At 36.5% G+C, this 273,522-nt stretch overlaps 8 protein-coding genes and 1 pseudogene across 20 annotated transcripts in view; 2 read left to right on the top strand and 7 right to left on the bottom strand.

Moving 5' to 3' along the window:
- Positions 1 to 2,583: 2,583 nt before the first annotated feature.
- Positions 2,584 to 5,677, bottom strand: LOC125262458 (annotated as a pseudogene).
- Positions 5,678 to 10,815: 5,138 nt separating this feature from the next.
- LOC125262706 (C3a anaphylatoxin chemotactic receptor-like) lies at positions 10,816 to 12,815 on the bottom strand (the record flags this gene model as incomplete). The annotated part of the gene is given in 2 exon segments (XM_048181521.1): positions 10,816 to 12,360; positions 12,363 to 12,815. Coding segments are annotated over 2 exon segments (897 nt in total), but the record flags the coding sequence as incomplete, so codon positions are not given.
- A 1,192-nt stretch (positions 12,816 to 14,007) lies between these two features.
- On the bottom strand, positions 14,008 to 59,540 carry apc (APC regulator of WNT signaling pathway). The gene is given in 20 exon segments (XM_048181241.1): positions 14,008 to 21,193; positions 21,195 to 21,372; positions 21,465 to 21,679; positions 21,778 to 21,894; positions 22,864 to 22,941; positions 23,031 to 23,170; positions 23,313 to 23,408; positions 25,168 to 25,231; positions 25,233 to 25,547; positions 25,652 to 25,750; positions 26,988 to 27,077; positions 32,025 to 32,108; positions 32,229 to 32,342; positions 32,425 to 32,533; positions 34,280 to 34,469; positions 36,513 to 36,597; positions 49,160 to 49,312; positions 50,666 to 50,742; positions 58,633 to 58,672; positions 59,308 to 59,540. Coding segments are annotated over 17 exon segments (8,301 nt in total). The 5' UTR covers positions 49,295 to 49,312; positions 50,666 to 50,742; positions 58,633 to 58,672; positions 59,308 to 59,540; the 3' UTR covers positions 14,008 to 15,001.
- Positions 59,541 to 61,755: 2,215 nt separating this feature from the next.
- Positions 61,756 to 118,047, top strand: epb41l4a (erythrocyte membrane protein band 4.1 like 4A). Its single transcript, XM_048181239.1, is given in 25 exon segments — positions 61,756 to 62,260; positions 81,662 to 81,766; positions 87,768 to 87,819; positions 89,396 to 89,474; positions 89,626 to 89,723; positions 91,275 to 91,375; positions 91,377 to 91,396; positions 97,033 to 97,120; positions 97,633 to 97,721; positions 98,162 to 98,225; positions 98,900 to 98,959; positions 98,961 to 98,992; positions 103,170 to 103,247; positions 104,150 to 104,265; positions 106,869 to 106,956; positions 108,676 to 108,753; positions 109,444 to 109,557; positions 111,325 to 111,375; positions 112,072 to 112,149; positions 112,370 to 112,489; positions 113,206 to 113,253; positions 113,351 to 113,419; positions 114,562 to 114,672; positions 116,801 to 116,879; positions 117,362 to 118,047. Coding segments are annotated over 25 exon segments (2,028 nt in total). The 5' UTR covers positions 61,756 to 62,161; the 3' UTR covers positions 117,473 to 118,047.
- Positions 118,048 to 122,316: 4,269 nt separating this feature from the next.
- On the top strand, positions 122,317 to 143,768 carry LOC125262453 (kinesin-like protein KIF2A). Of its 4 annotated transcripts, none has more exons than XM_048181236.1 (21): positions 122,319 to 122,541; positions 124,164 to 124,258; positions 126,750 to 126,878; positions 127,377 to 127,431; positions 130,371 to 130,496; positions 131,851 to 131,951; positions 133,243 to 133,338; positions 133,459 to 133,513; positions 133,605 to 133,767; positions 134,838 to 134,928; positions 135,041 to 135,104; positions 135,181 to 135,272; positions 135,359 to 135,501; positions 135,591 to 135,795; positions 137,213 to 137,323; positions 137,431 to 137,498; positions 138,750 to 138,833; positions 140,757 to 140,904; positions 140,984 to 141,085; positions 141,201 to 141,336; positions 142,504 to 143,768. In XM_048181236.1, the coding sequence occupies exons 1-21, from the start codon at positions 122,481 to 122,483 to the stop codon at positions 142,587 to 142,589; spliced, it is 2,211 nt and encodes a 736-aa protein (XP_048037193.1). In that variant the 5' UTR covers positions 122,319 to 122,480; the 3' UTR covers positions 142,590 to 143,768. The 4 variants fall into 4 exon arrangements, with proteins under 4 accessions (XP_048037195.1, XP_048037193.1, XP_048037192.1 ...); XM_048181235.1 differs by having other exon boundaries at positions 138,750 to 138,863; XM_048181237.1 differs by lacking the exon at positions 138,750 to 138,833.
- A 2,105-nt stretch (positions 143,769 to 145,873) lies between these two features.
- LOC125262452 (membrane-associated phosphatidylinositol transfer protein 2) lies at positions 145,874 to 228,208 on the bottom strand. 6 transcript variants are annotated; one of them, XM_048181229.1, is made up of 26 exons: positions 227,551 to 228,208; positions 201,048 to 201,241; positions 183,986 to 184,200; positions 182,153 to 182,274; positions 180,585 to 180,818; positions 177,312 to 177,644; positions 175,512 to 175,607; positions 175,327 to 175,431; positions 172,849 to 172,898; positions 170,298 to 170,542; positions 169,684 to 169,873; positions 166,342 to 166,461; positions 165,570 to 165,793; positions 163,152 to 163,330; positions 161,954 to 162,124; positions 160,102 to 160,239; positions 157,970 to 158,134; positions 156,356 to 156,607; positions 154,459 to 154,607; positions 153,466 to 153,582; positions 153,265 to 153,381; positions 152,143 to 152,291; positions 151,914 to 152,063; positions 151,546 to 151,729; positions 149,426 to 149,554; positions 145,874 to 149,344 (listed from the first exon to the last, which is right to left on the bottom strand). In XM_048181229.1, exons 2-26 carry the CDS (start codon positions 201,123 to 201,125, stop codon positions 149,003 to 149,005), a joined length of 4,254 nt encoding a protein of 1,417 aa, XP_048037186.1. In that variant the 5' UTR covers positions 201,126 to 201,241; positions 227,551 to 228,208; the 3' UTR covers positions 145,874 to 149,002. The 6 variants fall into 6 exon arrangements, with proteins under 6 accessions (XP_048037186.1, XP_048037187.1, XP_048037188.1 ...); XM_048181230.1 differs by lacking the exon at positions 227,551 to 228,208 and adding an exon at positions 204,856 to 205,140; XM_048181231.1 differs by lacking the exon at positions 227,551 to 228,208 and adding an exon at positions 202,231 to 202,383.
- Positions 228,209 to 230,031: 1,823 nt separating this feature from the next.
- Positions 230,032 to 260,125, bottom strand: LOC125262451 (M-phase phosphoprotein 9). 2 transcript variants are annotated; one of them, XM_048181227.1, is made up of 24 exons: positions 259,922 to 260,125; positions 257,496 to 257,770; positions 257,238 to 257,385; positions 255,364 to 255,453; positions 251,518 to 251,981; positions 247,888 to 248,035; positions 247,432 to 247,504; positions 247,157 to 247,242; positions 245,676 to 245,786; positions 245,176 to 245,591; positions 243,365 to 243,514; positions 242,758 to 242,845; positions 240,298 to 240,513; positions 240,167 to 240,214; positions 240,012 to 240,076; positions 239,149 to 239,250; positions 236,233 to 236,355; positions 235,962 to 236,122; positions 234,842 to 235,012; positions 234,622 to 234,742; positions 234,417 to 234,514; positions 233,549 to 233,766; positions 232,691 to 232,759; positions 230,032 to 230,931 (listed from the first exon to the last, which is right to left on the bottom strand). In XM_048181227.1, the coding sequence occupies exons 2-24, from the start codon at positions 257,732 to 257,734 to the stop codon at positions 230,830 to 230,832; spliced, it is 3,507 nt and encodes a 1,168-aa protein (XP_048037184.1). In that variant the 5' UTR covers positions 257,735 to 257,770; positions 259,922 to 260,125; the 3' UTR covers positions 230,032 to 230,829. The 2 variants fall into 2 exon arrangements, with proteins under 2 accessions (XP_048037184.1, XP_048037185.1); XM_048181228.1 differs by lacking the exon at positions 259,922 to 260,125 and adding an exon at positions 259,695 to 259,837.
- A 1,856-nt stretch (positions 260,126 to 261,981) lies between these two features.
- On the bottom strand, positions 261,982 to 265,942 carry LOC125262450 (cyclin-dependent kinase 2-associated protein 1). Of its 2 annotated transcripts, none has more exons than XM_048181224.1 (4): positions 265,761 to 265,942; positions 265,044 to 265,135; positions 262,731 to 262,857; positions 261,982 to 262,622 (listed from the first exon to the last, which is right to left on the bottom strand). In XM_048181224.1, the coding sequence occupies exons 1-4, from the start codon at positions 265,813 to 265,815 to the stop codon at positions 262,555 to 262,557; spliced, it is 342 nt and encodes a 113-aa protein (XP_048037181.1). In that variant the 5' UTR covers positions 265,816 to 265,942; the 3' UTR covers positions 261,982 to 262,554. The 2 variants fall into 2 exon arrangements, with proteins under 2 accessions (XP_048037181.1, XP_048037182.1); XM_048181225.1 differs by having other exon boundaries at positions 265,818 to 265,941.
- Positions 265,943 to 266,567: 625 nt separating this feature from the next.
- sbno1 (strawberry notch homolog 1 (Drosophila)) overlaps positions 266,568 to 273,522 on the bottom strand; it is a 20,691-nt gene continuing 13,736 nt past the window's right edge. For all 3 annotated transcript variants that reach the window (XM_048181221.1, XM_048181223.1, XM_048181222.1), the window contains 13 exons: positions 273,417 to 273,522; positions 273,196 to 273,331; positions 272,600 to 272,712; positions 272,446 to 272,517; positions 272,265 to 272,364; positions 272,086 to 272,160; positions 271,823 to 271,969; positions 270,802 to 270,896; positions 270,592 to 270,678; positions 270,363 to 270,500; positions 269,711 to 269,787; positions 269,399 to 269,592; positions 266,568 to 267,774 (listed from right to left, as the gene is read on the bottom strand). The exon at positions 273,417 to 273,522 is cut by the window's right edge and continues 26 nt beyond it. In XM_048181221.1, the coding sequence (XP_048037178.1) occupies positions 267,632 to 267,774; positions 269,399 to 269,592; positions 269,711 to 269,787; positions 270,363 to 270,500; positions 270,592 to 270,678; positions 270,802 to 270,896; positions 271,823 to 271,969; positions 272,086 to 272,160; positions 272,265 to 272,364; positions 272,446 to 272,517; positions 272,600 to 272,712; positions 273,196 to 273,331; positions 273,417 to 273,522 (1,483 nt within the window). In that variant the 3' untranslated portion in view covers positions 266,568 to 267,631. The remainder of the gene's footprint in view (positions 267,775 to 269,398; positions 269,593 to 269,710; positions 269,788 to 270,362; positions 270,501 to 270,591; positions 270,679 to 270,801; positions 270,897 to 271,822; positions 271,970 to 272,085; positions 272,161 to 272,264; positions 272,365 to 272,445; positions 272,518 to 272,599; positions 272,713 to 273,195; positions 273,332 to 273,416) is intronic.

Raw genomic sequence — 273,522 nt, 5'->3', positions numbered from 1 at the left:
TTATATCCATATTTACCAATTTAGAAATGGGCGACAATTAAATGATCAACCAGTGGAGATTTTTCATATAGTATTGCTTTATGGGAATATATGTAAGCAGTAAAGTTGGATATATGTGTCAATTGAAGATATCAATTCATTTTGAGCTGATATTGTGGATTATGAAATAAATTCATTTTGAATTTCAGGTTCATTATGATAGATAGATCAACATTGTTGGTAGTTTGAGTTTAAATGGCTTTTAACAATGTGAGTCACTAGGAAATTGTCAAACATTATTATTTTTAAATACTTTTATCCAAATCTCTTCTGCCATTTTCAAAACAAATAAAAATTCCTGTGATGTCACTGTGGGAAAAGAGATGACATGGTGAGAAAGCTACTTGTGTGAGGGATGAAATGTCTTGACTGACAGAGAAACACATCCAGCTGACTAAGGGAATGTCTCAATCAGCTCCCTATAGTTCATTACTCAGGGCACTGATCACGGAGTCGGCCATTGTCTCAGTGGCAAAATCTTTCTAGTGGACTGAAACATTTGCTCCAAGTGAAAACCAGGGAACACTGAAGCTTACTATGCTCCCTTAATGGATGTTCTGATGCAAGAAACATAAATTGCACGAGGCAACTCATACTAATAACAGTCTAATAACACGCGATAGATGTTTTGAAAAAGAAAACAGTTGTTTAATGATATTTCAGCATAAACTGTAGTGATGTTTCAGGATTGGGCACCCCTGGTGTTACACGATAAACTGATTAACGACCTAGGAAGCTAATTGAAACGCACCCTATGGAAAAGTCACAGGTGATGCACATTAAAGTCCATGTCTGAAGGTAAGAGATACTGACCTCTGGTGGTGAGTGGATGGTACAGCAGCATGTGTTAGGCCCTATATTGAGGAGAAATTACAACGCATAATGGTGAGATTTGTACAAAGTGGTCAGAGAAAAATTTGTACTTTTATATGATAGGCAATAAAATTGCTTTATGTTATACCAACAGTTTAGGGCTAATTTGTCATAGTATAAAACTGCAAAGAAAATCAAGTCCCCAGGTCCCTTAAAGGGATAGTTCACCCAAAAATTAAAATTCTGTCATCATTTACTCACCCTCAAGTTGTTCCAAACCTGTAAGAATTTCTTTCTTCAGCTGAACACAAAACAATATATTTTGAAGAATGTCGGTAACCAGTTGATTGGCCACATTGACTTCCATAGTATTTTTTTCTCCATACTATGGAAGTCTATTTGGTTACCCATGTTCTTCAAAATATCTTGTTTTGTGTTCAGCAGAAGAAAGAAATTCTTACAGGTTTGGAACAACTTGAGGGTGAGTAAATGAGTAAATTTTTATTTTGGGGTGAACTATCCCTTTAAGGTTGATTTTTGGATAGCTTTACTTTTGCAAAAGTCGACATATCCTGAAATGCTAAACCCCATCTAAAACTATTTTAAACAGCTAATCCCTTTATAGCCCAAATATCATGCATTTATGAGCTCATATTCAGTGACTTATTAGAATTATTAGTACACTGCAGGACAACTGTTAAGACAGTAAAATGTTTTTTAATTTATTACAAATGGTGACCAGTCGCAGGACCTGAGATAGCCTACTTTCCCTATAGGCTACGTTCATAAAAACCTATAATCTTGATGTTGATTAAAATAAATAAATTCATAAAAACAATTATGAATCAACTGGTCTTTTACTTATGAGAGTGCGGTGACATAAAAAGAGGAACGTGTTTATGGCAGTTATCACTGACATCAGCTTCTTCTGAGAAATAGTCAGCAAAACTGTATCCTAAAAGTGATCACTTATTTTAGCTTTTGTTCTCTAAAAGTCTAGTACCGAAAGCAGTGACGAAAACGACTTACTGTTTGGTGAAATTCACGGTCTGAATACAAAAATCTTCATGAGGGTTTTATTTATTTACATTGATAGTAGCGGATGTCCAGTCTCATAATAAAGTTGAGAAAACCATGGTTAATTTTCGTAAGGGGTGTCAAAAGTCTATCAAGAGTTTTAGCATAAGTGCCTCACTCAGAAATTCGCGCCTTTCCCTGCCGTGACAACAGCGCGCGGCCAAAATAAGAGCAGGGAATGGCGCGATTATTTGAGGTGAGGCAATTGTTACCAATGTTATGCTTGACGAAAAAATATAATATAAATGACTCAGTAATAATAACATTAAATGAAGTAACCTAAGAGCTGGGGGTTAACAGTTAAATTGGAAGAAAAGAAGAAGAAAAAACGACTGTACGTCGTACGTAATAATCCAAATGGATTTAAGATGGTGAATTAGAAAAAAGTAGAAATGTATAAAGAAAGTAATTGTGTTTCATATTTTATCTCCATTCTATTTATCATTTACTCTCAAAATTAACCTTATGTTATTTGAAGTGAAAGCAATTTGTGCTGCCCTGCATTGTAGAGGAAACTATCAGGCATTGAAGTAAAAGTATTATTTGCACAAATCAGGACAAGGTACAGTCAATCAGTCATCTTCACAAAGTAAATTCCAATGGGATGATCAGGACCCCAATACAAAGCTATTTATAAATGACATTAAATATTGATTTGGGTTTAAATGGTTTTATTAGGCTATGTGGGAAGAAAGAGAGTGTAGATTGATAGCCTACATGAAACTAGACATGAAAACATTTGACTGAGACAATGATAGCCTACAGTTTAGTCTCATTAATATTTGGCCAAAGAATGACACCATTAACCAGTCAAAAGTATTCAGCCCAAATATAACACTGTATAATCTTTTTATCCATATTTAAAAATCAATTTGAATGTTTAATGATCATAAAACAGTAATTTTTTCTTAAAACAAAGATTAGAGATTATAATGCAATTATGTAATATGTGGCTAAACATTAGCAAAACTAAAATGATTGAAGACAATGTGATTAAAAAGTAATCTTGACTGATGTTACATCAGTGGTATAGTATATGTATATGTACTGCATATGCAGACATTAGAACTAGAACTTTTGATTTATGACAGAATATTCATGTACATTTTTAATCATGAATATTCATGTACATTTTTAATCATTTTTAATCTATGATCAGTAGACATGCCATTAACTTCCTTAAAACCCTGCATCAGTCTAATAATAACTTCAGTATTGCAGAATTGCAGCAAGCTACTTTTGAACTTTCAGCATGCAATCATGAACCTGCTCAACAAAAACCCTGTTAATTCATATAAATAAAGATAAAACAATGCAACAAAAACTGTGCATTGCTAAGAATGGCAAAAACTCACTGTAACAAAACAATATTCCTTCTCTATCATATGTTTCATTGCAGATGTTTTAGATGCACTGAATAAGAGTTTCATCATTTCCCGACAAAAGAAAAAAAAAAAACAGAGTGGACACTTCTTCTGAAAAGAGCTAGAAAAAGTTACTTGTGCACTTTTGCATATTTTTTTAAGAGAAATAACAAAGGCAAAATATTTTTGTCAAGATACTTTACAAGAGTATTTCGGTCAAGAAAATGATTCTGAGAATAATACAAAAATTAAAAAAAAAAAAAAAAAAAAAACACCAAAAAGTATTTGGACATGTTTAGTCATACTCAAAAATGTCTGTATATCATTGCATTAGATGCAAAATATCAAAGCAAGTGAAAAGAGTCTTGTTAGAAATTGCACAGATTTGGTATAGAGAAATGACCTAAACAGATAAAAGTTCATATCTTCACAACATTGAGTGCATTTGCTGTGACTGGGTGGATCGTGACATTTGTGTTCCTTCTTCAGAGAAAGCCCTTTCAAAAACACGTCTTAGAGAAAGTTTAACTTTCTTCTTAAAATCCTGCCCCATGAAAACATACAGAATGGGGTTCAGGCAGCTGTTGATATACGCCAAAGAGATGGCCAATGGATCCACTGCCAAAGCCGTTAAAAGAATTGAATCCTCTCCGTACCATATTATTAAGTCCACCATGTGATACGGCAGCCAGCACAGAAAAAATGCCACAATAACAGCCAACATGATGCGAAACGCTCTGCCAGAGCGAAAATGACTGCTGCCTAACTTGTGTGCGATGATTCCATAGCATGATGTGATGCATATGAGAGGTATCAAAAAGCCAAACACAAATCTGATGATACTCAACAATCCCGATGTTGACGCATCTTCTTCATCAGCAAGTAACGTGCAATGTGTGGTGTTGAAATCCTCATCAATGAAAGTATGTCTTAATATCATAAAGGGCAAGCTGAGCACCAAAGCCAGAACCCAGGCCACTACACAGGACAGCCGTGCAAGAAACAAATTGCGATGATTTTGAGCCCAAACCGGTGTGATCACCTGGGTGACCCTATCTAGACTAATCAAGTTCAAGGTGAAAACACTGGCAAACATGTTAATAACTACAACAGAGGGGAGAATCTTGCACATGACGGATCCATACGGCCAGTGATGGTCAAGAAGGATCTCCGCCATACTGAACGGTATGGAAAGGCAACACAGGAGGTCAGCTGTCGCTAGATTGAGAAACCATATTGTATTAATGGTCCTCTTCATCTTCATTCCAGCAATATACACAACAAAGATGTTTCCAGGAACTCCGAGGAGAAACGTCAGGCTGTAGACAACCAAGAGAAATCACCCTCATAGAATTCCTCACCTCTGGAGACACTGAGTATGTCTCGCTGAAATCAAATCCACTTGAGTTCATGTCTTTATTGTAATAAGGACTCATTCATTTTGCTTGAGTTGATGTTGTCCAAAGTGCTCTGTTTATCCTGTAAATATCATGTATTTTTAGTCAAACATTTATTCATTAAGCAGATGCTTCTATCCAAAGTGACTTATAAATGAGGAAAATAAGACAATATTCAGAATTATTAAACAATTACATTTATATTTGATTAAATATGGTACTCAATATATTTAATACAAATCATATACTTATATGTAAGCTTATTTGCTCATTTAGATTAGAGTTTTACAAATCAGATATTACTGACTTACAAAACCGTACTCACCTCACCAGCTGCTCTGCACTTGCTAGCGATTCTTCACCCCTCTCACCACTTTAAGGCGGAACCACAGGAAATGGAAGGAAGTCCTAATGATTTTATGAAAAAAACTACAGAAGAACTCTTGGGATGATTGCATGAATACATTTCTTTTTTCAACAGACACTTTCATTTTCATTATTCTATCTAGAATGTTGTTCTTGTGGCACAAACTAAAGGAGTTCTGAGAAAACATTTGATGATAATACCATCTTTCTCATTCTTGGCTTCCTCTTTTAAAGAGTGGTAACAAAACCACAGAGAAGTTACAGCTGTGGATATCAACAACTTGTTATACTGCTAAAAGTAACATTATGACCAGCCATTATTTGCTGTAGAAAAGGCCCAAATAAACCAACTAGTTCAACAAGACAATATAATTAAACTCATACTATGTAAGGCAATAGAATCATAATGTAGAATTAATTTGCAAAACGATGGCTGAATAAAATCAGCATGACTGTTCGTGAGTAATGCATTTCTGACTACATGTGAATCAGGAAGAAATTTAGATACGTGTTTGCCTTACCAAATTGAATGAGTTGGTTTACATTAAATGACCCATGAATTTAAAATTTTGTGACTAAATGTAGATAAAGTTTTCTTTTTCATTAAAATCAATAATAAAAGAACAGAGCCTGTTGTGCCTAGGAGTTGTGCTGTCAGCACTACTCTTTCTGGGGCTTGGTGTGTAATTAAAAGGACTTACCCTAGCAGCCACGGCACCACTAGGGGAGCTGTGTTTGCTAGAGTTAGTCGAGCTAAATGGTGTGCGTTCAGCAGCTGGGAATTCATGGACCTCTGTGCCAATGTTTGGATTACTTGGTGCAGGCTTGATGTCGGTGACTTTTTTAATCAAGAGACTCGCTACTCCTGAGTAAATTCAGGTTTGTTTCTGAACCCAGGTGGGCCACAGCTGCATTCTCACTTGCTAGTGGCTGCTTGTAATGTGATTAAGTCATAATTTACAGCAGGGTCAACATTTTTATGAAAAATTAGTTAATTACACAACAACTCTTCCTCAAAGACCAGAAAGGAAAATGCTAATTAAAAGTACACTAAAAAATGCTGGGTTAAAAACAACCCAAGTTGGGTTGAAAATGGACAAACTCAGCGGGCGGGTTAAATGTTTGACCATCTTACTGGGTAGTTTTATTTAACTCAACTATTGTTTAAAAATGACTTTTTATTATTTTATTTATTTAGGAATTTCCAAACATTATTATTTTTAAATACTTTTATCCAAATCTCTTCTGCCATTTTCAAAACAAATAAAAATTCCTGTGATGTCACTGTGGGAAAAGAGATGACATGGTGAGAAAGCTACTTGTGTGAGGGATGAAATGTCTTGACTGACAGAGAAACTCATCCAGCTGACTAAGGGAATGTCTCAATCAGCTCCCTATAGTTCATTACTCAGGGCACTGATCACGGAGTCGGCCATTGTCTCAGTGGCAAAACCTTTCTAGTGGACTGAAACATTTGCTCCACAATGCTATAAGTGAAAACCAGGGAACACTGAAGCTTACTATGTTCCCTTAATGGATGTTCTGATGCAAGAAACATAAATTGCACGAGGCAACTCATACTAATAACAGTCTAATAACATGCGATAGATGTTTTGAAAAAGAAAACAGTTGTTTAATGATATTTCAGCATAAACTGTAGTGATGTTTCAGGATTGGGCACCCCTGGTGTACACGATAAACTGATTAACGACCTAGGAAGCTAATTGAAACGCACCCTATGGAAAAGTCACAGGTGATGCACATTAAAGTCCATGTCTGAAGGTAAGAGATACTGACCTCTGGTGGTGAGTGGATGGTACAGCAGCATGTGTTAGGCCCTATATTGAGGAGAAATTACAACGCATAATAGTGTGATTTGTACAAAGTGGTCAGAGAAAAATGTTATTTTTATATGCTAGGCAACAAAATTGTTTTATGTTAAGTTATACCAACAGTTTAGTGCTCATTCGTCGTAGTATAAACCTGCAAAGTTTCAAGTCTCGGTTTCAAAATCAAGTCCCCAAGTCTCTTAAAGGGATAGTTCACCCAGAAATGAAAATTCTGCAATCATTTACTCACCTCCAAGTTGTTCCAGACCTGTAAGAATTTCTTTCTTCAGCTGAACACAAAACAACATATTTAGAAGAATGTCAATTAACCAAACAATTGATTGGCCACATTGACTTCCATTGCTTGTTTTTTCCCATACTATGGAAGTCTGTTTGGTTATTCTTCAGAATATTTTCTTTTGTGTTCAGCAGAAGAAAGAAATTCTTACAGGTTTGAAACAACTTGAGGGTGAGTAAATGATGACAGAACTTACTTTTTTGGGTGAACTATCCCTTTAAGGTTGATTTTTGGATAGTTTTACGTTTGCAAAAGTTGACATATCCTGTAGTGTGAAATGCTAAACCCCATCTAAAACTATTTTAAACAGCTAATCCCTTTATAGCCTAAATATCATGCATTTATGAGCTCATATTGAGAGACTGAGATATTAGTACACTGCAGGACGACTTTTAAAATGGTTTTTAAAATGGTGAATTTATTATCGCAGGTCCTGAGATAGCCTACTTTCCATATAGGCTACGTTCATAAAAACCTATAATCTTGATGTTGATTAGAAAAAAAGGCCATTATGAATCTAGTGGTCTTTTACTTGAGAGTGCGGTGAGATTATGCATTAAAAAAGAGGAACGTGTTTATTATCACTGACAACAGCTTCTTTTGAGAAATAGTCAGCAAAAATCCTAAAAGTGATCGCTTATTTTAGCTTGTTCTCTAAAAGTCTAGAACGAAAACGACTTACCCAGGGGCGGATCTAGAAAATTATTTATAGGGTGGCAAAAGGGTGGCATGAGGTGTATGAGGGGTGGCAACACCAAAGCAAGCGCCCATGCATAGTTTTTGGAGATTTATGGCCTGACATACACAATTGTGTTCACAAACATTGCATTACCAAAATAAATAACAAGATTTCAATATCCATCAAGGCACCAAGTAAAGGCACTATATGAAAAACATAAACAGATTTAAAGTGAGTCTGAGCTTGTATCACTAAAGGAGATGCGCAGTTTTATTAATATTACACAGGTTACTTCGACGGCATAAATCACGTTTTAGTGCAAGTTAAACAACAACAAAAACTTGTTTTTTGCAAGCAATTTTTGAGTTTCTGTTATTAACAGAGGTGGGAATGTCTGTGTGTGTTCACCCAGAACACCCTATCAACTACATACTCTAGCAACACCCCAGCAATTGCAGCAAGAGCCTAGCAACCACCCAGAATCTCCTAGCAACTACCTAGCAACACTTTAGCAATCACCCAGAACATCTATATTCTGGCCTAACTGACCAAACTATTTATGTTTTTTAAACAAGACTTTAAGTTGGCTTTATGACAAGCCAGCATAAATTTGTCTTTTAAACTTTTAATCTACTTTTAATCTTGAAACAATTCAACATTTTCTCACAACTATAAACACAATCTCAAAACTATGCACCAACTTGTACAAACCTCAAATTTCCAGGTCAAAATAAAATGTTTTAGTCAAAAACTTATTCTTGTCTGACAAAATCAAACTTTGGCCTCAGATGACACACAAAACTTAACAAATACACAGACTACTGCACTGCCCAGTGAACACTAGTGAGATCAATTCATGTAACACTGTAACAAAAATACCACTTACTGGGATTCAGGAATTATTTTGCAGCTCACTGTCTACTACACTATACAAAGATACATTTACAGCATATGCAATGATTTTTCTTTCTTTTTTTTTCATTTTACTATTGTAAAGTGATCTGGCAGTAGATATGTATGAACTTGGTATGCACCACAATACAGTATACTGTCAATTACAGTAAAACTAAATTCAGCATCCTCTGCACATTTGGCCAAATTTTATTACAGTATATAAGGTACTATAGCAATGTATTGGTCTTCTGACACAAGACAGTCATTTCTCAGTTCTGCAAATTACAGTATAACAAATGGCTACAGAGAAAAGTTGACAATCACAAGTTTGAGGGTGTACAACGTGCTACAGTTTACTGTAGGCTACATAGTGAAATTTCCCTGATCTAAAGTACTGGTACTGTGTAAGTTTAAAACCCGTGTAAATTATTCAATCAGCTCCCTCTCAGATTTTGACTGATGTTTGATCAGTTTTGCTACCTAATGTAGTCATTGTTAAACGTTTTGAGAAATGTGTCTTTGTTTTGAGAACTGAACGAATGGTTTGGGAAACTGGGGCAACTGAATCACTTATAATGTGTTAGCAATCGAGAAAAGCTAAAATACATTTAGATTCTTACCTAACTAGTTTCTGTGATCGAGGTCTTCTTGCTGATTTCATGTTACCGTTTCGTCGGATGGCAAAAAGACCTTTATCCTTGATGAAACTGGAGCGGGCGGTCGGTGAATCAGCTCGCAAAAAATTACGAAAATTCGAGGACTTCTGAGTTAGCCGAGAAACAGTAATTTTCCGATTCACGAACGAATGGAAAACAATTCGTAAGTGAACTTGTCTGCGCTGTGTTTTGACTCCCAAAGAACCGGTTCATAAGAGTCATTTGTTAATGAAGCTGACTACATTGAGCGCGCTGCGTGCGCGTGCAACCGTCATGCAGCGTATTGAAAGATGTGTTTTCTTGACATTATTTTGCAATACGCTGTCTTTTTTATGTCATCACATTGAAGCGCCGCTGCTGAAAAGCAGTAGTACTTGAAACACTGCTAACATTTATTTTATTCTCTGATAATTTGGGGGGTGGCAGATGGGGTGGCAAAGCTTTTTCTTAGGGTGGCAGTTGCCACCCCGTGCCACCCCGGTAGATTCGCCCATTTGGTGAAATTCACGGTCTGAATACAAAAATCGCATGATTCATGAGGAGTTTTATTTATTTACAGTGATAGTAGCGGATGTCCAGTCTCATAATAAAGTTAGTTAATCAACGTATGACCCGTTTCCCCCCACTTTTGAGCATTTACTAGTAATTTCAACACTGTCCCTTACGAAAAATAGCCATGGTTCTTGTAGTTATTTCATGGTAACCACGAATAACCGTGTTTTTGCTACAGAAACCATAGTGGTCAATACGCCAAAAAAAAATCATGGTTTTACTATGAGAAAACCATGGTTAATTTTCGTAAGGGCTGTCAAAAGTCTATCAAGAGTTTTAGCATAAGTGCCTCACTCGGAAATTCGCGCCCTTCCCTGCCGTGACAACAGCGCGCGGCCAAAATAAGAGCAGGGAATGGCGCGATTATTTATGGTGAGGCAATTGTTACCAATGTTATGCTTGACGAAAAAATATATAAATGACTCCGTAATAATAACATTAAATTAAGTAACATAAGAGCTGGGGGTTAACTACAGTTAAATTGGAAGAAAAGAAGAAAAAAACAACTGTACGTCGACAACGTAAAACTGCTAGCGCAGCAGGTAATAATCCAAATGGATTTAAGATGGTGAATTAGAGAAAAAAAGTAATGTATAAAGAAAGTAATTGTGTTACATATTTAATCTCCATTCTATTTATCATTTACTCTCAAAATGAACCTTATGTTATTTGAAGTGAAACCAATTTGTGCTGCCCTGCATTGTAGAGGAAACTATCAGGCATTGAAGTAAAAGTATTATTTGCACAAATCAGGACAAGGTACAGTCAATCAGTCATCTTCACAAAGTAAATTCCAATGGGATGATCAGGACCCTAATACAAAGCTATTTACAAATGACATTAAATATTGATTTGGGTTTAAATGGTTTTATTAGGCTATGTGGGAAGAAAGAGAGTGTCGATTGATAGCCTACATGAAACTAGACATGAAAACATTTGACAGACAATGATAGCCTACAGTTTAGTCTTATTAATATTTGGCCAAAGAATGACACCATTAACAGTCAAAAGTATTCAGCCCAAATATAACACTGTATAATGTTTTTGTCCAAATTAAAAATCAATTTGAATGTTTAATGATCATAAAACAGTAACTGATCTTAAAACAGACTGTATACTTAATATATTTTAGAGATTATAATGCAATTATGTGATATGTGGCTAAACATTAGCAAAACTAAAATGATTGAAGACAATGTGATTAAAAAGTATCTTGACTGATGTTACATCAATGTATAGCATATCACAGAATATTCATGTACATTTTTAATCATGACAAGTGTGCAGCTGTATCAGTTAACATGAAGTTAACATCTGATCAGCAGACATGCCATCAACTTCCTTAAAACCCTGCATCAGTCTAATAATAACTTCAGTATTGCAGATCGCAAGCTACTTTTGAACTTTCAGCATGCAATCGTGAACCTGCTCAACAAAAACCCTGTTAATTCATATAAATAAAGATAAAACAATGCAACAAAAACTGAGCATTGCTAAGAATGGCAAAATCTCACTGTAACAAAACAATATTCCTTCTCTATCATATCTGTTTCATTGCAGATGTTTTAGATGCACTGAATAAGAGTTTCATAATTTCCTGACAAAAGAAAAAAAAAACAGAGTGGACACTTCTTCTGAAAAGAGCTAGAAAAAGTTATTTGTGCTCATTTGCATATTGTTTAATTTTTTTTAAGAGAAATAACAAAGGCAAAATATTTTTGTCAAGATACTTTACAAGAGTATTTTTGTCAAGAAAATGATTCTGAAAATACAAAAATCAAAAAAAGACACCAAAAAGTATTTGGACATGTTTAGTCGCACTCAAAAATGTCTGTATGTCATTGCATTAGATGCAAAATAACAAAGCAAGTGAAAAGAGTCTTGTTTGAAATTGCACAGATTTGGTATAGAGAAATGACCTAAACAGATAAAACTCTGAGTTCATATCTTCACTACACTGAGTGCATTTGCTGTGACTGGGTGGATCGTGACATTTGTGTTCCTTCTTCAGAGAAAGCCCTTTCAAAAACACGTCTTAGAGAAAGTTTAACTTTGTTCTTAAAATCCTGCCCCATGAAAACATACAGAATGGGGTTCAGGCAGCTGTTGATATACGCCAAAGAGATGGCCAATGGATCCACTGCCGAAAAAAACCTTGATTCATCTCCGTACCATATTATTAAGTCCACCATGTGATACGGCAACCAGCACAGAAAAAATGCCACAATAACAGCCAACATGATGCGAAACGCTCTGCCAGAGTGAAAATGACTGCTGCCTAACTTGCGTGCGATGATTCCATAGCATGATGTGATGCATATGAGAGGTATCAAAAAGCCAAACACAAATCTGATGATACTCAACAATCCAGATGTTGACGCAGTCTTCTTCATCAGCAATGTAACGTGCAATGTGTGGTGTTGAAATCCTCATCAATGAAAGTATGTCTTAATATCATAAAGGGCAAGCTGAGCACCAAAGCCAGAACCCAGGCCACTACACAGGACAGCCGTGCAAGAAACAAGTTGCGATGATTTTGAGCCCAAACCGGTGTGATCACCTGGGTGAACCTATCTAGACTAATCAAGTTCAAGGTGAAAACACTGGCAAACATGTTAATAACTATAACAGAGGGGAGAATCTTGCACATGACGGATCCATACGGCCAGTGACGGTCAAGAAGGATCTCAGCCATACTGAACGGTACGGAAAGGCAGCACAGGAGGTCAGCTGTCGCTAGATTGAGAAACCATATTGTATTAACGGTCCTCTTCATCTTCATTCCAGCAATGTACACAACAAAGATGTTTCCAGGAACTCCAAGGAGAAACGTCAGGCTGAAGACGACCAAGAGAAATCACCCTCATAGAACTTCCATCACCTCTGGAGACACTGTGTTTGTCTCACTTTCAGGAAAACATTCCAGACAATCATATCCACTTGAGTTCATGTCGTAATTGTAATAAGACTCATTCATTTTGCTTGAGTTGATGTTGTCCAAAGGTGCTCTGTTTATCCTGTAAATATCACGCATTATCAGTCAAACATTTTTTTTTTTTTTAGCAGATGCTTTTATCCAAAGTGACTTATAAATGAGGAAAATAAGACATTTGACTTTGAGGCAACAATATTCAGTATTATTAAACAATAATGTTTATATTTTATTAAATATAGTACTCAATATATTTAATACAAATCACATACTTATATGTAAGCTTATTTGCTCATTTAGATTAGAGTTTTACAGATCAGATATTACTGAATACAAAACCGTACTCACCTCACCAGCTGCTCTGCACTTGCTAGCGATTCTTCACCCCTCTCACCACTTTAAGGCGGAACCACAGGAAATGGAAGGAAGTCCTAATGATTTGATGAAAAAACTACAGAAGAACTCTTGGGGTGATTGCATGAATAAATTTTTTCAACAGACATTTTCATTTTCATTATTCTATCTAGAATGTTGTTCTTGTGGCACAAACTAAAGGAGTTCTGAGAAAATCTTTGATGATAATACTATCTTTCACATTCTTGGTTTCCTCTTTTAAAGAGTGGTAACAAAACCACAGAGAAGCACAGAGAAGTTACAGCTGTGGATATCAATAACTTGTTATACTGCTAAAAGTAATATTATGACCAGCCATTATTTGCTGTCGAAATGGCTGTAACCACCAGACATCCCCAAATGAACAAACTAGTTCAACAAGACAATATAATTAAACTCATACTATATAAGGCAATAGGATCATAATGTGGAATTCATTTGCAAAATGATGGCTGATTATAATCAGCATGACTGTTCGTGAGTAATGCATTCCTAAGAGCTGACTACATGTGAAGCAGGAAGAATTTTAGATACGTGTTTACCTTACCAAATTGCATGAGTTGGTTTACATTAAATGATCCATGAATTTAAAATTTTGTGACTAAATTTAGATAAAGTCCCCCCCCCCCCCCCCACTTTAAACTGGGTACAAAGACACTTTGTCTCCGTGGATAACAAACAATCAAGCCATATAGTCACAAAAATGATACAGTTTATCGTGTAGATTTAATATTTTTTATTGGAAATATTTTGTAAACATTGATTTGCCCACTTTATTGCATGAGAAAAATTAAAATAAAAAAAAATAAAATAAAATGTGATTATTTACACCATGGTTTTGGCAAAACAGTTGAACCTAATTATGTGCTTAATTACTAAATAAAAGAGAAAGCAAATGAGCTTTTAAAAAGGTACCAACACCAAAACCTACAGGAATAATTTAATTTTCAAACATTACTTCAGTCTTTCCAACTCTATAGTTTCATTGAAAAGACACCCGCCTCATCTGGCAACAACTATACACAAACAGCAGAGCAATGGAACTGTTTTTTCATATAATCTATGTCAACCGTCAACATCATCATTCAACAGTTTTGAGGGTTATTTCTTGCTGTCAAAAGCGCACACACAAAAGTGTAAAATGTTACACTACAGCTATCAGTACAGGTCATATGTCCACAGAAATGTTTATCTTTATAGGAAATACTATACCACTGAATCGGTTCATGCAAGGAGAAAATCCATTATGTAACGTACAATATGCAACAGTAAGAATGAGTTTAACATTTGAATTAATACAGGTTTACAGCTTGTTTGTTTTCAAATGCATTAGTATTGAATTCCACCAGAAGTCTAACAGCATTCTAAATATTCCACCATTAGCCGTAATTCATGTCAATTCAAGCTAAATACAGGATCCTGATGTGTGGTTAAATTAAATATATACATAATCAAATCTGTACAGTACAAATTGTCAAACATGTCTCTCTACTGCTGTCCTGTCCTGTTTCTATGGATTTGAAACCAACTTTAGCTTAAAAAGCAATCAGCCAGCAAGAATAAGTTGCCTAATGCAGGGTGCAACAACAAGTTCTAAGAAAGTGTCCTTTTGTCTTTTGTCACAAAAACACAAAGCAAATCATAAACAAGGCCAGAGTCTGCAATAAGTGTTTTCTGGCTGTCATAATAAAGATCTATGAGTAAGTCCAAACTTACACAGAGGTGACAATGTAAGACCCGCTTTCAGTCGTGTCTCCTTTAGTGTCTCTTTTTTTTGCATTGCTTGTAATTGGTGTTGGGATCTGAGAAGGCCTAGGAGTTGTGCTGTCAGCACTACTCTTTCTGGGGCTTGGTGTGTAATTAAAAGGACTTACCCTAGCAGCCACGGCACCACTAGGGGAGCTGTGTTTGCTAGAGTTAGTCGAGCTAAATGGTGTGCGTTCAGCAACTGGGAATTCATGGACCTCTGTGCCAATGTTTGGATTACTTGGTGCAGGCTTGATGTCGGTGACTTTTTTATCAAGAGACTCGCTACTCCTGAGTAAATTCAGATTTGTTTCTGAACCCAGGTGGGCCACAGCTGCATTCTCACTTGCTAGTGGCTGTTTTGAATGTGATTCACTTGAGTCCCTGTCACAAGGAAGCCCTTTACTTGATTGACTGTCAATAACAGGAGGTGTGTTAGCTGTGGGTGATTTACTAGACCTTGGATTGTTTATGGGACAGTCTTCAATTCTCACCCAGACATCTTCTGTCTTGGACATAGCAGCACCCATTGAATGAGCAGCATCACCAGTTGAATCTGGTAAGTCTAATGTCATAGAAGGTGCATATGAGGTTTCACTCTCTTTCATTTTCCTCCATGTTCCTTTGCGTTCCAGGCCCCCCTCTTTACCCGATTTTTGAGGTGGATTAGCAGGTTGCCGCTCATCCTCACTTCTCCCCTTTTCACTCGACTCAGATGAAGCAGAGAGAATAGAAGAGCTGCTGCCGGTTCTTTTCCAAGTGCCTACTCTTGGGAGAGAAGATGAATGTTTGCTGTGCTCCCTTTTCCATGTCCCCGTCCTGTTGATTGGGAGCCTGGAAGGACTTTCTGAATGAGATCGGGAAATGTCATGCCTACGGAGTGACTTGCTATCACCATTCTCTGCAGAGTTCTGTCCATGAGGGGATTTTCTCCAACCACTTCCCTGGTAAGGTAGAGTAAGTGACATATCTGGTAAGGATGGACTAGATACTGGAGTCTGTGACTGGCTTGGAGATGAAGGAGACAAGGACTCAAAAGATGCAGACTCCTCTAATTTCCTTTTTAGTGTTGGACTAGGGGCTTCTTTGATAAATGTTGACTGCCGAACAAGTCCAGGCTTCTCGGACCGATCAGACTCACTCCCACTTGACTTTGTGGACGACATTCTGGACAACTCTGCCTTCTTTGAAGTGCTTGTGCTTCCACACTGGTTTAAACTTTTTGAGGCAGATTCACTTCTAGGAATTCCACTGGTACTTCTCGGCAAACCACTCTGCTTCGTTGGCGTTTGCAGGCCCAGTTGCCTCCCTGGAGAAGTGTAAGCCATGCGTCCAGATCCCGAAGATTTTGTTGAAGCAGCACTGGGGGAAGCAGTGCGAGGCAGTTGAGATAATTTGTTAGATGGGCTCAAACCGTTCCTACCAGGTGAAACTGAGGCACGGCCAGGAGACTGCATGGGCCTTGTTAGAGACTGCTGAACTGGTCTGGAAGGTGTAGAGTCTCTAGACCCAGATCGAGAGGAAGCTTTACTTGACCCTCCTTGAGAGGATGGTGGGTCCCTGGCAGGGCTAGGCTCAGAATTTGCTGAGACTTTCATGGTTCTTGGAGAGTTTCCAGGACCAGGTGCTTGGGATGGTGGTTTTGACATTTGGCCACGTGGAGGGGGTTTTTTGGGTACTGGACTGGTGCTAGGAGAGCTGCTCCTCACACCAGGAACATGAATCATTGTCCTCCCTCTGGAGATCACTGGAGCTTGTGCTTGTCTGTGCTGAGACGACATGCTTTCTAGACTGGGTCGGGGCTTTCCTGTGATTAGACTTTTATACACTTTCTTTCCTCCTTTCAGACCCTTAGCAGATTCTTCCTCTTTCTTTTTGGCCTCTAAAGTGCTTTTCTCACCAGGTTTTAGTATCCTTGGCCCTTTATTTGTAGCAGGCTTATTGTCATCTTGATTTAAAGGTAGATGGAAAGGTGATCCAATGGAGATGCCCGATTTGAGAGAGAGAATAGAGTCTGAATCAGAAGAACCTTGTCTAGAGAGACTCGCTGCAGCCTGATGTAAACTGCTAACTATAGAATTGGCACCCTCTTGAATGGCTTTCCAATCAAATGATTCAGAGTCTGGTGATAAGGCTTGCTCTGAAATAGGGCTATGCGTGTCTGTGAGATCTAATATAAGATCTGGTTCCTCTGCTAAAATACCATCTGCCAATATGCTCTTTTCTTCCGTAACCCCTTGATCCTCAGCCTTACTTCTTGGTGGCTGTTTCTTTTTCTTTGGCATAGCAGAGCTGATGCATTCTTGGAGAAGGTCATCTTCAGAATCGATACTAAGAGAGCTAAGGGAACTATTTCTAGAGAAGCACACAGGGGTGTCCTCCACGTGAAAGGCCTTTGGCGCATAACCAGAGGCTTGCGGCCTTGGTACTTCCATCTGAGTTGCATCATCTTTGAGCGAGCAATCTTTGTTGTTGTTTTCTTGGTCAATGTCACTTAGTGAGCTAAGTGATGAGTTTCTTGAGAAACATACAGGTGTGTCTTCAATGGAAAACTTTTGCTTCTCGTCGCACACTGCAACTGTATTTTCTTTGGGTGCTTGTGGAAAACTTACTGGTTTTTGAATGGGTTTTGTTGAAGCTGTCTGAAATGCTGATACCCTGTTGGTGTTTACTGGCTGTTCTGCACTGCACTTCAAAGGGGGGAATTTTCTTTGCTCTTTATCTTTTCGTAGCTCAGCTTTTTCCTTAGACAAGTCAAGATCGTCATCCTCAAAATCAAGTGAACTCAGTGAATCATTGCGAGAGAAGCAATAAGGTGTGCCCTCAATTGGTGTGTAATGATGCGGAGAATCAAAGGCAAACCCAGGACGTGTTCTCTCCTCAGCATTAGCAGGCTTATCGGCAAACTCTCTTGGGACTACTTTGGCCTCTTGCTTTTTGGTTTCTTTGTTTTTATCTGGATATGATGCTGCTTCTGACAAATTATTAGGAGCCTCTGGCCGTTTGAGCATCCTTGCTCTGTACTCACTGCTTTGTGGCATAGGTTTTACAGGAGAAGTTGGCTTTTTCTTTTCCAGGTCCTGCTGAACTAGATTGCCAGTGGCAGTGGATGGATGCTGAACCTGATCAGGCATCTTCTGCACTCTAAATGGCTTGTGAATTTTGCCTTTGGGCATTGCTGAATTGATACACTCTGCAAGAATATCATCCCCTTCATTCTCAGCCAAAGCAGACCGCATGGGAGGTGATAAACCTGTATCTTTAGCTTCTGCACTTTTCCCTTCTGGCAGAGTGTCTCGTCTTTGACCAGATGCTTCCGCATGGGGAGCTGAACTTTCAATACCAGCCAATTCATTAGGGGGTGAATCAATTGTGAGGTCACTGAGAGATGTTGCTGTGGAAAAGTTAATGGGTGTTCCCTCAACACAGTATACCCGGGGCATGTCCTCACCATGTGTTAGGGTTACATGTTTCTGCTGTTGTCCTCTGTTTTGTGGTGGCAACAATTTATATACAGGGAGCTGACTTGGTTTGCGAGCCACAGGTGGGGGTATTCTTGAGGTGCTTGAGGGTGATTGTTTTTTCGGTTTTCTTGATGATTTTGTTGGCATTGCTGAGTTAATACAAGCCTCTAGAATCTCTATATCATCATCATCATCTGAGTCATCTAAGATGTCTTTTCCAGTTTCAGATGTTGATGGTGCTTTCTCTTGAACTTTAGGCTCTTGGATGTCTTCTTTCTCAAGCTCTGCCTCATTACTATGGTCATCCTCATGAACTGGGGGCATTATCTTAAGCTCAACATCTTTCTGAATAAAGGGTTCATCTAAACTTAACGCACTAAGACTCGAAGCACAAGAGAAACCATCTGGAGTGCTTTCTGTTGCAAAATGTAAAAGAGTATCGTTATCTGGTAAAACCTGCACTTTCTGTACAGCAGCACTTACAACTGCATGTCTTGGAACCAAATCACGTTTTTCTGAGTGGGGTGGCACAGTAACTTTTTGTTTTACTGATGTGGATCGTGGTGGTGGAGGTGGTGGTGTCTTGCTGCGACTTGGAGGCATTGTTTGTCCAGGGCTATCAGGCAGATCACTCGGACTGATGATCCCACTGACCATCCCACTGCATGGCTCACTCTGTACAGAACTTGCAATGGAATGACTCTCAAAACTGTCGAGGGAGCTGACAGACGTGCATCTGCTGAACATGAGTGGAGTCTCTTGCACATAATGTTCAGGGGGACTTTTGGGTGTCTGGGCACCACTTTTGGATGGCGATTTAGCACCTGATGAAAATTCCACTGTTTTGTGATGCCTGGAACCATCTCCATGTCCCAAGTGATTTCGTGGAGGCTTGATGCGATTATAATGGACTGATGATTGGCTCTCAGTTGCGCGTTGGTCAGGTGCAGTGTTACTAGTGGATTCTTTTTCTGATATAGGTAGAGTTGGGTAGTTGTTGGCCGAGTTGACATTTCGCTTGCAGCTCTCCATTTCATCTTCTTCTGAAGACAATGACGATAAAGAGCTACCACGTGAGAAACAAATGGGTGTGTCCTCCACACAATACGTCTGTATTGTTTCTTGATTTATTGTGGGAGCCTTGCATGTTTGGCTCTTCTGAACTGCTCTTGTTGGTCCTGATCTGCTTTGAGCAGAGAAAGGGTGGAGTTGCTTTTGCCTACCCTGATTCTTTAAAGATGCCACAGAGGAGGAACTATCTTGGCTTAAATGGTCTTTGACAGAACTTTGGGTAGAAGATGGCTTTGAATGACTAAACATGGCCTTCTTGGAAGAAGCTTCAGAGTACTTCAAACTGTAATCAATAGGCTGTTCTACATGATGATCCTCATTGTATTTCATGCTGTAGTTGGGAGTTTGCTCATCAAGCTGCTCTTCCTCTGAATAGCGCTCGCTGTAGTTTGTGGGTTTGTCATCAGCATAATCGTCAACAGTGCAGATGGTTTGTGAGATTTTTTTGTTAAGTCCATGGCTTGACCCACTGTTAATTTGTTCAGTTGAGCCCCTTGATCTAAATCCAGGCAGGTCCTGTTGAACGAACCTGGGCTGGTACTTTTTTAGCTTATCTTCTCCTTCACTGTTGCTATCAGTGTACATGGGGTATCCTGGGCTTTGTGATCTTGATGGTTTCTGATCTGGACGTTTCATTTCATCATCAAGGAGCTTAGGCCTTGCCCACCTTTCATTCTGGCTTGGGCTTTGTCGACCAGAGTTTAGCTGTTCATCAGAATACTTCAAACTGTAGTTAATAGGTGTGTCAAGATCTCCATTGTCATCTTCCATGTGATTTGCATTGTGTATCTTATGGGCAAGGTCCGCAGGATATTTTCTGTAGACACAGCATTTTCCTTCATCATCTTCTGAATAGGAATCCACTGAGGGCTTCATTTGACCTCTCTTTCCATAGCCATCAGTGCTGTTGACACTATTCAGACTGTCATTAGAAGCTGTGGACTCCAGTTTGGGCAGTGGACACCGTCTGCCTGATGGGTCAGTTTTGCTGTAGTTGTACATGTTTTGGTGACCATGAACAGCGGTTTGACGCCGGATCATGTCGTCTTGCACTATATGAGAGTCTTGTGTGGATCCTGAGGTTCTATCATCCATACTTAAGTGCATGCTCTGCACTTCCTCCATACTCACTGCAATTTGAGCTGCAGTCGTGGGAATCTGCACCATTCTCTTGGCAGCCTCGGGATCTGGATGGAATCCCCTTCGCTCTCGATCTAGACTTCTGTCCCTTTCGGCTCGAACACTTTCTGCATTTCCTCTGTTGTCTCGAGAAGATGGGCTTGAGAGCACAGGGGTGTTCATATAAGGTGAGCGAACACCAACTCCATTGGGGTTATAGCCATCCGATCGACAGACACCATCATAATCGCCATAAACATTATTCTTATGTCTTGGTTTGACCCTATGGGAGGCTTTCGGGCTCAAGTTGTCAATGTTATCAAAGGTTTCAGATAATTGCTGTGCATCTAGTTCTTCAATTAGTGCTTTCTGTTTTCTTACGTGCAGGGACGGCAAACTGGATCCGGGAGACATTATGTTGGCATCCTTATACTTGGCAGGCCGATTTGCCATAAGGTTTCTCAAAGCAGCTGCACTTCCCATAGCTATCATCTTGTGCTTGGAAGTGAATGAGGTTCTTCAGCATGCTAACTGCACCCATATCCCATAATGCCTCCTGATCTTTTGCATTCCGGGCTGAGAGGTTCCACAGTGTTCCACAGGCATTGCTCACTATTGTCAGGCTGTGTGATTTAAGGTGCTGAAGAAGAGTCTGAAGACAGCTGTTTTCCCTTAATATTTGCCTGAAATAAACAAAAAACAGAAAATGGTTTGCTCCCATATGAACAAATTAAACATCTGTGAGCATATGCAGCTTTTATATAGCATACTCTACCTGTGCTCCTCATTTGTGGCGATGAGGCTCGACACATTTCTCAGGATGCCACCACCACTTTCTATGATGGCAAGGGTGTTGGTTTGGCTTCTGTATGTTAGAGTGCTCACTAAAAATGCCAAAGCTCCAGGAACATTACAAATATCAGCTTTGTTTTCAGTGCAATGTGCTGATAAGTTCCAAAGGGCACTGAGGACACTTTTTAATGTGGATTCCTGTAGGGATAAAAAGAAACACGATTTATTAATGATTTAATGGCTCGTTTGCCATTCTAATTACAGAATTTAATCAAAGAGCTTCAGAGATACCTCACCTTCTGAACCTCTAAGGCACACTCCATCAGGGCCCTAACACTGCCGACTTCTCGCAAAATCTTCTTACTGTTTACATCAGCTCGCCATGAGAGGTTTCTCAAAACACTGGCAATTACCTAAAGCAGTACATAGTCTCTTAGTACAAATTAGAAATACTGCCTTGGAAATTGAAATAAAATAGATTTAAGCTGAAGTACTAAAATGACAAACTAAAATTGAAATAAAAATAAAGCTGCATATAAATATTTCACAAAAAAGTAATAAAAATGACTAAAGCTCAAACTAAAATGAATGAAACTGATAATATAAAAATAAAAGCTAATTCAAAATACTAATAAATACTGTAATAGTATATGAATTATACTAAAATAACACTGATAATACAATTTGATTACAGCAAGATGTATACAAATGCATTTGTATATCATCATTTTATCATTATGTTCACTTAAAATAAAATAAAAAAATTCAATTAATCCACATAATTAATGAAACTAAAAATAATGATACCACACAGATGTCAATTAACCGTCAATTACCCATAAGGGTGCTCTGATCAGGATTTTTGGGGCCGATCACTGTAATAATAATAATAATAACTTTACTTTATATAGCGGACCCTATAATGGGTCCATTTGAAGCACACCGCTGTGAGGGAAAGAAATGCACTAAAATCGCACAGTCCTAGTTTCTACAGCAATGTCTCTGCAATGACTTTGCAAATTTATTGTCCTTTTCAGACACCTGGTAGAACTGCCAGACCGTTGAATGTTGTGAAGCTATTTTAGCTGCACATAAAAAAAAAAAAAAAAAACTGTCTCACAAGTTTTGCATCATCTCATCAGCCTCTATAGAGACCACTGATCACTGATATTTAAAACAATTACAGGCCGATAACGACCGGCACCCGAATGATCGGAGCACCTTTAATTACCCGAAGCAGTACAAAGTCTCTTAGTACAATAAATTGTCATTAATGCCATGCATCATAAAATGACTATGATACTTTTTTTTTGTCTTTTTTGGAATAATTTAAACATGCAACGCATACAAAATATGACATGTATTTCCAAAGAGTTATATACCTGTTGTAGGTCCTCGCTCTCTGACTTTAGCTGAGCTACCATGGCCCTCATACAACCTTTCATTGAGCAAAGTGTAGCCTGTAGACAAAACAAGAAAGTAACAAATAAATACAACCATAAACAATACATGGAATTCTACACAGATAATGATGAGAGAAATATCGCACCTTGTTAGCAACATCTCCAAAGGTTAGATTAGTTAGAGCCATGCCAGCATATCGCCTTAGTGTAACACTGTAGTGATCATTGGTAAGACCGTAAATCTCACAGTCTACCTGTAGAAGCTCCCCAATCGCCTGAAGTCCACCTGCATAAACGATTTATTGGAATAGTTAGTCAATAAGATTTAGATTTTAGGTTTTTCAACGTCTAACCTGGAAAAAACTGGAGCACAAGATTCATTTATGTCACAGTGTTTTGGATAAATGAATATGTTTAGAAAAACCTACCAAGCTCATTCATCGCGTGCCTGTGCTCTTCATCAAAGGAAAGTTTCATGAGAACACAAACCGCTGGGCAAATCTGATGCTCGACTGGTGAAGGCACTGCAATGAAAGCAAAAGTACATTGATGATGTTGTACAGCTCCACATGTATTAATTATGTGTTAACCCACTTAGAAGAGTCATCCATTAAACTCCTTCCCATCAGAGCATTTCATATGAATCACATTTATAAATTATAAATAAATCAAAAAGCATGACATTTACTACTGCAATATAACATATAGGCACATATTACAGTGGTTGACTAATGGCTAATGTAGATGCATCAGATTCAATGCAATGCAATTTATTTAAATATATACATAACAGGGTTGTTACTAGGGCTGCACGATTAATCGCATGCTATTCTCACGCGCATTTCGTCAGTAAAGCCGGTTCCCTGATTACCGCTAAATCGCCATCACCTGCTTTCAAATGAAGCGGCATTTAATAGACAGAGCCGTAGGTCACTGAAAAGCCACGCAATATCGCGTTCATATCGCAGATGAATCGCCTGCGATAATGAACGCGATATTGCGTGGCTTGTCCGTGAACTACGGCTCCGTCTATTAAAAGGCGCTCCGTTTAAAAACAGGTGATGGCGATTTAGCGGTAATCAGGGAACCGGCTTTACTGACGAAATGCGCGTGAGAATAGCATGCGATTAATCGTGCAGCCCTAGTTGTTACTGTTAACAAATTAAAGAGAACCTATTATGCCCCTTTAAACAAGATGTAAAATAAATCTCTGGTGTCCCCAGAATGTGTCTGTGAAGTTTCAGCTCAAAATACCCCACAGATCATTTATTATAGCTTGCCAAATTTGCCCCTATTTGGGCGTGAGCAAAAACACACAATTTTTGTGTCCCTTTAAATGCAAATGAGCTACTGCTCCCGGCCCTTCTTTCCAGATGAGGGCGGAGCTTTAACAGCTTGTGCTTCGAATACTCGACAACAAAACTGGAGAATCTTGCGCAGTCAAAATGTCAGAAATTGTCAGTAACGGTGTTCAGCCTTACATTGTTCAAACCGGAGTCGACACTCAGGAAGAAGTTACAACTTTTAGAATGAAACTGGATATTTCTGAATGGTTAGTGGATAAATTTATGTAGTTGCTGTGGAGTTGATTCAACTCATCGACTAGCATGTGCCATCTTATTAATCTTTTGTGCAAATCCAGTGTTGAACTGACCCTCGTTTGAGAAGCTGTTCGATGTAAAATGATTTGTGCAAATATATAACACTTTACCAACTTGTTTCGGCACATTTCCTTGAAATTCATGAATGGAATTTAACCACGGTATCCTAAATGGCTCAGATGCTGAGAGTCTATGGAGACTCTTATGTTAGTTGGTACATCCAATTTTTGGCACAGACATTGTATATCTCCAACTGTGGAGATCTGTGTTCAAACACCTTATAAAAGTGAATTTTGCATAATAGGTCCCCTTTTTAAGACTAAAGCTGAAACTACTAAATATTGGTTTTCGTTAATGGAGATAAAATATTAAATATAAATATTACAAATATTACAATATTACAAAATAATTACAATATTACAAAATGAAAAACTCACACTTAATATTACTTTAGCAACTAACTGAAATTAAATAAAATTAATAAACTGAAATAAAAGTTAGAAATTGTTTATTATTCATTTGAAAACTCTGTTGGCAGATTTTGAAAACAACACAAGGATGAGAATACACTTCTATTAATCCACACAGTTACTGAAACTAAAAATGATACCACGAGGATACCATCCTTCAGTGCTATTCCTGACGCCTTGCATATATCAGTGCAAGATATATTAGGTCTTACTTGGGTTCTTGTCCTGGTCCACACCACGCTCATGGCTTTCCTGCCACTCCCAGCAGGTCTCGCAAGTAAGCTCGGATCTGCTCCAGCAGGTGGAGCACCCGGATCTCCCGCCGGCCGCGCTTGTCATCGGGCTGTGAATGGATAATGTTATGCAGGGCGGCACTGGCCCTCGCCCGGGCCTCTTTGCTGCCGCGGGAATTTCCAAGCAACACAGAGTCCTTGTCGTTGCCATGGAGAAGCTGGATGAGCAGCGGCAGGCACCCGGATTGGCGCATGGCAATGCAGCTGTCCTGAGAGCTCGACATGGCCAGGAGGGTGCGAGACATGTCATCTTTATCATGGGTCCCCAGCATGGACAGCAGAGAGTACACCATTTCCACCTGAGCATATACAGACTTAATTCAACCTCTGAGGCAAGCTGTCATTATGTTTTAAAAAAATGTAGCATTGAGAATTAAACATTGAAAATCTAGCACAAGTTAACCTTAGTGCCCAGATGGCTCGTCAGTCGGCGTGGAACGGAGTAACTTCCTGCACTGCTCATCTCACTGGCGGTGTCATGATCGACACGAGAACTTGAGCCCTGTCAGGCAAAATAAATATAAGGCAACATTCTTAATAAACAAATATGCAGGTCTTCTGCAAACACCTTTTAAAAAGTTGACATTTATTTTTCCACTGTAGATATTACAAAATATATAAAACAATCAAAACACGGCATTAGTCCCTTTCACACATATAGTCTTGACTGGTTAATTACCATTAAGAGATCATGTGTGAACAGAACCTTTTCAAAAATACGGTAAATTGATGCTGTGTGTGAACGTTGAAAAAAGATTACTGGTATTGAGCATGTAAAAAATCCGAACACGTTGACGTAAGAAGTCGGCTTTGGGCCAATCATAAAGCTCTTATGGAGATAATGCAGAGACTATGCATAAATATGTAAATATTTAAAATTAAATTTATATTTAAATATAAATATAATTTAAATATATAAGTTTACATTTAGAATTTTACATTTATAAAATGTAAATATATACTTAAATTAAATAAAATGTATAAATTGAAATATATATATATATATATATATATATATATATATATTTAATGATTTTTTTATAATTATATTTTAAAGTATATTTATTTCATTTATAAATGTATATTTACATTTATGAATTTATGTTCAAATTTAAATTAATATAATATATTTAATTGATACATTTTTTTAAATAATTTCTTTTGTTCAGAATATTGCATGTTAAGTTAAGGAAAAGCATTGTGTTTTATTGTATTACTAAATTAGTATTATAATGAAGAAAACATTTTAATCATAAATACATACATACAGATAAAATCATTTAAAAACAAATCTTAAACTCAAACTGCATAAAAATACAAAATGCAGGCAAGTCTCTGTGCTCAGTAAACAATGTATGGCTCTAGTATTAAACTCGATCCCTGCACCTAATCCAGTGACATACCGCTCCCACCATCTGTCTGAAAAATACCATGCAAGCTTAATGCAAGTGAAACAGTATGAAGTACAAAAAACCCTCCTGTTTCTGCTTAGAATTTCAAAGTCTAACTAGGTCTCTATGATGAACAATAAAACCATTAGCATCTGCATTCAAATCATTATTATTCAAAGCACACTGAAGCTCTTGGCATAGACTGAAAGGGCTTTTTAAAATGGTCCTGAAATCCTTGGCACCCATTGGCAGAGAAAAGGGCCACCGGAGAACACTTCTGTTCATGAGACCATCAACAAAATGAGCCTAATTTACTGAGAGACTATTGCAAATAGATACAGCACTTACCTGTGAGCATACTGCACTACCACCACCACCACCGCCAACATCTCCTGCAGCATGAGCCCCTTCGGTCTGGGTCACAGGGTCATGCTTGACCTGATGATTCAAAGAGGAATGTGAGAAACGGCATGTTAAATTGAGTAAATGACACCTACAGAGCAAGTCACTCTGTGCAACAGAGACGAAACCCAAGTAGAGAAAAAGACATCAGTCAAGGCAGGTGGAAAGAGAGGCTCGCTGCCTACAGGAGACAGATAACCTGTGTAATCAGCTCTGTGAAGTAGGGATAAATCAGAGTATAGAGCAGTAGTCTTGAGCTACAGGACAGCAGCTGCAAGAGCATCAGGCTCTTTCTGACCTACATTGCTTTCTCATTCAGCCGATGGGATTGCGACAACAGAGGGGGAGGAAAAGCAGAAGTGTCCAATAGGATTTATCCAATTGAAGGGAAAATCACATGTGCAAACTCGGAGCATGTTAGTGAACATGCATACAAAAACTTCGACTTGTGCACTATTTTACTATGTAAAAAACATAGATATCTTATAGCAAAGAATGGCAAGGTAATGGGTTCGATTCCTAGGCAAAGCATGAAATGTGACCCGTGCTGACCCGTTCTCACATTCTCTATTAAAAACCTTGTATGATTTATTGGAATCTGACAAAAAATGGCTGAGCTACATCTGTTTGAAGTCCATGGAGTCAGCAAAGTCAATTTTGAGAAAAGGCTAGTTTTCTGAGGCTTCCAAAACAAAATCATCTTGCAACCATACCTTAAAATACCTGGTAACACCACCACATTTGGCACAAACCAAGTTAAAACCCAAATCTTTAGGAAATGCACTTTTTTCCATGATTCCACAATTGTTTGATTAACATTAATGAAACAGACAGACTATATATTAAGACCTACTGTACCAAACGGATCTAATATAATGTTAAACATCAGGGGCCCTATAATACACCCGGCGCAATGCGACGCAAGGTACAGCGCAAGTGTGTTTGCTAGTTTGCGTCCGGCGCCGTTCGCGTTTTCCCGTTCAGCACCACGTCCTTAAATTAGTAAATGCATTTGCGCCAGTTAGTGCGCCCATGGGCGTGCTGGTCTAAAAAAGAGGTGTGTTCAGGCGCATTGCCGGCGCATTGCTATTTTAAGGAGCTGAAAATAGACTAGAAAATAGAAAAAAAAAAAATTTGTTAAGCCCCGGGTATACTTCACTTTCCGCGCCCAGACGCGTCACATCCGCGCGTCTTTCAAAGTATACTACACCACGAATGCGCGCGGATGACCGCGTTCGTCACATGTGCAGTACAGTTTTTTCTATGCTCTACCAGACATTGGAGAGCAGCACTGAGTTGTGTCATCAACGTGACATTCACTGGGCATGATCGGAGAAGAAAAGAAGTGCATCCTTTCCCATATTTTACTTATCCCCCTCCATGAATTTGCCGCGCTAAACACGTCTTTGTACACTTTCAAACATGAATTGTACAAATGTGGTTACTTTCTAATCTCTTCGCACAAACGCTGGTCAAGTTCGCTGTGTTTTTCTCTTTTTTTCAAGCATGTTGTTAAACTGGTCTTTTCACACTCTTCTTTGACGGCTGAAGACTGTGCTCAATACTGTGCGTATTGCCACCTAGTGGACTCTTCTATACTGCTTGCGCATGCGCTGTTGCACGCGGACCGTCCGCGCGGTCTCAAAATTTGGCCTGCACGCGGCCAGGATGTGCGGAGTATACCCGCGTATAGAGCGCGTTGGTAGAAACTGCGCCTCTGGGCGCGTCCACAGTGCGCGTTGACTTTGCTTATTACACACAGGGATGCGCATCACACAAACATGCCAAATATTAAAAACAAAAGGATTACAGTGTAAAAGAATATTATTGTGTAGGCTACATAAATATAAAAATGTAATGATGAATAGTCATTGCGTGTATTAGAATTAGGCTACCTATTTATTTTCAATTCAGCCTATTACTACTTATAATGATGAACGAAATTGGCTAATTAATTGAAGTCTGAATTGAAGAAACTCTGAGGGGGGTGAACTCATCCGTTTAAATTATATTAAGCCTTAAAGTTCTGCATAATTAAGGGCGTGGTCACTTGAGTGACAGGTGGATTGGCACTGCTGTCTGTGAGCCATCATGTTACCTCAGCTAATTCCAGCCGCTGAATTTGGCATCTCAGCCGTTTTTGTGCCTTTTTTCTGGATTATTTTATACAATATATGGCTTGCTGCATACTCGAGACAGATGTCAGTCTGTGTAACGTTACATGTGCTCGCATGTGGAACACACGTTGTTGGATCGTTGTGGCATTGGCTAAAGGTTTTATTCCTGAGATTTACTACAATGACAATACCAGGAGGATATACAACTCCGACAGCACTGATTGGATATAACTAAAACTGCTGCACTATTTTGAAAAATTATACTTTGGACACGTGCTCATTAGTTTGAGAGAACATTTGAGAGTTATACAGATATCTGGTACCTATATATGTACGTATAGAGTTTTACATTATAAAAGATGTTTTATGTTTTGAAATGGACATTTTACCCAAGTGCAACGGATTGGATTCATCTCGCAATCTCTATTTCATTAAAGGAATGAAGTCCCAGTTGATTTTTTTTTGTGTTATTTGCACACCCCACACAAATTAATTAACCTACTGATGTTAGAGCATCTACGTTATCTTAAAAATCACCGTAGATTGACAGTAAACCTTTAGTACTTTCTAATGATATTGTTATCTTTATTAATATTTTAGATAGTATCTAAGATAGATATGCTAGGCGGGCGTGGTTTCAGCAACAAGTCGCATGGGCTCCAACTATGTCCTGCCTCTTTGCCCATTTTCAGTTATCCACGAGTGACGTGCGGTCACGTGCAGCTAAGATGGCCGCGGCCTCATTTTTGCGTCAAAACTGCTGTTCAGAACTCTATGGGTGACGTCATGGACACTACGTCCATATTTTTTTGCAGTCTATGATTTGGACACGCCCTGAGTGCACCTGCGCCATGCGCTTTACACTTTGCGTTTAGATCGTTAAAATAGGGCCCCAGATGTTTTTCCACAACAGTTAACCAAACGTTCACTTAAGACATAACAGATAATGTTTGCGTGAATACTCGCCAAGACAGATTTTTTGAAATACTGTATTTCATTGGGATGGCGCGCTGTCTGAGGCACGCTTTGTGTGCAGCTGGTGTGAGTAAGAGCATTTTGTTTACATCAGTATGAGTTTGAAAATCACATTTCATTGGTTCAGACTCATGCCATCAAGAAATTCGCAATGAATATTCACAAAGTTGGAATGCTGCGCTTTACAGTGTTACCAAACTTGTGTTGAGGGAAGACGAGCCAGTCGTCCAGAAGCGAGCAGAGAAAAACAGCATTTTTCATGGACAAAGGAAAGGGACTCCTCTCAGAAAAAGTACAAATAAAGATACTTTTAGATCTTTAATTGCTATTTGGAGCATAGATGAGGGCTTAATGAACTCATTTTTGTGAAAAACTCAATTTCAATAAAAATCTACGTTTTTCACTTGTTTTGTCCTGTAGCTCGAAATTAGCCCGTGCGCATTCCGATTTCCGACACGTTTCACCAGCACGGGTCACAAATGTATATCTTGAATGCAATGTAAGACGCTTTGGATAAAAGTAAATGTAATTGCACAGCCTAAATGTGAACATAGCTGTGCATCCTAAAACTAGGTGACACTACTGTTTTTAACGCTCAGCCACACAGAGCACGATACATTAGTAGAGCATGCAAATTCAATTAAACTTTCATGGCTTCAGTGTTAATGCACACAAGCATTTTCTGCGCACTACTTCCGTTCACTCCCGAACAGGCTCTAAAAGCAGAACATTACAGATTGGAAACATGCACAGAAAACACTGATGGAAAGTACAGCCTTTCTACAGAAAAAGAATTAAACGTGTCAAGAGGAACAAATGCTTGCACAATCTGACCACAAATTTCCATTCTAACAAAATATGATTAACCCTATAAAACCTACTGGATCATTTAATACACACATTTCAAAGGCCTCTAAATGATCAACTTTGTTGAAAAACCTGTTGTACACAATCTATTACATGCCTTCTGTCATCTGATTGATAGTGTCCCCCCTTTTTTTTAGCAAGTAAAAGCCTTTTCGAATATTTGTACAAACATCTTCCTTCAGCTTGTGGTTCATGTGTGATTTTACCTGTGAAATCCATTTTTATAAAGTAAATGTAAGAATAACGTTTATATTGTTAGTAATATTTCAAGATGAACACTTATTGGACTGAAGCAACTTAGGTTTACTTGATTATTCATACATCATTTTTTTTTTTTTTTTTTTAGAAAAATCATGTTAAAATGAGAGTATCAAATTTGATCCATCAGGCTTTTGAGGAACGGTTTATTTTTTCATCTCTCAATCTTCACTGTATTGCACTGCATTGTTTTGAAACTACAGAGCTTTGATCATAAAACTAAGCATTTAAATATTATTACTAAGACATATTATTGGGAGATATAGAGTGTCAAATAATAGTAATATGCATTTTATTTAAATACTCTGTTATACTGTTATAAAGATCTCATTGATTTACATGAGTATCACCATCTGCACTAAACTGCTTAATTTTGCTCAGTTTAGGCCTCTGAATAAAATTGAGGCATTTTTTTCCCCCCTGATGAGTATGAGCTCAATATTCTCACTATATAAAACTATATGAGCCAGAAAAGCAAAAAAAAAAAAAATAATAATAATAAATAAAAAAAATAAATAAATAAAATAAAAAATAAAAAATCACTTATTTATTTATTTTTAATTTTGTGTAAAGGTTCAGTAAACTGTTCCATTTAATATTTCATATGTCAGGTTTTACAAGGTTAAACAAAACTTCACAAAACAACTTTCACTTGTTCATGTGGACATAAATAGAGATCATAACACTTGAATTGTACTAATTACTACTAATCCTAAGTCAATTCTTCAATTCTTTCCTCTAAACACGACTGTATTATGTATATTACCTCTGTGTCGGCCGACTGGGCCTGTAAACGTGTCCGAATCCTCAGCATATCTTTTTCTATCTGTTGTATCCGAGCGATGCGGCCCTGAAGACAAATGATAGAAACTTCATTACTAAACTGGTGGTTTCACACTCTGAATTTAGAAGGCTGTTTTTAGTTTCATGAACAATTTGTAAATCTTTCAGTTTCGGCATTTCAGCCCACCTGTGCCCGCTTCTCCATGTCCTGACACGTGCCCAGTTGCTCCTCCATGGCGGCTCTGATCTGCCGGGCCTCGTATTCCAGTTGCCTGCGAGTCATATCGGTCTGGAGAGAAAACTACAACAGCAGAAGTGTGAAGATCATATAAGGTCAGTAATGATGTGCACTAAACACCACACTGCATATACGTTTTACTTACATTCTCAGTCAGTGGCAGACTGTCAATCCTTTTGGTGAGGTTTTGTAACTGGGCATAATACCAGTCTTTTTCCTTTTCTTCCTTCTCAAGTTCTGCCATCAACAAAGACCTAACAGAAAGAAAAGTTATTCATGAAAACAATTAAATTTGCTTTAACTTGTAGACTCACTAAATTCAAGTTGTTATAGATCAAAATGTAATGACAGTAAGGTTCCAGAAGTCAAAATGCAACTTATTTCCTCTATAGAGAAACTGACTGGCATTTCAAAAGCAATTAATTTATATATCTAAATGTTTAATTTTAAATGTTTTTGAAAGAAGCTGCTTTTATTTGATCAAGCATGTAGTAAAAACCGTAATATTGTGAAAAATGATTATAATTTAAAATGACTTTTTTCTATTTGAATATATTTTGAAATGTAATTTATTCCTGTGATCAAAGCTGAATTTTCAGCATCATTACTCCAGTCTTCAGTGTCACATGATCCTTCAGAAATAATTCTAATATGCTGATTAAAGTCAAGAATATTAGTTCTTATCATCATCAATGTTGAAAACAGTTTGTGCTGCTTCATATTTTTCTTTTTCAGGATTATTTGACAAATAGAAAATGAAAAAGAACAGCATTTATTTGAAATAGAAATCTTTTGTAACATTATAAATGTCTTTACTTGATCAATTTAATGCATCCTAGCTGAATAAGTGTATTAATTAAAAAAAAAGAAAAATGTACAGACTCCCAATGTTTGAATGTTTGTATTTATCAGAATATTTTGCAATGAACACCAAAATAAACTTCTGACATTCAAACACTTTTTTGCTTCACTCTAAAAACTAATTCAGGGGACCTTTAGTCATTACTTAAATATATATATATTGTTGTGAAATAAAAAAATCAAGTTCTGAAATGCTGTTAGACTTTTTACTTGTAATTGTTATTTTATTGAGCTTGGATGACACACAAATTATACCTATTGATTCGATATACTATCATGACTTGTCATAGTTTAACATTTTCAGTTAATCAAAAATGTATTTAATTTTAAGTTGTGTTAATGTAAAATACAATCTGATGACGTGTAAACGTGTTTCATTGTTTTGAGTTGTATGAACACTTCTTTTAATTTAGACGAACTTAAGTTAAGTGAAACTGGGCTGGGATTTAGATTTCCCATCATGCTTTGCCCATGGCACTTGAAAGGGAGAGTAAATGCTAAAATTAGGTGTTATATAATGTTTTTTGCACAAGATTGATGGTAAGGGAGATTTAGCAGTAATTAGTGTTTTGTTATGCTAATTTAGAAGAGTTTCTGTTAATGTGGGTTTTTGGAGAGTTACCATCATGGTGACAAGCGGTGCTTGGTAAGTTCTTGTTACTTAGAAATGCGTTTTATTGTGTCCAAAAAGCGTCTTCACCTTACTTAAAACATTATGTTTGATAAACTTAAATAGTTGCATTCATGTTGACAATTTTTAAGTTCATGTTACTTAGAAATGTGTTTTATTGTGGCCAAAAAACGTCTTCACCTTACTTAAAACATTATGTTGGATCAACTCAAAATATGGATCAATTCAAATATTGCTTTGAATTAATGTAATTCTCCCAATTGGCTTAAGTTAAAAATTCTAGTGGAAAACGTTAACATATTTTTTTTTTGTTGAACCAATATTTTATTTTTTAGAGTGTTGAAATCATAGCTGGCTATCTGGAATGTACCATCATTACCACATTTTACCACGTGAATCTCATCCGGTAGCAAAACCCTAGAAGATCTTTAGAAGAAACCTTTAGTTAACATTCTTAAATAAGAATCTAACTGGCCGTTTGAGCAGTCCATCTAATGTGAGTGCTCACCGTTCCTTTTCCAGCTCCTCCAGATAACCGGCACTGTCTCGACCCCCACCAGTCACCCCTCTCCTGGGGAAGGAGCTCATGGGACTGGGACTGGGGCTGCTGTCGGTGGAGTGGGCCGAACCGGAGCCCTGCAGAGAGGCCTTGGACCTCAACTTCACGCCAGGGAAACTGCTAGGGTCAAGACTCATTTCTGCAGGACAGAATGGGAGATGATGATGATGCCACATGTACCGTATTTTGCCAGAAAAAGTCACACCTAACACAGTAGATGTGTTTCATTTCGAAGGCTGCATCCTCCAGAGGTCACATATGTTGGCTGCATAATAAAATATGTTGGCTGGACAAAAAAATAAAACGAAACATTTACAAACACTATAAACATGTATTTTAGTTCACTCCCGACACTCCACAACAATTCCTTTGAATTTATCTGTATTCAGAACAAAGCAGAATGAAACTCATAAGTATAAAACAAACAAATTATAGTGGCATTCAGTATAAACAACATTCATTATAAACTCCTAGCCTAAAAGATTTTTATTTAAAGCAAAAATAAAACTAACAGCATGTGGGAAATGCACAATACAAATAAACTTGGCCTCACGTACCACTTCGGCACAAATCCAAATGAGCATATTTTGCATGCTTGACGTTAATTGCATTATATAAAATGCTTTGGAATAGAAGTCGCAGAAAGTTTAAGATGATAAAAAAATGTTTATTCTGGAAATATGGTACATTAAGGTAAGTTTTACATCTTTATCTTCATGAAAGACTCTGCTCCAAACACTTGTTTCTACTTCTACATAGACCTTGTTCATTCAAACTGAAATGAAACGCCACAAGTGACCGATTTGGAACGGCCTACATATAAAGCAACCACACAAATAGCATTTGATTCTGAAAGGGTTTGACATTACCTTGTTGCTAAGCTAACGACAATATTTGGCCAAGCATAAAAATACACAGCACACACAAAAACTGGGTAAATAATTTCAGTTATTTGCTTCGGAAACGCATCCTCTTAAAGGGATAGTGCACCCAAAAATGAAAATTCTGTGTTACACTTTATTTTAAGGTGTCTTTGTTACACTGTAGTTATACATTTAAGTACTGAGTAATATTAAGTAACTACATGTATAGGGTTAGGCTTGGTTTTGGGTTAGTTGCATGTAATTATGCATAATTTATAGTTATTACTATAGTACCTGCATGAAACATATGTAACAATGACACTGTAAAATAAAGTGTTACCAAATTCTGTCATCACCTATTCACCCTCAAGTTGTTTCAAACCTGTATGAATTTCTTCCTTCTTATGAACACAAATGATTAATTTTTAAGAATTTGTGCAATGGACCCCCATTGACTTTCATAATATGAAGAAGAAAAAAAAAATACTATGGAAGTCAATGGGTTCTTCAACTGTTTGGTTACATTTTTCAAAATATCTTGTTTTGTGTTCAGCAGAAGAAAGAAATTCATACAGGTTTGGAACAACTTGAGGATGAGTAAATGATGACAATTTTCATTTTTGGGTGAACTATCCTTTTAAGGCAAGACGATACAGGCAAAACCATTGGTTTTGAGATTTTGGGCTATTTTGTTTCCATCACATAGTCATAGTCTTTCAGACTAGTGGAAAGAAAACACTTTATCTATTTGCATCTGTATATTTCAATTACAACACATCTTTAAAGGCACTTATATACATCAAACTTTACAGTTTTACAGAATATAAAATGTATTTATATTCTGAAGGGTTTTACACAGGGGTTTGTTCATATATCATTTGCCTGTTTTATGTAACATTTCATTCCTAAGCACATGGTGAAAATTTTTTTTTTTTTTTTTTTTTCTGGCTGTTGATGGTATTTTCTGATTTATGGAGTGATATAAAGAGATTTCCAAAATCCCCTCAGTAAAAACCTTTCACTCTAATATGTCAACAAAATAAATAAAACAAGTTTTGAAACTGGCTTTATCCAATGTTCAGATTTCTCTTCTGGAAATTAATGCATGTTGACAATTACTTTAATGTAAACATAACATTTCAGAAGGTAAGTATGGTGATATCAAATTAGTTCACAATTTTACTCTGTTCAGTGTTCACCAGTGATGTCTAGCCTTAAAACACAATCTAGGCAGCTCACTAAGTTGTGGAACAGAGCAAGTTTATGATATTAAAATACGCATCGTTCACATGAATACTGAATAATTCAACTGTCCTCACCTTTAAATCTTTCGAAAAATTCAATCTGCCCTTGTGAGTCTTTGGAGTCCTCTACAATAGTTCCTTGTAGCTGCTTCAAAACCTCCTGAAAGAGAAACAGACAATATCTGTGTGTGGTAGAGTGTTAGAAGCCATCTTCTGATAACATAACATGATGAACGGAAGGTACCAGAGAAAAAAAAGAAAAGAGATCTTTCCAGCTCCCACCACATGTAAGAAGACTTCTTCAGCCTGTGGGTAAAACGGAGCTGATAAAGAGAAGAAAACTTCCATCAAAGAGCTTTGAAGTGCTTTGAAGACGCGCGTGTCAGAGACATAAACAGCTTTGAAGCTCTAAAAATGCACCTGCTACTTCTTTAGTGCCGTGATCTGGCCGTGATAAAGGCCCTGATTTCTGCTAAAGGTTTTTGAGAAAATCAGTCTTCAAAATCAGCTAGCATTCACTGCTCAAACATACTTCAGTGGGTCAGGGCTTCGCACATCATAAACCGCTGTATTTTGCCTTACTACAAATCAAATGTGGCAGTTTATATGACTCCGAGTTACTAGAATCTAGTGTTTTACATTTTCAGAAGAAAACACAAGGGTACTTGCTTGTGCAAAACCCATTGCCAGCATGTTTAAGACACACAAATTGATGTTTGGAGCAAAAACACTGCATTAACTTTTAACTTTAATATTTATTGTTAGAGGTTTGATCAAATTGTACAGCTATAGGTGATGATCAACCACTAGAAATGATTGATCAACAACACACAAATTTTAAAGTCATGTCTGTTGACATTATATCAGTAAAGAACAAGAAAAACATTCAGGCCATTTGCAGAACTTACCGCTGTACATGTGCGGAGGTTTTTTTGTTCCTTTATGGTTACGGCCAACATAACTCAAACCCTCGATGCCAATACGGCCCCAAACCATATCAAACATGAAACTTTTGCACCGCTCGTTTCATTACTTCGAGTTCTCCAGCGTGTTTGGAAGCCGAAAAAGCCCAAACAATGCGACTGCCTTACAGGAAGCGACTACCTCCCCCTTCATCCCATCCCGGAGACCCAAAGCCTCATGAAGAGCACAGATGCTTCCCCATTCAGCTCACAGGACCACCCTTCCCAAACGGCCCGGGGTCACCATATCCACAGCCCACTAGAGACGTGTGGAGAAGGCCAGAGTTCTCCAGAAGGGAAAGGTCACACATGAGCATGCCGTTTATCTTCCCTTATCCAGGAGAACAACACAGGGTTATTCCATGTCTCAGAAGAGTCACTCGGGTGTTTTTTCCCTAGGGAGCGTGACGTCACATTGAGCCGTCTCGGGAAACAACAGCTTCATTATAGGGGAGGTCATATGATTACAGACCCCTTTACCGCACTGTGAGTCAGAGATGCAACGACAGCATGACAGCATCATTACTCTCTCTGCTTGTTAAATACAACATGAAATTAAATGGCCTCCATTTATGTTCTTAAGAAATGTCTCTAGTCTTGTGTTAGATTCTGTTCACAAAATAATCTTCATTAAAATATAATACGATTTCAAAATATTATAAAACAATATAATATAATATAATATAAAATAATATAATTATATCAAATAAAAATGTAATAATAAATATAATTATATAAAATTAAAAATATATAACAATATAATAATAATATATTAAATAAAAATTATACACATTGATGTCACATTTTGTGTGCGTCCCTTAAATGCAAATGAGCTGCTGCTCCCGGCCCCCTTTCCAGAAGAGGGCGGAGCTTTAACAGCTCAACATCAACAAAGCTGGAGAATCTCACGCAGCCAAAATGAGGATTGTCAGTAACGGTGTTCAGCCTTACATTGTTCAAACCAGAGTCAGTTAGTGGATAAATTAGTGGATAAATTTATTGGTTAGTGGATAAATTTATGAAGTTGCTGTGGAGTTGATTCAACTCATCCACTAGCATGTGCCGTCATGTTAATCTTTTGTGTTGAATTGACCCTCGTTTGTGAAGCAGTCCGGCGTAAAATGACGGCATGACAACAACACTCTACTACAACAACTCTTCCTCTTCTCTAAAGCAGCCCAACATGGCCACACCCCCTTTGTTGCATGTTCCCGGGGGTGGGGTTTATGTACATTTTGGGGTTTGTGATGTCACAAACCCAAGCTCGTTGTAGTCCCTACCAGGCGTTTGTTGTAGTCCTTAAAAAAAGCGATTTCTGTAAAAAAAAAAAATCTCCCTTTGCATTGAACTTTGAGAATCATATCTTTGCAGATGTTGTTTATGCTCAAACAGCAACATTACACACTAACTAAAGTTAAAAAAGTGAAATCATAATCAAGGACCCCTTTAACAGTTAAAGGTCTACTGCTAATATTACAAAAGCAATTTGCTTAAATCCTAAAATAACCTTTATGAGAGTAGATTACAGACATAATAACATTTTCAACAGCCAAATCCACATTTGAATGGACTTCAATATCCTAATGCGTCTCTGAGGCTATAATGGAAGTCCTAGTTTTTCTCTTCCCAGAGTCAACGTCCGAAGGATTCAGGTTACAGCGATGCAGATGCCCTTGGTACAATATTAGAGTTGAACACCCACTCATGTGCGAAGCTGCAAGCACACAACACTTTTAAAAATGTCATCCTATCCTCCCAGTAATGGAAATCAATGCTCCTAGGCAGCCATCTGCAGGGAGCCTGAAATACTCGCATATCTGATTCCTATCTAGCATGCATTTCATCTGACCTGGAGTCAGACGAGACCCGTGGGCCTGCGGTGGGAGTTATTGTTTGAGTGTGAGAGGAGGGGACCGGGTTCATGTGGGCGGATGGCAGGCCTCTTTGCTTTCCCAGTGATAAAGGTAGAACGTCCTTGAAATGTGGAAAGAAAACATCACATGACACACATAGCATGCACTAAGGAAAAAACAAGCATGGCGACTGACGACAAACAAGATTTAAATGATCAACTAGGCTACTCCTCTGACAAAGACTGAGGCTTAAGCTGTGACAAGAACATGACGTCAATAAATGATCTGAATTCAGTAATGTCCTCAATCTTTGAGATATATGAAGAAACCAATACTAAGAACTAGAGATGCAAAACATTGAAGCCAAAATTGAAGTTTAATCAATTAATTAATCAACTTTATTTAATAATCAACACTCATGTTGTATATAATAAAAAAATAATCAAACTGCACATTTTGTCTAACAAATTTTGGTCACATTTTAGTTTAGGGTCCAATTCTCACTATTAACTATTAACTATGATGTTTACCTCAAACTTCTAATTACTGATTATTAATAGTTCGTAAGGTAGTTAAGTTTAGGTATTGGGGAGGATTATAGGATGTAGAATAAGGTCATGCAGAATAAGGCATTAATATGTATTTTTTAAGTACTAATTAACAGCCAAAATCCTAGTAATATGCATGCTAATAAGCAACTAGTCATTAGCGAGAATTGAAACCTAAACTAAAGCGTTACCAAAATTTTAGTGTACTAAATTTGTTGTTGAAATAAAAACATTTAAACGCTAGCTGTAATAAAAACTTGTTTTCATGACATATTTATTTAAACATGCATTAAATAACCAAGACAACAGGTTAAAGGTCCCGTTCTTCGTGATCCCATGTTTCAAACTTTAGTTAGTGTGTAATGTTGTTGTTAGAGTTAATAAAAAGAATAAAAAAAGAATAAAATCTGTAAAATTTTAAAGCTCAAAGTTCAATGCCAAGCGAGATATTTTATTTAACAGAAGTCGCCTACATCGAACGGCCAGTTTGGACTACATCCCTCTACTTCCTTCTTTAATGACGTCACTAAAACAGTTTTTTGACTAACCTCCGCCCACAGGAATACACAAGAGTTGCGTTTGTAGAGTGTGTTTGTCGCCATGTCGTCGAAACGCTGTTATTTTCATCCCGCAGTCCAATCACCGGGTCTGATTCCGGCTCAAATTGATAGGGTAAAATTAAAGACATGTTTACAATAACACTGAGCGCGTGCATCTCCACGTTATGGTAAGAGGCGTGACCTTTCCCGGGCACGGTGCGCTCAGAGCTGTCGAATCACAACACAGGAACCGCTGGCACAATCAGAACTCGTTACGTATTTCTGAAGGAGGGACTTCATAGAACAAGGAAGTCATCAGCCCGTTTTTAAGACAGTGGAAACAGCGGTATATAGATAAGTAAATTATGTGAAAAATACTGTGTTTTTTTTACACGCGAAACATGATCACGTTATATTGCACACTATAAACACAATCAAAGCTTCAAAAAACCACGAAAAACGGGACCTTTAAGTAAAAATATCACGAATATGTAATATAGTGCAAATATTTAGCAAGTTTTTTTTTTTTCCCTAGCTTTCCTGAGGTAAATGTAACATTATGCGACATTGTTTACAAGCCGTTGTACTGTTTCTTTCAACACACCTTCTCATGTTCATTAATGTTGGTTTTGTGCTATAACTAGTAGTAAAGAGTACAGTAGCTACAGCGATCTGTCACACCATTGTGAAGGAAAAATCAGAATTTTAATTCTTAATTTTTAATTAGAAAATAACTTCTTTTTCTTGCAGGAATAACATCAATATGCTTTTGAATACTAAATGTTCCCAACACTTGGGCTAAAGATGGGCTAAAGTGTGTCTGAATATAATAAAAGAGGAAACAAAACTAGACAGGTGTCTAGTTGTGTCATAAATCTAACCTCATGACTGACCCTAGCAACAAGCTGAAGTGTCAAGGAATCCAAATTTGCTCTTACCTAGTAACAGAAAAACCAATCATATTGGAGAAAAATTAAGTAATCATGTCACCTTTGCCATGCTCCTATTCTATTAAAACTGTTGTGCTCTTTTAGTTTGGAGGAATTCTCTGGAATTGGTCCGAGATCGTCACGGCCTCGGTTAAAGAGTCTGGGAATTTCTACCACACAAACCACATTAAAGAGTGCCAAACCCACATTTATTGAAAAAGCTGAGACTCAAAAGTATTGTGATTATTGAATGGTAGGCGTGCTACAAATAATATTTGGTGAAGTTCTGTTCATGCATCAGCTGAAAAAGGCAAAGATCAAAGCATCTTTGTTCATTAAAATGAAGATCATTTAAGATTGAAAAATAGCTACTGTCAACCCAGCCCTAGAGTCCACACATCTGATGTGTTTACCTGTTGTAGCTTATCCACTGACACAGGCAAAACACGCAATTAAACGTCACCATTTCAATCAATGATTTCGGCCCTCCAAAACTGTTGTTTCAGCCAACTAAATATTTTTGGTTGCCAAAATTTTGGTGCATCACTACTAAGAATTATTGAACATTATACACTCACAAACACACCTAGACCTACCTAATACTTTAGGGATTAAGAAGAAAACTTCTGGACAGAAGGGTCAATGTCTAAGCAGATTTTCTCCCTTCAACGCTGCACTAAGGTGCAAACTACTTCCAGTAAATCCACCAGAGATGTTTCATTAGATCACAGCAATCTGAGTCATTAATGTGGGAATAGAGAAGCATTATTTGCTGAGCTCAACCCATAGAGAAAGTGAATTTATTTATATGCCTCGTTGCATAGGCAACCTCAGACATCAGTGTGACGAAATCCTGGAAGATTTGGGTCATAATGAGGAGAAATGGAGAAATGAATCTGAAACAGAACAACACACCTTCAGTGACTCATGTGAACCACTGGCACCATGTCATCAACTATATTACATAATATTAAATTTAACGTAAGATTTAAAATGCGATTTTAAAAATTCCAGATTCGCTGTGCTTATTTGTAGGGCTGCACAATATTGCAAAAATTCTGCGATCATATATAAACATGGCTGTAAAATTATTAACATTACTAAAAATATATATATAAATATATATGAATCTTATTACTGTAATATTTCACTGTAAAATAAATCCAATATTTAATCATTTTATTTTTTACATTACAACTGTAAAATTACAATACTAGTATTTTTATATTAAAAATATTACAACACTGAATTTAATTTCTTCATTTTCAAATGTAAAACCATCAAACTTTTATTTTGACAGAAAAAATGTGCTAGACTTGACCTACTATTTCCAGTGTGATGAATAAACCATAATTACACTCTACCTTGATCATTATTTGATTAGACAGCCAAAAGTTAACAAAACTGAATTAAAAATGCAAAAATCATGTTGTGATTTTTACTTCTAACAAGGTATGGCAAGTGAAGCAACTGTTTTCCCCCCTCTGAAATGCCACTAAATTTTGTATTGCTCTCACGTTGATTAACGAAAACAGCTAAACACAACTAAAATGCTGCTTTGGGAGTTTGATTTGCGAGCACGGAGGGGAAGCCCAGACGTTGAAACATGCATGCTGTTTATTTTCTGCCTGCAGATGTTTGTTTCAGCTGGCCGGAGGGGAAGGGAAATGACTGCAGGATGAAGCGGAGCTGCATTCATCCGATGAACAAAGACAGGAAGGGAGATTCTCTAAATTAAGCCGCAAGTATCTCACAGGCTGGGAAACGGAAGGGGCCTCTGAACACTTCCATGCAAAATAGGAAAACGGTTATTATGATGCTGGGAAAAAAAAAAAAAGTGGAGTGCATAGCTCTTGTGAATAAAAACGAAAGTGTTTTTCCTCCTGTGACACCGCCAGAGCATTCTGATGAATGAGAAAACCTCATTTTCTTTGCCACTGCAACACTAAACCACAGTTACCTTGGACAGAGAGAGATGGAGAGGCAGCGGTTTAGTGTTGCAGGTTTAAATGTCAAGATAAAAGGGACGCTTAACACAAATCCTGTCATAAATACTACGTTTCTCATAGCATTTAACAAAAATTAGGGGAAAAAAAGACCGTCTGAAGTGTCATCGGCAGAGGGCAGCACATGATAGATATATGGAATATATATTATACTGAATATTCACTGTGAATCATAAAAGAAAACATAAATGATTGCAACGTCATAAACAGTGGAAACACTGCTGCAACTATAAATCTATTTTCAAAATAGATTTATATATAATATAATTTTAATATTTCTCATATATAATTTTATAATAGAATTTTTTTAATTATTTCTTCAATTAAATGACTAATTTGATTTTACATTTATATTTTATGCATTGTCATATGCTTTTATTCAAAGCAACTTGCACTATATTTAACTCTTTCCTCGGCATTGACAGAATTTTACATCATTTACGATGCTTCCCTGCCATTGATGGAAATTTCCATGTTTTCACTGTTATATGGTTATAACAGCTATTACACATCTTCTGAAAGAGTACAGAATCTCTGGATCAAAACACAGGCAAAGAAGCAGCAGAAACAAGCGATAGAAGCATTTGTTATGCGCATGTAAAATAACACGATCATCAAATATAAAACAGTATAATTCAAAAATGCCTAACGTTGCCAAGTGAATTTTTGACCCAGGACGAGGTACAGGTCAGTGAAGCTTTGGGGTGTTGATGTACTCGATCTACTCCATCTGTGTTTTGATAATTGTTCTGAATCTGATCCGGACATTTGTTCAGAATGTTGATATATATAATATTATAAAATATTTATATATATAGAGAGAGAGAGAGAGAGAGAGAGAATGCATGAAGCTAGAATATAATGTTTAATTTTATTTAAAAGCAGAGGCTCTGTTCTTTCCTTTAATATATTGCATGTTCAGGTATTCATACAACAAAATATTCTGGGGAAATGACATTTTCACAAAATATTTGTGAAAATTATCAAAAATGCTAGCAACTTTTATATATATAATGTCTAAAACGCTACAATTTTTTAATTCATGCATTCCCTGGAAACCGACACGCTCTACTGTTTGATCTAATGTGCAAACTCATGTCTATACGTAATGTATTCTATATAGTGTGTGCAAAAATAGTTTCAAAAATAGAATTTTTGTATAATATTTTTCACATTGCACATCGTTTCAAAGCAGCTTTATGTTTCTTTACATTTTTATCAAATAAACGAAATCACTAAAAAACAATAGCATCACTCATGGAGGATGTCCATGCACAGAGCAAAGGGCTGACTAATCAATAATGAAATCTGTTTTTGATTATTATCATTAGAGATTTTATCAATTAGCTGTTGCAGTCCTAGAAATAGCAAAAGTGGAAGGCAGCATGAAGAACTCGGCAAAGATGCACTTCTGGCCTCCGCAGAATCTGTCACAGTTAAAAACACACCAGACAAACACAGTTTCTCATTAAATGCTTTAAACACTATGATTAAGTATAGGGATGACATAACCGCTGACATCAGGGCGGCCAGAATGTGCCTAAAATCAGATCATCCTGATAGAGGTTAAGTCCAAAACCTCTTACATAAGCCAAACATCAACAGGGATTTCACTTCCTGAGACACGACACAGGCAAATAGAATTTTGCTCTTGTTTACTTGCAAAAAGATGACATCTTCCTTGAGAAATGGGAATGAGACACCCAGAGTTCAGACAATTCCTCCGGCATTTGCAGTCGTGATGACAAGGACATCTGGAGAGCAGGGTCCTTTCTTGGGCACTTAATTAATGCACATAAAAGCAACATTTCAAGTCAACATGAAATCAAAATGGATCCTGTCTACTTAACTCACATTCCTGGTTTTACTGTGTACAATTCATCAGTGCATATTATTCTAAAGAAAAAATGATGAACCTTCATAATGAAATCTTCATAATGAGCTGAAAATATATTTACACTTAATAATAAAATAAAACGATGAATTGATGATGAATTGTACACAGTGAGATCAGGAATGTGAATTATTTTTGTAATATTTTAACTTGCGAAACAACTTGACGTGTCAGCTGATCTCATGATTAATAATGAACCGAAAATACATGTATGCTTCTCATATTAAAATAAAAGAATCTTTAATGTTGTGTTTTGTGCCATTACTTTGGCAAAGCATCTGTCAATCCTTAGTTTGAAAAGGTTTCAAACATGTAAAATTTATAAAATGTTTCCATCAACAAATTTTCTTTCTAGACATTAAAAGCAAGGTCTGAAATGTCTGTGTGTGTCAGTAAAGCTTTTAAAATTAATGATCAATTTCACACCTTTTTGAACGTATTTCCCAAAACAAGTCCTTAAAATCTCATTAACGCAACAGTCTGAAAATGTCAATACCATTAGGGGAAACTGATACATTTTCACATTTTTGAAAATTGATTATTAACATTCATGCACAGTTACCTGAAACTCAGAAATAATTTAAATATTTTTATTTGATTTTGACTGATTTTTCTCATTACCGCAACACCTGCCACCATTTACAACCAAATGTTTTTATTATTTTATTGAAACCTGACATATTCAAAATGATGTGGCAAACCTTAAAGAACATATTGTATAGATTCTGCGCATGCATTTAAAAGCAAAGCACTATTTTTCCATGTTTTAAAAAAACATTAAAAAAAAAATCGCCTGTTGCATTACGGAAATGAGGTTGCCGATTTCGGTAATGATAATAAGTATAAGCTGATATCACCAAGTCCATGTGGAATGGAATGTTTACACGCTGTAGTTAACAGGTTAATGAAACTACAGGCAAATAGCCTTGATTTTAGGCTGCTGTTACCATTACAGCGAGTTAACAATTTAATTGTTAATGAAATGATTAGCTTTAAATGTAATAACAGTTATGCCAATATTATGATATTTTTAAAATGATTACAATATTCAGTCTTGCCCCACATTTTCTCGTTAGAAATGTGGCACGGTAAGGAAGTAAAATGCTATGAGTGTCTTGAAAGTGAATGAGAGCAGTTTACCAAAGCATAATGGAACTCTATATGGTAAACATGATGCTATTAAACACACACAAAAACAATCATTCTGATCTGCTAACTTTTAAAACTGACACCTTTACTGATTTTTTCACAATCATTTTCAACAACCAACCCAAAAAAAAAGACCTCTCTTCCCCCTTAAGGACTCTGTAACATATGAACATGCGGAGAGACAATCTGCTTCCGCTTCAAGGATTCTCCCTTAGCAACAACAACCTCACGTCTTCATGAGGAACATAAATTCCCTTCGAGATACTTTCACACGCGTTAAACAGTACGAGGAGTGACAGCGACCCTTTTCCGAGCTCATCTACAATTCAGCACAATATATCTACACGTACCTTTAGCATGAACTCGTTTGAACCTTGTCTTTCAACTGCACAGACAATCCGGGTTGACAGGCTTGCACATTAGCCAACTTTTAATGTCTCACCATGTTCATTTTGGGCCTAAAGTTCTTTCAAAAACCCACTCTCCTTTTTCTTTTCCTACCCCAGAGACTGCCAGGTCACATCCAATTTCTTAATGCCCACCTAGCAGGCTGCCGCTTCCACTTCAAAAGCTCGACTCAAAGAAGTGCCTGAGAATACTGCCTTTGGTGTCAGAAGCTGCTAGAAGAAAGGGTACTTAGTGGGAAATCAGTAGCGAAGGATGACATTTTAAGTCTTGAAAGTCTGCAACATTAAAAGCAAGCCCAACCGTACAGCATTTGGATGACAAAATGAGTCGCTGAGGCGTTTAAGTACAAACCCTTTGAGGTTGAACTGAAATTGACAAAAGGTAAGAGGAAAATGTAGAGAAGTCTAGTTGTTCCTGTTCTAGTTTACTAGCACTCTTTCTTCAGAACGCTGTAGGTTTTAACAAACTGGCTATGTTGAAGTATACAATTTTTCACTGCTAGTTTCTGCATCACACTGAAAGACTTTTTTTTTTTTTTCATTCTCCAAAATAACGTGCAAGAATAAATTTTGCACAACACGTTGCTGGGGGATGATGTATTTTTGTAGGCCAAAACCCATTGCAAATTAGCATTTAGCACTTCCAGTTTCAACATCCTGAAGTCAATGGGTTTTTGGTTAAACTCTGAGGTCTAAAAAGTTTTCGTTTTTTTTCACTGCAGCAAAACAGACTTAAAATACTCTGCATTTAAGTACAAACCCTTTGAGGTTGAACTGAAATTGACAAAAGGTAAGAGGAAAATGTATCGTGAGAAGAAAACAAACATTCTGTGTTTATGTAGTGAAAAGAGAGCCATGTCAGAAGTCCGTGATTGCTCATTACCCACTAATGCGGCCACGCCCACGGAGCCAGTTTACAAATTAGACAACACATGCTCATTCTTCGTGTATTTATTGCCTTGATTGTTTACTGGATGAAAAAGCTGTAGGATCTCTGGAAGACATTTAATTCCTGTTTGTTTTCTTCTATTGATAAGTTTTAAGTGAGTTTTTGTTTCTTAGCGCCCTCCGGCTGTAGTATGAATTGGTAACACCATTCAGGAATATGTCTTCTTCTTTGAATTTGTGGACTAAAATGCACAGAGCGCCCTCCGACTTCAAGGATGAATTGCAAACACCAGCGCTCATAGAGATAACAATGAATATTAAATAAAAAATAACTCCTCTGTATAGAAAATTGACATAAACATATAGAATCCTATATTTCTCCAAATTCTGCTTTTAAAATAAAGCCTATATTCAGACTCTTTGCTCACAGAAATACATTATATTTTAAAGTATAATATAAAACATTATTTTATATTGTAATAAATTTTTCTGTATTTTCATTACCATGATGAGTTTGAGACATCACAGAAGTTTTTTTTCACAGCCTACCTGACTGAAATGCCTCATTAATATGCAGTCTTTTCAGTCATTATATTCAATTCTTTTGTCTTCACAGGTGAGAATGAGCATTATTCATGGAATACGCCTCCTCGCATACCGTGTTTCTGGCAAAAAGGTCTTACAAAAACTAAATCAGTATATTGTTATAAATGAAAGAGATCAGCATAATTTTACATATTTGAAGCAAAAAACTTGTCTACAACCTTCAATACCCAAAAGTCTTGGAACCAGATTTAAAACTTTTATTGGCCTTATATCAGTGCTTAAGTTTTTTGTTTTTTCATAACCACGCATAACGTTATTCCTTCAAAAACACAAACATTACACACAGTTCCTCACATATTATGGTAGCCAGTTTCTGAAACAGTGTAATCCTTGTGTCATTAATATGTTTAGAACAACTGAAAAAAGCACAATCAGGGCATGTCAAAACTTTCCAGGCCCCAAATCAGCCTCAGACTCCAGAGGGTTAAACGCCTGAAATAATGTCTGTGGCTGGCACAAGCTTAAGATTTTCTAACGTTTTATTCTACGACATAAAAGCATCAGTAATACCCCATTGTATTTTTTGTATTTTTATTTCACTAAAGTAGCTAAATGGGACTATAGAGGTTGTCGAGGACATTAAACGCCAAAGTCATGCGAACCGTGATGCATTTTGTTTACAGCTTACATTTAGCTTTTTACTTCTGCCGATTGTATTTAGGCTTCAAAATTCATAAAACTTGTATTCATTTGTGAAGATTATCATGATGAATGGTGTTGATGTTGGTCACAGAGCTTATTTTTAGCAATAATCCAAAAGCCGATGGAAAAGTCCTATTGGGCTTTTGTCAAGGGAATCTAGTGTGATGCTAATTTACGGGTTGGGCGACAAAAATACATTATCACTGCAGCGCTCCATAAGTCAAGAAACATAGGTTAAGTAGAGCTGGTTTTGTCAAGAACACTATTAGACTGTCGTATGATATAAACAGACACCGTACCTTCATATTAGACGCCTCCGTCTCCAGTTTGGTCAGGTGGTTGGAGTTGTCCTCGAGCTCTTGTCTAAGGTTGGAGTTCTCCATCTTCAATGCCTCCACTTGCTTCAGCAGCTGATCATAAGATGCTGCAGCCATCTTGGACTATCTCTTGACCTACAACATCCACAACCACATGTGGTTTAGAGTGGTGCTCGATTAATATGACTGATGCCAAAATCTACAGATCAGGATGCATAAAATGCTGATATAAGAAAATTAGAAAGTCAAATGAGGGTCAGTAATTGATGATCATTTTTGAATTCTTCCTTTAATTGACCAAAAATGATTTTTTTAAACCAAAAAAGGGGGCAAAATATCTGCAGAATAATTTGTTTAACCAATATATTAATTTATTAGTCAAAGTCAGAGACAAAATAACTAAAAGAAAATACACAAACAAATATAATCAGCAAAAGCAGAATAATTTTAAAACACAGCCACCACAAAATCAGACTTTAGCACCTCTTTTTACTTTGAGAACGTTCTAAGGGTTAAAAATAGATTCAAAATTATAAGAAATAGGTTTAATATCTATGATACTGTTTTTGAAATCAAATTGTTGCATAGCCATGACAGGAAAAACTGGCATCTAACAGTTAACAGTTAAAAAATACATAAATAAAATATATAGATAAACCCAAATAGGAAATAAAACAGTTATGTGTCCTATTCTGTGTCCTTGTTCAAATGATTAAATCAATAAAACAAATTAATATCATTCATTCAATATATGTATGTAAATTCCTGTGTGTGTATATATATATATATGTGTATATATATTAGGGCTGGGCGATGTATCGAATGCTTTTGTCACGCGCATTTCTTCAGTAAAGCCGGTTCCCTGATTACCACTAAATCGCCATCACCTGCTTTCAAATGGAGCGGCATTTAATAGACAGAGCCGTAGATCACTGATAAGCCACGCAATATCGCGTTCAATATCGATATGTATCGCCGTCGATATTGAACGCGATATTGCGTGGCTTTTCAGTGATCTACGGTTCTGTCTATTAAATGCCCCTCCATTTGAAAGCAGGTGATGGCGATTTAGCGGTAATCAGGGAACCGGCTTTCTGACGAAATGCGCGTGACAAAAGCATTCGATACATCGCCCAGCCCTAATATATATTATATATATAGCATTTTATTTCTGAGCAAGTCTGTGAAAATGCCAAACAAACCAAACATACTGTATCATTACTTCACTGAAAACTACAGAAATACTATTAAAATAGTACAATTTTAATATCTAGTGAAAAGGGGAAAAAAAGCCCACATCACCATGAGGTTTAGTAAATGTATGAAGTGTTTTCCAGAGGTTTTCCTCTTGTGTGAGGTCTATAAAAGCCCATCAGTGTCATGTGTCAATCATGAGTGAGCATCATCCTCTGAACTCTGATGTTTGCCATGTAGTCAATGACCATGTCATGACACTCATAAAGAACTACAATAACACACGTGCCTCACGTGTGTATGTGGATGGCAGAGCCGATGCCTCTGGGCCATTTTTTACCCGTGCAGTGAGCCCGGTCAAGCAAACAGTTCTGAAAGACAAAGCGAAAGTTTCTATTTTTATCTCCGTCCTGAAGTGAAGGCCTGATCAACCATGTGGAAAAATGTATCACCACATCGCCACTAAATTACCACTGACATGCTAAATATCAGCGGTAAGCCCTGTTCTCTGGACTACTGCTAAAACATAATAATGTGTGCAGTCATACTAAATAACTCGATTTTTTACTTTCTGAAGAACATGTTTCATGGTGAATATAGTATTTAGTAATCAGCTCAACCTCTCCTCACCAACACACGTGATTTAAGGATGCATTCATATACATCAGGTCAGGATGATACACACTTTTAATAAAACTTAAATACTTAGCATTAAATCACTAACATATGAGCAGTACAACATTGTGCATTTGCCTTCAAAAACAGTTTCTGCCAAAATACCAAATTATTATTATTATTTTCTCAGCATTAGGAATATTGATGGCTTGTGAGGTAAAATATTACACTATCAAAATACATTTCTATGGAAGCTTGTTTACGCTAGGGCTGCACGATATAAAAAATAACATTGAACTTGAACCCGATTATCGCTTAAACGCGATTCTTAGTGCGATTATGAAATCGCAAAGGCTGTGATTACTTTTTTATGCGCAGCTTGTCAATGAAGTATGGCTCCAAATGGCAATCCATCTGAAAGCACTGCGAGTTTGAGTCGCTATAATGTACATTTGAAAAAGCAACATGCGTCAAACTTCTTTTCAGACATGAGAAGCATTTATTAACATCAAAAGACAACATTTAATAACATGTTTTTACTCCAAACTCACTTCATAACGACAGTTGAGCGTCCTTCTGTGAGATGATGTGGCTTCTTACACAGAATAAAGCATTCGTGTGTTTATTAGTCATGTTTAATTAATCAAAGTGTTTCAATCTTCTGTTTATTCAGCTACAGCGATATGATGCGTGTTATCTTCTTCTGCTGCAGGGCAAATTTTGAGATTCTGCGCAAGAGCGCCCTCTGGCTTTCAGATGGAGAAGCATTTACTACTGATCACAGAGCCGTAAAGCTCTGACAAGCTGGGCATTAAATAATCGCAGCCTTTGCCATATCACGTGCGATTTTATCGCGATAAATCATGCAGCCCTAGTTTACGCGACTAAAAAGAATAAAACGTAATTGTGACTACTCACAATTTTGACTTTTTTTCTCGCAATTGCGACTTATAAAGTCAGAATTGCAAGATATAAAGTCAGAATTTTTCTTGCAATTGCGATATTTTTCCTCAGAATTGAGATATAAAGGCACAAATGAGAGTTAAAGTCAGAATTGCATGATATCAACTCAATTGCATCTTATAAAGTCAGAATTGAAAGATATAAACTCGCAATTCTGAGGGAAAAAAAACCTCACAATTGGACATTATAACACAATTGCAAGTTCATACAATTCTGAGAAAAAGTCAATTGTGAGAAAAAAGCCAGAATTGCGAGAAAAAAAAATTAGAATTGCAAAATTTTGAGAAAAAAAGTCATAAATGCAAGAAAAAAGTCAGAATTGCAAGGTTATCTCGCAGTTCTGACTTTATAAGATGCAATTCTGATTTTTTTTTCTCTCGCAATTCTGACTCTCTCACACAATTGTGAGTTTATATCTCGTAATTCTGAGAAAGAAGTCAGAAGGTGAGATATAAACTCGCAATAACTTTTTTATTTTATGGCAGAAACAAGCTTCTATAGATTTCCCCCTAGCAGAAGAGAGAAAAGGAAAAAAGAAGAGAACATATTGCATGCAAAAGAAAACGTTGTAAAAGGGAAAAAATGTCATCAAATCATTAAAACACAGCAGGATGATGCACACATTGAACTTTAATACTTAGCATCAAATCACTAAATAAATGCAACTAAATGCATTTGCCTTCAAAATCATAGTTTCTGCCAAAATACCAAATTTCAAAGGGCAAAAAAAAAAATAAAATAAAAAAAAGTGACTTGCCTTATAAGAATAGATTACATCACAAGCTGGTATCATGACCATTTCACAACGCACAATAAATTGAATTCCTTCCATTCCACTTTCACCATATTATGCTTTACCCTGGTTTTACATTAACCAACACCAACAGCCTACATTACAAACAGCCCGTCAATGTGTCAGGGCTAATTTGCAGCTGTGTCCAATCAATGTGGCTCCGCTACGGATTCTGCCACTGTTTCCAGGGCATCCACGGCCATTATGAAGCAGAATTTATCAAAAGAGGGAAGATATTCCAATTTGGCATTTCATTACAGATCAGATTTCTGAAGGTAATTAAACGCAGACAAAAATATACAACTTGTGTGTGAATCATTCTAACCTACATCTAGTATTTCTAAAGCATATCATCTTTGGCCTATATAATCCACATAATTACATCAAGATCTTGCAATTTCAAAACATGAGTAATAAACCAGCGTGGATGCATATGATTTAATGCCAACAGCACGTTATGAGGGCAGAATGAGTCCGATTGCCACAGAAATCTGCTGACACACATATGATGACACACATTTTGTGAATAAACAAACACTTTTTGAAGGTAATAAAAGGCCATTAAAAGGTAAAATAAATGTATATAATAATACACTTCATAATCATATCTGGCTGTGTAGCTTCACAATTTTACTGTTATTATTTATAGAAGAATCATGAAAAATGATATTAATAATACATTTAAAAACCTGAAGCAAAGCTCTCTCTCTCTCTGGCATGTAGACAGAGCAAAATGGTCGACATCTATTCAGCAAAAAGGCTTGAGGTATCGAGACAGAATCAAAAGGAAACGGGGAGGAGTGGAAAGAAGAAAGACTCATTAATATTTCAACACTTTCCTCAAAAATCTGTATCACAACGCATCTGAATTTGTTTGCACCTTCACACCTCTTTAATAAATTGCATTAGTTCACTATGCGTTTTTCTGCATTTATTCAACAGAGGTGCAGTTGTGCATGCAACGCTTATGATGCATTAAAGCAGTCACCTCTTCACCAGCAATGCAAGATACAAAATTCCCTGCAGACAACTGCAAGAGATGCCCTTCCCTCCATGCACAAAGACACAGTCACATCCTGGTCTCACATGCACCATCTAACCTGCCAAACCAACCCCTGTTTTATACCTTAAGCAAAGCTGACAACAAATCCACCATTAAATGTCTGCTTTGTTCAGGCATTGCCAGCTGAATCAGAAAAAAAAGCCTCTCTTGCAATAGCCCCTCCATCTTGACAGGGGCAATTATCGCTTACACTTACTGTGGAATCCGTGTCCACGGCCGAGATCACTATAAATAATCAGCCTGCTAGCGCATCTGTCCCTGCACAGCACAAAAGAGGCTTTTTAAGCGTCCCAATGATAAAGCCAGAATCCGAATCTATGCACATCCCCCCACACCCTCTCAATAACCAGCCATCAAGACAAAAGGCTTATCGGCACCGCCTTGCTATACCGCACAAACGCGCCATTATTTCCTTCACGCTGAATAGCTGGAATATAAGACCACACATCTGTACGTTGGCATCAAGAGATCAGGGCGTTAAACGGAGACTTACCCCATTCTGCACCAGTGACAGCCTCCATCCCAGCAACCCATCAACTGTGTCAGTTGCCGGAGAGCATCCAGCCAGCACTGAGTCACATGGGCGAGGGCTCAGCCAATCAGAAGGCGGCCAGCCCAGGCCGGTGTTGGTGCAGTGGCTGATGGTGGCTGGCCAGATTTTTTGCCCCACTGTACAGCTGGGTTTAAAAGCTCTCGTGGGGGGAAGCGGTGCAGCCCCAGGCATGCAGAGTACTGGAGATGTAAAAGATGGGTCATAACGTCTGAAGGTCACATGACCTGATATATAAAAACGGATCAATATGGCAGCCTAAACAAGGCAACCGGACCATATTGAAGACGTATGTTCAATGCATTAAAGTATAGTTACGCTGGACAAAGATGCAATTGAAATCTAAACCAACATCCGAAATCAAATAGAGACCAACATCTCGCTAACTGCATCTGAAAAAGTACTAAATTATAGCATATTACATACAGGCTGATAAACAACTTTAAACAGTTTTGTATGAAATGTAATTATATGCATTTAATAATATATGCAATTAATAATTATATAATTGTATATTAGTGTTCTCAAAAGTGCCAACAGCGATACCAAGTCAGTACTGAATTTTTTTGAAATTTTATGCTTTGAGCGCTGTTGAGTGGATTTGTAAAAACCTCTGATTGGCCATTGTGTTCATGCGCTCATCAGATATATATGGAAGCTTGTTTCAGCCACTAAATAAAAAAAAAGGTAATTGTGACTTTTTTATTTAAAAATTCTGAAATTTTTTCTTGCAATTGTGAGTTTAAATCTCACAATTGTGAGAAAAAAAGTCAGAATATTTAGATAAAAAGTCCCAATTACCTTTTTGATTTTTTTAATAGGTGGCTGAAACAAGCGGTATAGTCAGAATTGCGCGATATAAAGTCGCAATTCTGACTTTTTCTCGCAATTGTGAGTTATCACACAATTTTGACTATCTCACACTTCTGACTTTTTTTCTCAGAATTGCGAGATATAAAGTCAGAATTGTGTGATATAAAGTCAGAATTGTGAGATATAATCTCGCAATTGCATGTTATAATGTCCAATTGTGAGGGGAAAAAAGACTGACTTTTCTCCGAATGGCGAGTTTATCTCAATTCTGACTGTATAACTCGCAATGGCATGTTATAAAGTCAGAATTGCAAGATATAAACTCACAATTCTGACTTTATAAGACAATTGCGACTTTAAATCACGCAATTTTGACTTTATAACTTGCAATTGCAAGTCGCAACTACCTTTTTATTTTTTTATTTAGTGGCGGAAACAAGCTTCTATAAATATGTCTGTGATTGGCTACAATGATCAACGCATGGAAGCGTTTGAATTGACTTCTGTGTGTATCCGTGTAACCACTCGGTGAAGAGCGTCATTGATCTTTATTTACAACATGCTTTTGAAGCGTTGATCATTGTAGCCAATCACAGACATATCTGATGAGCGCGTGAACACAAAGGCCAATCAGAGGTGTTTACGAATCTGCTCAACAGCGCTCAAAGCATCATATTTTTTTAATTTCTGTACCGACTTGGTATCACAATCGGTACTTTTGACAACACTATTGTACATAATTAATTGCAATGCCAATGTTATTTTGTAATTAAAAAAGTTACACATTTAATTTTATAAATGTGAATTACATTTAATAATTGAATCATTACAATTACATGCAATCTAGCCTACATTTATTCATTCAATAGATACTTTTATCCAAACCGACTTACAAACGAACAACACAACACAAGCAATTCTTCCAATTCTTACATTTTCCATGCAAGATGCAGAAGTAGGCTAAACAGTATTTCCACAAATACAATCTAACCAGAAACCTCTCACTGAGCACATTTCAAAAAGAACATTTTATGTACAAAAAGCCTAATTTAAGACTCTATCATTTGCATTCATTCACAATAGATGCTTTTATCAAAACCAATTTTCAAATACTACACAAGCGATTCACATACTTCCAAATGCACATGTATGCAATATTTCCATCGCAAATATACAATGACCAGTTGCTTGCACAATAATGGACCTTATTCATGAAACACGAGCAGAACGAATCTGTATAAACTGCTCATCAATCCATTTGGCACAAATGGCGTACAAATGGTTTTACGTGTGATTTACACAGAAATTCGTTCTGCTCGTGTTTCATGAAAAAGTGCCATAGACATGATTTTTCCTTTCACAGATAGTTTGAAGCCAAAACACAATGTATACATAACATTTGCTCCAAAATGTGAAGGGAATAAAGGGTTTTGTATATGGCTAACAGCCAGAAAATGGTCTGCCTCTTGTACATTAAATGAAACAGACCCAACTGAATTCAAATTAAAGCATTATTTGTTCAAATTCAGTGCATCAATCTCTGTCTTAAACAACACATTAACTTGGTCCATAATCTGTACTATTCAGTCACACTGGTGTTAATGTCCATCATTGTGCGTTTACTGCTACTGTACAACTTTATCATTGCAATTACAGTCTCAAGAGTTCCTGAATAAGCCTTTGTGAATAATAAATCATGCTCTATAAATGGCTGTGATTTGCTTTCTCAAACTGAGGCAGTGAATAGATAACACGGACACTTCCACGGCTTTCTCTATATGTGCTGGAAGTGGGGGTTTTTTCATGTAAATGAGCTTTCGGTCTTTGAGAGCTGAAAAATGGACACTGGCAGAGACTCTTGTTGGTCAGCCCTCTCTTGTGGTGCAATTTAATGGGAAACTGTCCACACTTTTTCTTCCTTGTGTGGGAAAACATTTCAAATAGAAGGGGAAAGGCTAATGTTTTGTGCAGTTAAAAAAAAAATCCTTAAGTAACCCTGTTCATTTAGTGCCAATGAAGTGTTCACTATGTAGGATATAAACGCAATTACACAAATATATACACTTTTTTTATCAATTTGATGGGTGTTCAACCAAAATTACAACTTTTCAGGAAAAACTTAAAGGATTAGTTCATTTCCTGATCATTTACTCATCCCCATGTCATCCAAGATGTTCATGTCTTTCTTTCTTCAGTCGAAAAGAAATGAAGGTTTTTGAGGAAAACATTCCATGATTTTTCTCCATATAGTGGACTTCACTGGGGTTCAACGGGTTGAAGGTCCGAACTGTAGTTTCAGTGCAGCTTCAAAGAGCTCTACATGATCCCAGATGAGGAATAAGTGTCTTATCTAGCGAAATGAGTGGTCATTTAAAAATAAATAAATAAATAAAAAATTATATACTTTTTAACCACAAATGGGAAACTGTAATTTGGACCTTCAACCCATTGAACCCCAGTGAAGTCCATTATATAGAGAAGAATGTTTTCCACAAAAAAATGAATTTCTTCTCGACTGAAGAAAGAAAGACAAACATCTTGGATGACATGGGGATGAAATTTAAATTCTGAAATAAACTAATGCTTTAAGAGAATACATGCAAAAATAATATCACTTAAAGTATTTTGAAAGCAATTTTGCACAATATATTGTAAAACGCAGCAAACAGGCAAAATCTGCGACTCGCTTCATGTTTACTCACTTCAAAACTAGATTAAATATTAATGAGGTCTGTAACAGTTTTCAAAACAACTTGTGCACATGAAAGTAAAGATTTAGCTAACTTTGCCCATTTAACCCTCAACAAGAATTCACAAGATCATTAATAAAACTTAAAACATTTTTTATGACTCCAGTTCAGTTTTAGCAGATAAAAATTCAAGTCTGCAGAAGGAATCCTAATGGAAACGTTTCACCAAAAATCACTATTTTTTGGCTACTAATATTTACTTATTATATCTTCCCATTACAAACCTGTTTTTTTTTTATTCCACGGAACATTTTGAATACCATTCTAGTCACTTTTCTTCATGCAAAATACAATAAATGAGGATTTAAGCTAAGTAAAAATCAAGCAATAGAACCCAAAACTGTACAATACTCCTAACAATGAAGCCACAAAAAACAAACATGGCCATTATAAACCATCCAAGCATCAAATACAATTACTAAACACACTAACATAAAAAAAGAAATATTAAAACTGCCTAGATAGCTTGTGATCAGGCACAATGTCACTGCTTGATATCTCCAGAAAGGTGCATCAGATATGACGACAACAGCTGAAACAATGTCAAACCATATTCAAAGGCTCTGCCAAAGCAAAACAACACGTATTACGCTTCAGCAGGGGAGTGGTAAAAATAACACTTTTCTTCATCACAACTCTTTGGTGTCACTCAAAGACCATCATAGCACAGTCACAGTGATTTAAAAATAAATAAATAAACTAGTTTTCCCTTACCGTCTGCCAAGGGGTGCAGCACAGATCCACTGCTGGACTCCTGTAAAGAAGAAATGAGTTTATCAGAGAGGTGTAGAGTTCATCATAATAGTTTATTAGAGTTTTACTAGTTTATTATAGTGTAATTTGGATTAGTAGAGTAGAATAGAAGATTAGACTTTGTTAAAGCAGTTTATTAGAGCTGAATTTATAGAGCAAAATAGAGGTCTGTATAGTAAAGTCTGTGATTATTAGTACACTACTATGGTATTTTCATGGAAATGCAATGGAACATTTTTGTAAGAGAAAGAATATACAATAACAATTTTTGTAGAGAATGTTTCATACATTTATGCTGAGAAAATATATATATATATAAATATATATATATATATATATATATAGTAAACTTTATGTACATTTCAAAGACAACACTAGAGTAGTAAAATACACAATATACAGATAATAATAAAAATATATAAATGCAAATTTCAATACTGATCATATCACTGCAGTATAAACTCTTCACACATAATTACTTATAGACACTTCTTCTTCAGGATCAGTTTTATAAAGCACACTTTTTTGATTTTATAAACTCAGTCAACGTCTTATTAACATATATTTCAGTACAATGTTGTGTATCAGAGCTTGTTGTGTTTATATAAATACTACTGAAGCTATTTAAAGTCTTACCTGCACAAACATTCGCCTCTTCCAGTAAATAACTCGAGTTTATCGTCCAGGTCGGAATAAATCCCGTGAATTCATATTGTTGGAGCACTATAAGCGGATATTTCTCTGTTTGCTGATTATATCATGTGTTTGTTTGAAACTTTTTCTTCTTTTGTGTGAGTGATTTTCTGCTCAGTAGCTCCAGTCCCCGCGACGCTTCGCCATATTGTTAGTGGAGTCAGACTTTGAGCATGCGCAGTGAGATCTGTGCTCAAGACGACACCATGCGGCAGGTAAAAGAATTGCTTTAATCTCTTCAATGATTTGTACACATGTAGATAATATTATTATTATATAATAATAATAATAATATATTGTTTGTTTTATATAACAATATAATAACACTGTATCATTAATAATTTAATCATTGTAGTAAATTCATTTACAAGTAAGCATTTACTTAGCATTACTGAGAAATTTACCAAAAATAATTATTTTTGAAAGCTTGCACTGCCTGAAAGAGCCTGATATATATTACAACAGTAGCAATAATTGGAGATACTTTGATATTTTCCTGGAAATGCAATGGAAATTTTTTTTGTAGACAAGTTAGAAGAAGAATTTAGTACTTTTCCTAGAAATTAATACATTTAAATTCTAAATTATTATATTATTTTACATTATTTCATATTCAACATGATTTATTTATGAAATCATCACTCCTTATAATATAATAAATAATAATTATAATAAATAATACTTAATTATATATATATATATATATATATATATATATATATATATATATATATATATAACAATAAAACAATATATATAAACCATTGTTTGATTTAGCTCATTTTAATATAATATAAAATAATTTCACATTATTTAATATGTAAAATTATTTATTTATTAAATTATTTGTTTATAACATAATAATTATTACTAGAAAAAGAAGTTAGAATTTATGATATGAGTTGTATAATAAATGTATAAATGTACATTTTAAATGTATTAAATTATTCTATTGTTTTAAATAATTTTTATATTTCACATGATTTATTTATTAAATAATCACTTATAATTAATAATTATTAATTATTATAAATAATATTTTATTACATTATATATAACATTGTTTGATTTAACACATTATAAATATAATGTAAATAACCTTACATTATTTAATATGTAACATTATTTATTTATTAAATTATTTGATTATAATATAATCTTTTTGAATAGAAAGAAAGAAAGAAAGAAAGAAAGAAAGAAAGAAAGAAAGAAAGAAAGAAAGAAAGAAAGAAAGAATTTTTTAACAAGTTAGAAGAATTTATGAAATTAGTCATTTTCGTAAAAAAAATATAAATAATATTATATTTAAAAATATTAATTTATTAAATTATTTTAAATTATTTTATATTTAACATGATTTATTTATTAAATAATCACTCCTTATAATTAATAATTATTAATTATAATAAATAATATTTTATTTACACATATATAAAACATTGTTTGATTTAATACATTATAAATATAATATAAAATAATTGTACATTATTTAATATGTAACATTATTTGTTTATTAAATTATTTGATTATAACAATAATTATTAATCGAAAGAAAGAAAGAAAGAAAGAAAGAAAGAAAGAAAGAAAGAAAGAAAGAAAGAAAGAAAGAAAGAAAGAAAGAAAGAAAGAAAGGGAATATTTTTTATTAGAAGAAGAATGAGTAATGAGAATTATGATATGAGTAATTTCGTAAAAAAAAAAAAAAATTAAATCTTAAATGTATTAAATTATTATTTTATTTTACATTACTTCATATTTAACATGATTTATTTATTAAATCATTAGGCCTACTCCGTATAATATAATATTTTCACATTTATTTATTTACATAATTCAACATTATTTACCCAGAAATAATAATATATTGTCTGTTTTATATAACAATATAATAACACTGTATCATTATTAATTTAATCATTGTAGTAAATTCATTTACATGTAAGCATTTACTTAGCATTACTGAGAAATTTACCAAAAATAATCATTTTTGAAAGCTCGCACTGCCTGAAAGAGCCTGATATATTTATGATATATAAATATATATATATAATTTTACATTATTTATTATGTAACATTTATTTATTAAATCATTTGATTTTAATATGATAATTATTAATAGAAAGAAAGAAAGAAAGAAAGAAAGAAAGAAAGAAAGAAAGAAAGAAAGAAAGAAAGAAAGAAAGAAAGAAAGAAAGAAAGATCACTAACAGCATAATGACACGAGAGGATGCTCTGAGTTTCCAACAGGTGGCAGGACAGTCCCGCTCACACTGTGTGTGTGTGTGTGTGTGTGTGTGTGTGTGTGTGTGTGTGTGTGTGTGTGTGTGTGTGTGTGTGTGTGTGTGTGTGTGTGTGTGTGTGTGTGTGTGTGTGTGTGTGTGTGTGTGTGTGTGTGTGTGGGAGGAGTCACACATGAACAGCCGCTCGGGCTGCTTGGCAACACACAGCATGAATCCAAGTGAAGCACGTTCGGTGAATCAGGAGGTTTTGATGGGACACTTTGATCAATCCAGCCCGACAGCACCAGCTAAAGTCATCTCCAGACCAAAAACGTGTCGAAAGGTTCGGGATTCACTTCATCAGCGCGATGAGCCTTTACACATAGACTTTATTCATCATATGAGTTCACATGGGACATTTGGATGGTGCAAACATCATGTGCGTGAAGAATGAAGAGGATAATATGTAGCTAACAAAGGAGGACACGAGCTGACATCTCCTCCTGATGGATTGTAACATTCCGGCAGAAGAGAGGTTTCTACAGGCTGCTCAGTTGGGATCTTCTGTCTAGTTCAAGATGAGTTGTTTCTGTTCAGTTCAAGAGGAGTTTTACTGTGAGGTTCTGCTGCTGGATGAGTCCAAGCTCATCTTAACCACTCAACAGCAGGGAATAAAGGTAGGAGATGCTTTCATAAGGACTTATATATGCTGAAATGATGAACTATACTGATCCGGGGTGCCAGTACACTGGATAGATAGATAGATAGATAGATAGATAGATAGATAGATAGATAGATAGATAGATAGATAGATATTTGCAGTACAGTAATATAATGGAAATTTATATAATAAAGTATGGTTATTGTATTCATATATGGTAGTTAAATAATAGTAGTAGTTTCCAAAGCAGCATGTGATGAAATTAGATGATTTTGTGTCCATATTTAATGTTCTGTACATATTGTTGAGGTCCACACCCAGAACCCATGAGCTCAGCACACTGTTAACCAGATTACAGTAACCAGATGATCTGGTTAAACACAATGAGAACGGCCTAATTATATGGCTGATGGTTTTGTCAAATGTTAAATGCATAAATGTCGATATGCAGTACTATACATTGAATATTATTAAATGCACAACAGTTAATTATTAAATATTAAGCCTGTAAGTGAACTGAGAAGTATCATGATTGCTTAGTTCACCATTGTTTCACCATATTTTGGACATGTGTCACAGTACTTCTGATTCATGCATTAATCCCTATTTCTTTGACTTTTTCCTGAGTAACTTCTAGATCGTATTTCACTTTATTTGCCTGGCAATGCACAATGGTTGAAGATTTGATAAGCTAGTCTCATTTATTTCAACCAGGGTGTCAGTTAATACAGGACAAATGGGTTGAAGTTGTATATTACTGCTCTTTTACAGCACGTTTGACTCTCTGAACAGAGTAACATCAGATATCATATTGCCGTTTGCTCTAAATTGTTAATGGACAGCAGAGCAGGAGGATCTTTAGCAAGTCTTTAATGGACCGTACATGAGGACTCCATAATAACATTGAAAAATGAGCAGTATTTTGAGTTTGAACATGTTTTTGTAGCTTTTAGCTGATATCTATCTACAGAGAGGAGGTAAAAACAACAGTGTGAAGTGGTCAGAGTTTGTATTAGTTTGTTGCACGTTGCCAGGCATGTAGGTCATGGACATTGCAAACCACAGGAACGTCTGAGATAAAAGTTGATGAAAGTGTCCAGTTGCCTGTAATGCTTGTCTGCATGTTAGAGCGTGACGCTCTGTCTCCCTCCATCAAGACATTTGCAAAAAAATACAAATGATATTTTGATATTTTCACATACAATCTAAGACTTTAAAGGAGACCTTTTTATAAGTCTCCAGAATGTGTCTGTGAGGTTTCAGCTCAAAATACCCTACAGATCATTCATTATACCATGTTGTAAATGCCCATTTTTGAGTGCAATGAAAATCATTTTGTTTTCGTGCATGTCACTTTAAATGCAAATGAGCTGCTGCTCCCCACCCTCTATCCAGAAGAGGGCGGAGCCTGTACAGCTCATGCCTCGGATACTCTGCCAAAAACTCACAAAACATCTCTTTCGGTTTGATTATCATCTCTATCGTGGCCACGCTCACAACATTGCAGTTCTTCGTCATCATTAAAGTTATTTGCAAGCGTTTAAACAGTTTAAACTTCTGATATATGGTTTCCTGAGCGCACACATCTGAAGCACGCGTGCAGAAAGCTGGCTGTCAGACGGCGCATCCCATGAGTATTAAACTGATTTCTCTTACACATCTTATTGCGCTTAAACCGTCAAATACACACAAGGTTATGTTAAAAACACACAAAGTTCACAAACACAGTCGGTTATGTCTGTGAACGTAAACAGCAGGGAAAGAAATCACAAGTGTGTATTAGATCTGTGAATTAAAGTGACAGCAGCGTAATATACAGAACCTGCTGCTGTTAATATGAACCAAACAACAAAAGAAAAACAGAAAATCACCCACTGCTCTTGATTAAATAACTTTAGCAGTTTTAATAAGAATACATTTCTTAATTGAATGCTGCTGTTAAATGCTCTGGCGAGGAGATAAACATGGCGGACTGTGTACAGCTCACTGAGGGGAGGAGCTAAGCTAATAGGGCAGATTCCGCACAAGTTGTGGGCGGGGCTTACGTAAGAGTAGGGGGAAATCTGTTTATGATTTATGGGGATTATAGAAGGAGTGGGTGGATTTTTACCATTATAGGCTGGTTGTTTACACACATCTGTGTTCAAACACCTTATAAAAGTGAATTTTGCATAATAGGTCCCCTTTAATACCACATATTAAGCTAGGGTGTTGTTGCTATGTGGGTCCTAGGTGTTTTTTTTTTTTACGGTGTGCATCTGTGGGATTTTTTCACCTGTTTTTTGGTCCAGCAGGTGAAAATGCTTAATCTGAACAGTTAGTAGAAGCACAAACACTGCAGAATGACACACATGCTGAACTTTAATAGTGTTAGGTGTGTTCACATGCACTAAACACTAAATATGAGCAATAAAAATAGTGTTTTTGCATTTAAGTGTTTTATTTGTTAGGAAGTGCTTACAAAGCCACACATTTGCTTATGTGCTCAGATGCTTCACCGGTTCACACACACTCACGACACAAAGGCCTCATTGAGCTGACCCAGACGGCGGTGTGTGTAGTTGTGCGTGAGGAACAGAACAGCTCACATGTTTCCATCATTGCAAAACAAAGACAGCAGCAAGGCCGTGCTTCTGTCGAGGTGATGCTCTCCTGACATTTGGAAATGTCTTGACAAAGAGAATAGTTTATTTAGGGTCTGACCAGTGCGAGATTTAGACCGTCTTCCTCCATTGTGTTTCCTGTGAGAGAATGGCTGTGCTTTCTAAACAATAAAGTCCTTTGGCACTTTTCAACACGAGAAGATTAATAAAAGCTGTTCATTGTGAAGTTTAAGGGTTCAGTATAAAGCTACAGGGCATCACAATAGTGATGTTAGTGATGATGTCACATATTTGAGTGAATCTCTGGGTCACATTTCACTCTAAAATAAAAAGAAGGAATTAAGAAAGTGTTTATTTTAATGACTATTAAACATTTAAAACACAAAATTCTCGTTATTGTAATGGGAAAAACTGTAATTTAAATACTTTAAATTATATATGTCATGGTAGTATTTGTTGTGCTGCCTTTAATTTATGTTTTAAATTTAAAAAAATTAAAAACAGTATTTTTCCCCTGTTATATTGAAAAAATACTACTAGTTATTTATGACTAAGAATAATGAGAAAAAAATAGTGATGACAAAAAAGACAAAATAAAAGGAAATATAATTTATATTATTAATCAAAACAATTATGCATCATGTCATTGACCCATATATATATATATATATATATATATATATATATTTTATTTTTTTTTTTTTTTTTTTTTTTCTCAAGTAATTTCATAAATATTTCTGTATAATATATATATATATATATATATATATATATATATATATATATATATATATACATAAACAGAAATATATTTATGGAAATTACTTGGAGAAAAAAAAAAAAAAAAAATAAATATAATAAAATATATATATATATATATATATATATATATATATATATATATATATGGGTCAATGACATGATGCATAATTGTTTTGATTAATAATAATAAAAAACAATGATATGACATCCGAAGTATGTAAGGTAGTACAACTAGAATTGTACTAATTATATTTTGCTACATATAAAGGTATTTTAAAGATTTTGAAGTGTCAAAAGGTCATTCAGTTTAACCATCCAAAGGCCAATACAGCCATTTCATTTGTGATTAAAATATCTTAAAATGTAATAAATGTATATATTTTTTTATTCTGGCATGATTCTATAACATCATATATCAACATAGTGCAAAATGGTATTAAAATTATGTGTAGAAGTCGTTGCTTTGTTATGAGAAATAATGTCTGGAAAAATTAATTTCATTGATGTCATTCGGAGTAACCAATATAAAGGGACCATTTTGGATCAAGTCATGCCGTCAATATCATGTGACAGGATGTGACATCATTCAGGCACCTGCAAAGGACCACATGGCCGTGTGGAAAATAAATAACTCTCTCTTAACTATTTAAAAAATGTATGTTTTCACTTGCTCCCAAAACATCAGGTCATTTGGTACAACCGCAATAAAACATGGAAAATGTAGTATTTCCATAAATATATATTTCTCTATGCTAATATAGTGTATATATATTAACATATAGTGTATATATATATATATATATATATATATATATATATATATATATATATATATAAGTGTGTATCCAAGGGATTTCAAAGAATGCCATAGTATTACCAACATGTTAGTGTCCAAAAGCCTAGTAATACCATTGTACTCTTATGTATGGGGAGCGACAGACAGAGAAAGTGAAAGGCAGGGAAACGTGTATTAGGATTTACTCTGTGTGTCGCTGGTTCCAGTACCCTCGTCCTCCACACCCACCCTGTCAGCGCGGGTGGAGGGGGTTGTGTGGCGTTTGGGAGTGTGCCGGCCATTCCAGACAAAGGCAGAGGAACCCTGTGATAAGATGAGCAGATTTCCTCTGGCTGGATTTGAGTTAGACTAATGCGAGCTCTGGATCAAATCCCTCATCGTTGTGTTTAATGGGATTCCTAAATGGGCTTGTGTCTCAGTGTTATCCTAACTGAGTGTGCTTTATTTTACTTATTCACCTGCAAACACATTTCACGGCTCATGTTAATAATCATCACGAGTCTATCAGCTAATTATACAGTCCAGAAGAGGACAGAATGAAATTATTGAATGTTTTTATTTTTTGTGCAGTCTGACCTTTTAAGCCCATTATCTGGTGCTCATCTCGTAATGACAATGTGCCATGCGAGACAGAAATAAACCACAGACTAGAGAGCGTCATGTATTTGCAGCTCATATAGAGAGTGTTTTTGTGCATCAGCTTTTCCCCATGGTAAACTAAATCTCTGACAAATTTCTTCAATTGGAAAAGCAATTAATGCATTGTAAAGTTTTAAAGAAGGGTTATGCTCACCCAGGCTGCATTTATTTGATCAGAAATACAGTAATATTGAAAAATATTATTACAATTTAAAAGAACTGTTTTCTATTTGAATATATTTTAAAATGTAATTTATTTCTGTGATCAAAGCTGAATTTTCAGCATCATTACTCCAGTCTTCAGTGTCACATGATCCTTCAGAAATCATTCTAATATGCTGATTTGCTGCTCAAGAAACATTTCTGATTATTATTATCAATGTTGAAAACAGTTGTGCTGCTTCATATTTTTGTGGAAAGGTGATACATTTTTTTTCAGGATTCTTTGATGAATAGAAAGTTCAAAATAACAGCATTTATTTGAAATAGAATCCATTTGTAACATTATAAATGCATTTTCTGTCACTTTTCATGTGTCCTTGCTGAATAAAAGTATTGATTTCTTTCATAAAAATCTTACTGACCCCGAACTTTTTGAATATTTTTAGCCTTTGGATCATTCCGTGTCAAATCAACCAAATTTTCGGAAACTTCCTTGGCTTAAATTTTTTATTTTGTTCATATTTTTTCTAAAGAAAGACAAACATTAATAGTGAAGAAAGCAAATGCCGGGACGAGTATTTACTGAGATTTGGAGCCAAATTAGAGGGGTGTAAAAATGACTTTAGAAAGATGGCAGCAGCATTATTTTATTTTTAAACAGAGATTGGTAGGTCTATTAGTTAAATCTGTTTACTTTATCAATCTTTCTTGCGTTATATGCCAACAGTGACAGTTCAAAAATGGGAAAAAACACTTTTTTTTGCATGCCTGTAACTGAAGAAGTATTAAAAATATCTTAATATCCTTTTAGATTTTGAAACTTTCCTTTTGGTATCTTCAATTTAAAGGCCTTATATGGTTCAATCCCAGATATATGGGGATCCCAGTGTGGCTCCATGAGTAAATTTGTAAATTGTACACACATTCAGTTGTCAAAAACCAAACGTGGGTCACTTTTTAACATTATTTCTGAACATTATTTGTTCTTCAGACATTACTCTTTCAGTACAATAAGTATCAGCTGTATGCAAACAAGTCACCACCATGAAATGAAAATGGGAAAATTTTGACAATTTGCACATAGAGCCACATTTAGATCTACATATTTCTGGAAATAAACTGTATAGGGCCTTAAAAATGAACATGCCAAAAGAAAAGTTTAAGAACCAGAATCTAAAAGGGCATTGAGATATCTTTAATGCTTCCTGAGTTACAGACATGCCAACTTTGTGGGGATAAAAGTGCTTCTCCCCATTTTTGAACTGTCACTGTTGGTATATAATGCAATAAGAATTGCTAAAGACAACATCATTTACTAATAGATGTATGTGTAAAAATAAAATTATATTGCTGCCATCTTTCTAATGTCATTTTCTCCCCCCCTGTAATTTGTTTTAGGTGAAAATTGTCATTTTGACCCCCCTCTACAAAATAGTGGATTACACAGTAAATATTGATCTATTGCATTTAATATTTTGGCTTTCATCACTATTTATGTTTGTCTTTCTTCAGAAAAATATGAACAAAATTTGAGCCTGGCTGAGTTGCCACAGAATGACCCTAATATATGAGAAATAGAAATCTGTCTTCATTTAGATATTACATATTAGTGTTTCTGGGATTATGTGTGTTCTTGTTTCTGTGTGTACATGTACACGTGTGTGTGTTTGTGTGATGTAGTGCTTAGGTTTATGGGTGTTTCGGAGACAGGCACAGACAGACTCCAAACCTGAACTCTGAAATCCCTGACAGCCCAAAGATGTTTTATTGGCTGTGCCAACATCTCATTCAAGAAAGGAATTCACACAGATATTCTCTGCAGCCATTCATCTGAAAAATTATATGGCATTTTTCAATGTTTTTTTAAATTATTATTACAGTGGATATCAGGAATACCATGCTATCACCATGGTATTCAAAACAAACCTATGGAATTACTTATGATACTTTTTCCTTAGTGAATACAAGTGTGCCAGAGAGAACCTGATATTCTTTGTCCATTGCGTCCCATGAGCCTGTCATACCACATTCCACTGAGAAATCTCATCTCACAGGTAATTGGGTGAAATCAGTCATTAAAAACAATTAGTATCAAGGTGTTCGGTTGAAACACACTTAATCTCATAGGGGTTGCCTAAACATTGCTTTTAAGAATTAAAATCATCCTTCATAAACCTGATGAATGGGCACATATTTTAGATTCGTTAATTTGGATTAATTCAATTTAGATTCATTCAGGTGGACTGTTTTGTTTTGTCATTTCTGCGCTAAATAGAATTGGTCAATCAAACAGATAGTCCCGCCCCCAAACTGAAGCCAACATGTCGGGCTGCTCAAACAAACAGATCAATGTTTTGAAAGCGTCAGTGTTTCACTCATAAGGAAGTCAAACTACTAATGGATTATTGATAGTCAGAATCTTTGCATGCAAAACCCCACATAAACAGAATTGGATTGTCTGTAATTCACAATTTACAATTATGCATTTGACAGATTGCTTGTATTCAAAGCAACTTGCATTGCATTCAAGCTATACGTTGGATCAGTTCGTGCATTCCCTGGGAATTGAACCCATGACCTTTGGCATTGCTAGTGCAATGCTCTACTGTTAGAGCATCATGAATGCAATTCAGTTCTGCATATCTTTGTTTGTTTGTTTGTTAGATATTTTGTTGAGTTTATTTGTGATTTCAGCCACCAGTAAGAGTGTAGGTTTCTCAGTCCCGCTTTTTAAACATTTAAATCCACTTAATTTCTACAGAATTCTGCCAATTTGGTTCCAAATTGGTGCAGAAATGCGAAAACCATCTGCGGATTGGGTGTCAGCAGTGTTTGTGTGTCAGCTGAGGTCAGAGGATTTAACAGGCATTTGAAGGAGCGAGAAAAGAAATGGGAATAATCTCTGCTTTCTTTAGTCACAATGAGGGTCGTAATCTCTCCTGTCAAACGCAGAATCAACACTGATCACTACAGACACATTCCTTCAAAGTGAGCATACGGCATGATTCAGTGCAGAAACACCCTTAAATGAACCACCGTCAGCATTAAGAACGCTAATTATTTAGTTGATTGAGCTGATTGAGGTGCTCATCAAATTTACATCAATGCTCCGTTTGAGATTTGAATTCTAGAAGGCAGTCTAAAATAATAAGGTCGGTTTGTCATTCTTTTATGCTTTATTCAAACGTTTCATCTTTGATAAGAGTCTTTCCAGATCAACTGCTTGGCTGCGGGTTATTCTGAGCAGCGAATCGTGTCACACTGAAAACTACCTGCATCAGTCTTTAGTTTGGTAATGGCCCTGGTAAGTTTCTTCCGATGTCGAATTCAAGCATTCAACAAAGGCTTTCAGAAATGCTCATCCGTCATCAAGCTGAAATTTCCAGCGACAGTCTCAAGTGTATTTCAACAAGCCTCATGCATATGAATTATTACTGATGCTGGAGTCTAATTTTAAATCCGTCTGCCGTGCTAAAACTTTCCCAAAGCGCAGAGCTCCACAGAGATGTGGTTTCTGGGTTTTGGTTCCCAGAGAAACATTGAATATTCTATTTCTTGATCTGTAGACTAGAATACTAGAATCATAAACTCAAATCCAGTAGTTGGGAAATGTCATGTATTTCTTCTGTATTTCAGTATTAAAGAACTACGAAACTTACTTCTCTGTTTAATTTAGTACATTTAAGGCTTGTTCATACCAAGGACGATAACTATAATGATAACGATACAGATATAGTTCTAAAAATCATTTTGAATGTAAAAGAATATCAGTCCACACCACAACTACAATGATAACGGCACAGAGAATCAATATCATTGGAATCACTTTCAGAAGAATTTTTTCCTAGCTGATGAATGATAAAAACATTGACAGTCAATCAGAATCCATCCTGACTTTAAAGAGCTTGAGAATTTAAAGCAGCAGACGAAGGGGTGTCAATTGGGTATGGCACAGGGTGTGGCGGCTGTCATACCTTGGCTGCCTGGTCAGGTCAAGTGCAAAGTAATATATTTTTATTGCATGATTAATGGAGCTATATTACTACTTGTAACATATAATTTATAATTATTTAATAAAAGAGAAACGCAAGTAAATTCAAAGTGATCTGGGGTGCGTTTCCCAAAGCGAACTATGGTCGTAAGTTCCGTCGTTACCAATAGAGTTCAATGGGACTTACGACCATAGTTCACCAACGATGCTTTCGGGAACGCACCCCTGGTTGTTATATTCGTATCATGTAAGTTTAATTGTGCTTCAGATGTGTTGAGTATTGTAGCCAATCACAGCCATTTCTGTTGAAAATAACAACCAATCAGGGGTGTTTAAGTTACCGGTAGTGAGAATCCGCTCAGTTTCTCTCGAAACTGTGTCTATGTTAAACACGTTTACTAAGTTTTATACGTGCACAAATCCTCTCAGTATAACAAAGAAAGTGGAGACACAATTTAAATAAAAGATTTATTATGAAGTTTAGTCAGATTCATTGAGTTTTCGCACTCTGACTGACAGCTTCAGTGATTATAAATTAAGCGCTCTTTAGTCGCTGTCTGTGTATTTGTGTCACTGTCTGTGAAGAAAAGTTTTCGTTTTTAATGAGAACTTGACCTTTCCTATAAATATACACTTCATTGCAAAAAGTGATAGATAGATTTAGAAATAGATTTTTAATGTTATAATAGGGATTTGATAATCTCTAAAAATAAATTCAAAAACAAAATGTGTGAACAAATATATATCAAGGAGTGGAAAATGCTAATGAGCCAATAAGTGCTTCTCTGCCGCCATCTACTGGTTATAGTAGTAATTATATGTCTTTTTTAAAGATGTAATATAAGTCTAAGGTGTGCCCTGAATGTGTCTGTGAAGTTTCAGCTCAAAATACCCCATAGATTTTTTTAATTAAATTTTTTTAACTGCCTATTTTGGGGCATCATTAACTATGAGCCGATTTAGGCTGCGGCCCCTTTAAATGCTCGCGCTCCCCGCCCACGGAGCTTGCGCTTGCCTTAAACAGTGCATAAACAAAGGTCACGCAGCTAATATAACCCTCAAAATGGATCTTTACAAGATGTTCGTCATGCATGCTGCATGCATGCATCGATTCCTGTTAGTATTGTATTTATTTGGATGTTTACATTTGATTCTGAATGAAGTTTGAGGCTATGCTCTGTGGCTAAAGCTAACATTACACACTGTTGGAGAGATTTATAAAGAATGAAGTTGTGTTTATGAATTATACAGACTGCAAGTGTTTAAAAATGAAAATAGCGACGGCTCTTGTCTCTGTGAATACAGTAAGAAACGATGGTAACTTTAACCACATTTAACAGTACATTAGCAACATGCTAACGAAACATTTAGAAAGACAATTCACAAATATCACTAAAAATATCATGTAATCATGGATCATGTCAGTTATTATTGCTCCATCTGCCATTTTTCGCTGTTGTCCTTGCTTGCTTACCTAGTCTGATGATTCAGCTGTGCACAGATCCAGACGTTAATACTGGCTGCCCTTGTCTAATGCCTTGAACATGAGCTGGCATATGCAAATATTGGGGTCGTACATATTAATGATCCCGACTGTTACGTAACAGTCGGTTATGTTGAGATTCGCCTGTTCTTCGGAGGTCTTTTAAACAAATGAGATTTATATAAGAAGGAGGAAACAATGGAGTTTGAGACTCACTGTATGTCATTTCCATGTACTGAACTCTTGTTATACAACTGTGCCAAGGTAAATTAAATTTTCAATTCGATGGCACCTTTAAATTGTAAAATAAGTGTTTGTTTTTCGCCAAATGTTACTTTTTTTATATATCGTGAAACTTTTAGTTTTACAAATGGGGACAATCTTTGACAGATTAAAAATAACATTTAAATTGTATAATATTCAAATTTTTGAGCTTTGAAGTGCTGGAAAAGGCTGTGTGAAGTCCTTGAAAAGTCCTTCATTCTTAACAGTGGTCTATAGCTATCTAATTTGCTGGGTCATGATCAAAACTATATGCGATTCATCTTTATATGCACCGCACACACTTCGGAGTTCGTCATACCTTGGCTTTTGGTGAATTGACGCCACAAAAGAATTAACAGAACGATATTGTCCGCTGGTGTGGACGCTAATAATGTTATCATTATAGATATATTTATAGTTATCCTTCTTGGTGTGAACAGGCCTTTACGTTCTAAATAAAATGAAAGGCAGCAGCTAAGAGCATTTAATAAGGATTGTTTGAGTTCAGATTGAGATCTCTGACTTTAGTTTGCAAATTTTGGGATCTTGGCAAATGTGAGATTACTGTGGTGTTTTACTCAGCAGAAACATCTGAGAAGTACAAAACTCCTGCAGAAGTCTCCATTTAATCTCGCTGCTGTGTAGGACATGTAATCTCAGTTGTGATTTTGCTCTCCTGTCAGTTTCTTCCAAGTAAACACGTGTGTCGGTTTTATTTATTCACGTTTCCTGTTTGAGTTGCATTTAATTTTGCTTCATCTTTCAACTTTGGTTAATGTGTTTGGTTTGGAGCTCAAAGTGAGTGTTATCAGTGTTTGGTGTGTTTGTTTGTGTGCGAGTTCCTCAGCCTTTGATTGCAAAGGCTGGAATGTACTGTGTGTTTCCTCTAGTCATTGTGGGGGTTTTTGAATATGTTGAGAACATGATTTTGTTTTTGATGGTTCATTGAAGAACCTTTAACATCTATGGAACCTTTCCATTCCACAAAAGGTTCTTTATAGGGGAAAAAGGTGCTTTAGAATGTTTAGATTAAAATGTTCTTCACACTAAGGAAAAAATAGTTCTTTTCACTGAAAGGTTCTTTGGTGGAACCAAAAATGGCATCACTGCAAAACCCCCTTTTGGAACCATTAGTGTATATCAAAGTACCATTATATTACCTTCTATACCATGTTACGTCCTTTAGAGGATCCTGTTTTTTAACCTACTTATTGTTTGCATTCACAGAAGAATGTTAACCGCTTGTAAAATTGCTGGTTAACAATACAGCGTTTCCAGTGTGACTCAAGACCGAGCTTGTCAAAGAGCCGCCTCAGAGCCGGTGTTGTGTTGAAAGTGCAGGCGTACCCCAGTGCTGCTCCGTGTGTCGCATCTTTGTCTTTATTTTTGAGTAACTATGGAAACTGGGAGGGTCTGTGACACCACCGTACGGGGGGTTTCAGACATCTGGACCGTTTACAGCAAAAACCAGAAGAGAAGTGGCATTTCTGTTGTGTTTAATCATTGAAACACACTCACATCCCACTGAGATGATGACAGAGTTTTATATCTTTGTATCTCTTGTGACTTCTCAAAGCAGAGCTTTCAGTGAATCTCAATGGAATTAAATGAAATGTAGAACAAAATAATCTTTTAAGGTTTTTTTTGGTCATTCTCATTATCCTGGATCATTTTCAAGAGTTTAATAGTATTTTTTTATTATTATTAAGTTAATAATAAATTTAAGGAAGTACAACAAATACTTCCATTATATAGTTACTTTCACAATTAAAATAATTAATTTTTTCACATTGTCCATCAAAATTTTGGGCTTAATGTGTTTAATTGTCACGAAAATGGTTTAATTTTCTTTATACAAAATATAATTTCTTCTTTCTTTATTTTGAGTTTGAAGAGAGATTCTTTTTCAAATAATTTTCTCAAGATTCTTAATGAATTTTGGGCTTAATGTGTTTTGTGTAATGTGTAATTGTCATGAAAAGACTTTTTTTTTTATATAATTTTATTTATAACAGTTTTTATATAAACATAAAACAGATGAAAGTCTCAATGTATACAAAAATATACAATACACAAAAAAAAAACCTAAAAAAAAAAGAAACAAACAAAAGAGAACCCCCCACGAACAGGCACCAGATACAATGAAAAAAAACACCTAACATACGTAATCAAACATAAACAAAACATGAAGTGAAGAAATACATCAGTGAATTTATCCATTTACATGAATGCTCAGGCAAATTCAACTCTTAAAAAGATACCTAAGGAAGGTCCCAGATTATATCAAATTTTTTAGAAGCATCGATCCTGGAAAAGCGAATCTTTTCGAGCTTGAGGGCGGCAACCATCTCTGCCAACCATTTATGAAAACTGGGCGGTAAAGTGGACTTCCACTCCATCAAAATCACCCTTTTAGCTACCACCATACCGAACATAAGAGACAATTGCTGAGAATGTGTTAATGCTAGTGTAGGGTCAGAACACCCAAGCAAAGCTAATTCAAAGTCTGGACTGATATTTTCTCCAAAAACATTTGAATACCACCGAAAAATATTCTTCCAAAACTCAGAAATCTCAAGGCAAAACCAAAAAGTATGAGCATGCGTGCCATCTGAGCTCTTACATCTATCACATAATGGAGAAACTGAAGGGTACATTTTATTGAGTTTAGTTTTGGTCAAAAGACTTCATTTTTATGCAAAATAATTTTCTCAAGATTTTTTCGCAAAGAATTTTTCTCAAGATTCTTACTCAAATAATTTTGGGCTTAATGTGTTTAATTGTCATGAAAATGCTTCATTTTTATGCAAAACAGTTTCTTTTTTCTCTCGAGTTCTTTGCGAAAGAAATTTCCCAAGATTCTTTCACAAAGAAATTTTCTCAAGATTCTTTCGCAAAGAATTCCTAACATGTTTAATTGTCATGGAAAAAGTCTCAATTTTATTTATGCAAAAATATTTTTAAAAAGGCTTTATTTTCTTTAAGCAAATAATATAATTTCTTTATCTTGAGTTTGAAGAGAAAGATTTTTTTTCTCAAAATATTATCTCATGGTTCTTCCTCCAAGAATTTTGGGCTTGACATGTGTTTAATTGTCATGAAAAAAGGCTTCATATTTTTATGCAAAATATGATTTCTTTTTTCTTTCTCTTGAGTTTGGGGTGAAATGTGACCTGGACATGCTCCTGACAGGTTTCGTCAGATTCATCCATTTAGGCTCTTTCTGGTCCCTGGAGGAGTGAAGGAACATCTGCTGATGGGGATATCGGCACCACACACACACACACACACACACACACACACACTGAGTCACTGCCACACCCATACAGCCGGCAGCAGCAGATGGTCAGGTCTCGTTAATGTAGTGACCCCGTTACTATGGGGACAGCAGGGCATGTCAGAGGGAGTTAATTGTTTCAAAGAATGCCTTAAATGATCAAACCTTCAGAATCTCTCACGCTGCCATTATCAGTCACATACGAGGATGGGTCTGAAGAAACCTGTCAAGAACTTGTCCGGGTCATATTTCACCCCCAAATCACATGAAAGAAAGAAAAAGAATTGCATTTGCAAAATGAAATGTAAACAAAACTGGATGATGCTGGGAGAGTATTTGAAAAAGTGCAAACGTTTTTTGTGCACATTGTGCATGTTTTCCAGGTTGTGTGTTTGTAGGTGGACTTGAGTCGGATTGTGTTAATGAGGTAATCTTCTTTGTGTGCTTTTGGACATAATACCACAATCAGGCTTTCATTTGATTAGCTTGTGTTATCAGACACACGACGCCTGCTGCGCTTCACTTTCTGCTTTCAGTAAACAAACCTTTACAATCTCAGTCTCATTCTTCATTAGCTCATCTGTCTTCCTGACAGTCTGAAATTGATGCAAAAGGCCGTTTACCACCACAGATTCATCTTAATTTATTAGATCTATGCTTGTGCTCTTTTTATTTACTTCCAAATCTGGAATTATGAACAAAGACTGTGTTCAGAAAGAATGCCATACTAACACATTAATCATACTACTATTGCAAAATGCAGTATGTATAATTTTACTATATGTATATGTATATAGTGTGTGTTACCAATTTCTCTGTGTGTTAGGATTTAAAATGCATTACACGGCTTTAACTTTTTCCAAATGCCACTCAATATAGGGCTGTTATAAGGGTACATTTGATAATGCATATGAACACTAATCTGTTGTGGGTTTATCAACATTACTATCTGATGAAAATAAAAAGACGTGGGCATTATATATAATGTGGCGGCTTAAGTTTCTCTCCCAGCACAGAAAAGCTTTGCCCTTCTATTGTATCATTTTTATCTACAGTAAGTGGGAAAGTTGCCGATGCCAAGCAGCATTTCTCAACACAAGGAAATACATTTCCTATCTATTCATTTCACTCTTCCCTGTTATTTTAACATTCCCACCCTGACCAGCACTAATGTCTTATCGGGAAGAGTGATATGGCAGGAATGTGGAAGGCATGTTTTAGGAGGATCTTTCCTGGCCGCGTTCGTGCCGGGACCCTTTGGACTCAGCAGCGAGTTTGCGGTTTGTCATATTCACCTCTCCTCCCGTTGGGCTTTTGGGATTTGAATTACGACACTGACATCAGAGGTCACACACAATGGGGGGTTTTTCCCTGGTAAGGCCGTACCTGTGTTCCCTCTGCGAGTTCAGCTTTGATAGATATTTCGCCACCGGGTACCGGCAGTGTGGGAACGTGAGCTCCTTAAACATACATCATCTGTGAGCAGTGATCTCTTCTGTTCAGTCGGCATAGTAAAAAAAAAAACTATTTATAGAAAAATAAATGCAGAGTTTACTGTTGTTTTCATACCATGGTCAGTTTTTGCAACTGTAAAGTTGACTTTTAGGGGGCATTTACACAACACCGTTTTTAACTAACTTTTTATGCGTTTTGGCTGTTCATTTACACGACAGTGGCGTTTTGGTGGCCTGAAAGCACAATCTTTTGAAAACGATACCGTTATTATCTCCTTGTAATCCACAAAAACGTACGTTTGTGAAAATGGTGACGTCATGCGCATGTGTATTACGTGTTTCGTCTATAGGTGCATAGTGTTTCTTTACAAAGTGACATCGCCATCTATTGTCCTGGCAACATAATACAGTGTTTTTATACGATTTTGTGGATCTGTGTGAATGAGGATTGTTTTGACAACATCGTCTGTACACGAAAAACACAAAGAAAAATCATTTCCATTTTTAGTACATTGTTGTTGCGTAAACACATCCTGAGTGATACACAGAAATTTCGGCAACCGAAAATATTTGGTCAAAAATGCATTTTCGTTTTTCAACTGAGGGCCGAAATCATTGACTAAAATAATGACGTTTAATTTAGAGCCTGACCGATAGGGGTTTTGGGGGGCTGATGCCAATATTCGGGAGTCAAAAAAAGTCTGATATCGATATATTGGCCGATATTCTTTATGTGTATAGGCGCGTAGTGTTTCTTTACAAAGTGACATCGCCACCTACTGGCCTGGCAGCATAATACAGTGTTTTAGTCATTTTCGCGGATCCGTGTGAACGGGGATCGCTTTGACAATGTTGTTTTCTGTACACGGAAAACACAAAGGAAAAACGTTTCCATTTTTAGTACATGGTTGTTGCGGAAACCCGTGCACCCTGAGTGATGCACAGAAATTTCAGCAACCGAAAATATTTGGTCAAAAATGCATTTTCTATTTCAACTGTATCAGTTTTGTAGGGCCAAAATCAATCACCAAAATAATGACATTTAATTAGCACTGCTCCGATGGTGTGTTTTGACTGTGTCAGTACATAAACATGACAGCTCAATCTCAAACAATCTTCATTTTGATGAACCAAGATCTTTTAGTCTACACTCTTTTCAGTTGATGCATGAACAAAACTTCACTAAACATTATTTGTCGCTCACATCCCATCTAATAATGGGACAGTAAATCATTGAATCGCGAATCGAGAAATGATTCTGAATCGATTCTGAGATTTTCTGAATACATCACAATTCTCTCTCGAATCGATTCCGAGCTTAGTTTTTAACAGCAGATGGCACTGCGTGCTTTAAAAACAGTCGTACTCTGCTTGCTTCCAATTCCTTACTCACACCACTTGAACCTTCTATAAAATAATAATTCATAAAGTTTGAAAAGGTTAAAGGTGCCCTACAATCAAAAATTGAATTTACATTGAATTTACAAAAATTGAGTTCAGTACATGGAAATGACATACAGTGAGTCTCAAACTCCATTGTTTCCTCCTTCTTATATAAATCTCATTTGTTTAAAAGACCTCCGGAAAACAGGCGAATCTCAACATAACACCGACTGTTACGTAACAGTCGGGATCATTAATATGTATGACCCCAATATTTGCATATGCCAGCCCATGTTCAAGGCATTACACAAGGGCAGCCAGTATTAACGTCTGGATCTGTGCACAGCTGAATCATCAGACTAGGTAAGCAAGCAAGAACAATAGCGAAAAATGGCAGATGGAGCAATAATAACTGACATGATCCATGATAACATGATATTTTTAGTGATATTTGTAAATTGTATTTCTAAATGTTTCGTTAGCATGTTGCTAATGTACTGTTAAATGTGGTTACCATCGTTTCTTACTGTATTCACGGAGACAAGAGCCGTCGCTATTTTCATTTTTAAACACTTGCAGTCTGTATAATGCATAAACACAACTTCATTCTTTATAAATCTCTCCAACAGTGTAACATTAGCCCGTTAGCCACAGAGCACAGACTCAAACTCAGAAAACAAATGTAAACATCCAAATAAATACTATACTCACATGATCCGACGCATGCATGCAATATGCATGACGAACATCTTGTAAAGATCCATTTGAGGGTTATATTAGCTGTGTGAACTTTGTTTATGCACTGTATAACTGCACTTATAGTCGAGAGCTCGGAAGGGCAGGGAGCGAGAGATTTAAAGGGGCCGCAGCCTGAATCGGCGCATAGTTAATGATGCCCCAAAATAAGCAGTTAAAAAAATTTATTAAAACAAATCTATGGGGTATTTTGAGCTGAAACTTCACAGACACATTCAGGGGACACCTTAGACTTATATTACATCTTTTGAAAAGACATTCTACGGCACCTTTAAAGTGAATTACAAGGGTGTTTGCAGTGGGCTGTTTACATTAATCTCATAATTGTCATAAAAGCCTTCATCCAAGTACACATCCGAATGCACAAGCGCTCTTCTTCGTGAGCATTTGAGTGTGTGGATAAAAACTAGGCTAGAGCACCATCTGCTGTTAAATCTCAGAATTTAACAGCGATGCATTCGGAACATCTCAGAATCGATCCATGAATCGAGATGAATCGATTTATTGTCCCTGCCCTATTTGATTTGTTACTTTTCACATGAAACAAAGTCTGGGCTTTAAATTTATGTCACTTTTTTATGTCAGGTTTTGACTCTCTTTAATGTGGCGTGACTTCTCAGTTCAAGCAGCACATGAACGGATCATCTCTTCCTCTTTACTACTAGTTATAGCATGAACTAAACATAAATGAACATCAGAAGGTATGTTAAAAGAAATGAAATGCATCATATCTCATGTAATCATTCAATCAGTGTTTGAACTGCGGAGAGATAAAACTGAAAATAAATTAAATCTAAATAAAAACTAAAACTTTCTCCATTTAATCTCATCTCTGTCTAGGAGATGTTAAAGAGATCTTGTGTGTGATATTTCAGTCCTGTGGGTTTGCTGTTGTATATAGTGTTTCAGATGTGAAGTTCATTGTGTTTCACCCTGCAGCCTGTAATAGGAGCGATCATGACATATGTCTGTGTGGAGCTGCAAAACACTGAATATGCGCCAAATCCTTTGTGTGTTTTATACGTGTGTGTGTTCTTACAGCATACACAAACACACACACACTCCCAGCATGGAGAAACTCCTGCAGGTTTCCTCTCACTCACCTTGTGTCATATGAGCTGACGTGTGTCATTCGTGTGAGCTGCAGTTGCACAACTATCAGCAGAGATGTCACATAAACACTGAAGATTTATTACCATAGTAAAGCTTTTATTGGTGGTAACGTACTTGTTGCATGAATTTACTAGAACAGGGCCGAACTGGTTTAGGTTTTTTTGGAATTATGGCAGGTACAATTTAAATGTTTTAAATCTGCCTCTAATTAAATTTTTCTGTAATTCGTGGTGAGAGATTGCTCAAAACTGCGCATGCGTGTGCGTACGAGTCAAATGAAGTTTACTTTGCAAGGCTGTGCATTCAACTGTGCATGTACACTAGCCTACGCGTAAAAAAATGAAGTTGGCTTTAGAGCTAAAATATTCAAAAACAAGGGGTAGATGATCAGACAGAGTGTCATGTAATAGCAGGTTTAGTCATTGTTTTTCCTTTTTACCTCTATTTACCTTAGTCATGCTCAACTTTATTGGCATTAGTGGTGTGTGTTTTTATGCTTTAACTGGTGTGTGCACGGGTCATTTATCATATGTGTGGTTTGTGGTTGAAAGTAACCTGTCAAGCGCTGTATTAAATCAGAGAACAAAGCCACAAACCCGCCTCTCACTGTCAGCAGATCCTCAGGAGAGATGCAGTCCAGCCCAGCCGAGCTCGTAACTTTGATGTTGCTTGCATTATTATGAAAACAGTATGTTCATGATGACATTTCTAATGCATTTCTAATTTCTCCACAGAAAACAACCAAAGGTTCTGTAGTGCTGGATTATGCGTTCAATCACGTGAACCTCGCCGAAACTGAGTATTTTGGGCTTCGCTATTGCGACCACAGTCATCAAACGGTGAGTGCTTGAAGATTATCAACTCTTAAAGAAACAGATCATCCCAAAAATTAAGATTCTGGTATCATTTACTCTCATTTACCCTCATGTCATGTACCAAAAATGTATGATTGAACATAAAAACTCCAAAAAAAGGATAAGGATTGTCCACCCATAAATGCAAATTCTGTCATCATTTACTCACCCTCATGTCGTTTAAAATCTGTATGACTTCTTTTCTGCAGAACACAAAAGAATATATTTTAAAGAATGTTGGTAACCAAACGTTTTGGTTTCCATTGACTTCCACTCAATTTTTTTATCCAAAATAAAGGCTCTTTTTTTTGGCATCTATGGTTCCGAGAAGATTGAACAAAAGGTTCTTTATAGTGGAAAAAAGGTTCTTCAGATTATTAAAATGTTCTTTGCACTAAGAAAAAATGGTTCTCACTTAAAGGAATAGTTCACCCAAAAATTTAAATGATCCCATGATTTACTCACCCTCAAGCCATCCTAGGTGTATATGACTATCTTCTTTCAGATGAATAAAATCTGAGATATATTTAAAAATATCCAGCTCTTCCCAGCTTTATAATGGCAGTGAAGGGGGGGCCAGATTTTGAACCAAAAAAGTGCATCCATCCATCCGTCCATCAACAAAGTACTCCACTCGGCTCCGGGGGTTAATAAAGGCTTTCTGAAGCGAAGCGATTGGGTTTTTGCAAAAAGAAAAGTATTAAACTTGAGTTTCCTATAATAACTAGCTTCCGGCAAATGGCCGTACAGATCGATTTGCGGCGGAAGAATGACCTCTGACCCGACGCGTGACGTAATGACGAATGCGGAATCACAGAGGATAGAAAAAAACAAAACACTGGTCACGAATTACAAGTCTAAAACTAGAAATTTTAACAAGAAATATCAGAGGATTTTGAAATAAGAGAAGAGGAGCTTGAGTTTGTTGCACATCCCTATTTGTTTGAACCGCGAGAGGCGTCTAAGCTAACGATACTCCTACGTTTTATTTTTAAGAGTGTATACGGGAAATCAACAAAAAAGTCTGTTTGTTTACCAACATTCTTCAAAATATCTTCTTTTGGGCACTGTTCCTTTAAGAAAGTTTGTTAAACCATTAACTGGTCATGAGGTCCTAAGGGTCACATCTGAGGTCAAGCTGGTAAGGTTTACCCAGGGGCCAAATTTTGGGTAAGGCAAAGTGCAGTGTTGTGTCAGAAAGGTGTTTCCCACAGTGCCTTCCGGGCCCTGTCCCATGAACCTGGATTTATTACTGAGCATGAGGTGGGCGAGAGGCACGCCGTAACTTACATTTACACTTGCACAAATCTATCAACTCTATGAACGGTTATTACGGTAAAAAGAGACAGGAGATAAAAATCCCTATTCAAAACAGTGTAATTTACGTGGTAGTGTGGTGGTTTCTGCTCTGTGGGTGTGGGTTACATGCGCTCTTGACTCATAGATGCCTCATCTAATTGTAAGGCACTGAGAATTCCTTTGGCACACATTTTGTTGGGACATTTTTAACATGCTGTTAGACATGCAAAATAAAACATCTGTCCTCATTTATAGGAGGAAAAGCCTCTTATTTTGAACATTTCTGTTGCATCTTCTGCTCTGTTGATATGTAGTTGGGGTCATTGTTAACATTCCTTCAATGTAAGTTTGTGGGATATGTTTTCACTGGTTTTATCATCGACCAAGTGAATATTGTAAGTCTGATGATCACTTAGTAGTAAAAAAGTAAAGGTTTGTTCAAATCATCAGCCCTGAATGTTGTAAAGCATCCTCCTTGTTCTTGTAAATTGTTGTGTTTTTGAGCTCTTCAGTTCGCTGAAACACACCAGCTGCTCTAATGTGATATTAGATGAGTTTTAGTGACTCAATTAATGTATTCTAATTTAATAACGTGCAGCACTAATCCTCTTTCCGTCTGCACACACACCTCGTTTCCTGTTGTTTGCACACATGTTTGTTTGCATTGTCTCTCTATGCAAATGCGGTTCAGAGGGAGTTTATTGTGTTTGTTGGGAAGTGAAGCTTCCCGTGCTCATATAAAGTATTTCATGCATGCATTTGCACATCCATTAAATGGCGTATAAATTTTGTCTTCAAGGCAATGCCAGATACAATCCCCTTATGACTTCACTGAAATATCACCTGACAAGAGTCTAAAATATTAAGAAGATCTTCAGGCTGTGTTTATGCATGGTAATCTCTGAGATCTGTTCATTATAGAGCCTGTGAGATGTTAATTAGCTGAACCGCCTCACAGATTGAGTAAATCACTTTTAATGCCCTCATAGTTGATGTTTTGTTTGCTAATGGAAGCATCAATTTTAATATTGCTCATAATTAGTGTTGAAGTTCAGTTTGTGCATTGTCCTGCAGCATTTGAATTACTCAAATCGTGTGTGTTGTTGAAGAGAGGTGTGCTGTTACTTTAGCGATCGGATGCACTATTTTCACCTACTGGACCATAAAACAGGTGAAAAAATCCCACAGATTGTATTGCCTTTTGAGTTGGTGTGTTTTTAGGTCTCTGTCTTATCTCTTTGGACATAACATGACACTTCCACACAAGAGCTGAAGATTCAGTCAATGCTTCCATGATTGCACTTCGATGCATTTACTTTATCTTTGTTATAATTACAATGTTATCTCATATTTTGCTCTTAATAGCCTATTTATAAATGCATTCTATCTCTATAACCAGAACCATTGTTACAATCATGACTGAAAACAAAAACGGCGTTCAATCTTCATCCCTCAGTTCCTAATTGAAATGACACTAAAACCACCAGTAGGTGGCGACAAATCATTGTCTTAACGAGCTAGTCATTGAATCATTCAGTCAAACGATTTGTTTAAAATGGCTGATTAATTCAGGGACAAAGCAGAAGTGAGTGAGCCGTCAGGTCAATTATTAAACGATTCATTCAAAAATGCGAATTCATTCAGTAATGAAACTGAAAGTGTGTCGCTCCGAGATGCGCAGTGGCTCTACAGTTTGGAACAATTTTTGTTGGCAAAATAGAGAGAGAGAAAATTGACAATATTGTGTCTAGGGCTCCCCTCAACCAGTATTTTTCTGGTCGACTAGTAATCGTTCATTTTAAGCGATTAGTCGACTAATCGCATGTTTATTAACTCCCTCGGGTCGGCGGTCACACTGGCGATACCACCTCGGTTTTTTTCTTACCAGTGTGAAAGAGACTCAAAATACTACTGTTAATGTTGCACATACAATTAAGAGCTATACACCATTTTAATCTGTGGAATATCTTCTTTTATTTGTGTACACTCAGAGTAAAAACAAAATGTTGTGCTTTTTGTAAAATAAAGAAAACCAACATGATGCGTGATCTCCCTCTGAACGAAGTCCAATCTGATAGTTCTCAGAAAATGAGCTGTAACTTAGTGAATACTAATCACAAAAAAATTAGACTTATGTCTAAAGAAACGTTGAAATGTCAGGTTTTAAATCGTGTAAGTCAAAATTCTGTGTTTATGTAATCTGTATGAAAAGAGACACATGTCAGACGTCCGTGATTCAGCTCATTATCCGCTAATGCGGCCACGCCCACGGAGCGAGCGCTATTCAGACGCAAATTCTGAGGCAACACATGTATACATTGTCTCAATCGTGTATTTATTGTCTTGAAAAGTGTTTATTTGTATGTTATAGTGATCTCTGGGAGCCTCTGTTAGTTCCTGGAATGTCCTGTTCTTCTCTAGATTAATTTGTGGACTAAATGTGCACAGAGCACCCTCCGGCTGCAAGTATGAATTGAAAACACAGTATCCAGCGCTCATAGTGATTACAATAAATATGAAATAAATATTACTCCTCTGTATAGAAAATTGACATAAACATATGAGAATCCATCAATATTTCTCCAAATGTGCATGCTTTTAATCTAAAAGGCTATATGAAATGCCATCGAGGTAACATAATTGTTCAGACACTTTGCATCACAGAAATACATTATATTTTAAAGTATATAATAGAATACCATTATTTTAAATTGTAATAATATTTCACAGTATTGCTGTTTTTTCTGTATGTTTGATATACACCATGATGAGCTTGAGACATGATCAACAGAAGGTTTTTTCACAGCCTACCTGTCTGAAAGAGCTCATTGATATGCAAGTCATTAAAGATCATTATGCAAATCTTTTGTCTTCTCAGGTGTGAATCACCTTATTATTCATGAAGATTCACGAGATTCACAAGATTCATCTAGTCTACAACCTCCAATACACAGAAGTCTTGTGAACACAGATTTAATATATATTTTTTGGCTTTATTTCAGTGACTTAAGTTTTTTGTTTTTTCAATAACCACGCATAAACGTTATTCCTTCAAAAACACAAACATGTACATACATGTTCCTCACATATTATTGTAGCCTAGTTTGTGCTGAATACAGTGTAATGACACTTTTTTCCATTAAGATGTTTATGAACAACTGAAAAAAGCACAAATGTCAGGGCATGTCAAAACTTCTCCAGGGCCCTGAAAAAAGAGGGTTAATAAACTATATAAATCATAATAAAAGACCTTTAATGCCTGCATAGCCTAATCAGCGTTCAAGCTCACGCATAAAGCCTGTTGCAGCGCACCGGCAGAAGTGATGATAATGACTGCATTGGGGGAAAAAAGCATGGAGGCTGTTTTAACATTTTAATAATTGATAAACTAGTGTTTTCTGTATTTTCGGCTGCAGTGATGAAGTTGACAATGCTGACTCGTCATCACAGTAGTTGACGCACCTATATGCACGTTTCATACGGATTACATAACCCGAGAATATTTGTTTTCCATTTGAAATGGTCCATTTAAGAGTAGACATTTCGCTTTATATAGATTTATTTGTCATGTCTGTGAGGCAAGTTTACATGGAGTTTCGGTTCTTTTTGTTATCGCGCTCAAGTTCACAGAGATTGTTGTTATTGTGAGTGCACACAAATAAAAGTAGACTCTTCACAGATTCAAAAGATGTATTACTCTTATCTGTATGACCAAAAATGACGAGTATTTTAAGTGCGAGTGATCGCATCGACGCCTCCATGTTAGCTGTCATGCATTAAGCACACTACTATTCAGCTTTCACACAAACACTTGAATAGCCCACATTTTTCTTGGTTAACGTTAAAGCGAGCAGCCATGTTAAGTTGCTACTACTTGCATGTTTGAGATGATAAGCCATATTTGAGGTCGATGAATGATAGGCGAGCGTTTGGATGTCCTGCCCGATGTACTGTAATTACCACGTAGACCAGCTGTTAACGATCTGTCCCTCACGGACTGCGTGACTTTGCCACTTCCTGTGGATTTTTTTCCCCCTGCGACTAAGTGACTAAAAAAATTTTGGTCGACTAAGCCTCTTCTCGTCGACTATTAGGGGGCAGCCCTAATTGTGTCTAAAATGTATGTCACCCAACAGCCTATTAACTTATTGTTTATTGAATTGTATAAAATCAATATCACATTTGTAAACGTGCTGATATTCGGGAAAACAGCACTTTTGCTCGTATGATATTGCTTATAAATATCAAAAACAAGAACTTATACTGAGACTTTTTTTTTTTTTTTGCAACATATCTTGCTTTTTGGAAGTGTTTTTATTCATTTTGGTGGCGTTTTTGCCCCAAGCCCCGTTAATTTCTTGGCATAGCAAAGGCTGCTACTGGCCACAGACACTCTTTCAGCTCTAGACGACACGCTCTGACGTGCTCAAACTTCATGTTTTATTGATGGAGGCCACAGTGACTCTTGCACACATTTTTAATGAGCCTGTTTCAGAGGCCGGTTTTAATAGGCCTCATATTATGCCAGCACTTGCATGACTGAACATCTCAGCAGCTCAAAGCTTTTGGGAGGAACTAAAGTAAAGCTTCAGTAGTACTCACTAATTAAAGTCTGATGCTTCAGTTACAAGATGTTTATTGTGTTTTGATCTTGTATCTGATCAAATCTCTTCTCTTGTATTTACAGTTTTGGCTTGATTCCTCAAAAACACTTGCTGAACATAAAGATTTGATAACAAGTAAGTATGCATTGGTTTTCTAATAAAAATACACCGCTTCGTCTTCAGAAATCTTCAGAGATGGTCTTTAATTCTTTGTGCATCATGGGACGAAACACATTGACCTTATGATTACCCCCCCATTTTCAGTGGAGATTAAAAATGGATCAGCGCAGCATGAGACAGAGCTGTAATGATTCTTTAAAGGCCTCCTGATAAAACTCATACGGCATTTCAAATGATAATTTGGAAGTAATTATGCAGTTAAACCCATCCAAATAAGTAGTAATGAATAAAGTTATGTTTGTGTGTTTAGTTGCACAGCAAGTTGAGTATTTGCATATCTACTGATGTGAATGTAGGGCAAAATTTACAACGCATTTGTTTAATTCAGTAATTCACTCCTCTGGGAAATTAATGCATTATATATCAGTGTTGCTGCTTTTTAATCTAGTGTACAACCTAGATATATTGCTAACCCTATTGTTTTAAAGGGGTCCTATTATGCTTTTTAACATTTTCAAATTTCTTTAGTGTGTAATGTTGCTGTTTGAGCGTGAGAAAGGTCTGCAAAGTTATAAATTCCCTCCAGCGGGAGTTATTCTCTATATCAGTGTCACTGTTTCTGAACTCCCTGAAACGCCTCCATTGTAGTCTTGAGTTTTCTTCCAGGAATGAACACGTCACAATATTCCTCATTTAAATAACCAAGGCATGTGCGAAATAAAGGGGCGGGGCCAGATCAGTTAGTAGTGTGTTGAAACTGGCGGATTATGGTAAGGGGCGGAACATTTCCCAAACACGCTCAAAGCGCTTGACCAATCACAACACACTGCTCCAGCTGACCAATCAGAGCACATTGTGCTTTTCAGAAGGAGGGGCTTCATAGAGACAGGAACTAAACAGAGCGTTACTGACAGACTGGGAAGAGAGGAGCTGCAACAAATCTCAAATATGGGGAAAATAATGTGTTTTTTGAACATTCAAGCATGAAAACCTGTTCTAGTAGGTCAAGACAAAATTAAGACTTTGAAAAAGGGCAAAACAGGTTCTCTTTAACCCTCCCATAACATACCCAAAATAATCCTGACTAGCTGCTTCAGGTTTGGTTGTTAACAGTTTTGCAGGAATGTAAAACTGGTCACTTTAAATTACACTGTATTTTTGCCTGGATGTAGAGAGTGATACTAATATACTACATGTAATTGTTTTGTGAAACTGCTTAAAATTACCTATAATTATTGTTTTTTCTTTGATAATGAATTATTGGGATATGTAATCTGTGTAGCACTAAAATAATAAATCCTGATCCATGTTTCTGATTTCATCATCTCTTGGTATCTGTTTGTGGCACATTATGCTAAGTAGCCACGCCCACTGTGGAATCTCATTGGTCAAACATCCTGCTCTACTTTAAACATCAAATATGTTCTGATCGGCTGTGATTGTGTCATATTGTGCATCATTTTTGCTTTAATTGAGGACAGACAGATCACTTTGAAATCACATTGAAAATGTCGCATTGCTACTGGTTAGGACTGGTTTGGTTAGGGTTTATTTAGTGTTTAGTGTTGATCGGTTGTTTTCTTCTTTCCAGCTGGACCTCCGTACACGCTCTACTTTGGGGTGAAGTTTTATGCTGAAGATCCTTGTAAACTGAAAGAGGAAATTACAAGGTGCGTGTTTTGTAATAAATCAGCATAGTTTAGGAATTAGGGATACAGTCATTCAGTCATTTCAGTAATATGGTGCTATATGGTTTTGGTTTTGTTTGACTGCAGTGCAGTCTTATACTCTTATACTGTCCGTCTTTCTGTCTTCTCTCAGGTATCAGTTCTTTCTGCAGGTGAAGCAGGATGTTCTGCAGGGGAGACTTCCCTGTCCCTTTAATATCAGCACCCAACTGGGAGCTCTTGCTATTCAATGTATGTACAAATTCACAAAATGTGTCCTTATTTCCTACAGTAAATGTCACTTCAGTGAATTATAGGCTTTCCAGCTTTTTTTAAAATATACTTTGTGACTCATATTTGTATATAACATCGAGTAAAGCGAGTAAAACGAGTAAAATGTTACGTTTTGTGATTTTTGTTATCTTATACATAATAAAATTATGTATGTATGTGTACATTTTTATAATTGTATTTATTTTTAATTTAATTTATTTTTATAATTTATTTTTTAATTTTTTTTATTTCATCATTTCATTTTATTTATTATCATTTTATTTCTTTATTTCATCATTTCATTTTATTTTTATTATAATTTTATTTATTTCATCATTTCATTTGATTCCTGTATTTATTTATTATATATTATTTATATACTAATTTATTTATTTATTATAATTGTATTTATTTATTTCAACATTTCATTTTATTTTTATTATAATTTTATTTCTTAATGTAATCATTTCATTTAATATTTTATTGATTATCATTTTATTTCATAATTTCACTTTATTTATTTAATTTCATTTTATTTATTTAGTATTGTATTTATTTCAACGTTTTATTTATTTATTTATTTATTTATTATAATTTTATTTCATTTGATTAATTTATTTCATCATTTCATTTTATTTATTCCACAGTTTAAGTTTTTTAGTTATTATTTTAGTATAATTTTTTTACTTATTATTTTAGTATTTATTTCAACATTTTATTTTATTTATTTATTATCATTTTATTTATTTTGTCATTTGATTTTAGTAATTTAATATTATTTTATTTATTTCATAATTTCATTTTATTTATTGTAATTTTATTTATTTCATCATTTGATTTTATTTATTTATTAAATTTGTTTGTTTTGTTTTTTTCCAAATTTCATTTTGTTTATTTATTATAATTTTATTTTTCATAATTTCACTTTATTTATTTAATTTCATTTTTTTTATTTAGTATTGTATTTATTTCAACATTTTATTTTATTTATTATAATTTTATTTATTTCATCATTTGATTTTAGTAATTTAATATTATTTTATTTATTTCATAATTTAATTTTATTTATTATAATTTTATTTATTTCATCATTTGATTTTTTTATTTATTAAATTTGTTTGTTTTTGTTTTTTTTTTTTTCCAAATTTCATTTTGTTTATTTATTATAATTTTATTTTTCATAATTTCACTTTATTTATTTAATTTCATTTTTTTATTTAGTATTGTATTTATTTCAACATTTTATTTTATTTATTTATTATAATTTTATTTATTTCATCATTTGATTTTAGTAATTTAATATTATTTTATTTATTTCATCATTTCATTTTATTTATTATAATTTATATTTATTTCATCATTTGATTTTATTTATTTATTAAAAATGTTTTTTTTTTTTTTTTTTCCTTTTCAAAATTTCATTTTGTTTAATTATTATAATTTTATTTATTTATTTATTTATTTATTATAATTTCATTTCAATCTTCTTTATACCACATGACATTGTATCATCTTTGTCTTTTCCTACAGCCGAGCTCGGAGATTACGACCCATACAAACACACACCAGGTTACGTGTCAGAATATCGCTTTGTCCCTGACCAGAAAGAGGAACTAGAGGACACCATCGAAGCAGATTCATAAAACGCTCATGTAAGACAATAAAAAACACAGTACATCTCACACCTTAATCCGCAATAATCCCATCACAGATTAGATCTCACCGTTGCCGAGAGCTCAAACATCACATTCCTGTTTCAAGTCATTTCAAAGGACAAGCTACGGTAAATATAAGAGCTTCCCATGGGAATAGGGCCGCTGGGGTTTCAAAGTAAAGACAGTAAAGATTCCTCCCTCTGGCCGTTGTCCATTTCGTTGTAACGAGAGCCGCTCTCAGTGTGTTTGAAAGACTTGACCTTTTGCCAAACACTCACCTGTCTGCCTGTGGAGAGCCGGCGAGTGTGTGATGTGCTGCACCTGTCTGATGACACACTATGGCCAGATTTACATTACATGGTTCAAGTGACCCAATTCCCATTTTATCTTCCTATGTGGCACAGATCAGATATGACCCACCAGTGTATAAACAGGAAAAAAGCACATGGATTCCGATATTCTCCGATCAGTTTCAGGCCTCGTTCATACGTGGAAATAAATCTGATATTAATCGGATACGTGCATTAGACGCTTTTCAATGGCGCAATGGAGGACGAAGGCTCAGCCCAATGCTTTGCTGACCTTTAAAGATGGTTCGGCCCTTATTCCTCGTCTGGGATCATGTAGAGCTCTTTGAAGCTGCACTGAAATTGACATTTGGAACCTTCAACCCGTTGAACCCCAGTGAAGACCACTATATGGAGAAAAATCCTGGAATGTTTTTCTCAAAAACCTTCATTTCTTTTCAGCTGAAGAAAGAAAGACATGAACATCTTGGATGACATGGGGATGATCAGGAAATTTGAATTCTGAAGTGAACTAATCCTTTAACATGCAATTTTCCCTTCTAAAACAGAATGACATGCTATTAAACTACTCGTATTATTGCTGCAGTATGAATCTGACACGTCAGAAGAGTGACTTGATTAGAGTAAAATTCCATTTAAACTGTTTTCCAGATTTTTTTCTCTGCTCATATTTAAGTCGGCACTCTTACCTTTCTCAGATTTCCACCGAATTTGTGTGTTTGACTGCTGATTGTCATGTTTTTTTGCCTTTAGGGCTCAAATCCCCACTTGGCTCGAAGTTTTATATGATTATCAGCGGCCTGATTTTTAAGAGCTCAGTGAGGAGCTGAAGTAGAGCAGATCAGTCAGGAAAGACTCATTTTTCCTCCAACTGCAGAGACGCGACAGGAGCACTGCAAGAAAAATCACATTATTGAGTGTGTTTGTGTGGCAAGTGGAACAATATAAATCACATTCAAAATATATTCTCTGTAAACAAGCTATAATCCCTTGTGCAATTTTGATAGTCAGGTGAGGCATCTTGTTTTTTGAGATGTTTGGATGTTTTTCACTGGAAAACATGATTTATTGCGGCCGAGATCGCTGAGAGGCAGGAGGACGAGAAATGAAAGAGACGAGGGTTCGGAAGGTATTAAGGCGTTCCTGTGATTGACAGTCAGTGGTAAAATGAGAAACTCTGATCAGGAATGCTGGAGCACTTAAACATGTCGGGGGATTAAGAACAGGAAACATGAGAAAGCAAAAAAATGTGAGGAAATTAAGTGAAGAGACTAAAAATATTAAAAGGAGGATGTCTATGAAAAGATGAAAAAAATGGATACTCATACTATTTTCTATCTATCAATCAATCTATCTATCTATCTATTGACCTAACTGAAACCCTGTTCTAAAATCAATGGTGCAATATTTGTTTTGTTATTTAAAGAGCGTGTTAGTAATATGTGCCTATATGCGGGTGCACAACGCACGTACATTCTGCTTATTATACACACAGGGATGCGCAGCAGCACACAAACATGCCGAATATTAAAAATAAAAGGTTTACAATGTAAAAGATTATTGTGTGCATAAATATAAGGCTTTTCCCGTAGATGGTCTGCTTACACGCTTTAACCTCGTGATCCGTTTCCTCACTCTAGACGCGTTCAGTTATTCCGCTTGCAAATTCCGCCTTGTAAATAGCGAATACGCCATGGCGTGAGTGCAACTGGCTTTTAAAGGGAATGGGAGATGAGACTCTTGATTGGTTTATTACAGGTTACACCCAAAACACACCCATTACTCATTAAGAGAATAGGGACAACCCTTTTAGACAATGCACCGGGTGCACCGACCATTTTTCCCATCCTTAAACTGGCAAAAGTGGATTTGGACACGCCCTAAGTGCACTTGCGATGTGCGCTTAGATCGTTAAAATAGGGCTCCAAGAGTTCAGATTTTTACACCAAATTAGGCTAAAAATGACTTTTCAACAATAACTATTTAATTCTGGATTACAACTGGATACCACTCACTGAATTAAACATGCAATAATGAGATCATTTGACAAAAAAATTATATACTATGGTTTGAATTGCATACTGTTTTGCATATTATAAAAATAGAGCGTGCATGCTGGAGTTTCCTTCTGCGCTCAGCTATAGACAAAGAGAAACGCGGATAAAGCAAGAGGGCGACCCTCTCAGACAGAACAAAAGGATCATGGGTACTCCCGTCTGTGATGTGGCTCAGACCGGCTGTGCTGAATCATATTTTCTGTATGCACTGAAAGCTTCAGCGATTAAGAAGCAATATGCAGCCGCACGCACAGGGCCCAAATGACAGAGATGAATGCGGCGAGTCCCCGGGGTGCCTACAAATGACGGGGCCCGACACTAATAAAAGAGCATCTACAATCATCAGAGACTCACCCGCCGCAACCGCTGCCGCTGTGAGGGGAATTCAGAATGCATTTGTACATATGCTAGATTGACCACAGGAACAGGACAGATATAATTTATGCATTGCATTTTTTTTTTTTTTTATATTATGAAATGAAACTATTTTTTATATTATATAAATACCAGTGGTATGCAGTGGTGTTCAGAAATGAGGAGGCAAATTCCTCCATTTTTTTGAATGATTTTTTTTTTATAAGATCAAATGTAAATTAATTTTCCATTTACACTTAATGTTGTCACATTTTCCTGGTGAAATAAACATTACATCAAAAAAAAGAAAAGTGAAACCAAATACATTTCTGCAATAAATGTTCTATTTATTAAAACAAAGTATAAATCTCATCAAGTTAATATTTTTAAGCATTTTTTAATTTATTCCAAAATAATAACTAAAGGCAGTAACATATTTTACTTGTGAACTTCAGAATTATTGGCACCCTTGATAAATAATGATCAAAGATGACTGTAAAAATAAATCAGCATTTTTTTGATCTTTAATTCATATAATTAGCAAAAATCTAACCTTTCATTGAAGGAAAAGAATTGAAAGTGGGGGGGGAACTCACATTATGAAATAAATGTTTTTCTCCAAAACACGTTGGCCACAATTATTGGCACCCTTTTATTCAATACTTTTTGCAACCTCCTTTTCCCAAGATAACAGCTCTGAGTCTTCTTCTATAATGCCTGATGAGTTTGGAGAACACCTGACAAGAGATCAGAGGTCATTCCTTCATGCAGAATCTCTCCAGATCTTCAGATTCCAGCTCCATGCTGGTGCTTCTTCTCTTCAGTTCACTCCACTCGTTTCTCTTTAGGGTTCAGGTCAGGGGACTGGGATGGCTGTGGCAGAAGCTTCATTTTGTGCTCAGTGACACATTTTTGTGTTGGATTTGATGTTTGTTTTTGGATCATTGTCCTGATGGAAGCTCCAACCATGGCCCATTATTGGATTTCTAGCAGAAGCGGTCAGGTTTTCGATTTTTTATCTGTTGGTATTTGATAGAATCCATGATAGCCATATATCTGAAGAAGATGTCCAGGACCTCCAGCAGAAAAATAGGCCCACAACATTAAAGATCCAGCAGTATATTTAACCGTGGGCATGGGGTACTTTTTATCCATGTGTGCACCAAACCCATCTGGTGGGTTTGCTGCCAAAAACCTCTTTTTTTAGTTTCATCTGACCATAGAAGCCGGTCCCGTTTGACGTTCCAGTCTTGATTGACAACTGAATATGCTGGAGATTGTTTCTGGATGAGAGCAGAGGATTTTTCTTGAAACCCTCCTGAACAACTTGTAGGGATGTAGGTGCTGTTTGATCATCTTTTTAGGCTTTCTGAGACTCAAGACTCAACTAATCTCTGCAATTCTCCAACTGTGATCCTTGGAGAGTCTTTGTCCACTCAAACTTTCCTCCTCACCACGCATTAGGATGATTTAGACATACGTCCTCTTCCAGGGAGATTTGTAACATCTTTTTCCAGGGAGATTTTCCCCCACTTTCAATTATTTTCCTTCAATGAAATGTTAGATTTTTTTCTCATTTTATGAATTATGTGACATAAGTGGGTGAGCTGTTTACTTACTTTTTAATGAATCTTCCCTTTAACGCCATAATTTTGTTCATTCGGACCGATTCGCGAACGTGCACGAAAACAAGAGGCGGGATTTATTCGCACTAACCAATTCATATCCAATCATAGCACGATGGAGGACATTGCCTCTTCTCACATGACTTTCCCCCATTCAAGTCTCAATTACCCCCCCACTATAAACCCAGTGCATGGTTAAGGGGGTCTGTTAAAGCTCAATTGGGCTCAGGGTAGGCAAGCCTCCCGCTGTAACTTCACCTGCTGGTGTCCTGTTGGACAGTGTTACTTTAGAAAAACGAGTGATTTATAACATTTTTAATGTCACATTTGCAATGTTTTATTTTTGTAATATGGATTATTTTCTCATAAATTTATCGAGGAGGCACTGCCTCCCTGCCTCCTCGGAGGAAACGCCCTTGTTTATGCATGTACTGTATGTGTATAGATAGATGCATAGATACATAATTAGTTTGTTTGTTCGTTTTCCCCTCTGGGATTTATACATTTGTATCTTCTCTTAATTGTTGTGTTAAGATCATGCACTCCCTCCGCTTTCCTTCATTAGTGTTAGTAGGTTTAATTGCTTTCAGGTTTGACCTCACTGGTACGGGCCTGCTATTCAGTCCGTGACAAACATACATTTACAAATCACTGATTTCCTGACTAACTTTAAAGCAACACTGAAAAACACATTCAATCTTTCTGGGGAAATCAGTGAGTTAATAATTACAGTTTTTTGACTAAAAAACATTCCATTGATTTCTCTTCTTTTACTGGTCTTGTGCTGCACTTGTTTGCTTTGGTATTCCAAATGTTTGCTCTTTTCTTTTGCAAATGTTTTTTTTTTTTTTTTTGTACAGATTTAAATTCCCTTAATTTGATAATCCAGGTTAAGCATATTTCACAATTGCAATGTGCTTTTATCATCTTTTGGGAACACTTTTCTGTGTATTTTGATAGTTATATCTTATACTATTAATACAATACTATTTGAATTATATACACCTTTCTGGGGAAAATCAGTGAGTTAATGATTAAATTAGATTTTTTTTTTTCTTTCTTATATGCTGCTCTTGTTTACTTTGGTATTTCAAATGTTTGCTTAAACTAAATCGCTGTTTGTTTCAACAAGGGAACATTAAATGCACGTCTTAACATTTCCTCATTCAACAATCCAGGTTATACTCCTTCTTCCAAAATGGTTTTAAGTTCTTAAAACACTCTTATATGTATTTTGATAGTATTTCTTGGCTCTGAGTGTTCAGTAACACGTTGACCTCTCTGTGCAGGGGTCAGGTGCCTGCCGAGGCAGAAAACAATTACTTGGGAATTGCCAAAACACTGGAAATGTATGGAGTCGATCTGCACCCTGTGTTTGTAAGTAGAGCCCACAAGCGTTCCTGCTGACAAATCAACAGAGGATTTTCTTTTCCTTCATTGTACTCTGCTCAGATAAAATATCAACATTTATCTTTTCTTCAGTGATTTAATTCTTCTTTGCATTTCCTCTGCTCTAGCTTCTTTCTTAGTCTAGCTTTCTAATAAACCTGGCATTGTATACTATGAATATTTTCGGCTGCTTAAAATGATAGTTCAACAAAAAATACAAATTCTGTCATCATTTACTCACCCTCAAGTTGTTCTAAACCTGTATGAGTTTCTTTGTTCTGTTAAACATAAAAGAAGATATTTTGAGGAATGTGGGTAACCCAAAAAAATACAATGGGGCCCATCAACTGTTTGGTTACCCATATTCTTCAAAATATCTTCTTTTATGTTTAACAGAACAAAGAAACTCATACAGGTATAGGGTGAATAAATGATGACAGAATTTTTATTTAGGTGAGATATCCCTTTAATGCGTAAATATAATGCATATGTCTTCTCAGGGAGAAAAACAATCGGAGTACTTCCTAGGACTGACTCCTGTCGGGGTTGTGGTTTACAAAAACAAAACGCAAGTCGGGAAATATTTCTGGTAGGTTGATGTTTAACTGAATTTTTAACCTATTACAGGAATAATTCACCCAAAACAGAAAATTCTGTCAGCATTTACTCAACCTCATGTCATTCCAAATCCGTATGGCTTTTTTAAATTTGGGTCTGTTCCTCTCATAAAGCTGACTTTGACTTCAGAAGACTTGGAATATAGCACACAAGTCATATGGACTATTGTTATGATACGTTTATAATGCTTTTGCATCCTTTTTGAAGCTTGAAGCCTCAGTCCTATTCATTGTAATCATTTGGAACAAGCAGAGTAGATGAGTGAATTTTTATATTTGGGTGAACTATTCCTTTAAACAGATTTATATTATATTATATTACATGACATTACATTATTACTCTTCACTCTGTCATTATGTTTTTATTTATTCACAATGTTAAAAAAAATACTTTTAATATTTGATTTTTCAGGCCTAGAATTACGAAAGTGTATTTCAAGGAAACACAATTTGAGCTGCGGGTTATGGGCAGAGATGTAAGTCTTCTTTTTATATTATTTGTTTTAATGTAAGAAATTATAGATGTATGATCTCAAAATCCCTTTAATTTACATGCAAACATTGCGTTATATTATCTCCCAGCACTAATCTGTTAAATGTGACTATAAGGCATGAAGATAGTGTGAAGATAGTGAAGATGTGTTTTGTGAGTGCTATTCAAATACATTTTACTTGACTTGAATTTTGGCTTGACATTGTCCCTTCAGTGTTGAGCCTGTGTTCAACAACTCTATACTGAGACTTTGTTTCTTCATTCGAAACAAGCAACATTACCTTACTGTAACTGCTTTACATTACCTTATTGCAGCTGCCTCCATAACATCGATTGCCCCCAATTGTGACCACTGGGAGGAAAATCCTTTATGAGGACTCAATGAAAATCCCATTATTGATTGAGTGTTATGACTGGCCTTAAGCCTCACTTGAGATTTCTTGAAAGTGTCTATAACCCGTTTCCTCCAGGGGCCAATTTAACCTGCGAGTGAAGGCATCTTCTCATTCGAGGACTCAGCCCTTAATAACCCTCTTCACCTAACCTAGTGAGAACAGACTAATTAGAGCACATGAGGGGCACCACTGGTGATGGGACAACAGATATATATATACATACAGATATCCATTTGAACACAGCTTCCTTGTTTCTTTGCAGTGTAATGAGACGTCGTTCTTCTTTGACGCTCCCAGTAAGACGGCCTGCAAGAACCTGTGGAAAGTGCTGCGTGGAGCATCATACCTTCTTTAGGTAGAACAACAATTTTTATTATCGTCAACTACATTTACATTTATGCATTTAGCAGACGCTTTTATCCAAAGCGACTTACAAGAGTGGAACAAAGCAATTCGTCAAGGAGCCAACGATATTCGTGAAATACAATGGCAGGTTTATTTGACAACTAGATTAGTAAGCAAGCTAGATTTGATGGTCGCAGTGGTTTGTGGGGAGGTTGGCAGGTCATTCCACCAGAGAGGAAAAGAGAGGGTGAAAGTTTTGGAGTGTGAGAGTTTTTGCCTCGTTCTGAAGGAACAATAAGGCGTCGCTCATTCAGTGACCTTAGCTGGTGGGAGGAAGTATAAACTTGTAGGAGAGAATTGAGGCGCTGTTCTAGTGCTAGTTCTGAAAGCCTTCAATTTGATTCTGGCCACAATCGGGAGTCATTGGAGTGAGATCAGGAGGGTGTGTGACATTTTGAAGACCAGACGTGTTGCTGCATTCTGGATCATCTGCAGGGACTTAGTTGCGCTGGCTGGAAGACTTGCCAGTAGAGCGTCGCAGTTGTCCAGTCTTGAAATGACTAGAGCTTGGATAAGAATTTGTGTCGCATACATTGACAGTAAGGGTCTGATTTTCCTGATGTTGTAAAGAGCAAACCTGCATGACTGGGCCGTTGTTTGTATATGAGTGGACTAAACTAGACTAAAACTAAAACTAGTAAAACATTATTGTTATTTGAAATAAAGCTTGAATAGAATAAAAGAAAAACTTAGTTCATTGACTAAAACTGAAATAAAAATAAACTAAGCAAAAATAGTAATACTGAAAATAAACAAAAATGAATAAAAATGCACATAACAAAATTACAAAACTTAATAGCTAAAATGAAAATGAAAATGAAAACTGAAAGTATACAAATAAAAGCTAATTCGATATATTAATAAAAACTAAAATAGTATATAAATACGAAGTTCTGTCATGAAATTCTAGATGGCACAGGCTGACAGGTCCTTAACTCAATCTGCTTGTAATCACATCATTCTCTATAGGACACAGCTGATTGGTTGATTGCTGTATCAGTAGCCAGTGCATCAACTGCATCATATCAATGCATCATATCAGTAGCTCGCTGCTCAACCTTCAAATACTTGGTCAGGCATTTGTTGTAGCAGTTGCAGCATGCTTTCAGAAACCCTCTACCTTACCCAACAATAACCAACAACAGCAGCAATAACCAGCAGCAGCAATAACAGCAGCAGAAATAAGCAGCAGCAGCAATAACCAGCAAAAGCAGCAGCAGCAGCAGCAGCAATAACCAACAGCAGCAGCAATAACAGCACCAGCTATAACCAACAGCAGCAATAACGGCAATAACAGCAGCAGAAATAAGCAGCAGCAGCAATAGCCAGCAGCAATAACCAGCAAAAGCAGCAGCAATAACCAACAGCAGCAGCAATAACAGCACCGGCTATAACCAACAGTCATAGCCGGTGCTATAACTGTGCTATAATATGCAGCATCAGCAGCAACAACAGCAGCAAAATAAGCAGCAGCAGCAATAACAGCACCAGCTATAACCAACAGCAGCAATAACAGACAATAACCAGCAGCAGCAATAACAGCAGCAGAAATAAGCAGCAGCAACAATAGCCAGCAGCAAAAATAAGCAGCAGCAGCAGCAATAACCAGCAAAAGCAGCACCAGCAAGCAATAACAGCACCAGCTATAACCAGCAGCAGCAATAACAGCAGCAGAAGCAATAACCAGAAGCAGCAATAACCAGCAGCAAAAATAAGCAGCAGCAGCAGCAATAACAGCAGCAGCAATAACCAGCAAAAGCAGCAGCAGCAGCAGCAATAACCAACAGCAGCAATAACAGCAGCAGCAACAACCAGCAGCAAAAATAAGCAGCAGCAGCAGCAATAACAGCAGCAGCAATAACCAGCAAAAGCAGCAACAGCAGCAATAACCAACAGCAATAACCAGCAGCAGAAATATGCAGCAGCAGCAACAACAGCAGCAAAAATAAGCAGCAGCAGCAATAACAGCACCAGCTATAACCAACAGCAGCAATAACGGCAATAACCAGCAGCAGCAATAACAGCAGCAGAAATAAGCAGCAGCAGCAATAACAGCAGCAGCAATAACCAGCAAAAGCAGCACCAGCAGCAATAACAGCACCAGCTATAACCAACAGCAGCAATAACCAGCAGCAGCAATAACAGCAGCAGAAATAAGCAGCAGCAATAACCAGCCGCAAAAATAAGCAGCAGAAGCAGCAGCAATAGCCAGCAACAATAACAGCAGCAAAAATAAGCAGCAGCAGCAATAACAGCAGCAGCAATAACCAGCAAAAGCAGCAGCAGCAATAACCAGCAAAAGCAGCAGCAGCAGCAATAACAGCAGCAGAAATAAGCAGCAGCAGCAATAACAGCAGCAGCAATAACCAGCAAAAGCAGCAGCAGCAATAACCAGCAAAAGCAGCAGCAGCAGCAATAACAGCAGCAGAAATAAGCAGCAGCAGCAGCAATAACAGCAGCAGCTATAACCAGCAAAAGCAGCAGCAGCAGCAGCAAAAGCAGCAGCAGCAATAACCAGCAAAAGCAGCAGCAGCAGCAATAACAGCAGCAGAAATAAGCAGCAGCAGCAGCAGCAGCAATAACAGCAGCAGCAATAACCAGCAATAAAGATTAATATTTAAGTCATATTTAATTACCGCTATATATAAAATTAACACCCGTCTACTACTTTGTCATGTAACTTAGAAAATGTGCTTCTTGTGGTAAAAATGTAACTAACTGGTTTTATTAAAGTCAATAGATTATTATTTGATATGACAGAATCAACCTGACTATATTACGAGCACCAATAAATTCAATCATTTTAAGGCTCAGGTCAGTAACAACTCCACATTTTCACTGCATGAAATCTGCTTTACTACAATACTTTAATAACCATAAAAAATCATTACTTCAAATAAAATAAACATTAACTGAACTAAAATAAAATAAATAAAAAACCTAAACTTATTATATTTCAGCTGGTTGCAATGGTAACACTTCTCATTTTCGTTTAGTTTAAGTAAACAAAAATAACACTGCTTCCAACAATCTCATTTACATCCCTTAAAAACATCTTAATCCTGTCTGCACAGAAGCCAAAACCAGCTGCATTATACTCTGACTGTGCTGCGTCCTGTACGTTCTCACAGAGAAACGCTGTGAACTGAAGGGCCCTTCAGATTCCCTGGGGCTTTACTGAGGCTCTTATTTACAGGAAGAAGCTTTCGGGGCTGTGCTCCAATCCTCCCCGCGTCGCCTCGCGCGTTCAGAGTCGTCTCTGGTGCTTATTTAATCAGAGTGGTCTCACTCTACTCCCCAAAGAGCTTTACGGCGCACAGAATGCAGGAGGCTGGAGATTTCTGCTGGTAATCCGCGTGTGAAACTCAAGTTCAGGAAAAACAAAGGGCGACACGAGAGAGATTTAGACAAGTTACACCTCCAAACTATGTGAAAAAAATACTAAAACTTTATTAGAATTATTGCTAACATTTATAGTAAGGTCCCATTTTGTTAACATCAGTGATTAAGAATAATAAGTGCCATAGAAGTATTGTTGATTGTTAGTTCATGTTAAATAATGACAAATGAATCCTTGTTGTAAAGTGTTGCTGAATTGATGATTTTTCGTGTTGTTTGCTATTGCCATTGTTCATATAACGTGTGCAGAGCTCAGTGGCAAACCTTCAGTGGCAAATCGTTGAGCTGAAACAGGACCGTCCGGACTTTAAAAACAAGCCAAATCATGTTCTGTCATCTTAACACAAAGATCTCTGAATGTTTTATCTAGCAACAGCACAGCCATGTACAACACACATCCGTTCTAGTCTGATCTCTCATTATGTTTTAGCTTTTAATTTCTCTGCTGGTTGGCTCTGTGTTTTATCAGAGCAGCATGTTTATAGCTTTTGAATTTTAATGAGAGGAAAGCTCTCCTTAACACTTGTTCTGTAATTTTCCTCATTAAAATATGGGTGTAAACAACAGATTTGCCCGGCACAGATGTTTGGAAGGAGCATCCATGTTTCATCAGAAGTAAAATGAAAAGGAGAATGGATAAATGCATAAAAACCTGTAAATTAAAGCTTTCTTGTTCATCTAAAATGTTGATATTTTTGTAAATGTTCCAACTAAAATGTCTTTTACAGAATGCCAGAGAACGAGTCTAATTCGCTAACAAGGAAACTGTCCAAATTCAGCTCTCTGGGCTCGAAGCATCGCTACAGGTTCGTAAAAGAGAAATTAAATCAATTGAAAAGGGTTTTTTGAAAGAAATTAATACTTGTATTCATCAAGCATGCATTAAATTGACCAAAATTGACATTATTTATAGTGACATTTATACTGTTCTCAGCTGTTTTCAACATTGATAATAATAATCAGAAATGTTTGTTGAGCAGCAAATCAGCATATTAGAATGATTTCTGAAGGATCATGTGACACTGAAGACTGGAGTAATGCTGCTGAAAATTCAGCTTTGATCACAGGAATAAATTACATTTTACAATTTATTCGAATAGAAAACAGTTATTTTAGATTGTAACAATATTTCACATTTTTAATGTTTTTACTGTATTTTTGATTAAATAAATGCAGCCTTTGTGATAAGAAGAGACTTCATTCAAAAACATTAAACAATCTTACCAACCCTAAACTTTTGAACGGTAGTATAGAAGTAGTCATAAATCTGAAGTCAGATAAAATCACAAGGCATGAGTAATGATATTTGATATGTACAGACAGAGATATTAGTCACAGACAGTGATTTAATGCTGAATGTCTGTTGAACAGCAGTGACTCAGCAGTGACGTCATGTCTTTTATTCTCAGGGTTAGTCATTAACAGTGCAATTGCTTAAACTGCTGCATCACATTCATCAAATGTGGGCCGAATCAAAAGAAAAGAAGTCCAAATAATTGCCAAATTGCAGATTGACAGCACTAAATCAACCACTAAACACCAGTTTTAAAAGGAACAGTTCACCCCTCCAAAAACAAAAGCAAAACATGTATTTCATTTCATACAGGTTTGGAATTGTTTATATTTTTGAAGTGAACTATTCCTTTAATGATGTATTTTTATAGTGATACAGGAGGACTTGAATCATAATGTGTTTTTCTGCTTCTAGTGGAAAAACTGCAATGCAGATTGGAAGAGAGCCGTCTGTAACTCTCCCCCGACCCGACCTACAGGTGATCCGAACCCGCAGCAAGACCTACCCGAAGAGAAGCACACAGCCTGCAGGTGAGCTGCATTTCACAGCAGAGTTTACTCTTGTTACGCCTGTCTAACATCATGTTAAACAATGTGGTGCTTCTTGAGGCAACCAACCACACTACATACTAGCAACTACCTAGCAACCACACAGACCACCCTAGTGACTACCTAGCAACCACACAGATCACCCTAGCAACTACCTAGCAACCACACAGACCACCCTAGCAACTACTTAGTAACCACACAGACCACCCTAGCAACTACTGAGCAATCACACAGACCACCCTAGCAACTACCTAGCAACATGCAAATACATTGGCAACTACCTAGCAACCACACAGCACAACCTAGCAACTAATTAGCAACAACACAAACACCCTAGCGACTACTTAATAACCACACAAACACCCTAGCAACTACCTAGCAACCATACAGCACACATTAGCAACTACCTAATCACACAAAACACAATAGCAAACACCCTAGCAACTACCTAGAAATCACACAAACCACCTTAGCAACTACCTACTAACCAGATAAAACACCCTAACAACCACATAGAACACCTTAGCAACTACCTAGTAACCATACAAACTGTTTAGCAACTACCTAGCAACCATACTGCACACAATATCAACCACAAACAGCATTGCAACTACTTTGAAATCACACACACAAACCAACCTCGCAACTACCTACTAACCACATAAAACACCCCGTAGCAACCACATATAACACCCTAGCAACTACCTAGCAACCATACAAACTCTTTTAGCAACTACCTACCAATCAAACAGAACACCTTGGCAACCACACAAACACCCTAGCAAATACCTAAAAAAAACACATAGAACACCCTGGAAACTACCTACTAACCACACAAAACACCTTAGCAACCACACAAGCAACCTAGCTACGACACAAATCAACCAAGCAACCACATAGAACACCATAACAACTACCTAGTAACCATACAAACTCTTTAGCACCTATCTAGAAACCATACAGTGCACACACTAGCAACTATCTAACAACCACACAGAACACCCTGGTAACTGCATAGCAACCACACAAAACACCTAGGGTGTTTTGTGTGGTTGCTATGCAGTTACCAGGGTGTTCTACCTAGCAACTACCTAGCAACCACACAGAACACCCTGGTAACTACTTAGTAACCACACAGAACACCCTAGCAACTACCTAGCAACCACACAGCACACCCTAGTAACTATCTACTAACTGCACAGAATACCCTAGCAGCTACGTTGCAACTGTATAAAACCCTAGCACCTACCTAACAGCCACACAAAACACACTAGCAACTACCTGGCAACCACACAGAACACCCTGGTAACTGCATAGCAACCATACAAAACACCCTAGCAACCACACAGAGAATACCCTAGCAGCTATGGAGCAACAATACAAAACCCTAGCAACTAACAGCCATACAAATCACACTAACAACTACTTAGCAACCACACAGAACACCCTAGCAACTACCTGGCAATCACACAAAACACCCTAGCAACCACACAGAGAATACCCTAGCAGCTACAGAGCAACAATACAAAAACCTTGCAACTAACAGCCATACAAATCACACTAGCAACTACTTAGCAACCACACAGAACACCCTAGCAACTACCTGGCAACCTCACAAAACACCCTAGCAACCACAAACAGAATACCCTAGCAACTACGGAGCAACAATACAAAACCCTAGCAACTAACAGCCATAGAAATCACACTAGCAACTTCTTAGCAACCACACAGAACACCCTAGCAACTACCTGGCAACCACACAGAATACCCTAGCAGCTACGGAGCAACAATACAAAACCCTTGCAACTAACAGCAATATAAAGTACACTAGCGACTACTTAGTAACCACACAGAACACCCTGGTAACTGCATAGCAACAACACAAAACACCCTAGCAACCACACAGAACACCCTAGCAGCTACCTGACAACTACACAGAACACCATGGCAACTGCATAGTAACACCTCAGCATGGCAGGATTGTGGTGAATATCTCCATTTACATTGTCTGATACAGTCATGCTGTTGGATATTTTGCGCTCGTACAAAGAAAGGTTAAAAGGAAACCCTGAGTATCACATGACATGCAGCTTTGGTGTGCGATCGGCCAGTTTGGTTCCACCTGAGTTGATCCGGTTCTTTGTGAAACCGCCTTCACTTCAGCGCTCCACAGGCATGTGATTGAGATCTGGCATGCCAACAGAAAGCTGTTGTTGTTCGGCTGAGACAGGAATGTGTGTGTGTGTGTGTGTGTGTGTGTGTGTGTGTGTGTGTGTGTGTGTGTGTGTGTGTGTGTGTGTGTGTGTGTGTGTGTGTGAAGTGACGCAGCTCGGCACAAGTCGCACCTGACCTCCACGCATGTGCTGCACCTCTATTGTTCTGTCCAACCCCTGTGCACTTAAGCATGGAAACGGCCTTCAGACGGCAATCACTTGAAACAACAGAGGAAAGACGTGAGAGGGCTTGTGTGGCGGATACAGATGGACGCAGCCAGTGTGATAAGAAATTGTTCTGGTTAGCTGTTAACTGAATAGAGGCGCTAATATCAGATTGATGCATTAATGTTTCGGAAATCTGTGCTTTAGGACGGAGCAACGGAGGCCAGACGGTCACAAAGATGGAGAACATGAGTGAAAGCCAGTCCAAAACCACCTCACTTACACCGGTCAAGAGGTATTAAACTCCTTCATTAAGCATTATGTGATTAAAGCCATCCAGTTCTTGAACAGCAAACATGATTTTCTTCCTCAAAACACTCTAAAATGAGATCTCATTTCTTTCTCATATAGCCTCTTCCACTCAGTAATCGCAGTAAATTACCAGAATGACTTTACCGGTAAATACTAGGGGTGTCACATTTTTGGGGTCACGGTTCAGTACGATTTCGAAAAATGGTCACACTTTAGTTTAGGGTCCAATTCTCACTATTAACTAAGACTTTTGCCTTAATAAACCCCTAATTACTGCTTATTAATAGTTGGTAAGATTGTTAAGTTTAGGTATTGGGTAGGATTATGGGATGTAGAATATGGTCATGCAGAATAAGGCAATAATATGTGCTTTATAAGCACTAATATACAGCCAGTGTCAAGTCAAGTCACCTTTATTGTCCAGCTTAAATAAATTCAGTATTGATTCATTCTGCTGTAAAAAAAAATTAGTAGTTATTAGTTTAGGTAATTTACCTATATATCAGCACTGGAAAAAAACAGTGATGTCATCGTCCAGCTCAGTTCTGTTCGCATACAATGGTGTCAATGCAGGCAGATCAAAAACATTGTTGAATATCAAGTGTCCCCAACTAAGCAAGCCAAGGTATCCTAGTAAAATGCATGCTAATAAGCAACTAGTGAGAATTTTAGGAGAGACAAAGTTGATACATCAATGAGACATTAATTGAGAACTTCATTAAAGCTGCAGTCTGTAACTTTTTTTGTTTAAAAATGATCCAAAATCAATTTTTGAGCTAGTTCATAACCAGCCAGTGTTCAAAACTATCTCCTTATCTTAGCTCGATTCAACACGGTACACGGTAAGCTTGTAATAATGTTTTATAATAAGAGCGACCTGGTGGATTTCCAGGGGAAATTCGAGCATGCAGCAGTTCGTCTGTGCGTCATTACATCACGTCCGTAAACAGAAAAAAGGAGTCCAGGCAAGTTGGTTGTTCTCACAGCAGCTGAAATAATTAAACGTCAATCTGACACTGACAATCATCATTGACAACTGGAGATTCACCTGTAGTCAAAAAGCAAAAGACTTTGGACTGTGGAGTGGCTACAGAAATGTAAATCTACAGGTAACGCTAATATAAACTATATACACATAGCGAATCGGCCACATTCATTTACATGATATACTGATTCATGAACTAGGGAGCTGACTGAGACGCAGGATAGTCATCATCATTGGCAGCACGATTTATTGTAGGCCTAATGCTTTTTTTCTCAGTTGGTCAGAACAAAAGTGGCAGAAACTACAGCTTTAAATATCTTATGATTTTCTTTCTTAGAATGTTTTGACTTGTTTTCCATTACAAATGTCTAAACATTCTTAAGTCAAGGTATATTTACCCTGTCATTTTGCTTTTTGACACAGTAGTCTATAATATGAAAATGTATAGAAGCTCAGATCATTTGATCCTTGGAGAATGTGATGAGAAATGTTTATGTTATTGAACATAATGTTATTGAAATATGAAACTCTAGAGGAGATCCATGTGTGTTTCTCAGTAGAAACATCTGAGAAGCAGAGATTCTGTACAGTCTCCATTTGCTCTATCGTTGATGTCTCTATGATCTCATTTTAGAGTGATTTTCCTACAGGATTCTATGAAATAGTAAAACACAAGCAGCAACAGTCAACATCATGTTTCATTATATTTTTCCAAAGTCCCAAAGTAAATACAGACAGCACTTCAGACCAGCAGAACAAGCCCAATGCACCATGGGAGGAAGACGCCCCGCAAAGGTACAGTACTAAGATCATGTGTTCAAAAATTAATAACTATATACAGTATATATATTTATTTTAGAATTATTTGTATACTATTAGTATTTATTCATATTTTAAATTAGCTTTTATTTGTATATTTTTATTTGTTTTTATATTTATTTCTGTTTATCTTTAATTTATTTTATTTCAGTTTTAGTTTTAGGAATTTTAGTTTCTACTTAAACTTATTTCAGTTTCTAATTTCTAATTTTCATTTAAGTTTTCAAGTTTGTTTTTGATCTAATATTCATATTTTATTTTATTTCAACTTTTTTTAGTTTTAGTTTAATAGTAACACTAGTGTTATTTTATTTTTTATGTGTTCATATTTTGAATCAGCTTTTATTTTTATATTTTTAGTTTTCATGTTAATTTTAGTAATATCAATGTGCTTGTCATTTTATTTTTTTAGTTTTTAAATATTGCTATTTCGGTTAGTTTTAGTTATAGTTTTTAATCTTAGTGCTTCAGCTTAAACTTCTTTCAGTATTTTGCCAAGGCAACATTTCTAATTTTCATTTAGTTTTTCAATTTTAATTTATTGATAATAACCCTGAATAACACTTATTCATATTCATGTCCTGTGGTGTTTGAAGGTGTTCGATGTAATGTTTTTTATGTTCATTCTTGTCCTCTCTAAGCTGTCCCTTCTTTGTTTTCCCTCAGCGGCCTGTACAACTCGGCCAGTGAGCGGAACAAATCTCCCAAATTCCCAAAAGCTCACAGACGTTCACCCTCAGGAGGCAGCGAGAACGAGACATCTCACTCGGCCCGCCGCAGGTGTGTGCTCAAGGGTGCACCATATTGTGTTTGCATGCATTTTGTTTCTTCATTAAGACTCATTTATGACCTTAGCTGTGTTTGAAATTGCCCCCTATACCCTCATTCACTATTCCCTACATTACTTCACTTATAAAGTTCACTTGAAGGAGTGAATGAAAACGAGTGAGTGAATTCGTTAACTGAAAGGGCTGCCGCTTTTGCATAGTTTGTACTTGCTGATTAATAATCATTTGAAACTTGATATTACTCTGTACCCACATTGGACCAGCGGTTTGGAAAAAAGATGGATGATTCAACTGCGGGCACCATCTTCTGGTCAAATGCAGGGATTCATTCGACGCGCGACTCTCACAGTGCATTATGGGTATTCTCTAGCTGTTGAGTCTATATCGGTTGTACACTCATAATTGCGGTGCATTATAGGATTGAATGAGTGCACTCGATAACGTCCACTATGGTTTCGGACACCACTACAAATTTCTGTCCCCTTAAATAGTGCACTATTTAAGGGTATGGGGGCGATTTCAGACACAGCCCTCGAGTCTTAAAGTCCCACCGAAGTGCCTTAAAATGCGCAGCATTATTCAATTTGTTGATGTAATTTCCACTGAAACAGGAAGACGGGGGGGACATTTCGAACAGCTCCTGCCCTTTTTTATATCACAGCTCAGCCAGAGCTGTTGAACTTGGTAAAGCCTCAGTTTCCTCCTAATCTCCTCCATATCGCTTTAAAATATAGTATTCTGTGCAGAATTCGCATGGGTATTCGTCGTCTCACGCATATGATCCGCTCTGTCGTGTCTCTGTACCGGAGCAGACTGTGCTCGCGCTGCAGTGGTTCATGTGACACTAACGTGAAACCAGACTTCATTCGCCCCAGTGGAAAGCATATTTACACTGTCTTAATCGTTCCCTATCCCCTATATAGTGCACTATGTGCGATTCACCATATGTGAACAAGTGACCGATTTCAGCCGCAGCTTCAGTATCTATTATTATGTAGGGGGCGGGGCGCTTCAGATTCTAGAGCACATTTGATTGGACAGAATATATGATGTGAAGCTGAAGTGCAGAGTGATGTCATCAAAATCTTTTCATTTATCATTTATCCATATTGGCGGAAGTGAGAGACTGTAAGATTTGAACACTTATATCTTCTAAATGCGATTTTTGACATTGTTTTGGAGCACAAATAGCTTATAGATAACATTAAGACTAACATATTCATACTAAAAGCCAAAAATCTTACATTTTGATTTCATGGTGTCTTTAATGCAGTTTGAGCACCAGAGAGTCAACACTGAATCTGAATCCAGATGCATTTGCTCCCTCTAGTGGAAATAAACTGGAACAAACGTCCTTTGTTACTTCTTATTTGTACTAAGAAGCCCAACACAAAGAGTTGGATCAGAATAAAAATGTCTTGATTTACTTTAGTCCTTTTAATAATTGATAACACACTGAATATCTACAGTAGTTATAAAAGGTTTTTGGCATCATATAAACATGATTTGATATTTCTAGAATGATTCTTTTCCAGCTAAAGTCTCATTGTCTGGCAGTAAAGGAGCTGAAAGTTACTCTAGCATCAATAAGACGTGAGTGTCGCCGCAGGCGAGGAACTGATGAAAGAATGGCTGAGAATAAATAAATACTGATAAATCCTCAAAGCATCGCTGGCGTTTGTGTGTGTGTGTCTGTCAGAGATGATGAAACAGTCAGTGTTTCTCTTTAAACGCCCTTCCTTGTGTTTTGTTTCGACAGGAGAGGCCAAACCGCTGACGACCCACAGGCCAACAAACAGCACAGGAGGAGGTTCGCTTTTATTCATTTGCTCCTTTAGATTTTAACAGATTCACAACTAATATAATATTACAAAAAGGAAACAATCAGTGTTTGGTGTCTCACAGTTCTTTGTTTTTCTAATATATGCTTTTCAAGACAAGTTTGTCAAGTTTGCTGTTTTTAAGTAGGACCAGACACTTTTTTTTTTTTTTTTTTTTGAGGCAAAATCTGCAGAATGGATTGTGTTAAACAGCTGAGTGTGCTTCACTCTTTTGGGAACTGAAAGCACAATCAGATTAACCAACATGTTTAATAAATGTACATATATAGGTCCAACTTGAATAGATAGCTCCCATTCATCTAACAATCGGTCCAATGAACCTGCCCATTTAGGCTTTCCAACATCAAAGTTTGTTCACCAACATTAGCTTCTAGTCCCACATATTATGTGTGGAATATATATATATGTATATATATTGAACTAGATGTTCCATATAGAACTAGAACTTGATGCTCCAAATTAGATGTTCTTATATAGTAGTATACTTATACTTCATACCATTATTTCTTGTAAATTGTGGGCTGTGATTTTTATTTGATTGATTTGTGATTACTATTTTTTGTTTTGTTTTGTTTTTGCAAAACTGATGTTGATTAATATTCTAGAAATATTCAGGAACGTGTGTCCCTCTTTCATTCTGTCCTGTCACCTTTTGACCCCTTTAGGTCACGTTCCCGTGGCAACACCAGCAGTGGCAGTGAATCTGAGAATTCCAACAGGGAACATCGTAAAAAAAGAAACCGGTGTGTGATTCCACTGAGCTTTCGGGACAATAAAAAGGCACAGGGCTGCTGTGTGAGATATATGCATATTATAAATGATGTCATTTAATGGTCCTAAATGATTGCAGGAAATTGGGAAAATCTTTGGGAAAAGCAGAAAATCTTTTCAGTTTGAAATAAAGCATGAATATCAATGCAATCACTAGTAAAACTCTATAGAAAATATGGATGTGCACTGCAGATCCCGTCAGGAGAACGAGATGGTGGATTCTGGTCCGCAGTGGGAGGTTGTGCTGCGCAGACAGAAAGAAAAAACACAGAACGATCCGAACCATCGGCGCTCACGACACCGCTCACGATCGTAAGCATGAAATTATTAACCCTGTTAACCCTGATCATTTATTTAAATGGAAAGGTTATTGAACCTTTAGACACATTATTAAAAAAAAAATCTTTAAAAAAAAGGATTGCATATGTGTAATTTGTCGAGTATCATATTTGATACATAAGGCTTTTATGGTATAATATAGTGAGAATATGGAGGAAAGAGACTCAATTTGGTGCAGTTGCTGATATTTATATGTCTAAAAAGTCAGATGAAATTCTGAAAGTTTGTAATGTAAATCAATGAGATCTTTATAACTGTGTATAACAGACTACATACATAAAATGCATATAAATATCTTTATTTTCACTCTATATCTTTCAGTCATATGTCTTGGTAATATGTTTAAATGCTTATATTTATGATCAAAGCTCTTTCAAAGTATTTTTAAAACATATAATGCAATGTAATGCAACTATTATATGCAATTCAACCGATGAATCATATTTGATATTCACATTTTAACAATTTTTCTTTTAAACTTAAGTTGCTGTCCATCTTGAAATATCACTAACAATATAAAAGTTATTCATACATTTACTGTTTAAAAGATTTCACAGCAGAAAGACCCACGTGGACAGTTTTGACCATTTAGAGGCCTTCGAAATGTACATATCAAATATGGTACAGTAGATTTATAGGGATAAATAATACAAAATCTATGACCTATATGACCTATTTTCTTGACGTAGACGAAGTCCTGATGTTCAAGCTAAAGAGCAGCTCTGGAAACACATCCAGTGAGTTTAACGTCACTCTCATCACTAATTAGACAGTGAAAATGAATCTGTGATAAAGCAGAGGAGTCAGTGATGATCATTTTGTGTTTGTGAACAGGAAGGAGCTGGTCGATCCTTCCGGTCTCTCTGAGGAGCAACTAAAGGAGATTCCATATAAGAAAGTGGAGTGAGTCAAATCAAACTGTCCTACGAAAATAATGTGCTAACCTGCAACTGTAATTTGATGGATCCATTTTTACTTGATCTAACCCATAAAAATTACTTCCATTTATATAATTCATTAGGCTGATATTGTCAGATTGCATTTTTTTATTAGTACTTATAAAGCAAATATTAATGCCTTATTCTGCATGACTATATTCTACATCCTTTAATCCTACCCAATACCTAACCTTAACATTACTAACTATTAATAAGCAGTAATTAGGAGTTTATTGAGGTAAAAGTGGTTGTTAATAGTGAGAATTGGACCCTAAACTGAAGTGTGACCAAAATGACAATTTAATTAAGATGAAAGAATTACTTTAATTAATTAAAAAATTATTATTAAATAAAATAATATAAATATATTAAAAATAATTTAGTCGCAGTAACCATTCAAGAGCGAATGGGAAATCATTCTTAATTCATTTATAAATAAAGCTGATTATATAAGGACTTTTGTCCATTTTGTGTTACAGGAAGTGAAACAGTTTGGGTTGACCCAACTGAGCATTCATCTCTTTTACATAGGAAATAAAACATCATAAAACACCAAAAATTTACACAACTAGGGGCCAATTTGCTGCCTCATAAAAAATGAAAACCCCATATTGTTATATTTGATAACACGGTTGCAAACATGTATGCAAAGAATGTTTATTGGACTTTTAAAGTTGGCATCTTCCCTATTGTGACGTATATCCAAGTGAAACAGCTTCTTGATCAAGAATAAATGTAGAGAATTGATTGGATGGATTAGGTTTGCTACTGGTCGATCTTATGTGAGTGACAAGTTGTCCCGCCCTTTTGCGATATTTTGTTTAAATATTACAATGCACATGAATAAAACATAAACATAAAAAAAAAATGTCTGTCAGCATGTCAAAATCCCCAATGCATTACACTGACAATAAGTGTTGATAGAAAGCATGCATTATTCAGCTCACTGAGCCTCTAAAACGGTCCCTGATGAGCCGCATGTAAATCTGATGTTGTGGGATATCAGTCTGATGAATGCTGAGTTTGCATTAACCCGGAAAAGAAGCTTTTAAAGACTAGGGCCCATGTGGCACCGAAGTGCAAACAACTGCATGTATCTCATTTCAGAACACAAGGTGACCCGATCAAGATCCGCCATTCACATTCTCCCAGGAGCTTCCGGCAGTATCGACGCTCCAACTGTTCGGATGGTGAGAGGTCTGTGCTCTCAGAGGTCAAGTAAGTACATCCTGAGTGTGTGGTCAAAAATATTTTTCATATCAAAATCACTGTTCTTCATTTTAAAGAGGACCTACAGTATTTTGCCCTTGATTTTGTATTTTGGGCTCTACTAGAACAGGTTTTCATGCTTGAATGTTCAAAAACATTATTTTGTTGCAGCACCTCTTTTTTCAGTCTGTCAGTAACGCTCTTGCTGCATCCCAATTCGCCTACTTATACAATGCCCTAAAATTATGACTCTTTTTGTGAAGAAAAAGTAGAGTGTAGCTTTGGGACACACTATCACGTCATAAAATAGCATCTTTAACGGTTGCTCTCTGTCGCTTAGTTACACGTATCCTTTCACCATAAACTGGCCTGTCAATCATCTTGTCACAGTTAACATCTTCCACATTTCATTTCATTTCATTTGGAGAGAAATGCAGCAGCACATTGATCTGCAGTCACTGGTTTTTCATGCTGAGACTCTCCTCATATTAATGCATAACAATGCATTTAAAAGTTAATGGCCAAACAATCTTTATAAATGTTTACATTGTTGTTGCAGATGAAATATAACATAGATAGCATTAAATAAATATTTTTTATCAGGTTAAATGTTGATTATTAGTCACTCAAACTTCACTACTTGACCGTCGGTCATGTGTATCCACCATGTTTTGTAGTTTTTTTTTAAACATTCTTACTCGTGTTTGTAGTTCTGAACCAAATCCTCCAAAGCGCAATGGGTTGTGGGCAATATTAGCCTTTATAGTGTGCATGAATCCACACTTCGAAAATCTACCGGAAATTGTAGTCCTTCCGGGGACTTTTGACATATTCCACATACTATGCTTTGGGACACACTTATTTCAATCTCACATACTATTTAGGATGGATTATGTGGACACTGGGGTGCAGGTTATATTTAGTTCCTGTCTCTATGAAGCCCCTCCTGATTGGTCGGCTGGACCAGTGCGTTGTGATTGGTCAACTGCTTCCAACGTGTTTTGGAAATGTAACACCCCTTACCATAACCGCGTCCAGGGTGTTAAAAAAAACAGTAGCTGTATCCGAAATCGCATACTTCCCTACTATAAAACACAGGGCCGGATTGGGACTCATTTTCAGCCCTGGAGTTTCATTCCTTAGACCGGCCCACTTTAATTCACGACTGACTATATTAAAATAATGTAATTAAAACCTCAGTATATAAGTCTGCAATAGTGCACTGTTCTCTACAGCCTTGTAAATAATTGTATTTTTCAAAAATATCTTCAAATACCCATGATAGTACAAATGATAGTACAAAAAAAATGCTAAAATTTGATATAGAGTTATTTTTATAGTTATAATAATGATTTTATAATGTTAACCATTGACTAATTCTCTAGCCATCTAGTGGCTGTAGTTAAAAATTCATGTTATTTTAATTTTAATTTAATTAAGTGTTTGCTTTCCAGTAGATGGCAGTAATCCTCCAATTAACCCAGGCACATTTTTCATGTCTATCACTATGAATTAAACTTAGAAATGTAGATCTTTATTAAAGTGGATTTAACATAAAATGTTGCTATTTTATATAAATGTATATACTTAAATTATTACAAATTGAGGCAAATAAATAACACAAAATACCATCAATCCTACAAAATTGCACAACTTTACAGTAAAATATTAAAGTAGGCTATTACGTTTGTTTAAAAAAAAAAGTTACATGTTACAAAATCACATTTTACTGTCTGGTTATGTAAGCTAGTTGGACAGAAAAATGAATATTGTTGGCCAATGTGTAATAGCATAGCAAGCAACATAACATAAGTGATAGGCCCTATATTTTATTATTTGCCTACTATTATTACAATATGAGTAAGCTGCATACATGCCTTTATCTTTTGCATGTTTTCCCCTCTTCCTTTTATTTTTTTCTTTTGCCTTACCATAATTTAGCGCTGAGTTACTACAATGGAGGCGTTTCAGGGAGTTCAGAAAGAGTGACACTGATATAGAGAATAACTCCTGCTGGAGGGACTTTGCAGAGCTTTTTCATGCTCAAACAGCAACATTACACACTAAAGAACGATGAACATGCAAAAAAGCATAATTAGTCCTCTTTAATGCTCCTTCCTTTCATTCATCTCTGTAGCTCTCGGACTGATCTGGTGCCTCCTCTCCCTGTTACCCGCACTGCAGACGTCCCCGGATCCAGCTCCACCCCTGCGCAGGTCAGACGTCACCTTCTTCATTACTGCAGAGGCCTGTTTAAATATTTAACTAGTGAAAAGTTGCGGTGCTTATTAAAATATTAACCTTTAGAGTCCTATAACCTATAGAATATTCTGTCATTTCTGATGTGTTTCTTTGGGGTTTAAAAGACCATTAATATTCTGCACTGATACTACAGTTCAACTAAATTTCTGAAGGATCATGTGACACTGAAGACTGGAGTCATGATGCTGAAAATTCAGCTTTGCATCACAGGAATAAATTGCATTTCAAAATATATTCAAATAGAACACAGTTCTTTTAAATTGTAATAATATTTCACAATATCACTGTTTTTACTGTATTTTTGATCAAATAAATGCAGCTTTGGTGAGCAGAAGACACTTGACTGTCATGTAACCTGTGCTGTTTAGTCATATAATCAGCGTCAGATGTTTCTCACTGTAATAATGTGTGCCTGTTTTTGTTTTGTTCCTTTCAGAAGACAAAGGGCTCCAAAGACACTCTCTCAGAGAGCTCTGAACAGGACACTAAAGGCACCGCCAAGGTGGTGAAGACCGTACACACATCTCGAGTGAAAGCAGAAACGTGACCGATTTTCACCGTCGACGTGTCGATGACGAGCGGCAGGTTTGCCGGTGAAAATGAAAAGTCAAGCTCTGGTGGAGTCTGTATGGAAACACTGAAGTGATCCAGATACACGGACACCCTCAATGAAAATTCAAGCTACTTTCATCATATTTCATGCCATAAATCGGTTTAATACCACAGTAAAATGTATTTCTTCACTGGTCTAGAGTTTCCTGTGAAATTAGTTTCATTTCCTACTGACAATCAAATGAAGGATGGTGGACCGTTGTATAGCGCACACGACTCAGACTCTTTTCAACACATTTTCGTACAGTATTAAACGTCTGTGAGCTCAAGCAGCATGTGGGAATGGTGGTAAACAGTGCTTCGTATTATTATTATTATTGTTGTTGTTCGTTGTGTCCTCAGATTTTAGAGTCAGCTCTGCTGTAGGAAATGTTGCTGCTGTATTTCTATTTTTGTTTTTGCACAGTAATGTAGACTCTCATTTCTCTTTAACAAAATCACTGTAGTTAAACTGGAAGCTCAAATTCTTGAGTTTTAACAACTTCTTGTCAATAAAGACATTCCATTGCATTGAGACTGGAGTTATTTTACCTGCATGTTACCAGCATGTTGAAGTGACACACTGCAGCCAGTAGAGGGAGGCAAAAAGCTTGGTAAAGATATTAAGTGCAATATTTAGAACAGATAATCATTTTACTGAGGAAATACTATATATGCTCAAGACAGCGGTGCACTTTGCAGTGCTGGGTAGTAACTGATTACATGTAATCTAGATTATGTAATCAGAGTGATTAAAGTGTATTAGGACTATGTTTTAAAATACCTGTAATCGGACTACAGTTCTTTTTTACTGATTACATGTTATTCCACATTTGCACAGGATGATTGGGGGGTAAATTACTTTTATTTTTTTCTTCTGGAAAGTATTTTATGTCGCTTTTGTGGGGCAGTACTAAAAAAAATCTATTTAAATAAAAATAAGAACAATTTCCAATCATCCTGTTCAAAGACTTACACACACTGTTTGTGTTGCCTTGGGCATCAGCAAATGTTTGCAGCTCTTGATCATCCAGGTAGAGACAAGAAAAAGGAAAAAAATTATACAACCGGGTCTTCTAATGGTTTAAATTTCTTTAATGCACCAAGCAGTCTTCTTCCACTTTTTAATTTTAACATTCTTAAAGATTTAGAGTAAATCCAAAATTCTTTCTGAAAAACAGAAAACAATGGCTGAACAGTGAAAATACTGTTCAGTAGAAATTGAATGTGTACATCTTCCATTATTATACCAAAAGTTGTTTAAAAAAAAAAAAAATGAAGAAATCAAATTAATTGTAATTTTAAGCCATTCGTATATGTCAGACCAAAAGTCTCTAAACAGTCAAAAACATATGTACTGTTGTTTAAATTTCAGAATCACAGAAAGTACAATTATTGTGTTCAATATTAAATCTATATCTAAGAAGTTCTAAAGATGGGTAAATATTGATTTTTTTTAAATTGTACTTCCTTAGCTTTGGGAGTATAGGAAAGGAAAGATACAAAGTTCTTAATTTATTAATGTCTTGTCTGTAAACAAACATAATGTGACTTGAACTGTATATATATACAAAAAAAGTTAATCTCAGATTGCTTTTGGTGCAATAAACAATTAGTTTAGTGAATCAAATGTGACCAACCAACACTACAAATATTATGCTGCCCCACCAAGTTTTCAAATGCCCCCCAGTCATGTGATGTCATGAAAATCCGTGATAGATTTTAGTGGAAGTGAGAGACTGTCAAGTCAAGTCAAGTCACCTTTATTTATATAGCGCTTTTTACAATGCAGATTGTGTCAAAGCAGCTTTACATTGATAACTGGTACATAATTTGGCTGCACAGCAGCTCTTAAATAAGAGTGTCAATGCAGGCAGATCAGAAGCACTGTTGAATAAATGTCAAGAATACTATTGAATATCAAATGTCAAGTGTCCCCAACTAAGCAAGCCAAAGGCGACAGCGGCAAGGAACCCAAACTCCATCAGGTGACATCAGGTGGCAAACAAGTGGCAAATAGGTGTTAAAATGGAGAAAAAAAAAACCTTGGGAGAAACCAGGCTTAGTCGGGGGGCCAGTTCTCCTCTGGCGAACAGTGCTTTGTTAGTTTTGTAATGCTTTGTAAGTTTTGAATGCTTGTATCTCCTAAATGCAAATTTTGTCATTGTTTTGGAACACACCAGCTTATTCATAGCTTAAGGCTAACATATTCATACTAAAAGTTAAAAAACTTACATTTTGATTTCAGGGTGACTTTAAATGCTTGTTTTTTGGTTTTGTTTTTAGGTCGAAAAACTTCAAAAAGTTTTTTTTTTTTTATATAAGTCAGCTTCACGCAAAGTCAATGGAGAGGGTTGGATTGATTGTCGCTATCACATCAACGCCCAGGCTCTTGCATATAATTAACTATGACCGCAAGGGAGTCGTGTAACATTAGCAACACATTATTAACTGTTTGATAACATAGTCAAGCAAAAGGCTAATCATATTAATTACCGTTATGTGTCTGATGATGTAAAAAGGAATACTATTGCGCAGCGTTTACCTCAGTAAGAGTTTATTTCTGAGCTTGTGTGAGTGAGTGGAGGCGGGGCTAATTAGCATATTCATAAGCGCGTATACTAAATGAGGCAAGGGTGTAGAGTTACATTCAAGCTATTTAAGCAAGCAAATTTTATTTATATAGCACTTTCCTAAACAAATTAATGCAATTCAAAGTGCTTGACAAGGAACCAATAGATACAGCAATTAATACAATTAAAAAGAACAATTAAAAAGTAAAATAGACCCATTAAGATACATAATAAGAATAGAATTTATAAAAATCAAAATATGAAAAATAAAATACAACATTACAAACAAAGCAAAACACAAAATATAAAAAGGGTTTATAACTTTACAGGAAGGCCAGACTAAAAATATTTTAATTTAGATTTAAAGCTATTAATGTTTTCAGCACATCTTATGTTCTCTGGAAGGTTGTTCCAGAGGTGAGGAGCATAACAGCTAAAAGCAGCATCACTGAATTTTTTAGTTCTACTATGAGGTACCTTTAGAAGAAAAAAATCAGAAGATCTAAGTGTCCTTCTTGGTTCATATACTGTAATCATATTTGAAAGATAGTCTGGAGCAAATCCGTGCAATGCCTTATAAACTAATAAAAGATTTTTAAAATCAATACGAAAACTAACAGGTAACCAGTGTAATGACTTTAATACGGGTGTAATATGATCTCTCTTTTTGGCTTTTGTCAATATTCGAGCAGCAGTGTTTTGGATTTCGAAATAAATTTTTGAAATAAAATGGTTTTATAATGTTTATATTATTATTATTATTATTATTATTATTATTATATGCTTAACGTTCTATTTAGCGTACTCCCTTGATGGGTATATTAACATTAACTAAGATTAATAAATGCTATAAGGATATAAGTGAATATCCTTAGTTAGCCTACTGAATCCAGGTGTTTATTTTATTTTATAGATTATTGTTCATGCAAAGGTAGTTTACTTATGGTTTAGAAGTGATGTAAAACAATCGTTTATCACTTATAGGCTACTTCAACTGTTTTAGTTCCCACATATACAGACTCTTTCAGCCCAAATTATGCAAACAGCCCTTTGCTGCCATCATGTGTATTTCTGACAGCGAGTGAATATGATTTGTTAAAGGATTAGTTCACTTTCAAATGAAAATTTCCTGATAATTTACTCACCCCCATGTCATCCAAGATGTTGATGTCTTTCTTTCTTCAGTCGAAAAGAAATTAAGGTTTTTGATGAAAACATTCCAGGATTATTCTCCTTACTTTCTTAGAAAAAAGTTTTTTGGGGTTCTATATAGAACCTTTTCTTCTAAGAGTGTATAGTGGACTTCAATGGAGCCCAAACGGTTGAAGGTCAAAATTACAGTTTCAGTGCAGCTTCAAAGCATTCTACACGATCCCAGACGAGGAATAAGGGTCTTATCTAAAGAAACCATCGCTCATTTTCTTAACAAAATTAAACATTTTATACATTTTAACCATAAATGCTCATCTTGAACTAGCTCTCTTCTTCTTCTTCTCTATTTGAATTCCGGCAGTGTAGACACTGCTAAGTGTATTACTGCCCTCCACAGGTCAAAGTTTGAACTAAATTGTCACATTCAATATGCTAGTGCAAGTATATAACTATTAGTTCAAACTTTGACCTGTGGAGGGCAGTAATACACTTAGCAGTGTCTACACTGCCGGAATTCTAATAGAGAAAGAAGAAGAGAGCTAATTAAATACATTTTTTTTTTTAGAAAATGGCCAATCATTTCACTAGATAAGACCCTTATTCCTCGTCTGGGATCATGTAGAGCTCTTTGAAACTGCACTGAAACTGACATTTGGACCTTCATTCCTTAATTTAATTTCTGAACCTTAACCTTAACCTTAATTTCTTTTTGACTGAAGAAAGAAAGACATAAACATCTTGGATGACACGGGGTGAGTAAATTATTAAAATTATTAATTATTTAATTAATTATTAAAAAATTAAAATTTTAATTTGAAAGTGAACTAATCCTTTAAGGTAAATTGTTTAAATTAATTTTCTAGAATAACTGTAACAATTCAGTTGGGAGTGTTTTAACAGATTTTGTCAAGATAATATATAAGATATAATCAAAGTTAATGAGGCAGAACGCATGCATCATTTTATTTTATTTTTATTAAAATAATGTTTATTCTTGCTCAAGAAAAAAGAAAAATAAACAACATAAAATAAAGAAAACACAGTTGGACAGATTGTGTCCACTGCAACTAGACAAAAGAGGTTGATGTGACATTCTGTGATGGGTGTGTGTGCGCTCTGCGCATGCGCGCTCATCCTTCTCTCCCTCCTGACCTCCTCCCGGTTTTTGCGCTGCTGAACAACTTCTCCCGTGAAACCCGCTCAAATATAGCCATACAGATCCTGGCACACACATGAGGCATGGCAGCTCTCTTCGGGAAGATCCAGATCGGCATTTATGTGGAGATCAAGCGCAGTGATGGTGAGTCACACCCAGCAGCAGCTCGTTTATCAGGCTGAGATGCAGTTTGTCGGCGCATCATCTTTGTTTAACCCAGTAAACCCGTTTAACACAAGACAGCTGGTGCAAACGACGGGAGAGGATCGATATAGGCTTATGCATACACATCCAATACCTTTCCGTCCTTGGCACGCCGCTGTATTGCCCGATTTTGGGATGCATGCTCCTGCTAACCCGTTAGCGAATTTACTAATTCTACTACGGCGGAGGCTTGACTCATAAATATTAATGAAGTCCTCCTGACGTTGCTTGGTAACCGTTTTGGAGCGTCTAGGCGCAGAATCTAATTGATAATCATAAGGCATAACGTCACCATCGCTTATACGCTAATGTATGCGTTTCAGCCAATCAGATAAGCGTACAGGGTAAACGTCACGTTACGTAATAAATATTCATAAGCTAAGCCTTCGCCATAGTACGTTCGTAAATTCGCAGTCTCTTAGCATCCTCCCTGAGGAAGACGCCCAGAGACATCGCCTGAAAAACTCGTTTGTACTGCTGTTTTAGTTTAATATTTTTTTAGTTTTATTTTATTTTAGTTTATTGTCATTCCAGCAATGTACAAGTGTAAAGTGCAGCCACATTGTTTCCCTCTTTAGCGTTAACCTTTGGCCTATAGCTGGTTAGTCCATAGTAAAGTTGTATAGAAAGCAAGTATGAACCCTACAACTTTTATCTAAAGTCTATTTATTCAAAGTAATCATGTATAATGTGCAATCAGCTGGTCATTATCACAAAGCAAACCCCTTCAGGATATTACCTTGTTTATTTTGCTATAATAATCCTTTCATAGCTTTTGTGCCTATTATTTTCCTCCAGTCAGACCTTTCAAACTCACATTCATAATCATATAAATAGTTATCAACAGTATTATGTTATAATTGACTGGAATATTTGATTGTGCATCACCTGAACTGTCCTTTGATACCTAATGTTTTGATGTAGCTCCTTTATTTTTGGTTTTATTAAGTGTTTTATTAAGTTTGTAGATAATATATAAAAATTGATGCACCTCTTGATGGAAATAAATGTTATGATGTTATTTCCATCAAGAGGTGCATCAATTTTTGGTCAAGATCTTGTATTATTGACAATGCAAGAGGTGAGCACTCTGTAAAGTCTCCTCCAGCACATCACAAAGACTTTCAATGAATTTTAGAGGTGCCAATTCATGTGTAAAAATGATGCTTAATGCTCATTCCCAACCAATCTTTCACAATTTGAGCCTGATGAATCTTGACATTGTCGTCCTGGAATATGGCCATGATGTGTTTTCCTATATGCTTGTTTAAGAAATTAAAAGCTACACACTACATTAGTTACGGTTAGAAGAACTGCTGCCAAACATATAACGTGCTAGAAACATAATTACTATAATAATGATCCAGTCACAGACTCTTTAGTATTTGCCTATTTAAATCCAAACATCAACTTTTTTTTTTGGCCTGGCAGTGTGTATATATATATATATATATATATATATATATATATATATATATATATATATATATAGTAGTAGTTTTCAGTGTTATCATCAGGCTGCAGATCTTTGCAGTAAACCATTGTTTTGTTATCTGTCTCAGGCCGAATACACCAGGCCATGGTGACGTCACTGAATGAAGACAATGAGAGTGTGACGGTGGAGTGGATTGAAAACGGAGACACAAAAGGGAAAGAGGTGAATGTCTGATATTCATATTTAATACGTCCATCATATTGGCATAATGCACAAAAGACAAAGCTTGTCATCATTCTTGCTGTAGTTGTACATCTCTCATAGAGACACAGATATAATATTGATGTGTCAGGATCAGGAGAGATTTATTCTAAAGCAGCTTTTGTACCTCAGCCTTAAATAGCTTCCAGGTTTATCAGTCAGTGAATGCTGTGCATTAATGTGTGCATGAAATATCCCTCACATGTTGCTCTTTCATAACTTAGGAGAATTAATAGATGTTTAGGCCTGGTTTCACAGACAGGGCTTAGACTAAGCCAGGACTAGTCCTTGGTTCAATTAGGGAATTTAAGTAAGCTTTTATTATAAACTGCCTTAGAAAAAATATTACTGGTGTGCATCTTGAGACAAAACAATATTTTAAAGGGGTCCTTGATTATGATTTCACTTTTTTAACATTAGTTAGTGTGTAATGTTGCTGTTTGATCATAAACAACATCTGTAAAGTTACGACACTCAAAGTTCAATGCAAAGGGAGATATTTTCTTTTACAGAAATAGCTTTTTAAGGACTACAACAAATGGCTGGTAGGGACTACAACAAGCTTCTTCCTGGGTTAGTGACATCACAAACCCTAACATTTACATAAACCCCGCCCCCTGAGAACACGCAACAAAGGGGGTGTGGCCATGTTGGGCTGCTTTAGAGAAGAGGAAGAGTTGTTGTAGTAGAGTGTTGTTGTCATGCCATCATTTTATGCCGCACTGCTTCACAAACGAGGGTCAATTCAACACAAAAGATGAACATGACGGCACATGCTAGTTGATGAGTTGAATCAACTCCACAGCAACTGCATAAATTTATCCACTAATCATTCAGAAACGTCCAGTTTCATTCTAAAAGTTGTAACTTCTTCCTGAGTCTCTCCATCAGTGTTGACTCCGGTTTGAACAATGTAAGGCTGAACACCGTTACTGACAATCCTCATTTTGGCTGCGTGAGATTCTCCAGCTTTGTTGTTGTTGAGCTGTTAAAGCTCCGCCCTCTTCTGGAAAGGGTGCAGGGAGCAGCAGCTCATTTGCATTTAAAGGGACACACACAAAAACGGTGTGTTTTTGCTCAAACCCAAATAGGGGCAAATTTGACAAGCTATAATAAATGATCTGTGGGGGATTTTGAGCTGTAGCTTCACGGACACATTCTGGGGACACCAGAGACTTATATTACATCTTGTGAAAGGGGCATTATGGGTTCCCTTTAAGATATGTCAGTGCAAGTTGCTTTCAGTTAAAACAGCTCAAACATGCATTTTAATCTGGGTCTAGGCTTAAACCTTGTCTGAAACCAGGCAAATATTTCATGTAACTCAACTTGATCTCAGATGTTTCTCCAATCAATCCTCATGAGAAACAGAGTTATAAAAATGAATCAGGATAGCAGCTCAGATCATTTTATCCTGAAGGAATTTATTGAGAAATATGAGTTTAATAATTCAGTTCAATTCACATTTATTTGTATAATGCTTTTCACGATACATATCGTTTCAAAGCAGCTTTACAGAAAATGCATGTCAACATTACAATTTAAAGAATGCAGTTAGCAAATAATGTAAAAATTTAGGCAATTTAATTTACAATCACTGTTAGCAGTTTAACTGAAGGTAGAAGCAATAAACTCCTGGAAATAATGAATTACATATTAACAATAATTAGGATATATAGAAATTTGGGAATGTGTTGAGTTCATGTTGAGATTTCTGACATTCGATTACATGTAAATCTGAGCGCACTTTGAGATCTCTTATACAAAATCCTGTGTTAAGTAAAAGAAAACATGTTGATAAAAAGATTGAATCCAATATTTGGTTATAACAAAGCATAACAAGAGATTTCTAAGACATTTTTTGCCTATGAACACCACAAGTTTTATACTCTGTGAGCAAATTCAGTAGGGATGCACCAATTTTAACATTTTGGCCGATACCGATAATTCTTTATATTTGAAAGCCGATAATCGATATATTGGCCGATAAATCTAATTCAACATTTTTATATAATTTTTGAGAGCCTGATTTCAAAAACGAAAGTCTGTCTCATCATTAAAAGCCATGTCCCAAGCACACAATTATAATGTTCTCATTATGTAGCCGATATGACAGACTTGCATTGTACTCAACTGTATTTTTGTTTTTGAAGTGAACATTAAAAATGAACATATATTGGCCGATACCGATATGGTGGCCGATATATCATGCATCCCTAAAATTCAGTAAGTTTTAGTCCTATGCTATAACAGAAAATCCTCTCCGGTTCAAAAAGGTCAGTCAATCTTATTGCTGTCCAGGAGAAACTGTTGCGATGCTGAGAGATCTCATTTGTCATTTTCTGTCCTGTGGGATGATTATATTTAGCAGCTTTTACAACTGTGGAAAGTCCTGCGCGCTCATGTGCCGTGAGGGCAGCCTAATGCTCCTGCTCTCGTTCTCTGTGAACAGATCGACCTGGAAAGCATATTTGCACTAAATCCAGATGTTGCACCTGAAGAGGAAATCCCACAAAGTCCTGAAACCCCTCCGCCACCCGTGTCGAGTGCCATCAAAATCAACAAGATCCCCCAAAACAAGGTTGGTGTCCATTTCGCTACACCATAATAGTCGTGACCAAGAAGACAGGAAATGGGTTCAGCGGTGGACAGATGATTGTATCGCACTTAGTCTGGCTTTTATAACTTCACAAATGGATTTCCAGACAGGAGTCATAAAGTCATACAATACTGTTTTCAGTTTTTACATTCAAATCAATGCAGACTGGGTAAATTCCTGTCGTAAACACACACACACACACACACACACAAACTAAAATAACTTGCATTGTGTCATCCTACATTGGGAGATTACCCATAAGCCCTTTTGTTTGAATAATTACATGATATGTGCATGAATAATTATCGGAAGATGTAACCAGTTGTAATTTATAATAATTAGTAATTCTAGTTTTCAGATAGCTGTCAACACAAAGCTATAATGTAGCATAAATTCACTGTGAATGATTTTATTGTATAGATATATTTTGCAGACTGGATTGTACAAAACATAATTATTTTCTTGGACCATCTCTTGTAGAATCGCCGAACTGTAGCGCCACCAAAAAATGAAACGCCTGCGAGGGATAATCGAGGTATGATGTATAAGTCATGCAAAAATAATCATCGTAAACTAGTACTGTTACAAATTTTGTCCCACATTTGATTAATTTCAGCATATATTGATTTCAACAGTAATTGTTTTGAATTATACACCACCAGTCAAAAGTTTGGGCATATTGAATTTATGTTGCTCGGGATTATAAAACACTTTGAAGGCTTTGATGCTTTAAATCATTGTTACTTTAGTATTATTATAGCGTTTAATACATTTTAACTTTTATATTTTTAGTTTTATTTAAATTTTAGATAAAAATTGTGTGTTTTTAATTAGTTTTTATATATATATTTCAATTAAGCTTTAATTTATCTTTATTTCAGATGTATTTTAGCATAATTTTAATACTTCATCTTAAACTTAATTTATTTCAATTAGTTGCCAAGGCCACATTTCTAATTTTCATTAAATTTTTTGGTCACACCTTAGTTTAGGGTCCAATTCTCACTATTTACTACAACTTTAACGCCTCAATAAACTCCTAATTACTGCTTATTAATAGTTAGTAAGATAGTTGTTAAGTTTAGGTATTGGGAAGGATTAAGAATGTAGAATATGGACATGCAGAATAAGGCATTAATATGTGCTTAATAAGTACTAATAAACAGCCAATATCCTAGTAATATGCATGCTAATAAGAAACTAGTTATAGTGAGAATTGGACCCTAAACTAAAGTGTTACCTTATATTTGATTTTATTTCAGCTTTCATTCAATTAAAGAAAATGATTTTTAATAATACTGCTTGAAAATTGTTTCATAGACAAAGATAAATTGTGCTTACAAGTTTTCATCAAAGACATCAGCATGACTTTTAAACATTACTGAATCATTTGATTGTTAAAGGGTTAGTTCACCCAAAAATGAAAATTCTGTCATTAATTACTCACCCTCATGTCGTTCCACACCCGTAAGACCTTCGTTCATCTTCGGAACACAAATTAAGATATTTTTGATAAAATCAATTGGCTCAGTGAGATCATTGACAGCAAAATAATTAAAGGTCCCGTTCTTCGTGATCCCAGGTTTCAAACTTTAGTTAGTGTGTAATGTTGTTGTTAGAGTATAAATAAAACAGTAAAATTTTAAAGCCAAATTAATGCCAAGCGAGATATTTTATTTAACAGAAGTCGCCTACATCGAACGGCCAGTTTGGACTACATCCCTCTACTTCCTTCTTTAATGATGTCACTAAAACAGTTTTTTGACTAACCTCCGGCCACAGGAATACACAAGAGTTGCGTTTGTAGAGTGTGTTTGTCGCCATGTCGTCGAAACCTGTTATTTTCATCCCGCAGTCCAATCACCGGGTCTGATTCCGGCTCAAATTGATAGGGTAAAATTAAAGACATGTTTACAATAACACTGAGCGCGTGCATCTCCACGTTATGGTAAAGGCGTGACTTTTCCGGGCAAGATGCGCTAAGAGCTGCTGAATCACAACACAGGAACCGCTGGCACAATCAGAACTCGTTACGTATTTCTGAAGGAGGGACTTCATAGAACAAGGAAGTCATCAGCCCGTTTTTATGACAGTGGAAACAACGGTATACAGATAAGTAAATTATGTGAAAAATACTGTGTTTTTTTACACGCGAAACATGAACACATGTTATATTGCACACTATAAACACAATCAAACCTTCAAAAAAACACGAAAAAACCTTTAACACTTTCAGTTCCCAGAAAGCTACTACAGACATATTTAAAGCAGTTCATGTGACTACAGTGGTTCAACCTTAATATTATAAAGCGACGAGAATACTTTTTGTGCGGCAAAAAAATAAAATAACGACTTTATTCAACAATATCTAGTTAAGGGGCGATTTCAAAACACCGCTTGATGAAGCTTTATGAATCTTTTGTTTCGAATCAGTGGTTCGGAGTGCCAAAGTCACATGATTTCAGTAAACGAGGCTTCGTTACGTCATAAGTGTTTCGGAATTTTCAATAGTTCACGTGACTTTAGCAGTTTGATACACGCTCCGAACCACTGATTCGAAACAAAAGATTCGTAAAGCTTCGAAGCTTCATCAAGCAGTGTGTTGAAATCGCCCATCACTAGAAAATGTTGTAAAGTCGTTATTTTGTGTTTTTGGTGCACAAAAAGTATTCTTGTTGCTTCATAACATTAAGGTTGTGTCACGGAATGGCACAGAGACGAGAGGGTTAGATCTAAATGCAGTTTTAATTGGGTAATCCATAAACGTAATCCAGACATGCAAGGGTCAAAATCCACAGAACAGTCCACATAAAACAAAGAAAACACAAACAGAAGCCAGTGACCATAAACGAAACCTCAATGACAAAAGCAGAAACAAACCAGGTATAAATAGACAGACACTAATGACCAAACACAAAACAGCTGAGTGCAATGACGGGATAATGAGTCCGGGAAGTGGGTTACGGGAAATGAAGTCCAAGTGTGGTGAGGAACTATTCTGGGATGGAGTGCCCTCTAGTGGCTAACGAGGGCACTCCAACTGGTGCTCGTGACAGGTTGAATCACTGCAGTCACATGAACTGTTTTAAATACGTCTTTAGTAGCTTTTCTGGGCATTGAAAGTGTTAATTATCTTACTGTCAATGCAGGGCACACTGAGCCAACAGATTTTATCAAAAATATCTTAATTTGCGTTCTGAAAATGAAGGTCTTACGGGTGTGGAACAACACGAGGGTGAGTAATAAATGACAGAATTTTCATTTTTGGGTTTACTAACAATCAAACTTGATTCGGTAATGTTTAAAAGCCATGCTGATGTCTTTGATGTCAGAAAAGAGTTTTCATTTGTACCACATGCCCAAATTTCCATTTGTGTCATTTCAGAGTTTTGATAACTTACTATATTATTCTAATGTGTAAAACAGTGATGAAGAAGAGTCATGAATAAGCATATGTGTCTAAACGATCTGCAGGTCCCCATTATTCAGTCTCTGTAGGTACGACTCGAGCGCGGCCGAGCCAACAGACCGAACCTCCTCCAGCAGCGCCTGCCCCGCCTCCACCGATACAACACCAAACCCTACAGCAGCAGCAGAACGGTACCACAGAACCACATCAAGCTCCTTTTGTAATTGTTTTAAGACTAGAAATTAATACTTTTATTCAGCAGGGATGCATTTAATTTATCAAAAATGACAGTAAAGACTTTTATAATGTTACAAAAGTTTTCAAATAAATGCTGTTCTTTTGAACTTTCTATTCATTAAAGAATCCTGAAAATAATGTATCACAGTTTCCTCAAAAATATGAAGCAGCACAACTGTTTTCAACACTGATAATAATCAGAAATGTTTCTTGAGGAGCAAATCAGCATATTAGAATGATTTCTGAAGGATCATGTGACAGTAATGATGCTGAAAATTCAGCTTTGATCACAGGAATAAATATCTAGTTCAGCCATGAAACTCTAGAGGGCGCAAGCTGATCGGTCCTTTACACGCAGTTTGCAAGCAATCACATCATTACCTCATGACCTCTGCAGCCAATGAGATTGCTTGCTCAATATTTAAAGGGGACATATCATGGAAATCTGACTTTTCCTTGTTTAAGTGCTATGATCAGGACCCCGGTGCATCTACAAACCCAAACAGTGTGGTTCATAGTTTGTTGAAAGCTGGTCCTCTGAAACCCTCCACCTCCCCCAGCTCCACCTGCCTAGATCTGCTACAGGATTTATGTATGTCTGTTTATGCAGCAGCATATATTACATGTTCACAGCAGTTTGTCTGTGTATCTATTAGCAGTAGCAAGTATATACTTGCTCTACAGCTGCAATGTAGCAGATCTAGTCCGCCAAGACCAAATTCACTAACGTTGCCATTCAATAACATGCTAAAACTATTCCGAGAGTTGTCATGATTGAAATTACATTTTAAAATAAATTCATTTTATTTTAAATTGTAATAACATTTCTGTTTTTACTGATCAAATGCAGCCTTGGTGAGCAGAAGAGACTTCTTTCAAAAACACCCACCCCAGACCTTTGAAGAGTAGTGTAATTATTTTTGACACTACAGTTGAGAGCCTTTATGAATCCCTGTGTGTGTGATCTCTGATCTGTGAGTGTATGAAGAGACTCCAGCAGTGATGGAGGAGCTGAAGGGCTCTCAGTGCCGTCACAAACGACTGTTGTCTGCTGTCGCACCTAAACAAAAGCAGCATTTAGAGTTGTTTTCCAGCGCGTCTCAGAGATGACCCCTCATGATGCCATTGTTGAGGGAATCACTCAAACACATTTAACACAAGCTAATGCACACTGACTTATGAATTATGTCAAACAAAATGCTTATTAAAAAATGAGAGAATCAGGTTTAGCTGACCAATATTATTATTGATTAATGTAACATCGATGTATGTTTGCATTGACAGAGTTTTCTCTGTGTGTGTCTGCAGCTCGCAGGAAGTCCAACTGCGTGAAGGAAGTGGAGAAGCTTCAGGAGAAGCGGGAGCGGAGACGATTGCAGCAGCAGGAGCTGAGAGAGAAAAGAGCGCAGGTGACAAAACACACTGGTGTACTGTTTCTGTGTACTGACAATGTTTGTAAAGTTCAGTGTTGCTTAATGTGCAACATTTTATTGATGTATATGTTGCGATATGTTTTATTATGATGATCAATTTTTTTTGTTATAAACGTCGTATTATGTTGCTTATTGCATATTATTGCAATTTTATCTATTTGTTTGTTTATTTATTATTTCCTGTGATTATTGTTGGCTTAGTGACGAATTGCTTATGTTGCTTTTTTAAAGTATTGCTTTATTATGGTTAATTAAACATTTTTGTTACTTAAATTATATGTAAAATAATATTTAATTAATTAAAATAAATGTTTATTTATTTTAACTTGTACTAAAACAGCTAAAACTGCAGTAGAAATGCAAATAAAAACAATTAAAAATAATAAAAAATAAAATTAAAAAAATATATAAATAATTAAATAAAAAATAAATAAATAAATTTAATTAAATAAAATATAATAGAAATAATAATAAAAAAAAACAAATTAAAAACAAAAATTACAATAAACAAAAATAAAAAATAATTGCTTATGTTGCTTTTTTAAATATTGCTTTATTATAGTTAATTAAACATTTTCGTTACTTGAAATAAATTATATATAAAATTAATATTTAATTAATTAAAATAAATGTTTATTTATTTTAACTTGTACTAAAACAGCTAAAACTGCGGTAGAAATTAATATAATAAAAACAATTAAAAGTAATAAAAATATATATAAATAAATAAATAAATAAATTTAATTAAATAAAATATATAGAAATAATAATAAAAAACAAACAAATAAAAAACTAAAATTACAATGAACAAAAATAAAAAAAATTCAGAATATTAATAATAATTATATTATATAATTATAGTATTTAAACTATACTAAAATAAATTTGGTGTCTGCTAAATGAATAAATGTAAATAAATACATTTCCTGTTTTATTTATTATAAAATATGTATTATTATTATTATTATTATTATTATAAAAATAATAGGCAGTTTACAGTATACACTGCCCAGTTTCCAGTATGTAATAAACTTGTATTCCATTCTAAACACATCATGAATGTTTCAAACAGTAGTTTGCTCTTCATTGACCACATGACCAGATTAACTCAGCAGTTATCATCTCAGTAATTAAAATGAATTTGCATTTCTAATCCAAATTATTAAATAAAAATGTCTTGACTGTTGACATGATGACTTAACCTCTCTAGGATGTTAATATGTTCTAACTCTTACAATATTAACTGAGAGTTTTTCTTATTACACAGGAAGTCGATGCCACAACCCCTAATTATGAAATTATGTGCATGATCCGAGACTTCAGAGCGAGTTTGGACTACAGACCGCTGACCACTGCAGATCTGGTGAATAACTACATCATTACCACTCATCTCACAGTTATTATGTCATTTAATTTCCACATGATTCATCAACTTATTGCATGGTATTATAATATGTATGTATTAATATGTGTATTTTCTCAGATTGAGGACCACAGGATATGCGTGTGTGTGCGGACACGTCCACTGAACAAGAAAGGTGAAGATGAAATCTTTTTATTCCATCATACGTTCATGTTGTAAGTGTCTAGTGCTGTTTACGAGACGCCACATCATCTGTTCGCTCTCAGAGCTGACCGTGAAGGATCTAGACGTCATCACCATCCCCAGTAAAGATGTGGTCATGGTCCACGAGCCCAAGCAGAAAGTGGATTTAACCAGATACCTGGAGAACCAGACGTTTCGCTTCGATTACGCTTTCGACGACACCTCGACAAACGAAATGGTTTACAGGTCAGATACTTCTTGGTTTACTTAGTGAAAAGGTCATATACTTATTTGTAATTGTGAAAATAAAAAGCAAAGACGAGAGAGAGAAAAAAATAGTTTTGTTCTGTCTTGCACTGTACAAAATTACAAATATAAAAATATTTTTTTATGAAAAATAACCTATTCAATGTATATAAAAATATATTAAAAACATTAGAAATATAAAAAAAAAATTGTTCAGTCATGCACTGTACAAAGTAACAATAGAAATATATGGTTTTAAAAAAAATATTAAAAAGTAATTTTTTAATGTTTAAATTATATATATATTAAAATATATAGAATATATAGTTTTATAAAAAATAATATTAAAAAAGTATGCAAATGTTTAAGTATATATATTGAAAAAAATGAAAATATAATTTGTTCAGTCACACACTGTACAGTTACAAATTAAAAAATGTTTTTTATAAAAATATAAAATTCTGCATTCAAAAATTCTATTGAAAAAAATTATCTGTTCAGTCTTGTACTGTAAAAAGTAACAATAGAAATACATTTCTATAAAAATAAAATATTAAAAAGTATGTAAGTATACAATTGTATAAGTATTAAAATATATGTGTATAAGTATATAAATTAAAAAAATATATATAAAAAATAATTTGTTCAGGCATGGCCTTTACAAAGTTACAAGTATAAAAATATATATATTTTTTTATAAAAATAGAAAATGGCATTCAAAAATTCAGAAAAATGTGACATAGTATTTCTGATTAATACTTAAGTGCATATTAAAATAATGATATTTTGCCTCTGGATTTAATTGGTTCATAAAAAATTGGACTATGTTCTTGGTTAATATTATTTTCTCTGCCTGCATGGCCTTGGTTACATTAGCTGAAAGAAAATTTATTTCAGAGACAGTTATGACATGGAAAATGATGAAAACAATCATTTTTTGAATTAGAAATGTGCACTGATGAATCGTTCACACTAAAATTAGAGCCATTTAAGTAAAAAACATTTTCATTTCATATTCTCTTTTATTATTATGTTTAAATATAATCTGAAGTCTCTGGTTTACGTTTCAGGTTTACTGCCCGGCCGCTGGTGGAGACCATATTTGAGAGGGGAATGGCCACCTGTTTTGCTTACGGTCAGACGGGCAGCGGGAAAACTCATGTAAGTGTCTGACCGTAAACAAAACCAGATGACATCATATTACAGGAAAAGATCTTCCCAGAGGATCGTTCCATTTGCCTCTCTGTCATAATCACTTTTCCTTCCATTCCAGACCATGGGAGGAGATTTTTCAGGGAAGAACCAGGACTGCTCTAAAGGGATCTACGCACTCGCTGGTATGTGTCAGACCTGAAGTTTTTCAGTATAAATATTGAGTTATTGTTTCCTGAATTTTCTTTTCTTCTCTTTCAGCACGGGATGTTTTTCTTATGTTAAAAAAACCAAACTACAAGAAGTTGGATCTTCAGGTGTACGCGACGTTCTTTGAAATCTACAGCGGGAAGGCAAGTTCTCTTTTGCTCATGAATGATTAATGAGCTCATTTAATATTCATAAAGTGCATTAAGTCAGATTTCAATGGGCCGTGCAGGTGTTTGACCTTCTAAACAGGAAGGCGAAGCTGCGAGTTCTTGAAGACGGTAAGCAGCAGGTTCAGGTGGTCGGACTGCAGGAGCGAGAGGTCAAATGCACCGAAGACGTGCTCAAACTCATCGAGATGGGCAACAGCTGCAGGTGCAACCAAACAGATTGCTTCTTTCCGGCAGTGGTATTGTCAAAAACCGTTTGTATTAATCTCGATTTTTGTATCCGGTTTTCCTCAGAACATCTGGACAGACCTCGGCTAACGCTCACTCGTCCCGCAGTCACGCCGTGTTTCAGATTATTCTCCGCAGGAGGGGCAAAATGCACGGCAAATTCTCTCTCATCGACCTGGCGGGAAACGAGCGAGGGGCCGATACATCGAGCGCCGACCGCCAGACACGCCTCGAGGGCGCCGAGATCAACAAAAGTCTCCTGGCGCTGAAGGTTTGTGCTTCAAATCGTCACACGGGCTCCAGAACTACTGGATTTGACCCTGTTTTGACCTGATACACCTGTAAACTGAGAAGAGATATTTACAGATATTTACAAAAGCAAAGAGAAAATTGTTTTGTTCAGTCTCGCACTGTAGAAGGTAACAAATATAAAAATATTTTATGAAAATATAAAAAAATATATTTATAAAAAAATATATAAAAAATGATTATGAAAAATAAAAAATGTATTACATTAGAAATATGAAAAATATAATGTTTAGTCTCATACTGTACGATGCAACAAATATAAAATATTTTATGAAAATATAAACATATATTAAAAATATATAACAATATTAGAAATATAAAAAATATAATTTGTTCAGTCTTATACCATACAAAGTAAAAAAAATTATGAAAATATAAAATATATTAGAAATAAAAATATTAAAAATATTAGAAAAGAAAAAGCATAATTTGTCCAGTCTCACACTGTACAAAGTATAAAATATAGAAATGTTTTTATAAAAATAAAAGAATATTAAAATGTATATAAATATATATTAAATATATACAATATATAAAAATAATAATTAATTTTAAAAAAATGTTGTCTCACACTGTACAAAGAAACAAATAAAATATTTTTATGAAAATATAAAATATAGTAAATATATTAAAAAATATTAGAAATATGATAATTACAATTTTAGTCTCACTGTATAAAGTAACAAATATAGAAATGTTTTATATAAAATATATATATATATATATATATATATATATATATACAATATATCAAAATAGAATTTGTTCAGTCTCACACTGTACAAAGAAACAAATAAAATATTTTTATGAAAATATAAAATATAGTAAGTATATTAAAAAAATATTAGAAATATGATAATTACAATTTGTTTAGTCTCACTGTATAAAGTAACAAATATAGAAATGCTTTATAAAAAAATATTAATATATTATTATATACAATATATAAAAATATAATTTGTTCAGTCTCACACTGTACAAAGAAACAAAATATTTTTATGAAAATATAAAATATAGTAAATATATAAAAAAATATTAGAAATATAATTTGTTTAGTCTCACTGTATAAAGTAATAAATATAGAAATATGTTTTTATAAAAATAAATATTAAAACATATATTGTTCAGTCTCACACTGTACAAAGTAGCAAATATAAAAATATATGATATTTTTATAAAAATATAAAATGTCATTCACAACTTCTGTAATGTGACCTTTTTGAATAAAACTTTATATTCAGCAGGAAGTCATGAAATGCATCTGTATTTGATTTGTTGGTGAAAAGTAGACCGTTTGTTTTGGTTAATATTATTTTAAGCAGAAAGAAGTTAGTTTGTGTCATGTTAGTATCTTGGTCCATTGTGTTTGTGTGCGGCAGGAATGCATCAGGGCTCTGGGTCGAAACAAACCACACACTCCGTTCAGAGCCAGTAAACTCACGCAGGTCTTAAGAGATTCCTTCATCGGAGAAAACTCTAGAACATGTATGGTAAGAACACTGTGATGATGTCAGTATATCAGTCATATATTAGTTTTCAACACACAGTGTAATTAGTGTATTTGTTAACGATTTAAATGTGTTTGTGGTTGCAATAGATCGCTACCATCTCTCCTGGAATGGCATCATGTGAAAACACATTGAACACTCTGAGATACGCCAACAGGTACGTGAGCACGTCAGATCACACTGAAAGAAGATTCCCAGTGTTGAACCCTTCACTGTGTCTAGAAATGAGCTGAATGTTTTTTATCCTTGTTTATTTCAAGATTTCTAATGCAAGTAACCTGACAGTCAGATCCAGTCACATCTGGGGTCTCTTAATGAAAAAACAAATCACAGACAATTCCAAAATGATGGACATATTTGACCCTTTATGTCTTTCTATACAAGAATTAGAATATGTTTATTATGTTTATTAATGTTTATTAATACTTGTATATTATACATGTATTAATACACATATTAACATTCAAAATCTTTATTTTATTTTATTCATATTAATTAGTCAAATTCTAAAGCTATATATATAATTCATTATGTTGTATTTATGTACTCTTTTTATTTTTATAATTTATATTGTTTATATGCATATATTTAACAAGAATATCAAAATGAATATCAAATTGTAATGTGTAAAAACAAAAAATTTTTAATTATTATACATTCTATGAAATATTTACGTAGATATTCATAAATTTATATTACATTCATATTCAAATTCTTTATATAAAACATGGAAAAATAATAAAAATCATTTTCTGAATTAGAAATGTGCACTAAACATTTTGTGTTCAGTGTTAAGTAGACAACTATTAACCAATGGCATTTTCTGTATATACATATTATTTCATAATAATTTAATAGAATTCAGTTGAAAATCGTAACGTTTGTAAAAAGAATAGAATAATTATATTATATAATGATTTAAAAAAAACACTATTTTATTATATTATATATTTATTAATAAACATAATATTAATATTAGAATATTTTTTTATTTATATTAGTATTTCTAAATTTCTATATATTTTTATGATCAATTATTGTGTGTGTGTGTGTGTGTGTATATATATATATATATATATATATATATATATATATATTATATAATATTTATATATATATATATATATACATATAAAATGAATAATATACATTCTATAAATAAATATGTATTTACATTATATTGATGTTATTAAAATTATTTATATAAAACAGTCATTTATCTCATTATCTGTTACTACATTTGATATTTTTGTGTGTTTAGTAGCAAACTATTACCCGACGGCATTCACTGCAGGAGTGTTTTTCACGTTTAACTCATTTCCACCGATTATGAATCAGGAATGTCTGTGTTGGAGGGGTTTGTAATTCCGTCTTTCTGTCTCACTGCCGTCTGCCATCCCGTCTTCAGAGTGAAGGAGTTTGGGATCAGCCCTTCCGACATTCCCTTCTCCCAGGGGGGTGGCGGCCGCTCCGAACTCTCTCCTACCTATGAGTACGATGACTTTGCTACTTCACCCAGCAGGTCTCACCCTTTTCCAGTTTCAAGCCTGTCTCATCTCAGACAGAGCCTCCATGAGAGTCCTGTGTTCCTAATGATTCGCTTGCGTTTCAGTTCAGAGAATGCGTCTACGTGTCCGTTTTGGTCAACTGTTATTTTGTCCCTTGTTTTTTGAGTTCATTTGTATCATATTTCAGGCATGTTTCTGTATTTTCTGTTGCTTTTTTTTAATTGTTTTCCATTGCAGCTGCACTAACATTGCTTTGTGTTTGCTTGTGCCTTATAGAGCAGATGGAGTCCATCATTATCATGCTGCATGACCATGTGACTGTAACATTAACCATTTCCATTGGTTTATTGCGTCATGACTTGAATACATCAAACTTTCATATTGTCGCTGTCAGGTGGAAACCTCGTATTACCAAAACCACTACTTTTCAGGAAATGGAAAAAAAAACACTCTGGTCAGACACTTTTTACTAAAATCGAGCTCGATGTCCAGCGAATGTCAGACATGCGTGTTTTTCCATCGTTAGAACGACCGCACTGTCAAAAGGGGTTGTTAAGAAAAGTGCTGAGCTGAATTTTTGTGCCATCTAGCTGTTTAACCCTTTGATGCACAAGCTATGAAAACTCCTTCTAATGCACAACATGGGTCAAAAATGACCCGTATTTATTTTCTTATGTAATTTCAAACACGGTTGACTGTTTCTTTGCTGAATCTTTAAAAGAAATGCATTTTATCATTCATTTATTCCAGGTATTCCTTAAATATCTTGTTTTTGATTGTCAAAAATCATTATGTTCATTTTTTCTTTCTTACTTAATAAACAAAAACTGTTTTTGTATGTCTACATCAATTTTACACACATGGGTCAAAAATGACCCGTATTCATTTCCTATGTTATTTCAATCATGACTGAGTGTTTCTTTGCTGAATCTTTGAAAGAAATGTATTTTGTCATTTATTTATTCCAGGTATTCATTAAATATCTTGTTTTTGATTTTCTACAAATAATTATGTTTATTTTTCTACATCAATTTTACACACATGGGTCAAAAATGACCCATATAGAAATCTTTAATATTTGCACATTTTTGCAAATATGTTCCTACTTGCGAAAATTTGATTTCATTTGATTTGATTTCATTTTTGACACGTGTGTAAAATTGATGTAGATATACAAAAGCTGTGTTTGTAATATGTTTGTTTGTATAAATAAATGACAAAATACATTTCTTTCAAAGATTCAGCAAAGAAACACTCAACCATGATTGAAATTACACAGGAAATGAATAAGGGTCATTTTTGACCCATGTTGTGCGTTAGAAGGGTAGTGATACAAAAATGATTTTTATTCAAAAAGTAAGAAAGAAAAAATGAAAATGAGGATTTGTGATGATCAAAAACAAGTTAATTGAGGAATACCTGGAATACTGAATGATGAAATTAATTTCTTGCAAAGATATATAAAATTAAAACTCAGCCGGGTCATTTTTGACCCATGTTGTGCATCAAAGGGTTAAAAGAGAATAAAGTCAAATGCGCCTTTTACTCCGGTAGCCCTGATGTACCCTACACTGTTTCTTGAGTAAAGAAAATGCTGTACTCGTTCAAACTTAACAGTTCATTTATCATTGCATTGCAAACAAGCAAAGACGTTCCAAACTGTGTGCGACACTTCATTCATGACAGAGGGATAGAGTTACAATGGAGTTTCGAGGTTTAGCCACAAGCTCTTTTTAATATTTTCATTGGTTAAATATTTGTAAAACCCACAGACAGATGTAAAGGCTGACCAATAGTAGTGATTTATGAGAAAAATGAAAAACTACAAAATAAGGAGAAACAAGGTTTCCGGCCGACAGTGTCGATATGCCGACTGTCTTGAACTGAGACGCTGTTTGTGACCGCAGGGTGAAGGAGCTGAGCATCGACCCCAGTGCAGTGATGGAGGGACGGTCCGCCGGACACTCGGTCAACCAGCTGGAGGTGTTGGAGGCTCAGTGGGGTGTGGGCAGCTCTCCTCAGAGAGACGATCTCAAGCTGCTCTGTGAACAAAACGTAAGAGCGCTTCACCTCAGCTTGTTTTGGTTGGTATGAAAACGTGACGGTGTGTTGATGTGATGCATGCTGTGCACAGGAAGAGGAAGTGTCCCCACAGCTCTTCACCTTCCATGAGGTGGTGTCTCAGCTGGTGGAGATGGAGGAGCAGGTTCTGGAGGACCACCGCGCCGTCTTTCAGGTGCGCTTATGGAACATTTTTGTTGTACCTCATTTGAAGGATATTTAGATATTTTAAATGACTTGAATGTGTTTGTGATGGATAGAGGTTTCTGTATGCTCATGTTGTGTTGTAGGAGTCCATACGCTGGCTCGAGGATGAGAAGGTTCTTCTGGAGATGACGGAGGAAGTGGATTACGATGTGGAATCCTTCGCCACTCAGCTTGAACAGATTCTGGATCAGAAGATTGACGTGTTAACAGAGCTCAGAGGTCAGTACCTTCATTTATAATACTGTAATGAGAGTTGAAGATGTGCTCCATATTAACCATTGACGGAATTTTATGGCTTTCCGTGTTTTCACTGTTATACGGTAGGGGGCGCTGTTACACATCTTCTGAAAGAGTACTGAATCTCTGGATCAAAACAGGCGAAAAAGCAGCTGGAACAAATGATAAAAGCATTGCTTATGCACGTTGTTATCTTACATTTATTTTAAGCTAAGACTCTGTTCTTTTGATGTATTGCATGTTCAGATATTCATACAAAAAAATATTCTGGGGGCCACAAAACTTTTGTGGAAATGATCAGGAGCACTGGTGGGGAAAGAGTTATTTATAAAAGACACAAATTAAAGTACACAAAATTAAAAGAAAAAATTGAAATGAAGTTTATTTTTGGAGCATTAATTTTTTTTGCATTAGGATTTTCATGAAAATTAATGAACATTTTCTCCTAAAAAATATCATTACTATAATGTAAATAATGTAATGTATATAAAATTGTGTATATATTTATATATTATAGAATAATTAAAAAATATAAAATTTTTTGCCTAAAAAATATTGTTACTATAAGGTAAATAATATTATTTTTTGAATTAATGAATATTCTTTATTATAAAACATTAGTGACAACCACGCTGACATTTAAAATTGTCTACTTGATACATTTTGAATTTTATTAATAATGTCAAAATGCAAAAAATATTATTGGTCATATATATATATATATATATATATATATATATATATATATATATATAAATAATCTCATGAAGTTCTCAAAATAAATAAAAATGAGATTTATTTTGGAGCATTACATTTTTTGCATTGGGAATTAATGGTCATTTTACTACTACATTTTATATAAATATATTAAATAAAGATATATATATATATATATATATATAATAAAATATATACATTAATATTTATTATTTAAAAAAATTATAAATATTAATGTATTAATATAGTATAGTGCAGTTTATACAAAATTAATCACTAACACTCTTTTTTTAATGTTTTATCAGCGATTGATTCCCAGGTTACAGAATAGAATGACAGCCCATTACACTAGTGTCCCTTACAAAGTTGTTTTCCTTCATGTCAGATTAAATTCTTTGTCAACCAAGAGAACTGCGTTTCCTTTCGTTCCAGATAAAGTGAAGTCTTTCCGCTCTGCTCTTCAAGAGGAGGAACAGGCCAGCAGGCAGATAAACCCCAAACGTCCGCGAGCCCTGTAGCTCCAGCTCATCACCAGCTCTCATCTCTTCAATGTATGTACATGTGTAACCTGTACGTGATGTGACGGTTTTCTTTCATCCGAGAAAAGCACATTTTAACTGGATAAATCATTTCAGTTCTTACTAAAATGAATGACCATAGAGTTTAAGGCCATGAGAGGGGGTGTGTGAGATTCTGAGCTAATGCATGAACAAACCAGCTCTGCATCATCCGCATCTGTGTGACGCCTGTAAATATTCCATTGAGTCATTAATGTATATACATGCTCATACCTGCTACTTGCATATCAGTTTGCCAGTTAATGAAATACAATTATGCCGTCCCAATGGAAAAGAGAGAATACGGTCTAGAAATTAGGGATGCACCGATATAGAAATGTTGACCGGTTATTTTTATGGCTGCTAACAAATTTGAATGTTTTTAAATGAAAGCACACCGGCTGTCAGTTTGTAATCGTTTGTATTAAAAATACAATGTTGGATGACATGCTTCATGTGAAATTAGGCATATACAAGAGGGAAAGATTGAATACTGTACAGTAAAATTGTAGGAACAATACTGATAATTGTACAAAAATATATTGGTCATTGATATATTGTGCATCCCTAGTTACAGTAGAAGTTGCATGACTGCAATATGGATGATCTCTATTGAGACCTACAGGAACTGACTAATTTATTAACTTGTGTAGCAGTGAGATGATACATGCTTCTTCTTTTTTTGATCGCCAGTAAGGACCTTTACTGTAACAAAAAAACGAACACAGGCCTTATTGAACCAACTTCACAATAAACCTTTTCAGTGAAAGAAATTTGTAGATGAGCAACTATACATGTATTAGCTAATTCAGCTCAGATCGACAGTCAAAATAGGTTCATGTGATATACTTTTCTGATATAAAGAGGGATTTTGTTACTACAGTGTTTTGTTTACATTTTAAGAAGTGAAAGTGGTCATTATAAAATTCAGGCTGCTGTCTCATTTTTAAAAAAAGAAAAATGCTATTAAGCATCAGTGGTTTATTTTTTTTTTATTTTGTAAATGTGCCCCGTCAGAGCTTTAAATGATTTTGCTCCCGTCTCATTTTTAAAAGCCGTTTGTGTTGAGGGGAAGCTGGATCTGTATGGGACTCAGTGTTTCAATGTATTGCATTGCTAAAATAAAGAGCCATCCGATGACGTCCTTTTTCTGGCACATTATTGTTCACTACGCATAATTTGATTGCTTTGCAGTGTATCAATGTAAGGAAAACAGAATAACTGATTTGTACATATTAGACTACATATTAGATTTTAATGCAGTACGTCATTGCGCTGCAAGCTTCAGCGAGGACAGTCTTGAAATATCCATTAATGACGGGGAAGCATTGTGTCATAATTGGCCGAAAATTGCCAGGGAAAGAGTTCAGATCTGCTGATCCTGACAGAACATCACATGAAAAACTAAGGTGAACTACATTGTATTGGGCATTCAAGGGGAACATGATGGCATCAGTTGAATGTTTACATGGCTCTAGTTCTCATGATCAGGTGCTGCTTAAACCGTTTGGTATTATTATCTTTAGAGCTCACAGTCAGGGGTCATTTCCTGTATTGTCTTTAGTGTAAGGTCAACACCTTTAAGGACTGTCCACTAAATGCCTATAAAATACAATGTATGACTGCTTTAGTCAGACTTGATGATTGCAGAAACCAAACAGCTCATTTCTCAATAAAGAATCCTGAATACACACCGGAGTCTCCTGGTCTTCACTTCTGAGTTTCCTACAAATATACATACCTACACACAAACAAACATGTATCTACCTTTCTACCTACCTACATCCATCCAACAAACAAACCATCCATCCATCCATCCCTTTCTACCTACATACATCTATACATACCTATATCTATATCTACCTTTCTACCTACATCTATACATACATCTTTCTACCTACCCACATACATCTATACATACCTACATACATCCATACCTACCTTTCTACCTACATCCATCCATACCTAACTTTCTACCTACCCATCCATACATACCTACCTTTCTACCTACATCCATCCATGCCTAACTTTCTACCTACCCACATACATCTATACATACCTATATCTATATCTACCTTTCTACCTACATCCATCCGTACCTACCTTTCTACCTACATCCATCCATACCTACCTTTCTACCTACCTACATACATCTATACATACCTACATCCATCCATACCTACCTTTCTACCTACATTCATCCATACCTAACTTTCTACCTATCCACATACATCTATACATACCTACATCCATCCATACCTACCTTTCTACCTACATTCATCCATACCTAACTTTCTACCTACCCACATACATCTATACATACCTACATCCATCCATACCTACCTTTCTACCTACATTCATCCATACCTAACTTTCTACCTATCCACATACATCTATACATACCTACATCCATCCATACCTACCTTTCTACCTACATTCATCCATACCTAACTTTCTACCTACCCACATACATCTATACATACCTACATCCATCCATACCTACCTTTCTACCTACATTCATCCATACCTAACTTTCTACCTACCCACATACATCTATACATACCTACATCCATCCATACCTACCTTTCTACCTACATCTATCTATACCTACCTTTCTACCTACCCACATACATCTATACATACCTACATCCATCCATACCTACCTTTCTACCTACATCTATCTATACCTACCTTTCTACCTACCCACATACATCTATACATACCTACATCCATCCATACCTACCTTTCTACCTACCCATACATCTATACATACCTACATCCATCCATACCTACCTTTCTACCTACCTACATACATCTATACACACCTACCTTTCTACCTACCCACATACATCTATACATACCTACATCCATCCATACCTACCTTTCTACTTACATCTATCCATACCTACATCCATCCATACCTACCTTTCTACCTATCCACATACATATATACATACTTACATCCATACCTACCTACATATCCATACATAACGACATACATACGCACCTACATGCTTCCCTGCCTACATACATGCATACCATACATAGATTAATTTCACCCAACCTAACTCAGACCATACTGCCATCTCTCACACTCCAAAATGAATACAATTAATGAAAATAGACAAATACAAAATTGTATATATATATATATATATATATATATATATATATATATATATATATATTGCTGAGTGGTTGACGTCACACATTCATAAAGCATTATAAAATGACAGAAGACTTGCAGTTGTCCAACTGTATTTAATCCACAGTACATACAGTTATACACATGAGAGCACTGAACCACCGACCTGGTAAGAAAACTGTAAAGGAGCGAGTCAGTCCAGATCAGTACGTCAACAGGAGTGTAAAATGACCCTGCAGTACGTCTCCATTCATCATCGAAAAGTTGTTGGGAAAGTGATTCATTTGCAATGATTTGTACAGCAATCTGAAAGTTTTGGCAACAAATAAAATGGGCACAAAACATAATTGTTTCGGGATATTTCACCATATTTATTTCATCCAATGATCTTGTGTTTTGAAACACCTGCACACTAATTAGACAGCATTTACATGTCAAAAATACTGTAATGTCAACAGTTTACCAGTATTTCTATGCATTTATCATCTTGTAATATAATGCCATTATTCAGATGCCAGTATTTAAAAAAATATGGTTGGATTTGGGATTAACGGTAAGATCATTTAAATATTTGGTATTAACAACTGATATGATGTTCTATATAGACAACAGCATATTGGTAATAACTATAAATTGGAGGTTTGTAGTGTGGCCCATTATTGAAGAATACAGGAAAGTGTACGAAAGCTTCTCTCCGACATGCAAAGTACAAAAGTGGCTATAATCTGATTTATCTGAAGATATAATACTCATACACTGGCCTACAAGCAAGGCCGCGGATGTTTAAACGGATGTTTGCCGTGTAAAAACTGTGGCACAATTGTCGATCACAATGTCGTACGATTCCCTGCGATGTGTCTGAATCTTAACCTCAACAATTCGGAAATGAAACTCATGGAGTGTATCAACTCTCTCAACATTGGTGAAAAATAACTTGATTCGAAAACAGGAAGAAGTGTAGAAGTAGGACAGTTCAGGTGGCAAAAGTGTGTGGAATAATATAACGTAAATGTGCAATTTCCAGACTGAGAATTTGTTCAGTGGTTGACATTCAAATCATAAACCAACAACCAAGATGACCTAGATTATCAGCGGTACAAGTTCACAAACCTTTCAGCATATTTCCACTGAGAACCCCTGATGTCTAGTACTGAACTAGACGCATTAAAACTGGTCATACCAGAAGAAGACTAGGAATACCAGTCCAAACGCCATTGAAACTTTGATTCAAAAATCGTACAGCACCAATTTAAACTCAGCTGTTTGGAGCAAATTTATCACAGAACCACATTCACAATTCCAATTCACATTACGTGGAAATTTCAATGCGCGAAATCGGTCTCCAGAGCGAGCGTTTGTACATGTGTAGGTGTGCGTGCTCCTTGCCCGTTATGCTTCGAGGATGTTGTTTGCTTGCTGAACTGATTGTCCGTGCGGTGGCGGTGGTTGCGTCATCTAGAGTTTTGCTACGGAAACACTGTCAACGATTATGCACAAGGAGACACGTCATTGGTCCGTTAAAAGAAGCATTTCAAGAACTGTTGGACAAAAGAATAAAGCAACACATGAAATACAGTCAAACCTGAAATATCCATCATCTTATGAAGCTACAGAAATAAATAAATTCTGACCGTAACATATCCTACATAGTGAAATTTACATCTTTACAGTATCTACACTGTTTGAAGTCCCATTCAGTTCGGTTCAGAACATCCACACTCCAGACAAAGGCCACGTTCGAAGCCTCCCAGTTCGATTAGAAGAATACGTCCGCAACATGCAGCATGGCTATTCCAGTGTGTTCATGATATATAGAAACAAACCGTGTACGGTTCACGACTCCACCCGACTTTGTCATGCTGTCCGATTTAAAATAGCAAAAATTAAAAGCACAATTTCTATATACCTCAATCACTTACATATGAACATATGGACAATATCATAGATAACTGAAGTTGATCTAAAATGATCTAAAATCTTAAAAACATTATACATGTGCCATGGAAACGCTTGGGAAACGTTGCTACAATCCATCGGTAACGTTGGACGTGTTTGGGTTCCTATGATCTGCCTGCTTTTGGCACATTTCTTGCCTTGTTTTGCTTTCGGAGAACTATATAATCGCGCGTGCGCGCACAAATACCCTGCCATAAATAATAAGGGACATGTACTACACGCGAACGCCATGTAGCGACATGAGATGGTAACAAGGACCTCCACTATTCCACTAGTGCAAAATAACAATGAGGTTATGCAGTTGCAGAACTACAGCTTTCGAAATGAATTCGTTTTGGCCGTCGGCAGTATCAAGCGAGCGACTCCTGATCACCCGGAAGTGAGTGCAAAGGATTGAGAGGAAATGATTGAGCGAAAAAGTTGTCCGTCGCCATCGAACATGCAAATACAGCGAGCTGCATGGCGCGTCCTCGATGGGAAATTCTCTCCACGATGACAGCAGCAGAAAAGTTTACTTCAGCAGATGTGGCATGTGCTTGCGACCGGTGTTTGGTGGCTCAGAAGTTAACGAAACAGCAGTCGAGAAAGAAAGAGACGTGGAAGGTCACCCAGCAGCCCATGTGGAGGTGGCGTCTTGGAGGTATTGCAAGCAGATGGCCTTGTAAAGGGATTGTTGTTCCTTTGAGAGTTCGTTCGTGCTCTGAATAAGAAGTTAAGGCCTCTGATGACCTGCAGACGGAGTTTGGTGTGATGGGCTTCGATCCTTATTGCCAAATTCTGCTGCGATTCAACTCGGCTGCCAGGATGGGGCGACCCAACGGAAACGAATGGTTAAAATGGCCTCTGGGTCTTATCAGCTCCTCAAGTTCATGGCTGCCCTGAGCAGGTAAGAGGAGGCACGTATTTACATGTGTGGGAATCTCTGCGGACACCGGAAGGGAAGTCTGGGGAATGATAGAGGAAGCGGGAAGAGTCCATACCCACCCAACGATCCGTGTTTTCAGTCCCAACAGTACATTCAATCAAGTCAGAGGTGAGGGCCATGACCCAGAGCGATGCTTAAGGCGCTAGATTTCTGGAAAATGTTTGGCTGCCGGTCTAAAAAAACAAAAATACGAACGAAAAAAGTCCCATGCAACAATAATAATGCCGTGAGATTTGCTCACAGAGTCTGTTGTAATACTGTGAGATTACGTTGTGTCCGTCTCCTACCATTCCTGCAGCCCGTGTGCCCAGTGAAGTGCCTCCAGAGTTTGGACCCGGTGGGAGGAGCCTATTTCGGGCTCAGGGCTCCGCCCTCAAGTTTGCTGGTTCGGCCCCAGCAGCCGGCGGCGATGCTCATGCTTCTCTGCGCACGTTCGGCCCGCTCGCGGTCACATTCCGATTGGCTCTGAGCACGTTCCGGGCGGCCTACCTGCACGGGCGGAGTCGAGGACGTGGGTTGCGAGGAGATGGTGCGCAGCAGGTGATTGCGCTTCCGCAAGAAGTCGCCACTGCCGCCCAGCCCGAAACTGCCCTTCCGGAGGACCATGCGAGCGCTGCCAGTCTTGGCGGGTCTCGATCTCTGATTGTACTCCAGCTGGGAAAGGTGAGACGCGTAGCCATCGGCGATGAACTGTGGAGAGAGAGTCACAGCTCAGTGAAAGTGTAGAAAAACTTGTAAAAAGTAGAGAGGAAAAACTGTGCATAAAGATACCTGACACTGGTGTTGCAATTTCTTTGTTGGTCTCCCCACGATGTAGATTTGCGATGGTGGCAGACCAAGTGACGTGTACACAGAGATGTCCTTAGTGGAGCCATAAGCAGCGAAGATCTTCATATGTGCCTACAAATGAGCAGCTTTTTAATTATACATTTCATGTATATTTGAGCAGAGGCTAACACAGTGTCTCTGCAGAGAATTTTAAGACCTGCACAAATGTATATCCATTCAGAACAAACCCAAAAAATCTTGATAAATAATGCATCTTGGATTCTTTTACTTGATTAAACAGGCTGGTGCGCACATTCAAATGTTACAGTGTTACAATATAAACATCAATTTTGCTGATATGAAAATGTGTTTAAAGAAAGGAAATTAAAAATATAGCTGCGAGCAGCAATTATCGGGGTTCAAGCACTTTTAAGTACATGCATAAAACGGTATTATGTTTTATTTAAGCAAGCCTGTAACCATCTCGATCATAGATGGAAAAGACCATTTACAGCCAATACAGGAAATTTACCATAGGAAATATATGGTTTTTAAACATTTATTGAGGTTGAGCCAAAAACCTAGGACGAGTTTGCCAAAGTTGGTTTTCGAAATAATCTCCAATATTTAATGAACGATTCGATGGACAGCGGTGGTCCTTGAGGCAAAGTTGTTCAGAATGAGGAGTTCTGCCATGCGGTACAAATGTCGTGGGCGTGTGCGAAAAATCACACGATACAAAATCCTTTACGCACATGGAAAATGCAAAATTGCCAACCCGGTGGTAGATTTCTTTTGAATTTCTCGCAGGCCTCTAGGGCCGTGAGTCAAACAGGTCCAGTGAGTTTCATTCCGATTGGCCTCCGTTAATCTTGTCTGATAGCTGCTTAATCTTCATTGGCCAATGGCGGACATGTTTTTTGAGATGTGCGTCAATGTCCTCACAGACAATAATGGACAAAACTCTGCATGCCAATTTTCAAGTCGATCGGACTAACGATGATGTAGTTATAGCCATTTTCATTTTTTTTTCGTGTTATAATGCCACCAAGTGGCCATCGCCACATCCTTTTTCATGTGACCACAGAATGAGCTCTTACATAGGTGTGCCGAGTTTGGTGAAAAATCTCATTCCGTTCACAAGTTCTAGCCATTTTAGTAAAAGTGGCTCCACCCATTTTGAACGCTTTGGCGAAATTTCAATCTAAATTTCAATATAATTTTTGATAATTATTGACAATCAGACTCCGGAGAATCTCGCAGCACTGGTTTGGTTCCGATCGGGCCAAAAACCTAGGTCTAGTTCGCAAAAGAACACGAAAATTTCACCAGAATGACGAGCAAATCCGTGCATGCAATTTGCCCGTCTTGTGCCATGAGCGATGTCAAATTTTTCAACCGCTGTAGCGCCCCTATCAGGCGATCAGGGTGAGCCTTGCTGACGTTGCAGACGTCGCTTGAACCCCTAATAATAATATTGTGCTGATACTAGTAAAATCTATACAATGAAAGTGTTAAATAATCTGTCATTTCGGACAACCCAGAGAGAAGATACTAGAGTTTGTTAAATTAAATGTCAGATACAGTTAATTTTGTAACTGAAATGCCAGTAATATCCAGAATTTTTTTTTTTTTTTTTTTTGCATAATGTAACTTTCAATTATAAACAAGCCTGAAATACACGGGACTCTTATTTTGAAACATCTTTACTACTTCCAGCTGCTAATTCAAAAGATGAGGGAGATAAAATATGCACCTTACAACATATTACAGTACAAAACACCATAAAATAAACATTGTCATAATTCATTAACAGTAACCGTGAGCCTGTAGAACGTGCAACAGCGCCACATTTTTTAAATTAAATTAAAATAAATTAATAAAATGGTCACATTTAATTAAATCATTGCCTTTTGTTTAATAATTACATTAGGCCGTATTGCAATTCCTGTTTTTATCATTTCAAATTTGAGACCTCTTAAAATTGTAAGTTAAGACTTTTGTTATGCATTAATCAATATTGTGGATATGAATCGATATGAATTCAGGATTAATGCATTGCAAATGACAGTACTATATTACCCACAACCCCCTGACCTACAGAAAAGGAGGCGTATTCTCACCTCTGTGATGAGACACTTGAGGAAGTTGGCTTTGTGTCGGAGGGGGTCGTGAACGAGCCCGTCACAGAAGGACACGATCCCGTGAGGGAAGTTGTGCTGTGAAAGCCAGGCCACCACACGCTGCTTCTGCATGTCTGGCCGCCCCGTCACGTACACTATCATGTAGCCTAGGTCCTGCCAGTGCCTGCAGCAACAGGAAACATTACAAATTACTGACCTATGAGTTTCATTAACCTTGTAAAGCCTGACGTATGAAATAATGGAAGTTTTTTTGAACCTTTATACAAAATATGTAAAAAATTTGCATTACCCCCAACACTGATCACAATTGCCTTCATGGAGTTAAATTAATGAAGACAAGCTCTCACCTGACCACGTCTACCGCTCCTGCTCGCACTTTAGGGTCGCTGCCCATGATGGACACGCTGGCGGCAAAAGAGCCGTCGATGCTGAACACGACAAACTCTGTGCAACGCGGCAGCACGGTCAGGTAACTGTCAGCAGATGTGTGGTCACCCCTTTGGACAAAGAGGATGTTGTTCACTTGTTGAAAATACAACCGTTCATGTGCAGAATAAATGTACATTTAACACATACCTGACCACCATTTTGACCGGATACACTCCGATGCTCAGCCGCTTGCTCTCCGGAATCACGTAGGAAATTCGGCCGCTGCTATTGGTTAGTTCTGTGCTGAAGTACACCCACTCACCGGACGGAGGCTGGGTCATGATATGGATGTCCACCTTGAAAACAGCACAATTATGGATGAAATGAATTTGAAGAAAGGAAATCTATGTAAGCTTATTTTCACCACTGAATTAAAAAAATTAAAAAAGTAACAATTTCACAATTCTAACCTTTTTTCTAAGAATTACAAGATATATAGTCAGAATTGCGTGATATAAAGTCAGAATTGCATGATATAAAATCTCGCAATTCTGACTATAACACAATTGCGAGTTATAAAGTCAGAATTGTGAGTTATAGTCAGAATTGAGATATAGTCTTTTTTTCCCCTCAAAATTGTACTTCATAACTCGCAATTGCGAGTTTATATCTCACAATTCTTAGAAAAAAAGTCAGAATTGCAAGTTTATATCCCGCATTTCTGAGTTTATATCTCACAATTCTGAGAAAAGAACTCAGAATTATGTTAAAAAGTTGCAATTATAGTAGACCCCAGTTTCGAATGATGTATTACTCATATCTGTATGAATGACAGTATTTAAAGTTGTTTCTGCTGTTCTCAGAAAAAATACAAGTGATTGCGCCGGCACCTCCATGTCTTGCAGTAAGCGCTATACTTTAGCTTCCACACTGCACACAAACACTTGGATATGCGCCTAATAATAGCGAACATTTATCTAGGTTAACGTTATAGCAAACAGCCATGTAAAGTTGTCACTTACGTGTTTCAAATGATAAGCCATATTTGAGGTTGATGGATGATAGGCAAACGTTTGGATTTCCTGATTGACATACTGTAATTGCCACAAGTTTAACGATCTGTCCCTCACGGACTGCGTGACTTTGCCACATTTTTTTTTTTTCTGCGACTAACTGACTAATAAAATTCTACAATTAGTTGAGTATTAGGGGGCGGCCCTACTTCAAGTAGATCTGTATATTTTCTGGCGAGAATGAGTGAAGTTGGATGGGCTAACTGAGTTTTCAGTCTCTGGGATCTACACAAACCAAAGTTTATAGGGCACTAACCTTCTCTCCTGTCAGTGTGACCATGTCCAGCGGCCCGTACATGAAGCGGCCCGTGACTACCTGAAGGCCGTCCTCATTAAACACGGCGTCGTTCACGCGGTGATTTGCTGTAACATTCTTCAACACAAACACATCTTTACGTCAGCAAAATCCAGATTTTAGAAACATGAGATTTTAGAAATGTCGAGATGTCCGTCTCACCCTGATCTTCACATGGGTCCTCTTCCTTATCCACTTCTCCCGCGGTTTGGACGGAGTGAATTCGGACACCTCCTTCCCATCTAGTTCCAAAATACTTGAGTTCTCATGCCTCATTACCTAAGAGACAAAAAAAAAAAAAAAAGAGAGAGAGAGAGAGAAAAAAAGACCCAAATAAAAATATATTACATTTGCACAATTTCATTAAAAGGAATTGCTTTTGTAGGATAATTGCATTAATGATAAAACGGTATTTAAAAATAATAATAGTTTGCTATGACTAATAATTTAAAGAAAAATTATGCAATAAAAACAAATTATGCACAACCAAAATTAACAGTTCACAACCCAATCTGTACGTCAATCTCATAATTAGTTATTTCTAGTGCTGTCAAACGATTAATCGCATCCAAAATACAAGTTTGTGTTTAAATAATATATGTGTATAGAAATACACACATGCATGTATATATTTATATATATATATATATATATATATATATACACACACACACACACACACGTAAATATTTCTTAAATAAATATATGTATGTGTGTGTATTTATATATAATAAATATACACAGTGCACACATAAATTATGTAAACACAAACTTTTATTTTGGATGTGATTAATCACGATTAATCGTTTGACATCACTTCCCTTCCTAGCTTAAGTGTCACCAAAATTCAAATAATATTTTTGCAATTAATTCAATTAGACTTTTTAAAATTAATTTGAAATAGGCAATCCCTTATTTTATTACATTAAAATGTTACCAAAAACAGTAAAGTTTAATATAGTAAAGATAATCTTTTAAGTTTTATTAAAATAAATAAATAAAAATATTTTAAAAAAATATATATATATATTAATAAAAGCTAGTAACAAATATTTTTTTATATTATATAATAATGTTTCTTATTGCAAATAACCCTGAAAATTCCTTTAAGAAGACTAAATATTTTATAATCTTAAACCATATGGTAATCTTCACCTGTCTGAGCAGGAAAGACACAACGTCTGTCGATTCCCAGTAGGAGGCGTGAAACAGGTGAGGTAGAGCCACGGTGGGGAACGCAGTCAGAGCATCGGGACAATACAGGGCGAAATCAACGCGCTTCGTGCCCCACCAGCGCGCAGCGACTGCAGGAGAAACGACACGAGAGATTCAGTCATGCCTGTCCGAACCATTACCGCTACAAAGGCAGGATCAAATACCATTAAAGATTTCTGTTTCATCTGTACATAATTTATGAATGTTTCAGCTGCTGGTTCTAGGACAGGATGGGGACAAATGATGCAGATTTGCTTCAGGGGATCAAAAGGAAGGAAAGAAATGGAAAGTTGTTGTTTTGTAATGTGCACTGGGCCATGTGAGGCTGTAGTGCACATCTCTTGTCTTCTTCCTCCCATGACCCATTGCAAAGACACTCAAGAACACACCCTGTTTTTGGATTGAAAGTCGTTTCAGTGGGGTTCAGTGTTCTTGAATCTGCAAATGGCCTTTAGTTCTCTACAAGTAGGATTGGGAACTGAAAACCAGTTTTTATTCAAAACTGGTTCCATTTTGACTGGGAAGACTGTATTTACAGACAACACACATATATATATATATATATATATATATATATATATATATATATATATATATATATATATATATGTTGTTTTAAATTAATCAGTAAAAAAAAAAAAAAAACTCACTCATGTCCTAATTTGAAACAGACCTGGAATAAATGGTACTTAAAAGTAATATTAACTTGGTGTGACTAATTTTAAAGAAAAATTATGGAATAAAAATGATTAATGCATTACCACAAATGTAGCAATTAATTTCCCCGATTCGTACGCAAATTTGAGCAATTTTTCTTCCTAGCTTGAAATATTGTCCAAGTAATATATTATATTTGAATATTAATATAAAAATAATATTTTCTTGTAATTCATTTTTCTAAATAATAATATTCAATTCATGCCCCTGATCATAATTAGCAATTTAGTAAATCACCCAAATATATATATTATTTGCTTAAATAATATATTATATTGTGTGCAAAAATAATATATTATATAAATATTATTATTTGCAGAATAATAAGCAAAAAAACTTTTTATTGCATTAAAATGTTACCAAAAACAGTAGGTTTTAATATAATTATAACAATATTATAATAGTCATTTAAAAATTTATATTTTAATTAAGTCATTTTTCTTAGTACATAGTTGAGACCTTTTCCTCAAAAGTACTAAAAAAATTAAAAAATGTGCGATCGGAAACACTAAATTCCTTATGATTCCCATCCTTATCTATAAGGCTACGTTCAGACTATCAGTCCAAATCCGATTTTTGTGCATGTCTGATTGAAATCAGGTCAGATTTTAGCAAGTGTGAACGGCCAAAAATCACATGAAATGCATTCTGATCTGTTTCGAGCTACAATTATTCGACAACGATTCCAATCGGATACACAAATAATCGGATTTGGGCTGACAGTGTGAATTTAGTGACCGCTAACAGAAGACATACAGGCCGTAAGCATGACGCATAGCCAGATAATGGGAGCAAGACAAGTCAACGTCCTTTCAAAGGATCTTCAGAAGGTCTTCATCATCCAGAGCAAACCCAGAGCGGCTCAGGGTTCCAGAGATGAAGAACCAGAGCACCAGCGCTGAGCTTTTAAAGGATGGGGGCATGAATTCGGAAAACAAAGGCGTCAGCGCTGGGGAGGTCAGCAAGAAAACAGGCTGAAGATTCGGAGGGCTAAAACAGGCAGTAGGAGGGTTGCAGGGAAGGCAGCAATGGTAGAAACTAACGCAGGCAAACAGGAGAGCGGGTGCATCTGGAGGGTCAGGAGACCCTCTGACCGGACCTCTACCCACGCTCCAAGTACCTTGCTCGATGTCCAGCGGGACACACGGCGATGGCGGGTCTGAGGCGAGCGAGGGTGAGGGCTCAAAGCCTAGAGAGATGCTCTGATCTGTATCATCCAAACTGCTGGAATCCTGCCTTTCTACCTGCTGCTTATTTTGTGCTTTGCAGGATTTGAGGGAGGAGCTTCGGGAGCTGATTTTATTATAGGGGAGGGCCAATTGGGACAAAAGACTGAGCTTTTTGGAGAGTCTAAGTTGGCATGCGTGTGTTACTAGAGAAAAAACAACAACAACATCAAAACAACAGTAGTCAAAAGGTGAGCATGACACATGTGATAGTTGCAGCATTAAAGGAATAGTTCACTTCAGAATGAACATTTCCTGATAATTTATTCACCCCCATGTCATCCAAGATGTTTATGTCTTTCTTTCTTCAGTTGAAAAGTTGAAAATTAAGGCTTTTGAGGAAAACATTCCAGGATTTTTCTCCATATAGTGGATTTCAACGGTTGAAGGTCCAAATTATAGTTTCAGTGCAGCTTCAAAGAGCTCTACATGATCCCAGACGAGGAATAAGAGTCTTATCTAGTGAAACGATCTGTCATTTTCTAAAAAAGAAAAAAAATGTATATACTTTTTAACCACAAATACACTGCTCTGTGATGCACCATGCTTTACGTAATCACGTTGGAAAGGTCACGCTCATTTTCTCCTCCAACTTCAAAATCGTACAACATCGTTGTTTTACCTTTTTTTGTTTGACTTACTGGCCATTTGACTTATTCTTTGCACTTTCGCTTTGTAACCACTTGCTCCTTACTTCCGCCTATGTCACGCATGACCTCTCCAACGTGATTACGCAATGCGTGGCGCATCACAAAGCAGTGCATTTGTGGTTAAAAAGTATATCATTTTTATTTTTATCTATAAAATGACCGATGGTTTCTCTAGATAAGACTCTTATTCCTCGTCTGGGATCATGTAGAGCTCTTTGAAGCTGCACTGAAACTGACATTTGGATCTTCAACCGTTGCAGTCCACTATATGGAGAAAAATCCTGGAATGTTTTCCTCAAAAACATCTTGGAAGACATGGGGGTGAGTAAATTATCAGGAAATTTGAATTCTGGAGTGAACTAATCCTTTAAAATGTTTTTGCTTTGCAGCACACTACTGTTCAAAAGTTTGGGGAAGACTTTTTTTTTAAAGAAATGAAAACTTTTATTCAGCAAGGACACATTAAATTGATCAAATGTTACAGTAAAGTAACATTATTTCAAATAAATGCTGTTCTTTTAAACTTTCTATTCATCAAAGAATACTGAAAAAATGTATCATGGTTTCAGCCAAAATATTAAGCAGCACAACTGATTTCAACATAAATAATATTAATAATAATAAAAAATCTTGAGCAGCAAATCAGCATATTAGATTTCTGAAAGATCACTGAAGACTGGAGTAATGATGAATTCAGCTTTGATAACAGGAATAAATTACATTTTTAAAATAATTATAATTTGTCGTAATATTTCACAATATTAGTGTTTTTACTGTAATTTTGATCAGATAAATGCAGCCTGATATCTAGATTATTTTTCTTGTTATTCCATTTAACCTAACCATGTGTTAACTTACTGTTGGCGATGTTGGAGGCGGTGTAACTGTCCGCTAACCCCGACACCTGGCTAGCGATGCTGGTCTCGCTGGCCCTGCGGGTCCCGCGGAAGGCTGGAATGGATGCCGGAGACGAAGGATTGGAGTGATCCCCAAACATAATGCTGTGGGACTGCATCACATCCGCTGTGAGGAACAAAACCAGTAATTACTCGCAGGGACCAGGAACTGACAGGGAAATTAGGGCCCAGAAATTTGACAATTTTCCAGTACTGATTAAACCTCAGTTCCAAAACCTAGTGAGCTGCCTATCTAGGCAGCATTCTATCTAGAAAGCATCACAGGTATTGTTGCGATCTCACTAGATTTTGGATCAGAGCTTGAAACATTATACATTTGTAAAAGGGCCATTTAATTCAAAATGAATAAAGGAAGTGAAAAGAAGATGCAAACACAAATCCAAAGAGATATAAAAGAAGTAAATACTGCCCCAGAGTCCATTTTAATCAGTTCCTTCTATTCTGGAGGAATTTAGACTTTTTAGATTTAATGTTTTTACATGAAGTCCTCATGGGGCATTATCTACCAAATACACATGCAAGCCCATCTTCAGAATCAGGATTTGTCATTAGTCAAGCTTGAATTCACACTTTTCTTATTATTCTTGCTGTATTGTCATTTTAAAGGTGGAGTGTGTCATTTCTGCAGTACTAGTTGCATTGAATGAAATTGCAAAATAGCGCTAGTTTCCAAACAAGTTTCCCCAAAGGTTGGACCGCTCATGGGCAAAACTCATGACATCTTTCAAGAACATGTCTAGGTTATATTTCACACCAGAATCAAAAGAAAGAAATATCTATTTTAGGACTATTTTCATAACAATATATATATATATATATATATATATATATATATATATATATATATAAACTATATATATATATACATATAAACATCTGGATGCTTTACAGTTCTAAGTATTGGGGGTGAAATATGCTTAAAGTCTCCCTGTGGTGAAAATCAAGTGTTTAATGTTGTTTATATGTCTATGTGGTGTTTTTAATATTCTTTAAGACAAACCATGTGCAAATTCATAAGTCAACACCATTGCTGAGTATTTTCTCCTTAAAACTGCAGTGAAAAAAAGAGTCTCAAACCCGCGGTTTGAAATTGCTGACATCACAAACTACCTTGTAACCAATCACTTCAATGTGCTGGCAGGTTTTAGCATATCATTAACAGTGAACTAGCAGGGGAGTCTTGAGAGAAGCCAGGTTATCCTGGTATATTTTTCTGTTTATATGAAATGTATCATGTAGATTTAGCAGTATAGTGATGTATATTACGATGTTATGATGAACTATATGCCTTTCTCCACTGACGTTCTGAGTTGTAAAGTGTTTTTAAGGATACTGATTGTTAGAAGGCAGCTGTCTGACTCCGAGATGGTGAACGAGAACATTGTATAACATTAGCAGTAGCTATTTGATAACATAGTCAAGCAAAAGGCTAATCATATTAATTACCGTTATGTGTCCAATGTTGTAAAGAGCGATACCATTGTGCAGCGTTTACCTCAGTAAGTTGACCGAGTGGATCTCTGAGCTGGCGTGAGCAAATGGAGGTGGGGCTAAGTTGCATATTAATGATCCGCGTATACTAAATGAAGCAGTTACATTCAAACTATTTTAAGGCATGAAGAAATTTTTTTTTCACAGGAAAAAAAACATTTAAATTGGTCATTTTGGTGATTAAAGATGAGTTTTAAGGTAGACTACAGGTAGACTTTAATTATCATGTGAAGTATGATTTTTCTTTATGATTTTGTGGTGAAATGTAACACTCTTTTTAAGTATACATATAAATGCCTTATAATTGTGTCTACACTAAATAAAAATAGAAAAAAGCATTTAAGCATTGAAAAAATACACACTTCACCTCTAAATTCAATACCATCATTTCCACATTGCAGCATCCAGTGGCAGGAAATCCCAGTAAAACTCAAAAACAACAAACCCAAATGACAGAATCAATGTCAAAGCAGACGCACAAACACAGATTATGTGAAATGAGGGCACACGCCTCACAGGGGTGACACACATAACAGGGTGTTTACACTAAAGGGATGCAAGAAACCAGGAATGGCTACACACACTCGGCGGGGGCCGGCATGGCTTGCCAGTTGAGCACAGGGACGGGAATGGAAGTCTCGCTGATGCCATCCTGACAGCGCTGGGCGGCAAAGCTCACACTCTCCAACAGGAGGTGAGGGTTACTCTGGATGGTTTCCACTGCCACATGTCAAACCCAGCGGCATGAGGGACGTGGAGACATGAGAGCGACGTGAAGGGGAGAGAGACAAAGAAACAGAAAATAAAGACAAATAACAGACAGAAATGACACAAACAGAGGCACGGGAACACCAGTCGTGAAGCAAAACTCACGCCGGAACTGCAGTGATGGACGATGCTCTTTTACAAGTGCTTCTTTAAACTAAACCATAAAAATATCTGCTTTAATACACATGCAATCACACGCAGGCCCCGTTTACAATCATGATTTCTCAAATGTAAACGGGAGTCCAAAATGTGATATAGCTTGAAATGCATGTGACCACATTGCATTTATAGTGTAAACGCTACTGTAATATGTCCAGATGCACCCTGGACAAAAGAACGGCTACTCACCTGTCAATCATCCATTGCAATAAAACATGTAAACTAGCCAGTTATGTGTGGCTTTTTTGAGACATTACATGTGAGTGATGTATTCAGCATGGTTGTTTATTCTGCAATTATTATGCAAGTTGATATTTTGACCATATTTTATGTTCTTACAATGGTGGCACTGGAGAATAAAGGATTCCTGATGGTTTCATAACTAATTCATAAACTAAATTCCTAATTTATTTATTTTTGTGCAGTTTTTTTTTTCCTTCTTGGACTGTTTTTGTCTGACCCTGCTGAACCAATGAGTATTTTGCTGTCCAATGGTCATGCCTTAATTTTGCAATTTCTAGTGTTGCATTGGTATTGCATTCTTCTCGTGGGCATTTAATAACCTTTGACTTTTCAGTCTGAGTTAAATCTCTTTTTTTGTCCATTTTACATGTAAAAGGAAACCTGCTTAATAATTATGCACACCTGAATATAAGGCGTTTTCTTACTTCCAGCCTTTATTAACAACTATATATCACTTATAAATGATTAAATACAAAATTAATAGAAGTTATTAAGATTGATGTGGCTTGGAATTGGTAAAATGTGCTTGGAAAAAAAAATGATCAAAACATTAACTTGCATAATAATTATACATGCACTGTAGTTAACTAAAAACTAAAACCATTACATTTTTTTTTACTTGAAATAAAATAATATTAAGTGAAATACAATTAAACATTTTTTTTTTTAAATTCTACAAAATTCTAAAAATTCTACTACAGAATTTATTAATCTTATTAAGCCATCGGATTTCATCACAAATATCTTAATTTGTGTTCCGAAGATGAACGAAAGTCTTACAGGTGTAGAATGACATGAGGGTGAGTAATTAATGACAGAATTTTCACTTTTGGGTGAACTAACCCTTTAACAAAGATTAAATAGTGTAACAAATATATAGCTCATTATTAGGTAATGTTAGTTAATACATGAACTAACATTAACAAATTAACCTTAAAGTAAAGTGTTACCAAAATAAATTAAAAGACAAAACAAAACTAATAAACATGACAAAAACACAGAAAATATAAAAATGAATGACAACTATAATCGTATTTCAATGATACTGAAATAACACTGGTGTGTAGTCAACAATATCAAGAGACCATCCTCTTTAAATCCAATCATGTGTGGTCAGAGGACACACATTTGAGATGCATGTTAATACAAGTTGAAAAACAGCAATCTGTCTCGCCTGACCACTTGTGATAGATATTATAAGTACCAGGTGTAATCCGGGTCTTAGCAGGTGTACGTGTTGACTGAGAAATCTCTCCACTCTTACCCAGCAGGGCCGACTGGCCGTCACCCAGCGGGAAGCGCTGGTAGCGGGGTACGCTAAACGGTGGCATCAGGTGGAAACGCTTCTCCAGCAGGGGCTCCAGACGTGAAGCGGACGGATCTGCGGGGTGGAACAGGTTGTAAACCTGCTGGCACGCCGGACGAAGATGAGCCACTGCAGGAAGGAAACACAAAAGAAAAATATGTATTAAATTGATCTAAAATTCTGGTGTTAGAATATACATTTATTAAAATAAAATATATAAGATTAATTAAAAAATATATATATATATTCTCAGCTGGTTAGAAGTAGAATCATGCAGTTATACACTACTGTTCAACAGTTTGGCATCAGTAAGATTGTCTCTTATGCTCACCAAGTCATATTGTGAAATATGACAATTTAAAGAAGTATTTTCTATGTGAAAATGTAATTTATTCCTGTGATCAAAGCTGGATTTTCAACATCATTACTCCAGTCTTCAGTGTCACATGATCCTTCAGAAATCATTCTAATAAGATGATTTGCTGCTCAAGAAACATTTCTTATTATTATCAATGTTCAAAAGAGTTGTACCGATTAATATTTTTGTGGAATTCTTTTTTCAGAATTCTTAGATGAATCAAAAGAACAGCATTTATCTGAAATAGAAATCTGTTGTAACATTATTAATGTCTTTACGGTCACTTTTGATCAGTTTAATGCATTGCCGAATGAAAGTATTAAAAAAAAAATCTCACTAACCCAAAACTTCGGAACGGTAGCATACTTCAGTATTTTCTTTCACCATAAACTAGCTAAAAATAAAGTTGCTGTTGGTGTTGCAGGAGGTTATGCCTTCAGTGTATTTCATTCAACACATTCATCCTTGTTTTTGTTTTGTTTGACGAGCTTTACATGACAGATGTTGGATTGGGAATCTCCTGTCAGCATACTGTTCACTTTCCTCTGTGACACCAGCCCTCTAAAACAACCTCTAGTAATCTGCTGGCAAATTTAAGTTGCTTTTAGGATTAATATGTTTGAAGCCTTTAAAAGATTTGGACTTCAGAACAAAAACAGCACGAACAATAGAGATTACACAATCCGGGTAATACAGTTTAAATGATTGCTTTGGCATCCAATCCTCTCAGGATTTCATTCTCTTTCATCACTCTTCTTCCACTAGAAACTATACTAAGAGTTTTCAAGGTTAACATACCGTCCAAAGAAGGGACCACAGTTTTCCTCAGAGCGAGGACCAGGCCTAGTGGAGAGCCGAAGAGGAAGAAGTCGGACACTTCGAAGTCAAACTTTCCCAGAGCGCCACCTCCTTCTAGCATGGTACTGCTGCTGGACCGACGCGAACCCGGATCGTTCCTCAAAACGCTGGAGTGCAGACTATATATATACACAATTTACATTATTATACACATTTTTACAACAGTCACAAGTAGGGATGCACTGACCTCAGCAAATATCTATAACTAATATACATTTTTAAAATAAACTATTGTGGAGCTCACACTTTTGTGGAATAAAAATTGTCATTTCATAAACAAAAAGTTTAGAGAAGGATTTTTTTCTATTTTTGAAAATAGAATAATTTTGATTTTGATTCAGACCAATTTGCTAAAGAATTATTTAATTTTCTGAACCACTTTGATTCCTTTAACTCTTAAATGCATACCTCGGGTCTTTAGTGACCCGGGACGTCATTCACTACCCTCCTCCTCGTTCATTTTTTAAAGTTACACATCAACTTTCTTGGTACTCCTCAATCAATTCATTATAAAGAATATAACAAGAAAAAAATCATAAAATTATAAAAGAATGCCTATTTTTGTATAAATTTTTTGTAAAAATTGTATAGGGTCGCAAACGACCCGAGGTGTGTATAAGTGTACGTATATTTTTTCTGCACAACAATAATTGAATCTTAGATGACAGAATAAGAGCAATTCACCTTTATTCCACAAGATGGCAATGTCTGATACACAATGTTGAAGTACTGACTCATTTAGACAGAAAACAAAATAAGAAAAACATGAAATGGCTCAGCGATTTACTGCAGAGCAAGTACTGAACGCAATCAAATATGACTGTAACACTCAGGATGAATCTGGTGAAGCTGTTAGTGCTCAAATATTGATTTTGAAGATGTTGAAAATTTCTTGAAAAGTTGATGTTGAAAAGCTTTGAGAATACGTTTGAGATCATGAATGACCTCAAACATAAAATTAGCCCATTATTTGCTGAATTTACTGGGAAATGAGCTCTGACGAGGACAGTGGTGATGGCATAAAACATCTGCTCAAACTGAGCTCTTTCAAGCTCCAAAAGGTAACAAAATGTGATTTATTTTATTCTTCTGTAATTGTTACTCTAATATCAGAGGAGTTTTATACTATCGCGACAGGTAGAGATCCTTCCGTGTTAGATATATATCCGGGTCGATAAAGACCCGAATATGTAAGAATGATTGGCGAAACAGTCATGCATTTAAGGGTTAAAATATTTGACTGAAAAGACTGATTTGATGAAAATCTTTTAGGGATGACTGATATATCGGTCACCATATAGGTATCGGTCGATATATGTTCATTTTTAATGTTATCGTTATCAGTCCGATAAGGAAATTTAGCCGATATATTAATGCCGATAAATAATGGATTATTTCCTTAAGATGAGACACTTCAGATGCACACTGTTTGCCATAACGGTTCTGAATTGCTTGAAATATTATTGGAGTCACTTCTAAAAGGAAAATACAGTTAAGTGCAATATGTGCAGTGCAAGTCTGTCATATAGATTACATAAAATTAGAATGAGAACATTATAATTGTGTGCTTTGGACATGGCTTTTAATGGTGAGACTTTTGTTCTTGTAATCAGGCTCTCAAAAATTAAAAAAAAATTGAATTTAGATTTATCAGCCAATATATTTATCAGCTTTCAAATATAAAGAATTATTGGTTATCGGAAATTCAGTGCATCCCTAAAATCTACTCAATGAAATATTTTCATTATTTATTTCATATTTGTTCATGTCTTTTCCAGAACTGAAAAGCAATTAAAAATATATTATTATTTCCAGGTCTTCCATGATCATGGGAACACTGTTATAAAATATCTGTAATATTTGAATGTACCTTATATGTTTTAAAATCCAGCATTTATTGTCTGCTTCTAATCAAACATAACCAGACTTAACTAACAAGTTAATGAAATGCTAATATTGGCCAATATTAATATCAGTATATGAATCCTTTTAAGTCGTTAATAGTTGGGTAAACACCACAACAGCATTTCTAGGACTTTTCAAAAGAGGAAAAAAATTATAGGGAGCTTGATTGCCATCACTCGCTCAGCCATTGTATTAGAAACACTCACGCAGCAGCGTTAACTAGTTTTCTGTAAATTAATGCCAAGGTAATATAAGAAAGTATAGTGTTATGAATGCACATAAAATTTGATAAAAATGAAAATATATAAACCTTTGCTAGATTTACTGTGGAAACATGTCATCACTGTCTGTAAAAAGAGTCCATGGTGCACATAATTATGATAAATAAAACAGACACGCTCACTTGAATGATAAACAAACTGGGTGAGGAACAAAAGAACGACTGTGGTTCACCTGGTCAGGAAGGCCTGGTGCTGTTTAATGGTGTCCAGCTCATAGGTCGAGGAGTCGCTGCGCTTCCGGGGCAGCTGTTTTTTGGGGTCGTCCGGACCGCTGCAACGTGGAATGTCAATATTACTACGGCTGAGGTGCCGACTGCCCTCCAGAGACAAACCCGAGCCAGAACCCGAGCAGTGAGTGCTGTTTATAATGATCCCTGGTGACAATAGGTCATTGTCCTGCGGAGGAAGTGAATCAGTAATTAGTATTACAGGGGTCATATGATGGAAAACAGGATATTTATGCTCTTTTGAAACAAAGAATGTGATGCATTACAGTAAATGACATACTTTTAACTAATTCAAAATGATTCAATTTGTCTTATCTCTTAAGTTATTTATCAAAGGGGTCCTATTATGCTCATTTAAAGGTTCATAATTTAGTTTATGGGGTCTACTAGAATACGTTTACATCATTTAATGTTCAAAAACTAATTTTTCTTATAATTTACATTGTTGCAGAACCTATTTTGACCCTGTCTGAATGTTGTTGTTTCTTTTAATTTGGACTGAATGGAATGATTGGACAAACATTTTTTGGTCCTGAGACTTCCACAGATATGTCCACATGTTTTTAATATTTAGACAACTACGATTATTGATTGCTGTCAGGATGTGAAGAGAGTTTACCAAAAGTGTTTATGAAAAACATAGCCTATCCTACCTTTAAGGGTAATTAATCACTGTCTGGATGACCAGGCTTTGTGTGTGTGCAAATGTGTGTTTACCTGCACACTGACAATGCTGCCACGTCTGCTGCTGTTTTGACTCTCTGACACTGTGATGTTGCTGCTGCAAAGAGCATCAAATCCCAGAATCCCTCCAACACAGTCACCAATCAGACACACCTGCACACAAATACCAGACAGACACACATTACATCACAAACAGAAAGTCATGTTCATGGGCAATGAATGAGATAAATGACAATATAAAGATGAAAGGACATTCACAACACTTGATTGTGATTGTGAATTCATGTAATCATGTAATGTGACATGTTTACATGATAATCAGCCTCAAAAGAGACTTTTGCAAAGAAATCAAACACAGACAAATGTGATATCACTTTGTGATTAAGAACACTTTGTGTGATGTTACTCAGTAAGAAAACCAAATGCTGTAAATAACGCAATTTATCCCAAAGGCTATTTTTACATTAAGACTCCTCAGCAAACAAACTTATGGAAGCTTGTTTCCACCATGAAATAAAAAATAAAAAAGGTAATTGTGACTTTTTATCTCACAATTCTGACTGTTTTTCTCAGAATTGAGAGTTATAAAGTCAGAATTGTGTGGTAGTCAGAATCTTAAGTTTTCATGTCAAAAGTGCGTGTTAAGTCAGATTGGCGTGATATAAAGTCACAATTGCGTGATATAAAGTCAGAATTGCATGACAAAGTCAGAATTGCATGATATAAAGTCAGAATTGCAAGTAATAAAGTCAGAATTGTGAGTTTTAATGTCAAAAGTGCGAGTTAAGTCAGAATTCAATTCAATTCAATTCAATTCAAATTTATTTGTATAGCGCTTTTCACGATACATATCATTTCAAAGCAGCTTTACAGAAAATGGATGTCAACATTACAATTTAAAGAATGTAGTTAGCAAATAATATACTTTAGGTAATTAATTACAATCACTGTTAGCAGTTTAACTGAAGGTAGAAGCAAAGAGCTCCTGGAAAATGAATTACATTAACAATAAATTAGGATATAGAGATTGCGTGTTATAAAGTCAGAATTGCGAGATATAAAGTCAGAATTGCAAGATATAAAGTCAGAATTGCGAGATATAAAGTCAGAATTGTGTGATATAGTCAGAATTGTGAGTTTTAATGTCAAAAGTGCGAGTTAAGTCAGGATTGCGTGATATAAAGTCAGAATTGCAAGATATAAAGTCAGAATTGCGAGTAATAAAGTCAGAATTGCGAGATATAAAGTCAGAATTGCAAGATATAAAGTCAGAATTGCGAGTTATAAAGTCAGTGTTATAAAGTCAGAACTGCGTGTTATAAAGTCAGAATTGTGAGATATAAAGTCAGAATTGCGTGATATAAAGTCAGAATTACCAGTTATAAAGTCAGAATTGCGAGTTGTAAAGTCAGAATTACCAGTTTAGTCAGAATTGCAGTTATAAAGTCAGAATTGCGAGATATAAAGTCAGAATTGCGAGTTGTAAAGTCAGAATTGCGAGTTATAAAGTCAGAATTGCAAGATATAAAGTCAGAATTGCGAGTTATAAAGTCAGAATTGCGAGTTATAAAGTCAGAATTGCAAGATATAAAGTCAGAATTGCGAGATATAAAGTCAGAATTGCGAGTTATAAAGTCAGTGTTATAAAGTCAGAATTGCGTGTTATAAAGTCAGAATTGCGTGTTATAAAGTCAGAATTGCGTGATATAAAGTCAGATTATTGCATGATATAAAGTCAGAAGTGATATAAAGTCAGAATTGCAATAATAAAGTCAGAATTGTGAGTTTTAATGTCAAAAGTGCGAGTTAAGTCAGAATTCAATTCAATTCAATTCAATTCAAATTTATTTGTATAGCGCTTTTCACGATACATATCATTTCAAAGCAGCTTTACAGAAAATGGATGTCAACATTACAATTTAAAGAATGTAGTTAGCAAATAATATACTTTAGGTAATTAATTACAATCACTGTTAGCAGTTTAACTGAAGGTAGAAGCAAAGAGCTCCTGGAAAATGAATTACATTAACAATAAATTAGGATAAAGATTCGTGTTATAAAGAATTGCGAGTTGTAAAGTCAGAATTGCGAGTTATAAAGTCAGAATTGCAAGATATAAAGTCAGAATTGCGAGATATAAAGTCAGAATTGTGTGATATAAAGTCAGAATTGCAAGTAATAAAGTCAGAATTGAGAGATATAAAGTCAGAATTGCGAGTAATAAATCAGAATAAAGTCAGTGCGAGTTATAAAGTCAGAATTGCAAGATATAAAGTCAGAATTGCGAGTTATAAAGTCAGTGTTATAAAGTCAGAATTGCGTGTTATAAAGTCAGAATTGCGAGTTATAAAGTCAGTGTTATAAAGTCAGAATTGCGTTATAAAGTCAGAATTGCGTGATATAAAGTCAGAATTACCAGTTATAAAGTCAGAATTGCGAGTTATAAAGTCAGAATTGTGAGTTATAAAGTCAGAATTGCGTGTTATAAAGTCAGAATTGCGAGTTATAAAGTCAGTGTTATAAAGTCAGAATTGCGTGTTATAAAGTCAGAATTCAGATATAAAGTCAGCAGTTATAAAGTCAGAATTGCGAGATAAAGTCAGAATTGCGAGTTATAAAGTCAGAATTGCGAGTTATAAAGTCAGAATTGCGAGATATAAAGTCAGAATTGTGTGACATAAAGTCAGAATTGTGAGTTTTAATGTCAAAAGTGCGAGTTAAGTCAGGATTGCATGATATAAAGTCAGAATTGCGAGATATAAAGTCAGAATTGTGTGATATAAAGTCAGAATTGTGAGTTTTAATGTCAAAAGTGCGAGTTAAGTCAGAATTGCGAGTTGTAAAGTCAGAATTGCGTGTTATAAAGTCAGAATTGCGAGTTATAAAGTCAGAATTGTGAGTTATAAAGTCAGAATTGCGAGATATAAAGTCAGAATTGCGAGTTGTAAAGTCAGAATTGCGTGTTATAAAGTCAGAATTGCGAGTTATAAAGTCAGAATTGCGAGTTATAAAGTCAGAATTGCGAGATATAAAGTCAGAATTGCGAGATATAAAGTCAGAATTGCGAGATATAAAGTCAGAATTGCGAGATATAAAGTCAGAATTATGAGTTACAAAGTCAGAATTGTGAGTTTTAATGTCAAAAGTGCGAGTTAAGTCAGGATTGCATGATATAAAGTCAGAATTGTGAGATATAATCTCACAATTGAGTGTTTTAATGTCCAATTGTGAGATAAAAAATTCCCCTTTTTTATTTTTTTATTTAGTGGGGGAAACAAGCTTCCATACAAACTAGATGCATATTTCACTGGCAAACGATTTTTCCATTGCTCAAATCAGTAAATAATTACATAGAGAAAAACCCAAACCACTGACTTGGCCAGTGAAAGTGGCCCCCTCCAGGGATTTGATGAAGTCACCGTAGACCTGATTGGCTCGCACTATGACCGTTGCCACGGCGTCCTGGTACTGTGGTGCAGAGGTGGCCAATAGGGGGAGGGCGGCCAGAGGGATGTGATCCTGACTGTTGGAGAGGCAGCCTTCGTCATAGCTGTAGGGACTCAAACTGTGTCAAGGACGCAAGAACAGAGAGCATGCTGGGTTATTACCAGCGAGAAGCAGTTTTATGTACTGAATTAGCACGCAGAGTGGCATACTACCATACCAGTCTTTCTGCATTATGCATGCAATACTCGGTTGACCTGCTACATTTGCCAAAATGCGCCGTTTACAACCAGAGCACACAGCTCAGAACTGTATCCCGCAATGCGTTTTCAAAAGTGCAATGAATGAATCAATATCAACAGCGACGTAACATCTCTTTATTTGAATGCAGGGAAACATTAAGCAATAAATGTCATGGTACTAGAAGGTAAAAAAGTTGGAATTGTTGCTAGTTTAAAGTTAGCTACTCCCCAACAGTACCTCCTGACTACCAGATGTCATGTTTAGTGTCCTGAATGGATTGAGTGTGTGTGTTTTACACTCACTTTGACACCAGAGAGAAGGCCTCCACGCACACGGCCGGACACGGGACCAGGCGGATGGCGATGCGGCCCAATGCAGCTGGGTAATGAACCCGCATCACAGCATCAAACGCGCTGCTGATGGTGTTGACGTCCCCCTGCTTGCTGTTCTGGTCTCCGCTGCCCGTATCCAGGATGTTGCCGCCATGCAGGACCAGGAGGAGGACGTGGATCTTGGACGGCTGTAAGCACTGCTGTGAGGAACAGTCCTGAGGGACACATTTGGACGGCTGTTTCTGCAGCTGCATTCGGTTCATTTAAAACATCCACACACACTCGTGACAACATGCTATTGTGAAAGAGGACGACTTACTAATGAACAACACCCTACAGAGCGCAACAGCAGCCTTCCGGAAGTACATATCCCATTCAAAATCTCCATAGACAGAAAACACAAATCTTTCAAGACAGACCAACCATGAGATACGCAGACATATGCTTCTGTAGAAACCATGTCACATGTGTGGCTGCTCAGATGACCTCAGTTAAAATTAGCAACCTATATTGCATTAGATAACGTGGAGGTGTTGTAGTGTTAGAGAATAAAATATAGAAGTGGTGATTTCTAATATATCATTTAATATTATTCAATATATCTGATATAAAATATATTCTGATAAGGAAATTCATAAAAAACATAACATCACTGCTGGTTTATGAGGAGAGAGCAGTTCATTCACACTCATAAGTACAGTATTTTTCTACAGCTGTCTATATGTCGATTATGAAATTTTGGCTGACTTCATTGTCATACAAACAATTATGATTATGCTCAATATCACACACAAAAAAAATGATGCATGGTTGATTTAATTATCCTATTTGTTCATGCTAGTTAGATTTTTAAAAGGGTAGAATGGCATGAATCATTACACTGTTGTTAAATAATATTCTTATTTTTAATAATAATATACTAATAAAAAGAAGTCAACGAAGACTAGGAAAAATTCAATTATTTTTATTTTTAAATACTCTAATAATAATAATAATTTATTAAAATAATTTCAATAAATTAATAAAATTAATAAAATCTTTATAAATATAAAATTAATAAATTATTAATATTATGCGAAATACTGATAAATTCATTTAAATGTGTTTATTATTATTATTATTAATAAAATACAATTAAGGTTTTATACATCAAATATATATGATTAAATAATATAGTTATGTTAGAAACCTATTATTATTATTATTTAAATACTAATGACTATAATGGAAAAATGTGAAACTAATGAATAATGAAATTAGACTACATTACATTCACAAACTGCTAAATGATATGTATTGTTATAAATATATATACACTAAAATTCATATATATTTATAACAAATTTTTCTGGTTATCATAATTTCAAATAATTGTGATCAGATTAAAAAAAATCCCATTATCTTTCAAATGTGTCTTGATTTGTTCTGTTTTGGTACACTTTATTTTAAGGTGATGTAGTTACAATGTACTTACTCAAATAAGTACTGAGTAATATTTATTAACTACACAGATACATCTATATATACATCTACAGTACCTACTATAGAGATACGATTAGGGTTAGGGATTGGTTTAGGTTAGATACTTGTAATTATGCATTGTTATTAAGTACATGAAGTAATGTGTAACTACGTCACCTTATAATAAAGTGCTACCTTTGTTTTTTGTTTTTAAGAAGAAAAATCCTGAGGACAAAACGAATGGGAAAGACACTTCCAGAAACAAAGACAAAGTGGGCATCACTGTTGTCCGATTAATGAAGATTATTCCATGGTAAAAGAAGAACTACTTGTCTACATCTCTAACGTGTGTCAACTTTACAAAATACTACATCTGAGATCAGCTAAACTCTACGCAAACACAACACGATCTGTATGAATAACTGCAACAACACAGGAAAACACCTTTGACTCTACATAACTCATGACAAGATCTACATTTCTACCGGATCTAAACAGACGGGTGTCGCTGTGACTCACAGCTGGGCGTCTGCGTGATGTACGCCGACGCCTACGGACCGTGGAGTGCCGCATGGACCTGGGTCTCTGCGGACCAGAGTTAAAGAGCACTGAGATCATCCCAAAAAAGCCCTGATCGTGCTCTTCCACGACACGTCCCCATGAAACCCTTCACACTATGAGAATTTGACCTTATGACTATATACTGAGCCAACCTTTGCAGTGACGCCGTTTCATTCTGTGAAAGGTCATTGGGATTGCTCAGTGATAGTGTAGCACTGATACTAACTGAAAGAGCTGTTGCATAACATACCCTCAGAGAAGCTTTAATGCTTTTTCCCCCTCTTTTTACGTCAGCATAAACACAGCGTGACCATTGCAGAATTTTTGCTCCATTAGCACAAGTAGATCAATGCGTCTTTCACTGATGCAGTTGCATTAATAATTCGACACCAAGAGCGCTGCTGCATAAATATGCATTATGTAATGTTTAAGTTGAATTATATTTCCATTAATGTTAATGGAAAAGCATTCTGTGAAAATGCACAATTGTAGACATTACCTCATTGAGTCGCTCTGCGTTGGCAGTCCCAGATTCTTGATACAAGTCACCTAGAAACATAAAATGAATGCACTTAATGCAAGAAAAAACATATTCACATATGTATCATAATTAGTTCTGAAACTAATCTGCATTGATGGAAAAGGAAAAACAACAAATAATTATTAATATTAATAAACTACTAAATTGTGAATAATAAAAAAAAAAATATATATATATATATATATATATATATATATATATATATATAATATATATATATATATATATATATATTATTAAATTAATTTATTACTTAATATATTAATATTAATTAAATCAAATTTAATCACTAATATTAAATGAATACTAATTCATATATAGTATTAAATTATAAATTAATCAATTTATTATTATCAATAATATCAAATATATTTGCATATGATTAATAGAATTATTTTAGAAATATATTATTATTATTGTTACTAATGAAAGAAAACTTAGGGCCCTATTTTAATGATCTAAGTACATAATCTGAAGCATATGGCGCAGGTGCACTTCGGGCGTGTCCAAATCCACTTTTGCTTGTTTAACGACCCAGGCGCATGGTCTACATACAGTAGGTTTTACCTAGTCTCTTAATAAGTCATGGGTGTGTTTTGGGCGTAACATGCTATAAACCAATCAGAGTGTCATCTCCCATTCCCTTTAAAAGCCACCTTCGTACCTCGCTTAATACATCTGAGATGATTTGACGGATGCTAGATCTTCTAATCGTGATAACTGATCTCTGGCTAATTTGGTTCTTCAAAGTTCTTCAGGATTAAGTTTAGGATTACTGCTCGTTCTCATGTTCCTCGAAACCATGGTCAGCAATGCAGTGATTGGCTGGCGGCAACACAGCAACGTAATGACATCATATAACTAGAAAAGACACCTTGATGAATTTCTGGACCTTTATAATGAAACAGCCAAGCGAACAAAATGACAGAACGACATAAATGTTATAATACATAAATTAAATGTGCACTGTTTTTTTTTTTACATGATTCCCAATTATTTAGATTCACGAGCATTTGTACAGTCATTACATTTTTATTTCAATGTTGTAATTTGCAATTCATTTAATTTTATCTTTGAAGCAGATTTGTTACGTGACAGCATTAATTAAAGTTTGAATTAAAAATGAATTAAAGTCAAGATCAAGTTTTCTGCATCTCCTGCTCTGCATCAAGCCACTCCCATAATAGCTGTCACCATTCAAATTAATGCACGGCTCATTAAGTAATTATTCCATCACAAATAAATCTTTCAATGAGTAAAATTGTGTCTATAGTATTAGAGACTACACAACCTTATAATATTTTCAAAATTTGTAAATTATTATCATTTTAAATTACTATCCCTGGATATGCAGAGTACTCTTGAAATAAAGTAGCAGTGGCTGGGACAGATTTTAAGTATCAATTCCACTTAAAAAGATGCAATCTAATCCTATTTACATGAAATAAGCCTGCTCACCTATGCTTGCTATGGGAGCAAGTCCAGGATGAACGTTGAATAACCAAACAATCCAAGATCATGCCAAATTTTCAACAATCAAATCCAGCTAACCGAGTTAGCAACGTACGAAGAACGGGCCCCAGATGCGCTTGCACCATGGCGGATTCGCTACTTACATGGTGGAATTTGCAAGTGAATGCTTCTCCAGAGAGTAAACGGATCTGCTTGTGCACAAGGTTATAGCGTCGTATTTTTATTTTATTTTTAATATCTGGCATGTTTGTGTGCTGCTGCTGTGTGTGTAATAAGCAGAGTGTATGTGCGTTGTACACCCGCCTATAGGCACATATTACTAACACGGTCTTTAAATAACAAAAAAAAAAATACTGCGCTATTGACTTCAGACCAGGTTTTTGTTGGTCAATGGCGCAGTTGTTTTCAGTTGTCTCAAAATAGCAACACGCCAACAATGTGCCTGAACACACTTTGTTTTCAGACCAGCAAACCCATGGGTGAGCAGATGGACGTGAGTGCATTTGCTATTTAAACAACGTGGGCGCTGGATGTGAAAATGATAACCGTGTCGGGCTGAAACTAGCAAAACACACATTGCATATGACAGGGCACCTAGTGTTAGATTTTCATTTGAACATGGCTTTCCTAAGTGTAAAAACCTCCACGGCCCGTGAGTCCAGCGAGCAGCGAGATCCGTCTCGCAAACAGCAAGGAATTCTGTGTAATTAGTGTTCCATAATCTCACACTGTTTGACACAGACCCTAACCTCCTCAGAGTCAATGGGGCTCCTTTACAGCTAATCCTATTAAAGATGTGAAAATCTCCGTATTTGAAGGATGAATGGAAAAAACTCTTTCCAGTGGGCTCGGCTTATGCATTACAAAACCAAAGCATTGGAAAAAATGCTTTGCATCACCCGCCTGCAATACCCCCTGCAATCCTAGAGCGTGTCAGATGGGTGAAGATAATCCCTCGCATACCCTGAGCTTCCTCTGACTCCGCTGTCTCGATTTTATCCATCAGATCATTGGAGCTCCACTTGGTGATCTCCTTGGGAAAGATCTCCTCGTTGTCAGAGAAGTCCTCTGAGGAACAAGGATTCAGATTTTAGTAAATAACAGATTGTCAAGAGCACCTTTTAAACGGAGGATCAAACCTGCATTACCGTGAGCATCAAAGAACTCATCGTCTGTGCTGTCCTCCGAGTCTCTGGCGATGCTCTGCATGCGCCATTCAGAAATGCTGTGGCGTGAAGGGCTTCCTGCACACACCATACATTAAAGATAAATGATAAATCATGTTAGTTCTATGTTTCAATGCTTAATATGAGACATTACCCTGAAAATAAACACCTGATTCAGTGCTTCCCACACATAGACTATATTTGGAGACACCTTTTTGCTTTTATTATTTTTATCCTCTTATGCTTTTATTTCCGCCCAAGATAATAAAACCATCCGCGATCGAATAACTAGTCGTTTCGTTTTTGCGCGTTGTGTGCGTCAGAACTGTTTACAAAGTCCCCTTGCAAAGTCACAAGGGGGCGCTGTTGCATGTTTTACAAGCTCACGCAACAGCGTTTCAGACTGCTTAAAGTGATTCTGAATCAATGAAAAGCACAGATTTATGCCAAGCGATTGCTAATGAACTCAAGTTGATGAATTATTACAATGTCTACTTCATGGCCTTTATATAACATGTTTTAGACGATTGTAAGAATCTGAAGGATCAGTCTGCAGTACAGACATTTCAAAATAAGAGTCCCGGTGTATTTCGGGCTTGTTTATAATTAAAAAAGTAACACGTTAACGTTTTTTCTTTTGGGCATTATTGGTATTTTGGTAAATTGTATTTAATTTGATTTCCATGTAATTCATAGTAAATTATTGTAGTTTCCCCCACAGGAAGAAAAGGCTAAGAACATTATTTGACACATAAATTATTCATTATATAAATTTTACTAGTAAAATCTGTGTCCCATTCACTGAGAGAGACACTATATGACAACAAGGAGAACATAGGAAAAGGTGAACCATTTAAATGCTGTAATTTGCATAATTTACAATGCATAATAATGCATAATATTAGTATGTAATTAAATGTAATATGCTATATAATTAAAATTAATTTCAATAAATAAAAATACTGTTAAAAATCACACATTATTTGTTTGTCACATGTAGTAGACCATTTTTGTGTGACCATTTTGGTAATAGGAGGATTTTTCGCCCGGCTACCACCGCAAGTATATTTCAAACCTGTGGGAAGCACTGTGATTATATAATGAACAGACTGAATTTAGGCTTTTATTAACACATAAACATTCATCAACGCGCACATCAGTTATGATAAATGAAGATTCAAGCATGTTTGCTTGACATGCAAGAACAAATGAGGTTCATTCTTGTGTTACGCAGCACGTTTGAGCTTCAGCAATGAGGTTTATTTTCGCACATCAAGCAGGTTCAGTTGAGCTTCTATTTATGTTCTCTGATCAATGTTTATATGTTAACAAAAGCCTAAATTAAATCGGTTCATCATATAAAGCGATCGTGTCTCTTCGGAAAATTTGGACTAAACCAGTACAGAACTGGCTCAGATTTTATTAAAAAGATCTTAATTTTTGTTCCGAAGATGAACGAAAGTCTTACAGGTTTGGAACGACATGAGGGTGAGTAAATGATGACAGAATTTTCATTTTTGGGTGAACTAACCCTTTAAGCTGAGCTTAATAGCTTAATCCTAATAGCTCGTGATCACCATGCATTTTCAAAATACAGGTATACAAACAGAGCAGCTTTTTTATTAAGTTTTTATTAATATAACTCCATGTGGAAAAAAAGCAACTGGTCATCAGTAAGTAAGACATGAACCAATAATTCCCCTCAAAATATAGTTGTTCCAGGCCAACAAAGCAGTCTATTCTATTTTGGTCAATTTCACATGAAAGACGATAGGAACTTACCGCCCCTCTTGGAGGAACGTGAGGACCTGGAAGAGGTGGACCACTGCTTGGTCAGCTCTCCTCGTGCCTGCAGCGTGTCCCCCATGGTCCTCGCCGTACCATCCGCTTCGTTGGAGCTGACGGCCTCCTTGCCTTCGAGCTCTTTCTCGGGGCTGGTGACGGCGCCGTTGTTCTCGCCGCCCTCCTCGTTGCAGCTGTACTGTGCCATCTTCTGCGCCAGGGCCAGCTGAGTCTCCAGCTCCAGTTGTCGGATGTCCTCCATGGTCAGACCGTACCACTCATCCTGCCAACACCAGGCCTGTCGATGAGCGCGTACCATCACCTTCCTCAGCCCTGATGGGAAGATGTTGTGAGATTAATTCTTAAGTTAGCACAGACAAATTGTTTCCATAGTCACTGCATGCAAACTAGTTTGTGGGGAAAAAGAAATGTTCACAGTAGATTATATCTTCTGAAGATAATGAGAGTACAGTTTCCCATGCATAAGTCAGCATCTCAATGCTTTGCAGTTGATAAGGTGTTCTGAAATGTTCTGGACAGTTGCTAGGCCTGTGAGTCAAGCAAAGCACTTCTGTTGTGGAAGAAAGAGCCTCAGACAAGATGGTGAGAAAATGTAACATTACTTTACATAAAAAGTGACAAAGCAACATAAGAAAAAACTTTTAAAAGTAACATTTCTCAACACTATCAACCATGTTAAACTTATGCGTTTAAGTTTTACTAATTTAGTAATTTTTAGTAGATTTAGAGGTTTTTTTTTTTGTCATTTTTCAGTGTCTATAGAGTTTTCATTCAATTTAAATGTTTAGTTTTAGTTCATTAAGTTTTAGTTACTTGTTAGATCAGGTTATGTTCATTTTATTCCAAGTAATAAAAATGTTTTTTTTTTTTATAGATTTAGTTTTAGACTGATGAGTCTGCATATGAGATCGCTCAACATTTGGGGTCGAGGTGTGGTTTGGCTCATTTCCTTGTGCGATTTCCTCAATTGATTAAGATGTGTGAAAGAAGCAGTTAACCAGCCTTTTGAGATAATTGTACTTAGTAATGAAGAGACGTGCAAACAAAATTGTTTTCACAGCGGCCAGGAAACAGCGAGAGGAAAAACTGATATAAATAAAAGGAAATCAGCCCAAGAAGTTAAAGACTTTCGCAAATGAGGAACAACAACAGTCCGCTTGCAAATTATCAGAGAAAGGAGCCAATAAACAAGCCGATATCGAAGTAATAAAAAAGATTAAGCGGCAAGCGGACGGCCCATGGAAAGGAAATTAATTCTGCCCTGATGTAGTCAGGAGGAGGTGGTTCTCCAATCGTAGATTTTCACTGGATTCGCACTGCATCAATCTCGTTTTCATTAAGTGCAGGTTAATGATTAAGGGCTTTTTTCCTGACAAAATGCTTGACACCTGCTGCCCACCCACGCACAACGATAACAGGATGTTAACAAGCATCAATTCACACACATATGCAACAGATGGATCAGCTGACTCATATAGAACTATTGGAGAGACAATTGTCCTCTCAGCACTAATAACAGTGGACATATGGTAGAGGATACCACTGACTGGTACTGGCATCAAGGTGATAATAAATTCACTGGATTTTTATATATATTATATATATATAAACAGTGCTTAAAGGAATAGTTCACCCAAAAATGAAAATTATCCTATGAATCTGATTGGCTGAGAGCTGTGCGATATTCTAGTGATAACAGCACTCCTACCTTTTCGCCGTTTGTATCACTTCGCTTAAAGCGACTGTCATGGTGACTGGGCAAATCCACCATATATTTTAAAAATACTACACTTGTTGTACAACGAACTGTTGTTTTAAGAGCTTTTTTTTTTTTTTTTAGGCAAGAATGTAGTTGTTTAGACCTGAAATATGTGAATCATATTTTATTATAGCGCCTATTTTACAATTTGTTTAGACGTTTGCGGAGATGCGAGCTCCAGGCCATCAGCGGCCGTTCAGTGCTCGTGTACCCGCTGAGAACAGCTTCATCTCGGCCAGTGCTTCGGGGATAAACATGAGATATAATTCATTTTGGGTACATAAAACAGGCAATCTTTGTTCTTATTAATCTATTACTTGTTCCTGAGCAAATCGATTGGGCTATGTTAAATTTATTCATTTAATATTAAGGCTATACTTTACTTACATCCTGTAGAGCAGTGTTTCTCAACCAGGGGTCCGTGGACCACTAGTGGTCCTTGACATAATGCTAGGGGGTCCTTATAAAATAACTGACATTTGACATATTCCCATAAAAGAAGAAGATAATATATGTATAATATAACTGACGATATGACTGAATATTGGACAAGTCAACTAATGTAGTAGTAAATTATACTTGACTGCATTTGGTCATCACAAAGACATTAATGATACCAATGAGCCAATATTATTCTGGGGTGTTTGAGGACGGTTCTAAATATGACGGGGGTCCATTACTCAAAAAAGATTGAAATTCACTGCTGTAGAGCACTGCTTTTCTATGTTTGACTGAATTGTACAATTGTGTTTGTTTCCTATTGTCATTTATAATGGCTATTGTTGTTAATTTAAATATTGTTGCTCAATAAATATTATGTTATATAAATAATATATTGTATTTGGTATTGAGAAAGGGTCCATTAGTGTGTAATATGGATTAAGTGAAAGTTACATTAATACATAGTTGGACTTTTAAATTGAAACAGACTTTTGTAAACAAGCGCTGTTATGGAAAATTCCCTTAACTGTAAAAAAGACAAATATTGCTTTCCTCAGCGGACATTCAAATTGATTTTTATAATGTATATAATATTATGAATATCGACCTGAAGAATGAATGTTATATCAGACACAGGTAATGCTCGCTAAGGCGATCTTTCTCTCTCTCTATAATACTGTACAAAATACAATGATTTTCAATGGAGGGACTCAACATTCCTTCGTTACTAGTTCTAAAGTGACATTTTAGAACTAGTAACGGAGCCTTGGTCAAACTGTCAGCTTGAGATTTGAATCCGTGGCAGAATGAAGTAGTTCTGCACAAGAGGGTTTTAAAGACACTCCGTTGTTATTTCTTATTTATTTACACACTCGTGCCACTGAACTGTTGTATAAATGCAATATCACATGAGTAGCCATGCTATATGGCTGTATATCAGCACGCTGTGATTACCTACGGCCGATAAAGGCATATCGCACGGCTATGAGTGTGATATTGCTTATATGTTACCCAGAATCCCAGAAGGTGTCTGAACATTTCCAAACACTTACCCACATCATGAATGAACCGCTCAATCTTGGACTGCATGCCCCAGTATCGAAACTCCACTTTGCACAACTTGTAAGCGCACATGACAGGCATTTTGCCTGGGTTGTTGTTGATTTCTGTGATCCAGTCATCAGACAGGGGGCCCCGCTGGGTTTTATTCGACTTGTAGAGTTTAGGGTCCTCCTCAACTAGGTACTCATGAGGGGCAATGAAATCGTTCACAATATCGATAGGATCTGTGAAAGACAATTGCTTCTATTAGCGATTGCATTTTTTTTTGGGGGGGAGAGGGGGTGAACAAGGCACAAATGGTGGTTCATATTAAATCCATTAATGCAAACGAAATCAGTTCATCACTGAGATTTTATTGAACCTTCTGAAAGGTAATAACATGGACCTTGAGTTGTCTGAGGCTGTAAAACCTGGTTTATCTGTTTGTCTTATGTGTCATAAAGTCTTATTTAGCATTAGGAATCAGCTTGCTCCATTATAAAAGGTCATTACTTTTTTCATGTCCATATATGGAACTTTGAATTTGTGGTAACACTTCAGTATAGGGAACACATATTCACTATTAACTCCAACTTTTGCCTTACCTTAACTACTAATTTACTGCTTATTAATAGTTAGTAATGTAGTTTTTGTAGCATTTAAATTTAGGTATTGGGTAGGATTAAGGGATGTAGAATAAGGTCATGCAGAATAAAGCATTAATATGTACTTTTTAAGTACTAATAAAAAGCCAACATCCTAGTAATATGCATGCTAATAAGCTTAGTTAAAAGTGAGAATAGAACCCTAAAATAAAGTGTTACCGAATATGTATTACTAAAAATAGCAATGTTTTTTTTTTATGCAGTATATTTTTTTTTATGCAGTATATACATATACATGTACACACACACACACACACACACATTAGTTTTCTTATGATTTTTACCGTTCTTTGTTTATTCACTTGCTTTTTCTCAAAGAACAACTCTTAATTCAGATCTCTAATCTTTCATGTCTTAACCTAACATTGTAGGTCTTCAATTATTCACAGTTGCGAAGTACAGATTGGTTGCTGATCTTGGGTTGTTTCCTGTTTCCAGACTGCCGTGTTCCCAGACAGCCTCTAGGTGTCTCCACAGCACACTGACAAAGGTGCATGTTTTCAGTCAGGAATGGAGTTATGTAACAGCATTCACAGGGCGCTTCCCCCTGCAGTGTCTGCGTCTGTCTATGCTCAGCTAAGAAAGCCTCCAGTACCTGTCCCAGAGTGCAACGGGGATCTCGTGCAGCGGCACGTTACCCAGCAGCAGCATGGTACTATGTCAATGAAGCGGCACGCTGTCTGCATCTTAAACACTGAGGCATGACTCCAGAGCATGACTCTTCCTGCTGGATTGCTTGAGACTGGTGTCAGAAGCAAGCAGTGCTCGCATGGTAAAAAGCATGCTAACGACTGGACCTCTTGTAAATGTAATTGTTCTAAATGCTCAGTTGTGATTTTGCACGTCAAAAACTGTTAAAAGCTTCAATTTAAAATATGCATCAAACATGCGGAATGAAAATAAAGAAAGTTTACCTATATCCCGCTGTCTCTTTTCGGCCGAGGACATGCTGAAGACGTCATTCTGGTTACCCGTGTCCGGCTTGTAGTACGTCTCAATATCGATGGAAAACTTTTCGACGAAAGGACACGTGTAGCTGCAAGACAGGCGAGGAGAGATTAACTCTGATGTCACTTCATCATATCAGTGTCATGCATTACCGCAGAGATTCATGCAAGCTTATCCCCTCTTCACACAGGCATTGTCTATATCTACCATGACCCCTTCATTAGATAACAGATACATGTTTATTGCAGTGGAAATGTATCACTCAACATGAAACTATGAGAGCAGAAAGATGCTTTAAAGGGGTCCTATTCTGCTATTTTACATTTTCAACTTTCTTTAGTGTGTAGTGCTGCTTTTTGAGCATGAAAAAGGTCCGCAAAGTTACAAAGCACAAAGTCCCTCCAGCGGGAGTTTTTCTCTATGAAAAGGTTCCATTGTAAAGCTTTTGGGAACAAACACGTCACAATATTCCTCATTTAAATAATTTCCGCACAAGGCATAAGCAAAAAAAGGGGCAAGGCCTGGTTGCGTTAGTAGTGTGTTAAAACTTGCGGTTATGGTAAAGGGCGGGATATTTTTTACCAAACACGCTCGAACATGCGCTTTTCGGAAAGAGGTGCTTCATAGAGACTGTAACTAAATAGAGTGTTAATGACAGAGTGGTGCTGCAACAATGCCAAATATGGGAACAATACTTAAAAAAATACTACTTGTTTTTTTAAACATTCAAGCATGAAAACCTGTTCTACTAGACAGTGTTGGGGTTAATGCATTACAAGTAACTTGAGTTACGTAATCCGATTACTTTTTCAAGTAACTAGTAAAGTAACGTATTACTTTTTTCAATTTACAACAAAATATCTAAGTTACTTTTTTAAATTAGTAACACAAGTTACTTTTTCACATTTATTGACTGACAGCTCTCCTGCCCCTATGTTGAGAGAAATAAAAGTCAGAGGTGTTGTGTGCACTGTCCGAACATGATGGTTATTGTAGTTCTAGACTAAATGTGAACATGCATTTATTCATCTCACTTGCACGGAAACATTCAGTATTCCTCAAAATGAATAAAAACTGTGAAATGCAACCTTAGAATTTGATGCAAACCTGTAATAATTAACTATATTAAACTACACAAATATACTTTATGAATTTAATCTCACTTTATTAACCAATGTCTTTGCTGCTGACCTTCAATGATCTAATTCAACCATACTAATAAGCAAAAATTACTTTAGATTAGATTTAGAGATAAGAGTGCTGAACTTCCTTCTACTGTATCCTATTCTTCTTAATCCAGAATGTCAGCACAGCTGAAAGATTTGTTTGAGCTGCGCCCTCTATTGTACAGGTGTAAATATGCATTTCCTTCAGCCTGAGGCTTATTCATTTCACTTTTGGTGTGAAAGGGCCAAAAATAGAACTTTTTTGTTGTTATTAAAAAAAAAAAGCAAGCCAGGAGAGAAAAAGTAACACAAAAGTAATGTAATGCATTACTTTTCATAAAAAACACAATTAGTTACTTTTTTAGGCAGTAACGCAATATTGTAATGCATTACTTTTAAAAGTAACTTTCCCCAACACTGCTAGTAGATCCCAAAAACAAAATCACGACTTTGAAAAAGAGCACAATATGGCCTCTTTAAAAAAGTAAACACAGATCTATTTTGATTTCACATTTACTTTAAGACCAGAACAACAAGGCCTGACTTGAATATTAAAAGCTGTTTTGGATCTTTATCTCGAGTACTCTTGAAAAAGAGCCAGAGGGTTTTATTATTAGGAGCTCTGGCACTCACCGTGTACGGGTGTATGGGTAGGCGTTCCAGGATTCCTCTTCCACACGAAGAGCAGCTTTTGGCAAGATAGAGCGGAACCAGCTAGGGATGTGTTGGCCAATGTGGTAAACCTTATGGGTGTATTGACCAGTGCCGCCGGGGCCGTCTGTGTAGGGTCGGTTCTCCAGGATCTCTACCCCACTGCCCTCGCCTTCGCTCTCTTCACGACTCTTTTTCTGCATGGAGGGAAAGGTCAGGGATTAGGGTTCACAGACTTCCAAATGGCCCAGAATTATAATGAAGTCAAGTCACATTTATTTATATATCACTTTATGCAATACAGATTGTTTCAAAGCAGCGTCACATTAATAAACAGGAAAATGACAGTGTTAATGTAAACCTCATGGATTATGGAACAAGATCAATTCAGCTATATGCAGCTCTACAGAAGATAATAGTGTCATTATTCAGCTCAAGTCAGTTGATTCAATTCACTGAATTCAGTTCAATAACAGTGTCAGTGTTGCAAAGTTGGTGTTATAAATGCATAAATCAGAACTGGACGATTTTAGCTCCAAACACACGATCAACCGGATGTTTTTTGTTTTATTTTGGCCGATCTCTATTTCGAAATTGCACACAAACTGCATTGCAATCATTTGTTGAAGTATTACGAAGTCTGTAAACAGGACGTTAACACAGGCCAGAGACGGGACACGCTGAAGATAAAGATGAGATAAAAGATGAGAGCACAGTTAATACTGTACCAGGCACAGCAAACTCAGTGTTCGCGATGCTCGAAATATAGGAATAAAAATATAAATACTGAATTGGGGGTAGGGGTTTATATGAATGCATCTCTGAAAGGAACTGACAGTCTTTAGAAAAGTTTCGATGACACTTTCTTTTCCTCTTACCTCTGTATAGAGAGTATGTCACCATCGGCTGGAGTGATTGTGGTTACGCCCAATCACTTTCAGCATTGGTTTTCAGCGTGAATGCCGCGAAAAACACACAAAACACATCTAAAACTGGAAAGAGCTGTGCGATTGCCAATACAGATAGATTTGACACAAAACATCTAAACCAGGAGAGAGCTGTGCAAACTTCGGAAACTTGACTGTACAGATATACCTCAGATTTCTTGTCCAGTCTATTTTTATAGACTGCCGAAAGCTAAAGAAAAGAGAAGCAAATGGATCGCTGCAATTCACAGAAAAAAAATGGACTCCAGGCAGCAAAACGTGGATTTTGAAGTTATTATTTTGAGTCAATATGTTGAATTTTGAGGTAAAATCATAGCCTATATATTGTATTGACAACTCCAAATCAAATACATTTTTAGCATCTTATATTCTGCATAATTGTATGTTTTAAATAAAAACTGCAAAAAACTATACAAGTTTTTTCAGGACTAGATGATATATAAAATTTGCTTTATATATTTCCCCGGCATTGAAATCAGGTACATATAAATGTCAGGAAACATGATTCCTGGCTGCATGTCAATATCCATGGATCACTGGATCTTTGCTAAGTTGTAAGAACACTATATCGAGTCCAACATTTAGTTTAAACTGATAATCATTTGTTTTACTCGCATTTTTGCAGTTTCCCCTATTAAATCCAGTCATGCAGCAGGCTCTTTTTGCCACTCAGTATGGCTGAGGGGGCGTGTTCCAGCGGGACAGAGACGTCAATGCATACCCTCTATAAAGTAGTGTTTATAAGTGCAGAACTGCTTTGTGTACAGAAGTACCCAAAGATGCACTATATCGCTGTGCCACCTACTGTCAGAGAGTGAATTTGCATTTTCATTCAGTCCGTCTGCCGTTTTTGTTTTGTGCAGGTGTCTTATGTAGCATCATTTCACAAATCTAAAGTCAGACCATTCTGTTTTAGTTTTAAATCTTGAAATTATAATCTAATTTAAACTGCTCATGCTATGCTCATGCTGGTATCAGAATCGGCCAATTTGCTTGTAAAAAAATCGGAATCGGCCATGAAAAATCATGATGGGTGCATCACTAGTTAGTGTCATTATCCAGCTCAATTCAGTTCTCATCTAATAATGCCAGAGCAGTTAAATAGATAATATTAAGCTAAGCTTAAACCTTAAAACCTCTTAGGACACTCGGAACTCAATGTTAATGGAAGGTGACAGTCTATCCCAAAACAGAATTGACTCCTACCCAACAGAAGTCAATTACACGCTCAGCGCTACTGGTGTTAGCCAATCAAGGAACGCCACACCTTCAGCTTTGTGTCAGTAAGATAAGCCAAGACTCACTGTGAATGCCAGCAGACAGAACTGTAAAAATAGGGTCTAGTCTTGGCTAGGCTCCGGAGCTGTGAATTTTGGGAGAGGGCCCACTGTGCCAGTCAGGGTAGCACATGCCATCATATCTGCCTCGCTTGAGAAGGTCATACGAAGGTAGTTGGAAGCATCCGGTGGCTAATGGCATATCAAGTTACTTATGAAGCCATCAAGGACAAGTTTGGCCCATTTAAGTCTACTATGGAAAAGCCTAGGGTCAGGGAAGGAGTGTCTCCCCTTAAAATTGTGTCCTAGGCCCCTGAAAGTGAACACATGTTGGATCAGTGTCAAACATCAGTTTTAATTCTGTACAGCATTTTTGTTTTACATTTCTATTTGAATTAATTCATGACATGAATGTAGGTGCAATTATGTAATTGTTATGCATCCTCTGTGTTTAAATAAAAGATGGATGATGACAGGCCAGTGGAGCTGGCGCACTCGCAGGGCAGATGGCCACACAGATCCCATCAGCCGTGACTGTGCATTATCAAGATGATAGTGGGGTGATTAAAAGCCGACAAAGCTTACTTAAGACCTTCATTAAGGTGAAGTTTGTTTCAGAGACAAAGAAGAAAGTTATACCATTTTCATTTCCTCTGAGTGCTCTCATGAGACGACCACATGGGCACTGACAGGACGATACAATAGATAAAACGATAGATGGATAAAACGTTAGACAGATCTACGCCGGACTGCTTCCCAAATGAGTGTCAGTTCAACGCTGGATTTGCACAAAAGATTAACATGACGGCAAATGCTAGTCGTTGAGTTGAATCAACTCCACAGAAACTACATAAATTTATCCACTAACCATTCAGAAATGTCCAGATGCATTCTTAAGGTCTTTGCACACTGAGTCCGAAATTCACATCTGAAACTTTCGCACGTTAAAAAATAAATTCGACCTCACGTTGTGTCAATCATGTTTACACACTGCCTCCGAAACTTTCATCCATCATAAAATAATTCGGATCAGGTTCGATTTTCTACGTTTTTCGCATCCGTGGCATGCGTTTTGAGAGACGTTTTGACAATTCAGAGCCACCGTATGCCATCTGACAAGTTGATCCACGTTGTCTACAGCACAAAGCAGTACCACTGTGTGACAAACAACGTGTGGAAAAAAAAGAGACAGAATATAAAGTCAGATTGTACCAGCATCAAACTGAGCCACTGACATCCTGAAGTAAACTTTGAAACGCTTGGGATAATCACGCAGCTCCTTGATGAGGTGTAACTCTCCTTTCTCTCTATGCAATCTCGGATTGGATGGACCCAATATTTCCTCTTTCTTTTTCTCTTTTTAAGAAGAGAGAGGACAACTAGACTTAATTTTGTATTGTTTTGCGATTTTTTTTGCAACGGATTCATTAATACGCATTGGACTCAGTGTGCAAGGTCTCTGTGCATGACGAATTTTTAGGATCACAAATACAAAAAAACGCATTTGAAAATTTCAGACTCAGTGTGCAAAGGCCTTTAAAGTTGCAATTTCTTCCTGAGTCTCTCCATCAGTGTCGACTCCGGTTTGAACAATGTAAGGTTGAACACCGTTACTGACAATCCTCATTTTGGCTGCGTGAGATTCTCCAGCTTTGTTGTTGTTGAAGCATGAGCTGTTAAAGCTCCGCCCTCTTCTGGAAAGGGGGCCGGGAGCAGCATCTCATTTGCATTTAAAGGGACACACACAAAAACTGTGTTTTTGCTCGAATATAGGATATAGGAGCAAATTTGACAAGCTCTAATAAATGATCTGTGGGGTATTTTGAGCTGAAACTTCAGACACATTCTGGAGACACCAGAGACTTATATTACATCTTGTAAAAGGGACATTATAGGTTCCCTTTAATTTATTAATTATGACATTTTAATCATATTTACTAAATTCACTTTTGTAATCAGGGTGGAAGAATAACTTATTTTCTAGAATGCATTACTTGTGTTACAAGAAATTCAAAGACACTTTAACACTTTAATTCAGTAAATTCCTCTTCCTGTCATTTCGATTATTAACTTATTCAACTTCCAACACACCATTCAAATTCACACTTATTAACTGAAAGGAAGCCAATCCTTCAATCCTGAATTTCGAACAAGCCTGACTGGCACAAGACATGAGGAAACACAAGCAGTGGAAAGCTCTGTTGACTGCTCACAGGTGCAACGTCAGTCTGTGCTCAGCAAGTGCCAAACTGTCCCGCAGCCGAGACGCCTGAGAAACGATCACTCTTGGCCTCTCAGTTTCAGGGGTTTTAATTCGTCCTCTATCGCCAGATACGTGGAGAGTAATACATTTCCATTTTAAAAGCACTGGTCCGCGCCAGCAAGGGAATAGCCGCCGTGTATTTCTGAATGTCAGACAGCTGCTTCTCTATCTTTCTGTCAAACTTGCAGACTGACGTCGGACCATCACATTCCACATTATGCGTGTGAAGCAGGAGCCCATTCAAGCCATCTGCAGGTTGCTCACATGTGCAGAGCAGGAAGAAATGGACCAATCACATCTTCTAGTTAGAGAGGTGAGCTGTCAGCAGCTGGAGGTGGCAGGAGGTGGGGACAGACAGACAAATGGCAGGCGGGAGAGGGAAAGGGCGGAAGAAGCACTGGGCCGTGGTATCTGTTTTTGCTCATCCTCCCAGCGTGGAGTCGCCAGCACTTCATTATGGTGCTGACAGATGACATCAGGCCCCGCACTCGCTACAATCAATCCCTCGTACACACATTCACACACACACCTTAGAGAAGTGTGGACTTGACACCATAAGGTTGTGCAGTACAATTATATTGCAATGTTTTTCCCCACGATTTTGTATCAGTGATTGTGATTTTGATGTAGCACCAAAATTGTTACCAAAACTGTTCTTAAAACCAAACATAAGATTTTTTAATAGGGCTGCACAAAAAAACATTCCAGGTTTGCTTTGCATCAACATATGGCTGCACAATTTTTTTTCTGATTTTATATCAATATGGCTATAAAATAATAAAGATAGTAATGAATATAGCTGCAAGCAGCAATTATCAGGGTCAAGCAAGCGCAAAAAGGCACAACGAGTCATGCAAGCATGGCTGGGAGCATCAGACCAACTTCAACAATGAGTAATTAAAAAAAAATTTAGATTATTTTATGCAAAATGGCTTAAAAAATGTTAATACAATTACCAGTAATATTATTTAATTGCTTATCACTTTTGACCAATAGATAGCGCTGTTATCAAATTATTATGGTGTGGTCAGTGTGAGGTGACAATGACACACAAAGTTTGGTGTCAAAATGCCAAAGAGTTGCAGAGTTACAGCTTCAGAATAAATTTGGCATCAAACCAACAATTTGATTAATGCATTATTCGATGCATTATTCAAAAAACTTTTAATAACTTTTTGCCAGTATGGTCTGAAGATGAACTGAGCTAATTTTGGTGAAAATCAGACAGTTTGATCAAACGGTTTGCAAATCAAACGGTTTGCCTGGCAAGGCTAGACTGATATATCTTCTACAAAATATATCAGTCTGGTCAGTCCGCCCTCCGTCGCGATTCGAGTCAACTCCAAACCGTACCGTGCAATCAGATTAGTTTATTTCAGTGACACAAATAGCGTCACTCTAGTGCGGCGAAAGACCATTCAATATCAACAAAGATTGCGCACGGGAGACCCGAGAGTTTGTTCTATTCAGCCGTGAATTCAGTTTTAAATGACCAAAAATACATTAATTATTTACTTTTCGCTGTTGACTCTCTTGTCGCTTTGCTAACGTCATATCCGCCCTTCTCTGATTTTTTTTACTCCACTTCCTGTTTGCTCGGATTTGCTCCGCCCTAGAAACGAATTGATTCAATGGCCGACCAGACTCATCCGCTGGTATAGTGGTGAGGCTGGATTTTCCAGGCTAACAAACGGTGTAGGAGGAGCTTGAAAAAGTAGGTTTTCAAAGAAATTCAAAATGGCGGACAGCAAGTTCTACTGAATATGGCATAATTGGTATCACTGTTCTCAATATGACTCAACAAATCTATCAAGACCTTTTTTTTTTTTTAAACAGGCAAAATTAATTAAAAGCTATTAACATGTTTGAAATTAATTATAAATTTTGACCAGAAGGTGGCACTGTTATGAAACTTTTGGCATGGTCCCAATAACACATACAGAGTTTCGTAACTATACGCTAATGCATACGTGCAAATTCCAGCACTTTACTACAAAATTAAAAATTTGTCGAAGCCCAAAATGGCCAATATTGGAAAATTGGGTATATGACTCGGTATGCTGCACTGAATAAAAAGAGAGGCCAGTTTTATGATTTTTAGGCAAATCGTTCAGAAATAAGCAAAAATATCAATTTTTCATATCTCCTGACCAGTAGGTGGCACTGTACCAAAACACTGTACGTAGCCTCAGGTCATGTTTGTGAAGACGTACTAAGATTCATCTCAATATGCTAAAGCATTGCATTGCACACTTTATTTGAGAACATTTCATCAAAAAGCATTTAACAAATTTTGCCAGCAAGGTATGAAGATGATTTGAGTCAATTCATGTGTAAATCAGACAAATTGTCTAAAGGCCTTTGCACACCGAGTCCGATATTCGCATGCGAAATTTTCGCACGTTAAAAAATAAATTCGACCTCACGTTTTGTCAATCACGTTTGCACACTGCCTCCGAAACTTTCGTCCGTCAAAAAAATATTCGGATCAGGTTCGATTTTATGCATTTTTCGCATCCGTGGCACGCATTTTGAGAGACGTTTTGACAATTCAGAGCCACCGTACGCGAGTGTCCCGAATGCCATTTGACAAGTTGATCAACGTTGCCTACAGGACAAAACAGCAGCACTGAATGACAAACAACGTGAGGAATACAAAGAGACTGAATATAAAGACAGATTGTGCCAGTAGTAAAGCATCAAACTGAGCCACTGACATCCTGAAGTAAACTTTGAAACGCTCGGATAATCACGCAGCTCCTTGATGAGGTGAACTCTCCTTTCTCTCTATGCAATCTCGAAATTGGATGGACCCAATATTTCCTCTTTTTAAGGAGAGAGAGGACAACTAAATCGTGCTCACTGCTTGAAGACTTCATTTTGTATTGTTTTGCGATTTTTTTCGCAACGCATTCATTAATATGCAATCGGACTCGGTGTGCAAGGTCTCTGTGTGTGACGAATTTTTAGGATTACGAATACGAAAAAATGCATGCGAAAATTTCGGACTCGGTGTGCAAAGGCCTTAAGAATGGCGAAAAATTTTCAGAATGGAAAATGATGAGCGGAAAATGAATTTTGTTTCCAGCCCTTACGGTTCAGAAGTTATTAGCATAAACGTAAGTTGGACAGTTTGGTGGCGCTAGAGGGATTGAGTTAGATACACCAAAATTGCTGTGGTTAATGTTCGTACTGTCCTCTGTGTGCCAAATTTCATAATGAAAGTTTCATTTTCAAACATTAAACCATCAAACTCTTATTTTGACAGAACACCGCAAGGAGAGCGCTTCTAATTACAAGTTTGTGAAGATGGTTGCCGCATGTTTTCGTTCCCAAATGCACGTTAAAATGACCCAGACTCAGAGGACGTGCAGAGATGATATGGAGCAACATTTAATAATAATGAACTGTTTATGTTCAACAAGCACAGTTGTGTCTCCCCTCTAATCACGACCCTATAGGGACAGACTTGTGACCTGATTTTGGGTCACAACTCACCAGTTGAGAACCAGTACTGAAACAAAAATTTTCTCGCTGCTCAATTCTGAACATAATCGATCACTTGATGATCACATGATGTTTCCGGTTGACAGCTGATAGAAGCTCTAATAATCACTTTTAAATGACCCAGTTTAATAGAATCAGACCCTCAAATGGTTGAAATATAATAATAATAATAATAGTATTTTAGTGGGGATTCATTTCTTTTTATGAAGGTAGTGCTGATGGTACAAAATGTACTTTATGCCTGAGAAAGCACTTTTTGATGAAAATAATGCAAAATGAATATATTTGAAAGGCCAAGTAACTGCTGAGAGGTCATAATGAAGATGAGAAAAATGCTCGGTTGGCACCGAGAGCCGTGTTGCGACTACCGTAACTGATAGAAAGCAGAAAACTGGAGTTCAGTTTTGCCTGGCAGGATTCCTGTGCACTCTAGCTAATTACATATTTCACATGGATGACGTTAATTCAAATGAAAAATGACTAGGCCCTAAAAAGGAGCATCCACAGAGATTTCCTGCTTTCCAGTTGAAATTTACCACCCACACTCAACTCTACCCTTAATTTAGCATCTCCGTGGATGAGTGAAAAGAAAATGCTGCCCTATATGGACACGGACGGCGAAGATCATGTGAGAGGTTTAACCTCGGCGCGATGCACCTTCACTGCCCATCTGCGGAGAGCAGAAATCACGGGAGTGAAGTTGCCCTGGCAACAGGCCTGCATCATCGTGACCTCTCCCTCCGTCTCCCCTCTCGCGCCACAAACAAATGACTGCAGTGAGCGCCATGCTCCGGCTGATGTCACAGGTATCCATGGCAACCGGAGCTCAGCTGTGACGCTGCAGAGGAGGGGGTCTGACCGGAGGGGAGAGAAAGAGAAAACAGGAGAGCGAGGGATACAGCGGGAAAGTGTGATGCTGCTGTGACGGAAGCTTTGAAAGACAAATTCCTGCTGGTGTATAGAACAAAAAAAATGACAATATTCAATACATATCTCAATATAATTATGTGCTTGCATTGAAATGGCTTAAAAGGGTGAATTTAAAAAAAAATATAGACAAACCAGCATTTCAACCAAAACCAAGCCACTGTTGCCAAACAGATTTAAAATGTTTCATGCAAAAAGTAAAATGTAGTAAAAAATACATTTAAAATACATTTTAAAAAAATAGCAAAAGATGTTTTCCAACAGTTTTTTTATTAAATGAAAACAAGAAAGAATAGTATTAAATCATTTTCATTTATACAAATACACCAATCAGTGCTTCCCACAGGTTTGAAATATACTTGCGGTGGTAGCCGGGCAAAAAAATCCTCCTATTACCCACGGCACAAAAAATGGTCTATTACATGTGACAAACAATTAATGTGTGATTTTTAAAGTATTTTTATTTATTGAAATTAATTTTAATTACATAGCATATTACATTTAATTACATACTAATATTATGCATTGTAAATTATGCAAGATTTCAGCATTAAAATGATTCACCTTTTCTTATGCTCTCCTTGCTGTCATATAGTGTCTCTCTCAGTGAATGGGACACAGATTTTACTAGTAAAATTTATAAAATTAATAATATATGTGTCAAATAATGTTCTTAGTCTTTTCTTCCTGTGGGGGAGACTACAATAATTTACTATGGGAAATCAAATTAAATACAATTTAGTAACCAAAATACTACAGCGTGTGACTTTTAATAAACAAACCCGTAATACACCGGGACTCTTATTTTGAAATGTTTAAACAATTGCAGGCTGATCCTTCAGATTCTTACAATCGTCTAAAATATTTTATATAAAGGTCATAAAGTAGACATTGTAATATTTCATCAACTTGAGTTCATTAGCAATCGCTTGGCATAAATCTGCGCTTTTGAGAATCACTTTGAAGCAGTCTGAAGCGCTTTGAAGCTTGTAGAAAGCGCAACAGCGCCCCCTTGTGACTTTGCAACATGCAGTGCCCGTGGGAATGTCAGCGGGAGTAAACAGTTCTGACGCACACAGAACGAGCAGGTACGAAACGACTAGTTAATCGATCGCGGATGGTTTCATTATCTTGCGCGGATATAAAAGTATAAAATAGGATAAAAATAATAAAAGCAAAAATGTGTCTCCAAATATACTTGGGCGGCCCGCCCAAGTAAAGTCTATGTGTGGGAAGCACTGCCAATATATAGAACATATAGAAACATTAATCTACATATATTTTTAACTAAAACATATTTATATGAATATATAAACAGCAACATTAATCTACATATATTTTTAATTAAATTAAAAAAAATCCATTAACACTGGAGTGATGACAAAAACGTTTGAACAGATTCACAAGGTAAGAGACGCTATTAATTAAAAAAAAAAAAAAAAATCTTAAATGACGTGGTTTAGGAAACTTAAAGGGAGAGTTCACCTAAAAATAAAAATCTGTTCATTTACTTACCCTCAGGCCATCCACGGTGTAAGTTAATTTTTTAAGTGAAGTTTTTAGCTAAAACCATGGGCCTCTGTGATTCATATAATGCAAGTCAACAGCTACCGTCACTTTGAGAGTCCAAAAAAAAAAAAACATATCAAGGCAAAACAAAATTAATACCTGTGGCTCCTGACAATTCATTGAGGTCTTATGAATCGAAATGATTGGTCTGTGCAAGAAACTGAACATTATTTACAGCATTATTACCTGTAATCCACCGCTTCGGCAAACGGTCCTGAGCATGAGCTTCCTGTCGCATAATGACATATGTGCGGGAGCTCAAACGTTAAGGGCACAATATGTAAGTTTTCGCCACTAGAGGTCACCTATTCAAAACAAAGGTGTTGCTTGATGACGTTGAGATTGAGCACGGAATCATGGGAGATGTTGTCTTCACCTCACAGCCGGTGGAAAAGAATCCGACGGGACTCAGGCAGAAATCATGTTCATGGATGAGATTATTAACGTTACTGTAGCACGAAGCAGAACGAGGCCGCTGGAGCGATTGATAATGAGAGACGAGCGTGACACACGGCTCGAGAGCAGCAGAGCTTTTATTATGACACAATCGCCGCTTCTGCTTCTTCCGGTCGATAAACGCAGCGCTGTTTATCATATTAGATACATTTGAGTGTGTTGAAAATTATGTTATAACGTTACTCTGTGCGTTCGCTCGGCGGCTGCTGTGAGACACTTGTTGCACACTGCAGTATGCTGCTAGACCGATATTAGAATATCATATTAAAAATTGCTGGATGGCTTGTGTTGCTAAATGGCATGCAATTAACTTTAAAACATACTGTATGACGGAGAAAATGATGTACTACTGTTACTAAAGTTACCTTATGCTATGTTAGCCACTTGACAAAATAGTGTTTTTCCCTGAGGCATGGTAAAAACATGGCACTTGCGGAAAATCAAGAAAATTTGATCCAAACAATAAAACTAAACATGTTGAGCTATATAACAATAATTCGTTTACTGTCTATAAATGTATCCAAACAGTTGTTCCCTTGTCTAATAAAACATATAATATATTAAAGCATCTTTGGTGTTTCGGTGGTTTCTACAAAATAAAACCGGAAATCGATGCACGGACATGGTCTGTGTCCTGGTTAAAATAGCTTATTTCTCTGGATTTAGATATTTTAATTTAAATCTTACATATTGTGCCTTTAAGAATCTGTGAAAAGCCTTTCTGACTGAGATTGCTCAAGCAATCCAGGATGAGCACAAGCAGGTACCATTTTGATGAACAATACAACACACGAGTCCTCCCTCTCTGTTGTAAACAAACACGTGTCAGTTTTGCCTGTATGTTTTTTTTTTTTTTTCACTCTTAAAGTGACGGTAGCCGTTGACTTGCATGTGAATCACCAAGGACCACCATGGTTTCAGCTAAATATCTTCTTTATTGTTCTGCTGAATAAAAGTCACCTACATCTTGGATGGCCTGAGGATGAGTACATTTTTGAGTGAACTATCTCTCTAATTGCCAGATACAAAGTGCATTTAAAAATCACTAATATCCATGATGTGGCTTCATTTGATTGCCCCACCCAAGCTTGAAGTAATCAATTACCAAACAATCTAAATCCATAATGCACTGGTGTGACTCAACTCGGATGACATACACTGGCTCATGAAGTGAAAAACTCATCTTTGGTGCATCACACACACCAAAAACCACCTCACTCTTTACACAGCGGAACTAGATTTGTTTATATTTCCACCAGCGTTGAACATCTGTTCACGGTTTCTGACCAGAGTTCTGCCACGTAACATGAGGCTACTAGAACTGCAGTCGCTGTAATCGGAAGCATGGGCACACAAACACACACACACACACAGGTTTAATACTACACCAGCGGGGTCACTCTGACAGTGTACGAGCATGCCGAACCGTGTGTGTGCCCACCGCACACTCATTAGGGGAACTCTGCGATGGCATGTCAACAGATGGTGCTTATAAACAGCGAGACTTGGAAAGAACGCATAAAACAATCCAAATAAACAAGTGAAACTAACTTTAACAAGGACACAAATGTTCTCTTTAGATGCAGATTTAGCGTGTTAATTGGCTTCAAACTTCGAATCTCTACGCCAAGCCTAAACGATCCAACCATCAGTCATATGGACGCTACTTCACACTTTCGATGACTCACGCTTTTAGAAATCTGCTAATTAGACACTCGTTCCCAAAGGACTTCAAGTCTTATGCGAGTCAACGTTCGATTCTGATGTCCACTGACTTAGCACAAGTGCTTAAATTTAGCATGCCTGCTGCAATTGGATAGTAACGTCCTGGCTGTCTATAGGGGCCGTTTGCTTAATACCTCACTGACATCAACACTGAGAGGCAGCTGCATTGACAGACTGCTAATTAACCTTATAAGACCATTCAGAGAAAGCAGAGCATGTGGGTGGAAGCTCAGTTAGATCTGTGGCCGTAACCTCGCTGTGAGCTTGAAGAACGATCTGAGCATGCTGGAGACGAGCTAGTTCATTATATTTCACCCAAACCTCTACAGACAGACGTTTCGCTAGATACAGCTCTGATGAACGCTTTATATGTAAAGCAGCAACTTTGTGGCACACAAATGAATTCAAGACTCAACTTACAATCAGTTCCAATAGAGCTTAACATGTTGATAAACTATTGCCACGATACTCTAAAAGGTATAAAAGCAATTTGGGGGAAATCACTGATTGTACTTTTTCTGATAAAAACTGCAATCTTAAAAAAAGTGCCAGGTTTGCTGTGCTTGTCTGTAAGGCCAAACATTTTGTGGTTATATATCAATATGACTATAAATTAATAATACTAAAGTACTGTAAAATAAAATTATTATTATTATTATTATTATTACTACTACTAAATGAAATTATTAAACAAAAAAAGACAAATTACTATTGTACAGAGCCCCGCACATAACATGCAGGAAAAAGGTAAGCTAAATCGTGCACACGATTTATAAATTGAGGGAACTAATTAGTCAATCGTGCACACAATTTAGCAAATCGAGGGAACGAATTAGTAAATTGTGCACACAATTTAGCAAATCAAGGGAACGAATTAGTAAATCGTGCACACAATTTAGCAAATCGAGGGAACGAATTAGTAAATCATGCACACAATTTAACAAATCAAGGGAACGAATTAGTAAATTGCCCGCAACAATTTAACAAATCAAGGGAACGAATTAGTAAATTGCCTGCAACAATTTAACAAATCAAGGGAACGAATTAGTAAATCATGCACACAATTTAGCAAATCGAGGGAACGAATTAGTAAATCATGCACACAATTTAACAAATCAAGGGAACGAATTAGTAAATTGCCCGCAATAATTTAACAAATCAAGGGAACGAATTAGTAAATTGCCTGCAACAATTTAACAAATCAAGGGAACGAATTAGTAAATCGTGCACACAATTTAGCAAATCGAGGGAACGAATTAGTAAATCATGCACACAATTTAGCAAATCGAGGAAACAAATTAGTAAATTGCCCGCAACAATTTAACAAATCAAGGGAACGAATTAGTAAATCGTGCACACAATTTAGCAAATCGAGGGAACGAATTAGTAAATCGTGCACACAATTTAACAAATCAAGGGAACGAATTAGTAAATTGCCCGCAACAATTTAACAAATCAAGGGAACGAATTAGTAAATCGTGCACACAATTTAGCAAATCGAGGGAACGAATTAGTAAATCGTGCACACAATTTAGCAAATCGAGGGAACGAATTAGTAAATCATGCACACAATTTAGCAAATCGAGGGAACGAATTAGTAAATCATGCACACAATTTAGCAAATCGAGGGAACGAATTAGTAAATCGTGCACACAATTTAACAAATCAAGGGAACGAATTAGTAAATTGCCCGCAACAATTTAACAAATCAAGGGAACGAATTAGTAAATCGTGCACACAATTTAACAAATCAAGGGAACGAATTAGTAAATTGCCCGCAACAATTTAACAAATCAAGGGAACGAATTAGTAAATCGTGCACACAATTTAGCAAATCGAGGGAACGAATTAGTAAATCGTGCACACAATTTAGCAAATCGAGGGAACGAATTAGTAAATCGTGCACACAATTTAGCAAATCGAGGGAACGAATTAGTAAATCATGCACACAATTTAGCAAATCGAGGGAACGAATTAGTAAATCATGCACACAATTTAACAAATCAAGGGAACGAATTAGTAAATTGCCCGCAACAATTTAACAAATCAAGGGAACGAATTAGTAAATTGCCCGCAACAATTTAACAAATCAAGGGAACGAATTAGTAAATCGTGCACACAATTTAGCAAATCAAGGGAACGAATTAGTAAATCATGCACACAATTTAGCAAATCGAGGAAACAAATTAGTAAATTGCCCGCAACAATTTAACAAATCGAGGGAACGAATTAGTAAGTAGTGCAGACGATTTAGCAAATTGAGGGAATGGAATAGTAAATCGTAGGCACGATTTAGCAAATTGAGGGAACGAAATAGTAAATCATGTACACAATTTAGCAAATCAAGGAAACGAAACAGTAAATCGTCCACACTTTTCTTGTATGTCATCATTACGATTTTATTTTGATTAATCATACAGCCCTATTAGATTGAACTATTTTTATTGAAAAACTTCAAACTTCACTTATTCAATATTACTTTTGAATTTTTCGCCATCTTTGTTTTGTTTCTTGATCTCGGCCCAGTGCATTCTGGGATTGCCTTCTCTATGAAAGATACTTGTTACACCTTAGAATTTGGACAAAATGAAAACTCGAAGATTGCTGCTTATCTTTTGGAACAGCTTTTCTGGCCATGATGTCTTACACTGCTGTCTATCTAGGGAGCTTACTAGTTTTCAAAACAAAGCTATTACCTTGCCTTTTCAACAAATAGCAATAAGTAAACCAACACTGCCATGGTGCAGACCACAGGTCACAACATTAGCCCTTCTAGAAACACTCACAACATCTACATTAGCACATCGCAGTGGTCCGTATTGATTCCTGGCTGCCGATGAGCATCAGCGTTTTTCCACTAGCATGCTGGTGGTTTCGGCATCAGCACAATGCGTAAGGTGCTTCCTGCCTCGCCAGCACCCGAAACCTCTCTGACATCCTCTCTCAGGGGATCACGGGCCAGATTTAGTGAAATTTTTAGAGCATGTGAAACTATTGTGCCCTACCAAAAATAGACTGAGGTAAGAGACGTGAAGCACCATCTTTGTTCTGTAAAATTGAATGCGTGCATCATATCTGAATGATTCAAACATGCAAGTTTCATTGCATTTGACCCAGAGAGTACAGCATGTTTTAAAAAAAGGAAACACCAAGCAAGCCAGCTGTGAGTCACATCTTTTTGTATGTTACGCACTTCACAGAAACAACAGAAGTGCATGACGTGCTTAAAAGGAGAACCCAAAAATGAAAATTCTGCCATTTTTTTTTTTTTTTTCCATATTAATGTTGTTCCAAACCCACAGGCTGTTATTTTTTCCGTGGAACACAAAAGGAGATTCACACAGCTCTTTTCCACACAATGGTTTATAGTGACCATGTCTGTCAAGCTTCAAATAGGCTAAAAAAAGCACATAAAAATAATATGAATGAAGTTGTACGATAGTTTCCTGTGAAGAACAAACTAGGTGTTTAAGTTAGTCAGAATCCACTCAACAGCACTCAAAATTCTAGGGGGAAATGCTGGTATCGTTACATTTTTAACATGTCAGTACCGACTTGGTACTGAAGTACCGGTACTTTTGACAACCCTAGCATAGTATACTGTATTTAGCAAAATGCTCCTTTCTAGAGTTAATTTTTCTAGCTGACTAACAAGTTTTTGGACAATGGCTTTTCTGGTGACATATTGTATAGACAAGCTTATTTTTTTTATTGACGTTTTTCCGCAGTTGAAACACTGATTAAACGAATACATGAGACATGACACGGATTTTGTTAAATTCGGTATCTTTCAACATGCCTTCTGATGATCATTCATGTTTATTTCATGCTATAACTTGTAGTAAAGATGAAGGGATGATTCGTTCACAAGCAAAAATATCGATTTAAGAATCGATATCGGTTCATAAAAATGAGAATCGATTCAAATCGAGAAATACTTTTACCTAGCCATAGAACACACCAATTTTTAAGCCGAAGATCTCAAAATATGGCACAGATTAGATGCTGTTGTTTCTTGCGTGTCTTATAGTCAAACGTTATTGATGTCAAACCTTATTTGACGCATCTAAAGTCGCCATACTTGATGTTGAATATTTTTGGTAGATAACTTAATTTAAATGTAAAACTTTACATTTTAAATGTTAAATTTAACTTATATTTTATTATAGGAATCATACTGTATATGCATCATATTTTAATATTACATTAAGAATTGGAATGTAGCACAAAAGCTGTACAAACTACTTTTATGGAGTTTTTTTAATCCTTTTTGGAGCTTGTCAGACGTTGTCATTATGAGCATCATTGTGAAGCGGAGTAAATAATGGCAAAATTTTCTACTGCTTTAATGCAAGATGAAACCATGAGCAAACCTGAATCATGTAGAGTTGAGCGATGCGGTACTCCTCGACGCTCATGGGCATGGGGATGCGGTACTCTTTGATCAGCATGATGGGCGTGGAGCGGGGCTGGGGCTGGAAACGCTCCGCTGGGTCAGGGGCAAATCCACCAGGACGGCCCTTAGCTCGAGTGCATCAGAGAGAAGGAGCTGAGCTCATTCTCAGACCTGGGGAGAAAACACAGACAAATCAGTTACGGATGTCCAGGGGATCGCCTTTGACATTTTGTTTTTAACTCAAGTGTTGCATAATAAGGATCTCCAGTGAAAATATCACAACATAATCAATCCTCACCATAAACCACATAAATTTGCTTAAATGCTTAAAAAAACGAACTTGATTCAAGATATTTTCTCTGAAAATAAGTCTAAATATTTTATGCAAGTTGGCTTGAGTAAATTTATGTTGTTTGAAGGATATTGAGATATATACAAGACAAAAATACTGATTAATAAAATGACTCGAGATTACAAAGGTTGAACCAGTCAGACAAAGTGTTTTTAAAAAGCAGCAGTCAGTATGAAAAATGGCATGTCTACAGAAGAATAAATAAATAAATAAATAAAATCTCATATATGTTTATACATAGAAAAAAAAAAAAAAAAAACTAATTGCAAAACTCTGGTTCTTCAAAATGAAACAAAATGCTACATATGTAATACATATACTATAATATTCTATAATATACTATAATATATATGTAGAAAAACAGTGGTAAAGCATCTTTAAACCGAAACGCATATTAAAAACAGTGTATTTCTCTGTTTGCAAAGTAGCATATTCCATATTACTCCATAATCACTCACAAAACACAAAACCAACAGATGTTCTGTATAATCACAGGCATTATGTATTCAGATATAGTGGTCTCAAACACATGCAGCGCCAGCAACTCGCAATTAATAAATACAGTGTTACTGTACGGCAGCAGTGCTGTACCGGAATCCGACTGTCCGCGAATGACATCTATGCAAGCGATTCCCAGAAACAAAACACAAGGGGCCTCGTTTTGACCTTCGGCTGCCTTGAGAAACGTAAATCCACCTGCTGATGACACAGAGGTCCGGCAGACACCGTAACTCTCCTGCAGTTCTACAGGGCGCGTCACATGACACAGACCGCTTAGTGTAAGACGGATTATCCACAGACAACTTACCCAACTCTTCCCTGAGAGGTAAAGCAGACAGCTGAGTGTGTGTGAGCAGAAAGGTGAGCTGGTGTAAACACAAACACCGCAAGACTCATAAACAATCACCAGCCATCGACTAAGCGACCATCTCAAGGTTCCCAAGAGGGGCCATGTTAGGTGCAACAGCTGTCAGAGCTAAAAATGGCATCCATGACGAAAAATATCTTGCTATTTGATCTATAAATAGCTTCGTATGGCTCAGTTACGTCACACACACTTGCAGTAAAAAGGTTTGCGGTGTGATTGCGCTGTCTTGCCCCTGGTGAAAAGGAAGCATTCAACACAATTACAATAGATTGGCTGGACCTTCGACAAGTCTCTAAAAATAGTAACAATAATCAAAGGCTAACAAAAGGAAAGGTTAAAGACCAAACTACTGTTTATCACCACTGCCTCATTCCAAGATACTCCAAAGCTTAGGTATTATTATAGGAAATAAGACCCTTATGTTGTTACAAAACTGTGTTTTATTTATTATTTAAAAAAAAATATATATATATATATATATATATATATATATATATATATATAATAGTAATTTATAACTGTTTGATTTATCATTTAAATGCTACAAGTACACTACCGTTCAAAAGTCTGGGGTCAAAGAAATTAATGATTTTATTCAGCAAGGATGGATTAAATTAATGAAAATGACAGTAAAGCCATTTATAATATTACAAAAGATTTGTTTCAAATAAAAGCTGTTTTTTTTAACGTTCTATTCATCAGAATCCTAAAAAATGTCACTGCAAAAAAAAATTTTTCTTACCAAGCATTTTTGTCTTATTTCAAGTATAAATATCTCTTAAATCAAGATACATTTTCTATACAAGAAAATGACTAAAATATGAAGCAGCATAGCTATTTTCAATATTAATAATAATAAATGTTTCTTGAAAAGAAAATCGGCACATGATTTCTGAAAGATCATGTGACACTGATGACAAGTAATGATGCTTAAAAAAAAAAAAATCAGCTTTGCATCACAGAAATAAATTACATTTTCAAAGTCACTATGTGCAAAACATCTCATTTTGTGCTCCGAATAAAAAAAATAAATAAATGTCTTTTGCCGGTTTGGAATGCCACAGAAATGCAAACAAATGCCGATTTGGAACGCCACAAAATCTAAATTAAGGATATCAAATACAATAGTGCAGTGTTTTAGAAATGACAAAGCACAATAAAATGATTGCATTTATCCTCTTTTGGCATATATATATATATATATATCAGAATATCTGTGGTTTAGTCATTCTTCCACAGGACAGGCAATAAAAGGTCACAGCTGGAAATGATTATCGAGACCAGGAACAAGTCTGTAATGGTCACCGCTGGTGAGTCACAGCTGCCAGCACTGGTGCATTTTGGTCTTGAACTAGGTCAGGGACCCTGAGCATTGCATCTCCTCTGGGCTTGTGGGTAGACCTGAAATATCAGCCAAAATGCACTGAGACACCATCATGAAGGCCTATGACGTTCTGCTGCATGCCAGAGACAGATGCCACATTACATTCCCGACAAAGCCTGCTTCCTTGAACAGACATCTACATATTCCTCAAAGAACATTACAGATGACATCTTCACTCCCATTGAAACCGGTTAGTCTGGATCGCCCGGATACCCCATCGTGGCATTTTAAAACAAAACACGAGCTCTATGGGATTCGTCTGTGTCAGACGTGTCACACAACACTGACATATGTTAGTATGGAGAGGGATTTTCAGCGCATTATCTTCCTATTTCTCACCAGCTGGTTAAAATAATACCGTACTACGTCGGAGCATGTGTTGTCACCGATCTGTAACGTCAAAAAGACATGCACTGCAGTTTGCATCAGAAGCAATTTTCCATAATTATGTTCAGATGGTTTCTAAAAATTCCTTCCGTTGGCAAGTGCCTATAAGAAGACAGTTCCCTACTGAGACTGCTTTACCAGGAACTATGCGTCCAAACAAACACACACACGGACATCACAACCCGATATCTTTTTTAAGCACATCTCGAAAGCTAAATGCAAAATACAGGAGTTTGAGAGCGACTAAAAAGGGGGCAATAACATTTAATGGCGTATTAATTATCATGGTAAGGTAATTGCTTGTTTGTGTCAAGTGTCCACATGGTTAAAATGGCATATCATCATTTAGGGGCGGCAGAATCTGTCACACTTCAACAGGCTTTTGATCAAAATGATACCTATTAGAGAACCTGTTTGTATCTAAATATAAACATATGAGGAAATGCCGTCTGAGCTAACAGTATTTGTAATGTACATCCTTAAAAAATGTTGACATCATTGGATTTAAGATTTTTTCCCCCATTAAAAGGCGTGTATCGGTTAAATTGCGAGGCTGTTTGGGTCTTAAGAACGGCAAATCACAGCCGAGACATCACAGATGAATTTGCATGTGAAAATACTGTGGGAATGATGAGCATTCCATTAGAGACTCGGATCAAAAACAGGAAAACAAAACATGCAGTCTGAACTGAGCCCTCAGAACTCTCCGTCCCCTCAAAAAACACCTGTTTATCAGTTGTGTCAAGAACCAGGCGCTGAGATTCAAGACGTCTGTCCAAGCATAGGCGTTTTACCTGTTAGATGGCGCTTATCACGCTGTCTATCCAACTGATCCGATCAATGGACAGAAAGCAGCCGGTCCACATCTCATTCCCAAACAGAAGCATTCTAGCATCCTGCCACCATTGTTGCGCTATTTCATCCTCTGATCTGAATGAAGATGTCATCAAACGCTGCCAGTTAAATCATCGGGGAAACATGAAGGAAAAAAAAATGTCTCTTTTTTTATCTCCTTCTCACTTGCAACCTTTTTCCTCTGCCGTTTCGCCTGTATCCACCTCTTGTGAGGCTATAAAGCTCTGTTGCCATGGAAATGCAAAAGGCTGTTATGGGATTGGCTGGAGTTGGTGTGATGAAAGTGGCTCAGGGACGGCCCACTAACTGCTGTGCTCATGAGAGGTCCCGCCCCCTCCTGTTTGCATTCGCTCTTCCAGACTGACTGATAGCTATTCGATTCAGTCAGTGGAGAGGAGAGGAACATCTGCAGCTTAATATGAGCGCAGGTCTGTCAATAAGCATTACGCAGCATCAATGGAATAAAAGAAAATTAATGGGGGAAAAATGAACAGGGAGGAGTCATTGAAACTGACATAATGACACCAACCTCATAAATTGACTCAAGCCTTTGAACGCTTTTGCATTTCCCACACTGATTATGGAGGGAAATCTGCAGAATTCTGTAAAAATACATTTAAACATGGTGAGGTAAACATTTATAACACTGAATAGACTACTACACTCTCATTAGTGGCTGAAAGCATTATTAAATTAGCCAAAATATTTAATAAATAAACAAGGGAAAGGGGAATGTGTTGATGTTAACCAATGACGGCTGATCCAATTTTGTGGAATTCTGCAGGCATTGATTCTGACCTGCCAGTAACTTATAACTATATTTCAAAACATCAAATTAATTATTATTTACACTTGCAATGCAACACAGACTTCCAATTTACATACTATCCATCCTGAATAGTATGCATGCTTGCTTTTTGAGCTAATTATACTGAATTAATGATTCGTTTTTGGTCAGATGGGTTTTTAAAGGGGACCCCAGATTGAATGTGTCATTTATTATAGCTTGTCAAATTTGCCCCTATTTGGGTGTGAACATGCCGTTTTTGTGTGTGTCCCTTTAAATGCAAATGAGCTGCTGCTCCCGGCCCCCTTTCCAGAAGAGGGCGGAGCTTTAACAGCTCAACAACAACAAAGCTGGAGAATCTCACGCAGCCAAAATGAGGATTGTCAGTAACGGTGTTCAGCCTTACATTGTTCAAACCGGAGTCGACACTGATGGAGAGACTCAGGAAGAAGTTACAACTTTTAGAATGAAACTGGACGTTTCTGAATGGTTAGTGGATAAATTTATGTAGTTGCTGTGGAGTTGATTCAACTCATCGACTAGCATGTGCCGTCATGTTAATCTTTTGTGTTGAATTGACCCTCGTTTGTGAAGCAGTCCGGTGTAAAATGACGGCATGAACAACAACACTCGACTACAACAACTCTTCCTCTTCTCTAAAGCAGCTCAACATGGCCCCGCCCCCTTTGTTGCGTGTTCTCAGGGGCGGGGTTTATTTTAGGGTTTGTGATGTCACTAAACCAGGAAGAAGCTGGTTGTAGTCCCTACCAGCCGTTTGTTGTAGTCCTTAAAAAGCGATTTCTGTAAAAGAAAATATCTCCCTTTGCATTGAGCGTCATAACTTTGCAGATGTTGTTCATGCTCAAACAGCAACATTACTGTGACGAGCAGGGCGGGCGAGAGCCGTGAGGGAACGGCGCGAGGCCGGTGACGCGAGTGATAATGAGCGTCACCTGCGAGGCGTGCCGGCCTCGAGTCTCTCACGGAGGAGCTCCGGAGGCATAAAAGGAGGAGCGACATCAGTGAAGGACGAGAGAGGACCAGGCCTGGACTTTACGTTATGTTTTATTATGTTTGTGTGGCCGGAGCCTGCTGCCGTCCGCCATTAAGGGGAGGAGCAGGGGACGGGGGACTCGCTGCCGGCTGCCCTCAGTCGGAGGAGCCATCGCCGGCCGCCAGGAGGCGGTCGAGGATCGGGCCGTCCACCAAGCGTCCAGTGCCATCGCATGTGGCACCGCGAGGAAAAGCCTCTCGGCAGGCTGAGGACCGAGCGGCAGTGTGTCTGGGAACCGGACCCAGAATTTTTTTTTTTTTTTCCTCTTTCTTTTTCCTCTCTCCCCTCTCTCGTCCTGTCGCTCCCCTTGCTTCCGTCTCCTTTCTCTCGTCTCGTCTGTCCTTACCCCCAGGTGCTGCGGCCGCCGAGACAGGCCCCGGGGGGGAGTAAGCGCAGTCTCGGGAGTACCCCCCGGCCTGCGAGGGGCGTTGGGGGTATGTGACGAGCAGGGCGGGCGAGAGCCGTGAGGGAACGGCGCGAGGCCGGTGACGCGAGTGATAATGAGCGTCACCTGCGAGGCGTGCCGGCCTCGAGTCTCTCACGGAGGAGCTCCGGAGGCATAAAAGGAGGAGCGACATCAGTGAAGGACGAGAGAGGACCAGGCCTGGACTTTACGTTATGTTTTATTATGTTTGTGTGGCCGGCAGACGTCCGCGAGGGTCTGCCGGCATTACTTTCGTTTTGTTTGTTTATTTTGAGATTAAAGTTTTGTTCAATGTTCGCCGGTTCCCGCCTCCTTCTTCCCATATCTACTAACCTCGTTACAATTACACACTAACTAAAGTTAAAAAAATCGAAATCATAATCAACCAAGTGTTCTTTTAATTTAAACAATTTTATGTACATCCAAATGTGCCATAATTTAATAATTTAGGCTATATTAGCATTATTTTAGCCATCCTGCACTCTAAATATAAGCATGAACCACTGAAAAACCTATACGGGTAGACCACTACCCACAATCCATTGTCATACGGAAGTGGAATTTGTGCTGGGTCTCTTTCCAAGAAATGATGAGGAATTTGAGCAAAAGCTGCCACTGCTGTACTGTCTCACAACACTTAGTATGTACCAGTCACAAGTTCTTCTAGTGTGCAGTAAAAGAATGTGAATTGTGATGCAACCAAAGATAAGATGAATATGTAAAAAGTGATCTTTTTACATCATATTTTTTCAGATATTATCACTACGTCTTTAATTGCAAAAGATATCTGGACAGAAGCCATCTTTCTAGTTTGCTCTCAAGAACATTGTGTTCTAATGTTTAACTCAACTACAGACATTAATGGCCACTTAGTTTTACTTTAAAAAGACAAAGTGACCTTCTTGCAAATATACAGTCTCTCAGCTTGAGATCATCTTATTCCGTTATTAATCTTTAAATAGTTGACTTTGTAAATGATTATTTGCATGTACCAAAATTTCCCTCAATCAACTGACATGTTCTTGTTTAACCAAAGGTTGCACTGGAAAAACATGCGTGGTACCACAATTCACTTTAATGAAAACTATCAATGATGAATATTGGCTCACTAAAGCTCACTGCGGTTCCCAGAAACACATCGACCTCTGAGATTAATTCACTTAAACAGTGCTAATGTGAGGTCTGCCCGTAGATTAGATATGTGTGACATTTCATATGGCACTGCCTTAAGCTCTGCAGGGACGCTAAGAGCTCTTTATTGATTTCTTTAAGGTTGGCGTCCACCACGATTGGGCATCTCGAAGCGGTGTACAATTTCGACAACGCATCAGGTTAGTTAGTCAACACAGCAGCTCCAGACATCCAATGTCATACGGGATGCCTACAGGAGGGAAACTGAAAACTATTACGATAACAAGATGATGACATAGCTAATTTCATCTGACATAAAAATATTAAACATTATTTATTCAATAATAACTTGGCAACTCTTGAAGTAATTGTTATTTAATAATGTAATTATGATACAATGATAGCCACATGCCATATTTTTTTAACTGGTTAATGTTTTATGATATTAAATATTTTCTTTAAATATTTACACTAGCGTTCAAAAGTTTGGGGTCAGTAAGATTTTTTTTTTTTTTTTTAAGAAATTAATGCTTTTTTTGAGCAAGGATGTATTAAACTGATCAAAAGTCACAGTAAAAAGTAAGACTTATACATTGTTACAAAAAAATAAGTTACTTTGAAGTTTCTATTCAAAGAACCCTGAAAAAATGTATCAGCTTCCACATAAATATGAAGCAGTACAACTGTTTTCAACATTAGTGATAATAAGAAATTGATGAGAAAAAAATGTTTGTTGAGCAGCAAATCATCATATTAGAATGATTTCTGAAGGATCATGTGACACTGAAGACTGGAGTAATGATGTTAAAAAATTTAGCTTTGATCACAGAAATAAATTACATTTTAAAATATATTCCAATAGAAAACAGTTATTTTAAATTGTAATACTATTTCACAATATTACTGTTTTTACTGTATTTTTGAACAAATAAATGTAGCCTTGACGAGCAGAAGACACTTTTCAAAAACAATAAAAAAAATCTTACTTTTGAACAATAGTATAACTAATTTTTTAAAGGAAGTGTGTACAATAGCATTTTGGTGGAGTTAAAATTTAAATTTTAGTACTGCAGTGCTTCCCACACATAGACTTTACTTGTAGGCCGCCCACGTATAATAACGGCCGCCCAAGTATATTTGGAGACACATTTTTGCTTTTATTATTTTTATCCTCTTATACTTTTATATCCGCGCAAGATAATGAAACCATCCACGATCGATTAACTAGTCGTTTCGTACCTGCTCGTTATGTGTGCATCAGAACTGTTTACTCCTGCTAACATTCCCACAGGTGCTGCATGTTGCAAAGTCACAAGGGGGCGCTGTTGTGCGTTCTACAAGCTTGCGCAACAGCGCTTCAGACTGCTTCAAAGTGATTCTCAATCAATGAAAAGCGCAGATTTATGCCAAGCGATTGCTAATGAACTCAAGTCGATGAATTATTACAATGTCTACTTTATGGCCTTTATATAAAATGTTTTAGACGATTGTAAGAATCTGAAAGATCAGCCTGCAATAGTACAGACATTTCAAAATAAGAGTACCTGTGTACTTCGGGCTTGTTTATAATTAAAAGTCACACGCTAAGTTTTTTCTTTTTCTTTTGGGCATTATTGGGATTTTGGTTACACAATAAATTGTATTTAATTTGATTTCCATTTAATTCATAGTAAATTATTGTAGTCTCCCCCACAGGAAGAAAAGACTAAGAACATTATTTGACACATATATTATTCATTTTATACATTTTACTAGTAAAATCTGTGTCCCATTCACTGAGAGAGACACTATATGACAGCAAGGAGAACATAGGAAAAGGAGAACCATTTAAATGCTGTAATTTTGCATTATTTACAATGCATAATAATGCATAATGTTAGTATGTAATTAAATGTATATGTTATTTAATTAAAATGAACTTCAATAAATAAAAATACTGTATAAAAAAAAAAAAAAAAAAAAAACACTATTTTTTGACCATTTTTGTGCCATGGGTAATAGGAAGATTTTTCACCCAGCTACCACCGCAAGTATATTTCAAACCTGTGGGAAGCACTGTATTGAGAATAAAGAAATTTCATTCTTACTGCTATCGTGACAACCACACTTAAAACCTTAAAAGAAGTGGTATGCATGTCTCACTATGTGATGTTCAAAAACAGGAAATAGGTTGGGGACTTTGGGTATGTTTGACATTTCACATCCTTCTAGCCGACCTGTTGACGGAGCCTGTTGTGTACAGCACCAAACGCCACTCATCCGTTATCTCGCCATCAGCAGGTTTCTGTTAACAGACCCGTCTATCTAGCAACGGCAATTTGTTAAATTTAATTGATCTGAAGTCCTCTGGCGTCTCAATGCTGCCGACAATACGCAGACACAGGAGTCTGACACTTGCTGGCTCTGAACGCACACGACCCACGTCACTGGTCCAGCGTAACTGCTGAACACGACAAAATAAAACAGGATTTTTAATGCAATGGTAAATCCATGAGCACACAACGGTGACAAAGGGCTTCCTTCTGTTTCCTTTGCTTTGGACACGTTGTCTAACAGGACAAAGGACACTGGGTGTGTTTTGAATATTACAACTGTTGGCTATTGTGACCAATTTTGTCTTGTACATCTCGATAGCGGAGATTAAAAAGAGGTTATTTGCATCACTGCCATGAGAATTAACACCATTATCTCATTTTTAGGTGTCAAAGGCTAAAGCAAATTTCTTTAAAATGAAACAATAAGCAGTGTCTGCTAAGATTTTAACAAACCTCAAACCTTCAGTAACTTCCTCATGTTTTGTTGAGAAAATGTAATTATGATTTCTAACTGGTCGACGATAAAACAAGTGAAAAAAGTCTAGATATATCTTAGGTAGGGATGCACCGATAATACAATTTTGGCCAATACCAATAATTCTTTATATTTGAAAGCTGATAACCAATATATTGGCCTATAAATCTATATGTTGTTTGTTTTACAGTCCTATAGCCAACTTTCTTTATAAAAAAAAAGGTTTCATTTTGTTATGCATGGACTAACAATGAATGAACAATAGAGGGTATGCATTGACGACACTTTCCCGACAGAACATGCCCCCTCAGTTGGACTGAGTGGCAAAAGATCTTGCTGCATGACTGGATTTAATAGGGGAATCTGCGAAAACACGAGTAAAACAAACGATTATCAGTATAATTTGGATATAGTGTTCCTTACAACTTAAAGATCCAGTGATCCATGGATTTTGACATGCAGCCAGGAATCGTGTTTCCTGACATGTGCCTGATTTCGACACCGGGGAAATACAAATATAGGTAGGTCTAAATCCTGGGGATCACTTATATCAGTGTTATACATATTGTAATATCGTCCGGCCCTAAAACTTGTATAGTTTTTGTCAGCGTTTATTTAAAAACATCCAATTATGCAGAATATAAGATGCTAAATATTTAATTGTTGAGTTGTCAACACAATATATAACAATACAATATATAAGGTATGAATTTACCTTGAAATTCAACATATTGACAAAATGATAAATCCACGTTTTGCTGCCTGGAGTCCAGCTGTTTCTGTGAATTACAGCGATACGTTTGCTTCTCTTTTCTGCTTTCGGCGGTCTATAAAAATATACCTCAGCTTTCTTGTCAAATCTATCTGTACAGTCAATCACACAGGTCTTTCCCGTTTTAGATGTGTTTTGTGTTTTTCGCGGCATTCACGCTGAAAACCAATGTTGACGTCACGTGCATACCATTTATACTTCTACAGGATGTATTAATCTTAGATAAACATTTTTGAAGATCCGAAGTTGTATCTATTAACATTAGTTAATGCACTGTGAACTAACATGAACACAAATGTTTTATTAACTAACATTAACAAAGGTTATTGATTTCAAGTGGCATTTAAATTTTCTTATCGGATCGATAACAAAAAACATTAAAAATGACCATTTATCAGCCGATACGATATGTTGGCCCATATATCATGCATCCCTAATCTTAGGTCCTTAAATATAAGTCTAAAGAACAAAACAGCACAAAAAAGGAGGGAAACCACTAGGGATGTGCACGAGTACTCAGACGTGATGGCAATGATCAATCATGAAAATGAAAAAGTGATGGATTTGAACATGTGCAGTGATACTGGAATCACTATGATCATGAAAATACATGCAAGATGTGCCTATATAACATTATAATGAGAACACTATTGTACTAGAATGCTGTGAATTCTTCGCGCTTTAGTTGCCCGTGTTTCAGCGTTGTTGTTACATTGTAGAAAAGCGCATCCACAACGGGAATAACACATTCAAACGTGCATGGTCAAGTTCACATGTGCATTTGTGTCCTTTTATGCTGATTTGTGCTGTAAGTTGTAGGACCTAATATTACTTTTATGTTGCCGGAGTAATCTCATATAGGATGTGTCATATAGAACAGGCTTCAGTTTAATAGTGTTCATTCATTCTTCAGCTTCATCTCATGCAATCTTGCAATGTTATTTTTTTAGTCATATTTTCATATTTTGATGGACATATTTTTGTCATATTTTTATTTGTCAACAATCATTTTCGCAACAGTGTATGTCAGACATGCCCCACCCCTGAGTATTTGTTTTTAAAACCTTATCAGTACTCAAAATGAAAAATTGACAAAAATGCCCATCCCTAGAATCCACCCAGAACACCAACCACATAGCAACACCCTGGCAACCAGCCACATGTAGTATCGTGCCACTTGAAAAGCCTCACTAACATTTTCTTCAGAAAACAAAAAACGTAGTTTATACATTTACGCCCAGTTTCACAGATGAGGCTTAAGCTAGTCCCAGACTAAAATGCATGTTTGAGCTTTTTTTAACTGAAAGTATCTTAAAATCTCTTAAAATATGTCAATGCCGTTTTCTCTCAAGATGCACACCAGTAATGTTTTTTTTTTCTTCTAAGGCCTAAACCTGGCTTAATCTAAGCTCTGTCTATGAAACCAGGCCATAATGTCTTAAAAATCAAAATTCAAAAAATATTTTTTATGATTTCGTCTGCATATGTAAAGTCTGTTTGCATGTAAAGTACAACAGCTTTGCATGGACAAAATGCATCACTGCCAAAACAGAATAACCATTCCAAAGTGTTTCCTTCTTACTAATTGCACACACGGGCGACATGCTTCGCTTCCAACTAAGCTTTTTTGAAAACACCATAAAATTCTTATCACAACATCCGAAGTCTCTTCTGCTTCAGATAAATTAGAGGCAAATAAGTCGGAGACAACGCGCCGCTACACAAGGCACATGAATAAATGGAAGAAGAGGGAAGCGCAAACAAACCCTTGACGTGAGGGGCGGATGATGAGAAAAGGCAGTTTATTTATAGAGCGGGCCAGCTGATAGTGGCTCGCCTCCGTGCTCACTCGTTTCTTTAAATTATTGTAATAAATCACTCACCTCACGGGGATTTGAGCTCAGATAATCGTCAGCCACTCATCTCATGCAGAGCTTCTACTCTGAGCTATTAAAAACCTTTTTAGGGGCCAGTCGCATGAAAAAATGGAATCTACTGAGAAAACGGCTTCCGTCGGAGTCTGAGATGGTACGTCGTTGGTGTTGGCGGAGCACATTAGGGGGCTCGGGGTATAATGCATGAGTTTCATAAGGTGGATACCTGATGCGACTGCTGATATGCTGTTGGGTAATGGGGAGGAACAAATAACGTGGCTAGGAGGGAAAATGCAAAAACACAGTGACATACAAATGCATCCAAACACATATTATGAACCAAAGAAAATCTCCCAAACTCAAGCCTTGACAGGGATAAATATATGCAAATATGACACCTGTACGCTGAGAACATATCATTTTAAACCTGGCTCCTGATACTCCATAGCTAAGCGCAAAATTTATCAATGGAAATCTTTCCTTAACTCCTTTCCTCATCTCCTTCTGCGTTGCTTTGCGTTGCAAATACCTGCTGAAATAACAAATGCAAATCTAAAAACCTCACAATAAAATGCAAATCGCTTAGAAAGTGAGCAACAAGGCTGTTTCGACAGAATGATGAAAGGGCTGATGGCGTAAGCGGGTCGCTGTGTGTGGTGGAGGGAAAATTCCGCTGGCCCTGGTACCCTATCAGATTCAAACTTCGGAGAGGAACATTGCCGAACTGCAGAAGCCAAAAAGCCTCACCACAGACACCATCATCAATGCAGCTAATCGAGCTGTTGTTTCTGGCTTTGATTAACTGGTAATGATGAAAACCATAAATGGAAATACGTGCCAGGTTCAGCATTAAGCTGCGTGTAAATATTCAAAAGGCAGAACAAATATGAAAAATCAGTTTGTAGAACAGAACGACTTGGACTGCCATCGATTTTTATATGAAATTAGCATAACTTGAGGCTTGAGAAATCGATCACACTGTTGAATACTGCATCAGGTGTTTGATATTGAATATCATTTTACAGCCAGAGGCCGTGCTGCATGAAGCTAGCTGAGTTTCAGTAGGTTTAGAGTTGACATATCCAGATAAATCCAACCTGGTTTAGATCAGGTTCAGCGCTCGGTATAAACGTTCTTTATCAATTCAGAGTTTGCGAAGCATGAAGCATGTGCATCTGAAGCATGTGCATCTGAAAGTGTGACACGTGCTGCAAACAGCCAGTCGCATGGAGAGTGTCTGTTTGATTCACTTCTCGCGAGAGTCAGCGCTATTCACTTCTTTGGTGAAGATTAAGAGATCGTTATGAAAAAATATAATGAAATGCATTTACAAGGCAGGAATAAACAGAGTTTGAGAAGGCATCTAAAAGAAAATATCTGACTCTATCAATGCATGTGAATCAAAGAAATGGGCCTAATAATTTATATAGGTTCACAAACAGCTTAAATGAATACACTTTTTGTAAATGCATTATATGTGAACACATGTATTATATTTATATTCATTTCAAAGCAAAGTCTAATATTGAAATATTGAATATTGACAAGAAAACAAAATCGACCGATCTGCAAACTCCTTGCACATACAACAGTTTAAAACAACTATTGAAAAATTGTGATTGTGGATCAGAATTTGTTGACAAATTTTGTGTAAAGAGACACAAACATGCCATCTGAATACTAGATCGTTTTCAGCTTTTTGACGATATTTAATATGTATCTCAGTATTCATATTTAAGTATCATCGAATTAGAGTTCTGAATAGGGCTGAACAATATATTGATATCACGATGTGCGCATTCGCAATAGTCACACCGCAGCATGTGTGATGTCAAGTTAGGGATGGGCGATATGGCCAAAAAGTCATATCTCTGTAATTTTTGGCTAAATGGCGATATACGATACATATCTCAGTATTTTCTACATTCTTCTATTTGGATTTAGATTTTTATATATATATATATATAGTTACTGCTATCATAGAAATGCACTTACTTGTATGTTTAAAATTCTACAAACGGTATGCTCCGTATATCGTATATTAAAAATATATTGGTATATCGTACAAACTCAATATACTGCCCAGCCCTATGTCAAGTAAAGGGATCGTAGTTGGTACGTAATCCGTAAAGACCAGGCATCACAGTTCGAAACGTGATTCTTGGGATTAATTGCAAAGTTCAACCGTCATACGAGTGAAAGTTTATAATGTGCAAAGTTTCAGGGTCTGTCAGTTTAAACATTCAAGAAATTTTAAACCATTTGAACAAACAAATACGTGAAAGAGAACTCAATTTGGAACTTGAGCGCTGTTTTCTGTGCACAACGAACACTGAATTACGTTCTCTTTCTCATCTATTTGTGCTTGAACGGATACATATGCTCAAAATGATGTCAAAATACCCGTCTCGACAAGTATCCTCGCAAACAGTCACTTATTGCTCACGTAAATGTAAAAAATTGAGAAAGAAAACAGATGCATATCATTATATTGGATCCGTCCATTAGCTCTTAAAGTGACAGCAGCCTAATATTCCTGCTGCGATCTGAGTCATTAATGTTAATAAAACAACAAAAACAAAGAGAAAATCACTTTTGTAGCTTTAACAAAGATTAATTATATTTAATTTTGTTAAGACTATGCAGTGTTATTTTCACATTTGATTATTCAATTTCTGTACCTGAATACTATTAGACTTACCTGAAAAACTATAAAGCACTGTTTATTTCTTTTGTATCTTTGTTCTGTTGTATTTATCTAATGCTTGTAATTGAATAGTTTGCACTGATTCATGGAAAATCTTTAGGAAATCAGTTATTGCATTAACCAATATTAACTAACAATTGAGCAAAATAGTATTATAAATCTTTGTTATTTATTAATCTTTGTTAACGTTAGTTAATAAATACAACTGTTGGCTGTTAGTTCATGTTAGCTCACAACTTTTGATTTTAATAATGCATTACTAAATTAGAATCATAAATGCTATAGAATATTTTTCATTGTTAGCTCATGTTAACTAATGTTAAACAAAACCTTATTTTAAAGTGTTACCACTTAAAAGTACATTAAAATCAAAGCAATATTTACGATGTTGATTCATTTTACATCTTCAGCAAAATCATTGCAAATACATTACAAATATATTAAATACATATCGCCTACCCCAGCATCTTTTTATCATTTGACACCATCAATCAAAGTCACAGTGGGCGTGCACTCAGAGCACCACACAGTCTAAAACCATTAGTGTCCGAATGGGCTCCAAGAGCAAAAAGTGAGAAATATACAGTTTCTTCTGGACAGACACGCCATTCTGAGCCCATAATGACACAAACTCCACAACCACGGACCTCATTTGTTACCAAGATTAGGCACCTATTAAGACCAACTGGCCATTTCCTGATTGCATTCATTAATAATAGCGCTCTGCTTAGTGGAGAACAGCTATTGCCCACACACAAACAAAAACCTGAAGTACTGATGTCACAAAAGAGGTAGAAGCAGGTAAGTCCGTACTAATAGAGTGGTCCTTTCAGTGTATTGCCTTTCCAAGTCTATTACTGTAAGTGGGGCGGACAAACACTATTAAAATTTCAAAAGACACTGACGTTTGGCTATGCCGTCACAAGCAGCATGAGTGCAATAACGCTTGGGGATTGTCCTATGCAACTTTTCCATTTGTGAAATTAGGACGAGGTCAGTGGATGGTAACATTTCAACACAGAGAGGCTTGTGATGTGTTTGAAGGGATAGTTCACCCTCAAATGAAATTCAGTCATTATTTACTTATCCAAGCCTGTATTGCCATTTTATTTTATTTTTTTTTTATACAACAACAGTTTATGGTGATCATGGCTCCTATGGTGATCATGACTCCAAAAACAACAAAGGTGACAAAACGCTATTAAAGTAATTCATATGACTTGCACACTTATATTCAAAGCCATATGATAGTTTGAGGAACAGACCAAAAGAAAGTCTTTATTTGCTACGCATTTGAATGAATCAATATTAGCTTTGAGAGCTGTGGATTTTAGGCCAATAATGACAAAATATTTCAAGTCATGTGACTTTAGAAGACTTGAAATACAATGCACAGCAAGCATAGTGCTTTTGTATTTTTTGGAGCTTGAAAGGGATGGTCGAAGTTGACCACTATTAAATGCAAATGCACTATCACCCAAAAATGAAAATTACCCCATGATTTCCTCACCCTCAAGCCATCCTAGGTGTATATGACTATCTTCTTTCAGACGAACACAATCAAATTTGAATTCATAAAGTTGTAAATATGGATATTTTCCATCGCTTCGCTTCAGAAGGCCCTTATTAACCCCCTGGAGCCGTATAGATTATATTTATGATAAATGGATGCATTTTGGGCTTCAAAATACGCCCCCTGTTCACTACCATTATAATGCTAAGGAGAGCCAGGATATTTTTAAATATATCTCAGATTGTGTTCATCTGAAAGAAGATAGTCATATACACCTAGGATGGCTGGAGGGTGAGTAAATCATGGGATAATTTTCTTTTTTGGGTGAACTATCCCTTTAATTGTGGTAAAAAAATAAAAAAAAAGGCTGCATAAACATCCTTCAAAATTCTCCTTTTGTGTTCCATAGAAAAATCATCAAGTTTGATAAGACATGAGGCTGAGTAAAGTTTTCATTTTTTGGGTGAATTATTCCATTAAGATCCCATGATCATTCTGTTATGGATCCTCATCCATGCTGTTCCTCTTGTCAACTGCGGGAATCAACTCTTCCAGATCAGCTGAGTTGACTAATGAGCAGAACAGGGAATAGAGATGTCGATGGAGATGGTATGGTTATTTGTAACTTTCCGCAAGTTATATAAAAACACCCAAGCATATGCCCACACAGCTCTTCTGCCAACACCAACACATTTCCTGCTACAGTACGCTTATTAACGAGCACAATGGGTATATCTGGAAGCGGAGAAACCAGTGGTGCCCAGTGGAAACGTTCGCCAAGAAAATCCAGCAAGAAATAGAACAGGACGCATCAATGCCGGAATGACTGATGGGATGATTCTCCCCGATGAATACTCAAGGAGATCCGGAACAAGCTATACTAAAACATGATACAAAGAGCTCGCACATAAACCTACACACTTCATTTATTAATGGTCTCACCTGAGAGATATAGTGTCTGGAGACGAGAGGGTCGAGCGTCTCTGTTACACTCTCTGCCCGCTCGAGGGAAAAGTGCTACTGTTACACGGGTTAACAGATTCCACTGTACGCCAACGACTGTCAGTCATATCACACACGCGAATGCAAGATTTTGTATTTGCATTCATTTATTTTTAAAGAAAGGGCTTGGATTGGGCGGTGATGATGATATGTGGTGTTGGGTAAAGTAATTTAAAAAATAATGCATTACAATATTGTGTTACTCCCTATGGAAAGTAATGTGTTGGGCTGGGCTTGCTTGTTTGTTTTTAATAACAACAAAAAAGTTATATTTTTGGCAAATGTAAAGGGCCCTTTCACACCAAAAGTGAAATGACTTACTTACAGCAATAAAAACAAAAAAATGAAACACAAATGTGATGTTTAACTGAAGTCATTTTTGCTTATTGATATGGTTGAATAGGATCATTCGAAGATCAGCAGCAAAGACATTGGGTAATAAAGTGACATTAAATACATAAAGTATATTTGTATTATTTAAGCATATCCTAATAGTTGCAGGTTTGCATAACACTCTTGAGTTTGCATTTTACTGTTTTTATTCATTTCTGAGGAATAGTGAATTCTGCTTGTGCAAGTGAGATGAGTAAATGCCCGCTCACATTTAGTCTAGAACTACAATAGCCATCATGTTCACACAGCGCACACAACACCTCTGCACTTACTCTCGATTTCTCTCAACATGGGGTCAGGAGAGCTGTCAGGCAATAAATGGGAAAACAAAGTAACGTGTTACTTATTTGAAAAAGTAACACAGATATTTTGTTGTGAATTTAAAAGTAACGCATTACTTGTTACTGTAAGACTAATGCCGGACTGTCTGGAGTGAGAAAGGGCTACTCGTTGAGAAAACAAAGGAAATTAACATTCAAACTCTCTCTTGCAAAATTAGCATCCCCATTTGAGACGTAATCACACCGAGTCGATCACACCTCAGCAATGCCTTAATCTACATCTCCCTTCCTTCACCCCCTCTTCTCTCTACATGCAAAGATGACCTGAAATTCACCCAAAATCTATATGGTTTAATGTGAACAGTTATCATACAACATTATACATGTTGGTATCATTTGAAATGTCTCAGTGCGACTGGTACAAAGGTCTCATTCCCACAGAAGTTAACCAGAAGGTAATAAAGGTTTAAAGATTTTAGAGTTATTTTGCCCCCTGTAGTGGGTGTGATCACCTTCACCAGGTCTTTCATGCAAATGCACTTCTGTCCCTAAAAGGTACTCAGTCTGGGACCCTGATTAATGCAAATTCCAATTGTGAAGTCATGTTTCCATTTGAAAGAAGTTTCTGTCTTGGTCTGAGTATTTAAAGAGATGTTGCAGTAGACTCAATCCTGTGCAGATGAGCCCACATTGTGCATTTTTCTAATGTCAGGTATTCATCTTTTACTCTGTTTCTGAGCATTTGATGTTTGTATTGATCATCTTTGAGATGATTATGTAATTGGCATGACACATTTACCTGACTAATAAATTGTTACATTTGACTTTATTCTGACTTACTCTGAAATTATTGGCTCTAGTAGATTACGTTAAGTCCATAACCCCACAAATCTACGCTTAGGTTAGTAACGGACTAAAGTACAGTTTAGGTGGAGCAGTGGGGCACACCAGCTGATATTTTAGACCTCCGACTAGCACACTGGCATTAGTTAAGTATACTTAGACTGTGTAGGCTAATAATGGGTTTTTTTCCTTTTAGAGCAACAGAGTGTTGCTAGATCAATCTAAACAGGGTGGGCCTCAACCTCTGGTTATGGTGAGATTATTCTAACTAAGTGTCTGTGGGTAAACCACTGTGTGATTATATAAGGTTACCACTAGAGGAAGCTAAATTGGTCAGCCTGATTTTATGGTAATGGTCATGGCCCCTAGTTAAAAGTAATCTTACCTTAATTCGGTGTGTTCAGATCTATGGGGACTAAATAAACGTATTCTAGAATGAGCAAAGTGGGGTACGGCCTCTAGAATATTAGTCATCGCCTCTGTCTAACGACCAAGACTGACGAGATTGTGCGTATGAGATCGTATGCCCGGCCGGTGCGAGACTCAAAGCGTTATTGGAATCCGAATGAACGAGTACAATAAGAGAAAAGAGTTAAATAGAATAATCAAATGTCTAGATAAATTATTGTATAAATTGTCAATTATCAATTGGCATTCTAACCTAAATTCGAGGTCATAATCAAATGGAGTCAGATAAACGTTTAATTGGAATTAAACTACTTTGCCACACTGAAAAGACCGAATGCGCAAGAAACCTTCCCCGTCCTGTGGGAAACCGCCTTTGGGCCTATTGGGCGGGCCTTACATTACTTTCAAATATAGTAATCTGATTATGTAACTCACATTACTTGTAATGCGTTACCCCCAACATAGCCTCAGACATCACGCCCCAAGGACCGTTAGCTGAATGTCTGATGAATATGGCACACAAAATTGGAAACACATCAGGAGTTTCAAAATCATCATCTCAATGGTTGAATTCTACAGGATTTATAGGAGACGTGTGTGTTGCGTTCTTTAACGGTCTGCCTGGAAACAAACTTACCACTAAGCCAAACCCCCTCATGGAAAAAGAAAGCTATCATGTTTACAACTGTGACAATTAGGGCTGGGTAAACAATATCGATTTCTCGATGTTAATCGATTCTCATTTTTACGAACCAAGTATCGATTCTTAAATCCCAAAGATTTCGATTAGTCTAGTCTGTTTTCAGTTGATGAATGAACAGAACGTGTAACGCGCCTCCCATCCTATAAACCGCAATAATCTTTGTGCTTTATTACTTTTGAAGCAAAGTCTCAGATTTCAAATGACATCCATCTTATTAAGAGATTCAAAAAATAAATACTGTTTTGGCGTTGTTTAATGTGGCGTGACAGATCGCTTTAGCGCCTCAGTTAAAGAGAAGCGGCAGCACGGAGCGCATGTGAACATCCTCTCGTCTGCTTTAATACCAGTTACAGCAGGAAATAAACATGCATGAACATCTGAAGGTATGTTAAAATATACAGTACAACTTACCGAAATCCATATCATGTTCTCGTGTAATACCTCAATCAGTGTTTCAACCTCGGAAAGACATCAATAAAACAGCTTGTAAACAATGTCACGTAACGTCACGTTTACCTCAGAAAAACATATTCAGTGACCATAAACTCATTAGTCAGCTAGAAAAGTGAACTCTAGAAAGCAACTTTCTGATAAATATAGCTATGTATAGCTATAGCTACACCATTACGTATTAATTAGCCTATAATGTTCTTCAATATTTAATGCATGTTTGAATAAATCAGTTATGACAGCCACGATTTAAATGTTTATATTTCAAAAAAACTAATTGGAGTAGAAATATGATTATGTAATTCTAAACTTTATTTATTATATATAAAAAAAAACATAATTGAGTGTAATTTAAGTGTTTAAGTTAACCTGTAATTTAAGTTAACCATCAATATTATAGTAATGTAGTACCAACTGACTCCCATGTATAGTTTACAGCATTTGTTGAGAGATTTTTTTCCTCTAGAAAATTTGCCATGTACTGTAACTGATGTACTACATCCAAAATAATCAATATCGAATCGAAATCGTAATCGAATTGAAAGCATGTGAATAGAAATTGTGTCAATACCCAGCCCTAGTGACAATGAGCGTTTATCAGGATCAACTAAACGCTGGATTTTCAAAAGTAAGTGAAGTATGTAAAGTTTGCAGCATACACTGTGTGCAGAATTATTAGGCAAGTTGATTTTCTGATCATATTTTTTTTCTAAGCACATTTTACCAATTCCAATCCACATCAATCTTAATAACTACTATTAATATTGTTTTTAATCATTTATAAGTGATATATAATTGTTCATGAAGGCTGGAAATGAAAAATGCCTTACATTCAGGTGTGCAGAATTATTAGGCAGGTTTGCTTTTACAGGCAAAATGAGCCAAAAAAGAGATTTAACTCAGACTGAAAAGTCAAAAATTATTAAATACTCATGAGAAGGACGCAATACTAATGCAATACTAGAAATTGCAAAGTTAAAGCATGACCAAGGGAAAGCAAAATGCTCATTGGGTCAGCGGGGTCATACAAAATCAGGTGGAAAAGAAAAGACACATGTTAACTGCAAAAGAGTTAAGAATTAAGGTGAAGAATTAAGTGTGAAACCATCAGGAACCCTTTAGTCTCCACCGCCACCATTTTCCAGAACTGCAACCTACCTGGAGTCTTCAGAAGTGCAAGGTGCCAGGATCTCAGAGACTTAGGTTAGCTAAATAATCCTAAAAAAATGACCCACACTTAATAAGAATCACAAGCTGAAGTGTTGTGAAATACATGAAGACTGGGTTTTTATAGGCTTTATAGACAGACAGCTTGACCAGCACCACATCCTCTTGTACCACTGTTTGAAGAATTTATCTTCCAGAATCTGGCAGTAAAGTGTGGGAGTTCACTTTTAGTCCCTCTCTAATCCTGAAATATCCGTCTTGCAGAGATGGACTAAAAATGATCTTCCAAAACTTACTACCAGATTCTGGAAGATAAATTCTTCAAACAGTGGTAAAAGAGGATGTGGTGCTGGTCCTTCAGGAGTCACTCTCAATCTGTCTGTCTATAAGGCCTATAAAAACCCAGTCTCCATGTATTTTATAACACTTCCGCTTGTGATTCTTATTAAAAGCGGGTCATTTTTTAGGATTCTTTAGCTAACCTAAGTCTCTGAGATCTTGACACCTTGCACTTCTGGAGACTCCAGGTAGGTTGCAGTTCTGGAAAATGGTGGCGCTGGAGACTAAAGGGTTCCTGATGGTTTCACACTTAATTCTTCACCTTAATTCTTAACTCTTTTGCAGTTAACATGTGTCTTTTCTTTTCCACCTGTTTTTGTATGACCCCGCTGACCCAATGAGCATTTTGCTGTCCACTGGTCATGCTTTAACTTTGCAATTTCTAGTATTGCATTAGTATTGCGTCCTTCTTGTGAGTATTTAATAATTTTTGACTTTTCAGTCTGAGTTAAATCTCTTTTTTGGCTCATTTTGCCTGTAAAAGCAAACCTGCCTAATAATTCTGCACACCTGAATATAAAGCGTTTTTCATTTCCAGCCTTCATGAACAATTATATATCACTTATAAATGATTAAAAACATTATTAATAGTAGTTATTAAGATTGATGTGGATTGAAATTGGTAAAATGTGCTTGGAAAAAAAATATGATCAGAAAGTCAGCTTGCCTAATAATTCTGCACACAGTGTAGAATCTATAGTTTTAATAGTTTTACACAGCGGTCTCTAATTGTACGGACATCGACGTTACATTATCATGCTCCTAAACATGACGCGGAACAAAACAAACTGTGATCGACTGCTTTAGTCTAGGCGGTCCTTGGCCAACGAAAGCTGCGACAAAGTCCAGACCTTCTGCCGTCAGTCTGAAGGTGTGGCTACGTGAGACTACCCCCAACACTGATGATATGTACCATGCAAGGGTATAAACAAGTCAATCGGAAGAGATTTGGCTATACAGTTTATAGTACTGCACTATTAAAAAATAAAAATAAAAAACATACCATTCACTCTGAAACCTGTCGCAGATTTCTAGTTGATCAAAATGCGAGCTATTTATTTAATGTAGACATGGTTTAAATGTAGGTTGTAAATATAAAATTAACATATATTGAACATAAAAGCGTAAATTCAATCTGTTCATCATATAAAGCAATTGTGTCTATTCAGAAAATTAAAGACACTAAACCGCCCTGATCATATGGATTAGTTTTACGATCTCTTTATGAACTTTTTGAAGCGTCAAAGTTTCAATTGCATAGCTGTCAATGGAAGGACAGAAATCTTTCAGATTTCATCAAAAAGATCTTCATTTGTGTTTTAAAGATGAACAAAAGTCTTATGGGTTTGGAACGGCATGAGGGTGAGTAATTAAAGACAGATTTTTCATTTTTGGCTGAACTAACCCTTTAAATATTACATAAAAAGCTGTTATGGTGTTTTGATTTAATACCTTAATTAAATTAAATCTTTTCAAGTATTAAAGTATATTTAAAGTATTTAATTTCAATGAATTATCAAAAAAATAGTATTTCTACATTTTTAGGTACATTTTGGGGTTGATTTTCCAGCAAAGATAACTAAAATGTGACATACCTAGTTATCGTGATATACAATGATAAATTTTACCCAAGGAAAGTCCATTGCAAAGAATGCACAGAAACACAATGGATGACAAACTTCCTGGCCCATATGAACACACGTATGTTCTGTAGCAGCTTTGTGGCCCCTAGCATGCTCGGTTGCCTTGTTTGGAGGGAATACATTTCAATGTTTACTATGTGGCTATAAATAAGGTGCAACTGCGTAGTGTCGCCCCGTTGATTCGCTTCCCTCTCTCCGGTGTGGAAACAACCCGCTGCTGACCGTGTCGGGGTCATATCGGCATGCTGTCATGAGCCTGGTAGCGGCCTGCCTCACCACCGTCCACCCATACATCCCTGCCAGAGCTGCAGCCATTAGCAGGCGTTCTCCGGCCGGGGCGGTGAGGAAGGGGGGGAGTGGAAGGCAATCAATACTCTGACTCATTCTTTCTACGATGGCTGCTTCATAACAGGATTCATTAAGGACAAACCTAATCATTTTGGCAAGATAATTAGATACAAGGAAGCATTTTTTCCTCTCCATCGATGTGCTTGAAAAGAACATGGCAAACTATGAGGTCTCGCTAACTAAAAATGTAGATTGCTAGCGAAAGGGAGTGTCTTGCGCAAGCGCGACAAAAAGAGGCTCTGAAGTGGAATAGCAGCTAAAATTGAACAATTCCATGACAAGATAATTGTGACCCTGCGATTAAGACATGAAGAACGTCCCAATTATCTTGACAAGACTGAAATGGATGATGCAGGACTGTGTTCGATGTGTTTATTAATCAAAGACAGACGATCGAGGATGGAACCACATATTTAGGACTGGGGGAGCAAATGTACAAATTTAGAAGCAACCATTGAAAATATCTATATTGAAAATAACTCTGGTTGGATGGATGGACAGACAGAACAATGGATGGATGGATGGATGGATGGATGGATGGACAGAATGATGGATGAATGGATGGAATGATTGATGGATGGATGGATGGATGGATGGATGGATGGACAAAAAGACAGAACAATAGATGGATGGATACTAGACAGAATAAGCCAAACTATATCAAAAACAGCTCTTTTTGTCTGTGAGTAATGGAAGAGTAGGGGCTTTCTAATCTTTAACCAAGTAAGTTACTTCTAAGAGTTGATTAACTTTTGCCATTCAATAGACCAAGACAAACAAGGTCATCAAGGAAACAACCCCACAAAAATGGACAGAAATTATATAGACATGCACACAAAAATGTCATTTATATGACCGGCCTATTGAGACAACCCAGTTTTCCCAGTTTTTCCCAAAAATCATATGGCAGAAGTTATATTTACAAAAAGAAATTTATATCTAATAAGATACTTTAGAGCTTGGCATAATTTGAAAAAAAAGTATATTCAAAATAGAAACATACGTGTAAACAATTTTTGTAAGGTATCGTTTAGGTATCGGTATCAAAAATTTCTGAACGATACCCAGCCCTAAATAAATGACCTTTACTGGCCTGTAAATCACTACATTAAAAACCCGCATTTACAGTTTTTCCTGATTGTGGGAACAGTGTTAATTGTGAACCTAAAATGTTGATATCAAAATAGTTACATCACTTATTTACATCACAGAATCACTCAAATTAGGTATTTGTGTTATATGGGTGTACGTAAAGTGGAAAATGTTACTTGTAGAGCTCAGTAATCTTCTTCAACCAGGTAGGTTATCTCTAAAAGCCAATTAACTTTGATGGACAGTAAGAAGTCACAAATTCAACAGCCCAAAAACCAAACTATATATCTCATAATCAAAAAATGATCCATTTCCATTCCCATCTATTACTTAAATGACACAGAAATAGAAGCAAGGCTCTTTAAAAGATATAATATCCATGAAAATATCAATGGTAATTCAAGAAACTGAATCATTAATACAGCATACATTATTACAGGTACAGTAACAGGAGTTTGACTACAATATCAAACTGTGATAAGTGATTTGACTGGCCAGTGATAACCTTCATTAACTATTCATGCTACTGTTAAGATTGGCCAATTTATGAATCCCATCTAATCTTGACAGTTGTAAAAGACTGAAGATAAGACTAAAATTACAGCATCTAAATAATACAATAATCTCTTCCACAATTAATTAACACCCACATACATTAATCTCATTATAACTCCCAAATGGTTCGTTTAAATAGGGCAATCCGTTTAAACAAATAAAAATAATAATAAAAAATCAGGGTTTATGGTGTTTAATTATTTATTTTGGTCACGAATGACAGCTAAAGAAGGCCGTGACTAGCTAACTCGCAAGCGACCGTTAAAATGAAAAAAAAAAAAAATATATGACCGTTGAGAATTACATTTCAAATGTGACAACCGCGCGAGCAGATATTTCCCGGGCTTTGTTTTCTTACCTCCGTCGCGGAGTTTTAGCTCAAATCGGCTCTTATCAGAGCGACGCGGCCATCAATATCCGGCGGCTTTAGCTCACACACATCCCCGCCGCAGGTCGAGGTGTCTGCCGGTCGCTGCAACGCTATTTCCTCGCGCTGTGTGTAAGCGAGCCGCTTGCTACCGGTTCATCCGACTAAATAAAACAGGAAAGCAGGCCAACACTGTCCTCCATGCAATCAAAAATAAAGTCCTGTGGTTTTCAAATAGAGCGTAACGTTACTACTGACAGTCCAAAACATGCACACGTCAATGAGGAGGAAGTGACAGGACTGGTTAAACCACACTAGAGCTCGAGCTCGGCTGTCACTGCCTTTGCATTGTTGTTTTCGGCATATATGAGGCTTCCTGCATCATTATATCCGCTGCAGCTGATGTAGAGGATCCTTTAAAAACAGCATGCAGAAAAAACTGTACAGGTATGCTGATCCGTGCATTTGCGTGGCGTCCCGTGGGTTCTGCGGATCTATTTTAAGCATATGCTCTTTTTCAAAAACCTTGACCTAGCTTTTCTGTGCGTGCACGTCCTTTCCTTCTTTCTATCTTTACCGAAAGTGCGAGTAGCATCATTTCTGGTCCGATATCATTGGATGGTAAATTCGCCTCTCCCCTTCCTCTAGGGGTTATTTTTCCATCGCCGTAGCGCCCTCTGGCGGCGGCCTGCCGTAATGCGATAACTAAATCGCCGCTGTTGTAAAAGTTTTTTAAAGGGATAGGAGTAAAAAAAAAAAAAAAAAAAATCTGTCATTGTTTATTCATCGTAACGTTGTTGTTCTTATGAATTTCTTTCTTCTGTGGAACACAAAGGGAGATAATTTGCTGAAACTCTAAGCTGCTTTAGTTAATACAATGGAAGTGGATGGGGACTAGTTGTCCAAAGGACAAAAAAGTAGCGTAAATGTAGACTGAAATTTAAAGGGATGGTTTACCCATGAAATAAAATCATTTACTCACCCTTGTGCCATTACAAAGCCGTTTTTCATGCTTCCGTGGAATAAAAGTTAGATTTTTGCAAAACGTCCAAGCAGCTTTTTCATTCAATGAAAGTGGATAGTTTATTGAAGCTTGTTTCCGTCATGGAATTTTAAAAAATGTAAAAGATAATTGCGACTTTCATATAAACTCGCAATTCCAAGAAAAAAAAAAATTCAGAATTGCTACTTTTTGTCTCAAAATTCTGACTTTTTTTCTCAAATGTGAGTTACCTCAGAATTGCAAGATGAACTTTGAATTGTGAAGAATTGTGAAATATAAACTCGCAATTCTGACTGTTTTCTTGCAATTGCGCATTTATATCTCTCAATTCTGACTTTTTTCTCGCAATTGCACGTTTATATCTCACAATTCTGACTTTTTTCTCACAATTGTGTTTATCTCACAATTCTTTTTTCTCGCAATTGCGCGTTTATATCACAATTCTGACTTTTTTCTCGCAATTGTGAGTTTATATCTCACAATTATGTCTTTTCTCAGAACTGAGATATAAACTCGCAATTCTGACTTTTTTCTTACAATTTCGAGTTCATATCTCACAATTCTGACTTTATTTCTCAGAATTGATAGTTTATATCTCACAATTCTGACTTACAAGCAATTCTAAGAAAAAAAAGTAGCAATTACCTTTTTTTATATTTAGTGGCAGAAAACAAGCTTCCATAAATGGTTACTGCAGCTTTTAATCTCCAAAAAATTATAAATGTGTACTAAAGCCATAGGAAAGTAAAATTAATAGTAGTTCACCTATAAATTTAGGGTGTTTACATGACAACGATGTACTAAAAATGGAAAAGTTTTTATTTTGCGTTTTTTCGCGTACAGACGACAATGTTGTCAAAACGATCCCGTTCACACTGATCTACGAAAACGACAAAAAATGCTGCATTCTGCTGCCAGGCCAGTAGATGGCGATGTCACTTTGTAAAGAAACACTACGCGCCTTAGGCTGAACGTGTAATATGCATGCACATGATGTCACCGTTTTCACAAATCTGTTTTCTTTAGTTTGCATGGACACATAACAGTATCGTTTTCAAAAAATTGCACGTCCCAAAACAGTGTCGTCGTGCAAATGAACGGCCAAAACGCATAAAAAGTTTTCAGTTTTTAGTTGAAATGGTGTCGTGTAAACGGCCCCTAACTATACCTTCAAGTTGATATTCACTGGAAATCTTGCCTTTCACCCAAGTTCAAAATCATTTATGCTTTTCCACATACAAATCTGGCAGGTTTCCAAACACACACTTCTTTGTTTACATATATCCAGAAGCGAATTTTCCTTTTTTGGCTGAAATATGCCTTTAACAGTTGTGATGAATATAAACACATTTCAAAAGCTCGCTTAATGAATGATCTGAGCAAACAGCCAAGAGTCTAACATAACCCAGATGTCATCAAATCATAATGACTCGAGCAATTAAGTGAACGCTAAATTACACTGCCAAACACATGATTCCGTATGCAGTTTTAATTGTGGAACATTTTTGTGCAACAGTTAAATAGATTCCGTGAGCTACAGGAAAAAAAGAAATGAACTGTCAACAGCTAACGATGGAACAGCAGAGAAGAGCATATTTCAAATTTCATGCATCAAAGTAAGCAGCACATCCTGTGTTGCATTGGAAAATGTCAGAGGTCTACCTTTGATAATCATGTGTAAACAGTCAGTGCTGGTTTGGGTTTGTGTTCTTTGCATGAGATGATTTCAACAAGGCAATTCAGCTCTACTTCAATTCATCCTATTATGTGCTATCATTCTCTGCTCTTATATGGCACAGGCAATGTCGTCACGTAAATTAATGAAACATGCCACAAACAGTGAAAAAAATGATATACCTTTTCAAGTGTCATTTAAATCAAGAGTCATAAGACACACAAGTGGAATGGAAACATATGCAAATGAGCTGCCCTGCAGGACTGTATTTTTGCCATTCATTTATCAGCAGCAAATGAATAAAATAAAAAATATCTACATCATTCACCTGAACGAGTCAAGCATACAATTTTCCATATTTCTGTGACATTAAAAAAGTAAATGTTTTTACAAATCTAGGCATTATTAAAATATACTTTATAGTATGTTCACCATGTAATAAAAACATACAAAATAGATCCTACAGTAATAAAAGTAGAAATATTTACTGAACATGTACATATTAGAGTCTGTACAGTGGAACCATCGTTTCCATTGTGATAATAATTCATATGGTCCGGGATAATTCATGACAGTTCACTGCAGCCGTTGGCTATATGTTGGCAGAAGACCGCAGGATGTTGAATCGTTTCAAAGTCATGCGGATGAATCCGAGGTCACGGTTCACCTTTTCCAGGCGATTCTCCAGGGACACCTGGGAGACGAACAACATCGTAAAGTTTATAATGGGTTATGCGTAATCATCTTTTAAATAAAAATAATAGCAATAATCAAATGAGAGCCTTTCATTTGTAAAGTGTTTAATTCACTGGATTATTAACAATAGGCATTATCACAGTTATATAACATATAAAAGGGTGAATTTCCAGCAAAAATAACTATATTGTGATCAATGTTGGGTATGTTACTCTAAAAAATATTAATTACTAGCTACTTATTACATCTTCAACAGTGTTATTAGATTACTATACTAATTACTCTCTCTAAAAAGAACTGCATTGCTTATTACTTTCTAAATCCCACATCAACCTTCACCAGTTGAGCAAACAAGGATAGACATGAAACTGCTCTTTTAATTCTTTCAGATAAATATATAATATAAAATTGATAAATTATGGCCAAAGCATTTAAAGGGACATTACATACATTTTAAAATTAGATGCTAAATTCACTATTGTTTTATATAGAATTGTTCTAGTCTATACAGTATTTAATGCAATTACATCAGAAGTAGCTGCAATTAAAATTACAAAAAAAAAAAATTAAGAGTTATTCCTTGCTTTACTTTTCAAGGGAAAAGTAATTAAATTACAGTAATGAATTACTCTTCTCATATCATATTAATATTTTTGGTCTATATATTAGTGCTGTCAATCGATTAAAAAAATAATTAAATCGCAAATTTTTTCTATAATTAATTGCGATTAAAACATTAGATTTGACATTAAGTGTTTTTAATATTTTTATATTGTAATGATTTCACAGTTACTCTCCAAATGAACATAGAAACAACTTAAAGACTGTATATTTTAAATATTTGTTTAATGGCATCTTTTTATGAATGAAGGCCAGTGTAACTGATCACTGGTACTGATGTCTCTATGAAATTTTTTTTTTTTTTTTAAACATGAATAATAGACATTCATCATTACAGTATAAATGAAAGCTATCAATTTCAACATTTATTAGGCTTTAAAAAAATTAAAACTTCACATAAAACTCATTATAATGAATGTCATTTATCTGTGGCCTTCCTACCTGACTAACATAAATATACAGAAATTCAAAAGTTATGTAGTGAAGACTCTAAAGTGTTTGATAAATTATAAATTAAAATATAATAGATTAATCCTTATTAAAGCTACAATTGTCTCTGTTACCTTTGTTCTTTGATTAACATTAATGACAGACATCACAGCAACTGGTTTATTAGGCTGCTGTCACTTTAAGAGCTGCCGCTGCTGAACATGACGCAGATCTCATTTTCTCACAACTCATTAAGTTCATTTAAGATGTTATTTAACTCATTTAAGACTGCTTTTTTTATGAGGATACTCGACATAATGGGTTAACGTTAACAACACATAAAATACACATATTTAACACGTATTTCACATGTTGTTTACACTTTAACAACGTGCTGATTTTTGAAATCCGCGTATTGTACGTGTTGTTAACATTTTAAAATGCATGTGTTTTTGGACCCTTTGGCCTTCCATATGTGCGAAATTCACAGATAGTGCGTTCTTGTTTGTTTTGTGGCGCTTGAATGGTTTAAAAGCATTTGCATGAATAAGAGTGTGATCATATAATGTAACACTAGCCAAATTATGATGCAAAAAACGAATGCTGCGTTAATTGTGTTAAATATTTTTAACACGTTAATGCACTAATTTTGACAGACTACTACTACTACATATATGCATCTGAATGGAAAACGATTATGTTCTTACCTCATCTAACCTGGTCTGCAACGTAACCCGGCCCCCGGCTCCAGGTATACGGCTCAGTGCTGCCTCAATCTGTGGAAAATAAATAAATATTCAAGGAAACTGTCACAGCACTCAGCAAATTGCTGCATGGAAACAGCTGAGCTTAAACAACAGGGTTTTGAATTAGCACTCCTCAGCATGATTAGGAAAAGGGAAGCCTGTGCTAAAAATAGACATGATTAACAAGCAGCACTATAAAGGCAGGTTATGTAATGTGTAGTGCCGAGGACACAGCAGAAACATGCGCTGCCATCGATCTACAGTCGCTGTCAAACCAGCATGGCTCGTGAGTCACACTCTGTCCAAACGCTCATGTGATGTTAAGACATGCAATCCATGAGCTTTGAGAGTTCATAGTTTCATAATAATGACTTCAGCATGTATATGACCAGAAGGAAAGTGTTGAATAAACACAAATGAGCTGAAAATAAATCATCGGTTGTGTCATATTGGCCGAAGTTGAACACGTGAGCAGCACGACGCATGCATGTGATGCTGACACAGGATCCGGCCAATAATGAGCCGGCATTCGGACGTAAACGAGGAAGCCTGCACTGAGTTCACTACGCATGACAATCAGATACCCTCGGATTTTATCAAAAATATCTTAATTTGTGTTCTGAAGATGAATGAAGGTCTTACGGGTGTGGAACGACATGAGGGTGAGTAATTACAGAATTTTCATTTTTGGGTGAACTAACCCTTTAAATTATGTAGCTTAATTATATAAAACTATCTGACCACAGAATACCACGAATGACCAATCAGAATCAAGTATTCTAGAGAAACGTGCAATAACAGGAAATATCCCACAATCACCTGCTGCTTTTCCTGTGTGAGCTCATCAAAGAGGCGCTCTGCATCAGCCAGCGACTGAATGCGAGGCTGACAGGAGAGGGACGTCTCTTCAGCGGCGTCTTGTGTCTGCAGCGAGCTGACGGCAGCTTCCTGTTCCTCCCAGCTGGGTCCAACCGCATGCTCCTCAGATTCACTGCTTTCTGCAGGCTCAGACGAGCCCACGCTGGACTGAGGGTTCACTGAGGAGGAAATTCACACAAAGTTTACGTTTCCTGAAGGAAATACCAGTGCTTACAGGGTAGTACATGAGTAGTGTTAATGTTTTAGGTAAAATAATGGTTTGAAAATCTATTATATATACACTCCTGAGCAAAAAAAGAAATGGGCCAAGCCAAAAATATTTAGAGGTCTTTTAATGGTCTCAACCATTTAAATCACAAATCACAGATCAGGAAATTAGGAAATTACATTAAGTAACTAAGCATGGAATAGCCTTCTCCAACTTGCAGACATAATTTTACAGGAAGAAGAATCAGTGTTGTTCCACTTAATGGTAATGGTTAGAAATAGAAATCTTTATTATTATTATTATTTACAATTATTTTAAAGAATTTAATGCATCCTGGCTGAATAAAAGTATTAATTAATCTCTTAAGATTTAAAAAAAAAAAAAATGTATACCATATTTTAAATATATATATATATATATATATATATATATATATATATATATATATATATATATATATATATATATATATTTATGTTTAAAAATTATTATTAAAAATACATTTATGAACAAGCACTGTAAATAGTGGTCAGTATCGCTGTTTCTTCTTCTAGGATTGTCAACATTTGATGCTGAAAAAAGCTGAAAAAGTAACAATACCTTCCAGTCTCTCAGAAGGCTTAAAATGCAACCTCTTTCTTGGACTTGGATGAGACGGTACAGAGGAGCTGATGCCATTTCGATCAAAAACATCAAACCTAAAAATAAAAATAAAAAATCCATTTATGAGACACATCAGACACATATATTGACAAATGATCAGCGCGGTTGGCAAGTGGATCAGACAGCAGGACAGAAATGTTACCTGCTCTGCAGGTGTTCTTGGGATGGAAGAGGGTGACCCAACGCTGTGGAGAAGTTCTCAGTCGGGCAGCGCTTAGGACTGGACTTGGCTGAGAGAGGCACGAGTAACGTGTCCCTCTTTGCTAACATAAAAAAAAAAAAATCAATCAGTGAAGATGGAGTTTTATTAGTGGCCTAATCATACATCCAACACTCAACTACTAAAGATTTGGGTCACTCACTAGGTGTGGTGATAGGAATGGGTCTCTGTGCTCTGGGGGGCAGAGATGATGACCTGTGGCCCTCTGGAGAGAGACTCCTCTGGGCCCTCAGCACAGCTCCGCTCCGCTCCTCCACCGCGTCCCTCACAGAACTCTCCACAAAAGCCACCGTAGGCCTCCTCCTAGTCAACCCTAAAACACATCACAAAATAAAAATTACAATGACTGGAAACAAGTGTTGGGAATAATAAAAAGTACCTAAATAACTGTTAGGATTAGGGTGGGTAGCTCAGCAGTTTGATAGAAGTCTCTTATGTTAACCAATGCTGAATTTATTTGATCAAAAATACTGTGAAATATTATTTCAATTTCAAAAAACTGTTTTCTATTTGAATATATAGTAAAATGTAATTTATTCCTGTGATCAAAGCTGAATTTTCAGCATCATTACTCCAGTCTTCAGTGTCACATGATCTTTCAGAAATCAATATGCTGATTTGCTGCTCAAGAAACATTTCTGATTATTATTAATGTTGAAAACAGTTCGTGCTGCTTCATATTTTTGTGGAAACCATGTTTTTTTTTTCTCAGATTATTGATGGTGAATTGAAACGTTCAAAAGAAAAACATTTATTTGAAATAAAAATCTTTTGTAACATTATAAATGTCTTTACTGTCCTTTTGATCAATTTAATGTGTCCTTGCTGAACAAAAGTTTAAATTTCTTTAAAAGAAATACCACTGACCCCAAACATTTAATAAATATATATAAAAAATAGACAAATATTTATTTTTGTTAAATACACTTTTTTTTTAACTCTCTTCAATTTTATGATAAATAAATATAATTTTGTTTTATTACTTCAATCTGATTCAATTTGTGTGTTCAAATCTGATGCCGTCACCCTAATTGAAACCCACACTGCTTTCGTGCAACAACAAAACGGCTACTTATTTGTATCATTTATCTCAAGAAGATTCAGTATAGTTAGTTACTGTTAATTATTTGTAGTGTAGCTAACTACAGTTTTAAAAAAGTCAAGCAACTTTGCAGAAGGCACTTGGACACCCTGGAAAACCATTCAGACAGGTTTATCCCAACCTCAAATGCAGTTTTATTAAGGAGCATTTGGAGACATACTGGAAGAACTGCAGCCGTTCTTGGACAGAACACGTCCCTCAGTGGCTTTAGTGTCCTCCATCTGGATCAGGGCCTTCATCATGGGCGTCAGTGGAACATCCCTCTTCCTCGGTTCTTCACAGTGACCATGAGTCTGTTCTCTCTCTGGTGGAGACAGCCGCCTGATGACAGAGGATAGTGCAAGTCAGAAAGTACCTTCTCAAAGTGAACGTGCCACAGCACAGCATGGTAAAGAAATGAATATTGTGTAGAACTATGAATATTGAAGTACCCTCTAGCTGTTCGGTCAGAAGATGTCTGTTCACCCCTGAGACCAGCGCCGTTCCTCATGCCGACATCAACATCTCGATGCCTTTTACTTGGTGAAAGCAGAAGATCAGGGTGGTGGAACAAACTGGAAAGATTCAATTTGTGAGTTTCAGATTAAAGTGAAAGCATTTCATGGATTCAAAGTTTTGTATTGTTCCAAAAGAAGAAAAAGACAGGAAAGCTGTATGCTAGCATCTGTCCAAGCATAGGGCTGGGTGATAAAATGATAACGATATAATTTTCCCTGATAAAACGACATCAAGAGTTTGTTAAATGTCCAATAATGTTTATGCACCAAAAGCGGAACGAAACTCATTTGAATGGTGCGCCACACAGACCATTTATCGTCTTGGCTCAAAGTTCATGGCAGTGCGAGAGCGGATGCGTTTACTCGCTGATCGGCGACCAAATGTCACTGTGATATAAACTAGCTTAAAGCCAGATAAAGCAGTGCAGACAAACTGGATAAACACTGTGCACAACGAAACACTCAGAAGATATTTCAATCTACAAATCACCATCATTTACCATGATTTACTGTAGTAACACTAACTACACCATGAAATGTGGAATATTCATATCGAATTTATTATTAAATGTAGGCACATATTACATGTATTAAAGGAGTAATGGAATATAATTACAGTATTTTTGTGATTAAGCTATAGCATTTGTGCATTTATACTTAATGTATTTAGGTATTTGTACAAATACCTAAATACATTGTTACATTTTACCATGGTATTGAGCTGCTATATGTGTGGTTTTAACTGTGGCTATCATGATCTAAATGTATGCTACTATGTATGACCAATGGTTAATTTTAATAAACTCAAAAAGAATATTTAAATTTCACCATATAAAAATAAAGTTGTTATAATTTTTACAGATGGTACTGTTTTCGTTAATGAACATACATTTATATCTGCATCCTAACTCAAGCTACTACAACTGTCAACTCAAGCTACTGTCAAATGTGCATTTATAAGAGAGAAAACATGTAATATTAATGTTGCAGCCTGCACTGCAAACTGTGCTGAAGATATATGTCATCAAAGTCAGGAAACACAAACCTGTTTCATGACTTGAAACAATATCACACGTTAGAACATGCAGAAACTAAGAAATTAATTTCCCTATTTAGATATTTATTTTGTTAAAGGTGCCATCGAACGTTTTTTTACAAGATGTAATATAAGTCTAAGGTGTCCCCTGAATGTGTCTGTGAAGTTTCAGCTCAAAATACCCCATAGATTTTTTTTATTAATTTTTTTAACTGCCTATTTTGGGGCATCATTAAATATGAGCCGATTTATGCTGTGCGGCCCCTTTAAATCTCGTGCTCTCCGTCCACGGAGTTCGCGCTTGCCTTAAACAGTGCCTAAACAAAGTTCACACAGCTAATATAACCCTCAAATGGATCTTTACAAAGTGTTCGTCATGCATGCGTCGGATTATGTGAGTATTGCATACCGTTATATTGTTTACATTTGATTCTGAATGAATTTGATGTGCTCCATGGCTAACGGCTAATGCTACACTGTTGGAGAGATTTATAAAGAATGAAGTTGTGTTTATGAATTATACAGACTGCAAGTGTTTAAAAATGAAAATAGCGACGGATCTCTTGTCTCCGTTAATACAGTAATAAACGATGGTAACTTTAACCACATTTAACAGTACATTAGCAACATGCTAACGAAACATTTAGAAAGACAATTTACAAATATCACTAAAAATATCATGATATCATGATCATGTCAGTTATTTTGCTCCATTCTGCCATTTTTTGCTATTGTTCTTGCTTGCTTACCTAGTCTGATGATTCGGCTGTGCACATCCAGACGTTAATACTGGCTGCCCTTGTGTAATGCCTTTCATAATGTTGGGAACATGGGCTGGCATATGCAAATATTGGGGCGTACACCCCGACTGTTACGTAACACTGTTGAGATTCGCCTGTTCGTCGTCTTTTAAACAAATGAGATTTATATAAGAAGGAGGAAACAATGGAGTTTGAGACTCACTGTATGTCATTTCCATGTACTGAACTCTTGTTATTCAACTATGCCAAGGTAAATTCAATTTTTGATTCGAGGGCACCTTTAAGAAAAAAATGACTGGAAAAGTGTAAAGAATTCAAAAATGTTTTGAATGTTCTACCTCAAAGATTTGTGAAATGTTCACCTGTTTTGCAAGTGTCATGTTCTGACAAGCATAGGGCATGTTCAGTCTGGTTTCTATTACTTTCACTTAGGAGCAAAAATCTGCCTTTAAACTAAAAAAATAAAGATTTTACATTTATCGTAATAATAATCGATATCGTCTGGTATGAAAATTTGCATTGTGATCTTTTTTTTTTTGGCCATATCACCCAGCCCTATCCAAGCATCAATAACTGTCCAAATGTGATAAAAAGTATATCAATTTCCTTGTTTTAGAGTGCTTTCACACAGCACTTTTGGTGCGCACCCTGGTTTGACTGTCACACGATTGATGCAAAAGCTGTTTCTGGAATACAGTTCATGTGAACTCCAGTACAGTTTGCTGTGTATATGAATGAAATTGAACAAAATCACAGAAGGGAACCCTAAGTGAACTCCTGTTTGTGTGTGTCTCTCACTCACTTTCCTGACTGGAATGCCTTTAGCAGACATGGACTCCCGTGATCTTTAGAACATTTGCAGTACAATTGCGCCAGATAGACGCAAGACGCAAGATGCAGCTTGATGATGCAAGCATGCAGTGGTTCGGACTCAAATAATATAATGTGAACAGAGACCAGTGGGGGAAGGGGATCTATCAGACTCTGGTTCGGACCAAGCAAGTGTGAAAGCACCCTTACAGCCCTGATGAAAATGTTTTGTGAGTTTCGTACCCCGCTCCAGATGGTTGTGAGTTGCTGTGAAGAGACTGACGTGTTTTGGCCAGATTCTCATGCTGTAGCTGTCGGACTTGAGTTTCTAGCTTAGAGATGGCCCTTCAAAACCAGAGAAATTCATAAATGATTATTTTTAAAGACCATTAGGTAGTACACAAAAGGAAATTACATTATTAGTATATTATGTATAATTATATTACTACCCATGTTACATACAGTTGTGGCCAAAAGTGATGTCCTCCCTTTATTCAATTATTACTATTAAAAATTTTTGTAAGCATATTGCATAGTTGTGCTTGGAGTCAATTGTTTTATTTGTGATCACGCAATGAAACGTTATTTTTGGCCAGACTGTCATATAAAGAAATTATGATGGATGAATGCATTTGTTTTGCATAGAAAAATAAAACCTGTAGCTGTAGTTAGTTTTGTCAGATAAATACTTTAACCAAATTTAGCATTTTGCTCTTCCATCATATTTGAAATATTTTTAAAAATATAAAATATTTTCTTCATATTTCTGTAGGAACAAATATCCCCTCCGGACATCAGTTTTGGCCACTACTGTATATGTTACATAATAGTAATAAACTATAATAGTAATCATGCTAAAAACTGTACAACACAAAATAATTACATATTAAGAACATTTTTCATTTGCATTAATAATTATTATGATCAAATATATTACAAAATATATGACATTGCTTTAATTTATGTTAAATACTACATTTAACAATTGCATTATAACATTTAAAAATTAAACAAAGTAATGCAATTTTAAATATAAATTTTAATTTTAATTATAAAATAGCAATTGATATGGTGATACCAAATAAAGATTTTTAAATGAAAACTACCTTTTCAGTTCACATATTTGTTCATTGGCATCAAAGAGCTTATTTTCAGTTGAGACCAGCTTGTCCTGTTAAGAAAGAAGCAAGTGAGTAGTTTGTGAACTTCTTTGTACTAATTTTGTCGATTTGTGTCAATGTCAGATAAAAACAGCTTTCACCTTCGCTCCTTCATGCTCCCTTCTCAATGAATCATACTCGTTGAGGAGCTGAATAAAATAGAAACGCACATCATCACTTTGATCTTTACGGTCAAACATAACAGCATAAAGGACAGTTTAAAAGGACTCACATCCTGTAGCATCTTGTGTTCCTTCTTCATGCGAGCCTCTTTGTCATCCACCTCCTTACAGGCGTTCTGCATGGCTTCCTCCAGCTGACGCAGGCGGTTCTTCAGTTTGGCCATGGTGGCGTCTTTCTCGCGGCTGCTGTGTTTGGTCTCTTCTAACCGCTGCTGCAGGGTCTGGACCGTGGCGCTGGCTGCATCGTATCGCTCTGGCCATTCCGCCTGGACCACAAACACAAACTTTAGGATATCACAGTGTTTCAACACATTTTCACTACTTTTCCAGTCATTCATGATCACTACTATTAGAGATTGTTGCGGTTGGGGCCTTAATAACGTGCACTCGCTTTTCACTTTCACTTTTTAATTTCGTGATCATGCATACTCTGTGTATAGGCCTATAACTTGCAGGCATCAGGGAGCCTCTATCTATATGTGGGCTGGAGTATTGAAATCGCTTCTGAATGTTTTCACATTCAAATTCACAATCATGTGTAAACAATGTATAGGGAGCAGCGGTACTGAACGTACATTTTACAAGATGAGATATTTCAAATATGACTCCTACTGCAGTGTGCTTCGACTCTGCTATATGGTGCTGAGCAGACACTTTCAGTGTGTAATTGTAGTGTATGTTGTCCAACTGAAGTAAATGGTAAAGCAAAACGAGAGTGGGGATGGTGCAGCGGTGGCCAAGTAATGTAATCGGTGTACGGCCGAACACAGTGTAACACCGGTAACACTGACTACTGCAGCAAGCCTAACTAATTTATAATATAAAATCATTATAATTTAAAATCATTTTATAGAGACGTACCAATCAATGAGATTCAAACATTTAGACAATTATAATTATAAGGTGCCATATCATGCAGAGTTGTAGAATTTTTACCTGAAGTCTTAGACATGTTAAATGTCAAAGTCTAGTGTAACAAAAAAAGTCATATTTTAGTTTTTATGACCATGTTAAGTCTCCTCTATCACCTTAGAATTAAACAGGCTGTTTTTGCTATTGCACATATTGTATATGTAAATTAAATGTTATGATTAGATAACCTATGGAAGTTAATTTCTGCCACAAAAAAAAAAAAAATCATGCTTTGGTAAATCATAATTATGACTCATGACAAAAAGTTGAAATTGAGATAATTCATAATTGACCCTTCGCCGGGACTTTGATTGACAAGCGATCTAACCAATCAGAACGCCGAATCCGCCATTTTATCCGACAAAGCAGTCAGGAGTTAGAAGATTATCCTCGGTGGACTTAAACTTGAAAAACGGTGTGTATTTAAGTCTTTCCTGCGCTTGAAACAACATTCCTTCTCATGTTCATGTTTATTTGATGCTATAAATGAACTAGTAGGAAGAGATGATCGGTTCACGAGCCGCTTGAGCTGAGGCGCTACAGCAATCTGTCACAACACATTAAAAAGCCACAAAACGGTTTTTATTGTTTGAATTTCTTAAAAAACTACACAGTTTTAAAGCTGGGACTTTGTTTAATATCATAAGTAACCTGCTTTGTCTTGTCTGTTGATGTGTTGTCAGTATCCTCTTTGCTCCGCAATGCATTTTTCACTGCGTGTGGTGTGGCAGCGCCACGGCTTGTCGGACAAAGCAACAGTAACTAAGGGGGGCGGGTCTTTGCAAAGGGTCAATTATGACATAAGTCATAATTATGACAAAAAAAATAATTATCAAAATTGGAATAAAATGGACAATTGACAGTCATAATTATTAGATGCTAAATACAAAATAAATGAAATAAAACAATTGACAAAAAGTCGAAAATTTGAAATTGAGATAAAAAAAAAGTATTGACAATTTGTTAAAAGCCATAATTGATTTAAAAAGTAAAAAAAAAAAAAATTAGATACTAAATCATAATAATTATGACAAGTTCAAATTTTGCAAAAGGTCAAAATTGAGATAAAAAAGGCAATTATGTGAAATTAAGTCATAATTATGACATAAAAAGTCAAACTTATGAAATACATAATTATGACACAAAGTCTAAAATTGAGATAAAAAGCCATAATAATGTCATTAAAAATGTGGCCTTCCATACCAACCTGTGCTGATTTTATTCACACTGTTCTTCAAGGCATTAAGGTGCTAAATACTAAGATTGAGCCAGACATTGCTAGGATGTTCTAGGTGGTTCCTAGAGTGTTTCTAGGGAGTTCTGGGTGGTTGCAGCATGCTTTTCAAGCAACACTAGTAAATTTAAATAGTGGATCTGAATGTTGACTTCCTCAAGCCAACATAGTAAATGTTCTGCATATATTTGGGATGAAGCTTTGAGTTGTTGAAATGTCAACATATGTCATTCCATGATACGACCCCTTTAAAATGACAGTATATAATTAATATTGTTTTGCTGACTACAAGCACAGTTGCAGTGTCTCTCAAACACAAGCCACTGATGTATTTCCTGTTTTAGATTGAGGCGGTGACTCATACCAGCTGTCTCTCCAAGAGGTGGTTTTTGATCTCCAGCTCTCGGATGCGTGTGCTCGCCTCTGTCAACGCTCGTTCCAGGTGCTGACATCTGCCAAACGATGATCAAAGACACAATCAGTCAGAGTTCATCGGACTCCGCCGATGACAGTGTTTATCGTGCGTTAAACACCAGACACCAGATGTCACCAGACTCACTGCGCTGATGTGAGCGCAGATACAAAACAGGCTGAAGAAAGAGCCAGATATATCAATATACCACATCAGACCTACTAGTTATTCATTATTTGCTTAATAAAGTTCATTATGCAGTCTGAAACAATGAAGCAGACACTTAATATAGAAATAATGGCTAATGATATTTATGTTTGGCTAGTACTAACCAATATGGAATTCGTCATGTATATTTTACATTTTTAAAGAGAAATGGGGCATCAAAACATTATAATGTTCTGTAAAAACAATACATTTGAAACCTACTGTTTGAATTAATATTAACAGCTGACAATATCAGACAGTTACTGATAACAAAAAAAAATGCTAATATTGGTGGACACCAATCTGGAACATTGTATGCAATCCTACAAAACAGCAGCGTCTTGTTTCTCACCTCTCAAGCAGGATCTGGTTGCTTTTCTCCATGTCAAGAGGCAAATTTACCAGATCCAGCTTTTCCTTCAGGGCACTGATCTCTGCTTCATAGTACGCTCTGAGATCGGCTATGTGGCGGGCATGTTTCTCTCTCAGGTTCTGTCTCAAACTAGCAAGATTAGACCAACCAAGGAGTTAGTGTGGCATATCAGATGGTGGATACAACAAATAGCATTGGTTAGGTTCAATAAAACACTCAAAAGATGATCCTTAAACATCTTAAAGGGTTAGTTCACAACCAAAAATTAAAATTAATTTCTCACCCTCATGTCGATCCAAACCCGTAAAACTTTCGTTCATCTTCGGAACACAAATTAAGTTATTTTTGATGAAATCTGAGAGATTTCTGTCCCTCCATAGACAGTCTACGCAATTGCAACTTTGTCACTTCAAAAAGTTCATTAAAGAGATCATAAAACTAATCCATACGAATCGAGGGGTTTAGTCCAAATTTTCTGAAGAGACTCGATTTGCATTATATTGAATTTAGGCTTATATTCACATGCATGTGACGTATGTGACAATTATCAACTCACACATCAGTTGTGGCAAACGGAAACTCAAGCATGCTTGCTTGACGCGTGCGAGAACCAATGAGCTTCGTTCTCGTGTGTTACGCTGCACATTTGAGCTTCCGCAAGAGGTTTGTTTTCGCACGTCATTCAGGCTGGGTTGAGTTTCTGTTTATGTTCACTGATCAATGTTTATATGCGAGTAAAAACCTAAATTAAACCTGTTCATCTGTTCACTACATGTATTAATTTCTCTTAAAAAAAAAAAAAAAAAAAAAAAAATGTCACTGACCCCAAACTTTTAAATGGTAGTGTACATATTTGTCTAAGGACAGTGAGGAAGCTAAAAGGCATCATGAAATCAAAACTTGACCCAAATAATCTGTGCTCTAATCTGTTCCATACATGAAGATATAAATGCCCTGAATTAAAGAAACTGATAAATGCCTTCTGAATGCGATTATAAGGAGCATGAATTAGTGATAAAAATAAAAATAAAAGGAACACAATAACTTTCTCCACTTACAAACATTCACATTGTTCTGCTGATGCAACCAAGGCCATATGGTAAGGGAAAATAATAATGACAACCACAAATGCTCGTCTTGCACTGCTCTGCGATGCGCCACGCATTACGTAATCATGTTGGAAAGGTCACGCGTGATGTAGGCGGAAGTACCGATCCAGTGTCTACAGAGCGAGCGTGCAAAGACCAAGTCAAATGGCCTTGAACGATCTTGAAGTTAGAGAAGAAAATGAGATGGAGTTTTCACCCTACCGTGACCTACGTCATGCGTGACCTTTCCAACGTGATTACGTAATGTGTGGCGCATCGCATAGCAGTGCAAGATGAGAATTTGTGGTTAAAAAGTATTATTTTTTTTAAGAAAATGACAAATCGTTTTGCTAGACAAGTCCCTTATTCCTCATCTGGGATCATGTAGAGCCCTTTGAAGCTGCACTGAAACTGCTTCAACCCGTTGAAGTCCACAATATTGAAAATAATCCTGGAATGTTTTCCTCAAAAACCTTAATTTCTTTTCGACTGAAGAAAGAAAGACATAAACATCTTGGATGACATGGGGGTGAGTAAATTATCAGGAAATGTTCATTCTGAAGTGAACTAATGCTTTAATATACACTAATCTCTTAACTGAACAACTACTAGTCGAACAGAAAAATCTGTAGTCGAGGGCAGCCCCAATTAATAAGTTGTAAATGTCATGTTGACTTTAGAGGGATTTTAAAGGACTCTTACAGCGAGAGGACGACTGGGTCCTCCAGCGAGGTCTTCCGCTCCAGCTTCCCATTGCCTGTCCCTGGGCTGCTTCTGTTCAGCTTGTACATCTCTTGAGCAGACGGTCCTCTGGGCTGTACGGTGACCGTGGCAGTGTGGCTGCCCTCATCTTCACTGTTGGCCTGGTTTGCTCTCAGTGCAGACGGGGAGGGAGACGTCCGGTCTGGCGCCTGCTGTGCAGACAGACTGCTGGCGTTGGAGATGCAGTCGGTGTCACTGTGGCTGCGCAGGGCCATGGAGTCGGGACTGACGGGTGCGTCGCTGCTGCTAGGACAGGCCCGGACATGCGCAGAAGGACTGCTGAAGTGGGACGGCGACGTGAAGCCTGACGTGCGATCCGAGTGCTTCACATGCACCGTGGAGTCCAGAGTCAACACCTGGGTGAGGGAGCAACAGGTGAGGGATGACACTAGACATTTTGCTCCTTAATTAATTCTTGTCTTAATTGGCTCTGCTCTCACCTGAGGAGACGAGGTGGACGAGTTGATTAAGGAGTCCCACTCGTGGCCTTTGGGATCTGCTCTCTTGCTCTGGTAGATCTCCCGCAGAGACAGACGGTTCTCATCTGGAGTCTGTGTGCAACAGAATAACAACTGCATTCAAAGAGACATGGAGCAAAGCTCACTGTGTTCAGTAGTACAGACTTAGCCTACTGTATCATATTTGTTATGCAAATTTTAAAGGTTCACTTTTTTAACTTTAGTTAGTGTGTAATGTTGCTGTTTGAGCATAAACAACATCTGCAAAGTTATGATTCTCAAAGTTAAATGCAAAGCGAGATGTTTTTTTTTACAGAATTCACTGTTTAAGGACTACAACAAACAGCTGGTAAGGACTAATTTACATAAACCCTGCCCTCGAGAACATGCAACAAAGGGGATGAGGCCATTTTAGGCTGGTTTAGAAAGTAGGAAGAGTTGATGTAGTAGAGTGTTGTTGCCATGCCGTCATTTTACGCCGGACTGCTTCACAAACGAGGGTCAATTCAACACAAAAGATTAACATGACGCCACATGCTAGTGGATGAGTTGAATCAACTCCACAGCAACTGCATAAATTTATCCACTAATCATTCAGAAACGTCCAGTTTCATTCTAAAAGTTGTAACTTCTTCCTGAGTCTCTCCATCAGTGTCGACTCCGGTTTGAACAATGTAAGGCTGAACACCGTTACTGACAATCCTCATTTTGGCTGCGTGAGATTCTCCAGCTTTGTTGTTGTTGAGCTGTTAAAGCTCCGCCCTCTTCTGGAAAAGGGGCCGGGAGCAGCAGCTCATTTGCATTTAAAGGGACACACACAAAAACGGTGCGTTTTTCCTCGCACCCAAATAGGGGCAAATTTGACAAGCTATAAAAAATGATCTGTGGGCTATTTTGAGCTTAAACTTCACAGACACCAGAGGGACACCAGAGACTTACATTACATCTTGTGAAAAGGAGCATTATAGGTCCCCTTTAAGGCCTCTAAATCACCAACATTATCAAAACTTTGCTTAAAAACATGCTGTAAATAATCTTCGACATGCCTTCTGTCGTCTGTCTGATTGATAGTTAATACTTTTATAGAAACTAAAGGACCTTTTAGTATAACTGTAAAAACATCCACATTCAGATTCGTGTGAAATCTTAATTTCTATAAAGTAAACATATGAATAACTTTTATATTTTTAGTAATATTTCAAGATGAACACTTACTGGATTGAAGCAACTTATGTTTACTTGATTATCCATATATAATTTTTTTTTTTAAAATAAAAATCCTGTTAAAATGTGAGTATCAAATATGATCCATCAGGCTTTTGAGGAATGTTTATTTGTTCATCTCACAATCATCATTGTTTTGCATTGCATTATATGTTTTGTCCCATAATAAAAAGATAATAATGAGTTTTACTTAAAATGAATGAGTTAACTGACTTTAAATTTATTTAATAACAATTTACCTGCATTAGGACGAAGGAAGCACTTTCAAAGTTGTCAGGTAGAGGGCGGTATAACTCACTCTCATCCAGCTTCCAGTAAGAGAGGCCTGTCAAATTAAACAGAATATGTTAACAGCAATTTCACAATCATCAGAAATGACTTCAGTCTCAACCACTAATTGAAAACCTCTTCAAATATAACATTACAATCCCACAAAATCACCCGATCACAATAACATTCCTACAGTGTGCTGTTAGACAGACAGTGGAGCTTGATTCTTAGTGAAACGTGTTACCTGAGGCTTCAGACACCAGACTGTCACTTCTCCTTAGAGGCAATGGGTTCATGGAGGCTGCACTGCATCCACGCTGGGGGAAAAGCCAGAAAAAAGATGTTTATTATATTCAGAAAGAAATTTCTAAATGCACACAGAGGCCTCTATGAACATTAAGAAGAACAGTGATGCTTCGTCTCTGAAACAAATCTCTGAAACAGCAAAAGATGCACAATTTAGATGTCAAGAGATGCAAACGATGCATGACAGACATTTAAATTCACATGCCTTTAAATTTAGAAAGTGAAATCAGTCATCAAAATAGTATAGAAAATATTATATACAGAAGTAAAGATGGAAGGACATTCAAAGAAGAATTTACTGCTTAAATTAGTAAAAAAATAAGCTTCCACAGATATCTCATGGGTATTAAAAGAACGAAAAACAAACGATCATTCAATATTAATATTTGCTTACATCAGGTAAATGATCGGTGTGCTCCTTAGGAGATCCTGCTCCTGCTGTGCTCTTGTCTCGCTCCTCCACATGTGACGTCCGGTTTTGTGCCGTTCGGTTCTTTCTCGGTCTGTGTTTTTGCCTTTGGGCCCAGGAGGTCAGAGGTTGACTACACAACATATAAACAACACAATGTTATAAAAAAAAATTAAAAAGTGTTAAAATTAAACAGTTTTTATTGAGTTTATATTTACAATTTTCATTTTTAATTTTAGCTTAATTTTGTCATTTTTTATGCTTTTTTTGTCATTTTTATGTATTTTAATAAATATTTCTAAGGTTATATATAAATAGTTTTCATTTATTTTCATTTCAGTTTTACTTTAATTTCAGTTAGTAATTGTAGCACTTGTATCAGTTAGTTGCCAAGTTAACATTTCTAAAAAAAAATGTAAAGTTTAGTTTAAGTTTTTCATCAATACTTCATCATAAGTTTTTTATATTTATATTACATTTTTTTTCAGTTAATAAAATTGTTTTTAATAGTTTAGTTTTAGTTAATGATAACAACACTGACTACAACAATAGTTATTGTGTATTAAAACATTATAGTCAAATGTTTAAACACATTTGACTGGATTTAAGTAAACATTTATTTAAAATATAACTCAGAGAGAAGCATTCTGACAAATATATGCAATATATTACATACTTGTTATATTTTACTTAACCTATTGTCTCCATTATACACTGTATGTTTGAATAAATTAGTCATGAAAACAAGTTATTACAACAGCCACCATTTAAATGTTTATACGCCAAAACAAACTGAAGTAAAAACATAATTTTATAGTTAAAAAGATGATGTAAAAACTACCTTATGTGCAGTGTAAATTGTTGATTATTAAATAAAGCTGATTAATGAACTGATTAATTAAACTTTAAATTTTGGTTTCATGAAATCTTTAATTTCGGTTTTAATTTCGGTGCATAACTCTTAAGATCTATAATATGCATTTAGAAAATAGATAGGAACATTACAGTCAAAAGTTTAAATGGGTAAATGACGTGAAGGTAATTGTTTTTGTCCAAAGACCTCAATAATAATAAAAAACAAAGATATGACATATGACATAGTATGTACGGTGGTACAACTAGATTTCTTTTATTGAATCTAAAAGGTTTTAATTAGATTTTGCTACATATAAAGGTATTTTAAAGATTTTGAAGTGTCAAAAGGTCATTCGGTTTAACTGTCCAAAGGCCAATACAGGGAGTGCAGAATTATTAGGCAAGTTGATTTTCTGATCATATTTTTTTCCCAAGCACATTTTACCAATTCCAATCCACATCAATCTTAATAACTACTATTAATATTGTTTTTAATCATTTATAAGTGATATATAATTGTTCATGAAGGCTGGAAATGAAAAATGCCTTATATTCAGGTGTGCAGAATTATTAGGCAAGTTTTCTTTTACAGGCAAAATGAGCCAAAAAAGAGATTTAACTCAGACTGAAAAGTCAAAAATTATTAAATACTCATGAGAAGGACGCAATACTAATGCAATACTAGAAATTGCAAAGTTAAAGCATGACCAAGGGACAGCAAAATGCTCATTGGGTCAGCGGGGTCAGACAAAAACAGGTGGAAAAGAAAAGACACATGTTAACTGCAAAAAAATTAAGAATTAAGGTGAAGAATTAAGTGTGAAACCATCAGGAACCCTTTAGTCTCCAGCGCCACCATTTTCCAGAACTGCAACCTACCTGGAGTCCAGCGCCACCATTTTCCAGAAGTGCAAGGTCTCAGGATCTCAGAGACTTAGGTTAGCTAAAGAATCCTAAAAAATGACCTTAGGTTAGCACTTGATAAGAATCACAAGCTGAAGCACTTGTTATAAAATACATGAAGACTGGGTTTTTATAGGCCTTATAGACAGTTATAAAATACATGAAGACTGGGTTTTTATAGGCCTTTGAGAATGACTCCTGATGGACCAGATGGACCACCACATCCTCTTGTACCACTGTTTGAAGAATTTATCCAGAATCTGGCAGTAAGGTGTTTGAGTTCACTTTTAGTCCATCTCTTATCCTGAAATGTCTGTCTTGCAGAGATGGACTAAAAATGATCTTCCAAAACTTACTGCCAGATTCTGGAAGATAAATTCTTCAAACAGTGGTACAAGAGGATGTGGTGCTGGTCCTTCAGGAGTCACTCTCAAGCTGTCTGTTTATAAGCCCTATTAAAACCCAGTCTTCATGTATTTTATAACACTTCAGCTTGTGATTCTTATCAAGTGCGGGTCATTTTTTAGGATTCTTTAGCTAACCTAAGTCTCTGAGATCCTGAGACCTTGCACTTCTGGAGACTCCAGGTAGGTTGCAGTTCTGGAAAATGGTGGCGCTGGAGACTAAAGGGTTCCTGATGGTTTCACACATAATTCTTAATTATTTTGCAGTTAACATGTGTCTTTTCTTTTCCACCTGTTTTTGTCTGACCCCGCTGACCCAATGAGCATTTTGCTGTCCCTTGGTCATGCTTTAACTTTGCAATTTCTAGTATTGCATTAGTATTGCGTCCTTCTCATGAGTATTTAATAATTTTTGACTTTTCAGTCTGAGTTAAATCTCTTTTTTGGCTCATTTTGCCTGTAAAAGAAAACTTGCCTAATAATTCTGCACACCTGAATATAAGGCATTTTTCATTTCCAGCCTACATGAACAATTATATATCACTTATAAATGATTAAAAACAATATTAATAGTAGTTATTAAGATTGATGTGGATTGGAATTGGTAAAATGTGCTTGGGAAAAAAATATGATCAGAAAATCAACTTGCCTAATAATTCTGCACTCCCTGTACAGCCATTTCATTTGTGATTAAAATATCTTAAAATATCTTAAAATGTATATATTTTTTATTCTGGCATGATTTTATAAAATCATATTGCAACATAGTGCAAAATGATATTAAAATTATGTGTAGAAGGTGTCGCGTTGTTATGAGAAAGAATGTCTGGAAAAATCAATTTCATTGATGTCATTTGGACCAATTTAAAGGGACCATTTTGGATCAAGTCAATATCATGTGACAGGATGTGACATCACCTGCAAAGGACCACATGGTTGTGAAGCAAAGTAACTAACTCTCTCTTAACTATTTGAAAAATAGTTCATGTTTTCACATGCTATAACATGTCCCGAAACATCAGGCATTTGGTACAACCGCATAAAACATGGAAAATGTTGTAATATTTTAAAAATTTATACTAAATATAAAATGTTTGATGTCCTTTTGCGAAACAGCCTGTTAGCATGTTCGAAAATATCGTCATTCGGTACAAAGTGTCACGGTAAAACAGAAATTTTGGTTAAACCAAATGACTTTTTTGGTCACAAATCTTGTAAAAAATGACAAAAGCAGTGTTAATTTATAATAAAAACCACATAATCTCATTTTAAAACCTTACTCAATGACGCATTTGACAGAACTAAGTGAATTTCTCATTGATCTTAAATACGTTTACATTTTCTAAAGGCTCATGGTAAAATCTTTTAAATTGGTTTTAGACAAATATAATTCCTCATTTGTGTCATTTCACTTTTGATGACTCCAATCATACTTAACCAACTGCAAGTTTACCTTATTACTCTCTGTCTATCGGTTGGGGTAACGGGTGCGATCGTCGCAGGCGTCTGGAGTTTGTCGCTGGCTGTGATGGTTCTGCTCAGCGGGTTCTGGCCCACTGGGCTTGTGTCAGGTATAGGGGACGGTGTAAGACTGCCATCCTGCTGGTTTGGGGACCACAGCGCCTCATCCCTCCCCTCTGTGGAACTGGGCCGCGCTGTTTCTAAGCCATGCTCCCAGGTGGAAAGAGTCCCATATCCACTGCTCAGCACAGTAACCATCCCCTCCTCCGAGCTCTCCTGAGGGTGAACGGTGAGCTGGGGATGTGACAGAGGTCTTGCAGCCGACGACATGAAGGTGTTCTCAGCCGCCGGGTCCTCTAGAGGCTTGTGGATCTTACCAGGCTCCAGAGAGTGCGTCTGTGTGCTGATTTGGCGGTTCTGTAACTGCACTAACGCCTTAATTTCATCCTGTATGAGCTGGAAGAAAACATGCAAGAACATCAAGACAGAACAAACATTTATTATTTGAGTTAAGACGAATCTTCTTTCAGATTAAGACCAGAAACACACTGTACAACTAAAGTACACAAACGCAAATGACAAGCATGGAGTAGACATGATATTGCAAGCACAGTTAACATGCTGTCTTGCATCACTGAAGTGTTAATCAATCTCAGTATTGAACTGATAGTTTACTTTAAAAAAATGTAATATTAGTCTCTGGTATCCCCAGTTAAGTTTCAGCTCAAAATACCCTATAGATCATTTATTATACAATGTTGAAAATGCCCATTTTTGAGTGGAAGGAAAAACATTTTGTTTTCGTGCATGTCACTTTAAATGCAAATGAGCTGCTGCTCCCCACCCCCTATCCAGAAGAGGGCGGAGCCTGTACAGCTCGTGCCTCGGATACTCTGCCAAAAACTTACAAACATCTGTTTGGTTTTGATTATCATCTCTATAGCGGCCACAGTATCATGACATTGCAGTTCTTCGTCATCATTAAAGTTATTTGCAAGTGTTTAAACAGTCTAAACTTCTGATATATGGTTTTCTGAGCGCACACATCTGAAGCACGCGCACAAAAAGCTGGCTGTCAGACGGTGCATCCCATGAGTATTAAACTGATTTCTCTTACACATCTTATTGTGCTTAAACCGTCAAATACACACAAGGTTATGTTAAAAACACACAAAGTTCACAAACACAGTCGGTTATGTAAACAGCAGGGAAAGAAATCACATGTGTGTATTAGATCTGTGAATTAAAGTGACAGCAGCGAAATATACAGAACCTGCTGCTGTTAATATGAACCAAACAACAAAAGAAAAACAGAAAATCATTCACTGCTCTTGATTAAATAACTTTAACAGTTTTAATAAGAATACATTTCTTAATTGAATGCTGCTGTTAAATGCTCTGGCGAGGAGATAAACATGGCGGACTGTGTACAGCTCACTGAGGGGAGGAGCTAAGCTAATAAGGCAGATTCCATGCCTGTCGTGGGCGGGGCTTACGTAAGAGTAGGGGCAAATTTGGAACCGCTCATTTGGAGACACTGCTTATGATTTATGGCGATTATAAAAAAAGGAGTGGGTGGATTTTTTACCATTATAGGCTGGTTGTTTACACACATCTGTGTTCAAACACCTTATAAAAGTGAATTTTGCATAATAGGTCCCCTTTAAATGTATGTATATGAACTGCATGTGTTATATAGTTAGTTTAGCTAAATTTTAACTAAACAGCTCAGAAAGAATCTCAAAGCATGTGTTTGTCAAACTAAGCACAGAAGATGACGGTTTATGCAAATGCCTGCATCAGCGCCACTTGTTGCAATACACATAGTTGTGTTGCGTAAAAAAAGCAAAGATTTCTGAACAGAACAATGCATAACATCAAGCTGAGAGATTACGCAAACTATAAATCAAAAATCGTTTATTAAACCATAAAATCTGTTGTCAACATAAGAGAAGCTTTAAAGTCTCCCTGCAGTTTTCCGGCAAACTAAAAGCTTAATGGTTTACCGACTGAAAATTAAGACTACTGTAATTTTACAGTTGCACTGTCAAATTAATACCATTGTTATTATTTGTTCTTAAAGACCCCCTGTGGTGAAAATCAAGTTTTTAAATGTTTATATGTCTATGTGGTGTTTTTAATATGCTTTAAAGGTGCCATAGAATGGAAAATTGAATTTACCGTGGCATACTTGAATAACAAGAGTTCAGTACATGGAAATGACATACAGTGAGTCTCAAACACCATTGTTTCCTCCTCCTTATGTAAATCTCATTTGTTTAAAAGACCTCAGAAGAACAGGCGAATCTCAACATAACACCGACTGTTACATAACAGTCGGGATCATTAATATGTACGCCCCCAATATTTGCATATGCCAGCTCACGTTCAAGGCATTACACAAGGGCAGCCAGTATTAACGTCTGGAGCTGTGCACAGCTGAATCATCAGACTAGGTAAGCAAGCAAGGAAAACAGCGAAAAATGGCAGATGGTGCAATAATAACTGACATGATCCATGATATCATTATATTTTTAGTGATATTTGTAAATTGTCTTTCTAAATGTTTCGTTAGCATGTTACTAATGTACTGTTAAATGTGGGTAAAGTTACCATCGTTTATTATTGTATTCACGGATATAAAAGCCGTCGCTATTTTCATTTTTAAACACTTGCAGTCTGTATAATTCATAAACACAACTTCATTCTTTTTAAATCTCTCCAACAGTGTGTAATGTTAGCTTTAGCCTGTTAGCCACGGAGCATAGCCTCAAACTCATTCAGAATCAAATGTAAACATCCAAATAAATACTATACTCACATGATCTGATGCATGCATGCAGCATGAATGACGAACATTTTGTAAAGATCCATTTTGAGGGTTATATTAGCTGTGTGAACTTTGTTTATGCAATGTATATAGAGTCGAGAGCTTGGGGGCGGGGAGCGCAAGGATTTAAAGGGGCCGCGCACTGAATCGGCACATTTATAATGATGCCCCAAAATAGGCAGTTAAAAAAATTTATTAAAAAAAATCTATGGGGTATTTTGAGCTGAAACTTCACAGACACATTCAGGGGGCACCTTAGACTTATATTACATCTTGTGAAAATGCGTTCTAGGGCACCTTTAAGACAAACCATGTAAAAAATTAATGTCAACACCATTGCTGAGTATTTTCTCTTTAAAACGGCAGTGAACCAAAGACCGTCTCAAAAACACACTGAAATCACTGATGTTTTTGACATCGCAAACTATCTTGTAACCCAGTGGTTCCCAAACCTGTCCTGGGGACCTGTCCACTGCACATTTTGCATGTCTCCCTCATCTAACACACCCAATTCAACTCTTGCAGTCTCTACTAATTAGCTGATGACTTGAATCAGGTGTGTTAGATGAGGGTGACATGTAAAATGTGTAGTGGTGGGGGGGTCCCCAGGACAGGTTTGAGATCCACTGTTGTAATCAATCACATCAACGTGATCGTCAACGAGTGGATCTCTGAACTGGTGTGAGTAAATGGAGGCGGGGCTAATTTGCATATTCATAGAATCACATATACTAAATGAGGCATAGGTGTAGAGTTACATTCAAGCTATTTTAAGACTATTTTAAGATTTTTTTTTCAAGAAAAACATTTGAATGTCATTTTAGTAGTCAAAGATGAGTTTTAAGGAATACAATTATTGATTACAGGGGGACTTTTTTTTTTTTTTTTGGAAACACACTGAAGCATCTTGTCAGCATCAGATACAAAGCACAACACTTGAATCCTCGGCAACATGAACACGCACACAATAACTTGGTACAGTCCAGTCAGTTCCTCTGAGAAACATACCTGTATCTGGCACTGGTACTGCTCCTGCTGTGCAAGGATTTGCTCTTGATATTGCTTTTCCACCAACTGAAAGAGATGAAGCCACCGGCCCTGTTTGAATAAGAAAACACATGGTCACTATTATGTTGTCTGCTTTTTAATAAGAGGATAAAAACAGATTCTGTGGATGCAAATGAAGGAAAAGATAAGACAGACAAATTGGTGCGTTTTAGTTAGATGAGCAAGTAGAGGATTCAATGGGAAAGTTCTACTGCCAATCTCACATAAAAAACAACAACAGAAATGTGATTGCCATGTGGACAATCTCAGCACATTAACAGAAGTAGCGAAATATCTTTTCTGCTGTATTGTGACATACTAAAAGAATCGTTAGTCAGCTAGAGAGGAGCATTTTGATAAATGTATGCCCTATATTACATATTTATTATATTTTTACTTAATCTGTCGACTTCATTATTAACTGTTTGAATAAATCCGTCATAAAAACAAGCCACCATTTAAATGTTTATATTTCAACAACAAATGAGTAGAAATATACATTTATAGTTAAAAAGATTATAAAGATTTTTTAAAAAATTATAAAAAGGATTATAAAAACTGCCTTATGTGCAATGTAAATGTTTATATACAACGGGTGTTAATTATTAAATAAAGATGATTAATTAACTGATTAATTAAATACATTTATTTTTGGTTTCAGTTTTCAGCTAAATGAAATCTTTAATTTCGGTTTCAGTTTTAATTTCGGTGCATAACTATTAAAGGGTTAGTTCACCAAAAAATGAAAACTCTGTCATTAATTACTCACCCTCATGTTGTTCCACACCCGTAAGACCTTCGTTCATCTTCAGAACACAAATTAAGATATTTTTGATGAAATCTGAGAGGTATATGACTCGTCCATAGACAGCAATATAATCAACACTTTCAAGGTCCAGAAAGGTACTAAAGACATCATTAAAACAGTCGACGTGACTGCAGTGGTTCAACCTTAAATTTTATGAAGGGACGAGAATACTTTTTGTGCGCAAAAACAAAACTAAAATAACAACTTTTTTAATTCAACAATCTCTTCTCTTCTGTGTCATTCTCGTGCGTCGTTTACGTCCAGCGCTTCCAGGTTCTACGTCAGAACGCCAACTCATTATTGGCTGGCTCCTGCGTCAGCATCACACGCATGTTCCGTGCTGATCACATGATCAACTTTGGCCAATCCTGAGCCGGCGTTCGGACGAAAACATGGAAGCCTTCACTGTGTTTACTGCGCCATCTGCGTAAGGATAATGACAGGGAAGAGAAGAGATTGTTGAATTAAGTTTTTTGTTTTTGCGCACAAAAAGTATTCTCGTCACTTCATAAAATTAAGGTTGAACCACTGCAGTCACGTCAACTGTTTTAACGATGTCTTTAGTACCTTTCTGGACCTTATATAATGGACCTGAATATAATCAACACTTTCAGTCATTTACATTTTAAGTCATTTACCTCTCGGATGTCATCAAAAAATATCTTAATTTGTGTTCTTACGGATGTGGAACGACATGAGGGTGAGTAATTAATGAGAGAATTTTCATTTTGGGTGAACTAACCCTTTAAGATTTATAATATGCATTTAGAAAATAGAGAGGGTGATTTTTAATTTCATGCCAACTTTAAAGGCCTTTAGGACACTTCTAAATGATATAATTTGGGTTGTCAGGGATCAGCTGCATTGTGGGATGTTCTCCACAGCTCCGAGCGTGGCTGTTGTTGTCAGCTCGACTCCTAAGGGAGACCCCAGTTGATGGCCCAGAAACCTGGGCCATGATGGCTGCTTCATAACGCCACATGAGGGAATGAATGGACAGTGTGACGTGTCTCGGGCATCTGCGCACCTCACAGTTCTTCCAAATCTCCGGGTCGGTCTCCCCACTGCTCTGGATCTCCTGGACCAGGGCTCGGAGGGTCTCTATGGAGCTTGGGTTGATGAACGGCAAACTTCTCCCTGAGCTGAACTCCTCCTCAGTACGAAGACACAGATTCCTAAAGCATGTGACACGAGGAAAAATACACCCAAGAGGGATTTAAAACAGCTTATCAACAACAACATCTATGTAACAGTAGACAAAAGGCATCACATGAAAAAAACTGACCTTATTTTGTTGGAAATGCTGCATGCTGGTGTGGTGGAGGGTCGGTTTTCCCCTTCTGTCGCCTGAAGGAAGCCCTCGGGGTGGGACGCAGAGTGCTCCTCTTCGGGGAGACCAGATACGGTGTCCTCAGAGGAGACGATGGACGCCTCACTCTCTTTCCCGCCATTGGCACTGATTTGATCGTGGCTCAAAGCCACAGAGCTGGACACGTCCTCAGAGATGCTGTCATCTGTGGACATGCTTAAACAGCCGTCTACGGTGACTGTATGCGAGCGCTGCGTACAAAAATGGAGAATATTATACATTTCGTAAGAGTAAATGCATGTAAAAGACACTTATCCAATGCAACTAGGGCTGAAATCTACAACCTTTCAATTACCAGCCCAGATCTTTAACTAATTAGCCACCCACCCAAGAAAATAAAGCCTATTTTTACTTTCAGAATGATTTACCTATGTATTTTTTTTAATCAGCTCATATTAACTAAGATGTGCATTTAAAACAATTTGCCAGTTTAAAAATAGTGGCCCTTTACCGGACCTAAAATATGTATTTTATATGCATATAAGTTTTGTTGTTGAGAAAAAAAAATGTTCTCACCCATGTTTTTCCTTGTGAAAAAAAAATACACTTTAGAATACTTTTAAAAAGACTTTAAAAGGATAAGTGTGAACTGACTGTAATGTTTTGGAAACTTAATTGCATGTTACTAGCAATAAAATGAAAATGTTTAAATTTAGTTTTACTTTTTGACATACTGAAGTACATCTTTATATGTAATTTCATAATTACCTCTATTTTCATGTACAAAAAAAAATGTAATTTCTATTGATTGAAATGTGTGTCATGTATTTAAATATTTGTAATTACACATTTGTGTTGAAGAAGCTGCAATTTATTACATTTAAAATATACTGTCTTAAAATGTACTTTAAAAGGTTAGTTCACCCAAAAATTAAAATAATGTCATTAATTACTCACCCTCATGCAGTTTTACACCCGTAAGACCTTCGTTCATCTTCGGAACACAAATTATATTTTCAACAAAAGATATTTTTGTTGAAATCCAATGGTTCAATGAGGCCTGCATAGCCAGCAATGACATTTCCTCTCTCAAGATCCATTAATGTACTAAAAACATATTTAAATCAGTTCATGTGAGTACAGTGGTTCAATATTAATATTATAAAGCGACGAGAATATTTTTGGTGCAAAAATATTCTCGTCGTAAACAAAATAACGACTTATATAGTGATGGCCGATTTCAAAACACTGTTTCAGGAAGCTTCGGAGCATAATGCATCAGTGTGTCGAATCAGCGGTTCGGAGCGCCAAAGTCACGTGATTTCAGGAGTTTGGCGGTTTGACACGTGATCTGAATCATGATTCGACACGCTGATTCATAACGCTCTGAAGCTTCCTGAAGCAGTGTTTTGAAATCGGCGATCACTAAATAAGTCATTATTTTGTTTTTTTGCCGCACCAAAAATATTCTCGTCGCTTTATAATATTAATATTGAACCACTGTACTCACATGAACTGATTTGAATATGTTTTTAGTAGCTTTATGGATCTTGATGGATGGCATTGCTCTCTGTAGAGGCCTCAGTGAGCAATCAGATTTCATTAAAAATATCTTAATTTGTGTTCTGAAGATGAATGAAGGTCTTACAGGTGTGAAACTACATCAGGGTGAGTAATACATTTTTGGCTGAACTAATCCTTTAAGCAACGAAACAGTCATCAAAAGTTTACTCTTTTTAAGCACACTTACATGGCGTTTTATTGTATTAATATTATAAAATCTGTAAGTATAGCTTCTTAAATATACTTTTAAGATCTGAAGTACAATACAAGTGCACATTTAATACAATTAAGCATTAAAGAAGGGATTTGTTTACTTCTGATATATCATAATACAATCTTTATCCTTAAATACAAGCAGCAGATCAAATCACAATGATGTTTAGGAAATAACATATAATTATTATATTATTTTTAATAGGTTAAGGCTTAATAAGCCAGCTGTCATCATGATCATGAAATACGTTGTTTATATGTAGTCTGACAACAACAGATCCTCACAACAGTCATTCATTGGTAATAAACTAGAAGAAGCAAGTTATATGAAACCAGAACCACACACACACATTATGTCATCAGATCAAGAAACAATAGAAAGCAAATCTGGCCACTTACAACCCCAGCAGATGCTGTTTTATCGCATATCTATTCTAAAAGATGTGAAGATGTGTACATGCCAGCAAAACACAGACTGGTAGCTCGCTATGGCGCTTCCTGTTCCCTCGCGCAGCCGCCACACACACTGCACGCGCATCACCTCTGCAGCCGCATCCCGCGAGACACCGAGCACCAGCGCTGACACAGTTACCATGATAATAACTCCTAAGTAACGCGTCACTTACTTGTTACTTGTTATCATCACTTGTTCTCCCATTTTGACATTTCATCATGCGCCGCGCGCGCTCTCTTTCTTCCTCTTCATCTGTCACTGACTGCTGCTCGCTCAACCTTCTAACGTTCGTTCTAACCACCCAACGACGACACACTGCGCCGCGAACCGCCATTGGCCGAGTGAGTTCGAAAGGCGTCACTGGATAAGCGGGCACAAATATTTAACGTCACTTCAAGCTGTGTGATTGGCGCCTTTTTAGATTCTGCGCATTTTTAAGAGCACAACAGTGGTTCCGATTGGTCTTTTGAGTAACCCCGCCCCGCACTACAATGCCGAGGTTCTATTTCCGTTTGTTTATCAACGGCTCTGTCAGTGATCATCAAAACAAATAAATTAAGGGTTATTTTATTTATTTTTTTTTTTTTTTTGCATTGTTATTTTTACAACAATGAAGTCATTTATTTCACCTAAAATTCAAAAGAAAATAATACAAAAAATATATTATAATATATAAATGTGGGTCATTAACGAAAAAGGTTTTTAAAAGTGTAAAAAAACCATAAAGGAGATGTAATTAATTTTGAAGTTTTTTTAAAGTGTTAACAATGAGATTATGTCATTTTTATAATCAATTAACACTGCTTTTGTCATTTTTTTACAAGATTTGTCACCAAAAAAGTTTAACCAAAAATTCGGTTTTACCGAATGACACTTTTGGTTATACCGAATGACGATATTTTCGAACAATGCTAACAGGCTGATATCTAGCTATCTAACAAGCAAAAGGACAATCAAACATTTTATATTTAGTATAAATTTTTAAAATATTACAACATTTTCCATGTTTTATAGCGGTTGTACCGAATGACCTGATGTTTTGGGATGTGTATGAGCAAGTGAAAACATTAATTTTTCATGTTAGAACTATATGGTCCTTTGCAGGTGATGTCACATCCTGTCACATGATATTGACCACATGACTTGATCCAAAATGGTCCCTTTGTATTGGTTACTCCGAATGACATAAATGAAATTCATTTTTCCAGACATTCTTTCTCATAACAAAGCAACGACTTCTACGCATAATTTTAATACCATTTTGCACTATGTTGAAATATGATGTTATAAAATCATGCCAGAATAAAAAATATATACATTTATTACATTTTAATATATTTTAATCACTAATAAAATGCCTGTATTGGCCTTTTGACACTTCAAAATCTTTAAAATACCTTTATATGTAGCAAAATATAATTAAAACCTTTTTAGATTCAATAAAAGAGATCTAGTTGTACTACCTTACATACTTTGGATGTCACATTGTTTTTTTATTATTATTAAGGCCTTTGGACAAAAAATGACCCGTCACATCATTGACCCATATATATTTGTATTATTTTCTTTTGCTCTAGTCTTATACAATAAAAATAACTATATTACTGCAGTAATGAGAATCTTTTTTTTTTTTTTTTTTTTTGAGAATAATGACAATTAAAAACAAAACTGCTCAAAAATAACACCAGGATGCATTAAATTCTGATAATTGAGCTGAAAAAATGTGCTTAATTGTCATGAAAATATTTTCACAATTAAAAAAATCCTAATGGATCTAAAATGCTTAATTTTCTTAATGCAAAATTACAATTTCTTATTTTTTTCCCTTCAGGCAAAAAGTGATTTGGACAAGTTTTTATAAGAATCTCCAAAATAAGTAATTAAAAGTGTACATTCATTGCGCAATACATTTTCAATGCAATTATCAATGTACAAAATTCAATGAGTTAATTTGTGCTTGTGCTATATTACAGCATTATGATTTATAAAACATGCATATTAATTATACAATATTACCATGGCAAGCGCTGATTCATAATGAATAAATTCAGCTTCTTCTTGTTATTTTAATTTCTTGTTTAGGTGGATCATCAAACCAGGTTACCACAGTTTTATTGTAGCAGCAATAAAATCTGCTACTCTGGTGGAAACCGTTACCATGTTATATTTACGTAACGATAGTAATATTGTACAATGCAAGTCTTTTGCAAGACAATAAACAAAAACATTTAATACACAATGAATGTCATATTTATTGACAGTTATACAAAATTCCAAAGAGTGACCTTTTTTGTCTTTACATGAAAATACATTGTATTACACAAGGTAATAAATACAAATAAAGACGAAAGTAATGGCATCACTATAATACTTTTCAGTATCTCCCCGATTAAAAGAAAATTGTGTGTCCGAGGAGAAAATACCTTATTATCCTGAGACCTATTTCTAAAAGCACATACCTAGTCTAACCTGTAAAAGCCATGCAGATTCTAATGTGGGAACTTTTTTCATGCATTTTTGCTGATTTGTTCTTAAAGATACTATGTGGTCAAAGAAAATGAAATATATAAAAACAACTTAAATGGCAACAGTTCCAGATCTCTTGCATTTATAAATCAGAAGATATATTCTCTGCGTCGTGCCTTATTCCCTCCAAACCACAGATGAAAAGCGCAACTCGTAACATAAATGCTCCACTTGTTGATTGTTTATCCCCCTCAAAGGAAAGGCATGCATGATTCCCGTGTGACGGTATAAGAAGACACAGTTCTTTCAGCCCGTATGGAGAGAATGAGGAAGGAGGCGCTAGGATCTCGCGTTTCTTTCTGTCTCTGCCAGACACTCCCGGACAAGCCCTCTGGCATGAATGATACCTTCAGCAAAACAAAACACAATATTAGAGTTGCTGAGCAAGTACAACATGAGTACACTCATATTTAGAAGCAGATTTATAGGTTTTGTCTTTGATCATGTACACAAACCTCTTTTAAGTCGCTCCATGGCGCTTTTACTCCCTGCATATGTTGGCCTTATTTCTTTCCCAAGTTCTTCAATGATGGCGAGGAGTTCAGCATATTTACTCTGAGGTACTTGGTTTCCATTTGGACCCTAAACATGATATAAAAGGGGGGAAAAACATTTTAATAACTTAAAAAAAATGTTTTTGTTAGGACAGAATGAGTTTTAAAGTGTAAAAAAAAGTATCAAACCTACCAGTGTTATTGTTACTATTATGGTTAATATTATGAATGGTTTTTTTTTTACTTTTATATTTTGTTTTTATTTAAATTTTTAGTAATTTTGTTGTATCTGTTTGTCATTAATAATATTTTTTAATATATTTATATTTTATTTTATTTTATTTCAAGTATCAAAAAGGTAATGTTGGAGAAAGTGTAACGGCTAACCGGGATCAGGAATCTCAGCCTATCGTATAATGGCAGTGACATCAGTGCCCGCCGTTCAAAGATTAGCACCAAAGATTATAGAATAACACTCGTACTGTTTTGAATGGGAGAAAGTGCAACACGCAAAATGGCGGAATAAGTCCCGCCTTCAAAATAAGAGCCAATCGCCGATTGGTAAAGTCAACGCGTCACTGCAGCGGCCGTTAGAAGCTCCTGGTTCCTGTAGAAACAGTCAGACAACAGACGCCCATTTAGGACTGCGCATGCGCATTAGCTTAATCCATCCTGAAAAATAGTTTTTTTGTCATGATTGGAGCATTTAGCAACAAAATTTATGAGATTTATATTTCATTGGTGATTTCAAATATGAAATATAATCGAAAGCCTTGGCAAACAGCTTTGAAGAATTTGATGTTTCCCCATTCAAAGAGATAGGAGCTGCATTTAAATGCCCGAGAGGCGTTTCAAAGATGGCCTCTGAGTGAAATGTATATATATATATATATATATATATATAAGTTTTAACAATAAATGCTCGTCTTGAACTAGCTCTCTTCTTCTTCTCTATTTGAATTCCAACAGTGTAGACACTTCTAAGTGTATTACTGCCCTCCACAGGTCAAAGTTTGAACTAATAGTTATATACTTGCACTAGCATATTGTATATGACAATTTTAGTTCAAACTTTGACCTGAGGAGGGCAGTAATACACTTACCAGTGTCTACACTGCTGGAATTCAAATAGAGAGAAGAAGAGAGCTAGTTCAAGATGAGCATTTATGGTTAAAATGTATAAAATTTTATTTTATATTTTTAGAAAATGAGTGATGGTTTCTCTAGATAAGACCCTTATTTCTCGTCTGGTATCGTTTAAAGCCCTTTGAAGTGCACTGAAACTGTAATTTTGACCTTCAACCATTTGGGGTCCATTGAAGTCCACTATATGGAGAAAAATCCTGGAATGTTTACATCAAAAACCTTAATTTCTTTTAGACTGAAGAAAGAAAGACATGAACATCTTGGATGACATGGGCGTGAGTAATTTATCAGGAAATTTTAATTTGAAAGTGAACTAATCTTTTAATACATTTAATTCATTGAAATTATATGTATTTGTTTACCTTCATTCATTAAAAAGTGTTAAATCATCATCATTAGGAAAGAACACAGCAGTCATAAATCATTACAAGTCTAACCTGGTAGCATAGAAAGAACACTTATTTTCATTAAACAATATACAAACGTACACGGGTGAAACTACAGAGCCACTAAATGTACATGGTGAAGGAAAAAATATAAGATTGAGGAAATTTTTTTTTTTTTTTTTTTTTTTTGGTCAATGCTCGGGGGAACGCAAGAGCATTGACTTATTATTTTTCTAATATCTCATATGCAGGGTTGCCAGGTTTTCACAACAAAACCCGCCCAATTCAGGGGGTCCCACGGTAAAATTCGCGTTCCAGGGAGTAAAATCCACGTTTTTGGTGGGGCTCCCCTGGTAAAATTCACATTCAAGGGCTAAATATCACGTTATTCAGGGTCGATTCAACCCACGGACTAGAAAAACAACCCGCGGAAACAGTGTAAAAGTAGCCCAATTTTGCAGACTTCGCAACACCGCTCCTATGTCCCTTTTATAGGGGCTCCGTATGAAACGGCTTCTCAAACAAGAAAAAAATGTTGGGCGGGACTTGATTTTGAACGGTTGGGGTTTGCTATTGGTCGATCTCATGTGAGTGACAGGTTCCCCCGCCCTCACGCACGTCATCGGAGATGTTATTGCAAGAGGGAGGGGAAGTTATTTTGATTAAAGATTGAATAAAAAAACAATTATACATTATTTGACAATAATATTCCGTTAAAAAAAGATTTCATGGTGAAACCTACCTGTGGGAATCCCAGTGACGGTGGTCCGAAGTCATTAAGAATTGGCTTATATGACTGTATTGTTGCCATGGAAGATGGAGAAGGAATGTTTCCTGTGAAGAGTGAACAACACAAATCATTCACTGACTGTATGAAACAACAACTTCTAATTTACATAAATAGGCTACATATTATTTCTAGACAGACTGAGAGGTCGTGTAAATGCACAAATATTGGCCTTTTGTCTCAAACCCACTGAGATACAACAACTTGTGACAACTAGCCCCGGTCTCCGTCACGCTCGCTCTATGCAACACCACCGTCGGCCACTAGGTGTCCCCAAAGAGCAATAAAAAAACTGCACGTCTGAATCCGATCAATCAACAGCCCAAGAGACAATCATGGAGGAAACGGCACGGGCTTGATCTTAGCCGCTAAAAGGATTCATTTTTATCACAATCTAGCGGCCTCCACACAAACCCATCCGGCCACGGCGCGACGCGGACCCTTCGGGAAGAACCCGAAAATGTACCTCACGCCGATATTTAGCCCTATCGAAGGCGAGGAATGCGTTTTTTTCACTAGTAATAATGGCGGATGTGAAGGATCTGACCCTGTAGCGATCAGACTGGACAAAAACTACACACGGCTTTTCCCCAGGTATTCTTTCTCACGCCAATTTTTACATTCGACCAAATACACTCAAGACGAAGAGTTTTCCACGCTTTTTCGGCATACCTTGGTTCCCAGAAGTTCCCGGAAGGTGTTGATGGGGATTGGGTTTGTAAGACATACCTGAAGAGATAATAAATGAGAGAAATAAAATTGTCCCTAAAATCAGCGGAGCGTCCGTCTCACAGACACTTTTTGTTTACAGCGGAGCAGCACCGGCAAATATGGCCGCGTCACTCCTCATGACACCCACACTGTCCATCATCATCACAAAGAACTCAAGACAATTAACACATAATTAATAAAAAAAAATAACAGTTGTTGTCCATCATCATAGTGACAACTGGAGAAGTTACAAATAAAGAAATACTGCTCGTTTTCACAAAGATTTTCATTTTTTAAATGCATTTAACTTGAAGGAAAAAAATTATAATTTTGTGTTTTACTAAAAATGCACTTTTATTTAAGAAAAAAGTATATTTGTGCAATTAAATTAAATAACATATTGCATTTTTAAATTTGGGACAAAAAAATATATATATAAAAATCAGATGGGAAGATCAAATTCCAAAAGGATTTAGTCGAGAACAAACCTTGTTTAATTAGATTTAAGGTGGATTGTTATTCTAGGTGTTGGTATAAAGCTTTGTACATAATGTACTTGCCAAAATACTATTAAACTACACTGAAATAAATGTGACTCTTTGTTTTTTTTTTATTAAACTCATCTGACCTTGAGAACTAGATTCATGCATTTACTTAAAAATGCACCATATAGTTAAAAGAGATTAAGTTTCTTTGATAAAGGAAGCTGAATACACATTACCAAAAAAAAAAAAAAAGTGGTTCCCTTTAAATAAAGACATTTTGAAATAGATGTAATCCACAAGATTTATTGGTCATATGCAAGAGGTAGAGATCTTGCAGTCAGTTAAATTTATCCATAGATTCTTTGTACAACAGATCCATCAGTAGTGCAACTCGTGCAAGGATGAATGACATTGTCTTCAGAGTGCTGCAACATCTACAATTCAGCAAAAACATGACATTTCAGATATGCAACTATACATCGAGATATAGTATAGAGACCGAGCATGTGTCAAACTCCAACATTTACAGCAGAAATGAGGTTCGGGAGCTCTTCGTCCCAAGTAACACGTGTGACAGCAAATTATTAAAAGCAAGAAATATAGAAAAACTGAGCAAAAGCATTGATTGACGTGGCCTTCTGTAGAAGACATTCCAGTTTACAATCGCATTAAACACTCGAACTGCAACAGAAGGAAGCAGCGGAAACATCAACCCTCTCAGACGCTTCCAGAAACTAAACTAAATCCAAAAGGGTTTGTCAAATCATGCAACGTTTCTAATAAAGTCTTCAGGGTTGGGTTTACACCGCTTACACCCGTCGGTGAGCCAGAGTGTTCCTGCTTTCAAATCAGGGACTGTATTGAGTGGTAAACAAGCAGCGTCATGCCCAAGACATGCTGGGTCACAAGGCTAAAGGTGGGGACAGACGGAGGCCGTGCGTTTAAAATGAGAAGAAAAAAAAAAAAGAATGGAAAAAAAGAAAACTCGATTGAGAGTAACCCCTGAGCGCTGTCCTGTGTACATAGTAGTGTATGTGACTCCACAGAGCCACGTGTGTCGATGGAAAGCACAGGCGATGATTTAGCCGACTGGATGTTGTGAAAAGGAAACAGTCTGACCAAATATCGTCCAGTTTCGCCCCCTTCTCAGTGCGGTTTCCTGACGCGCAGAGCTCCGATCCTGTAGTCCAGCAAGCTCCTTTGGCAATGAGTCCTCTTTGGACACGAACCCTGAAATATTAAATACGACACAAGCACTGTCTTCCTCACAGTGTGCCGGAGGAGGAAGGGTGGCTGGCTGGCTTACGATGCCACATCTGCCCTAAAGTGAGGGGCGCGTTTGTCACGCTATGTGTTGCCGGTGTGGCTGATGCTCTGCGGATGGAGTTGCTGCCACATTTGCTGCTGCTGCACAGCCAGCTGCTGAGACTGATCTGATGAGGACAGGATGTTCATCAGGGGCGACACGCAGTTGGCGGGAATGATCAGACCTGAGAAGGAAAAAAGAAAACGAGTCGAGATTAAGCTTGTATAGTTTTGCTTGTTTTTTTAATAACGACAATATACACTACCGATAAAAAGTTTGGGGTTGGTAAGATTTTTAATGTTTTTGAATGAATGAAGTCTCTTCTGCTCATAAAGGCTGCATTTCTTTCATCAAAAATACAGTAAAAACAGTCATACTGTGAAATATTACAATTTAAAATATCCGTTTTCTGTTGTAATATATTTAAAGTAATTTATTCCTGTGATCAAAGCTGAATTTTCAGCATCATTACTCCAGTCTTCAGTCACATGATCCTTCAGAGATCATTCTAATATGCTCAGCTCCATACATCAATGTTGGAGAAAGTTTTGTGAAAATGTCTTTTCTGTCACTTTTGATCAATTAAATGCATCCTTGCAGAATAAAATAATTAATTTCTTTAAAAAGTCTTAGTGACCCTAAACTTTTGAATAGTAGTGTAATTTTCTCCACCTCTGACGTCACTTTGCTAACTCAGTTACATCATGGAAGAGAGAGATATTATATTATATTATATTATATATATATATTTTTTTGTATTTATTTCACACACGACCTTGTGAGATTAAAACGATATTTCTCATCAAGGTGAAAAGCTGTCTCATGTTATTGCCACAACTGAGTGTGGGGGTGAAATGAGGATAGAGTATGCCACCGCTACATTTATTATAACACCTTCAATGAAATAAAAACTATTTAATTCAGTTGGATAATGGTCACTTCAATACCATCCAGCTCATCCAACACAAGCTGCAGAGTCGTACACAGTGCAGCAGGAATCAGAGTTCACTGATCATGTGACGAGAGTAAGTGACGAGATGACTGACAAGACCGTGGTGGAGGATTTGTTAAACAACAGAGCATAAGCGTCCGACATCTTGTAGAGTGCACGCTCAGCACTGCCATTCCCTATTCACAGAGTACACACAATCACGAAAGCGAAAGTAAAACACGAGCACGCATTCAAACGCGATTTCAATACCCTGCATTTTGAAAGCGGCTCCCTGATGCATGCAAATATCTCTCAATTTGAAAGCTGTCTTAGACTGGATTGCGTAGTTGTAACCATCTCTTAGATCTGTATCATGATTGAAGAAAAAAAATGGTCTATTTGCACTTTGAATATTGAGAGAGTACTTTAATTATGCTTGCACTTAAGACTTATTCATTTTTTATTTATACTGTTTTTATTTCTATGATCAGTTTGTGAAAAGGAGTTCAATTAGGAGGTCAAAAGTTGTAGAAGCTCATAAATCATGTACAGCTGTAAGGTCTGAAGAGACTCATATGAAATCATACTGAAGAGAAGCCAGTCAGTTGAGTTTGTGGCAAAACCTTTTACAGTGCTCGAGTATTGTTGTCTTTTACTGCACATGATAATTCATACTCAGAAAGTAGAGCTGAAATGACATTCATTACAAGATTATTAGTTAAAACATTTCAAATGCACCTGCAAATTATTTTTCTAGTCATGTATTTCATCAATGAGGATTTCTTAAAAATACTTTGTAAAAATCTAGTCTCATCACACCCCTAATATATACCTATATAAAAATAAAAAAAATCCCCACATCTGTTAGACAACTTACCCACAATTCTCTGCCCATCCTCTGTTCTCAAACGTACAATCTGCATCTTCACATTGGATCCGCTGACTGAAGCCAGTACGCCCTCCACTTTGGTCCACACGCTGAGGACGGAGCCACAGAGGACGTAGTATGTCCTGCACCGCAGCCCGATCTCACACTGTAGCCCCACCGACACCTTCTTACAGTTCCCTCGCCTGCCAAAAATAAAGTGTTACTTGTGACGACATTTCCAAACTGAGATTCACAAATCAAGTGAAACTGCATGATTCTTTTGGATTTTCATTTCTGAAGTGACTTAAAAGCAGCACCTACCAGTACGCATGTGAGCAGACCTCGGCCGAGGAGTTGTACTGATCAATCCAGTGCTGCTTGGCATCATCAGAGAGGACCTATTTTGAGATGAAGAAATATGAAATAATCTGAAGGTGCTGACAGGGTCTAAAATTAACTTGCCAAATGAGACAACAAACTTTTGATTTTGAACGTTGGCTTCTAAGTGGTTTAAACTAGGAAGCCTGAACTTCATGTGGTGATTGCTATGATGGTGTAAAACATTTGAAGATCATATTTAAGATTTGATCATGATTGCCATAGAGGAGGCTGTAATTGGCCCAATGTGCTGTGTGAGAATGGCATAGTTTTACAAGATGTCATAAGCATCTGCATCCCAAAGCAGCTGATAGGAAAGCGCGCTTTGATTTTGGGATATTTATGTGGGGTGGCTTCTTTGCCACATTAAGGTGTTGTTTCACCTCGAGACTAGCTAAAACAAGCTGCTTCAAAATCACAATAACAAGTGCAGTTTGTCGATAAAAATATTGACTGAGCTAAAGCAAAATTCATATATACACAGCTGATTAAAAATATATTCATGGCTGGTAAAGTTATAATTTGATTCTGAAACAAAAACATTAAGAATGCAATAAAATTGCATCTGCTAAAATTAGCAGCAGTAATGTAATACCTTTTTACTTCTCTTCTTGAGGTCTGCGTAAGTCTCCAGTTTTACTTGTTTTCCGATATTTGGTCTGTACACCATGAAGAGTCTCTTTCTGGGATTGACCTCCTTTATAAGGATGGCAATTTTCTTGTTATTCCGCACCTTGAGATGAAACAGAAAATAGTTACGTTCAGTAGTTAAATGAATTGACAGGGGGTGTATAAAGAAAAAGGAGGGGAAAAAAAGGCCTCACCTGGACGTAAAAACCATCATCCGGTCCATTCTGGTCGGCCCAGACGTGGGTGGCATCCTCCCATGACATTCCCCGCTCCACACTCACCTGAAGACACAGAAACACATTTAGACATTATCCAACTAAACAGACACATGTGTCATACACAAACACTAATAATGGCATCATAAAGGTGCATCTATTTCAGGTTTAGTATGGATATAAACATACTGTATAGAGCTCCACATGCCCTGAGGTGGAATATCCTGGTGTCAAGAATTTCTTTACATCAACTTTCTTTACTTTCTCATCTCCAGAGCCCAAATCTGCAAGAAAAAAAAAAAAAACATTCAAACTGAAAAAGGAAGTAAAAACAGCTAATCCTCAAGTCTAAAATAGTGTTCATTACATTTTAAGATCCATGAGGGTTTTCGCACCAGAGGAACTTTTTCATGGTTCCTAGAACTATTGGAGGAAGTACCCGCTTTCTGGAGTGTTTGCGCCGCAGGAACTATGAATGATTTTAGTTCTAGGAACTCCGTTTGAAGGAACTAAATTAGCTCCTACTTCAGAGTAGGGTCTAAATCAGCACTATAGGAACTTCCAGTGACACAATTGTACGTTGTTTGGACATCAAACACCGGCACTCTGCATTTTTAAAAAGCTGTGTAAACATATTTACCCCACAAATGTGGAAAACGGCAAAAACGGCATTTACTTGTTGTCTGCGGGGTTGTGTTCTTTTCTCCTCCTCGATGATATGTAATACTGAAAGTTGTTAAAGAAGATTTAGTCTCTTAGCCCCACTTTTTGCCCTTTCAGTTGCGTAAATTATGTGTTTACATTCCATCAACATTATCAAAAATGTAAAAAAACCCAAAAATGTATAAAATCCCTGACACACAACAAACACAGCTCCGATCACAGCATCCTCCATTCACTGGTTTGTAAATACTGAGCTTAAAGATGCCGCTTCAGAGTTCCTACTGCAGGTGTGAATGCAACCAGGAAAACGGCCCGGGGGAAATTAGTTTTCTGGGAACTATCCTAGTGGCTAGTTCCTATAACTGAGATCCTAGAACTATTTGGTGCGAAAGCCCCTCAATTTAGCTCTGAGATAAGTTTCCAATAGAACGTCCAGCTTCAAAATATATATATAAATTATATAAACAAATTCACCAAAACAGAAAAGAAAATCTTGGTTCTTCATTAGATCTTTGAGACTTCAGTCATGTTTAAAACACCTTCTTACCTAAAATTCCCATGTCATATCTTCCAGTCTTTTTGGCGTTCTGAATGACGGCGCTCAAAGTGTCAGAGAAATACTGAAAGAGCGCATTTTGCTGCTGGACCTCCATACCAAGAATCCTGTTCAAGAACTTTCCAATGTTGTTGTAGTCTATAAAAAGTAAAAGGTTTGTGACATGAGAAATTGAAAACATTGTTTTACTGGGTCTTGAAACATTCAACATTTTGTGAGGATGAAATTGACTCTTTAGAAAAAAAATCTCTCACCTTTGTCTAGTGAGAGAACACCAGATCTATCCTCCACATTTATCAGACCCACTCCGATTAAACCATTGCGGATTTCTGAAAAAAAAAAAAAAAAAGAATATGCAAGGTATTAAGATTAAGCCATATATCTGATGGCTTTCCAGTGACTTTCCTATTGTTAGAGACTAAATCAACTGTACCTTTAAAGAAATCCCCATCGAAGTCAGCAGGTGGAGACACCAGAGGAGAGTCCAGACTTACAATAGACTTCATGACTATTTCCAGAGCATTTCTGCCATACTGTGAATGTGAAAAGACGTCACTGAATAAGTCTAGCAACAACCCTATTTAATACTGACAGTGCGTGTAATCCAATCTTACTTTGTTGTCAAAGTTAAATCGGCTGAGATCTCTAGTCTCTGTGGCCCTTCTGTCTCCATGTGTTAAAGCACCCTATTTGAGAGAGACAAACAATTAGGCTTACAAAATTAAAACTGACCCCCATTAGCATGCAGAATGTGCATGAGTGACTCACCAGGCTCTCCAGTCTTTTGGCAACAATAGAGGCGAATCGTTGCTCTCCAGCGAGTTCAGAGATGAGGAACACATACTCAGGTGCTGTGACCTGGTTGGATCTGTGTGTTCGACCTGTTTGCAATGAATCCAGAGAGTCAGTGAACTGTAAACTCAAAAACAAATTTGATATTTTATATATTTATGCCTAATTTGAATTGCAGTTTTAAGACACTAATAAACAGTGTGATGCATATTTGTCAGTAATATATACAGGTAAAAAAAGATTTCTGCACTCAAAAAAATCATTGCATAGTTTATTATTAACTACTTGCATCTAATTTTATCTTATTTAAATAATTTTAAAAATGCATTTATTCAAATTGCTGTCAATGTAGGGACAGAAAGCTCTCAGATTTGTGAAGATGAACGGGTCTTATGGGTTTGGAACAACATGAGGATGAGTAATTAATGATAGAATGTTCATTTTTGGGTGAACTAACCATTTAAGTTTATTAGTACAATTACAGCAATCTTACCCGTGTCATTTATGTATGACTGTCAATGTGCATTTTTTTTAATATCCCCTCAAAGATTAATACATATTTATATACCCACCAAACTGCTGAATAGCTCTATCAGCACTCCAGGGCAGCTCTAACGTCATGTGTACCCTCCTCCTCTGGTTCTTCACTCTGCGGTCAGCTTGAAGAGAAATACCAGAGCTGGCAGCCTCTGAGATAATTGCGATGTTCTATCAAGGTGAACACAAAACCGTTTAGATGTTGTTCATAATATCAAAACATTAAACAGATGTGCGCAAAACCAAAGCAGCATACCTTATCTCCATCCATGAACCTCTGCTTCTCTGTGAGGTTTAGGATTTCAACTGGGACGTCAAGTTCTGATCGAGACTCGTAGGAAATGCTGCCATCATCGTTGCTG

This window comes from Megalobrama amblycephala, linkage group LG2 (genome assembly GCF_018812025.1).
Source record: "Megalobrama amblycephala isolate DHTTF-2021 linkage group LG2, ASM1881202v1, whole genome shotgun sequence".
In the NCBI taxonomy this organism is placed as follows: Eukaryota; Metazoa; Chordata; class Actinopteri; order Cypriniformes; family Xenocyprididae; genus Megalobrama; species Megalobrama amblycephala.
The sequence above is the reverse complement of the archived record's forward strand: the minus strand, read 5'-3'. Positions and strand labels throughout refer to the sequence as shown.

Excerpts from the sequence above, each read along its gene's own strand:
- LOC125262451 (XM_048181227.1), bottom strand. The coding sequence starts at position 257,734 with ATGTCCACAGATGACAGCATCTCTGAGGACGTGTCCAGCTCTGTGGCT. Across the intron at positions 232,760-233,548 it reads TCACACAGGAAAAGCAGCAG|ATTGAGGCAGCACTGAGCCG; the intron begins GTGATTGTGGGA and ends TATTTTCCACAG. Across the intron at positions 230,932-232,690 it reads TGCAGACCAGGTTAGATGAG|GTGTCCCTGGAGAATCGCCT; the intron begins GTAAGAACATAA and ends TTCGTCTCCCAG.
- LOC125262452 (XM_048181229.1), bottom strand. The coding sequence starts at position 201,125 with ATGCTGATCAAAGAGTACCGCATCCCCATGCCCATGAGCGTCGAGGAG. Across the intron at positions 163,331-165,569 it reads CACCAGGCCTTCCTGACCAG|TCTGCACTCCAGCGTTTTGA; the intron begins GTGAACCACAGT and ends GTATATATATAG. Across the intron at positions 156,608-157,969 it reads CGCCTCCAACATCGCCAACA|TAACACACGCATGCCAACTT; the intron begins GTAAGTTAACAC and ends TTTTTTCTCTAG.
- LOC125262453 (XM_048181235.1), top strand. The coding sequence starts at position 122,481 with ATGGCAGCTCTCTTCGGGAAGATCCAGATCGGCATTTATGTGGAGATC. Across the intron at positions 122,542-124,163 it reads GGAGATCAAGCGCAGTGATG|GCCGAATACACCAGGCCATG; the intron begins GTGAGTCACACC and ends TATCTGTCTCAG. Across the intron at positions 126,879-127,376 it reads ACAAGATCCCCCAAAACAAG|AATCGCCGAACTGTAGCGCC; the intron begins GTTGGTGTCCAT and ends CATCTCTTGTAG.
- LOC125262450 (XM_048181224.1), bottom strand. The coding sequence starts at position 265,815 with ATGTCTTACAAACCCAATCCCCATCAACACCTTCCGGGAACTTCTGGG. Across the intron at positions 262,858-265,043 it reads CGTCACTGGGATTCCCACAG|GGTCCAAATGGAAACCAAGT; the intron begins GTAGGTTTCACC and ends TATCATGTTTAG. Across the intron at positions 262,623-262,730 it reads CATGGAGCGACTTAAAAGAG|GTATCATTCATGCCAGAGGG; the intron begins GTTTGTGTACAT and ends GTTTTGCTGAAG.